General features: G+C 50.4%; 4 protein-coding genes across 11 annotated transcripts; 3 read left to right on the top strand and 1 right to left on the bottom strand.

Moving 5' to 3' along the window:
- The first annotated feature begins 36,248 nt into the window (after positions 1 to 36,248).
- LTBP2 (latent transforming growth factor beta binding protein 2) lies at positions 36,249 to 142,215 on the top strand. Of its 4 annotated transcripts, XM_053889611.1 has the most exons (36): positions 36,267 to 37,437; positions 44,840 to 44,910; positions 59,435 to 59,684; positions 87,567 to 87,757; positions 89,706 to 89,876; positions 90,438 to 90,644; positions 91,452 to 91,729; positions 92,804 to 92,906; positions 104,242 to 104,316; positions 107,712 to 107,834; positions 111,811 to 111,975; positions 112,236 to 112,451; positions 113,547 to 113,566; positions 114,706 to 114,745; positions 115,453 to 115,566; positions 117,715 to 117,843; positions 118,487 to 118,615; positions 122,954 to 123,073; positions 128,339 to 128,458; positions 129,537 to 129,659; positions 129,899 to 130,024; positions 130,468 to 130,593; positions 131,365 to 131,487; positions 131,589 to 131,714; positions 132,118 to 132,240; positions 132,938 to 133,069; positions 133,357 to 133,482; positions 134,052 to 134,195; positions 135,030 to 135,221; positions 135,342 to 135,425; positions 136,119 to 136,247; positions 136,563 to 136,700; positions 136,789 to 136,956; positions 137,253 to 137,534; positions 138,778 to 138,927; positions 139,375 to 142,215. In XM_053889611.1, the coding sequence occupies exons 1-36, from the start codon at positions 36,944 to 36,946 to the stop codon at positions 139,518 to 139,520; spliced, it is 5,454 nt and encodes a 1,817-aa protein (XP_053745586.1). In that variant the 5' UTR covers positions 36,267 to 36,943; the 3' UTR covers positions 139,521 to 142,215. The 4 variants fall into 4 exon arrangements, with proteins under 4 accessions (XP_053745588.1, XP_053745586.1, XP_053745587.1 ...); XM_053889612.1 differs by lacking the exon at positions 128,339 to 128,458; XM_019427152.2 differs by lacking the exons at positions 36,267 to 37,437; positions 44,840 to 44,910 and adding an exon at positions 58,233 to 58,314.
- Positions 142,216 to 145,693: 3,478 nt separating this feature from the next.
- ISCA2 (iron-sulfur cluster assembly 2) lies at positions 145,694 to 147,540 on the bottom strand. The gene is made up of 4 exons (XM_019427150.2): positions 147,422 to 147,540; positions 147,116 to 147,218; positions 146,882 to 146,997; positions 145,694 to 146,233 (listed from the first exon to the last, which is right to left on the bottom strand). The coding sequence occupies exons 1-4, from the start codon at positions 147,490 to 147,492 to the stop codon at positions 146,059 to 146,061; spliced, it is 465 nt and encodes a 154-aa protein (XP_019282695.1). The 5' UTR covers positions 147,493 to 147,540; the 3' UTR covers positions 145,694 to 146,058.
- A 298-nt stretch (positions 147,541 to 147,838) lies between these two features.
- On the top strand, positions 147,839 to 156,121 carry NPC2 (NPC intracellular cholesterol transporter 2). The gene is made up of 4 exons (XM_019427151.2): positions 147,839 to 148,033; positions 151,568 to 151,675; positions 153,365 to 153,537; positions 155,363 to 156,121. Exons 1-4 carry the CDS (start codon positions 147,952 to 147,954, stop codon positions 155,447 to 155,449), a joined length of 450 nt encoding a protein of 149 aa, XP_019282696.1. The 5' UTR covers positions 147,839 to 147,951; the 3' UTR covers positions 155,450 to 156,121.
- Positions 156,122 to 156,611: 490 nt separating this feature from the next.
- Positions 156,612 to 216,460, top strand: SYNDIG1L (synapse differentiation inducing 1 like). 5 transcript variants are annotated; one of them, XM_019427145.2, is made up of 9 exons: positions 156,612 to 157,667; positions 161,233 to 161,303; positions 164,026 to 164,178; positions 183,893 to 183,960; positions 203,203 to 203,300; positions 212,557 to 212,730; positions 212,919 to 213,397; positions 214,377 to 214,517; positions 214,675 to 216,460. In XM_019427145.2, exons 7-9 carry the CDS (start codon positions 212,978 to 212,980, stop codon positions 214,831 to 214,833), a joined length of 720 nt encoding a protein of 239 aa, XP_019282690.1. In that variant the 5' UTR covers positions 156,612 to 157,667; positions 161,233 to 161,303; positions 164,026 to 164,178; positions 183,893 to 183,960; positions 203,203 to 203,300; positions 212,557 to 212,730; positions 212,919 to 212,977; the 3' UTR covers positions 214,834 to 216,460. The 5 variants fall into 5 exon arrangements, with proteins under 5 accessions (XP_019282690.1, XP_019282691.1, XP_019282689.1 ...); XM_019427146.2 differs by lacking the exons at positions 156,612 to 157,667; positions 161,233 to 161,303; positions 164,026 to 164,178 and adding an exon at positions 170,917 to 171,028; XM_019427144.2 differs by lacking the exons at positions 156,612 to 157,667; positions 161,233 to 161,303; positions 164,026 to 164,178; positions 183,893 to 183,960 and adding an exon at positions 197,441 to 198,226.
- The last annotated feature ends 15,043 nt before the right edge of the window (positions 216,461 to 231,503 follow it).

The following is a 231,503-nucleotide window of genomic DNA, read 5'->3' as shown; positions in this document are numbered from 1 at the left end:
ATGTGATCCCTGCCTCTGAGCAGCTCACAGTCTTGTCTGGGGAGACAGACCTATAAATAATCTAATTTCCTTCATTTCCTTCCCCCGAGGCTTGACCACCCAAACCCATCACCATCAATCCCCATAGGTTCTCTCATTCTTGTTTAATTTGGGTGGGGGGGGAAGTTTCTGTTTATGGACTTGGAGACTTTCCATAGAATAGGAGTAACGGCTGCAAGTGAAATTTGTCTGGCTCGTTACACATATACAAAAGTAGGGAATTTATGTTCCCTGTTGATTTTCAGAGAAGCAAGAACATTTGCAAAGATGGATTCCAAGCTAGGAGACCCCCATTGTGCCATGAATTGGCCATCACCTGAGCAGGTCCTAGGAAAGGCTGGGAAAGGGAACTCAGATCTCAGGACCCACTCTCTCCCTTTAACCTTCTCTTCCAGACAAAGCAGACCTGAAGTGTTGACTTTGGCAATGGGGGAACTGGCCAGTAGCCTGCAGCTCGGTGAATGAAATTAAAATCTTGAGTGGATTGGGAGAGGGAGGTATCTCCAACACTAACAGCAATAAGGGTTCGTACAGCGGTGGCAAAGGAAAGAAAGTGATGCCATTTCCAGTGAGTCCAGAGGCGTGAAGAGACAAGTCAACTTCATGAACAGCCATGAAATTGGTTGAGACCATTATGGGTGGAAACACTGAGCTTTACCCCAATTTCCCTTGATGTCCATCACACCCAGGAAATTGGAATCCTTCATCATCTCTTTGTAGTGTGCTACAGCAGATGCCTGTTCCTCTTTGGGGTTTGGGCAAATCCTAATGTTGATTCCCCAAGCTTCTGAACTGGATCATAGCTGGATGGCCCTTGGGTCAGGCTATTGCCTTTAGGAAAACCTTCCGTCTTCTTTTCCCGGAGGGATTTCTCTCATACTCTGTTTATGATGATGCCAGCCTGTGTCTCCTCAAATGGTCAGAGCAATGCAATTAAACTTGGGTATTCCTCCTATAGATCTGGCACTTGTTATCCTAGTCAAGGCAGACATGTTGGATCCTGATGGGCTCATGTGTGTAGCTCTGGAGGCGGGGGTGGGGGGTGTCTGCCTTTCTCACGGTGGTTCAACAATTCTGACTTAGGATCCCCCTTTTCTCCCCCACACCTTGAAAACTGTTTGGTTTTGGCATCCAAGCTATGTCTTCCAGACAGCCTCTCATACCCAGAGGCAGCATTTTAAAACTCTCTTGTCAGGCCGTATCTGGAGCTTTGGCTCCAAAAATGCCATTGTGGATTAGCTATACAGGGATTAAACACACACACACACACACACACACACACACACACACACAACTCTACTCCTGCTTTTGGGGTGCAGGCTGGGCTTGGGGGCTTCGCGTGGTGGGAAAAAGGGGCCAAGATAGTGGTTGGCACAAGGATATGGAGGACTTTGGAAGCAGAGCCAGAGACTCTGAGGATTGAGGCCCGGGAAAGTTTGGCACGAGAAAAGCTGGGTATTTAACCAGGAACAGTCCCTCTATTTTTCTCGGCCTTGGCAGCAGGTCAGAGCAACAAGCAGTTCTAGCAAGGTCCACATCCTTCCTATTGTCTCCACCCCAACCTCACTCATCGTCCCAAACATCTGCTTCAGATTTGGGCCCTTGCCTTCTCCCCGATTCCTGTACCGAACCGTGGTGGTGAGGGCAAGGGACCGGTCTGCAGGTGTGGGATGGGGAAGAGGAGGGGGAGGAAGGCTCGGAAAAGTCATTTAAAGCTTTTGTTTCAGGTGCTGCAGAAGGATTAAGGGGCTGAGCTTTTGTTTTTGTTTTTGTTTTTGTTTTAGTGTGCATACACATCACCAAAATCTAACCTGTAAGTTGTTTCACTTTCTGGGTCAAGGGAGCAAGGAAGGGAGGGAATTGGGACCAGCTGGGGATGTCTTTGGGCCATCACATGGCCTGCTTTTCAAAGGCAGCCCGGAGTCACTCCAGAGGGAGCAAACTGAAGTGATTAGTGCCCACAATGCACAGTCGGGAAGTGCTAACGAGGTAGTAAACATTCTTTCTCCTGCTAGCAGCTGCATAGAAGCTGAAGCAAAGCAGAGTGGTGGACCTAGCCCAGGCCTGGAGGTGGAGGAGAGAAGTAATCCAGTGGTAGCAGTTAGTCAAGGCAGCCTCAAAGTCTCACCAGGAGGCATTTCAACTTCCTCTGGCACCTGCCCTGAAATCCCAATCCATTTTAAGGATTTAAGGGATTTAAGGATCCCAACTCTTGTAATAACAATAGCCAGCATCTAATACCACACCCTGCCCTGTTCAAGGACCTGCCTGTGTTAACTCATTTAATCTTCACATCAATCTACGAGGTAAAGACAATTACTATTTCCATGTTCCAGATGAGGAAACTGAGCCACCGTGAAGTAAGTTGCCCAGGGTTGCACGTCCAGTGATGAGTCTAGGTATCAAGTTGGCCCCAATGCTTTGTCTCACACGAACTCAAAGGAGGTGGAGTTTGGGGGCAGGACAGTCAAATCCAGAGAAGCTAGTAAGAGAGTTGCTAGTGCTCTGCTCATCTTCCAAACCGGAGACAGATTGTGTGGTCCTCTGACTTCTGGGACCACAGGGAGCCCCTCTGGCCAGCATTCTCCATCCGGTCCCATTGTTGTATGCCTCCTGAGGCTTCTGCTGCCCTTCCAGGGCAGAGCTGGCACTATCCACCCCCCTCTGCAGGGCAGGAGGCCGGCCCTCCTCTGATCCAGATCAGCTGGAGGAGGCGCCTTAGAAAGGCCTGGGCTCCAGGCCCCTGGTGGGGAATGGAAGAGGCGCTAAAGGGTGGGAGCTGGCCAAGGCCCTGTGGGCTGCCAGGAGCACCATTAAACTTCAAAGCTGAGGTGTGGGAACCAAGCCCATCACTTGGCTGGAAAGTTAGGAGCCTCAGTGACAACCAGCTCACCCTGGCAGGCATGTGTCTTGCAGAGAAGCAACTGTGTGGGTAGTGACAGGCTGAGGGCCTCTTCCAGACGCTCCTGCCAGTGACTTGCCAGAGCCCACTTCATGTCCTCTCTCCACTAGGACAGAAGAGTATGCTGGCGAGAGGTCACAGGAGCCCCACCTAACTGGGCCAGAGCCCCATGGACAGTGAGTCGCAAGCATGAAATAAACAAGCCCAGGACATTCCTGCCTTTGAGCGTTTGCTTATGGTGTGCCCACAGCAAGTGAGGAGTGCCACCCGTCTCTGCCCCTCTAACTTCCTCGCCCTTCAGACCCAGCTCAGGTCAGCAGGTAAGGGTCAAATAAGAGAATTTATGAAAAGTGTTTGTACAGTCTGACACATATGAAGCCTTAAAAAAAAGTATCCTATTAATGGCAAATCAATATGCACAGCTTTTTTTGGCTTTGTTGTAGATTTGAATTTGGAAGATCTGGGTTCAGATCCTGACCCTGACCCTTCTTCGTCAAATATTCTTGGATAAATTGCTTAATTTCTCTTAACTAGAAAATACTGATTGTAACGTCTACATAGCATACAGAGGGAGTGTGTGGCTCAAAGACAATGGTTGTGAAAGATGTTTTGTAAAATCACAGAAACTCCTATGAATGTTGACATTGCCTTTCCCATTTCTTCTGGCCCAAGTGGGGCTCTGGGATTGGGGAATCTCCTGTCCCCACCATGCCTGCCCTTTTGGGTGATCTGATTCCTGCAACTGGCCTGGCCTGGCTGTAGTTAAATCCCTGGAATTTTTTTTTTTTTCCAGAAGAAACTTTGGTTTAAAAATTAAAGAGGTAAATTGAACCAAGAAAGTGCAAAAGGAGAGCAATTTGGCTTATGAATCCTGATATCTCCTGCTGTGAAGTCCAACCCTGAGTCACAAATTCACTTTGAACGGTGACCACAGGCCTCATCTGCAATCCGTCCTTTGCCTTGCCTGATGGATTCAGGGTTGAGGGGCACCAAAGGAAAGGAGAACCCAGAATAATAGTGAGGCACCCTCTTCTCCTTCTCACACACCTACAAAGGAGTGGCTAAAACCCACAGGTCTTCAAGTATGATGCCTCACATTAAGTCCAGCCACCAGAAGCAGGTGTCCAGAGAAGCTAATGGGCCATACACACCCTTGGAGCTCCTGGCTTGCATGAGCCCCTTCCAAGGCCATATTTTTTTTTCAAGATCATATATTTTATAAGATATCACTGCCTCCATGACTTCCTCTGACACACCCTTATGTCAGGTGGGGGGAGGTGGCTGTGGCATTCGGGGGCATGACTAAGGGAATTTGAACTGGGAATACATTCAGTTGGTTTACTGTCAGATTGTCATTTAGTTATGTTGGGAAAACGTTTACTTGGGTTATGTGTAATACGTTTATGCTGTATAATGCATTTATTGCTAGCTGACGTGGTTAGAAGTGGCTTTCTGGAATGTTCCTACTGCCCACTGTAGGCATTCACTTGATGCAGTGACAAGTGCAGCGCCTAAAGCTTATCACAGTACCAGAAGTATTCAGGTAGGAGAAGAGAAACAAGGGCTAAAATACACAGATTCAGAAGGCAGTCTGTGAAAATTCTTTTACTCATCAGATGGTCAAAGTATATTGAGGTTTCCTGTCACCTGAAGCTAAAAACTTTGGGATCCCTTGTTAAGAAAAATAATACAAATCAGGTATGAAGGAGGATATTTATTTAAAATAAGAAAAAAAAAGTCACAAAAGATTTTTAAGCTAGCGAATAGCACACACATCACAAAGACTAGAAAAGTAATCCAGACCAGCATCAGGATCTGCCTCTGTCAGCCACTGTATGTCTCTGTGTGGGTCTGCCATTTCCCCTCTGATGGGATATGGGAAGAGAAACAATAAAGGATTAATTTCAGGATAACCATTGGGGGTTCCCAGAGGTAGAGAAAGATGATAATGGTTAGATATGAATTTTATGCCATCTTTTGGCACCTTATGCAGGTCCCTGGAGGGAGGACACAGACAGTCCCAAAGCTAGTGTCTCCGTTTCTTGAGTTGAGGGCTGAGAGCTAGAGGCCAGGGACCACCCTGCCAGCTTCCTATGGCACTGACCTTTGTGTGTTCAAATACAGAGAGCACAGATTTCCTCAGTTAGAAGCCTATTGTCACTGATTCTTTAGGAACAGGCGAGAACCCACCTTGACCGGAAGGTAGCACTGCACGAAGACGGCTTCAGGGACACCTCCTAATGTTTATTGGGCATTTCCCAGTGTCTTCAGTTGGATTCCCCAGAAGTAGATCCTGCAACAAGGATTTGGGTGAAAGTGATGATTTCTTTAGAATATTCCTAGGAGTGGGGGAGGGTCCTGGAAGAGGGGGGCGCCAACCAAGGATGCGATGTCAAGCCAGAGGCCACAGCGGGAAGTGGCTCAGTGTGCAGGGAGCTCTGGAGATGGAGCTGTTTATACCCCACCCTGGAGCTGTTGGTTAGGGGCTGCCCTTGGGGGCCAAGGGCAGAACTCCACAGGCACTTCCCTGACCTCCACGCAGGTGGCCAACGCAGGTTCTAACAGCTGGAGACAGGTGCTGGCACGGTGTCCCCAAGTGGTACAGAGACCGGAAGACACAGGGTGGGCAGAGTACTGACGGCACCTGCTGTACCCATGCCCTGTCTGCTGCTAACTGCTTTAGCTACACGGTCCTTATTCTCTCTAGTTATCACGTATTGATTATCTCACCAAATCCTCCCAATTTCACGGGTGAAGCAACCTGAAGCTCAGAGACAGCCGCTGTGACCTGCTCCCTCCGCAACGTGCTCTCCCAGGCCCTCCCTGACCATTACCCCTGGTCTCACCACCCTTTGCTTGCTTTCTGAGCAGAGTGCCCCGATGTGGTTTGCTCACGATGCGCACGCATTGCCTAGCACAGCGTCAGCACGTAACAGGTGCTCAGGGCCTAGGTTCTAGAACCGAGGGTTTAGCCACCACAAGCCTCCAGAGTCCAGGCCTCGTGATGTGGTGCTGTGGTGATGCCCACTCGGCGCCAGCCCCAGGCTGGGGACCACAGGGTGCCCCAGGGTGCAGACCAAATGCCTGCTTGGAGAAAGCAGCCCTGAGCAGAGACTTGGAGAGTGCCAGGGAGACAGGCCCCAGCTGTATTCTGACAGCATCCTCATTCACAGCCGCAGAAGCATTTGTGAAACTGCCCTCTAAACAATTCCAGTTTCCTAGGAATGACAGCAGCCTGTTTTCAGTGTGCCCTCAAGATCCACACCCCGCCCCCCTCCGCCCCCCACCCCCGCAAAGTTGTATAGCACTCACGGCCTGTACACAAATTTAAAGTTAACGTGTGAGATTACACAGAGAGACATTGGGAGACACTAGTGGCCTCGGGAATGTGCCACAAATGGCCCCGAGGCCTTGCCTGAGGGCTCAGAGGGCTGTGGACAGATTCATAAAAGAAAATAACACAACTGGATTGTGGAGCCCATATCAATTGGATAAAGTATTTAGACTGTACACAAGCCAAAGAAAAAGCACATTTGCCTTTGGAGACTGTCTGAGGCCCCGCAGGGGTTGAAAGGGAAGGGCTGCTCCCAGCTCTTGGGAGAGCAGTGGGGGAAACAAAACACACCCCATCCTGTCCTGCCTGCCCTTCACCTGGGCCTGTGTTCTTGGGGGAGGCAGTGACCGTGGTGCTCAGCTGTCCTGCCTCTCCCTGGTGCTGGAGAGGGCAGGGTGCAGACCAGGAGGCAGAGAGAGACGTCACACTGAAGAACCTCAAGCCGGAGAGGGGCTGCCGTGGAGCTGCTCTTGCAGACTCTGGAGCTCCAGGCTGGTTGCCACCTGCCCTCCCCAACTCAGACTAAATATCCAGCCCTACGGGTAAGTGAGAAATTCTTGGCCTCGGCCTGCCCAGGCCTCTCTGGCTTAAAATCTCCTTCTTTCATGGAACTGGGGCGTCTGCCCTTAGCCTGTTCTTCCTGTTCCTCACCCCAGGGGCTCAAGCTGATTGGCAGATTTATCCAAGCATGGAGGGTAGGGGCACTGGCCTTGGTAAGCAGCCAAGAAGAGGGAGGGAGTGAGAGCCAGAGACAGAGGACATAGAGTCAGAGACCGTCTGAGAGCAAGAGACAGAGTAAGGCTGGCAGTGACATGAAGACAGAGACAGAGTGAAAGAAACAGAGAGACACTGGGAGATGGAAAGAGAGACAGAAGCTCAGAGAGACACAGGAGTACAGGCATATCCTATAGGAATGCAAGACAGAGAAATGCACAAGGGAAGAAAGAGAAGAGGGTCCACAGCTGAGCAGACTCGGCCAGGAGCTGGGGCTCCTGTGGTTGGGGTTGGTCCCAGGGCAGCCTTGCCCATCAGCCTCGCACAGGGAAAGGGATGAGTTCTCCAAGGTGGGCCTTAGAAGCTGGAGCAGGGACTTTCCACATCCCACATCTGCTTCCCATCTGCATCCCACTCATGGCGGATTTGCATCCCCAGGCTTTCTCTCCAGAGCCACAATCCATTCAAAACAAACCTTGGCTTTTCGTTCGTAGCTGCAAATCCGTGCAGACATCTGCAGCTCTTCTGGTCATGTGGGGCCCCTCAGCTCAGGCAATGCCAGTGTAGAACCAGGGATGTGGCGTGGGTGACAGAGGGCAGAGAAGGGGAGCCTTTGGGGGAGAGACAGCAGCCCAGCAGCCTTGGCCCTGCCCTGGAGAGGACTTGGAGTCCTCACTGAAGGGCTCTCAGGAGGCACCTCAAGTCCACTGGACCTCCCAGGCCCTTCCCCAGAGGCTGCACCTGGTGTGCTGGTGATCTGACCAGCTGTCCTTCCCACAGCTGGGGGAGTGATACGCCAGAGCAGAGCCTTCAGCCATCAAGACTGACCACGTCAAAGCAAGATGCACAATGTCCTTGACAAATAGCACGTCCATAAAAAAAAAAAAAAAAAGTTTTACAAAGCTAATAAATGAACTCTGCAAAAAGTCCAACCTCCATGTTTTATGTGAACACTAAGAGATCTGGTGGCATATCTCTGTCCTGCCATTTTGCCATAGTATCTGCCCCATCATCCTGCCTGTCTCCTATCTCTGCTCCTCTCCTCCCTGGGCCCAAGCCCCTCCCCTTCTAGGGCTTTTTGATCCTTCTGCCACTCCATCCCAGTCCTGTTACTGTCTCTCCTTATTGGTCTATTCATTTATTCATTTGTTCACTCATTTCACCATCCATTCAGTAATTCTTTATTCAACCACTGATTTCTTCATTCAGTGTTCATAGGCACTGTGCTAGGCTTACATTTGCTATGGTCTGAATGTGTCCCCCTCAAACTCACATGTTGAAGCCCTAATCCCCAGTGTGATGGGGCCTGGAGGTAGAGTTTGCGAGGAAATTAGGTATAGATAAGGTCATGAAAGTAGGGGCCCACGATGAGATTAGTATCCTTATAAGAAGAGGAAGAGTCCAGAGCTCACTCTCTCTCTGCTATGTGAGAACACAGCAAACCAGGAAGAAGGCTCTCACCAGACACTGACTCTGCTGTCTCCTTGATCTTGAACTTCCCAGCCTCTAGACTGTGAGAAGTAAATTTCCGTTGTTTAAGCCACCCAGTCTATGACATTTTGTTGTGGCAGTTTGAACAAGACAACAATCAGTCAAAGAGGCAAATCATATACTGAGTAAAAGCTAACACAACAGGGATTAGAGGACAGTACAAGAAATGTTAGTGCAGTGGTATAGACAGTGAGTTCCCTAGAATCTGGAGAAGAAAAACGGCAATCTTCTCAAAGGAAGTGGAAGTTTGGGTTCCTCTGGTCTGCCCTTAGGAAATGGCTTCTACCAGGGCACAGAGAGTTCAAACATCCTTGAGTCAGCTGCTCAGGCCTAGACTTAAGAAAGACCCTGGGGACAAGTTAGGTAATGAAAAGGGGGTCTTCTAGGGTGTGAGCCTCAGTGTGACTCCTGAGGTTGCAGGACGATCTCTCTCCTGGGCAGCACCCCTCAGTCCTGCTGGACAGGAGGAGGCGGGGCTGCAAAAGTAGAGACTGAGGACTGGGAATTCAGCTAGACTTGCCTCAGAAAGAGGACAGACGAGTTGAGAGGTGTGTGTGTTTGGGGGGCAGGGGGTAGGGTGAGCAGGAGGGAGAGGCTCCAGCTCTGGAGAATGGGGGAGGGAGGGCTGATCGCTGCTCTTGGGAAGCAGGGGAGTGGGCCCGAGGTAGGAAGTGGGATGGAGTGGTGACCGGTGTGAGTGTGCGTACGTGCGTGTGTGTGTGTGATGGTTTGCCCTCGAGGTCAAGGCAGGAAACTCAGTGCTTAGAGGGAGGGCAGGAGCTCAGAACAGGGTCCAGCTTCCTGCTGAGGTGTCAGCTTTCTGAAGGATTGAAGTAAGCTCAGGATTCTTTCAGTAATGAGTAGTAAAAGGGAACTTATTGGGTTGTGTAATTGAAAAGTCCAGAATAGGGCAGATTGCAGGCCCGTTCTTGACTCAGGAGCTTGACTACGGCCACCAGGGCTCGGTTTTCCCCCCTCTCAGCTCTGCCCTGTGTGGTCGTAGCTTATTCTCAGGCCATCCGCCCACTGCCTCAGCTCTGAGTTCAGAGGTTCTGACCAATAGGAGCCCCAACACAAATATCTCCCTGTTTCTGATTGGGTCGTGTGTCTTTGCCTGGACCAATCACTGTAGCTAGGACAGTACGATGTCTTGATTGGTTTAGACTTCAATCCCGTCGTACCACGAGGAGGCTCCCCAGAGGAAAAGGAACACTTTTACCGGGAAGGGGTGAGTGGTTTTGGTGGATGGCCAAAGCAGCTGTTCCCATCCCCCCCACCACTGTCTTAACAAGTATCGCAGCCTCTTGTGGCGTTAGGCTATTTGTGCTCTAAGAGAATGTACACTCCATGAGAACAATGACTCTTGTCTTTTGTTCACGGATGGAACCCGCTCACAACAATGCAGGCCCCAACGCTTAGTAAATAATTGCTGCATGAATTCAGCAGGCTGCGATAATTGCTGCAAATGTGAGACCCCTGGCTAATGGCTGTTGAATGTTTACGTGTACCACAGACTGTCCTAAGCAATTTAAACGTTTAAACTCATTTAGTCATTACACAACATCATGGCAAGTGCTGTTATTATTACTTGCATTTTACCACTGGGGAAACTGAGGCACGGGGAGTTTTCACAGTAAGGAGCAGAACTAGCCAGGCATCTGGCTCCAGCAAGTGTGCTCTTAAGCACCACCTCACACTGCTTAGAGACGTTAAGCCCATGAATTGAACTTGCAGGGCAGACCAATGACCCAGCCTACAATCTCCACAGATACCCTTTCTTCTGCCTTCGGGTTAAAAGTTTCTCCCACTTTCCCTGACCCTCATAGGGTAGTGGAAGTGAGTGATGCCGTGAGTCATGGGAGCATCTATTCCTCCTTCCAGCTGAAAATGGAATTGGATGCATCTCCTAGATGGGGAATCACAGAGGGGCTGAGGTTTCTATACACACACCTTCTTTTTCATTCTACCATTCAGTCATTCAAAAATATTTACTGGACAAAATGAACCTGGAACATCTTGTGGTGACAGAAAATAAGGAAATGCTTGCAAAAGGATTGGGGGGTGGCAAAAGGACAAGGCACCAACTTGTGGGAGCTCCCGGTGGATGGAACAATTTGAAGAACAAAATAAGATAATAATAGTAAGATTGGAGTATAGCCCATAGAATAAAATAGCCAAGAGTCCTTACTGAGTAAAAAAAAAAAAAAAAATTTTTTTAAATTTTTTTAAATGCTTATTTTTTGAGATAGAGACAGAGCATGAGTGGGGGAGGGGCAGAGAGAGAGGGAGACAGAATCAGAAGCAGGCTCCAGGCTCTGACCTGTCAGCACAGAGCCTGATGCAGGGCTCGAACTCACAAACCGTGAGATCATGACCTGGGCCGAAGTCGGTTGCTCAACTGACTGGGCCACCAGGCACCCACCCCACCCCCCTATTTTTTTTTTTTAGAAAAATGGGGAAGAAGGAGCCGGTCTTCTTTGTAGAAGAATTGCAATTAATAAATACAGAATGAGAGGGGCGCCTGGGTGGCTCAGTCAGTTGGGCTTCCGACTTGGGCTCAGGTCATGATCTCAGTTGGTGAGTTCGAGCCCTGCGTCAGACTCTGTGCTGACAGCTCAAATCCTGGAGGCTGCTTCGGTTTCTGTCTCCCTCTTTCCCTCCGCCTCCACTGCTCACACTCTGTCTCTATCCCTCTCAAAAATAAATAAACATAAAAATACATACATACATACAGAATGAGGGAAATACAAAACCACCACCAGACAAGCACAACAGCAGTAATTGTTGTAGGCAAGATCCACCCAGTGATGGATGCTAACATTACTTGGCAAGAAGTTTGAGGACAGTCATAATATTTGCAGAGTCTCAAAAAAATCCCTCTCCTCCCCTGCCCAAGATACTAACTACAAAGGGAGGGACAGCAGTGGTTTTACAGTAGGAAAACCAATGGACAACCCCAGCAAACCCAAGCTTACCCAAGTGATCAAGGTTCACATCACCACTAATCACTTCTGTGATATTCTTGCCCAAAATGCCTAACTTTAATATAATCATGAGAAAATGTCAGGCATACTCAAGGCGACAGACTAAAAAGTAACTGAGGAGTACTCATTAGCAAGAAAGGGACAAACTGCAGAACTGTCACAGATCAAAAGAGATTAAGGAGACCCAACAATGAAATGCCATGAGGGGTCCTGGAATAGAAAAAGGACATTAGGGGAGAGTGATGAACTTTGAAAAGGAACTGTAGTTTAGTTAATTTACCCATGTTGAATTGGTAACCGCACTGTGGTTATATGCGCTGTTAACATCAGAGGAACTGGGTGAAGGGTATATGTGAGCCTGGTATGATTTTTGCAACTTTTCTGTAAGTCTAAAACGATTTCAAAATAAAAAGTTGAAACGTATTTATTGAGTACCTACTTATTGCCAAGCAGCTGGGATACAAAGCTTACTTGTCCAAAGATAACTTTGCCACGGATAACTCTTGCTTCCAAGTAGGAGAGTTTTTCAAACTTTAATGTGCATTCAAATTACTGGGGATTGTGTAGTACCCCTTTATTTGTGGTTTTGCTGTCTGTGGTTTCAGTTACCTAAGGTCAATCATCGTCAGGTCCAGGAGCAGATGAGTCTCCTTCAGACATATCACTGGACGGTTACTGGTAGCCTAACACGGTCACAGCGCCTACGTCATTTACCTCATCTCATCTCATCTCATCGCCGAGGCATTTTGTCATCTCACATCATCACAAGAGGAAGCGTGAGTACAGTGCCCTAAGATATTTTGAGAGAGAGACCACATGCACGTAACTTTTATTGCAATGTATGGTTCTATTTTATTATTATTTATTGGGGTTACTCTATTACTGTGCCTAATTGATCAGTTAAACTTTCTGATAGGTATGTACCTATAGGAAAGACCATTGTGTGTGTGTGTGTGTGTGTGTGTGTGTGTGTGTGTGTGTGTATATATGGCTCAGGACTCTCTGTGGTTTCAGGCATCCACTGGGGGTCTTGGAATGTATCCCTCACAGATAAGTGGGGGGATTACTGTATGCTGATTCCGCTCCAGTATTCTGTGAGGAGATTCAACATTCCTAACAAGCTCCCAAGTGATACTGCTGCTGCTGGTCTATGGGCCACACTTGGAGTGACAGCGACTTGAAGTAGAATCGGAAAGCAAAACGTGCACACACATGGCCACAATAAAAGTCAGCAAGCTCACTGTGCAGTGAGGGCTAGACAAGACAGGTGACAGGAGCCAGGGGCTTCTCATGCACAGGTGCCTGCCCAGAGAAGGATCCTCCAGGCTTTTCACTCCTCTGGCCTAAGCCAGGCTCTCAGAAAGGTTGGCCATTTCTTTCCAGGCTGCCTTTGGCTGCAGCCTTGCCGGGCCAGGCCAGGCTGGAGCTGAGTGAAATTCCATCAGTGCATGTGAGAGCCAGGACTGAGCCTGGGCTTGCACACATGTTCCCATTCAGACCTCCGCTGGCCAGCAGTGGCTCATCCCTGGCCCGTGGGCCCCTCTGTGTCCACACTTGCTGGGGCAACTCTACCATAGTCATAGCAAAGCAAAACATCTGCCTCAAAGCAAGCCTTGTGGTCAATGTGAAGATGACAAGGCCCACCTGACTCTGGCCCATCCTATGCCCAGGGCCTCCCAGGAGAGCTGTTGTCATTCTCTCTCTCCATTCTGATGCTAGAGACCCCATAGGTTCCTGTTCAAGCTCTGGGCCCTTTGTTGGACAGCCACATGACCCTGCTTTAGAGGGGTAGAAATTCTTCATGTTCCAAGGATGGGGGACCTCCTGATGTTCCACTTTTGGGTCCCATGTGACTTCTGGGATCATCTTCCAGCCTGAAAGTTACCTCTCTTTTGCTTTACCCGTCCTGTCCTTCCTTCAAGTAGGGCCCACTCTGTCTAGGATGCTTTCCCTGCCTACCCCAGCACACAACATCTTCCTTCTTTGTCATTGTCCCTCATCACCAGAGGCTGTACAGTCTGGAGGTTAGCAGTGCAGGTTCTGGACTTAGCTATCAAGGTTCAGACTCAAGGCGTGCCATTTGGGAATTGTGGGACCCTGAGCAAATTATTTACTATTTCCAGGTCTCGGTTTCATCATCAAAGGGAAAGACTAAAAACAATTTCTACCTTTCTGAGTTGTTATGAAGATTAAAAGAGAGAATGTAGGTAAGCTGCAGAGTCTAAAACCTGGCAGGTAGTAACCACTCAGGAAATATTACTTGTCAGTAGCTGTTGGTATCAACTTGCAATTCGTCATCAGTTTTATATTGTCTTCTACCAAGGGGATCAGGGATAACTTGCTGATGTGGTCACAGGAAGAGGTCTCTCAATGATGATCATTGCAACAACAATATGCTGAATACGGATTCTATGCCCGGCCCTGGGTTAAGGGCTTCACTCACATTATCTCTGGACTTCAGGAACCATCAGCCCAGTGAATGACCAATGAAATACGGAAACTATATTATGTCATGAGGGTCATTTGAAATGAAGGGCAAGTACAAATACAAGGGTTTTAATTTATTGTTTTGTTTTGTTTTGTTTTGTTTTGGTCTGCATACGTGGGAAAAGACAAAGACCCAGAAGGTACAGATTCACCAATGTGTTTCCAGCTTTGTCCAGGAGGAAAAGTGTTCTGATTCTTTCCTGAGCAATAGATAAAATGTCTCAGATAGAGCAGTGGGGCCAAGCTGAAGCCCTTCAGTTTAGGATCCGGGTGACTCAGGCTGTGGCAGCTGGGAGAGTTGTACCCACCATTGCCCGTCTCTTTTTTCTAGGTGGTTAAAAGCCAAGGTTGATTTGACTCCCTGTTCCATTCCTCACAAACTGTGTGACCTGGATAAGCTGCTCAACCTCTCTGAGCATTTGCTTCCTTATTTGTGAAATGGGAATAGTAATGCTTGTCTCCATGGGTACCCTTGAGGATCAAACAAAATAACATATATCAAGAGCATAGGATAGTATCTGATACTTGGGTACAACCAATAGCTCTTATGACTTTCCTTATCTTAGGACATGAAAACTGCCTTATAAACTCATCTCTCCCCAGATTCTTGGCTTTTTATGTTTTGCTCTATTTTCTTCTCAGTTTTCTAGATAAGTTCCTTTTGAAATATTCCAACCATGACTTAGATACACTTTGGGAAAATAAGTGTGACCAACCCTAGACAGGGAGTGCCATCTGCCCTTTGAGTCCAGCCACCATAGTGGCAGGTGGAAGTCAAGGGAAACTGAGGTAGGCGGTGAAGTGGAACTGTGAAATGAGTTATCTGAGATTGTGGGAAGCAGTTCATATTTTTTCCCTTCTCACACGAAGCCATTAACCTATAGTCTCGTGACCCCAGTGAACGATAAGCCCCTTTGTTGAGGTCCTTAGTTACTCTGACTCAATTTCTCTATCTATACATTAGAAATAATAATGGTATCAATTTCATAGGGTTGTTATGGGGATTAAATGAGATAATATATTTTAGTGCTTAGCACAAAGCCAATAGTGTGTGCTCAACAAACAGTAGCTTTTTATATTTTGTGGTGTCCCTGATGCTTAGCATTGCTGGGTACACAGTGAGGTCTCTGGGTCCTGGATCCCACTCTCAGGAGTCAGTGCTCTCTGTCCTGACTCCCTGCAGTCTGCCCTAAGTTTGGCCCCACCTTGTTGATCCAACCAGGAGGTGAGGTTGAATGTAGCTGATGCTGTCTTTCTGGGGACTCTGAATTTTTCTGGACCTCGTGTGAGCAGTGTAAAGGGGACCATCCTTACAGACATCCTTAATGAGGAAAACAGGAGCTAAGTGGCTGCCAGAGGGCAATGGAGCAGAGAACACCAGCCCTTCCTCTGGAGGAGACACTGTCTGCCCAGGCTCTTGGCTGACGTGTGTTGTGAGATCTGACTTTCCTCTTCCCGTTTTCTTTATAATAGAGAGTACCCGCCCACTATCCAGCCCAGCCTCTAGCTTGGAAATGAGGTGTGAAACTTTTGGAAGCTCCCCCCACTTATCAAGTACCCCATCCTGAAAATTCAAATGTGCCCCGGTACTTCCCCATTTCCCCCCTCCTCTCTCCCTATCACATTAGGAGTATCCATGGTTAACTAAGATCTCTTCTTTCATTTTCTCATCCAATCATTTCTAGAGTCCTACTGTAGGTTTCACGCATCCTGCTTTTACAGAAGGGGAAGTGAAGTCTCAGAGAAGTGGCAGTCGTTGCTGAAGACCACACAGTTACAATGCGAAGCAGCTAGGACTTGAATTCTGGCCTTCTGACACCTGTTCCTTTGTTCCTCTCTACTTGCCTTCCTCTGGGGGAGGAGGGGACGATAGGCAGGTGCCAGATGCTCACCGAGTGCCCAGATAAGGGGCTGAGGGAGAAATGGGAAGGAGGAGGCTGTCATGACACAATTTAGCCTCAGGCCAGCCTCAGTTGATGAAACCACCTTCTGGACCCCAGGAAACTTCTTTCTCCAGAGCTGCTCCTGATCTGACCCAGACGCAACTGCCTCTGCCTCCTGCCTCATCATCAGAGCCTTTCCACTGCCTGACCTTCTTGGCCTTTGTCCCCTTGCATGGCTGCAAAGGGGTCTGTAATGCCTGTCTCCCTGGCCCCTGCTGGGGGGTCTTGGTCCAGCTTCTGTCTTCAGGCTTTCGCCTAGGAGCTGCGGAAGGCCAGTGAGGGTCTCCAGAGAGGCCAGACCCTGGGGTTTAGTTAGATGAGGACCAGCCGAGTTGGGGCAGGAAAATCCCAGCCTCAGCTCAGACTCCTGCCATGCACCCCTCTTTCTTATAGCCAGCTTCTATTTCTGCTTCCCCGGGCTACAGTTGGTGATCTCAGACCCCTCCTCCCCAGCTTTGCTTTGAGAGCGGGCTGGCTGCTCTCCTCTCCAGACTGTCTTCTCAGTAGCCGCCCTTGTAGCTGAGGGCAGTAGCTGTAGATGTCAGGAGGCGCCTCCATTCCCCAGGGCTTGGGAAAATACCCCACACTTGACCTTGACCCCCGGGTGGAGAGGAATGTTGAGGCTGGAGCTTGAGTGGGATCTGCTATCCTGGCAGGCAGCCTTCCTGTGCCTCTTGATGAGTGATGGGGAGGGGCCGTGGGTGTCAGGGACTCTCTCAGCACAGGGGGAAAGACTGGGGCAAAATCCCATCCTTGGGGGCCATCCCCCATGCCAGACCTTGGGCTGGCCCCCAAGACTGCCCCTCCTTCTTGCAACAATTGGTTGTGCAGTGTTCTCAAAGTTTGTCCCCAGATGGTATCTGGCCAACCTCTCTCCAGGGAGGCTGGGTGAGGTGCCCAGAGTTGACAGAGAGGGCACTGGGGGTGGATGGCTGCCAAGTCTCTCTCTTCTCATCTGAAAATGGCAACTAGGGCCAGATTAGGAGTTTCCAAGCTGTGTTCTGATAAACTCTGTGATTCCTCCAAGATGTTTCAGCGGCTACAAGGCAAGTGGATATGGGTGTGTGCGTGTGGCAGGGAGTAGGAGGAAGGCCCCTTCTCAGCTACAGCAGCTCCCCAGTTTGCTGCCTCCATCCTTGAGCTGGCCCACGAGCTGGCATTCTGGTCCCTGCATCCCTTCACCTTCTTTCCCTACCATCTGACTTGCCCGGCGTCACCACAGCGACCTTCTGCAATTTCCTCCGACGTAAGTGCTTTCCAACCTCAGGGATTTTTCTCATAGTATCCCCTGCCTAGACTCTCTTCTCCCAGTCTCTTTGCTTGTTTCCTACGCACCTGCCAGATCTCAGCTCACATGTCACTTCTCTGGAGATACCTTCCCCAACACCAGCCCCCAAGTCCATATGAGGCCACCTAGCCCCATGCAACTTTTTTACAGTTCTACTTCGACTGTAACTCATTATCGATCTACTTACCTCCTTATTGGCTTAATGTCTGCCTCCCCCTGCTAGGCCATAAGCTCGCGAGGGCAGGAATCATGTCCGTATTGCCACTGCTGTATCCTCTGGCACAGTGCCTGGCATACAGCAGGCATCCAATAAATATTGTTGAATGCTGAAATACTGCACAAAGATTTTTTTTTTTTGCTAATTTTTTAAAAAGTTTGAAAACCATGACCTAGAGGCCTCCTTGAGCCCCGGTGAGTTCTGCACTCACATCTTTAAAACTTAGATGCAGTTACTTTCACCACCAAAATATTTCTGGCCCTCCCCATCAAACCCTTACCTGGACTTCTCCTAACTTCCAGGGTGCTCAGAGGGAGGACTGTGGACAGGAATGGGAAGAAAAATAAAGGAATCCTAATAAGGACAGGGTAACAGCCCCTCCTTCACCACTGGAGAACCATGTGGGAGTGGGGAGGGCAGCCATATGATGGAGGAAGAGGGCAGGACCCAGTATTGAATCCCAGGGGTTTTGCTCGTCCCAGGACACACTTGTCCCATGTCCATCAAGCTGCCTGGTGGGGGAAGGGTGTGCAGCCGCTTAGGACACAGTGACCATGGCTCTCAGGCCAGCTGTTTCCTTGCCTGGGAATTGGTGGCTGACCCTGAGCTGTCCCCGGTCTGTTCCAAGCAGCCTGGGAGACTTCCAAGCATGTCTCTTGCAGGCCAGATGTGTGTCCATTGGCTGTGAATTGTTGCATGGAGAACAGGTGGGTGGTAATGACTCTAGCAGAAGCCGAGTGTGACTGGAAGCTGAGGAGACAATTCTATCGAGCTGTCAAGACCAGAAACAGTGTTCGCTTTTACAGGGGAAGAGGGAGATGGAATTCAGGGCTGGAGCAAGAGCCTTGGCCCCTATGGAAGATTCTGGTGTATCCTGGAAATTCTCACACCCCACCCCACTCATCTCCCTCCACTGTAAATTGACATGCCATGTGTAGTGAACATCTGTTGTGTGCCCACCACCCCTTCCCCTTCCTCGGAGAAAGGAGCTCTGTTTTCCTTCGGGGAACTCCACTGCACCAATCCCAGGCACTCCTGGTGGGACTGCCAGCCATGGGGACTCTCCCACCCATCCACCCCCAAAGGGTGGGCACAGGACCCCAGGTACATTCATCAAACTCTCTCTTGGGGAATTCGAATCTGGAGTGGGGCCCCTACTGACCACAGAAAACAGTTGGTTTGGAATCATCCAAGCCAGCCAGCAAATGGGTTCCTATGACCCAGACTCCCAGAGCTTCCCTGGTTCCCTGGCTTCCCAGGCCTAGCTAATTGAACACCTCCTTCAATCTCCTTCACTTCTTTTATGGAACAGATGCAGGGTACTTTCTTTCTCCCCACTTAAGTTTGCCTGAGTCAACTTCTAGAACCTGCAGCCAAGGCCGATGTGTATCTCATGCCCTTGGGCCAGGCCTTCTTTCCCAGAAAATGCTCACCCTCTGGTTCCACCTGCAGACTCCTTTGCACTTTCCACACCCCGTGGAAATGCTCATAGCCCTTTTTCTTCTATCCAGGCCTACTCTCATGATTTATATTTCAGAGTGAATGAAAATACTGTTTTCACTCTTCCAGGGGTAGATGCATTTTCAGCTCTATATCTAAGTGTTGCCTTTTGTCTCAGGAATTAGAAGTATTCTTGAAGAGGCAGAAGAGATATTTTGGGGGGCAGAGTGGGCCTTCCCCCAAACACCTCGAAATGAGCCCTGACCACTTCTCCCCAGCACTCATCACTTGGATGCCTTGGGATTCGCCTTGTCCCAGCCCTGGTCTGTTCAGTAGCTGATTCTATCTGCCCTCCACATATTATCCCCTGATACTTGTTAGGTTTTGTCCCCATTGCAGTTACCTGCTTCAAGCTTAGATCTTCAGTCAACGAAACTGCACACTTAAAGCACGCAAGACCCCAGACCATCTGTATCTGGAATACAAATGTCCTTAGCTGTTGATGCTTGCAGTCTTGTTAAGCAAATAGACCCTACTCACCCTTGTCTCCTCTATGAGCTGAGTGCTATTGGAAAGCTGAGCCAGTTGGAAAGCAGGATCACAAAGGAGGGAGGCCTGCAGAGAGGAGGGGCCTAGCCTCTAATCCACCTAGCCTCTCTCTCTCTTGCTTTGTGTATAAATTAGGGTTCTTTGGCTGCAAGCAACAACAACAAGGACTCTGACTAATTTGTATATAAACAAAGAGTGGGGTTACCAGTGAGATTTTAGGAGCAAGCAAAATGAAATAAGAATTAAACAGGTAGATATCAAGAAGGTCAGGGGGCGCCCGGGGGCTCACTTGGTTAAGCATCCGACTCTTGATTTCGACTCATGTCATGAGATTGAGCCCCATGTTGGGCTCTGCACTGGGCATAGAGCCTGCTTAAGATTCTCCCTCTGCCCCTCCCTGTTCATGTTCACTTGTGCTCTCTCTCTCTCTTTCTCTGTCTCTCAGAGAAAAGAAAAGAAAAAAGAAAAGAAAAGAAGGAGGAGAAGGAGGTCAGGAATCTAGGCAGCAATAAGGGTCTCAGCCCCAAGAACTCCTTGGAGTGTTTTGTTTTGTTTTTTTGGAAGCTGCCATTGGATGGTCCAGTTATAACTGTGTGTCTCTGCTTCAGGGTCAAATCATGGAAGAGAATCTGATTGGCTACTTTGGATCATGTGCCCTGTGGCAGGTATTGCAATTGGCTGCCCCATTAGAATGATCTAGGAAATGGAAGGAAATTCCGTAAAGAAAAAGGAATGCTATTCCCAGAATAGGAGAGAGCAGGGATGCTTGGCAGACACGTTGATAAAGCCCACCTTCCTCACAGGCTAGTGACTGCCTGCCTGTTGGGTCCACCTTTGACTTGGGCTGTTCCCATGGCAACGGCAGGCTGAGGGAAAGGCTATACCAATGAAAATCATTGCATACAGAGCTCGCTCAATCTCCTCATGTTGCAGGTGGATAAACTGAGGTCCCAAGACAAGAGGTGACTTGTCCCTGGTCACAGCCTCAGTTCAGGTCACAGCTTCAGTCAGTGCTGAACAAGGAGCATACAGATCAGACCGGTCAGACGGGCTTCTACTTCTGGTAGATTTCTGCCATCCTGCCCTGGCCCCACCTGACACTGGGAGGCAGAGTTGGCTCCTGCACACCAGCGCCGTGCCTAGGGTCCAAACAGAAATGCCAGGATTGAGTTCCCGGACCCTGGGCCCCTGAAGGAGTGACCAACCCACCTGGGGCTCTGTCAGCTCCTGGTTCTAGTGGGGCTTTGTGAGCTGGCTGCGGAGCTCCCAAAGTGTCCCTTCCTTCAGGACCTCTGGACAGTTCAGTGAAGAGAATGCCAGGCTCTGCCCTCCATCTCAGCCCTACCCCTCCCCTGCCCGGCCTGGCCAGGTCCCTGCAGACCCAGACAAGCCCCGTCCCTCTTGGTGTTTACAGTCTATGAATACTTGTGGCCATTTCTGCCGCCCCGGCAGGGTTGGGACGACTCATCCATTCTGTCTGCCCTTATTAAGCCAGTTGGCCATGCAGACTTTGCCTCTGTTCAGTTTCTCTCCTCAGGATCTGTGGCTACAGCTGATGACCCCCCTGGGGCCTTTACCCTCCACAGGGTTGGCAGGGTGCCTCTGTAACCCCTTGGCTCTCTCTCCCCCTATGCCACCGACCCTTGGCATCTTTCTAATCCCCTTTCCCCCAGGAGGCCTCATTCCGGCCTCAGCTGATTTGCCCTGACCTCCCAAGTCCCTTCTCCTGGAAGTCCCAGCCTCCAGTTTGTGAATTCAGGGTGTGGAGAGGGGACGGGCTTTGTTCCCACCCCGCTTGGTCCTCTCCCGTCCAGCTGGCATGGGGAGGGCCTTCCCTTTGCTGGCTTTCACATGCTGAGCTGTTTCCGCCTGCTTCCAGCTCATTAGTGCAGGTACAACAGGAGCCAGACCGGTCTCCCACCCAACACTGAGCTCACAGCCTGCTAGGGGCCCCTTCCCGCACCCCTGCCCCAGCGCCCTCTGTTTCTCACCCAGTATAGAGCATTTGGCATGCAGCATGCAGCCCTCCTCCCCTCACTGACCCTGCCAGTCCTCTCTCTCTCTCTCTCACTTTCCCTGGCCTGGCTCTCTTTCCAGGGTCTGGAAACGGGGAGGCCATTCTGCTCAGGGATCCCACCGATCTAACCCAACCTTCCTGAGCTAACACCCAGCCAGCATGAAAGTCCCCAGGTGGGTTTTGTTGGGGCGATCTGAGAGGTCATGAGCGCTAAGGGCTGGACAAGAACACCTCAAGCCATGAATCCTTTCCCCATCTTCTGAAAAAAAAAAAAAAAAAAACAACATTAAAACCATTCCAGATTGACAAGAATTTAACCAGCCTTTAAGGACATCTGCCTTTCTTTTGCCTTTAACAGAAGGAATGTCACATGAACCTCTTTCAGCATGTAAAGCTCTTGCTGCCCCTTCTTCACATGTACTCACCTGCAAATCCTGTGTGGAACTGAAATCTGTTCCACTGCAGTATTCTGTCATCTTCCCTCCACACTGTCCTCAGCAAGCATGAAGAATATGTCCTCACCGTTTCTCTACATTAAACAAACATCCTCATACATATGAAGACCTGATAGAATCTTCCTTTGCCTCCTTTTTCTCTGAGCTGAGGGGTTCAAACCTTACTTCTGGGGCATATACGTTGACGATCCCAGTCACTTCTAAATGACTGGCCCCCTTGATTTGCCTAGTTATCCGGCCTCTTCGGGACCACAGTCCTAGGTGAGCATTGTAATATATTCGTGGGTTGTGAAATCAGTGTAGTGAGTCACAAACAGCACTCCAAAAGAAAAAAAAATGAGAGCACATCGCATGTAGCAAGGATAATTTGCTCGTTAAGGATATGAGCCCATGTGTGGTGAACCATGCTGTAAGATGTATTTCTTACCATGAGCTGTGGTTACAGAGTTTGAAAGCCACTGGTCCCGGCTGACCTGTGCTTCAGGTACCATTTGGTGCGGAAGTAGGGAGGCCACGATCATCTGAGAAACTGCCAGGCTCTAGGACTCCCTGGGGTCAGGGCATGTGGAAGGAGAGACCAGAGAAGGCAAAACCTGGAACCCTCTGTCTATTGGAATCTGTGGTTGTTGGGGGAATTGGAGGGGAGGTGGATGGGTGGAGATTAGGTGACTGCTGAGGTCCCTTTTGATTCTGAGATTCTGCTGAGACCCCACCTTTACACTGCACACCTTGATACTTTTCCTTTACTCCTCTCGAGTGCTGGGACAGTAACCCAGGCCCCTTGGTTCTGATTCCTCGTGGCATGAGCTACGGCATTAGGAAAAGTAGTTCTGGTTACTTATCTCATGCCAATGCCCCGGTGGCTGGGAAAGCAGCAATCCAGATATCGGTAATGTCATCTATCCAATGAGACAGCAACCACACACTGTTGCTGTCTCCTCCTTCCTTCTCACTTCTCCAGCTGTGGTTCTTGTCTAGAGAAAAGAAAGACCGCTGGGTTTGATTCCATGAGGCAGGCTCAGAAGCATGCACTTAGCTCGTCTTTCTCCAGCTCTGTTACCCACCTGGGTTGGCATATTCCCTGGAACTTTGGGCAGTCTTCCTTGTACATCAGAGTGAACAGACTTCAAGCTCTGTGAGGGGCCCTGGCACATGGAAGATTTTCTGGATGAATGAATTGCCTTTTGAGTGTCTGCTTTGGTGACCAGGAAGCACCGTAGCTTGTCAGGTCCACTAAGGAGCTAAGAAGGATTCTTTCCCTTTTGCATTGGAATCAGAGTTCATGCTGGAGCAAAGCCAGCAGCTACAGTCATGACCATGGCAGCTCGGGCCATCCAGCAGCTTCACACAGCCTTCCAAGTCCTTGAAAAATAGACTCTTCCAACTTCTAGATGTTGGTTTTTATTTCTATACCATGGAGGCTATTTCTGGCAGGTGACAAAGATTGGGCACCAAACAAACAAACAAGCTCCAATTAATAAAACTGCATTAAATTCTTCTCAAATCCACTCACACGGTGGGTCCCGCTCCCTTTTGCCCCTCAGGAGATGTGCATTTACATTTGTGTTTCATCTCCTCCTCTTCTTCCTATCTCAGGACCCCTCCCCACAGTGACCGTGAACTTCATCTTGCCTTCTCTCCTTCCCATGTCCTAACTCTGGGGGGAAGGTGGACAAGTGTGACTTTAAAATGAGCACTAATCTTCTCGTGCCATCTCTCTGGCTCTTCAGTCTATTTTCCCCTGGTCTCCCAGGACTACTCGATTCTTTGCATTGACTTTGGCATGCTGTTGTACAGACTGCTACCCCCTGAGCTAGCTCACAGCTCTAAGGAGCCCTCAGTGGCTATAGGACGCCTAGGGTTTCAGGAGGCAGAGCCACTCTGCTTTCCCAAAGGGCAGCCCTCAATGTCAGAGACGAGGACCTCAAGGCCAAGAGTGGAGAGGAGGCCTTGGACAAAGAGAGGTAATCAAATCTTCGGAAAACCCTGGCCCTTCACAGACTCAGATATTCCTTGGAGGTCTTCCTCCCACATCGAAATCCTCTCTTTGATGCCCATCCGGCCTCTCTGTGAACACCTTCACTGTCACAGAGCTCATTACTCAGTAATGGGATCTGTCCTGCTGTTGGACAACTCCAAAAGTTGCATCAACTGTCAGTGGCAATCTGTTTTTCCTCATTTCTGATCCTGGATCCGGAGCAACACTGTGAACTCTGCTGTGGCAGAGACAATACTATTAACATACTATGTGTCACCTCAATAACTTCGGTCAGAGTTGTCTTTTTTCAATCTTCTCTTTCCTTGGATTCTGTGTCACTTCCTTCTCCCACTTTGGATATCCTTTTTCAATTTCTTTTATAGGATTATTCTCCTTCCCTCAACCTTGAAGTACTAAACGCTTAACTCTTAAAAAAAAATTATTGAGGCATATTTGTATGTAATATAATTCACCATCGTCTACTGTAGAATTCAATTATTTTTTAGTAAATTTACCAAGTTGTACAACCACCACCTACACTCAGTTTTAGAACATTTGTACCACCCCAGTAAGATCACTTGTGCCCATTTCTTGTTAACTCCCCTCCCCCTTCTCCCATCCCTGTCCCTGGGATCTACTTTGTCTCCACAGCATTGCCCTTTTCTGATATTTCATATAGACGGAAGCATACAATATATGGTTCTGGGACTGGCTTCTTTGACTGAGCATAATGTTGTTGAGGTCCATCCATGTGGTAGCAGGTACTGGTAGCTCACTCCTTTTTACTGATGAATAGTATTTCATTGTATAGATATACCAGATTTTACCAGTTGATGGGCATTTAGCCAATAGCTAAGCTTTGGTTTTTATGTATAATGTTGCTAGGTCCGCATTGTTTGTGTGCAAGTCTTCATGTGGATATATCAAACTCTGAACTCTTCCCACTCCTAAGGCAGTCTTTTCCAAGTCCACACCCACAGCCTTTTTCTCCAGTTAGATTACATTTTCCAGCCTCCTTTGTTGCCAGGTATGATCATGTGACTGTTCTCCTCAATGGAATGTGGACAGAATGGTGCTTGCTTCTTCCAGACATTGCCCTTAAAAACCCTGTGCGTCCTCCACCTTTTTTTCCCCTCTCTCCCTCTATTTATTGGCTGAATTAGGAGGAGGAAGAATCTCTATATTGGAGTTCCATGATGGAAGGATCCTAGGGGGCCCTGCATGGCCCTGTGAATTGGAATCCTACTTGACATGAGCAAAAATTAACTTACTCTTTTGAGGTTTTTTGTTACTGAAGTTAACCTGTTATGACTAATGCAAACACAGAACAACTGTGTTATTCTCTTACCCAATAATCTTGCAAACAGTTGAAAATTGCTAGACTCTTCTCCAGTATCTCAAGTACTCCTCCTAGGTTGTATTTATCTTCATTCAGGTCACCTTCTCCTGGACATGCTTCAGAGTTGTAACAAGCCATCTAAAACATGGCAGCAGCATTAAGCACAAAACTGCCATTCTAATCTTTATAGCTTGGAGTACATTGTTGCCCTTCCTGTTCTAAGCCCTGGATTCTGTCCAAGAGGGCACTAGACTGTTTAGAAGTTTGCATTGTTAGTTTATTTCAAAGCAGTAGTTAACCGAGATCTCCCTTTTGGACAGTCTCTGTACCTCCCCTCAACACCCTTCCCAAATAAAGTGCTTTCACATGAATTTCTATCAAAGTAAGTATCGCTCATCCTTTAATCATTACTTATTTTGGACCAAGATGTAAGACTTTTTCACTTATCTCTCTTAAATCTTGATTTATCTAGATCAGTTTATATCTTGCTTCTATCATCCAGTTTTTATCATTTATTCCTCCAGTTCTATGTCATGTGAAAAGTTCATAAAAATGCTTTTTCTGACTTCATCCAAATTGCGAGAAGTCTTGTGAAGGTGCCAGCCCCGGCTCATATGCTACTATAGACCTTAATGATCTCCACCTATTCTTCAATGTGAGGAATGGTGGTTTCAACATCTACACATAATTCTAACTGCATTACTGTAGGCTCCACATTTCCCCAGCCTATCCACATTGAATATCATTTGAATATCATTTGACTACCATTCAAAAATCTGGCAAAAACTTTTCTGATCAGTAACTCCGTTGAAAAAGGAAATGGGGTAGACTCTGGCGTGGTTTAATTTTTGCAAACTTGACTCTGGTATTCATTGCTGTGCCTACTCCTCACTATCCTTTCCTCCTGCTCCAGGCTGAAACTTGTCCTGCTTTCCAGACCCTGCTCAAATGGCATTGTCAGTAGGATCTTCCCTGACCAAAGTTGCCCCACACTCCCAGCTGGGAGCGCTCTGTCCTTATATTCAGTGATATTATATTGAGCTTATCTCCATCATAGCATTTACCGTGATAGATGTTGCTGCCTTTCCTACCACGACGGATGCTCCTTGGGGATAGGGACTAAGCCTTATTCTTCTTGGCAATCCTGATGCCTGACAAAGGGATGATTAATGAATGATGGCTGAAATGCACCAGGCACTCCCCAGTCCTCTGTTTGACGTCAGTGCGTATGGCTTATCTATGTATGGGGCAAAGCTAAGCTGGAGGGTGCAGAGTGGGACTTGGAGATTCATGTTATGGTATGAGGCATGACATAGCTTCAATAATATGAATTTATGGGATTGGAGAGGAATCTGAGACCAAGCAAGAATGAGACTGGGGGACAGGAGACTGACTGTGGGGCGGGGGGGGGGGGGGGGGGGGGAGCTGAGTCTCCAGGAAAATCTGGGTCCAAAGAGAGTGGAGGAATTCAGGACAGTACTTGGTGAAAGGGTTGGAAAGAGTTGGTGGGTCATGGCAGTAGGAGCCTGGGGACAGGCCAAACCTGCCAAATTGGCAACTCCACAATTTCTATAAAAGTGGACCTGTGTGGGGGAATAGACTGATTGGAAGTAGGGCTTGGGGATTGCTTTTAAGCATGGCAGGCTCACTGGCTTTATGTCAATTGGTGTTTGTTTGGGGTGGCTTTCTGTGGGTTGACAGGTTATGAGTTATGAGCATTTGTATGCTTCCTCCCCATACAAATGACCCCCTGCTATTGACCAAAGGACATCAATTTCAGAATTCCAGATAAATAGTCTGTCCCCTCCAGGGTGATGGCTTGGATGTGGGGAACAGGTTCATCTTTCTGAGAAAAGGAGCAGACTAGAGTTAAGCCTCCCATGAGCTGACCCCCGCCTACCCCTCATCTCTCCTTCCATGACCTCTGTTCCTGTCTAAATTCCAGCCATATGAGCTTATTGAAATTCTCCCAATAACCCAGACTTCATCTAACATCCTGCCTTTGCATAGGCAGTACCTGTGCTTGGCACATTCCCCTCCTCTACATGGTAAACTCTCCTTTAGCCTTCAAGATTCAAGTCAAAGTCAAGACTCTTAGAAATTCCTCCTAACCAACTGCCACTCCGCATGGCAAGCAATTCTTCAGTGAGCCCAAGAGACTGTTAATTCCCTATTGAAGCACCCACCATCGCACTGGCAGTGAGGATGTCCAACCCATCCCCAGTGCCTAGCGCAGTGTCTGGCAAATATTAGACCTTCAAAAATGTTTGTGGAAGGGGAGGGCATCATGACAGGTCAAGCATCAGAAGGTAGACAGATGCTTAGCGACATCTCAAGCAGTGAAAGCAATTCCAGGTCGCACCAAATAGTGCCCTTGAGAATATCAATACACATCTTGAGACCAAGGATGTGGGGTGACAGTTTTCAGCAGCTAGGCAGGGGTGGATAGAGAGAGAGAGAGAGAGAGAGAGAGAGAGAGAGAGAGAGAGAGAGATGCCAGCCCTCCATGGAGCAATGGCTCAATCAGAAGTGGGGGTTGTTTTCCCTCAATCATCATGGACCCTTCTCTGTTTCTTCTTGCCAACTGGAAGAGGAGAGATGCTGACAGCTTATCTCCAATACGCCCTCCCTGGCTCCTAGCCGCATCCCTCCCCACCAACAGCTTTGGCACTTGCACCTATCCTGTCGGAGATGTTCCCAGGCTCTGAGGCTCTGCTGCTGACATGCATAGCCACTCTTGGCTCCCCTGGCTGAGACAGCCAAATAGCTCCCAGCTTCTTGAGGGAGTTGAAAGGGAAAGACTTGAGAGGTCTGGGAGTCAGGAGACCCGGGTTCAAGAGCTGAGGCTGCCAAGAACCACTCATGTGACCTTGGACAAGTATCCCTCCCGCTTTGGGCCTCAGTTTCCTTGGCTGTAAATTGAAGGAATGGGCTGGCTGATCTCTCGAGGAGGTCCCCTCCAGCATTCACATTCTGTAGATCCTACAGTTCTTGGAGCCATACCCACCCCTGTCTGTCTGCTCCTCAAATCAAAATCTTAGTGTTGACATTGAATTTGAGTTCATCCAGTAAAATCCTCTCTTTTTAGAGATGAGGAAACTGGCGTCTGGAAGAGGAAGGGACAGGAACAGGCAGACACCAGGGGCACATGGGGGACTAGAACCAGGGCCTTTGCTCCCTGCTATGATCTGACCTTGTCTGTTAAAGGCTTCCTTCAAGGGTGTAGCTCTTTGTGCAAAAGCTGGGCCGGCACAGGTTGATGCAGGCATGGTGCCTCCTTGGTCTCCTTCAGACAACTAGCTCAGAGTCACATGCCTTTGAGCCTGTAGCAGGGGCCAACCACCCTGGAAGAAACCCAGCTCTAGAGATCTGAGCTCTGGCCCTCTCTGTGTTTCTGACTAGCTGCGTGACCCTGGGCAAGTAGCTACACCTGTCTGGCTTTTTTGTCCTATGGTTATATGAACCACCTTGGACTGCAAGCTCACAAGAACTGGGACTTGCCTGTTCTGTTTTGATCCCATGGCTTGGCTTTCAAAGTAAAGTCTATTAGTTCAAATTTTCAACACAGAATCTGATTTTTCCAGTAACCATTGATGTCTGCATTCAAGTCAGACTGCAGAAGTCTTAGGTCACTGACCAGCTAACGAAAAGGCTACCCTTGGGTCAGGTGCTCCTCTCTGGTCTGATCAGTTATACCTGGAGTGTCGTGTGGTCGGTAAGTGCAGGTGCTCTGTCTAGATGTGATGCTTAGAAAGACACTCATTACGGTTTCTATTTCATTGGTAAGGAAACTGTGGCTCCAACAGGTTATGTCACTTTAGCCAGGGACATATGGCTGGTAAACGAGAGTGCAGAGTGGAACTCCAAAGCCCCACGTATTTCCCACCACTAAGGACTGGCAGCTGTGGACTAGTCATGTAGGGTGGAGTGAGGTACATTGAGAGCTACAGGGGTTGAGTGGAGGGAGCAAGCTTTCCAGACTTGGGGTGGGGTAGGGGTTCTGGGACGTCTTCTTAGAAGATGTGGCCTTTGAGATATGAGTTAAAGAAGAGGCAGACAGTGATGGGAAGAATATTCCAGGTGAAGGAAATGCTGTAAGCCAAGGTATTTGGGTGAGGAGACATGGGGGAGGAAACTAGGGGCAATTCTGAGCAAGTGGGAATACCATGAGGGGACGTGTGTGAGACAAGCTTGTGTGCTAGGCCTAGTAAGAAGTTCATGCTTGATTTGTGAGGCCATGGGGAGCCACTGAAGGTTGTTGAGCAGGTGAGAGGCCTGATCAGAACTCTGTTGCCAGAAAACGTGTGATGAGCTGTTTACAAGTCTGTTTCTCCTCCACTGTTGTCTTCAGGCAGAGGTGGGGAGGAGTGCAGTGGAGACAAGGAGTGCCCATGGCACAACCATCTTTGGGCGATGACCTGAGGAGGAGTGAGAAGAGAGTGGGCAGTGGCCAGGGCTTCACGACTGATGTAGGGGATAGAGAGGAGGGGGAGATGTCGGAGACGCCTTTCCTTCCTCCCTTGGCCATCATCGTCCTCTGGCCTGAGGTCTGGTCTGGTGAGGCAGAGCACAGAGCATGCCTCTGCTGTCTGTGTAAGTTCCTGAGCAGTGAGATCTTTAATTTTTGTCTGCTGAGCCCCGATGGGCGAGGGGCCAGCCTATGTTACAACCTTCTGGAGGCCCCTGGGCCAAGGCACTCAGACCAGAGTGGACAGAAATAAGGAATGAGTCATGCAGGCAGGCTGGGGCCCACTGGGATCTGGCTGCACCTCCTCCCCCACTCCCCAGACTGGTGTCTGTGCCCTGTCTTGAAAAATTTTAGGGTCCAAGCGTATCCTCAAGGGCTTGGGGTCCTAGAGAGAGTATTGAGGGCACCAGGATATCTCCATTCTCAGCCTATGATCCAGGGGACAATAGAGGTCAAGAGATGATAGCAGGTGTTATCCCCCTTTTCTTTGCCTGGATGATAAAGAACGCATGGGAGGCTGCTTACGAGCCTCCCTGGGAACGGCTTTTTCTGGAAAAGACTGGACAGCACCTTTTGTTCTCTATCCCCACAACTCTTATCCTTTGGGGCATGAGAGAATGCCACTGCATCCAGCAGGACGCCATGGTGGGGACAGGCTGGGAGACCCCAAAGACAGCCAAAGGAAGTTGTTCCTACTTGCCTTGTCCTCAAATTCCAGTACAGCCACTCCAGAATCCTGGCTAAGTCTACACAGTCCTTTGGCCCACGGGACTACAGAGTAAGGGATGCCTCCCCATCCAAATAAGCCCCCGCCCCCACCCCCAGTAGAGCACGTGAAGCCCCTGTGGTCTTACTGGAAGGAAATAAAAGGAGGATCCCTTCCAGGCTGCCCACATTGTTTTCTTGCTCAGGTCTTCAGAGACTCTGCTTGGAGAGAAGCTAAGCTTCAGCCCTCCAGGAGTTCTAGAAGATTCTAATCTGGCCAGAGGCTGAAGGAATTTATGCAGGTGAATAGGAAATGTTGCCTGAGCTTGAGCTAAGCGCCCAGAACTTTCAGATCAGCCCACTCTGAAAGAGACTGGAAATGAAGAGAAACGGAGTAAAATCAGTTATTTTGAAGAATTGCATTTCCACATCATTGCAAAACATTCTGGAGCAGGTGTAGCCTGCTATAGTGGAGACAACATGGGCTTTGGAGCTGTTAGACTCTTTAGTGGAATTCTGGCTTGACTCCTAGCTGCATGACCTTGAGCAAGAGTCTTCACCCCTCTGGGTTTGTGAAATGGGAATTATAATGCCTACTACACAGGGGCGCACACGTGCTCTATTGATGTCATTTTTCTTTTCCAAAGAGAAAAGCTGAGGGGGGAGATGAGCCTTACTTAGCAATTGAAACCGATTTGGTGTAGGGTAAGCTTGATTCCCTCCTGCTCCTTGATGAGAGGGAATCAGATTCACTGAAACTCCCCTTGGCTTGATAACATTATCTGCCCCTGACCCAAAATGGATACCTAGCTGTAAACGGATTGAGGAGGGTGGGGTGTGCTTGGTGGTGGCTATCTTATGACAGCAGCCCAAGTAGCCATCGGCACCCCCCCCCCACACACACACACACAACACCACCCCACAAACAGCTGTGAATGTTTCCAGTTCCCAGTCAGAGGTGCGGAAAAATGGTCCTCTGGAAGCTGACATTCGTTTCATGTCTGAAACCAGACAAGCCAGGAATGAATCCTAGTAGAGCCATTTACTAGCTTTGCGATTGTAGCTAAGCCTCTTTACCTCTCTGAGCCTTCATTTCCTCGTCTGCTCCATGATGAAATAGAGCACTGTGAGGATCAGAGGAGAAAATGTCTGTGCAACACTTAGCACAGTGCCGGGTACGTTTTAAGCGCTCAAGAAAGATCGGCTGGCAGATGCAATCATGGTAATTGATTCCCCGTCACGGGTTAGATGGGCTGCTTATCTTATCTGCCCTGGAGATTGGGGTGGCAAGAGGAGCGTCTTTGTTTCCATTTTCAGATGAGGAAATAGAAGCCAAGCACAGCTGAGAGCTGAGCTCAGTTCACAGAAGACAGAGGCATTGATGCCCACCCGGAAAAGACAGTACTGGCAGACCAAGGCAGGGTGGTGGTGAGCTCTGGGCAGATGCCAGGCCGTGGCGTCTAAGGTGGAATGGTCTCCGCAGCCCCTGTGGGCCTTGAAGGCCTCATGCAGGAGGAAGCTGGGGGCTCTTCATCCAGCCCCCACCTTCCAAAAATGGAGGCTGAGGCTCACAGTGTAGAGGTCCCAGCTGCCCAGCGTCTGGACAAGAACATCTGAGCCCATGGGCTGTTCCAGTCTGGAAGGCTGGGGGCCCAATCCAGCTTCCTTCAGCTGTTCTGCCCACTGATTAACCAGGAAATGTGTTATTTGTTCTGAGCAGGGGAACAAGCTCTCCTGGGGAGAGGAATTCAGGGCTGGAGGTCCAGTCACTTCCAAGGAAGAAAAATCCCTGGAATTCTGTTGGAAGTCTGGGTCTCAGCAAAGGGAACAGAAATTCATTCCTTGCTTTTGGTCCCAATTTACCAAATTAGTTTAAGTTCTGGTAGCTATGTGGCTGCCAGCATTATTCCCACAAGACACGGGAAAGCAAAAAGGTTCCCCTGGGTGTCCAGCAGACTGCCGTGGCCTTCTGTGGTGCATGCATCCCGGCAAACCTTTCCGACAGGAATCTTTTATCAGTCCCTTCTGCCTCTCTCTGCAGGCCTTCCAGAGATGGGGTGACTAGGCTCAGCAGCATTCTGTGCCTCATTAGGGAGGAAGCTGGGATCAGGGGTGAGGAAGTGACACACAGTGAGTCAGGGGCCATGCTGGAAACAGTTAGCCCCCCTTCTCTTACCGGACAGATGGGTAGAGAGGGACAGAAGGTTCTAGGAACTCATTACAGGGGGAACTGAGCTGTGAGCTCGCAGGCAGGGAAAGGGGCAGTGGGGAATATACAGTGGACGAGCATAGGTAGTGCCAACAGCAGAGGTGCTGGGAAAGGTACCACTTCAGCTATGAGGAGCCCTGCCCAGGCCCAAGCCCTGGGTTAAAACAGCACGATACAGGCTTCCAAGCTTGGCTCAGGTGGAAATGGCCAAAGTCGGAGTCCTGCGTCCGCTACGTGCCAGCCGAGTGATCTTGCACAAGCAAGTCGGTAGCAATTCCCAGCCTCAGTTTCCTCCTTTGGATACGGGGAAATCATAATGCCTCCTCTATTTCCTGAAATGAGCCAATTTACGTAGCACGCTTAGCACAGTGCTTGGGCCATAGTAGGCTCCATAAATTCTGGCAGCTCAAAAACAGAAAAACAAACAAAAAGCTCAAGTGTTTATGGGACTGGAGAGGCTGAAGAGCTGTAGCAACAAATCCAGTTATAGGGAGAGGAGGGATGGGCAGTGAGCGGGAGCCAGGACAGGAGGATGGCACCGGGGTGGGGCAGAAGGAGAGTCTTCAGGGTAGATTAGCCAGGCTGCAGCCCCTGGAGACCAGGGTGGGAACTTCCAAGGACCACTTGTACTCACCAAGGAGTAGGCGGGGCGCCTAGTGGTGAGGGAAATGTGTCTGCGTGAGGGTTTTGGCTGAGGCCAGCGGTGAGAGACTGAATGGGCGGCAGACTTCCAGCAGTGCAGACGAAGGAGACGGAGCAGTAATAATGACTTGGACACATGGGAGGAAAAAATAGCTCAGGGACGAAGATGACGCCAAGGTTTCTGGCCTTAGGAGGCTCGTGGGGCTGTAAGGTGAGCATCGAAGGATGAAGCGAGCTCCTGAAGGAAAGGGGCAGGTAATGGGGAGCCCAGAGTTAAAGAGTGGGGTGGATCAAGGGGCAAGGTGGGGGGGTGGAATGTGAAGCTGAGGTTTTCCCAAATCTGGGAAGGTGCAGTGTCTCAGGGAGAGAACCGAGCATTCCGGAAATTCAGATGGCATTCATCTCAAAACACAAGGCACAAGAGTCAAGGAGATCCTTAGGACCAGGCTTGGAGGAAGCCAGCACACGAATTTAGACCAGTAACTAATACCAGGAACTGAGTTTTTCTCTCTTAAAATGGATCTAGTGATACCATCCCTTAAAAAAAAAAAAAAAAAAAAGTTTATTTATTGATTTTGAGAGAGAAGGAGAGAGAGTGACCAGGGGAGGGGCAGAGAGGCAGGCAGAGAATCTCAAGCAGGTCTGCACTGTCCGCACAGAGCCCGACATGCGGCTTGATCCCACCAACCGTGAGATCGTGACCTGAGCCGAAATCAAGAGTCGGACGCTTAACCAGCTGAACCACCCAGGCGCCCTGAAACCAGCCCTTTTTACTTGATGGGACCGTTGTGTCATTCGTGTACTTAGCCACCCAGTGAACACATATTTCATGGCTGTCTATTGGAATCGAGCACTGTTCTGGGTTCTGGAGAAAGAGCGGTGAGCCACGTGGACAAGATATCTATTCCTTTATCATTGTGGCTTGGAAAATCAGACATGATTTTATAGGTTGTTGAACAGGATTTTTCTGTGATCTTTGAACTTCTTCTGAGGCTGCACAGCCTAGAACAATAAAGACTAAATATTCTCACATTCCAAAGAGAAGTACTGGACACCTTCCTAAAGGCAGAACAAGTTCAACAACACTTAGCCACATCCCTCGATTCCAGTCTATACATGAAAGGGATTGAAGAAAGTTGTTGAAGTAGGGAACCGCGGTATTAGTAGGCCAGGCTGAGATTTCCCCTGAGGGCACTCCTCAATGCAAACCAAGCCCCAAAAGAACCAGTCATAGAGATTGGGGGCCTCCAAGAAGAGGAGACTAGCATTCTCCTTCCATGGATGCTGGCTGAGTTGCTGGAAGTCGCAAGCATTCCAGTGCCCCCAAGCACATCAAGGACATTCTGGAAGGAGCCCAACACATGTCTTCACGATTTGAGGATGGGCATAAGTGAAGAGACTTGTGTGCATTTCTTTTGTCTGGAGAATTCTGACTGTGGAGCCTGGCTGGAGTGGCCTCTATGGCAGAGCAAGAGCAGCCAAGTCACCAGTGACTTGCTGGCATTGGCAGGCAAGTCCCACAAGAGGCAGGAAATACAGGGGTCTGTAAGAGGCTGGCCAGAGAGCGCTCTGGTACAGCAGTGCAGGATGGAGGTCCTGCAGAGAGCCTCCCAAGAGCCCACAAAGGTGCCCATGAAAGGGCAAGCGCTTGGCACCTGCCAGCCAAGGGCACCTGTCACATAGGATTTTGCCACTTTCCCTCTGACACCTCTCCCCCAACTCTGACACAAGGGAGCCACAGCAGCAAAGGAAGATTAGAAAAACAGACCATGCCCTACTCTCCCCACAACAGGATCTCCAGCCAGGGGACAGGCCCATGGGGGAGGGGAGGGGAGGAGTATTAAATTGGATGGGAAGATTGATTAAATTGGATGAGGTTTTGATTTGGATAGGACCAGACTTTTTAGTGCCTGGAAATTGGTCTTAATTGCAGAAATGAGACTGTTCTTGTGAGTGGTGGGGATGGGCAAGCCAAGGACTCTGCTTGAGATGTCATTAAAGGCGGAGAAGAGGAATTCACCGTAACATGGGTAAAGGAAGTGAGGGGAGGAAACTGGAGCTGTTTCCCGATAGTCCCTCTTCAAGGTCAGCCCATTCAGTAGGTCAGTTGCACAGGCAAGCAAATAAAAAGGATACTTTCAGCTAGGCATTAGAGCAATGACCGCAAAGCAGGGTGATGTGCTGCAAGTGAGAGGGAGGGCTGCTCTAGATTGGAGGCTCAGAGAGACCACTCCAGGAGGTAGGTGATATTTGAGTTGGGAGGGGAAGTGACAAAAAGCTAATTCTGTAAAACATCTTGGAGGTGAGTGTTCCAGGGAGAGGGAAGCGGGCATGAATTCCAACATCAGGTGTTGGCCGACCATACTTTGGTAGTGTGGGAAGTTATCCACGGGTGCCGTCCTGCCTGCTCTGTCACTCTTCCTCTCTAGGAAACAGGAGGCTGTAGAAAGCCACCCGGGACAGCATGGTTGCCAGGCCTTTAGACTTTGGGGCCGAGGGTCATGGTGTGCATGAGCTCACTGCGCACACCCAGGTCAATCACAGACTCATTGAATCCGCCCGCTCCCCCACCTCCAGGAAATTCCCTTGGGAAAGAGGGGCTGGGGGTCCAGAGAATGGGCTTCTGAGCTTGAAGCAGGAGGCCAGGATTTCATTCCCTTTTTGGATACACGCTGTTTCCTGCGTGACCTTATTCTAGATCCTCTATATCTATACCTTTGTTTAAAAGATGGTATCTCTTCCAGGATCCGCCATCGCCGCCTCAGGCCTAGTCTGGACCCTGACGCAACAGGAAAAGGATTAAGACCTAGGAGCGAAGGCGGCCGGCAGCGGCTGCAAGGTGGCGGAGGACTCAGCCAGCTCCACTAGAGGGCGCGCGCCCCAGGCAGGGCGCGCGCCCCAGGCGACCTTCCAGCGCTCACGCGTCCTGCCGCGCGGAGGGGGAGGCGAGCTCCGTGCGCTGCCCCGCGCTGCCCCGCCCCCGCCGCAGGCTAGCCGATCCCGCAGAGGGCGCCCCCACTGGCCGGGGCAGGAAGCGAAGGGGCCGGACGGCGGTCCCGCCGGGCCAGTCTCTTGTCACGCCGTTCTTAATACCTTTCCTGGCCTCCTTCAGACCTTCGAGGCCGCAGCCTCGGTCACCCAACCGGGAGTTTGTCCCCGAGCGCGGGGGCAGGACATAAATGCGGGACAGGTCAGCAGTTCGAGCTTGCCCAGCACGAGAGAAAGGTGACCAGGTGCCCCCGTCCCGGCAGGCGTCGTCTCCCCCGCCAGCCGTCGGGTCAGCTCTGCGCTGCCCCCAGCTCCTCACGGGTTAACCCCCCTCGCCGCCCGCTCGCGTCCCGGTGCCAAAGTGGGTGTTGCTGGAATTCCTCTCTCCCTCTCCCGTAATGAGGGGGCTGAGCTGTCCCTCCGAGGAGGGGGCATGATGTAGATAAAAGAGGCGAAAAAACAGGGGGAAGTTTCCAAAAATAAAAGCGTCCGTCTCCCCTTCAGAAGGCCGCAGAGACCGGGAGAAGGCGCGAAAAGTGCAGCGGCGGTGCGCACCCGGCTGGAGACGAGCGGACGCCAGGCTCGGGGCGCCCAGCCCCGGAGCGCTCACGCCGCCCAGCCCTCGCCCGGGGAAGGCTGGCTCGGAGCCCCTAGACCAGGAGTAGCGGGCCGCCGGCAGGGGAGCGGAGCGCAGACGCCGCAAGCCCCCGGGGCTGTTCCCCGCGCTCACCGCTCTCCAGTCGCCCCCGGAGCCATGAGGCCCCCGACCACCCACCGCTGCACCGGGCGCGCCCTGCGGAACCCCTGCGGGAGCCTCCTGGCCCTCACCCTGGCTCTCTTCGTGGGCATGGGTCACGCTCAGAGGGACCCGGTGGGAAGATACGAGCCGGCTGGCAGGGAGGCGAACCGGCTTCGGCGCCCCGGGGGCAGTCACCCCGCCGCGGCTGCGGCCAAGGTGTACAGTCTGTTCCGAGAGCAGGACGCGCCCGTCCCGGGCTTGCCGCCCACGGAGCGGGCCCAACTCGGCTGGGGGAGCGCCCGGAGGCCCGCCAACGCGCTGGCCAGGAGGCCGCCCCGCGCGCAGCAGCCGCGCCGAGCCCAGCCACCTGCGCAGACCTGGAGAAGCAGTCCCCTGGGCCAGCAGCAGCCCGCAGTCCGCGCCCGGGCCGCCCCGGCTCTCCCGCGCCTCGGAACCCCGCAGCGGCCCGGGGCTGCGCCCCCAACCCCGCCGCGAGGGCGACTTACGGGGTGAGCACTGCAGAGGGGTCGGGGGAAGCGAGGGCGGGTCTCCGTGTGCTCATTAGTGGAGGGATGGGCAGGCGAGAGGAGAGAGGGCCCCGGGCTCGTGCCCTTGGTTCTTCTGGCCTCAGGACTGCAAGCAAACAGCACCGGGGAGTGCAAGCAAACTCCGAAGCTGAGGCTCGGAGATCCGCCCCACTTTCGAAGAGTTGAGGGCAGAGAGAAACACCATCCTCACCCTTTCGTGCCAGCTCGCCGAGACCTGACGTTAAATCCTTTCGCAAGGCGCGGGTGCATTCGCCTGCCCTCCGCTAACTGGTGCCCGCAGACTCCCGCAGCGCTGCCGGGAACCAAAAGGGAGTGGGCGTTACAGGCGCCTGAGACCCGAGAGCGGTCGAGCGGGCTCAGAGCGCAGGTAGGTAGAGGCAGGAGGTCGGGGCTCCAGAATGCCAAGGCAGATGCATCTCCGGGAACGGAGCTGGCAGCGACGCCTCAACTTGGCTATAAGTGTATATACAGTTGGGACGCAGGTCTGCCTGGGCCCTCGCGTGGCTGGACGTGGGAGGGGGCAGGGGCTCAAGGGCACTTTGGGTTCGAAGCCTGTTCCCGCTCGAGCTGGCGTACAGTAGGTACGTGGGAGAATGGGTCTGTGTGCTCGTCTGTGAAGCTACGTGTCAGCGCGACTCGTGCAATCTACAGGACTAAGTCTCTCCCCAACCTTGTGAGTTGCTTTTTTCCCCTCTCCCCGGGCATCCCTGCTGCCCGCTGGGGGCGCCCTCGCAGCGTCGGGAGCCTCCCAGGCAACCCTCATCCCAGCTGGGATCCTCATGGCTGAGGGGCACTGGCCTTGTCTGGGTATGACAGGTGTCTCTAGAATAGAGGACACGGGAGCCCTGGGCAGTGAGCGGCTGGTTGGGGGCAGGATGGGGGAGGCTGGGAAGGGCTCTGGCTTTATGGCCTGGGCCCAATATACCAGTTGGTTTCAGTCCCAGTGCACAGTAAGGACACTTGTACCCTCAGTTTTATCCTGGAGGACCGTGTGCCTCACGGCCTTCCACCCCGGGTTTTCCTTGGCTGCTGCACTCTTCCCACTTCAGCAGGATTGCCTCCCTTCGTTCAGATCTCTGCTCAGACAGGTCTCTGATTACTCCTGCCCCACCCTCTCTCCCTTCACTCTGCTTTACCTGTTTCTGTTTCCGCATTTATGGTTTGGTCTCCCAGCCCACACTAATGTAAATTCTATGAAAACAGAGGCTTTGTTTTGTTCATTGCTATATTACCAGTGCCTAGAACAGTGCCTGCATATAATTGATGCTCATTGAGTATCTGTTGAATGAGGGGATGAAGTCCCTGCTGCCCACGGAAGGCCCAGCTTCAAGCAGGCCGAGAGTACACCCATGCACTGCCAAGTTGCTCACACCCAGGATCAGCCAACAAGGGTTAATGGAGCACCCACGTGTTTCAGTTTTTTCCTTTCGGGATGTGTGCAAGTTGATACATGCTTCCTAAGAGCTAGTGTGCAGAGCAGGGGATAGGAGATGGCAGCCCAGTGACAAAGGCATTGTTCCTGCAGGGAAAGCAACTCAATTACTTAAAAGTTAGAGAGAGGGAGTTAGAGAGATGAACAGATATGTGCCAGTGAATGTGCTTTCTAGTAACGGAAAGTTCATGTTAAAGCATAAAGAAATGGGACAGCTATGGCTGAGGAGCTCGGAGGAGAAGGCAGCCCTGTGAGCTGCAGTCCCTGGGGGTCAATGGACAGTTTGTGGGGAAGCAGAGGGGAGGCGGCAGGAGTGGGGTCCAGAGGTGTAGCAGTGCCAGAGGACAAGGCCCTTTCACTATTGGCACTGGCCTGGGGACAAGCGGGCACCCTGGTGTAGGGAAGCCATAGGAGTGATGCTGGAGCCATAGGTTGGGCCAGATCATGGGGGAACTTATTCATTGGCATTTAGGTGGAAGTTGGGGGGGGGGGGGAAGGTAGGATAGTGCAGGGTGGGAGTGGAAGGGTGCACTATTAGAAGATGTGAAATGAGGGGCGCCTGGGTGGCTCAGTTGGTTGAGCGGCCGACTTCGGCTCAGGTCACGATCTCGCGGTCCGTGAGTTCAAGCCCCGCGTCGGGCTCTGTGCTGACAGCTCAGAGCCTGGAGCCTGTTTTGGATTCTGTGTCTCTCTCTCTCTCTGACCCTCCCCCATTCGTGCTCTGTCTCTCTCTGTCTCAAAAATAAACATTAAAAAAAAAATTAAAAAAAAAAAAAAAAGAAGTTGTGAAATGAGGTGAAGATGTGCAAAGCAGATTGTCACCACAATAGAGCCGGTATATGTGCACAGGCATGTAAGGACATGGACAGGGTGCCACCCGTAGGCACCTATCATACACAGGCGCACACAAGGTATCACAAGTTGTGTATCTGGGGGTTCGGCTTCTCCCCCAGATAGTCTTCTGCAGCTCTGATAAAGGGTGGGTTCATCTGGCAGTCCACACAACCCCTCCAAATCAGCTGGGGAGGGCTGAGTGGCAGTCTTGTCCATCTGCTTCCTCTACGCAGGCCCATTCTGGCTAATGGCTTCTGGCCAGGCTGACCTCTCTGGCAATTGCCTAGTGGGTTGCTCAGGGCCAAGGACCAAGTGCCACCTTCTGGTGGAGCTTGGAACTGCGTTACTACTTCCCGGATTCTTTATTCTTTCAACAAGTATTTGTCCTGGGTGGCGCAGTCGGTTAAGCGTCCGACTTCAGCCAGGTCACGATCTCGCGGTCCGTGAGTTCGAGCCCCGCGTCAGGCTCTGGGCTGATGGCTCGGAGCCTGGAGCCTGTTTCCGATTCTGTGTCTCCCTCTCTCTCTGTCCCTCCCCCGTTCAGGCTCTGTGTCTCTCTGTCCCAAAAATAAATAAAAAACGTTGAAAAAAAAAATTTAAAAAAGAAAAGCCTCCTGTATGCAGGCGCTGTGCCTCCTGTATGCCAGGCGCTGTGCTGGATCATGGAGATAACAGCAGTGGCGGGCACAGCCCGTGTCCTCACGAAACTGTAGTGGGAATTTATTGCACACAAGGATGATTTAGTAAGCATGTGCGAAGCACAACGTTAGGTGTGTGAGATACATTGTAACCATAGCCGAAAGATCCTGCACTAATGAAATTTATGGTCTACATGGGACTTAAAAATTTTTTTTAATGTTTATTTTTGAGAGAGACAGACAGAGCACGAGCAGGGGAAGGGCAGAGAAAGAGGGAGACACAGAATCTGAAGCAGGCTCCAGGCTCTCAGCTGTCAGCACAGAGCCCTCAGACTCACTAATGATGAGATCATGACCTGAGCCCAAGTCTGTCGCTTAACCAACTGAGCCACCCAGGCACCCCTACAGGGGACTTTTAAAGCCATTGTCTCAAAATAGGCAGTATATCTTGAACTAGCCTCACAGCCAAACACTTTCATAATATTTTCCTTGATCTTTTCCCTCTTCTATTATTTTCCTTTGAATTTATATACTGTTAAAATAGCAGGATTTTGTATTTTATCAATTTTAAAGTATTTTATAATATGAAGTTTTGTACAAACATACAAAAAGGTATTGGAAATAATATGCCTAACAATCCAGATTGTTCAAACCTTAAGATTTTGGCACATCTTGCTTCTGATTTTTTTTCAGTTCAAAATTCCTCTATAAATTTCTCTCTCTCGCTCTCTCTCTCTGCCCAGAGTTTTAACCACTACCCTGAGTTCATTCATGATTCCAATGTATGTTTTTACACAATTACTATGAATGCACGGCTCCGTAAAATACACAGTATTGTTTTGCATATCTTTAAACTTAGATAAGTGATACCATACTGTATTATCCTCCTACAATTTGCTTTCTCCCTTCCTCATTAGATTTTTAAGTTTAACCAGGTTAGTATATTCAGCTCACGTTTATTCAGTTTAACTGTGGTTTATTATGCCATTGTCTGAATATACCAGTTTATCCACCCTCCTGTTTTTGACCCTTTAGATGACTTACCTTTTTTTGCGATTGCAAATAGTGCTTGGCTCATTTTTCTACATAAATAAATTCATTTTTCGAGGACACTTTGTATCACTCTTGTTGAACCCGAAAATAGTACCACTTGTCATAAAAGAAGGTAATTGCAGGAGAATTGAAATAATGAAATGTTCTCAAATTCTAGTCAGACACCGTTATCTTAGGAAGCTCGCCCCTGTGGTATGCTTCCTATTGAAAGGGGGGACTGGGAAATGTTAGGGGAAGGACCTGGCGTGGAGACCTAACCTCAGGCAGATTTTTTTTTTTTTCACTCATCTAATCAGGCTAGAAAGATCACTGAAAAGGGAATCTCTTGCATTGTCGAATGCTATGATTGTGGAAACCTAAAACCCCTTTCCTACTCTGGGTGTGGCTCCCGTTATTTGGGAAACAGTGGATTAAGTGGAACAAAGAAGTATTAAATGTATACCAGGTGTCAGGCATTGTGTTAGACACAAAGAGGAATAAGAAAGACTTCTCCAGATAGTCAAGATGGAGACACATATTACCAATAACCCAAGACATCAGTTCTAAATCTTGAAAAAAATTTTTTTAATGTTTGTTTATTTTCGAGAGAGAGAGACAGAGACAGAGCATGAGCAAGGGAGGGGCAAAGAGAGAGGGAGACACAGAATCCAAAGCAGGCTCCAGACTCTGAGCTGTCAGCACAGAGCCCCATGCGGGTCTCGAACCCACAAAACGCAAGATCGTGACCTGAGCAGAAGTTGGACACTCAAACGACTGAGCCACCCAGGCCCTGAGACAATCCGTTCTAAATGAATGCAGTGGATGGGGAATGGGAAAGGCTGAGTGTATATCAGGGGAGGTTCACGCAAAGGAGGTAACATTCGATCTGGAAGTCTTGGAGTATGCAAAGGGTTTCAATCGGCAAAGAGAAGGAAGGCATTCTAGATAGAGAGCAGTTTAAGCAAAGGCATCAAAATGTGACCCTATGTGGTGCAATTCAGGGACAACACATTTTGCAGCCTTGGAGGATCATAGCTTTGGTTGTGGAAGGTCATGGAGACAAGGGAGGGGTGATGGGGGCAATTAGACTGCACAGGCAGGTGGGGGTCTGGCCAGCTTCATGAGAGGCCAATGGAGAGCCTTGTGAGGTTTTTAACAAAGTACCAACGTGACCACGTTGGTCCTAGGTGGAACAGCAGCTGTCCCAGGCTGTTAGCCGGATGTGTCCCCAAGGGCTGGACAATGATGCTGGATACTGAGTTGATGTTTGCTGAGAGATGTCACCTGGAAGGTTGGGCTCAAATGACCTTCCAGGGAGTCAGAATCCCTCGGTCATATATGCCCCAGCTAGTCAAACACTTGCTCCCTCCAGCTAGCCAGAGCCTGCTGAGTGGTCATTTCCCACCTCCCTGGGCCTCTACCCAAGATTCTGATACTGGCCTAGAAGGAACTCTCAGAGTCCTCCATTGAGTACCCAAATCCCTCTCGAGTGCCCTTCCAGCCCCATTCTGGCCCCCTCTGCCTGGCAGTCTTTGATTCTGACCAGGCTTCGCTGTATTCTACCACTAGCAGGCAGGGCAGAGCTGGCTGCTGCCTCCTATACTCAGCTGCAAAGCTGTCCTGAGGGCTTTGGGGGTGACAGCTGGCTCAGGGGGCCTCCTTGGGCTGGGCTCCATGCCATGACCTCCTAGCCAAGTGGGCCCCTCAGTCTGTGCTGTCTGAGCTCTAACAGACCTGAGTTCTTAGGAAACTCCCAGGGGATGCAGACTGTTTCCTTTCAAAGACCCCTAGGCCCCTGTGAGGACTGGTCACTTACGAGTGACTTACAAATGGGTGGGTAAAATATCCACCCCTTCCACCGGCGTGCACACTCAGAAAGCCTGGGTATGAGGACCAGCCCCTTCCTCAGAACCCAGTGACTTGGGCCCTGATGGGGAGGAGGTTCTCATAGAGCCAGGAAGCTGCTGAAGGCAGTGGTCCAGAGAGGCTACAAGGTGGCCAGAATGGCACAGCTTTTGGCTGGGAGGATATTCTGGGAGCTCCCTGGGAGGCAGCTCCCCACAACTTTGGGCCAAAGGGCTAGAAACGGGCTTCAACTTTTCCAAGCTGCAGGAATTTATTTTGAATGTTTTGTAAGACTGCAAAAACCACACAAGCTTAGGGGTCCGTTGAAATGTCAAATAAATTCATAAGCGAGACCAGATGCTTACTCCCCTGGCCACAGAGGTCACAGGAACAGGCCCCTTCCCTGTCCTTCGCCCTGATTCTCCAGCTCGTGCTCTGCTGCCCCACTCATCCTGTTTCAGTGAGTGCTCAGTAGACCATTTCTGATGCCAGTAATGGGGCCCATGAAGCCAGGGCCAAGGCCCTCAGAAGCCTTCTCCAGGAAGAGTCCTTCTAGAGAAGTCACCCAGGTCTGGGCATTTGAGTCTTCAGACGAAGAGTGGGGGCTAGTGAAACCTGCTGGGGCTACAGGGGTCTGATCACACACCTGAAAGCAGAGTGCGAGTGAGCTGGGCAAGTGCCCCAGCGATCAGTATAGACCAGCGTCTCCTGCGGATGCCCTCAGTGCGAGAACCAAGGAGTAGCTGGGGAAGGACTATCCCCCATGGAGTAAGTTCTATCAGCCTGCCCAAAGAAAAAGCGTGCTCGCTATGCAGAGGCAGCTTAACCCAAGTACACAGTTTCATCTTCTTACCAGCTCACCACCTCAAGTCCCTCCTCAAGAGAAATACTATAACCCCAGGTCCCTCTGTCCCCACTGCACACCCACTGGCCTGCCAGGGGCAGGCTTCTCCCCGTGTGCATGTGTGGGCAGGTGACGCATATGTAGGTCCTTAAGACTGTTTTACATGTGTTTTCCAGCTTTCCCTACATGGTCAGCATTTGTTGGGCAAAGGACCATGGTGTTTCGTTTTGGTGAGAGGCAGTGTGGGGTCAGAGCATGACTTAGAGACGGGCCAACTCAAGTTTGCATTTGGCTTTGGCACTTACTCATTGTTTAGCCTCAGCAAGTGACTTAAACTTTCTTGAACTTGCTTTTTTCATCATCTGCATGATCACTCATTATCGTCCCAGGAGAGTGACTTCTTTGTGTTAGGTACTGTATCTCTCTCTCTCTCTCTCTCTCCTTTAATCATGACAACAACCCAGTTAGGCAGGTATTATTATGTCCGTCATCCTGATGGCGGGAGTGGAGTTTCTCAAGATCACTCAGAGAATGGCAGTCAGGAATCAGTGTTAGATCTGCAGGATGTCAAAGTGCTTACCGCTGGGCCATGTGGACTCCCCAGAGAAGGGCGACAGTGTGGCCAGCCTGGCAGTGTTCCCCCAGGCCCTGCCAGTAGAGGGCGGGACCACCAAAGCAGCTCTGTGAATAGTACCACTCTGAGCACCCTGTGCTGACCCCGTTTTGCTGATCCGGCAGGAGGAACGTCTGCGGGGGACAGTGCTGCCCGGGATGGACGACGGCGAACAGCACCAACCACTGTATCAAACGTGAGTGCCTCCGCCGCATTCACCCTTCTCCCCCCTCTCTCCCTTGAGGTTGGCCAGGCCAGGGGCCTATGGTGGAAGGGAGGAGATTTTAAAAAGGCCTCCAGCTGGAACAACTTCTCGGAGAAAATCCCCCGATTATGTTTTTTAAAGCTTCCTGCATTCCCTTCCTGCTGCCCCACTGTGTTGGTGCCCCACTTGCCCCATCCACGGGGTCCCTTAGGTGCCCACATGCCCCTGTAGTCTGCAAAACATGCCTGACCCCAGAGTCTCCGTGTCCCACATCTAGGGGCACCATTCACATTGTGTGCCATGGGAATCCACCCTGCCATGGCCCCTGGCCCTGCTGGTCCTGGCCTCTGTCAGGCATCTGCCAGGAATAGGCTGTCAGATGAGGCTCTGATCCCACATCTGGAGAGCCTTTTGAGACTGCTCTGAAGCTGGCAGGCTGGCCCTGATGAGAGAAAAGAGAGAAGAGTCATCTTAGTTACATGGAAACCAGGGAGCCAGGCAGAAAGAGCCAGGGGTCCATGCCTAAGACTCTCGGAGAGGCTTCATGGTGTAGAGGCGGTGACAACGACAAGAGCCAATCCCTACACAGGACTCGCTTTGTGCAAGCTACACTTTATATGGCCAGGGGGGCAGGGAGTACTACTCTCCATTTGGCAAATAAGGAAACTGAGGCACAAGCAGGTCACAAGCAGGTTCCGGGTCACTTGGCCTGGAAATGGCGGGGTTTGAGCTCAAGTGACCTGACTCCGGGGGGTCCCTCTTCTTAATCACTAGACCCTGCTGCCAGATGTCTTATCTTACCTTATCTTTGTGGGCCTCACTTTCTACACTTGTGAACTGGGATCACTACTGCTATTCCTACTAGCTGAGAGCTGAGCATTCACTGTGGGCCTAACACTGTGCTAAGCCCTTCACGTACATTATCAAGACTCTCAATAATCCTGTAAAGTGGGTATTTACTGACCATTCCCACTTACGGGCAAGGAGGCTGAGTCTTGGGTTGATTAGGAAACATGGCCAAGGTTACACGACTCCAAGCACTAGATCTGGGGCTGGATCCAGGCATTTTGACTTTAGAACCCCATACTCTTCTCTGTGGGGGGGTTGTTCCCTCCCGACACCAGCTGAGGCTGGGCCTTCTGGAATTTGGAATCCTCACAGGTGAAAACATACGGGGGCTCCAGAGAGCCCCTTGGATCTTTCTCCTTCGCACCCCAGGGCTCCTCGTGAGCACTCATCAGCTCCCCAGGCCTGGTTGGCCCAGGGGCCTCACTTGTCTCTTCCTGCCACTACCTTCTCCCAGGCCCTAAGCCTGGATACAGAGATTCATTCTCAGCAGAACCCCTTCCTTCCCAATGACAAGCCCCAGGCCCTTTTCAGCGCGAGGGTTTCACAGCTAATGGTCTGGGTATTTGACCGAACCTGTGGCGTTCCCAGCCCTGATGGATGCCCTCATCTCTCCCGAGATGGGGATGACAGGGGACAAAATGGGCATGCATCTGTTTCTGTGGGGATGGACCTACTGGCTCCCCAAGCTCCTGGTTCTGCCTCAAACTCCATGGCCCTGACCCTCTCCTAGCCTGACAGCAAAGCTCAGGCAGAAGCTTGGGTCTCTCTAAGGGTCTCCAGATAGACCAAAACCCCAAGCTCAAAAACAAACAGCAAAGCAGAACTTTCACCTGAAAATTCTTTCCTTTTCAGGGAGCCTGGATTAGTGGGGCTCTCAGAGGACAGGCCCTCTGTGGCTGGTGGCAGAGTTGGGGGAAAGACACTTTTCCTTCAGAACTATAAGATGAAGTCATTATGCCTCGGGTGGCTTGCGTAAGGTCACAGGCTCACTGGGGGAGGATCTGAGCCTCAACATCAGCCACACCACTGGGCAGAGGAGACAAGGGATGTGGGTAGCCAGGTGCCTTTATGCTCAGCAGAAGATTTGGAGTTAGAAGCTAGGGCCTGGGCATTTGTATATTTTTAAAACAACCCTAGGGCAATTCTCACCAGGGCTGAAGACCACTGAACAGAGTTTAGTCAGTCAGAGGAAGATTTGCCTTGGGGGCCCTAACTCAAATCTGGGATGTTCCCATGACTCCTCTGGGATCTTACTGAAGTACAGATTCTGACTCAGCAGGTGTGGGGAAGGGGCTGGAGAGTCTGAGTTTCTAGCAAGCTCCCAGGTGCTGCTGGTGGTTCAGGGACCACACTTTGAATATCAGGGCCTTGGGGCCCTCTGGAGGACTGGGGAGGGATTCGGGATTGGGGACGGGGAGGAGGGTTGATATGTTCTAGGGAGCTCGGCAGAGAGTGTTGTTGAGAGTTGAGTCGAAGCTGGAGCGGGGTGGCTTTCAGAGGGGGTGGGCTTCTCATCTGCTACCTGAGGGGTCTGGGCATGGGCCTCGCTCAGGGCCTCCAGCCCTGGAGGTTCTCAGTTTCCTAGCTTGTTCATGATTTTCCAGCGTCAGTCTCCGCCCAGCTGGAGTATTGACTCTGGAAACTCAAAAGTTGGGGGAGTCTGCAGATTGTCAGACCCAACACGCATGCGTGCAGTTGTCCCCAGCCGGGGGATGCGCCGGCATGCTGACATATCCCCAGTCCACCCTGGGAGTCCTCAGCCCCCGTATTTCTCTCCGGGTCCCCTCGCCCTGCTGTTCCCCTGGTCATCCCCCCTCGACCCTGGCACGCAGCTGGCAGCTCTCCTGGAGGAATCGCCAGGGGGCCTTTCCCAACTGGAGGTTGGCTTGCCCACCGAAGGTCTGTGTGCTGGTTAGCTGGGCCTTGTACTGTTTGCTTGTTGCTGTTTTGCTGCTAAAGGGCCTAACGAGAACCACGTGGGCGGTGGGGTGTTGGCTCTGTAGAATGTGGGGCTCTTGGCACCACACCCTGTCAGCTGGCTCTCTCCTGCCTCCCCCTGTTGGTTAGTATCTTCCTCTCCCTTCCCCACAGCTGCCCTCCTGGCTGGAGCCAAGGTACCAATGCTGGAGAATGCTCGGGACTCTTCCCTAGCACTTTCACACATGTGGGGTGCCTCCTTGGCCAGCGGGAGAGGGAGGAGGACGAGGAGGACTTCCCTCACTTCCAAGAATGAAGTCTAGTCCCAGGACCCTATGGAGACTCAGTCTGTCCCCCGGTCTCTCCCAGATATCTGTGGGTCCAACCCACTGCCCATGCACAGGGAGGGATGGCCCTTGCCTGCTGGGCCACACCCTGGTCCCCTCTCACCTCCTCTCGCAGAATCCTCGGTGGCTGTGACATACCAGTCCAGCCGCCCGGCCCCTTCCTTCCTCCCTGTCCAGTGTCTGGACCTCAGGGAGCCACTGCGTCTGTAGGCAGCCATTGTTCGAATCCCAGCTCCTCACTCCACCTTGGCAGGGTCGAGAGTTGGGCTCTAATCTCTTCTTCTGCTCTTGGTCTCTGCCTTCCCGTTTGTGGCTTTGCCAGCTCTGCCCCAGGATTTATGTGTTTATGTATTTGTGGAGGCAGCTGACGGGGGCCTGCCTGAAGTCCTTCCTGAGGGGAAGCACCGTAGAGTGTGGGCTGACTGGATCCTGTTTATAGTTGGGGCATTTGGAAGACTGTCCAGCCTTTCCAAAACTGGCTCACCCCCATCACCACCCCAACACACACACAAGCTTTGGGGGCTTCTGAAGGCTCATGCGGGGAGAGAAGCTTTGAAGAATTCTTTGATTTCTCATTATTTTCTCAGCCTAGATGCACAGAGGCTGGGACTCTTCTGGGGAGGGCAGAAGGAGTCCCTGTAGCTGTTGAGGGGGCTAGGTGGGTTACCCCACCGTCACCACCACCAAGCAGTAAGGTTCAAGGTTGAGAGCGTGTGCTTTGGATTCTGGTGCCAAATCCAAGGAGTCGTGGATTTGAATCCCGGCCCTGCGTCTTCAGGCAAGTGACTGGCCCTCTTCTACCATAAAGCCTCATCCGTAAAATGGGTGCAACCATCTCTACAGTGCTGTTTTTGAGGATTAACAATAATAACAGTCTGTAGCTATTACCGTATTTCAGGTACTGTTCGTATGTTGTTCGTTTTTAATCCTCACAATCCTATAAGTTCGACTTGATCTTTCTGTCCCTTTACAAATGAGGCTAACTGTCCCCCTAAGCCATGCACCTAGGAATCGGCAGGGCCTGGCTGTGAATCCAGGTAGCCTGGCTCTGGAGGGACAGGACTCTTGGTCCTGATAAATGACAAGTCTGTGCAGGGAGCCTGGCACTTGGTAAGTTTGGCTGTCATCTTAATCCACATCCAGGAGATTGTGCTGACTACCTGGGTTTAAATGCAAGCTCTGCCACTTAGCTATGTGACCGTGGGTGAGATGCGTAAGCTCTCTGTGCCTCAGTTTCCTCACCTGTAAAATGCGACTAATAGTAGTCCCTGCCTCACAGAGTTGTAAGAGACAAATGAGATAACTCAGGTTGAACGTTTAGCTCAAGGCCTGACATGTTCCCTGTGCTCCGTGCGTGTTTGGCCTTGACGTCGAGAGAAGGGATTGTGTCTCGAGGCCCTCGGCGTGCAGCACAGTGGCAGGTGCTCATTGGACATGGTATAAAAAGGCTCAGTCAGCATGTACTGAAGGATACAGGGCCCATCCCAGGATTGTGCTGACTGCTCTCAGCCTCAAGTTTTTCCACGTGCCAAACAGGGATAAGAACGGCACCCGTAGTAGTTATAAGAATGAAGAGGAGTGGCACGTGTAAAGAAGTTAGCCCAGGGCCTCATAATGGTAAGTGCCGAACAAACATTAGGGAAAAGAGTCACAGCACGGGTGGGATCTTCACTGACTGGTTAGGAGCTTCCAGGAGCCAGCTTTGAGCCTCTGTGTGGCTTGTCTCTGGAAGAACCATCCTCTGAGACTCAGTGGTTGGCGGGGAGTGGAGGAGAGCAAGGTGAGAAGTGGCCAAGGGGAATAATCGCACAACTTCAGTGGATTAACATGAAGGTGCAATCCTAGCAAGAGACCGTCATCTCTCCCCCCGAGCATATACGGGTACCTTAGGATTTCCTGGTGGGCAGGTGTGTGCCCCCAAGGCTCTTTGCTCAAAGAAGTATTTAGGAGATGTTCTTACCCAGGGATCATGAAGCCAGGTGTTGTGTCCTGTTGATATCAGTGAAGTGTCTACCTGGTCCACGTGTGGTAAAGGACTGAGTAGGTGAAGGATCACATAGGTGGCCTGGTAGCTTCCTTCTGCCATCCCCAGCTGCCTCTTCTCACCTCCTTGGCTGGAGTCTCCTTTTCTTTTTCTTTTTTTTATTAAAAAATTTTTTTAATGTTTATTTATTTTAGAGAGAGAGACAGAGGGCGAGTGGGGGCAGGATGGAGAGAGAGGGAGACATAGAACCGGAAGCAGGCTCCAGGCTCTGGGCTGTCAGCACAGAGCCTGACACAGGTCTCGAACCCACAAGCTGTAGGATCATGACCTAGGTGGAAGTTGGACGCCCAACTGACTGAGCCAGCCAGGCGCCCATCTTAATGCTGGGATTCCCCAAGACTTTCCACAGATCTTCAAAATCTCCCCCTCAAAGAGGGAGGCCATGGGAGCCAACCCAAGCATTAGTCGTCCCCCATTATTGAGCCCTAGTAGGCACTCTTAACTGTCAACAAACACACAACAATAATAGCAGCCATGCTCTGTTATAGCCAGGGACCACACTAAACATTTCACCCCCTTGACCCTGTGAGTGGTCATCATGTGTTCTCTGCTGTGCTCCCTCTTCTGTCCCTGGCTGTGGCTTGTCCTCTACCCAGTGACTAAACATTGGGTTCCCCAGGACTGAGTCCTGGGTCCACTTCCTTCTCGCTGTACCGCTCCTAGAATGATCTCACGTATCCCCATGGATGGAAGCATTATCTCTGGGCTGACGACACCCAGATTTATATAGACGGCTTCAGCCAGACCTCTTTTCTGACCTCCAGACTCCTTTGTCGTGATGCCTACTCAACATCTGTTCTTGATATTCTCCAGACATCCCCACCCTCAACTGGTCCAAAAGGAGCTCGTCGTTTCACTCCCTCTGCCAGCTCTCCTGCCCAGGTGTTACCCACCCTGTTTAAAGCCATCCACATCTACCTGAATGCTCGAGTCAGATATCTGGGGGCCATCCGGGACACCCCTCACTGAGCCCTCTTTGTTTCACTTCCTAAATCCCTCGGGGGCCTGTCTGCTTCTCCCTGCTGCCCCTGCTGCCTCTCCAGTCTAAGGAGCCAGTATGGGCTCCCGGGTGACTGCTGCAGCCTGCTGGCTGCTCTCCCCACCCTCTGGGTCTTTCTCCATAAACCATATCATAACACATATCTGTTCACTCCTTCCTGCCGCGGTGTACCCAGCCTCGTCTCCCAGAACTCCCCCGGCTCACCGAATCCAGCCTGGGTTCCTGGAAGACACATCCTCCAGGCTGTTGCACATGCTGCTCTGTTTGCTTTTCCTTCTCTCTCTATGCAGCCAGCTCCTTGTCATCTTTCCCATCTCTGTTTCAAGTGCCTCTCCTCAGAGGAGCTCCCCTAACCCTTCCGTCAGGGCTTGCCCACACCAGCCTTGTTATTCTGGATCCTAGCCCCCTTGACTTTTTCCCCTCCATGACTCATACCTTGGTTTGGGTTTTCCTATTTATGTGTTTATTTGTTTTGCGACTCTCTAAGTTGGAAGCTCCATGAAGGAAAGGACAATGTCTGTCCTGCTTACCATCCCAGGTAAATAGTAAATGTTGGATGCGTGACCATTTTCTAGATGACACTGAGGCTCACAGAGGTGAGCTAAAGTCCCACAGAATCTGAACACAGGTCTCAGACTGCAGGGTTGTTCTCCCCTCTGTGCTTCTGCCGTGACCTTGGCTGAATTGTAAGCAGGAGTGGTGTATTCCCCACCTCCTGATCCTCCTGGGTCCTGGGCAGGGATCTGGTGCTCTTGGAGAACAGCGTGGTGGGCTTCATGTCAACCACAGAACTCTCTTCCATGCCCTGAAGCTACTCCCCTGGAAAAGGCTGGTTCCTGGGCCCATCCCTGTTGGAGGCTGTCCTGGGGCCCCATCCCATCCTTCTCTCCTCTCCAGAGGCCCCTCTGGCACTGACACCTCCAAACCCTGCCTGTTCTCAGACAAGGCCCCGGGGCTGCAGGGATAGTGGGGTAACTCTTCTGCTTTGGCGCAGGAGCTGGAGACAAACCCAGGCCTGAGCCCTGGGCTGTGAGCCCTGCCCAGTGGTCTCCCTCCTCATGCCTGCTGGAGCCGGTGGGAATTGGGCCTGCTCTCTGCCCTTGGCCTCCTGCCCTTGACTGGCCCAGCGTTGTGGCATTTGTTAATGCAATTAGCAGGGCGGTCCATGCCGAGGGGCTGGGGGCCAAGGTCTGACTCACACCTCCCCTTCCTCCCCTCTGGCCGCCAAACGGTAGAGGCCCGCTTGGCCTGCCAGACGGCGTCTGCAGAGAGCACACGAGGGGCCAAGAACGGCATCTTTCTCTCATTAGAGGCTTTTATGTGAACACAACTGCTATTTTGGAGCCGGGTGCTTGGCTGGCCCCTGAGCCCCAGTGCTGTTTCCAGCCGTCCCGAGAACAGCTGCGGCGGGAGCCGGGCAAGTCCTTGAGGACCTGACTTTTCCCACAGCCTGGGGTCTCAGGGCCCAGATTGGGGCCTGGAGACACAGCCGCCGGGCAGAGCTCGGGTGTGGACAGGGCCTAGGTGGACTCTGAAGTCGTCTGGGGACCCGACGGGCATTTCCTTGCCTCAGAGATCTCTAACAATCAAAGTCCCTTTCTGTGGAAAGCAAAGGTCAAGGCTATGCAGAAACTGCTCAAGCCGTAGTGGACACCCCACCCCCTGTAAGAGAATTCCAGGGCCAACCAAAACCTCTGGGTGAGGGCCTAAGTTGGGGCGCCCAGGGCAGGGCTGAGATAAACACTGAGGGTGGGGAGGAGACTGTCCTGTCTGCAAAGGCCTCTGGATGTAGAAGGCGACAGGGCCCTGTCCTGAGGGAGGGATGGGTAATTTAGTGGGTAGGTTCTTTGTGTCCCACTGACACGGATTTTAGGGAAAATGGAGGTTTAATCTGGGGAGCGACTGAGCTTCAGGTGAGGGGGTGCTGGGCCCAGAGTCTGACCTGTAGCCAAGGCTCATCTCCCAGACAAGAGGCACCAGAACTGTGGCTTCTGTGACTGAGGAACCGAATTTTACATTTTATTTGATTTTAATCAATTTCATGTTAAATAACCTCATACAGCTTGTGGCTGCAGCATTAGACTGTTGCGTCGCACAGCTGTAGAGAGTGCAGTGCCCCTCCACACCCACGATCTCTCTTGAGACTCACATGACTCTTTGAGGCAGGAATTATCAGCCCCCCTTTATAGAAGAGATCACTGAGGCACCGGTTGAGGCATCTCGCTGAGATGAGACGAGTCCAAGGTCACACAGCAGGGATGTGGCTGAGCCGGGGTCAAACCAAACCCTTCTGACTCCCAGCCTCATGTTCTTTCTGCTACCAAGTAGCTGATCAGAGGCTCAGAGCAGGAGTAAGGCCACACGGCGAGAGCTATTTCCAGAATCCCCCCGGGCCTGCCCATTCTGAATTTGGTCTCCTCCCAGAGGCAGGGGTTTGTGTGGAAAATCTGAGCAAACCTCAGCTCGACTGTTCTGGAGTGGAGTGAAGGGAGAAGGGGCACAGCCAGAAGATGGGGGTTGGAGGGAACGATGCCTTCTATTTCTTACTTTCAAAGCAATTTCAGGGGTTTTCTTTTTATTCCCCTCTCTTTCGGCATCCTGCTAACTGCACAGAGCTGAACTCCCAAAGTTGAAACTTTCCACATGTCCAATCCTCAGTGAGGAAGAGAGTGCCAGGAGAGTGTGGAAAAGCAAGGGTTCAGGAGAAGCCCAAATTATGAATGGCTAAGGACTGGCATTGGGGAGTGAGCACCGGGGAGGCTGAAACAGCCTTGCTTGCTGGTTGTCTGAGGAAGCTGGCTTCTGGGTGGGGGGCGGGGGGTGCTGGCTGTGCCCTTCGTGGCATCATGATTGACAACCTTTTTACCAATGATCAGTGAATACTCACGAAAGCCATGTACCCCATCCTGGTTAATTTCTCAAGTATAAAGCATGATCTCTGCTCCTGTGGAAAAGTGGGAGAGAGGAGGCTCCAAGAACAAAACATAAAGACTTCCCGGCTGGCCACGGCTGGGAGTTTTCTCTCCTAAAATTCTCGCAAAACTGCATGGAGCTGCCTGCCCCAGGGCCCTTGGCATTTCCTTTTCTGCTTTATGCAGCAGGCCCTGCCATCGGCCGTTCTGACAGGGATGATTTCCTTTCTGATCCTTCAGCTTTGAAACCTGTGTTCATTTGACAGGAACGTTTTGCTTCAGTCTCCTTTCAACAAAAGGACACATGACCACTCTTGCCGAAGGGTCCCAAACTTCTGGATTTCATGCACCAGTAAAATATCCGAAAACCTCATAGGTACCGAAGTACAGTAGCCAACTTTTCATTTTGCCACGTGAGGATGTTAGAAATACAAACTACCAGGGCACCTGGGTGGCTCAGTCGGTTAAGCGTCCGACTTCGGCTCAGGTCATGATCTCGCGGTCCGTGAGTTCGAGCCCCGCATCAGGCTCTGTGCTGACAGCTCAGAGCCTGGAGCCTGTTTCAGATTCTGTGTCTCCCTCTCTCTCTGACCCTCCCCCGTTCATGCTCTGTCTCTCTCTGTCTCAAAAATAAATAAACGTTAAAAAAAAAAATTTAATAAAAAAAAAAAAAGAAATACAAACTACCATTTGCCATCACTTTTAATTTAAAAAGAACATCAAGGGGTACCTCCGGGGTGGCTCAGTTGGTTGAGCGTCCGACTTCAGCTCAGGTCACGATTGCCTGGTTGGTGAGTTCGAGCCCCACATCGGGCTCTCTGCTGTCAGCCTGTCAGTGCAGAACCCGCTTCAAATCTTCTGTGCCCCTCTCTCTGCCCCTTCCTCTGCTTGCGCTCTCTCAAAAATAAACAAACATTTAAAAAATAAATAAATTAAAGGGGCTCCTGGGTGGCTCAGTCGGTTAAGCGTCTGACTTCGGCTCAGGTCATGATTTCACAGTTCACGGGTTCGAGCCCCACGTCGGGTTCTGTGCTGACAGCTCAGAGCCTGGGGCCTGCTTCAGATTCTGTGTCTCCCCTTCTCTCTGCCCCTCCCCCGCTTGCACTCTGAGAAATAAAATGAAAACATTAATAAAAAAATTTTTAAATAAATATATAAATAATAAATAAATAAAGAGAGTACCAAAAAAAAAAAAGTAGGAAAGACATTATCTCAAAATAAAAGACACTTTTTAAATGGGAAAACAGCATTACAAAAAAACTCGGGGCAACTTTTTTATTTTCTTTATTTTATGGCAGACCAGTAAAAACGGTCATAAGAATGTGCCCTTGACAGATGGGCACTAGGAACCACCACTTTGAACCATTTGGGGGTGACTTTGGGGGTAGTGGAGAGAGAAGAGAGGAGTTTCAGCTCCAGTCCCATAAGGCAATGCCCCGCTCAGAACAGAAGCGTGACCCCTTTAATGAGGAGGTCAGGTAGTTCCCTGCATCTTGCTGAAACATGTAAAACAACTCAAGAGAGGGTGCAGATCGTGTCAGTGAGAGCTGGCTCAAAACCTCCAAAACCCTGACACCTGACAAATCTGGGCCTCTGTGCAGTTTCGTAAATGGTTGATCCAGAGAGGTTATCTTCCCCAAAAGGTTTTTTTTCTGCCAACCAACCTGGCTGGCTTGGAAGCCTTTTAGAGCTTTTATTTACCATGGCATTCCATCCATCCATCCATAAGTGCTGTTTTTATGGTTTCCCTCAACCACCCATTTTCAATAAGCTGTTCATTGTACCAGCCGAGGTTGGCCAACCCGGGTCCTCAGTGAGGACCTAACGCCCTGCCTGGCAAGGGGCTTCTGTGGTTGTGAGAACCCACCCTTGGGCAGAGCTTCCTCCACGCGGGAACCAGCTTTGTTGTCTTTGTGCCCCCCCCACCCCCCGGCAGCCAGTCTGGCCAAGGGAGGGTGCCCACCAATTGTTGATGGAATAGAGTAGCAAATAAGGCAGAACCAGAAGTGAGTGAATCAAAATAAAAGTGAGACAGGGGGGCCTGCAGGATTTCAGGTCTGGGGTTTCTAGAGTGTGAAAGATCTTATTATTAAAGTCAAGGATGGGCCATCCTGGGGCCCAAGAGGAGAAGGACAGAAGCCAGACTGGTTTTGAAAAGCTGTCTTAAGGCAAGGACTGCCCACTCAGAGGTGGAAGGGAGACTGGGATTGGGACAGGCTGTGTGACACTCCTCTCACCCAGGCCAGGCTTTGGTCACAGCCGGCAGGGAGATGGTCCGAGAGACTAGGCGCCCTGCGGTGTTCATGGGAAAACACTCAGGCCTTCCCTTTTTACTTCCTCTCAAAACTAAAGCAGGGCCAAGACCTGCCCTGGACAAACCTGCTTCCGCAGTGTTCACTGACCTTGGTTTGGCTGCCTGGCTGATCTCTGGGGTGGTGGTGACGGGGCCTGGTGGGTGGTCAGGTGGGGGCCAAGTCCCCAGAGTGGCAGCCAGGAGATAGGCCCAAATCTTGCCACTGTGGCAGTGTGTGTTTGGGGAAGCGCTCAGGGTCAATCTTCTGACGTGGTCTGTTTATCTGGAGGCCAGGGGCCTTCCAGGAAGTGATGCTGAGGCAGTCAGGAAATGCTCTGGCAACAGGATTCAGCTCATGGTTCGAATCCTGAAGTAAGACCTGTATTTCCCCACTCTCTCCTGAGTAGGCAGATTGCCCTTGACCGACATGATGCCCGATCAACACATCCTTTGTGTCTCTGATCAGCACCACCTCCTCCAGGAAGCCTTCCGTGACTTTCCCTTCTCCTTGCCTCAGCCTGGGTTCGAGGATCTGGCTGACATTTATCACATGACCTGTCTCCTGGCTTCCATATGAGACAATACACTTCATGCACGAGAGATTGGTTCTTTCTGCCATAGGCCTCACACCTAGTGAGTCCTCTATGAATGTTCACTGGATGAATGCATGAACTGGTAAACATGGTCCATCATCATCTAAGATTTACTGTGTGGGCTCTGGAGAGGGACAGGGTCCTGAAGTCTCCACCACCTGCAAAGGTGCATTCGGTGGCTGACTTGAAGCCACCAGATCCCTTCATTTCATCAGCAGCTCCAGGTAGAGGTTCAGAAATGGTAGGGAGGAAGCAGTGGGGAGGAAAGAGCCTGGGTTTTGCAGTCAAACAGACCTGGATTGGAATCCTAGATCTACCACTGACTAGCTGGGTGACCTCGGGCAAGTTTTTACCCTCTCTGAGCTTGAGGCCTTATCTGTGAAATGAGAATCATAATCACCCTTGCTGCAAAGGATTGTTGTTAGGGTTAAATGAGATAGTATATGCAAAGTACTGTGCCTGGCATAGTGTAAACACCCAATAGATAGTAGCTGCCTTAATAAAAAATAATCTGTCATTGGTGTGCGTATACTAGGGCTAAGGATGCAAAGAGGTGTAAGGGACAGCCACAGGAGCTGATCACAGGAATCCATGGGGAATTGGGCCACGTACGTGAACACCCATCATGCTGACGGCAGCATGCCCACTGAGCGGTGTGCACGGTGAGTGCCAGTCCCAGCTGCTCACAGGAGGGTGCACTAGCTCGAGGCGGTCATCAGGGATGGGGAAGATGCCTTAAGGGAACGGTAGGACTTAGGTTAAGTGGAGAGGAATTGGAAAGAGTTCCAGGGAGGGACCACAGTACACACAGAGGCAGAAAGAAGAGAGAGCCACACCCACAGGCCGGTCTGGCCACCGAGGATTAATTTAGAGGGATTGATTGTTAGAGGGGGATCAGACGGGGGAAGGTGTTCAGTGCTGATCTCTGGAGGCGCCCGGGAGGCAGTGAGTGTCTCCGAGAGGGGGGTGGCATGGGCCAAGTGGAATTTTGGAGAGATTTATTCAGACTGGCCCCTCGTGTGGACTCCAGGCCTGTTCTCAGAAAGAAGAGTACAGCTCAGGAAATCCCAGGCTCAGGATCTGTGTCGTGGTGCCTGGTATTTTAATGCACTTAGAATAACTGAGGCCCACGAGGGTCTGCGTGATCTGCCTCTATTTCCCTGACCTTGCATGCTCTCCCCTATCACCAGACCCCAACCTCCCTGGACCTCTGGCACTTTCTCGAAAGTACCCTGCTCCCTCCAGCCCCCAGAGCTTTGGATGTGCCTGGCTGGCTGTCTGCCTGGAAGACCTTGGCCTATCCACCTCCTTTGTATCTGTTGTGGCCGGCTCTTCAGAGAGACCTGTCCTGATCTCCCCATCTAAAGTCACGCATGGGCCACCGCATCGCCCTGTTTAATTGTCTTCACAGCCTGAGATACCGCCCGAAGCAATGTTATGGTACTTTCTTATTTCCTGTTGGTCCCCCCCACTGGAGTGTGGGCTCCACGTAGACAAAGACATTGTCCCTGGTGCCTAGTAGGGGCTCAGCAAATATTTGTTGAGTGAATGAGTGACAGATAGAGGCGACTTTGGGTTTAGAGGATCCAACATGAGCCTAACCATGCTCTCCTGGGTTCTTTTGTGTTCGTGTTCCCCATGCAGGGCCCCGCATCCCGATGTGTACCTCTGCATGGGACTCTCTCTCCCATGACTGCTAGTCACTGGAGGGGACTCCAGATTTGGCAAGGTGATGAAGGGCAGTGAAAAGTCATGGCTCTGGGGGGCCAGTGGCTGCTGCACAGCACCAGCTCAGAGGAAGGGGCCCCGGTCCAGCCCCACTTTGCCCCCAGGCTGGATCCAGGGCCCAGGAGCCAGAATTCTTCCTGCTTTCGGGCAGGAGTTCTACCACTTGCTAAGGAAGGTGAGGAGCTTGAGAGCAGATGCTTCCCAAAGAGGAAGAAGAGAGACTATCAATGCTGAAGATGTCTTTGAGAGACCCTTAGGATGCCCCCAGCCTCCTCAGTCTGCCCTTCATGTGATTCATGAGGAAATTGGGGCTCAATGAGATCAAGATCACGCAGCTCACGGAAGACAGAAAAACCCCAACAACTCAACCTCCCCCTGCCCCTTGACTTTCAGGCCAGTGTTGAGCCCTTTCCCAAGAAAGAAACTCATTCATTCATTCATTGTTTGTTTGTTTGTTTGTTTATTGAGAATCTACTCTGTGACAGTCTCTATTCCAAGTTCTGGGGCAGCCGGAGGGAAGAAAACAAAACATCTGCCCTCTGGGACTTTCAGTCTGGGAGGAGAGACAGACAACCAGAAGTGAGCACAAATGTACCATACAATGTCAAGTGCCTCACACCTTTGGCCATTCGGTGTCTGCTTGGCTGTTCAGAGATGACAGGGGAACCTCACCCTGGGGACCGGAGGGGGGAGGCGGGGACAAATGGGCCCAGGGAGCCTTCTGAGGCCAGAGTCGGGCTCCCTGCTTGAGTGGGGAAGCCCAAGCAGCACCAGCCAGGAAAGTGTCAGGACGTCCGGGCCCCTGCCCTCATCCCTCTCCCTGTCTTCCCAGCTGTGTGCCAGCCGCCCTGCCAGAACCGGGGATCCTGTAGCCGGCCCCAGCTCTGCGTGTGCCGCTCCGGCTTCCGGGGAGCCCGCTGCGAGGAGGTCATTCCTGAGGAGGAATTTGACCCCCAGAACTCGAGGCCAGCGCCCCGGCGCTCAGCCGAGGGGTCACCCAACCCACGCAGGAGCAGTGCAGCCAGAGAAAGCACCACGACACCCAGAACACGCTCACTGGCCTCGCAGCTGCCGCCGGCCAGGTAAGTCCTCAGTGGGACCTCGGGTCCAGGGGCAAGTCTCTCTCTCTCTCTCTCTCTCTCTCTCTCTCTCTCTCTCTCTCTCTCTCTCGGGATATCTTCCTTAGGACCGTTTGGTGAAGACCTCGGTGGGGAAGACCAGAGTTATCCTTCCTTCCCTCCTCCCTGCTCTCTTCCCCTTTCCCTGCCCTGACCAGAGGTGCAGGGAGCAGAAACGTGGGTGTTGGGGTTGGCACAGGCTTTTTTCAGGCTGGGGTGGCCAGGAGAGGTGGGAAGTGGAGTCTCTACCCTCCAGTCCTGGGAGAAAGCTGAGGAGGGCATGTACCCAGGCCCTCTTGTTTCGAATCCTGGCGTGGCCGCTTCCTGGCTGCGTGGCCTTAGGCAAGTTATTTACCTCTCTGATTCCTCATCAGTGAGGCGGGGACAATGATGATAATCACAAGCATGGAATGGTTGTAAGGATTAAGTTAGTTAATGTGAAGAAAGTGCTTAAAACAGTGGCTGCCACATAGTAAACTCTTTATAAGTGTTTTCCTCTGGGGCATCTGGGTGGCTCAGTCGATTGAGCGTCCAACTTTGGCTCAGGTCATGATCTCACAGTTTGTGAGTTGGAGCCCCAAGTTGGGCTCTGTGCTGACAGCTCTGAGCCTGGAGCCTGCTTCTTCAGATTCCGTGTCTCCTTCTCTCTCTGCCCGTCCCCCACTCACGCTCTGTCTCTCTTTCTCAAAAATAAATAAACATTAAAAAAAAAAATGTTTTCCTCCTCCACCTCCTGCCCTGCCTATGGTCCATGCAGGAAGGACCCCTCTGCCCGAAGAAACCCTTCAGTTCATTCACTGCTCAGCAGTAACCTCTCTCCTTGAAGGGGAAGAAAAGGAGCATGTGGGGTGAGGGGAATGTTCATGGGCAGGATTCCCTGGCCTGCTTACCAGCCAACCTGGCTAGACTTTTTCTAGCTCTGGACAGGAAATCTGAACTCTGTAAACTGGTCCATTTCTAGGGGGCTGTGTTTTCCTTTTGGTTTTCAGGCTCGTTTTTCCATTCGCTTCCTACTTAAGATGTTCTTTCTGAAATGTTGCAACCTTGTCTTGCTGAACTAAGGGGAAAAAGGAGTGGTCCTCTGGGAGGCCAGGAGAACCAGGGAGAGGAGGCTGACCTCAAGATCAGGGCCCCAGCAGAAAAGCTCAGGAGAGAAAGGAAAGGAGCTTGAGATCGTCCAGCAACTCGGAAGGGGGAGGCAACCAGGGTCTCAGTAAGGTAGGGGTCCAGAGCCCCAACCACCCAGGCAGGTAGTTTCCCAGGGCAGCCAGAAGCACAAAGAGCACAAGGCTAGACTCAGGCTGAGGTCTAGGGAGATCCAAATCAAAACCAGAAGAGCCAGACCCTTTGGCCAAGGCCTTGGGATGCGGGGGCAGAGAGAAGGGCAGAGCTAGTGGCCAGGTAGACAACATAGGAAGCAGAGTGAATGACCTGGGATTGGCTGTGAGCAGGTGGACAGGGCCTGAGCCTTGTTATGGTTGGTCCCAGCTGTTGATGCAAGGTAGGTGGGCCTGGTGTGAAGACATCTGGAAGAACACCAGAGGTACAAGCTCCAGAGTCAGCCCAGAGCAGGATGGGAGTAGAGTCCTTCCAGCCTGGAATTCACCAGCAAGCTCTCTTCTGGCTTGCAGGGCTCGTTTGTTTTATAATGCACGGAATCCCTGTTGTTACGCACGAGCGGGGATGGGGGATAGTTGCCATGCTGTCCGTTGTACTCTGGCGTCAGAGCTGTTCAACATCCCCTGCCCCATCTTGCCAGCCCATCCCGCCCCTGCTATTCAAGGCCCAGTCCCACTTTCTCCGAAAGGCCCTCTGATCACTTCCGCCCAGCTCTCTGACCCCCTGCAACGCATCCCTTGTGGATCTATGCCCTGTGTCTGCAATCAGACTGTGTGGCCTGGGCCCTGGAAGGCAGTGACTCTGTCTCTCCTTCTTTGGATCTCCCGCAAAGCTCCTCCCACAGTCCTCACTTACAGAAAATGCTCAGTCCACATTTGCTTCACTGGGTCCAAACTGAAGAGTCACCTAGAAAGCGTCCACCCAGCATTGGCTCCTCGCCTTGTACCTGGAACCAACACACCAGCCCCTGTGCTGCTCTGAGTACAGGAAGAGGTGAGGCTCTGTGCTTCCGGGTGGAGCACCTCACACTCTCCCTCGGGACAGTCCGTTCATCTGCTCACCGGACCAGAAGCTCCCTGAGAGTAGGGACTGTGTCCTGCTCTCTTATGGATGTGTCCTTGGTACCCAATACTATGCTTGGCTCGCTGTAGGTGCTCAACTTATGTGAGCGAAATGAATCGACGGATGAGGCCCAGTGCTGGGGAGAGGAGGAGGCTGGGTTACACGAGCCTTCCGTCCCCCAGCAAAGGATCCATGTGTGCGAGAGGCCGTGGAGGGCGAGGGCCCACAGTGAGGTCAATGGCCCACGGCAGGGACGTCCTCTTCGAGCCTCACAGCCTCCCTGGCCAGGGGCTACCGTGTGGTCGTGAATGAGCTACAGCCTCCAGGCCGGCCCAGTCTCTCTGTCTCTGCCCTGGGACCTCAGTGCCATGAAATCTGGGAAAGTCCGAGTGGCCCGCTGTCGGCCCAGCTGTGTTTTGCTTTGAGAGGCCAAATCCCGCTTGCCTGGTGGTGTCAGACATTTCCTGTGAGCTTGGCTAGGTTCCCCAAGCAGCCTTTGGCCTCTTTCCTGATGGCAACTTGCACAGGCCCTTGGTGTCCAGATAGAGGGACTGGCATGAAGCAGGGGGCACTCTAGAAGTGAGAGGGGGGCCCAAAATATCTGGGGAGGGGAGACACTGCAAGGATTGGTGATGTCCGGGAAACCCCCTTCAGGAAAACACCAGACAGAGGCCAAGAGACGTGTGTTCCCGAAGGAAGTCGAAAGGGAGGGGCCAGGAGCGTCTAGGGCAGCAGCAGCAGCAGCTCGCCCTATGCAGAGGCAGACGTGGATGGAGGTCGTCCAGCTGTGGCCTGGGCCGGCTGCAGGGGCCTGGAGACTCCCTCCGAGACCCAGGTCCGAGACCTTCCCCAAGGCTGGTCAGAGGGCCTGCCCCACCTGGGGAACAGGAGCCAGGCAGCTGGGGACAGGCCTGAAGAGGTGGGGCAGGGGTGGTTACAACCACCTGGGACAGACCAGCCAGCCATGGAAGAGCGCTTTACATCCACGCTTCTCAGGCTGCAACGGGCAGGTGCACCACCTGGGAACTTTGTTAACAAGCAGCTGCTGATGCTGCAGGTCTGGGGAAAGCAGCTCTAACGTGGCCTCAGGTGATGCTGATGCCACTGGTCCATGGACCACACCTTGAATAGTGAGGGTCCAGCCTGGGCTTTGAGCTCAGACAATCCTGGGGGGTCCAATTCTGGGTTTACGACTCACCAGCTGTGTGACATTAGGCAAGAATCCTAAGTAATCTGAGTCAATAGTCCCCACCTGAAAGGATTGCAGAAAGGACGAAATGAGACCGTGTATGCAGAGCACTTAGTAGAGTGCCTGAGAGTTAGTTCTCAGTGTAGGTTAGCCATCAGCAGGCTGGTTCTTTCTGCTGTGGGGACGTGGGTGGCAAAGAGCAGACAAAACGTGGGGTGCATGCATGTGTGCATAGACCTGCTCTGGGGAGCAGCCAGAGGCCCAGGCCAGCCTCAGAGGAGCCGGGACCAGCAGATCCCACAGCAGCACCCATAGTGGGTTTGGCTGGCTTGTTTCTTCCACCGGGACCGTCCTTATGGTAAGGAGGGGAGCCCTATGGGAGGGGGGGGCTGAGCGAGATGTCACATTTCTCAGAATGGGAGGCACCTCCATTGGGTTTGCTCCTTAGCCTGACCCAAGGACCTAGAAGCTGGGCTCTGGGGACATTCTAAGCAGTCTTGCTCACTCCTTGGGCAACAACAGGCCTGGAGGACAGTGCTAAGTGGGGGTCGGGTGGGGGGAGAGGTCTGGGAAGCTGTGGGCCCCATGGTAGTGGCTGTCCGTTGGCTGCTCCCCCAGAAGGCAGCTAGAGTTCGCCTTCTTTTTACTAACCCGGTCTCTCTCTGTCTCTCTGTCTCTCTCTCCTGGATCTCCTGTCCACACACCCCACGTCTTAATCCACCGTGTTAGTTTCTTACGGCTGCCATAACAGATTGTCACAAGCCAGCAGCTTAACACAATGCAGATGCGTTATCCTACAGCTCTATAAGTCAAACATCTGACTCCGGTCTCACCAGGCTAAAGTCAAGGTGTCAGCGGGCTCAGTTCCTGGAGGCTCTAGGGGAAAATCCATTTCCTTGCTCATTCGGGTTGTTGGCAGAATTTAGTTCCTTGCAGTTGTGGGACTGAAGTCTCTGTTTCTTGCTATCTGTCACTTGAGGGCCGTTTTTAGCATATAGAAGCCATTTACACTCTTTGGCTTGTGGCCACCTTCCTATCTTACAAACCAGCAATGGCACGTGAACTCTTCACGTTTTGAATCTCCCCTCTACCTCCCTCTTTGGCTGACTCTTTCTCACTGATTTGTCTGCTACCTTCCTCCATGTTTAAACACTGGGCCCCCCTGGGTAATCCAGCTGTTTTGTCAGCTGATTAGCAACCTTAATTCCATCTGCTACCATGATTTCTCTTTGCCATTTAGTTGTTTTTTTTTTTTTAAATTTTAATTCCAGTGTAGTTAACGTACAGTGTTATATGGGTGTCATTCCTTTTGTCATTTAATGTAACGTATTCAAAAGTGTAACACTAGGGGACAAAGATCATGGGGGCCAACCAAACCCACCCACCGCAGCCCATTCCAGCTGGGACCCTCCATCTGAAGTGCAACAACTCCTCTTTTCAAGGGCTTGCCACAGGGCAGCCCTACACGATTTGGCCCCCAAAACCTTTCTGACATCTCTGATGTCAGGTTTGACCATCCATTACTCTCATTCACTCTGCTTCTGTCGCATTGGCCAACTGGTGTTTCCTCAAATATGCCAGAGGTGCACCTACCTCAGGTCCTTTGCACTTGCTATCCCCCCACCCTCTTGGGATACCGTGTTAATATTTCCTAGAGTGGCCATGACAAATTACTACAAACTTTGTGGCTTAAAACAACAGAAATTTATTCTCTTCCAGTTCAACAGGGCAGAAATCCAAAGTCAAGATGTCAGTAGGGTTGTTCCTTCTGAGAGAGAATCTGTTCCATGCCTCTTTTCTAGCATCTGGTGGCTCCCATCAATCCTTGGGGTCCCTTGGCTTATAGCTGCCTCATACTAATTTCTGCCTCTGTTACCACATGGCCTGATCTGTGTGTGTGTGTGTGTGTGTGTGTGTGTGTGTGTGTGTGTGTGTATGTGTGTGTGTGTGTGTGTGTGGTGTCCTTCTTATAAGGACACCAGTCATTGAATTTAGGGTGTGCCCTAATCCAGTATAATCTCGTCTAAACCTAACTGATTACGTCTGCACAGACCCCATATCCAAATAAGGTCACAATTATGGGATGAGGGTTAGGACTTCAGCACATTTGGTGAGGGGTACAATTCAAACCACATCAAACACTCCTTCTAGATCCTCACATGGCTCACTTCCTCCCCCTTCAGCCCTTCTCTTCTCAGTGGGGTCCGCTGTTCACCTGATTTAAACCTGCACACTCCCTAACCCTCCCTCCCTACCCCAACCCCAGAGATTTTGTTCCATTGCACTAATGTCTTCTGTGTTTTACTTATTTGTTTGGCTTATTGTTTTTCTTATCCCGGTAAAAAGGCCAGGTCCAGGAGGGCAGGGGGCTTTATCTGCGTTCTTGCTGCCACACCTCCAGCACCCGAACACAACTGGCCCAGAATGGGGATAGGTGAACACGTGCTGAGGGACAGGCTCAGGTCTCCACCCAGTCATCTCCTGTACCCGTCACAGCTCTGTGCCATTCTGTTGACGAAGCTCAGAGAGGTGAGGTCACTGGTCCACACTCCCCCAGCGTGGCCTGAGATGCGGGCCTGTGCCGGGCCTCTCCGGGCTTCTGCCTGCAGGAGAGGGAGGAAGGGCAGGTACCAGCCAGCCCCTGCTGAAGGCCCAGCCTCAGCGGTGAGAACCAGGCCACTGAGCACATGTGGGTGCTTGTGGTTGGTTATAGGACTCGCCTCCTCAGGGCAGGACCCTCAAATTGTTCAGCCCCCACCTCTCTACCTGGGCCCCCTTTGTCACTTCCTGACCTGTGACCTTTAACCTGCTGGTGCTGAGACTGCGCCCACAGGCTTCCCATGGGAGTGCTTCCCCCTTCACTCCCAGGCCTTGCCTGGGCCTCCTCTGGTGGGTGCAGGGTCTCAGCTCCCAAGGGGTGCTCTCTGCCCAAGTAGATCACTGCACCAGGAGCCACCGCAGGGGAGACCCGGGCTCCCTGCCTGGGGGCAAAGGCAGCACCCGCTGCCTGACAGAACGGCAAAGAGGAGACCGATGACCCAGAACCAGAAACTAGGTAGCTGGGGTGAGGGCAGCTGGGAACGGAAGGAGCTGAGCAGGTGCGAGGAAGCAGCCAACGTGTGTCTCAGGGGAGTGCTGGGTTTTGGAGCCAGGCCGAATTTAAACCCTGGTGCCCTCACAAATTAGTTATGCAAGTTACTTTACTTCACTGCAGCTCAGTTTCTTTGGCTCTGAAATGGGAAAACTGATGCCCATCTCATAGGAGGGTTGAGAAAATCCATTGAAATAATGTATGTGGAGGGATCGGTGGGGTGCCTGGCACACGGGAGGTCCAATAAATAACCTTATCTATGACAAATCAGTGTGACACATCCCACTTGCCAGGATGGGCTTTCCTCCACCCCACTGTCTAGACTTACAGATAGGGAAACGGAGGCACGACAAAGCTTGGCAGCTGGGTTAGGGGTCTGTTCTGGAACCCAGGAGATCCTGACTCTGGGCCACTCTGAAGGCTTGCCAGGGTCCCCTGAGCCTGCCTGCTGCTCCAGTCACCTCCCACCCACTCCCCTCCTCTGCTCTGGGCTCTGACAAGCTGTCACATGCCCTCTGCTGGCTCCTTTGGGCGACATGACCCTCTGCCCTCCCTCCTCCCTCGTTCAAGGCCCCTTGGACCCAAGACCATTCTCCAATTCCCCTGGGACATGATGAGGGACTGACTCATGCTAGAAGGCCTTGGAAAACTCCTTTGCCCTCCGGGGCCTCAGTTTCCACATTTGTAAATCAGACACATAGAGTGGGTCTTCTCTGAGGTCGAGCTAACGGTCTCAGATTCTGGCCTCCAGCTTGGTCATTTCCTGTCCCAGATGGTGAAATGTGCTTAGTCCCCTTTTACCTATTTCCAAGATCATGACAAGGACACATGATGCCTTCCCTGGGGCAGACCTTAGCTGTCCGTGACATTCTGGCCTCAAGTTCTCCTTGGCAAGGCTGCAGTGGGGTTAAGCAGCCTGCATCTTTCATGCTGTGTCACCCCTTCCTCACAGCCATGCGGTGGCAGACCTGTTAGGTTAACTCAACCCTACAATCCTGTCTGAGTCAGGCTTTTGAGATCTCTGGGGACTGAGTGTCATCTTTCCTTTTTTCCTTTCCTTTTTTTTTTTTTTTAGCCTTATTTTTTTCTGATTTGTTTTTCTAACATTGAGCCCCAAGCTTGCCCCCTGGGGTTTTTCTGGACTTCCCCAACCCTGAGGACCTTGGATACACTATTTTGAAAGGACTTAGAAGCAGGAGACCCAATTTTCTTTCTGGCAAGGACACTAAGTAGCTTTGTGGCTTGGGCTAGCCACTTAACTTCACTAAGACTTATTGTCTCTATCTGCAAAATAGGAACAAATAATTCTTTCCTCACTGGGATGTTGTCAGGATTAACAAGAACATTGCGGGCAAAAGATTGCGTTGTGAACCGTAATGTTTTTTTGCAAATGCTGGTTAATGTTGTTAACTACCAGTCTTGACGGTGAGCTGGGGTATTTTCTTATGTCTCCTATTTGTGCATGGGTTACTTTTCAGGAGAAGCTCCTCATTGAGGCCCTTCCTGACCACTAAGGTTTTCACCTTAGGGTTAAGCTTAGCCACTGGATACAAACCAGGGGATGTACTTCACGGCACAGAGCACAGTGTCTCTGACGGGTTCCCCAACAGTTGTGCAGTGCACAGCCCGTGCAGCTGTATGTGGCAATCCTGGACCTGGTTTCTTCTGGGAGGGAGACATCTCCTAGCTCCCTATCACCTAATATTGTAAACCCCCAATCTGAGACTCTTCTCATCTTATTTACTTTTTATTTTCATAGTACTTTTTATTTTCTATTTTCTAAGTTAATCATTTGTTATGTTTAGTATGTATCGTCTGTTTTTTCCCAGCTGCAATGTGAGCTTCTCAAGGGCAAGGATCTTGCTTTGTTAACTGACATATCCCGATATCCTAGAGCAGTGCTTGGTATATAGTAAGCCCTCAATAAATAAATAGCTACTGAATGAACACCCCTATTGCAATGCATCCCCTCTTGCTCTCTGGAGCAAAGAAAGATGGTCTTGCATCCGTTCCCTTCTGAGCTGACACTCAGCCCATCCCCTAGCATGTCATTGATCAGGAAGGGGATCTCCCAGTCCTCCCAGCAGGTGGGAACCTGCCCTGTCTCTGCCCCGTGGCCTGGAGGCTCTGGAGCCAAGGTGGGCCTAGGGCAATGCTTCTCTCCTAATGGTGACTAGGTTGGGGCAGAGCCGGACTTAGCAGACTCTGAGGAGGCTGGTACAGGACTGTGGCAGCTGTGAAGGGGCTGTTCTTCCAGTTTCTTCTGCCTCTTGGGCCTTAAATGAGCCCCATGAACCACCCCCTCTCCCTGGACTTGTGGGTTTGGAAGAGGGAGGGCTCAGAGGGAGATGCTCACTGTGGGCCTCCAGCCAGAACAAACGGAGAGGGTATTATTTTCCCAAGTCTGAAATCCCAGAAGCCCTGCTGCTGCTTTTTGAGGAGAGCAGAAAAAAATCTGTGTCTCAGCTAAGCGCTTCCTTTACTGCCCATGCCCCTCTCCCTGCTGCTTGTAGAGGATTCTGCAAGTGTAGATGGGCCACATTAAGGTTTTTCTGCAGGGTCCCTCGGCACTGCCCAGCAGACTGCTTGGCGGTAATGGCTAGGTCTGAAGCGCTCCATTCCCACCAGGGAGAGGAGTGAGACAGGCTATCCTGTGCTGGACATTTCCATAACTGGATACAACAGGAGATGTCCGTCACCTCACAGTCTTTATGATAGGTACTCCAAGAATTGTGCAGTGCACAACCTGTGCAGCTGTGTGCAGTGACCCCGAACCTGGCTTCTTCTCAGGAGGGAGATGTTTCACAGTTCCCCCACCAAGTATGTTGCTTCAAAGCAGTGCTCTATAACTGGGCATGGCTGCTGAGGTCCCTTCTAGATTTCTCTGAAATGGTAACGTTGGGGTGGACCCCTGGGGCCATTTAGAGTGTTAATATGCACCTCCTTGACCCACACATGTACCTGAGACCCAGAGAGCTCAGGGCCTGGGCGGGGTCTTGGCTAGCCGTGCATGAATAACAAAAAGATACAGACTCTGGGCAGATGCAGCCCGAGACATGCATTCTGGCTATGCTTTGCCTCTAGGCCTAGTGGTCCCAACAGAGATCACGAAGAAGGAATATTCAGCCCAGTGCAGACACCTCTGGATTGGTGGAGATGCCAAGCTCAGGCCTCTGAGTGCTCAGAGGAGAAGGGAGCCCAGCACATTCTAATACCTCTCCTGCTCCCCACGTAGGACAAGTGGGCAGGCTCCAGGAAAATGGTGTCTGCTTCCTGCACCCTTTCTCTTGCCTTCCTTTCTCTCCTAGTTAAGCTTGAAGGCGAACATCTGACCTGAGGAAGCCCCCAAATCTCTGGTGAAGACTGTGTGTCTCCCTTTTCCAGGAATCTCTTCCTTTTCCGGGATTATCAGAACCTCGCTAGGTGTGATTACAGAGAGGAACTCCAGCCCAGCCCAGGCGCTAGCCCTCAAAAATTCTCTGAGCTAGGAGCTCGTCACCTCCGATCTGCCCACAGCCTGCAGCAAAGTGATAGAGAAAGCTAGGGAACTTCCTCCTCCTCCACGCTCCTTCTTCCGCACACCATCGACAGCATTATGGTGCCCTGCTGTGCTAGATTTCCTACCCTCCTCTTTCCTCTCCTTGCCCTCCCCACACCAAAGCCACCAGCTCGGTGACATGTGGGAAGCAAATGTTGCACAAATGTCTTTTGGCCAATCACGTGGAGTCTAATTAGTGGGGTATAAGTGGAGTGAGGTGACAGGACGGCACCTGTCGGTGGGATGGGAACAATCACCCAGGAGCAAGCAGAGGGTCAGGGAGACCTCCCAGTGCTCGCCCCTGCCCTGACCCTAGTCTGACCCTGATGGGGCGTCTAGAATTGTGGTTACAGTGGTGATTGCTTGGGTTAGGATTGGGTGGGACGAGGGATGTGATGAGGGTGATACTGTATTTCACAATAGGGTGGTGGTCGGGGTAAGATGAGAGGGTAACTTTAGTGTGGTGTTACAGTGAGATTTTAACCTTAGGGTTGTGGCTAGGGCTGGGTTAGGGCTATGCCAGAGTTGAATTTAGGATTGTGGTATCTTTTTGCGTGTGGTATGGTTGTTATTTTAACCTACCGTTTGTGGAGCCTTATTGAGTGAGCTGGCCCTACTGTGCAAAGGACTCAACAGGCACCACCTAATAACGGGGACCATATGACGTAGTGGTTAAGAGCGTGGGTCATGAGTCAGACCTCTGTTTCATCTGATTCTTTTGCTCACAGCCATTTGATGCTGTGCATTCCTTCCCCTCCCTGCGTCTCAGTGTAAAAGGATGATGCTAACCCTGGCTGCCCAGGGCCGTGATGAGAATAAAATAGAAGTGGGTAAAGTGCTGAGTCACAAGGCTAAGTGTTCAATACTCAACAGCTGATGCTCTTTATCCGTATCAATCAGAGTTCCAACAGGAAACAGATGGCACACTCGATGAGCTCAGTTTGATAAAGGGTCTATCTGCAAAGGCACGGACAGGGTTAGAGGAAGTAATAAAAGGGATGGGATATCCCGGGGGTGGCTGTGTAGGGAAGTCCAAAGGGGCCAGGGGCCAGGGGCCAGCGGTTACTTGAACCAGAGTAGCTTCAGCCACAGGAGAAGGCCATGACAGGGCTGTGGCCTCTGTTAGAGGAATTCACCGCTGCTGCCCCATGGTGCCCGTCAAGAGGGAGCTGGGAGGATCAATACTTCCACTCCCTCTCCTGCCCGCTTGCTGGGGTTCCCCTTCGGCTGAACAGGACTGGAAGGCAGAGGGTGACGGAGCCTCCTGGGGCCCAGAGTGGAGTGGAGAAAGGTCCGGAGGAGCGAGTGGAAGATCTCCAGCACATTAGTGGGTCCTCACGGTGACACTACGACGAGGACGTTCCTGTTAACCCCACTGCACAGTGAGGACACTGAGGGGGAGGGCCATTCCAGCCCAGCTCTACTCAAGACCTCAGAGCCCTTGCCAGCCGCCATTTTGCTAGACAGCCTCTAGAGCAGGTGAGCTCAGGCAAGTGCAGAGCAGCAAGCCTGGTGTGGGAGCCACGGGGACTGGGGCAGGCAAGGCATCTAGGGTCTTTTCGGAAGACCACGGAAACCGGAAACCAGCAAGAGCCTGGAGTAGGTTCTCCATAGCTGTGGGTGGGGAACAAAGGCGGCTTGTTGGGGTCATTCAAATGTAATGCGTGCAGTTTCCAGCATCCAACTTAAAAAATAGTAACAATAAACATTTCAAGCTTGTGGCTGTACTCGGAGCATTTAACTGACCCACGTCCTCTAGGATTTTTGTTTGGAAGGAAAAGGTTAGGGAGTGATGAAGCGAGAAGGGACTGAAAAGACAGTCAATGCTCTCTTTCAGATGCCCCAAGGGATGTTTGGCCCATTGGTTGCTTTGCACAGAACTGTGGGTACTCCATGAATGTCACCCTCTGGGTAGGGGTGTGTGTGTGTGTGTGTGTGTGCGTGTGTGTGTGCGTGTGTGTGGCATGGGTGGGAAAGCTGTATGAGAGAACATGCCTCAGAAATAATAATGGAGATTTTTTTTGGACCTTGTGAATTCTCCTTTTGAGTTCAAGGTTTTCAAATATATGTATATCAGGTTTCACCCCTTGTCTGGGACGTAGAGGAAGTTTCTGATTTATGGGCCCGGTAGTTTTTCCAGTTACACAATCTTTAAATCTGCCATCAGTTAATTAATTTGCCACTGTCAGAAAAGGCACTGTCAGCTTCCCAGGTGAAAATCGCTTTACCAAACTGGTCCTGTGATAACAATAATAAAAAAGGGGCCCAAACGTGTGCTTTGTGTCCACTTGGGGGACTAACGTGGAACTAACTGCATCAGGGTCTCACATTCCTCTCCTGATCACTGGCACGTGGGTCTGCACGTGGCTGTACACGCACATGCACACACGCACACGCCCCCCACTGGAGAGGGCGCTAACGAGGAAGCGTTAAGGCTTGCGGGATAATTTCCTGGAAAAAGGTTAGTAAGGAATAATGAATTAAGTGCAAAGTCGTCTGATAACCATGGTTGTAAGATTGGCTGCTTAGTACCCAGAGGGGCGTGTGTGTATCCGTCTGTCTGTCTGCGTGCGGATGACATAGTAAAAAGATTGCTAAATGAGTTCCAACAACAAAATGTGAAAACACATAGTTCCTTTGTCAGCCACATAGCTGTGGTTTTGTGTCCGTGATTCATTGTGGAAGTGAGTAGCTGCGACAGGCATTTTGTGGGGGTTTTTTGTTCTTTTTTTCTCCTAAAAAAATATTTGTGAAAGGTCTAAAATTCAAGGAAGTGCAGTGCTGTTTGAAAAGAAAAATTCCCGTTCCTTGCAAAACGGAGATTGCAAATCAAACCCTCTGGAGCTACCACATTCCGGCTTCTAGCCAGCTGTCTACGCTGCATTTCCCTCCCAGAGCCTCAGCCCCTGACTACTACCTGACATCCACTCCACCCACCTGTGCACCCACCAGGAGGCGGGGGTTGCCCCTTAATGGAATCTGGTACTGGAAGGGGACCTCAGGCCACACTCTCGGGGAACATATTTCTTTCTTTTTTTGAGGTTCTTGGGTCAAGGTCAGAGGCTCTGGAGCAGGCAGTGGTGTGTAGGGAATTATGAAAGTAGTTATGTCTTAAAGAAGTCTGGGTCTGGATCTCAGCTCTGCCACTTAACAACTATGCAGCCACGAGCAAATGATGGAAGCCTGACAAGCCTCAGTTTTCTTATCTATAAGATGGGACTGTCCGTCACTACCTTACAGAATAGTCAGGAGGATTTACTAATACATGCAAATGCACCTGGCACCTTTGAAGTGTTCTGTGAGTGGCACCCACTCTTATTTGTCCCTGGACTCTGGAGTTACCTGAGCCTTTTGTCGACATCAGAGAAGGAGCAGAGGTAACTAAAAACTCTGAGAGGTTGCCCGGACCACACGAAGTGTTTCTGGCCCTAGTGAGGTTTCTTGCTATGGGCAAGGGTGAATATCGTCCATCAGAGGCAGACAATGCTCAGGCCTTGAGACCCACCCAGCACTTCCCTGCTGGTGGTGATCCTGGCCAGAGTAACAGCCTCCCTCTGCTTCAGTCTTCCCTTCTGTAAAATGGGGGCCGCTAGTTCCTGTATCATAGGGTTGTTGTGCTAATCACGTGACGTGTCAAACATAGAGAGCCCAGAAAAAATTTTAAAAATGAAACTCCTGTAGTAGATGTGTGGCACGTAATCAGTTGGTAGGTTTGGGCTGCTATAGTGCTGAACGGAGGCTCCTCGGGTTGGGGCCCCAGTTCTCATAGAAATCTCCTTTTGTTGATGTCCTGGGGTAGAGTTTCAGCCCCTGGAAAAGCAGGCTGGCTGTGGGCTACCAGCACTTTGGCCTGCCCCTGAGGAGTATGTCATTGACCCAGGCCCCCCAGAGGGCCTATTTGGGCAGGTCCAAAAGTGGGATAGACTCATCTGATATCATAGACCTGTGTTTGCTGTCCGATAAGGCAGGCCTGCTAAGCTCCATACACAGGGATGTGTTATGGAGGATAGAGGGGTCCCAAAGGCCATGAGCTGGGAACTTGAGGGTTCAGGAGGTGGCCATTTCATGCCAACTTGATGGTGGTGAAATGCCCATATACCAGGCTCTCCGTGGCTTTGGGAAATGGTCCTAGCTCAATGCCCTCATCCTCAAGCTCTCTCCTTTCCCTGCTTCACCTCCAGCCCCTCATCTCCTCTAAGCTCCCAGAGCGCTTGCCATGCCCACCACCACACCACGGCAGCAGCTCCGAGGAGAGCACCATCAAGGGCGTGATGAGCTTTTGCACATGAGATGCACAGGTTAAGGCCCAGACTCTTGGCTTTACAGCTCAGTCCCAAAACATAGTTCTCAAGCTGCCTTGATAGTATAGGGGTTTGGAGTACAGGCTCCGGAACCAGGATATCTGTAGGCTGTGTTTGATTCCCAGCTCTGTTAGTCACTGGCTGTGTGACTTTGGACGAGTTACCTAGCTTCTCTGTGCCTCATCAGTAAAATGGAGATAATAATAATACCTACTTCCTAATTTTAAAGATAAATTAGTTAATATATATCAAGTGCTTAAAATCATGCCTGGAAGTAATAATACCTACTTCCTAATTTTAAAGATCGTTAAATGAGTTAATATATATATAAAGTGCTTAAAATCATGCCTGGCATGTTGTAAGCACTGTGTAGCTACTTGCTATTATTTACTGTCATCCTCGGCCCCTTCTGTTTTCCCTTTAACCAGACAGGCCTCCTTCTTGAACACCACCTGTTAACAGCACATGCCTGAATTTGTCCCCTTGTGCTCACGGTTCTCTCCCCACTCCTTTTCTCCGGCTCATATCACACAACCACTAGAAAGCCTTCCCCACGCATCTAGCTGTGAGATTCCTGGTCCCTGGTGCTTTCCTATCTTGGACTGTTATGAATCACTCACATGCAGGGTCTTGTCCCAGGGCTGCTGTGTATGGGCGTGTGTGCCGTGCCCTGCACGAAGATGCTGCTCAGGGAATAAATGTGGCGAAAATCTAGCCTGTGTTCCGCTCACCCAGCTCTGGCACCGGGAAGGAAATGAGGCAACTTCTGTGAACTGGCCGCCCTGAGGGGCCCCTTGTCTAGTTTACATCAAGGCCCCAAGTGCTGGCCCTCCCCCGCCCTCTGCCTCCCTGTTTGGAGGGAGCAAGGTGCCTTTCCTACTGTGCCCACATGGGACGATGCACCTTATAAGGTGCCCATAAATGCACGTTGGAAGCGGGTGAATGATGAATTCGTGACATCCAGGCTCCCCACAAGCCGACAAGTCTTCCTCGGGGAAGCCGGAGCCAAAGGCTTCAGACTGCCCGCTGGCACCGGCCGGCTGAAGGATGGGGCCCGGCCAGGGCTGGAGAGAGAGCTCCAGTGAGGCGAGAGGGTTGGAAGAGGCCCCTGGGACGGTGGAAGTTCACATGATAACTATTTGGGGACAGTAGCTATGTGCCCAGCACTGTGTGACTCCCTGGAGAATATAAAGAGGGTGAGACTCGATCCCTTGCCTTTCTCTCTGGGGGGATCTGTGTTCCTGGCCAAGCTGCAGCCCTTGGGGTGGTCTGCTGGACCCAGAGGGAGGCAGAGGAACTCTTGGAAAGGCCCTTTCCTCTGGGGAAAGGGCGATGACCCCAGTAGTTTGACACTTGGACAAGGTAGGTAGAAAACAAGGGGCATTTCTGGGGACCAGGGCAGCCTGCTCAGGCTCTCCTGCCCTATTCCCTTGCCCAGCCAGGAGAGAAAAAAAGGCAATGCAGGGTCTCAAGGGGCCAGGGCTTGGCCACCTGACAGCATACGAGGCAGGCTGCTCAGTAGAAAGGGGTATGTCGACATGAGGGGTCTAGAGGGTGGAGGAGAGAGATGAGGCCTAGAGGGGTCTTTGAACCCTTGGGATACGAGGCAGCAACTACTTCAGGGCTGCTTTGGAGGCGGGGGTCAGGCCCAGGCCAGGCTTGTGCTCCACAGACATTCCCCTGGACACGCACACCTCCCGCCAACCTCTGCCTCTTTTTCACCTGCAGTGAAACAGGGGTGCTCTTTCCTCCTGAGCTGCCTGGGAGAACAGAGTGGGCAGAGACTGGGATGACAGACTCCCCCAGGATTCTGCCCCCAGCCTGCCCCCCAGCCTGGTAGAGGCATTCCCTGGGGTCTGTGTCCCACATCTCCAGAACTCTCAGACCTGGGTGTGGCCACAGAGCTAGAGACTCAGACCTCAGAGCTTGGGGATATGACTCACAGGCAGCTGACAGGGGCCGGGCTGGGGACTCCAGCTGACCATGAGGCCCAAGGGATTAGGCACAGCAGGGTAAGCATAGCAGGGTTAGTGGCAGAGGTCTTGAGACAGCCAACTCTCAGACATTTCAGGAAGGCACCAGGGAGTGAGTTATACCACATCAGCGTGCCAGGAAGCAGGCAGGGGCGGGCACCCTGGGCACCACCCCACTGAGCTTGCCATGGGCCTGGAGGCCTATGGATTCCTCTCTGGCGTGCAGGAGCACAGATCCACTATTCCTGGGACAAAAAGCTCCCGCCTCAGGGGCGCCTGGGTGGCTCCGTGGGCTAAGCGTCCAACTTCAGCTCAGGTCATGAGCTCACGGTTCATGGGTTCGAGCCCTGTGTCAGGCTCCATGCCAACAGCTCGGAGCCTGGAACCTGCTTCGGATTCTGTGTCTCCCTCTCTTTCTGCCCCTCTCTTGCTCGTGCTCTGTTTCTGTCTCTGTCTCTCTCTCAAAAGTAAATAAACATTAAAAAAAGAAATCTCCTGCCTTTTCGGGGTCACCGTGTCACTGGAGCCAGGGTCAACCCTGGCTCTTTAAAAGCCCTTCCTCACACTGTGCTGAAAGTGGCTCCCCTGTGGCATGGTCCTGGGTCTGTCCTCTGGAAATCCAGTCTCCTTCCTGCCTCAGGCCTCCTCGCATCTGATGACAGATACTGCAGTTTGGGGGAAGGTAGCAAGGTTTAGGAGGGTCCTAATTCCCCCAGGCACAGTCAGGGGACCCTAGCGCCTGGGGTATGAGCGAAGCCTTCAAGGGACAGAGAAGACAGTCAGAGGAGCCAGGAGAACCTTCTAACTGATAGTTACAGGCCAAGATAGACTTTCGGGGTGCAAATGCTGACTCCTCCGTTTTCGATACCGTACTGTCCAATATGGTAATCACCAGCCACATGGGGCTGTTTAAATTTAATGTGATGTAACACTCAGTCACTCAGCCACACTAGCCACATTTCCAAGTTTCAAATGTGGCTGGTAGCGTATTGAATAGCACGGACTATAGAGCATTTCCATCAGCACAGAAAGCGCTTTTGGACAGAGTGATGCTAGACAAATGACCTTGGACAAGTTTCCTTGACCTCTCTGTGCCTCAGTTTCCTTTTCTGAAAAACGGGGCTAATGACAGTGCCTAGCCCCTAAGGTGGTTATGAAGATTAGATATCATAATGCAAATGTAATAATTAATACACAGCCCAGAATTAGTGCTCAATAAATATTCATTATCATTGTCTAAGACACATGGGACAGGGTTCAAGCCCTCCCCTCCTGACAGTGTCATCAGAGAACCCATCACCCAGGCACGTCTTGTACCCAGATGCTGAAGAGTGACAGCTGACAAGTCTTAGCCAGCCTGGGTCTCACCTGCTCAGCCACCGAGCCGCGCATCGTCTAGAATCAGTGGGCTCCCGGCTCCTATGCCACCACCGCCACAGTGTCCCCTCCTCCTTATCCACCCTGGCTGGGTGGCCCCTTGCCCTCTGCTGAGGCAAGGCAGGTTTGTGGCCGTGCCTGGAGCAGGATGTCTGGCGACACTGTCTTGGGTCCCCCAGGGTTTGGCACAAGGGCTGGCTGACCCTGGCCTGGGCATGAGGCCTGCCTGGCCTGAGGAGAGAAGGGGTGGAGCTTCCCGGGCCTCGCAGCACCCAGATCCTCAGGGGAGACTGAGCCTCTTGGGAGGCGCTAGGGCCTGGTCACCTGCAATTGGCTAAGCCTGCAGTCACAGGAGGGCCAGAAGCAGAAATGGCCTTCTGGGAACGCCCTCCTGTCTCAGTGCTCTCTCCGTGTTCCCCTCCTACCTCTCTGGCTGCTCCTTCCCCCACCCCTTCACAGCCTCTTCCTCTGCCTGCCCTCAGGGGACCCCTCCTCCACCATGCCTCTTCCCTCTTTACCCCTGTATTTCTCAAAGTGTTTAGGTGTCAGGGTGCCTGGAAGTCATAAGGAATGCCATCAATGTAATTCATTCCATGATTAGAGCTGGGAACTGTTTTATTAGCAGAAACTATGACGATTGTCTGTGTGTTCAAGATAAAAACCCAGCTCTAGGCACACGCGTGTATCCGTGAAAAGAACATGCTGTCAGGTGAAGGGGATGGCTGCCACGTTTTCTGTTAATGGTCGCTCACTGCTTGTTCATTTGTTTTATCGCGTGCTAGCAGACAGACGGTAGCAGGTGCCAAAGGCTGGAGACAAATTTATGGGCACAAAACTTAAAACTGAGGCCAGCCTATTCATTAACACATTTTCCCTCCTGAAATGGGGAAGTGTTAGCAGAGTTAACGCCTCAGTCCAACAGGGAGCTCTGAAGCGTGGTTTGTTCGACGCGCTCTCCCTGAGTGGTGTCAGCCCTCCCCCTTAACTCTGTATCCATCACCTCTATCTACCCTTACGAGTCTCCCCTCTCCCGACTGTATCCTGTCTCTCTCCTGACTGCTGCGTCCCGAGGGCTTCCCCGTGGAGATCCATCCTGAGCCACCCGACACTCGTCCTGCCTAAACTGAGCCACTTCTTGGATCTCCCAGTTGAGATCTTGGTCCGTGGAGCTCCCTCCACCCATTGGTCTAAGCCACAACTGGGAAGTCTCTGTGTCTTAAAAAGCCCTTGAATCCAGGCTTTCTTCTCGGTCCCAGCCTTGGTCCCTGCTAGTCTAGAGCACAGCCAAAACCTTCCAGCTGGCCTCCAGCCCTCCCCTCTCTGGTCCATCTACACTGGGTAATCTTTTACCAGAGTAATAATCATTTGAAAAGGCCCATCTCATCATGTTCTAGACCTGCTTGAAGACCACGAACATCTCAAGGCTAATATGCGGCTCCCCTGTGCCCTCACACCTTTGCTGGGGTGCTGGACCCTTTGCCCAGGCTCCATGGGAGCAGAGAGGGTCTGAGGGTCTTTGCCACCCTTGACCTCAGTGCCTGGCATGTGGCAGGCATTCAGTAAGTGCTTCTTGAAGGAGTGAAAGAGGGGCGCCTGGGTGGCTTAGTCGGTTAAGCGTCCGACTTCGGCTCAGGTCACGATCTCACTGTCCGTGAGTTCGAGCCCCGCGTTGGGCTCTGTGCTGACAGCTCAGAGCCCGGAGCCTGTTTCAGATTCTGTGTCTCCCTCTCTCTGACCCTCCCCCGTTCATGCTCTGTCTCTCCCTGTCTCGAAAATAAATAAAACGTTAAAAAAAATTAAAAAAAAAAAAAGAAGGAGTGAAAGAAGGTGGGCTTCTCCAAGGACCTCCTCACCCACTCAGTTGAGCCCAGACACCTCTCTGGTATTTCATGCTGTCCATCGTAAGAACTGGCACCTATCTTTCTTTAACCCTGCAAAATCTCAGTGTCCTCATCTGTAAAATGGTGATACAGAAATAACAAACGGAGGGGTAGCTGTAGGATGAACTTACCTGGTTCGGTAACCTGGCTTCTGCCCTTAGGAGTTCTGTAACCTCCAGGAAGGGAAAGAAACTTGCTACTCTGTTTCCTTGACTGTAAAATGGGATAATGGGTAATTCTCAGAGGTACTGAGGGGCCTACATGAGATAATATGTGCACCGCGCATTATTGGCATGGAGCCTGGCACAGAGCGAGCACTCATTAAGTTGTGGCACAGTTTATGCCCCACCCGCCCCCCTCCTGCTGCCTCCCATCCCACATGCATAGGTAACCACTGTGATTAATTTCCAAGGTAGCCTTCCAAGGTTGCTTTATAAATATGCAAATAAATGCAGCACGTATACTTATTTTCGCTACTTTTACACAAAAATTTACATGCCCCACACCAGGAGCCAGCAAGCTTTTCCATAAAAGGCCAGATAGTAAATATTTCAGGCTTTGTATGACATAAAGTTTCTGCAAGTACTCAGCTCTGCCATTGGAGACCAAACGCAGTCACAGACAACGAGTGTGGCCGGGTGCCAACTAAACTTTATTTATGGAAACCTAAATTTGAATTTCACATCACTTTCTCATGTCATGAAATACATTCTTCTTTTTGACCTTTTCCAACCATTTAAATATATTAAAAAATATTATGTCACTGTCCGTACAAAAACAGTCAGTGGGCCACATTATGGCTGGTTTTTTCGCTTAAAAAATTTTTTTTGAAGTTTATTTATTTTGAGAGAGACAGAGAGAGTGAGCAGGGGAAGGACAGAGAGAGAGGGAGAGACAGAATCCCAAGCAGGCTCCACAATTCAGTGTGGAACCCAATGCAGGGCTTGAACTTATGAACCGTGAGATCATGACCTGAGCTAAAACCAAGGGTGGGACGCTTAACCGACTGAGCCATCCAGGCGTCCCTTTTTCACTTTTCATTATGTCTTAGAGAGCTTTTCCCTATCGATGTAAAGGAGCTGCTGCTTTCTGTTTCGAAGGCATATGACTTCATCTCATGGATGTATCTTAGTTTGTTTAACCAATCTCCTACTGAAGGACACTTAAGTTGTTTCTATTCTTTGCAAATATTTTGCTATTACAAAATAGTGCTGCTATGAATAATCTTGTTCATCCATCACTTTGGACATTAACAAGTGTCTTAGGTCACATTCCTCTGGAGGTGGAGCTGGGACATGGATTCGGGTGTGTGTGATTTATTGGGGGATTGCCAAGGGAGGGAGGGAAGCAGAACGGGAAGGTGGAAAGAGCCAAGCAAGGACTGGTCCCAGAGAAAGGGAGCACAACGCCTGATGGAGGGTGGAGCTTGCAGAGCTGTCCCACCTTGAGGCAAGGGGCAGGGGTTTTGAACTTCCCATTGGTTGTGGGAGGGGCTTGTCAGGTGGTTGCATCCACCCAGGGCAAGGAAGAAGCCAGTAGAAGGTGCACCAGCTGCAAAGGGGACCTGGGAAGGGTGGCAGCAGCACCTTCCATGGCAGGTTTAATCTGCAGCATCGTCTTGGAGGTGGAGAGGCAGGAGCAAAGCACAGGTGCATTGCAGTGTGGATAGACTTGCCAAATCGCTTTCCATGAGGGCAATTTCGCTGGATCGATTTACATTCCCACCAGCAACATTTGAGAGTGCCGGTTTCGGCACAATCCCGCCACATTAGTCTATTATTAAACTTTTGAATTTTTGCTGATCTAATGGATTAAAAATACTACTTCAGAGTCATTTTCATTTGCACATCTCTTAGAATGAGCATACTGTCATGTGTTTAGCAAACATTTGTATTTTTTTTCCTGTGAACTATTCCTATTCCTTTGCTGATTTTTCTTTTAGGGCTATCGGTCTGTCTTTTCCATCTCTAGGAGCTCTCTATATATTATGGAGATGGGTCCTTTGTGATAGGAGTTGTACATATTTTTCCGTTTTGCCATTTGTCTTTTTACTTTAAGGGTTTTGGCCACACAGATGTTTTTATCATAGGGCTGTTTGGACAAGTAAGTGATACATTATGTAAAACACCTGGAATGATGCCTGCTACCCTGTAGGCACTGACTGGATATTATTTCCTTCCCGTCCCTCCCCTCCATTCTATGCTTAATCCAACCATGCTCATTATTTTCCCCTAAATATGGCCCATGCTTCCCCCCTCCATGGATTTTCTTGTTATTTTTCTTATCTGGAATGTCTTCCTCCTCCTATTGGACAGTGAAAATCCTACCCATCTCTTAAGCCCCAGCTCAAATGTCATGGTCTTTCCTTCTTTTTTTTTTTTTTTAAATTTTTTTAAACATTTATTTATTTTTGAGAGACAGAGTATGAGCAGGGGAGGGGCAGAGAGAGAGGGAGACACCAGAATTCGAAGCAGGCTCCAGGCTCCAAGCTGTCAGCACAGAGCCTGACGTGGGGCTCGAACTCACAAACCACGAGATCATGACCTGAGCCGAAGTCGGACGCTTAACCGACTGAGCCACCCAGGCGCCCCATCATGGTCTTTCTTAAATCTGAATTCCTGTACCTCTTTAGCCACTACAGTCCACCTTGGATCCTAGTTTTTTGCACGTATTTCCCTTGCTTTTCCTGAACCTCAGTTTCTTTACCTATAAAATGGAGCTGCTGTGGGAAATATTTATTTTTATTCCCAAATGATGCATGTTTACTGTAAAAAGTTTCAAATTTTTTACTGAAAAAAGTTCCAAAACTATAGAAACAGGGCAGCCTCTGTTTGCAGACCCTTCCAGATCTTTCCTATCCCTGATTCAATATCTATAGGGGGAGAGAGAAGTTTTTCTGAAGACACAAACCTGGAAGCATACTATCCATATTATTCTGCAACCTACTCACATTCAATAAAATAACGTGGATGAGATGATGCATTTAAAGCACCTAGCTCAGTGCTCAATGTGATAGCTCTAACTACTCTGTGCACCTTCTAGTGATGTTTTTAAACTTTCTTTTAGCAGCAGAAGGCTTTTCAATCAAAATGGTATTTGGAACCCCAACTTCTAAATTAGATGGAGTGGAGGTCCTACAATGTTTGGTCCTTTGCGGAGTTGTATATATCCTAGTACTTTGCGTGCTGGCTGGGGTGCACTTGGATGGGGTGGAAGGTATGGAGGCCCTCATCCAGTTGTCTCCCCATTGCTCTTGAAAATCTCAGTGTAAGATATCTTTTAAGGATGGCAGGATATGGGCACACCACAGTTAACTGAGTGGCATCACGGGATGCACTGTCCAGGCAGTTTTCACTTGGGTCTGAAGATCCCAGCCGGCAAGGACAGGAAGTCTTCTCCCCCAAATGGGTCGAAAGAGCCCAAATGTCCTCAGACTAGAGCAGACCTTGGGCGATCATGTTGCCCAGTGGCTTCCCCTTGGCTTGGTGCTAGCCTGTCATGAATTTTTTATTGGTCCATGGAGAAACGAAAATAGTCAATATGGTAAGGTTTCTGTCAAGTTAAGCTTTAGTCAAATGTTTCTTTTGACATTGAAATGTCTTTTATTTCATGGAATTATGGTGGTAATAATTGGTAGGGTGTGTGTGTGTGTGTGTGTGTGTGTGTGTGTGTGTGTGTGTGTGAATTTCTTACTTACCTAAATAAAAAATTGACAACTTTATGTTTTTCCTCTACATTTGTTTCAAAACTTTACTGATCCACAAGATCCTAAAGTCTAGAGACAGCTGTTTTGGTTCATTGTGGCTGCTTTGCCAGGACTTCCCTGGAACAATCCCAGAGAGATAGCAACTTCTATTCTTGTGCCAGGAGAGTTCGAGAACCGCTATCCTTTGATGAAATCGAAGCAGCTCTTCCAAAGCTGAGTGGACACGACCTCTCCCAAAGGGCTGTGGTCCAAGAAAGTCACCTTCTCAGTGAACCTCTAGCTTGCCTCTGTCACCACCACGCTTGCCCTTAAGGGGGCACTGCTTCTTTAGACCACTCTGGGCAGAACATGATGCCACAGCCTTTTCTTGATGCCCCATAACCTGGGGCATACGAACAAGCTTTTGCTAATGGCTTGTGGTTCACTTAAAAGAAATGAGTACAAAGATAACACAAAGCCAGGCTACTGGGCTTACAGACTCCGCGGCTCACAGTCTGCACCCCACCCTAGATGCCTGTGGTCTTCGAAATGCTGATGGCACGAGTGACCAGCCAGAGACCAAGGGACCTGTACCCCTGTTCACATGGTGGACCTCAGTGCCCCCCTCCAAGGACTGAGCTGGGGCTTATGAAGGGAGATGGCAATTTCCTTATAGGGGTACTTTCGGTGGAGGAGATAGAAACTATCAAAGAACCAGGAGCTTCCTCCTTTATTCTGGGAGCCTCTCAGACTGGGCAGAACTTTTCATTTCTGTCATTTACCCTCACATCCCCATCACAGCAGTAGATGACGATGGATTGGGTTCAGGAGACTCTGGTTGTTAAAATTTGTGTGAACACGAGATTGGGCACTTGGCCCTTGACATATAAGGATGTGTGGTAGTAAAACAAAGTATTTGGGGAAGTCTTTTATTCTCCTTAGATAAATAAGAACTTTCAGGGGCTTGTCTAAAGTGTATCTAGCACTGGGGTGCCTGGGTGGCTCAGTTGGTTAAGCAGCTGACTTCAGCTCAGGTCATGATCTTGCAGTTCATGAGTTGGAGCCCCATGTCTGTGCTGACAGCTCAGAGCCTGGAGCCTGCTTCAGATTCTGTGTCTCCCTCTCTCTGCCCCTCCCCTGCTCATGTTCTGTCTCTCAAGAATAAATAAAAATGTTTAAAAATATAAAAATAAATAAATAGATAGATAGATAAATAAATAAAGTGTATCTAGCACTTTTGTTGTTGTTGTTGTTCATGTGATTTTAAATTTGGGGCATATTTTTCAACTTGTGACCATTTGTTTATATTTGCAAAGCAATCCCATGGCCTCACTGTTTCTCTTAGTCCTCACTACAGCCCCTTGAGATGGTATCACTATTCCCATTTTGCTAATGAGGAATTTGAGGCTCAGAGGAGCTAAGTGACTTGCTCAAGACCATTCTTCTAGAAGAGGAAGAACTGACATCTGCCCGGCCTAACCCCGTTCTCTCTCCTCGGTACAGCCAGGTCCTGTCTACAACTAGGGAATGCATGACTTTCTTTGTGGACGGTGGTTTTTTCTTCTCTGCAACAGTAACCTCTAGCCTTAGGATTTGGACTCAGGAATCTTGGGGCCATTAGCACTGAGTTCCATTAGAGAAACAAGTGACAGCAGCGACAACAACGACAACAAACCACCAAGAAAGCATCCTTTGAGTTTCCACCTTGACCAGATTGGGGATCTCTTTGTTGGTCAAGTTCAAAACGGTGAAGAGCTGGGCAGAACATGAGCTACTCCCTTCATCTTTCTAAGGTGCTTTGTGATGATGGCACTGAGCTGAGCCGTGGCACCAGCCTGGTGCCACCAGGAGGAGACTCCCACCAACCCACCTGCTCGTTCTCTCTCTCTCAGGCACGCTCTGGGAAGCTATTGAAAGGATTGTGTTTTCTGCTGCAGCTGGTTGTGTTACTCTTCTCCTAGTAGTGAGGAGCAGGTGCCTGAGGCTTGGGCTCCCCATTCTGGCCCATTACATCTCCCAGAACTTCTCAAGTGGCTAATAGGACCTCTCTCCCACTCCAGACCCCAAATCTGGGAAGCAGGGTGAGGCATGGTTCATGCCCGTCAGAGTAAGGATTTGTTGCTGGTGGCCCTGGAAGGAAGAGCTGCATTAAAGCCTAAGGGAGCCAAGCTTTGAGCAAAGGGGCCTGGGGAAGGGTCAAACATTTCCTGGGAAAGCACTGGGGTGCTGGCCTCTGGCATCTCTCCTGATTTGGCTTCTGCCAGGGAAGGATAAGAGGAAGTTTGCTCATGGCTTAAGCACCCAGGGTCAACAAAACTGGAGTAGGGGCAGCAGAGGGAGAGGGTCCCAGGACCTTGGGCAAGGAATCCCAAGTAGGGTTGGGACCTACTGGGGGAAGGAGCACCCTCCAGGCCTGAGCAGATGCTTCTAGGCTGAGCTTCCATCGTGGTCTGGGCTGGTCTATTGGGTGGCACAGGAGTCAGGATGCTCTAGGTTGGAATCCTGGGGCCCAATCCCAATTTACCTGTTGTATAATCTTGGACAAGGAATTGCTCCCTCAGCTTCAATGGCCCCAGTGTGATCCCACTCGCCACGGTCCAGACACCATCATATACAGGTTCATATATATTGTGAAGTGACGAAATATTTACAATGGAGGCTGCTTTGTAGAATGGCCTGATAATAAACATATGAGTAACACGTTCACATTTGTGAGACAAACAACTCAAACGGTTAAGATGTCAAAGGACAGGAGCAGAAAGTTTTCAAGGCGGTAAATAGATCCATGAAGAACATGTCAACTCAGAAGTAATAAAGGAGAGAAAAGCAACAATGAAGTACCATTTTATCCCTAATTGACCAAGCATGAGAAATTAATAATACATTAGGATGTCGAGGGTGCCCTCTGAGTGGTACATTAATACCTTTGATAGAACCTTCTCTGAAAGCAAGGCACCAGTGTGCACCTAGAGCCAGACATGTTTAGAACTTTTGAGAGGGTCATTCTAGTCCACAGAATTAATCCTAAAATAATAGTCCTTTTTAAATGTCTGTTATACATATTTTTCAAATATACAGAATAAAATAGTATAGTATAGCGAATCCATTGGGGCGCCTGGGTGGCTCGGTCGGTTAAGCGTCCGACTTCGGCTCAGGTCATGATCTCACGGTCCGTGAGTTCGAGCCCCACGTCGGGCTCTGTGCTGACAGCTCAGAGCCTGGAGCCTGCTTCCGATTCTGTGTCTCCCTCTCTCTCTGACCCTCCCCCATTCATGCTCTGTCTCTCTCTGTCTCAAAAATAAATAAACGTTAAAAAAAAAATTAAAAACAGTCAGGGCACCTGGGTGGCTCAGTAGGTTAAGCAACTGACTTCGGCTCAGGTCACGATCCCACAGTTTGTGATTTCGAGCCCCACATCGGGTGAGCATGAACCCCACTTCGGGATCCATGCTGACAGTGTGGAGCCAGCATGGGATTCTCTCTTTCTCTCTCTCTCTCTCTCGCGCTCACTTGAGCCCTCTCTCCAAAAATAACTAACTAAATAAATAAATGTTTCATAAAAAAATTAAAAACAATCTATGTAACAGGCGAATGTCTGAATAAATTGTGATTTGTCTTCTGATAGACTATCATGTAGTAATTGAGACGCTAAAATATGAAAACTGACATTGTATCAAGTATGATCTAATGTTAAGTGAAAAAAATAATAACTCAAGGTGCACCTACAGGCGATGACAATAGGGTAAGAACATAGATTTGAGCAAAGGTTGAAAGGAAACATGCAGGGCGCCTGGGTGGCTCAGTCGGTTGAGCGTCCAACTTCAGCTCAGCTCACGATCTCACAGTTTGTGCATTCAGGCCCTGTGTCGGGCTCTGTGCTGACAGCTTGGAGCCTGGGGCCTGCTTCAGATTTTGTGTCTCCCTCTCTCTCTGCCCCTCTCCAGCTTGCACTCTGTCTGTCTGTCTGTCTGTCTCTCTCTCTCTCTCAAAAATAAATAAAAACATTAGAAAGAAAGGGAATGTGCAAAGTATTTGAGGGGTGGGGGCAGGGGGATGATGAATTCGATTTTTTTTCTCCTTGAATATTGTTGTATTATTTGCACAATGAAAATAAATGAGAGGGATATTCTAGGCTCTGCCTCCCAAATCAATCTATGAATCAGCATTTTCTGGGCACGTAGTCCACAGGTAATTTGTGTTAAGGGTTGAATTATGAAGTGGCAGGGGGTAGGCACAGGACTCAGTTGGGGGGCAGAGCTTGACTGCTAAGAGTCTCAAAGACTCTCAGAATGTCAGAGCCACAGGAGACCAGTCTAACGCCTGCGTTTTGTAGTCGAGGGCCCTGAGGCTCAGAGAGGCTCTGACTCACCCAGAACAGCCCAGCAAAAGCCTAGCTATCCCTCGTAGGGATAGGCACTCCCATGGAACAAACTGGCGGACCTTACCTCACTCCCCCTACCTCAGGGCACCTCCATATCCCTGAGTCACTGCACATGGATGGAGAGAAGGCAGCCAAACAGAGAGCACTCTTCTAGTGCAGAGGCAGCGGGGTGGGTGGCCCGAGCGGGGACAGAGAGCACAGGGATGCTGCTTCTAGGTGGTAAACCCCTGTACCATGATTATCTCCACAGGACCCTGAGTGGGCTCAGCCAGACACAGCCCTCCCAGCAGCATGTGGGGTTGTCCCGGACGGTCCGGCTTTACCCAACCACCGCAGCCAGCGGTCAGCTCACCTCCAATGCCCTGCCCGCAGGGCCAGGCCTTGAGCGGAGGGATGGCACCCAGCAGGCGGCGTATCTGGACCACCCGTCATCCCCCTGGGGTAAGGATGCCCTGTCTCAAGGTCCTGGAAGAGCAGAGCATCTAAATTGCTGACCTTCCCCTCCACTCTCACAGAGGGGCTGAGTTTCAACTTGTCACTCATCCTCTCAGCCAATCAACCAACAGTCGTCAAATGCCTGCTTTGTGCCAGGCTCCAAGGGTCCCAAACCAGCTGATCGGAGACTTTGCCCCTGTCACACGTCCTGCCTTTGCTTCCTTCATATCCAGCCATGAACCTCACCTCCCTGACCCTGTTCCTTCCACCTCATCCTTCCTGCAAAGCACAACCCTCCTGGACCAACCTGACCAGTTGCTTTCTTAGCACCCACAGCCGGGCCTCTGCTTTCTAGAGGAGACACCTGACCATCCCTGCAGGTTCATGCCTCTGCATATTCTGGTCATTGCCCAACAGTCCTTCCCCAGGTGCCTTCTCTCTCTCTTTCTCTCTCTCTCTCTCTCTCTCTCTCTCTCTCATCCCTCAGAGCAGCTACTCCAAGCTGCCCCCACTTCCCCGAGTGCCATCCTGTCAGCACATGGACCCCCTGCCACCCCTGGGAGAGCTCCTCACCTTCCTGCCCACCTGCCTCACCATGTGACCATGCACACCATGCCCTTACCTACACCTGTGCCTGAGCTGACCTCTTTTCTTTTTTTTCCCCATTTTAAAAGTTGAGGTGCAATTCATATAAAATTAACCATTTTAAAGTGGACGCATCAGTGAGTTTTAGTGGATTCATAATTTTGCACAACCACCACCACTATCTAATTCCAGAACTCTGTCATCACTCCAAAAGGAAGCCACATGCCCATTAAGCCTCTTTCCCAAGCTCCGGGCCCCGCTAGTCTACTTTATCTCTACAGATTTGCTTATCTTGGACATGCCGTAAACCGAGCCTGTCCGATATGTAGCCCTTTGTGACTTCGTGTAATGTTTTCGAGGTTTATCCCTGTCCGTATTCGTTCCTCTTTTTAGTCCGTGACCACCTTTCTTGCCATCTTGGAAAGGGGGGCGTCCACCTTCTTGATTCCTCTAGAACATTAGACCATCCCTTGCCTTCCCCCCCGCACCTCTCTCCTCCCTCTTCACGCTGTCTCCTCTCCCAGCCGCTTCCCATCAGCAAATATACTTGGTCAGCTCTCCATGCTCACACCCTTGCACGGGCACACACACACACACACACACACCCCACTTCCCTTGGGCTTCCTCTCTATCTCTCCTCTCACGGGCTAGCTTCTTGAACACACGGTCTATGTAGACTTTTTAAACCTCCCTCCTCTACCCCTCTCCCTCTGGCTTCCCTCCCTGGGCTCCCCATGCTGAATGAACACCTCTCCTCTGTATTTGCACTGCCACCACCTGTGTTACAGAACCAGCTGGGACGGCCAAAGTGACCTCCCAACTGGTCACCCTGCCTCCCCTTCCACCTGCGCGCTCCAGCTGGGAGGACATTAGCTCCCCACACTGACTCTGCTCTGGCAAGTCTGAGCTCGGTCGTTTCTCTCTGCCTGCCGGCTCAAAGCCCAGCTGCAGCACTTGCTAGCTATGTGATTTGGGGCAACCCAACCTTCCCTGGGCCTCAGTTTCCATACCTGTAAAAGAGAAACGTTAGATTAGGAACAGTGCCAATGTTCAGTTATCTTAACCTACAGAAATGGCAATTTCTAGCGGATCAACCTAAAATAATACTCAGCCAAGAGGGATAAGAGCTAATTTGCCTAAAGCATGAGCTGAATGGTTGGCACTTTGGCGTCCCCCAATAGCTGTTGGACTGTGAGCTTCTCAAAGGTATTACCCTGCCCCCACTACGGGACCTTGCTTCCAGTAGGTACTTAGCAAATGCCCTTGGGATGGAGTCACCCTTGACCCCGTGGGCCTCTCTAAGCAGCCTCTGGAGGTCACAGCTGTGCCTCTCAGCCCTGCCCCCTGGACCCAAGCCCTCTCTCTGCAGGGCTGAACCTCACTGAGAAAATCAAGAAGATCAAGATCGTCTTCACTCCCACCATCTGCAAGCAGACTTGTGCCCGTGGGCACTGCTCCAACAGCTGTGAACGCGGCGACACCACCACCCTGTATAGCCAGGGTGGCCACGGGCATGACCCCAAGTCTGGCTTCCGAATCTGTGAGTCCCTTCCCCCTGAGATGGCTCCCAGGCCCTGGGAGGGGACAGGGTGGCCATAGCGACAGGCTTGCCTTGGGCAGGAGCCCAGGCCTCCTGCAGGAAGGAAGCCCACTGCTCTCCTCCTGTGGCTTCTGTGAGTTGTTCCCAGTCACACGGAGTGCCGAGTCCTCACCCAGCTCTGTCACAGCCTGGCTGTGCGACTCTAGGCAAGTCACATAACTTTCCTGGGTCCATGTTTCCTTCACAGAGAAGTTAAGGGAGTTCGTAGTGCCACTGCCCTCCTGTCCCCCAGGTTTCGGTGGAGGGGGGAGGGGTCTCACTGTGCAGTGGGGTCCAGGAAAGGCGTGAAAGGGCTCTTTAGAAAGGCAAGGGCTGGTTATCGTCTACCCTTCTTCATTCCCGGCCTCCTGGAAAGTCCCTGCATTTCAGGGTGTGCCGGACTCCCCAAGCCACCCAGATTTGGGTTCCTGCTCCCCCTGCTTCCCTGTGATCACCCGCCAGCCGTATGGTGGGTGCTGCTGTGTTCTTCTACCAGCAGTCACCTTGAGGTCAATGTTACAGATTTCTGCCAGATCCCCTGCCTGAACGGAGGCCGCTGCATCGGCAGGGATGAGTGCTGGTGCCCCACCAACTCCACTGGGAAGTTCTGCCACCTGCCGGCCCCGAATCTGGACAGGGGGCCTCCCGAGAGGGGCTCCCGCCACAGGGCCCTGCTGGAAGGCCCCTTGAGGCAGTCCACCTTCACATTGCCTCTCTCCAACCAGCTGGGTGAGTGCGAGACTCGGGGTGCACTGGGTAAGGACACGGGGGTGCTGGTCCTGTGGTGGAGGGCAGGGAAACTGACTCTGGTCAAACCTCCCTCCTTCTCGGTTTGACCTCCCTCCCCCGGGGCTCGGTTTCACTTGCTAAACTTCTCTTTGCCCTTCCTCTGAATTCATCAATATATATATTTTTTTTGCCCTTGCCCCCTACTGGGTGCTATGGGTGTAGGAGTATAAGGGCAGGGGCCTGCCTTCAGGGAACAATAGAGGCGGGCTGGATAGGAGAGAGAATATCATCATAAAACATTTCATTTCCCCTGCCTTCCATTATCAGGTACCAGGTAAAGGGTAGCCAAAAATGCAGACTTCTATAGGAGGTCAGCAGATAGAGAGCCCCCTGACTGTGCTCAGGAAAGCCATTAAACAATGGAGAGCCTTTGACTAAGCAGAGAGGGTGGGAGGTGTTCCCCTGCAGAAGGGCCAGCCCGTGACCAAATGTGTGGAGGTGGGGCCCTGCAGGGTCAGTTGGGCTGGAATTCAGGGATTGTATAGGATTGTGGGGGGAGCTAGAATCCAGAGAGGTACTTTGGTGGTTGATAATGAAGGTCCTTCATTGGAAGGTGCAGAGTGAAGGAGTTTGTGCCCCGTCCTGTCCTCGCTGGGGAGTGGTCCTGGGGTTTGAGCAGAGAGTGAAGAAACGGAAGGAGAATTTGGGGGAGACATACAGCCAGTGGCCTGCACGGCCCAGGGGTGGTGGGCCCTCTTCAGAAGGCGGGTCCCTGTTTTCCGGCTCTGACCCAGCCCCTGTGCCCAGCCTCCGTGAACCCCTCCTTGGTGAAGGTGCACATTCACCACCCGCCGGAGGCCTCTGTGCAGGTCCACCAGGTGGCACGGGTGCGGGGCGAGGCCCCGGAGGAGAACAGCGTGGAGACCAGACCCTCGCCCCGGCTCCCCGCCAGCCCCCGCCACAGCCACTGGGACAGCAACAGCATCCCCGTCCGGTCTGGAGAGGCCCCTCAGCCCCCGCCCCCAGCAGCACCCAGGCCTCCGGGACTGCTGGGCCGCTGTTATCTGAGCTCTGTGAACGGACAGGTGAGAATGCATCCCCTGCCTCAGCCCGGAGGGCTTCCAGAACAGCGACTGCCCCTCATTCTGCCCCTTCTCCTTCTCTGTCTCCTCTTTGTCCTGTAGAATGGATATGTGCGGTCTTCTATTCCCCGTACGGGAAAGCTCAGGGCATAAAATTGCCCGAGTGAGGACAGGGCTCCTTACTACCTGGGCTCCACAGGATACTTGTCAGTGCCAGGCCTGCCAAAGAGGACCCAAAAGAGTCCCCCTCTGGAAGGACATCGGCATCCTCTGTTCCCAGTAAATCCTGGCCTCTCCTGGAGCTGAGCCTAGGACTCCCGATGCATGAACAGTAGGGCTGTTAGGTCCAGACAAGAAAGAGTTTGGTATTCAGTTGAGATTGGGGCCACAGAGGTGGGGAATTAGAAAAGGCAGGTTAAACCCTAAAGCCTTGGGGGTAAAAGATGAGAGACACTTCATCCCCCCCTCCCCCCCCCCCCGGAGGCATCCGTAGTCAGTGATGGGAAATCAGGTGAGTTTTTCTGAGTCTAGGCATCTAAAACTATGGGGCAAGCCAGACCCAGGATGGTTTTTGTTGGGGTTGCATTTTGGTGTTTCCAGAACCCCCTCCTGGGGTTAGGGAACTGGAGGCGGTAGGAAGTAGCCAAGGGATAGAGACTCTGAGTCCCTAGATCCTCCTTGACCTCTCAACATGTAGTGTCCCTGAGCCTAGACCCTGTTCATGGGGAAGGCCTGCATGGTGAGTGACCCTATAGTTCCCTGGAGTTTGATGGAGGAAAACCCATCTTTTGGGACCCTCTGTGGGCTGGGGGCACGGAAGGGGGCAGTTTGCAGGCCTGCACAGAGCAGATCTTTTCTTTTCTGGGTGTGCCCTGCCCCCAAGTTTAGGGTTTGGTAGAATAGACTGCAGGTCTCTTTGTTTTCTGCCGGGACATCATCTGACTCTCTTCTCTCCTCCCTCGGGTGGAGGCATCCTGTAGCAGAAAATTGGGGTTGAGCTCCTGTCTGGGGTTTTCCTGGGACATTTCTGTGCACGGCAGGGAAGGGTTTGATGGGTGTCCACGGCCTCTTTTCCAGTGTGCCAACCCCTTGCTGGAGCTGACTGCCCAAGAGGATTGCTGTGGCAGTGTGGGAGCCTTCTGGGGGGTGACCTCGTGTGCCCCGTGCCCACCCAGACCAGGTGAGTGCTAGGTGCCAGGGTCTAGGGTGAAGCTTTCCCAAGGCCTGGCCTTCACTTCATCTCCCATCGGGGTTTCAGAGGCCAGGCAGGTAGAACAGGCTGGTAAACTGGGCAGGCTTTCCAGATCTGCTCTGAGGGTGCTTCTGGCTGGTGGCTGAGGCTCCCGACAGCACATGCGGCCTGGACTGCCTGCTCTATCTGATTGCCTGGGAGGGGTTCCTCCCTCTTGCTGGCTGTTCTTGCTCAGACTTTAAGGATCCTGTCCCATACTGGGCCCCCTTCTACCCCTCGGCCCCCTTCTACATACCTACCTGCCCACGTATCAGGGGCCCAGTGATCTTGACTTAGTGACTCAGCGTTTCCCTCATTCTTTCCTTGATGGGGCCTCCAGGACTCGTCTTCACCTCCTTGCTTCCTGTCTCTCCAACCCAGTCCGGGTTGAGTGTCTGTCCCAGAATGCCCTCTGCCTTGGGATATGGGACACCCAGTTCCCTGCCCTCTTTCGGATGGTGGGCAAACCTAACATGTATTCATTCGTTCGTTGATTCGTTCACTTATTCAGCAAATGCTCACCAGGTGCCTTGCGTGGGCCAAGCACAGAGGGTTTTGGAGTCAGCAAAAGGCCCATTCATGCTGCTCTCATAGACATCTACCTTACAACTGGGAGGTGGGTGATGAGGTGCCTGTGCCTGAGTATGGCTTCTGCCCGCTCAGCCCGTCTTCTCCCTCCAGACCCCACTCCTGGGCCTGGGCCCAGGCCTGGCATGTATTTCTTTTGCCTGTCAACAATTGACTTGGTGGGTTGGCTCCGTAGGGGGTCTGGCCTGGAGCCTAAAGGTGGGAGGGACAGGGCTGTTCCTAACTTCAGACTTGGTTGTGGGGCAGTGACCGTATTTTCCAAATTAAAACTAAGTATGGGTGGTTTTGCAGTGCGATGGAACTTTTGGCAAAGCAGCAGAGGGTAGCATTCAGCTTCTGGGCTTGAGCGTGCAACTCATAGGTACCAGTCTCAGTTCTGCTGGCTGGCCTCTTCTCTGCGCCGTCTCCAATCTGCACAATGAAGACAGTGATAGCGCCAGTAGGGCTGCTCTGGAGCGTAGAGGATGTGTGTCCTTAGCATTAGGTCAATAAACAGTAGCTGTTGTTATAATTGCTAAAAAGTATACCTCTAAAAAGGGAAAAGAGAATGGACACACGACACTGGCTCATGGTTGGGGGGCGGGGGGCGGGAGGTGGGCAGGGGCAAGGCCTTGACCTGCTCAGCATCTCCCCCGGCAGCTCACAGATCATTTCACCCCTTTTCTTCTCCACCCCCTGCCCAACCCATTTCTGTTCCTTCTAGTTAGGCCCACCCTTGAGACTCCCGTATCCCGCATTCCGTTCAGTCAACAGATATTGACATTAACGAAGCACCCATCTGAAGCGTCCCTAGTGTGCAGGCCCTGGAAAGACAGTGGAGAATGAGGCAGAAGCAGTGCCTCCTTTCTCCAAGCTTACAGTCTGAGGTGTGGGGGGTATATACAGGTAGCGCTAACTAGACACATGTCAAGTGCTGTGGGAACACAGACGGCAGAACCGGGACCACTGATAGGTCCTATGGCACCTCTGTACAAATTAGAGGAAGGTTCTACTTCCATTTGTTCCAAACGGTCTTTACAAATACAAATCTAGGATGCCAGCGATTCTCGTAGATGTGGTGCTTTTGTGCAGTGCACAACCTGCACATCTGTTCCCTGTGCAGTAGAAGATCCTACCTCAAACTTATGGATCCGGTAAAGCTTCTTGTAGGAGGTGACATCCAGGATGAGAGCTGAAGAATTATTAGAGTAGACCAATAAGATGGGAAAGAGCTTAACAAACAACCCAAGGGAATTGCAGAGGCAGGTGAGACCAAGAGAGTGAGCGACATTTCCTAGAGCACAGCACACCCAAGTCTGTGCCCTCACCTCCTCCCTGGCCCGGTTAATGCCTCCCACCCCCTTCCCCCACTGTGTTCAGCACATCTCAGCAAGCTGGGCACCAGGGTGCAAACCCTAGAGTGTGAAGCATTCCAGCACACCAAGCAAGAAATAACAAAGACCAGGGAACGCAAACATTTAAAACACATTAAAGTGCAGCTGGGCATCGTATAGAGACAGGCTAAGACTGAGGAGCCTTGTGTGTGTTGACAGGGTGCCAGACTGAGCCTGGGGCTGCGGGTGGGGGATAGATGTTTCTCTAAGTAGGCATGACTAGCAGGCTACAGTGCAAGAGACAGCGGAAGAAAAGTTACGCTGCTGGGGTGGGTTTGGGAATGGTTGGCAAGACAGGCAGGACCTCGGTGTTCGAGAACATTCCCAGGCCCGGGGGCTTTGCCCCTCTGAGCCTCTACTTGTCTTCTGGTGAAATAAGGCTGTGTCCCTCGGGGAAGAGCTTTGTCATCCCGTTCATCTAGCAGGATCAGGGGGTGAGGGGAGTAATAAAGCCAACAGCCAGGGAGCTATGTGAGTTCATGGCTTCCTCTAAGTCCTTTTGGCTTCTGAGGTTCCATGCTGGACGGTCAAAGTCTCCTGCAGAATGATGCTATTTCTGAGGAGGAAAAGAATTGCCTTGAAGTCTCATTTACATGACACAGACAAATCCCTTCTCTTCCGCAAAAATTCCTCTTTCTCCGGGAGATGGCTCGGCTCGGGGAGCCTACGATCCCCTCCCTTCTCCCTCCACTCTGAGTGGCAGATACAGCTGACCTTCCAGGACCCAACCCCAGCCACGTCTTCCTAACCGTTGGGAGTTTTTCGAAGATTCTGCAGTTCCCCTGCTGGGTCCAAAGAGCACACAGCTCTCAAAAGCCACTTTGATTGAGGCCACATTTTTGAGTTTCTGTCTGAGAAAGACAGACATCTGGGTCGACTGGAAAGTTGGCCGCTGTCCCATCTGGCTTGGCATTGGCTGTGTCAACCCCAAGGCCCCTTTGCTGGGGCAGGCGTGGCTGGCACTCTGAGCTCCAGCTGTTTGCCGCGAGATGATCCGTCCATCCGCCTGGCATGGGATGAGTTCACCTCAAAACCCGGGCCCCTCCCTGTACCTCCAGGGACTGCTGATTCTCTTGCTCTGCCCCTCAAGGAGTTCTGCATCTTTCCATCTTAAAAACAATAATAGCCACTGGATGCTGAACTTTTACCCTATGCATGTGTCTTCACTTGCCTGACCTCACCAAATTGTTGCAACCACCTTCGAGCTAAGAGTCTTTATCCCACTTGACAAATGAAGCTCAGAGAGGGCTGAGGAACTTGTCCAAGGTCATGCAGCTAGGACAGGGGAGCAAGGCTTCACACCACAGAGTGATTCTCAGCTGACCAAGGTCTCCCTAATCATTCTGGGGAGGGTTAGGCCTGCCCAAAGACAGCAACACTCAGGACGTTTGACTAGGAGTTCACAGCCAAGAGGGGGCTGCCCAGGATTGTGTTTCATGAGTTATTTGTGCCCAAAGGACATCCCTCAAGAAGACTGGGATAGAATAGACAGGCAGGGCAGCTACCTGAAGCTCAGGCCTAAGGGTTCACGGAGATGCGTTAAAAGAATTGTCCCAGAGGGAAGCTGGTGGGATTGTTACCTGTGGTTCTTGGAGGGCTAAAGCCAATGTGAGGATGTTTCTGGTGAGCAGAGCTCAATTCGAAGCACAAGCAACAGCTTATTAAAAACTGCAGCTCATTGGGCATGCCAGGGTGGCTCCGTCGGTTGATTTTGGTTGAGGCCATGATCCCGGGGTTGTGGGATCAAGCCCCGTGTCAGGCTCCACGCTGAGGGTGGAACCTGCTTGGGAGTTTCTCTCTTTCCCTCTGCCCCTCCCCCCAGCTTGTGTCCTCTCTCTCTCTCTCTCTCAAAAACAAAAACCCCAAAACCAAACCCCAAAACCGCAGTTTATCAAAACCCAACGATATAATGGGTGTGCCCAGAAGAACTGAGCTCTCTGCCACAGAGAGTTTGGCTGCTAAGAACAGGTTCGTGGAAGGAGTTGGGAAAGGAAATTTATTTTTGAGGGAATGGAGGTTTACTATTTATGTCTGCAAATGTATTTGAAACCCTCAGTAGAAAGAAAGCTTTGGTTTGCCTGGGTTTTACCAGGGCCCTTGCCCGCGGGGACTGCTTCAGGTGAGGCCAACCCCCGGAGAGGGTGGGTATGTGAGGGGACACAGGCAATTGGCAGGATTTGGGGCAGAGAGCACCAGAGGGCAAGTCACTGCAGCAACCTCGTTATCATCACCATCATCGTTAGCAACCGTTTCTTTGGAGCACTTAGCAAGTGCCAGGCCCCGATGTTAAGTACTTCCTCATTCCTCTGCATCCTGACCCTGTCTCTGGGCGTTGGGTGTGACTGTCTTCATTTTCCAGAAGGGGAAATTGTGTGCCCGTGACTCGGGACCCCTGCCTCTAACCAGCCCGTAATCTTCCTCTCGTGTGGCCTCGTGTGCACTTGGCTTAGAGAATTTGTTCAACCAGAGGGCCCCGGCTTAGGGAACAGCTGTGCTGGGGTGGGGCTCCTGTTCTCTGGGACTCCGGGTGAGACACCCAGTCTCCTGCCCTAAAGAAATGGGACTTTTCAGAATTCCAGTTGTTGGGCTGACGAAAAAGCAGTGTCTCTCTGGCTCGGGGATGTTCTGAAAGCTTCTTCCAAGGGACTCGAGGCCTCCTGGGAGTTGTGCCTCAGCTCAAGTTAGCGCCCTCCTTACCCCAGAGCGGTGTCACCGACACGTGGCATCTCTGGCCTGGAGAGGTCCAGGGAGGGCTGCGGTGGGGTTGGCTGGAGTGGCGCCTGTCTGAGCCAAGGGTCTGACCAGACCCCTCTCTACCTCATTGCTTGCGGTAACCAAGATACCCGCTTTGGGTCTAGTGCTGCCCCAAGGAAGCGGTCAGAGCCCATCTTTGGGTGCGATTTCCACAATCCTTGAGGGGATCCATTAGGACCTCACCAAGCAGAAAATCTGGAATAACGAACATTATAATAATCACCAGTGTGTGACAAGTATCATGCTCGGGGTTTTGCACAACAGCATTCACAATAGCCCCAAGGAAGGAATTGTCTTCCACATTTTACCGATAACAAACTCAGAGAGGTTGAGTCACTTGCCCAAGTGTCTCCAGCCAATGAGGGGCAGCAGCCAGCTTGTTGTCCTTGAAACTGTGTTATGGAAGGAAGGAAGGGAGGAAGGGAGGGAGGGAGAGAGCATAGAGGGAGGGAGGGAGGGAGGGAGGGAAGGAAAGGAAGAGAGAGGAACTAAGTGTTGGGGAGCATCTGCAGGGACTTTGCTAGGCACAGTGCTAGCTTCAATGACACTGATTGTTTCAGTACAGTTGACCTTCACAAGCCATGACACGGAGTTTCTGTCCCCACCTGTGCAGATGAAAAAATTAAGACCGAAACAGGTTAAGAGATGTGTGCCCGGTCACACAGCTAGTCAGAGTAGAGCCAGGGATTCAGTGTGGGTCTGGCTGCCCCGGGACCCACACTCCTTTCACTGCTCTGGGGGAGCAGAAGTTTCTTTCCAGCTTACCCACCTGAGGTTTGCAAATGGAGTATTCAGCACCGATGCGCTCACATGCCCCAGTGCATCGAGCTTAGCCTCATCCAGGGGGTGTGTGTGTGTGTGTGTATGTGTGTGTGTGTCCGTCTGTTCTCTGGCAGAAGCGTGTGTGGCCGGGCACCCTCCACAACTCCCTGCTGTGGTCATCTGTCATCACGGGCTGAGATCAGCGTGGCTTGTAAACAGCTCCGTGGCCAGACATATGTCTCCACCAACTCCTCCCTGAGCTCTGTCGTAGAGTCAGGGCCAAAACTGTCTCCAGCAATTAGTCGGTCCTGGTTGAGACCTCCTGGGGAGTCCCAGCAGCCAAGGGAGAGAGCCAGCGGGGCAGCGGCAGACTGCCGCCAGGGACCCCTCTGCTTCCTTCCCCGGTGTGTGAGCCAGCTCAGGTGCGGTAGTGAGTAAACAGGGCTGGGGTCAGGGGCCCAGAGATGGCAGGTTCTGGCCCCCAAGGCCCGGGTTTCCTTAGGCAGGAGGGGTACACACCTCCACTCTACAGGCTTCGTGGGCATTTTGTGATGCTCAGACTCCTTGGAGTTCAGGTTGATCCTGGCTGACCCCTCAGCAGCCACTTGGGCTTTCTCAGGCCTAAGAAGCCCAACCGCAAGGTCACCGGCAGCCGCTCTCCACGTATCTCTGCGAAGCACCTGTGGGAAGCGTAGCTGAGCCTCTCGATTTCCAGACCTACCTCTCTCTGCTTTCCGACCCGCTGTCTTCCCCTCGTGTTGGCCAAGGGGCCATGAGGGGTAGTGCGGGTTCTTACCCATTGCCTTTACTGATTCTGCATGGCACTTCGGTTGTAGACCTTGTGGGGCATTTACCCAACATCTGAGTAGTTCTTCTGACCTCCATCTGGGTACCGCTGCCTTCGTTTTCCCAGTCGCTCTCCTGGTCCCTTGTTTCAAGAAAAAGGGAAGAGAGGTTCCCAAGAAGGGTGATATATTTCCTGATGGGCACACATCTCCCTGTAGCCTGCAGACCCTAGGATTCCTGACCTAGATAATTCCTAAGGCTTGTCATGAGTTCATGCATTTATTTATTTGGAGGCAGTAGAGAGGAATGGTTCAGAATTTATCCTCTGGAGGCAGACGGCCTGCGTTCATAATCCCAGCGCCACCCACCAGCTGGGAGACCTGGGGCCTGTTTCCTGACCTCTCTGGACCTCAGTTTGCTCATCCATAAAATGGGGACAATATCAGTAAGTCCCCTCAAGGGCTGTTATGAGGATCAAATAAGTTAATACACGTAAGGACTTTATAACAAAGCCTGGCCCATCGTAAGTGCCATTTTAGCGTTTGCTATTATTAGTCATCCCATTTTGACTGAGTGCCTCTAGTGTTCCGCGTGCTGTGCTTGGCTCTAGAGACATGGCAACAATAAGACAGGGTCCCTGAACTCAAGGAGCTTACACTTCAGCGGGAGAGATGGGCAAGCAAACAGGCATTCGCAACAAAGCATTTTAAGTGTCAAGAAAAAGGAAGGCCTGAGTGTGTTGAGAGCACTTGGGAGGCAACCTAGGGTGGGTGGCAGGGGTGGTGGTGCCTGCCCTCCCCCCTCACCATGAATCACAGCTCACTGGCTGCCAAGATCACTCCTGGAGCTGCAGGTGGGTGCTGGGTTCCACCTGAGCCAAGGTTCTCCCTTCCACATGGCTGTCTAAACTTCAGCCTTCTAGGGGCGCCTGGATGGCTCAGTCGGTTAAGCATCCGACTCTTGGTTTCAGCTCAGGCCGTGATCTCACAGGTCGTGAGATTGAGCCCCACATCGGGCTCTGCACTGACAACCCGGAACCTGCTTGGGATTCTTTCTTTCTTTCTTTCTTTCTTTCTTTCTTTCTTTCTTTCTTTCTTTCTTTCTTTCTTTCTTTCATCATCTATCTCAAAATAAGTAAATAAAAAAAATAAACTTCAGCCTTCTATCCCCCCCCACTAGATTGAAACTGACTTTTCTAGATTGGATGCTGCACTTGCTCTTACAGAAGCTCGTAGGTGGCCTCTGTGAGGTGTGGAGACAGGTCTCGGGGCCCTCTTTGGGATCAGGTCGGGGTTGCTGGCAAAATGGGAGTTTCACCAGGGACAGCGGCTTTGAAATGCATTCCTCCCCAGAAGCCTGCCTTCACAGATGCTTATCCATCCAACAGTTTCTCTTTCCTCCTCCTCCTCCTCCTCCTCCTCCTCCTCCTCCTCCTCTTCCTTCTTCTTCTTCTTCTTTAACATGCATTTATTTTTGAGAGGGAAAGAGATGGAGCGTGAGCAGGGGAGGGGCAGGGAGAGGGGGAGACACAGAATCCGAAGCAGGCTCCAGGCTCTGAGCTGTCAGCACAGAGCCTGATTCAGGGCTTGAACTGACAAACTGCCAGATCCATGACCTAAAGTTGGATGCTTAACCTAACCGACTGAGCCGTCCAGGCGCCCCCAACAGTTTCTCTTAAGGCCAGCAAGAGGGCAGAGCCCTCTGGAAAAGAAATCACTTTATAAGAAAAGCACATGAATCTGGACGAATGAATGAACACAGCTCTTCTCAGTTGCCACCTTCCCCAGGTTCTCGCGGTGCCCTGAAGGTGCCCGGCGTTGTTCCACCCTGGTTCCTGGCTTTAATCCCAGCTCGGACCACTCATCTCCCACTCGCTGAGGAAGTGGGGTCCTTCTGCCTCACGATTCCCCCCTGACATCTTGGTGCCACCCTGGCCCCCTGGCCCCTCTCTCCTGCCCGCTTTCAGCAGAGCGGCACGCGAGGGATGTGGCCTTCGCAGCCAGAGGCTTGGGTTCAACCGCTACTCGGCCCCCTCTGAGCTACGCTTTCCTAATCTGTAAAACGGGGATAATGCTCCCTGCCTTGCAGGTCATTGTGTGGGAAACAGGATTCTATGTACCAGTGGCCTTGCAGCTCCAAAGCCCTGTCCAGATGTTCTGGCATCGGCCTTGCATTATTCTTTCCCACCTTCTGCTCCTCATAATGGTTGCAGGCTGCATCTAATCAGCTTGCTTTCTGAGTTTCTCCAAACAACTTCCCCTCTCCCTTTCCTCCTCCCTGTCCTCAGCCGATGCCACCGGGCCCCCTGCCAGGGGCGCTAACGTTTCCCAACCTCACTCCCATCCCTCTGTCTCAATAGCGGCGTGTTCAGAATCCTCATTTATCTCCACTGGGCCGCAGCCCAGTCCCCACCGTGGAACGACCTGTCAACCCTGAGCAAGACTGTTGTCCACAGCGGGAAAAGATTTTACAAATTCCACTGACGATTTTTTTGAATGTGAAAAAAAAAAATGAAGCTTTACTAATTTATATCCTTGCTTGGTCTGTATGGCAGACTGTGGGACGTCGTGTTTGGCCTGTGGAGTGTCCTCAGGGAAGAGAAGGTTCCAGAAAAACATGGCACCTCCTCTTGTTTGTGTCTGGCCTATCACAACACGTAACCCACAACAGTGCTGGGTTTATGGGGTCTTTCAATTATGTTGTCAGGTTTTAACGAAAACAACCCTCGCCACGGGGAGAAGTGACTCTAAAAAAAATTCCTGCAAAGAAACAGGATTCAAAATAATACTAATAGCGTAATCGCCAAGTAATGATTTTTTTTTTTAATTCAATGCTGCCACTTCTCCTCTGACATGTAATCAACCATGTTCCAAAGTAAAAATGATCAGGACCTCTCAGACATGACCCAAAATGGACCCCAGAGTCCAAATGATCAAGAAGGCTGTATGAAATAATATATCGTTAATAACAGACTTTGCCCTGGGGGCGCCTGAGTGGCTCCATTGGTTAAGAGTCCGACTCTTGATTGTGGCTCAGGTCATGATCTCACAGTCGTGAGATGGAGTCCCTCATGGGGCTCCTTGCTGGGCGTGGAGTCTGCTTGGGATTCTCTCTCTCTCTCTCTCTCTCTCTCTCTCTCTCTCTCTCTCTCCCCCCCCCACCCCCCGCTCGCACTTGAAAGAAAGAAGGAAGGAAAGGAGGGAGGGAGGAAGAAAACAGAATGTGCTGGGAAACAGCAGCTAATGATAGAGTAAAAGCCATCTGGATTAGAAACACATTTAAAAACTCCGAGATGCTCAAACTTTGCTGTATAATTGGATGGAAGTATAGGTACCTCTAACGTGTCTCTCGGTATTTGCGAGAATCTATTTCCACAATAAAACACATGAAGAATTATCTTTGTGCAAGCAACTAAAGAAAGGATCAACCCCCAGGCATATATTCCCAAACGTTAAGTGACTTCTTGAATAAAAGTAAGCTTTTCCACCAACTCCGTAAGGGTCGTTGCTGATGCCCTGACTGGAATAAAAAGGAATCCAGGTGAAGTCATAGAGGTGGAGAGCACTCTATGGAAAATTCCCTCACCGCAGCACTCACAGACAAGCTATTGCCCCGAGGAAGTGAAAGTCAGAAGGAGACAAATTGCTAGAGGAAGTCATCATGCAGTTCACTCTATGAAACAAGACCTTTAAAATCGAATGGCATCTTTATGGAACGTGATGTCAAAACATCACGAAAATCCCTGGACCCCTTGAGAATTGCGGGCTATGTCTTGGCAAAGAAATGGTCAGACTTATAGATGAGCTATTCTTTTGGAAAAGAAAAAATGGGTGTTTCACATCTGCTGCCTTTTTCTATGATGACAGATGGCTTTCAGTAATACGCTACCTGCTAGAGCTTTTCAAGAAAAACCAACCAACCAGACAAACCCCAAAAAAAGCCAAACCCTTCCAAGTATTCCTCTGGAGGCTGACACACCAGTCCATCCCCCCAAAGGAATAGAAATGTCTTCCCTGTTTTTAAATAGGTTTCTCTTTTTCAAAGCACTTTTTTCTCTTTAACGTACAGGAGAACGTTGTGCGATCAGGTAGGGCAGGTGTCAGCACCAGAATTCTGAGACTTATTTCCTTGTTGGTCAGTCTAGAGTCTGACATCTGCCCAGTTTTGTCTGCTTTCCGCTTCAGGCAAGGGCTGCTGGTCAGGAGACTTGTACCACAGAGAGAACCTTTTGCAAATGGATGTTTGGAAACAGTTCCATCGTTACGGGATTTGTTGCTAGAAGCCAACTCCATTTGCACACTTAAAAAACTGGAAAACTGGAATTTTCTAATGTACCTTACATCTGTTAGGAACCACTAGCTGACCTCAGGGGAGATGGAAAGCTACCAGCCAACTTTCAACACCAGCATCACACAGTTGGTGAATGTGAGTGAAAAATGAATAGCGTGGTTTCATGAGTGCAATCAAGGATGGCCTTCTTCCATCTTGAGCTGAGATACCTTGTCGGCTATGGCAGCATTAACACCAAGTATCAAAATAAACAGAACTTAGAATTAGACTGTGAATTGTTGTGTCTAGAGGTTTAAAAACTAATAAAATAACCATCGTTACGTAAGATGTAACCTATTAGGAGAAGCGGGGTGATGGACACGTAGGACTTCTCTGTGACTGTTTTTTGTAACTTCCTGTAAATCTATAATGACTTGAAACCCCCCCCCCAAAAAAAATTAGATACATAAACAAACGAAGCTTGTTTAATCACATTATAGTGTATAACATTGATATATACAAGAATATAGTCACTGAGGGTCATTTCTAGTAAGAGCAAGTTGGGCCAAGGGTAACCTGGTGAGAGCCAGGGAAGGGATTGCAGCCAAGATGTCATCACAGCTACCCACAGTGGTGACTTGGGGGGACAGAGCCTCACAGCTGTGGAGTGGGTTGTACCCCACTTTTCAGCGTGGGTGACAGAGGAACCCAAGGGCCTTCCAGTGAGGCCCATCTATATCTTCACTCCTCAGCCTCGCCGGTGGTTGAAAATGGCCAGCTGGAGTGTCCCCAAGGGTACAAGAGACTGAATCTCACTCACTGCCAAGGTAAGGATGACCGGGGCCAGGGCTGGGCTTGGGGAGGGGAAATGATGAAGGTCTGATGATGCCGGGGCACTACCCCCATCCCCAGACAGAAGGAATGGTGTCGCTGAGTGGTCGTCTCTGGGTACCGCTAAGCCCCAGCTTGGGAATGCTATGGGGGCTGCTGGTTCCAGGAGCCTAAGGAAGTCGGGGAGATAATGATAGAGCAAGCCTAGAAAGGACCTGGGAGCTGAGCCTGTCCCTCCTCCCATCTCCACCTGCCCCCACTGGACCTGGGCCAGGTGGGTCTCTAGAGCTGTGGGTCTGTGTGTGAAGGTACTGCCCTGGTCCCTACATGTTTACTCACCTCCTGGGCCAATCTCCCTGGATTGGGAGGACTTTTGACTCCAGGATCAAGTCAGCCTGAGTTGATGGGGACCTCTCTGGACTTTCCCCAGCACCGCACCTTCAGCTACTCATACCTGCCTCCCACAGCTAGGAGGGGGAAGAAAGAGGGAACAGGGGGCCATAAAGTCTAGCCCATGATCCTTGCTGGTCTGCTGACAGGCTCTCTAAGGCCACCAAGGCCTGGAGCACTCTGTATTACAGAGCCCCCAGAGGGGCAAGGCCCAGAAGCACCTTAGGACAGATGGGTGGGAGGTGGGTCTCAGCTATGGCTTTGTCACTACAGGGAGTTCCAGTGGAGATGGGGAGTGGGACCAGGATGACTGAGGGTCCAGAAGCCTTCACTGTGGGGCAGCTGTTACCACTGCACCGCTAAGGCTCTGAGCAGGGAGCCGCTGTTGGCTATGGGCCTGGCGGTAGGAGAGGTGAGCAGGGCCTTCCAGCTGGGAGGCTCCTGAGGCTGACAGAGGTCAGTGGGGAGCTGAGGCAGCCTCCCCTTTGGGGAACTAGACACACTGATGTCTGTATGACTTGCTTTGAATGAAGCTGGGTTAGAGACAGGGGATTGACCCAGATGGCTTCCTAGGTACCTCCCCCTGGAGGCGTCTTCAGGAGAGAGGGATCTGAGGGAGTCCAGGGCCGGGGTGGGGGGGGTGGGGTGTCTGCTGTGGGGTGCCAGGCCCAAAGGGGATTTCTGGACCATGGATAAAGTGCTTGGACCAGGCAAAAGGGCAGGCCTCTGACCCAGCCCAAGATCAGACTCCCCTGGGGGCAATGGGGACTAGTACACTAGACAGTGGGTGTGGAGAGAAATCTTTAGTTTTGCCCTTGGAGGGTACAGTAGGGCCATTCATATCTCAACTGTCCCCAGTGGCCTCTCCTCCTGGCTGGTTTCCCAGTGCACAGGATTAAAGTTATTCCCAGGATTTCAAATGAGCTCTCAGCCCTCCCTCCACGGAGCCTCAGGAATATAGGAAGCCAGGGGGCCCTCCCCCAGGAGACCCTGCCCCTTAAAACTCCCCCTTCCCATGTCTGTGGGCTTGGTCTCCGTATCTGGGAGGGGACCTGCTCACCTCTACATCCGTGTGCATCACCCTCCTCTCTCTCTCTCCAGCCTTCCCTCCTTCCACGGGATAATTTTGGGGTCTTGTCATGAGCTGCATGCATTGTGCTAGGTGCTTAGTACACAGTGACAGATAAACACGGAAGCTGCCCCAGGTGAATACAGACGCTTAAACCATTACACCCCACGGGAGAAGTGCTCTCACCGGAAAGAAGTTCTGGGTGCTGTGGGATCCCATGGTGGGGACCCCTTCCCAGACTGGGGGGGTAGGAGAGGGGCTTCAGGTGACACCTCACCTCGACTTAAGGAATGAATAGAGGTGACCAACTAAAGGGGATGCGGGCATTCCAGGCCGAGGAAACAGCACAAGCAAAGGAACAGTTTAGGCCGGCTGGAGTACAGCCTGTGGGCCCACAGGAGATGACACAGACATCCCAGAGCCTTGTCAGGGCCAGCTGCCCACCCACAGGCTGTGGGGAAACATGGTGGAGGGCACTGGATGCCCTGTGAGGGTTTAGGAGCTCCCTCTAGGAGGCGAATGGGGACCAGAGGCATGTCAGATTTGCATTTAGGTACTTAGACACATCACTATGGCCACAGTCCAGGGGCAGGTGGGTCTGTTCCCTTTCCTAGATCTCAGTGGCATCTCCCCAGGCACCTCCCTCCCAACAGGGTATCCTGCCAAAGAGTAGTTGGGCCATCTTCTAACCCTTCATTCCTGCGCTTACTGCACAGGCTTCCCTGAAGCCTATGGGTGAGCATGCGACTCTGGTGACACTGGGTCGCCATGTCTAATCTCCCGGCCCTGGAGGCAGGAGATCTGCCCCTCACGGATCTTCTTCACTTACCATCATCAACAAGGGTGCCATCACCAAGACTTCTTGGAGCTGAGTAAGGGTTGGGATTTCCCCTTGGCAGGAAGAAGTTTCCAGCATGAAATGTTTTTGAGATCAGAAGGGAAGCTAATGTCACTCCCTTGTTTGAAGAACAGTATGTGCCCCCACTGGTCTTGGAGGATGTGTGGGGCCTGCCTGAGGCCTTCTGCCTCCTGGAAACATAGCCTCTGGCCTCCTGCCTCCTCGACCTTGCTGGGCCCCTCCGTCCTGCAGATGTGTCCCCCAGACCTGCAGAGATGCTTCAGAGTCTCTCCAGGAAGGCTGAATAGGAGGGACTGGGCAGATGGTTCTCCACTCTCCAGCCCGAACTGTGCCCTTATCTGCTCCCCCCCATATGCATCCCAGCATGCTACTTACTAGCTGGGTGCCTTTAAGCAAGTTACTCCTGGAACCTGCTTCCTCACCTATAAGATGAAGCCCCATGGACCTACTTGATAAAATTGTTGGTAAGAACTGAATGGGGTATCATAGGTAAGCCACCTCACCTGGTACCTGGCACATAATAGGCACTCAATAAACATTCACTTTTAATATTATGACCATTATTACCAGTTAGTGGACTAAGTGATTTGCAATTTTTACCTTGTTTTATTCTCCTAACAAGACCATCTGGTTGTTACTATTTTTTTTTTAATTTTTTAAGCGTTTATTTCTGAGACAGAGAGAGACAGAGCATGAGTGGGGGAGGGGCAGAGAGAGGGGGAGACACAGAATCCGAAGCAGGCTCCAGGCTCTGAGCTGTCAGCACAGAGCCCGACGCGGGGCTCGAACTCACAAACCGTGAGATTATGACCTGAGCTGAAGTCAGTCGCTCAACCGACTGAGCCATACAGGTGCCCCTGGTAGTTACTATTAATGTCCCCATTTTATGAATTAGGAAACGGAGGTACAGAGAGAGGGACCACACTTAATAGATGGCAGCTCCATTGTTGTCTTTTTTTTTTTTTTTTTTTTTTTTTTTTTTGGAGAAAGTGTTTGCAGAGCTCTGCACCGGCCCCTCCCCTCCGTCCAGCCTCGGTGGGGCGGGCGCTCGCTCACCTCCTCCAACCCCACAGATATCAACGAGTGCCTGACCCTGGGCCTGTGCAAGGACTCGGAATGCGTGAACACCAGGGGGAGTTACCTATGCACCTGCAGGCCTGGTCTCATGCTGGACCCGTCCAGGAGCCGCTGTGTGTGTAAGTGCTGGCGGGGGCCAGGGGTGGGGGGACACAGGGAGGCAAGATGGGATCCTCAGGGTCCCCCGGCCAGGCCCAGAGCGGTAATTTCCCCCAGGCTCCATCCCAAGGCCCGGGACCTGTGTCTCAACCGGGAGCTGGGCCCGATGTACAAAAACTGATCTGCCCCCGCCTGCTGGAGCAGAGATGGTTACGACTTCAGTTTGGGTTTTTGGCATTTCTTTGGGGGCTTTGCAGCTGGGGATTTTCTGCTTCTGTTTATTCTCTAATCCTTTCTGTCCTATCTGTTGCCTCATTTACTTTGAGGGGGCGGGTGCGTGTGTCGCCTCTGTTCTGATGTCTGGCTGAGCTGTGGCTGCCTCTTCCAGGGCCCGAGCTTAGCAGCCTGGTCACTTGGCTGCAGCCCTTTCTTAAAGGGCCTGTCTGGAGCGTGAAGGCCTGCTGCCTGACCCCCAGGCCTTTCCCTTAAACGCGCGGTCCCTTATGGTTCGGAACGTGTCTGGGTCCACGAATACATACACGTCACTGGTCATATCAGCGCTGTGTCTGTGTGCGTGTGCACTGTGTGTGTCTGTATGTGTGCATGTGTGTACCCCCAGCCAGCTGTTTCCAGCAGCCTCTGTGGTTTCCTGCTAGGAGAGGCCCAGGCTGGCAGCACCCCCAGATAGCAGGACTGACGCCACGGCCCAGACAGGGCTCTCCTTGGGCAGGGAGGCCCGATCAGAACTGAATAAAACCAGTCCTGACTGGCATCTGGAAAGTGGCAGCCCAGCTCAGCAGAGCTCCCTGGGGCTGGCCAAGCCCTCGGCCTACAAACCGCCAGGTACCGGGTCTGGGGAGGCCACAGGATGAGCAAGACTCCAGTGCCACCCAGAGGGAGCGTCCATGTGAAGGAAAAGAGGAGAATGGACCCAGTAAGCGTCTCCAGAGAGAGGAGTCAGTAAAAAAGGCTTAAGAGGGGACACCCAGAGAGTGAGGAATCCCAGAGTGGGGAGAACACGTCTGGCGGCTCTCAGGAAGACTTGACGGTGACCAGACATGTGATCAAGGCCTCAAGAGACGTATAGCACTTTCTTCTCATCTCACCCCCCACTTAAGATTCCTTTATTAGGCAGGCATATTTCACACCTGAAGTGACTTTGACTTGTTAGTGCCAGAAAGAAAGCCTTAATACAGGGAGGCAGAGATGGCCCTTGGGTGTTCTTTATTGTTTCTCCCTGCCTACTGTTACCCCCTCCAGCTGATGATTTACCTCCCTGTAGGCAGAGAAGGGCAGGCATGAAGTTTCTCTTCTCTTCGTTTCTGAACTTTGCCCTCTTCCCTGCCACCTGACCAGGGCCAGTTAGGGCAGTCTACAAGGGTCCCTCTGTGCTGGGGCAGTCTCCTGATACTTTCAGCCGGGTCACCTCCACCCTGGGGCTCAAAAGGACCGAGTGCCACCACACCGGTGGTGCAGAGCCTGCTTGGGATTCTCTCTCTCCCTCTCCCTTTCTGCCCTTTCCCCACTTGTGCATGTGCTCTCTCTCAAAATAAATACATAAGCTTAAAAAAATAAATAAAAGGACCGAGCCATTCCCTACAGTATTGCAAGGGAAGTAGCTGCTCGAAGCATAGATTATACCTGGAGACCCAGGCTCATGCACTGACCAGTGATTGACCTGTGTGTGTAGCACATAACCTTTGACAAGGAACCTTCACATACATCATTGTGAAGAAAGTATATCAGACAGGGGGCGCCTGGCCCCTGTGACTCTTGATCTCATGTGACTCTTGATCTCACGGTCGTGACATTGAACCCCACGTTGGGTATAGAGATTACTTAAATAAATAAACTTTAAGAAGAAGAAGGAGAAGGAGGAGAAGGGGGAGAAGGAGAAGGAAGAGGAGGAGGAGAGGAGGAGGAGGAGGAGAAGAAGGAGAAGAAGAAGAAGAAGAAGAAGAAGAAGAAGAAGAAGAAGAAGAAGAAGAAGAAAGAGGAGGAGGAGGAGAAGGAGAAGGAGGAGGAGGAGGAGAAGAAGAAGAAGAAGAAGAAGAAGAAGAAGAAGAAGAAGAAGAAGAAGAAGAAAGAGGAGGAGGAGGAGAAGGAGAAGGAGGAGGAGGAGGAGGAGAAGAAGAAGAAGAGAAGAAGAAGAAGGAGGAGGAGGAGGAGGAGGAGGAAGAGGAGGAGGAGGAGGAGGAGGAGAAGAAGAAGGAGGAGGAGAAGGAGAAGGAGAAGAAGAAGAAGAAGAAGAAGAAGAAAAGACGAAGAAGAAGAAGAAGAAGAAGAAGAAGAAGAAGAAGAAGACGACGAAGAAGACGAAGAAGAAGAAAGTATATTTATTAGTCAGGAGTCTTTGGGTTGCAAGTGACAGAAACCCAACTCAAACCACCACAAGCAAAAATAATTAATTGCTCCACACAACTGCAAAGTCCAGGGGTAGGTGTGCCTTAGGCTTGGTTGGATACAGGTATTCACAGTGTCTTTAGGATGCCTTTTGCTGTTTTCTTTGTGTTGATTTCATAATTCCTTCAAAGTTGGCCACCAGACACTCAGACACTCCAGACCTACATCTCCCAGCCTTGCAAACTCCAATTTAAAAATAGAGAAATTGGGGCGCCTGGGTGGCTCAGTCAGTTGAGTGTCTGACATCGGCTCAGCTCATGCTCTCACGGTTCATGAGTTCAAGCCCCATGTCAGGCTCTATGCTGACAGCTCAGAGCCCAGAGCCTGCTTCGGATTCTGTGTCCCCCCCACCCCCGTCTCTCCTCTCCTTGCACTCTGTCTCTCAAAAATAAATCAACATTAAAAATAGAGAAATAAAAAGAATCTCCTTTCTAATAATCCATGGAAAGTCCCAAAGCTGATTATTATCACTGGGCGTACTTGGTCAAGTGCCCGTCCCTGACCCACTCACTGTGACCAGGGCTATGGACTCTTTCAGCTAGGAAGTGGAGTCAGCCTCTACTCCACATGGACAGAGTGAGAGGCAGGGTAGATCCCATAGGAAGCCAGGGTGCTATTACCAGAATATAGGGGTATAGATGCCAAGCAGGCAAAAACACAGGTGTCTACTCCCCATGGAGTTAACATCATCCTTATTTTACACATGAGGATGGTAAAGCCCAGGGAGTCATGTAGCTCCTGGCGGAGCAGGGATTGGAACTTGGCCAGCTGAGTCCTGGGCCCTGACCTGGACTTCCCCAGGGTCATTCTTTCCTTAGTTTTGAGCGTTGTCTTCTCTGCCCTTTTCTCGTCCCTTCGTCTGGCCCTACAAGGAAGTCAGTCCGTTCCAGTGTGGCATGGCCTCTTTGTCCTCCACTGAGATAACGTACAAGAGGATAATCTTTAATACTCATTATCAAAAGACGAGAAAGGAGACAATGGTGATGGTATTATTGTCGTGTAACACCAGCATAGCTCACGCCCATGGTGGTGCACGGGATTTTGATTCGTGGATCTAACCGTCCACCTACATTGGTCCAGTGAGCTTTTACTGAGCATCCGCATGCACCGGACCCTGCACAGGGTGCCTGGGCTACAAAGATGGACAGGGTCCCTGTCCTCAAAGCTCCCCATCAAGCCTTTGGCTCTCACCTTGTCTCATCTCCCCAGGGTGACTCTGGCCCTAGAGCACACTGCTCCCCACCCAACCCCAGGCCTGTGGTAAACACTTGTTAACTTGGCATCTGGAGACAAGCACATACATCCCCATATCCTGCCCTCAGGCCCTCCGTGTGAGAGTGGGAATCAAGGGGCCCCTCAATCAGGTAACGCAAGGAGAGACACCAAAGGCTTCCACTGTGATTATTCCTCCCAACGTTCTTTTGAGCCCTTTCAGTGCCCAAACCTGCAGACTGAGACTCTGAGACTCGGCTGGGCCAGCTGGGTGTTCACTGCCAGCAGCCGCTCCCATCAACTGCCCCCCTCACCCACCCCCACCCTGCACTTCCCCCGTGGCTGGCCACCTGCCCACCCCACCTGCGGTGTCTGTTGCAGCCGACAAGGCCGTCTCCATGCAGCAGGGGCTGTGCTACCGGTCGCTGGGGGCTGGCACCTGCACCCTGCCTTTGGCCCAGAGCATCACCAAGCAGATCTGCTGCTGCAGCCGAGTGGGTAAAGCTTGGGGCAGCAAGTGTGAGAGATGCCCCCTCCCTGGCACAGGTAAGCATCTTGCCTGGTCTCAGCTCTGGCCACCCAGGGGCTTCCTCCAAGCCAGTGGCCACTTTCTCCCACCTGGGCCTCACCTCCAGCCAGAAGACCCTTAGTCTCTTCCATCCTTCCTGCTCAACTCCTTACCCCAACCTGGGTCCCTCCTCCCCTGTTGCCACAATTGCTTGTCCCCCAAAGGGAGGGAAGGGTGGGCCCTGGGCTCCTGCAGGAACGGCACCTCTCAGCTTGGCCTCTGACCCCTGACCTTGCAGAGGGCTTCAGGGAGATCTGCCCTGCTGGCCACGGCTACACCTACTCGAGCTCACATATCCGCCTGGCCATGAGGAAAGCTGAGGAGGAGGAACTGGCCAGGCCCTCCAGGGAGCAAGCACAGAAGAGCTATGGGACCCTGCTCGGGCCAGCGGAGAGGCAGCCACTCCGGGCAGTCACTGACACCTGGCTGGAGGCCGAGACCGTCCCTGACAAGGGTATCTGGGCTGGGGGAGGTCCCTGAGGGATTCCCCTTCTCCCTCAAAGAGCCACTGGGTGTTTATCCTGGATCCATGGCTTCCCAACTCTGGAGCATTAGGGGAGGGAGTTTAGAGCAGCAGCTCTGGGAGCCCTGCTCTCCTGGCCTGGCAAGATGGGAAGGTCTTACCTCCTTCCCTACCCATATGGGGTCAAAGGTGCCCACATCCCAAGGGTTGCCGGTGGAAGCGGGCGAGGTCAGCCGCAGGCCCCACCCCAACCCATCAGGCCTTCCTGGCCCCTGGCCCCTGGTCCCATGGCCCTGGCCACACAGCTTCTGGGGCTGGTGCTTACTTCAAGGCCTGAAGGGCTAGTAGAGAGACCCTGGGGAGTCTGGGCCCTGTCGATCCCCTCCCCTGGCCTTAGAATCAGAGTGCCAACTCCAGCTCAGTCGCCTCGGGCCGGGGAGGCACAGGCTGGAAAGAGATGGCCTGAGGCACCCCTGGCAGGAGCCCCAGGAAGCCAGGCTGCAAGCACACCCGGGTCACTGGTAGCCCTGAGCGCAGGAGGCCAAGGACACACTAGGACAGGACAGCTACATGATGGCCAAAATTGCTCCAGGAATCTGGAATAGACAGGGAAGTCCGAACAGAGCCCCAGTCATGGGAATTGGACGCTGGCCAGGCCAGGAGCAGCTCTTCTCTTTCTAGAACTGTTGCCCTGGGCCGTAGCCCACGGCAGAGGGTGGAGTGACCTGGTGTGGCTGGGAGGCTTGAGAGGGAGGAGGTGGCAGAACAAAGAGGAGAGTTACATCCAGGACAGATGGGTGGATGGGCCCGGGAAGGGGTGGGACTCCCATCACAGGGGCCTTAAAGGAAGGCAGGAGGCTCCCTCTCACCCAGGGAGCCACGTCATAGGCCCTCCAGACCTGGCCTTCTGGGGTCTGTGGTGGCCAGTCCCTGCAGGCCAGGAGGGGCAGAGGCTGTACTGTCTCCACCGCTGACCTCTGGGGACAGGTCAGGAGGTCAGTGACTGAACGAGCCTGGCCGTGGGTGGAGGGAAGGAGGCGGCCCGGCTCTCCTCCCTGAGCTCATGCTCTCACCTTTCCTTCCCAGGAGACTCCCAGGCTGGCCAGGTGAGTGCATCCAGGGATCGGCCAAGCGTGGCAGAGAGCGGGGCAGGGTAGCCACTGAGACTGCAGGGCAGTGTCCCCTGAAGGAGGAAAGGGAGGCAGAGGGGTTATGTGTGGCGTGTTACCTGGAGAGATGCTGGCATTGGGGTGGGGGGACTCACCCAAAGACCTAGTTTTACCCCAAGGGAAGTCAGAACAACAGCTCTCAGTCTCTCATTTGGGGTGCTCTGGGGCCCCCCTCAGAAAGGAAGTAGGAACAGGTCCTGTACTGCAGCTAAGGTCTAGAACTGGTTCCAGACGAATTCTGGACGCGGCACTTTCTGAGCCTGGTTTGCTTACACCGCAGGATCTCCCCTGTGGGTGGCTTGTGGGGAAGTGGAAGCAGAGCTGTGGCTGGCCTCACGCCCCTTCACTCCCTTCCCTGCACCCAGGATTCCCCCGGGAAGAACCGAATCCTCCCGGAAAGACATCCCACAAGAGTGAACCTGCTTTTCCCCTCGCCAGTCTGCCGGTCCCTACCCTGTCCCCTGCCCCTCCAACCTGCATACCTGACTGTCCCCAAACCCTGTTCCTCCAGTGAGCTGCTTCTCTCCCCAGAGAATCACATATTGTCCTCCCAGACCAGAGTCCACTTCTGTGTCCGCACAGCCCCCAGCCTTGCTCCTGGCCCGCTGTCGTCCCCTGCCCCTTCTCTCCTCCTGGTTCACCACTGCTGTCTGTGAGCTGTGGTGAGGGACGCCAGGGATGGCCTGGGGGACTCGGATTCACCGCACTGGTCCTGTGACCCTAGGTAGGCTAGTTGACCCCTGGAGCTTCTGTGACTTTCTCTGGGCTCCTAGCATTGAGATGATCATTGAGCATTGCTGATGCGACACAGATCTGGCACACCACATACATCAGTTCACTTAATCGTTACAACCTGCTATCATAGGATAGTTGAGCAGATTAATTCAGACAGTGGACATAAAGCTCTGGCAGAATGCCCAGCATCTAGGAAAAACTCCTCAATGCCTGGAATGAATGAGAGAGTGAGTAAGTAAAGTGGACAGGAAGCCCGGGGGCAGGGGTGAGCGTGATGGAAGAAAGAACATCAAAGAGGTGACAAAGGATCCAACTGTGACTGTCTCCTCTATTCTGTGCAGGTCACAACCAGTGTTACCCAAGTACCTGCCTGGGTCCCAGGTGAGTCCCTCCTCCTAGCAGCTCCCAGGAAAGAGAGACCGTAGAGTTTGTACCCTGGGCTGAGGCACGGGGCTCATACCAGATGAGGTTGTGGGTGGCGTGACACGTGAAGGCTTTTTTTTCTGGGTGCTCTATACACCTAAGGTGCTGCAAGGTCGGTGAAAGACACCGAGATGTTTTGCGATAATTTCCCTAAACACCTTTCTGCATTTCACAGTGCCACTCAGCATATAAACGAGACCAAAGAGGAAGCACTGATGAAGCAGGGGCCCATCGGGTCCCCGGAGCCCTTCCCTGGGGGCCTGTCTCCCCTTGGGAAAAGGTTGGAGCTCTGCAGAGGCCAGCTCGCAGAGGGTCACTGGGGTTGGGGACAGGGCACTGTTCAGGGGCTCTGTCTCCAACAAGCTAGCTGGCCTTGGCCAGGTGGTCGTTTCCACGAGCCCGTCTCCTGACCTGTGAAACGGAAGCTGAGACTGGATGTACTGGCGGACCCATTCGAGCTCTCAGATTCTCTGACTCTATTTGGAACAGACAGATGGGGAAGTCAGGACAGAATCCACCCTAGGCTCCACCCCTGGTTCTCCAGCTGGAACGGCAGGAAGAGGGAAGGGCCACTGCCAGCACTTCTGGAGGGCACACTGTCTGGGGGTGGGAAGGCAGGTGGCCAAGGGGCCATGGCTCATCCGCTCTCCTCTCCCCCACCACAGGTGATGCCACAGAAAGACCAACACCACCACTGCCTGGACAGGAGATTCCAGACAACCCGGAAGAAGAGCGAGTGACCACCCCCCATGACGGGCTGGAGGCCCCGGGCCCCTCAGGTACCTGGCAGCCTGGCGAAGTGTGGCTGGTCAGAGCCAACTCCGGGCCTCCTCGCCCACCAGATGAACAGTCTCTAGTGAATTCCTGCTCATCTCATCCCAGGGGGCCCCTAATGAACACAGCAGTCCTGTCAGGAGCACAAGTCAAGTGGGGAAGGAGAAAGAGAAGGGAGGCCTCGGAGGCTCCTCTTACTCAGAGACCTTCTAGGAGAACCCAGGGGCCCTCGCAAGGAGCCTCCGGGAGCCTGGCTCCTCCCGGCTGTTGACCCTGAGTCGGCTGAGTGCCCCAGCAGCGAGCAGCCTCCTGCCCATGGGGCCGGCCAACTTTCGGGAAGGAAAGTGGTTCTGTTCTCAAGGTTGTTTAACTGTCGGGGAGCCTGAGCTCCCCCTCTCCGGTCGGCTACAACGGCGGCGAGGGGTGCGGGGTGGGGGAGATCCCTGGCAAATCCACCTTGCTCTGCAATGCGCCCTCCTCAAAGGCTCATTGTCTGCAGAACTGCTGCTCCTGTGCACAGGTGTGCTCACACGCGCGTGCCCTCACGTGTGCCCTCACGTGTGCCTCGTCAGGGGCTGGCTGATCTCTTAAACTCACGGACTGAGCTCACGTCAGGGGAGCGGGTATTTCTGGAGTTCTTCCACCAGAGAGAGAGAGACCAGGCTGCCGGGTGGAAGGAACAGCCCAGAGAGTGTGGGGTGGAGGAGGGGCTGGCCTTCCCAGGCCCGAACCAGGGGTGTTCTGCCACCCTTTCCTCGGCGCTCAGTGCACTGCATCAGGGAGCATCCTTATCCCCCTCTGCCGGGCAGGCAAGATGAGCTGGGTTAAAGGGATCCGTTGGGAATTCTCCGACCAGAAAAATGGGCCTGGAGGCAGGGACAGAGGCTGGGGGGGGGGGGGGGGGGGGCAGGAGGAAGAGCCCTGGTGAGGCTCACCAGTGGCTCTCAGCTCTGTGGGGGGACAGAATCCCCCCGCTCTGTCACCACCCACAGCTTAATCCCCCTTCTCCCCTGCCTTCCCCCAACCTCACCCTGCTGGGAGCATACGTAGAACCTGGCAGGGGGTCCCCATAAGCCCCCCCCCCAGCTGACCCAGACTTGGAGCCAGGCCAGGGACAGGCTAGCCTTGCCAACAGGCCGGTATGCACATTCGGTTCTGTCCTGCTTAGCAAACGCCGTGAAGCCTTGCTGTGCACCAACACAGGCATCGCCCCGACCCATTCCCCTGGGCCTCCAGGGTGACCTCAGTACTGTGGGGCAGGGCAGGGGAGCCCTGGGTATGTGGGCTTCCGGCCATGACCTCAGGACAGACACAGAGGCTGGACGTGTCCCTCACCCATTCATCCAATCAGTGGTTCATTCAGCACGTGCCAGGTACACTGCTAATATTAAGGACACAGTTCAAAAAAGCTAAAGTCTCTGCCCTCTATACGGCCTCAGCGCTGAGTCCGGGTGGGTCAACAAACTGTTTCTGAATTCAGCATCCGCCTCCCCACTTTTTACCCCACCACCCAGGGAGTCCTCGTTTAAATTACTTCAACAGGTTTCTAAGAGCCCCCGCCCCGTGCCTCCCGCCCTGTCCGTCAGCCATTTGCTACCTTTCTGAGCAAGATGGCATAGCCAGATGAGTGGTCTTTTGGAGACAGCTCTGATCATACCCCACCTTGCATGACCCCCTTTCTCATAGGCCTCTCTGAACATGGCATTCAAGGCCTTGTTCAGTTGGCCCCAGCCCACTTCTCCTTTCTTCCTCTGGCAGTTCTCCCTCAACACCCTGCTTACCAGCGCTGTCTGTCTGTCTCTGGGACTGTGGGTGAGAGCCATGCCCTTATTCAGAGAGGACTTCAGGTGTCTGAGAGTCCCCCTGCTGGGACATGGGCTAGTGGAACCCACTGGGTTGTGGTCAGGGGGATGTACTACTGGGAGCTCCCCCCTGGGACTCAGGGTCCTGGGAGGAGTGCCGTGGGGTGTTATACAAGGCCATGCTACATGTGGATATGGGCGGGCCCAGCCAAGAGAGGAGTGAGGCTTCTGTGGGTCCTCTGAGGCCCCTGTGCCCTGCGTCCCACCCTCTCCCCACCCTACCCCACTGCCCCGCTCCCCTGCCTTTGCCTGTCCTCGCTCCATTATGACCTCTGCCTCGCTCTGTCGCAGGCATTGACCGGTGCGCCTCTGGAGCCACCAACATCTGCGGCCCTGGAACCTGCGTGACCCTCCCGGACGGGTACAAATGCATCTGCAGCCCCGGCTACCAGCTGCACCCCAGCCAGGCCTACTGCACAGGTATGCACTAGGGCATCCTGGGCTCGCTCGGTGACTGGGGACAGAGCCAAGAGTCCAGGCAACGGAAGGCCCAAGTAGTGCCGTGTGCTCTGAGGAGTTGAAAAAGAAGGCTGTGGCTGTAGACAAAGCTCACCTTAACCTTGGGGAGACCAGTCTCCGAGAGCACCATCTGATGAGTCTCCAGGACTCCGGAAGAGTGCAAAGCCCCTCAGGGCTTCAACCCATTCCTGGAGCCCTCAGCTCTGAGATCAGCCCACGCCTCCAACTAGCCATCTTGCTGCCTACAGGGCAGACCAAGGCCAATGTCTCCACTGACCACCCCCTCCATATTTTTATTCAAGAGAGAAACGTCCACTGTGCCTTGAAGGAAAGGAAGTGATTAGGAGGCCACTGGGGGAGGGGGACATGGGCAGGGAAGAAGTGCTGGGCCACTGGCCCAGGCCCTTGGTTCCTGAGTGGGCCCTAGGGGCAGACCTCGTGACCCCAGCCTTAGAGATTTTTCGTCTCCCTGGCCTCCTCTCTTCCCTCATCCCCTCCTTGACCCATAGCAGCATCCCCTGTCCAGCACCTAGCATGGGCAGATTGCTGGCAGGTGCCCAAAGAAAGGTCTCCCTGACCTCCCTCCCCACCTTCCTCTGCCCAGATGACAACGAGTGTCTGAGGGACCCCTGCGCTGGAAGAGGGCGATGTGTCAACCGAGTGGGTTCCTATTCCTGCTTCTGCTACCCTGGCTACACGCTGGCCACCTCGGGGACGACGCAGGAATGTCAAGGTAAGCCAAGTCTGCCTCATCCCCGGGATAGGCACAGGACCCCCTAGAGAGTACTGAGGTGGAAGAGGATCCAAGCATTCACAGCACCCAGCCACTGCTCTGCAGTGTGTGGAGCACGCGAGCTGTGAGAACAGAGACTCAGGGCGGTGACCTGGCCCTGGGAGGAAGCCGACCCCTACGCTGAGACCAGAAGGAGAGTTTCAGACCCGCAAGACCGCAACATTCACAAAGGCTCCGAAGAGGTGTGGCTGGAGCCGAGAGTGTGAGGGGTCTGGGGACATGGCTGGAGATGAGGACTAAAAGCCTGGTCCCCAAATTCTGAGTGACTAGGAGCCGCTTTCATTTTGGGTAAGGAAGGAGACGCGTGAGGACACCGACTGGGACTCCTGGCAGACGGGGGAGCAGACTTTGCAAGAGGAGCGTGGGTCCTCAGCAGCTCAGAGACCTGGCAAGTCTTTGCGCTTCCCTGGGAAGGCCTGGCCCCCCGCACGAGGCCCCCGGGCAGAGAAGCTTCCAACACAAACCCTTGACTATCCAGCATTTGTACTGCAATGCAAAAACCCTCTGCATACATTTTTATGAATGAGCTCACAGAGAATATGATGAGGCACTTTCCAAGCAGGGCCTTAAGATGCATAACCCAGCTGGAACACTTCACGGGAGAACTCTTCCTGAGGCTCGCATTGCTGGTTCTGGCTGGGGCAGCCCAGCAGTCACCCACAGTCCCGCCCTGGAGGCCAGGAGGCTGTGTATCCTGACATTACCAGGGACCCCAGGTTCTAATCCCCCAGAGATCTCGTCTGCAGAGACCAAACCATCCGGGTCTCCTCACCTGCTATGGGGGAGAGGGAGTAGGGGAGAAGAACCAGCTAGCTTAATCAGGGTGGGGGATTGCACTTGATCATATGAAGCTCATCTTCCCAGCCCCAGTCGGTAGAAATCCTTACCCATTTTACAGTCAAGCAAACTGAGGCTCAGGGAAGTGAATTGAAATGCCCAGGGACCTCGTACCTAGTTGTGGCAGAGCCAGAAACAGAATCAAAGTCATTCTGGTGTCAAAGCATGGTTTGCTTCCAAAAACATGCACAGCGAAGGAATGGAGAAAGCAGAGAGTGTTCCAGAGAAAGGGAATGAACCATTGCTACAGAGGGCAGAGTAGTGACCAAGCCTGGCAGGCTCTGGGAATAATGATAAATCCAGTGTGACTGGAGCATGCGGTATGTGGAGGAAGTGGCAGGAGCTGAGGCCAGTGTGTGAAGTCTTGAGTGCCAGGCTGAAGGGTTTGGACACCATCCCGCAGGCAGTGGGCAGCCAGTAGAGGTTTATAAGCGGAAGGTGGCGACGCACTCAGCTGGTCCTCAGGGAGGTGACTCAGCAGCACTGGCAGGTGCTGTAGGTCAGAGGCGCTGCTCTCTGTGGGCCCAGCCCAGGGCACCGGCCCCGGGGACAGGCAGTGGCTGCTGCAGGGAATGGCGTCACCGGTCCCGGATGTCTCCGCCAGCCCCGGCAGCTGGGGAGGGAGGTCAAGGTCAGCTTCAGTGCTTCCCCCAGTGCGACCTGGCTGCCCCATGATGGGACCTTATTCAGGATAACATCCCCTTTCTAAAGTCTGCCAGTCTTATGAAGCAGCATCTCATTATTTAATTATGTGTGAATTATTTCATTAATTTATATAACGAATTAATATAAATTATAACAGTTTCTAGGAGTAAAATTAATGCAATTAATTATTATAAATTGTTTGCATGTTAAATATTTTTAATATTTTTAAGTTTACTTATTTATTTTGAGAGCAGGAGAGAGCGGGGGAAGTGCAGAGAGAAGAGAGAGAGAGAGGGTCCCAAACAGGCTCCGCACTGCCAGCGTAGAGCCTGATGCAGGGCTCGAACTCACGAACCGTGAGATCATGAAGTGGGCTCAGATCAAGAGTCAGACCCTCAACCAACTGAGATACCCAGGTGCTCCTAAGTATTTTTTTTTTAAACATTTACTTCGCAGGGTGCCTGGGTGGCTCATTCAGTTAAGCGTCCAACTTCAGTTCAGATCATGATTTCATGGTTCATGAACTGGAGCCCCACATCAGACTCTCTGCTGTCAGAACAGAGCCTGCTTCAGATACTCTGTCTCCTCTCTCTCTCTCTGCGGCTCCCCTGCTGGTTCTCTCTCTCTCTCAAAATAAATAAATAGACTTAAAAAAAAAAAACCCATTTACTTTACTAATAAATATGAGCATCTCTTCGTACATTAGCCTTGGGGTTTCCTTATCTGAAAATTGCTTGTTCCTATTTTTTTGCTCAGTTTTCCAGTGGCTGCTGGTTTTCCCTGTGGCTCTTTGGGAGTTTCTTGTATATTCCAGATACTTGCCTGGGTTTAGATATTGTAACTCTCTCATTTCATCCTCTGCCGTTAACCTTATCCACATGTCCTTCTTTTTAACAGAAATCCTTAATTCTAACATATTGAAATTCACCTTTTTTGCCTTATTTTTTATGCTTTTAGGGCTTTATTTAAAAAGCCCTTCCCCATCCCAAGGCCACAAAGATATCCTTCCACGCTTTCTTTCATAAAAGTTAGTTCACCTTTTACAGCATGTTTTAATCCATCTGGAGTCTGTCTGTACAGACGTTATGATCTGGTTTTGTTTTGGTTTTCTGTTTTGTGGTGGTTTTTTTTTTTCGTTTCTGTGCCTGTTGCTCTGCACAGAGCAAGTCCGCTTTCTCAGCCTCGTCCATCAGTCACCCTGGCCCTGCCGGTCTGTGAGCTCTTCCTCAAGTACCCATGTGTGGTTCTGCCTCTGAGTTCTCTTTCCTCTTCCCCTGGGATCCCAGCTTCTCGAAGTGAGGATGAGTTATTTCAGAAATGCCCGGAGAAGTATTGCAATGCAGGCTCCAGTACTGCGAGGGCAGAACCCCTGGATGTGGGCCCGGGGGGTGTGACTTTTACGCCTTCTGCCAATGACTCCGCTGGGCACTACAGTGGTACAAAGTACCACTTGGATGAAAACACTGTCCATAAACAAATGATTAGTATTCCATTCGTGCAACGAGCACTATTTGGGGTTCTGTGCTGGACATTAGGGACATTCGGATAATAAGAGCCGTTCTCAGCAGTCGGAGAGAAAAAAGCAAGTAAATGAACAGTCACTATAGTGGCTGAGTCCTAGGGGAACCCTGGGGAGGGACATATGGGGTGGAGGGGAGAGGTCAGCCTCACCTGAGAGATGAGTAGGAGGCAGCCAAGCTAGTGGGCAGGAAGCCACTCCGGACAAGCAAGCAGGACATGCCCAAGTTCAGGAGCAGGTCCTGTGTGGCTGAGGCTAGGAGGCAGGAACCAAGGTGGGAGAAGCAGACGGGGCCAGATCGTGAAAGATCTCACATGCCAGGCCTAGGAGATCAGATGTTATAGGGTAGGTTTAATGCTAGAATAATAATAGCTAACATTTCTTTGGTGCTTACCCTTGTGCTAGGCCCTTCGCTTGGATTATCTCTTTTGATCTGCGTAGGGACCCCATGAAATGTTTGAACCAGTGCTGGGGGCCGGGGGGCAAAAGTAAATTCTCCATTGATTTGACTATGGGGACAAGGAATGGGGAGGGGCCAGAGCAACCTTTGAGTGGGTCAGTTGAACCAGTTCTTGAAATGGAGGTAGGACACTGCTGACCGTTGAGGCAAAGAAAGATGCTCCAAGTGGAGACATTTGTATGAACAAAGGTTTGGTGGCTGACCAGTGGGGACCAGCAAACACAGCAAGGCTGGGGCCGAGCGGCAGAGGCCTTGTGAGCCATACTGAAGCATCAGGGAACCCCAGTAGGGATTTAAGCAGGGGAGTCGTGTGACCAGGGTCAGACTTTTGAGCCACTGTGGGGCACCAGCATGCTTTGGGACAGTGGAATAAACCACTTCAGTAGATTCACGGCTGCCTAAGATGCTATCTTTCTGGCTGTTTAATCCCTAACCTTTGAGAAGGCCCTTAAGAACTCTAGGATCAGACCTCTGGAGGATGCATTGGGGTTCATGGGGGGGCTTTATTGGCCTCCTCGGATCACCCCATATGGACGGCCACGTGACCTCAAGACCAGCCTTTGCCTCAGGATGGGAAGACAGCTTTGAGGATTCCCAAGGGCCTTGGGAGAAAGGAACTCAGGAATTTGCAGGGGCCTGAGCTAGATCAGTCTCAGAGCTGGCATAGGAGCCCCCCCCCACCAATCACGGCTGCAGCAAGGATGCCTTTTCCTGCCTGGGCCTCAGCACGGGCATCCTTGTCCTGGGCCTCTGAAGGGATGCCCCGGGACCCCTGCAGGGCTGACGCCAACCCAGGACTTGTTTCGTGTGTTCACAGACATAGACGAGTGTGAGCAGCCAGGGGTGTGCAGCGGGGGACAATGCACCAATACAGAGGGTTCGTACGACTGCCAGTGTGACCAGGGCTACATCATGGTCAGGAAGGGACACTGTCAAGGTAAGAAATGGGATGAGGGAGGGCAGCCGGCCGCCCTACCATCTCTTGGCCCCTCCCCAGGCGCTGGCTACCCCCACCTCCCCTTCCAGCTTCTCTCCGACTGGGCCCCTTGATGCTGAGCCCACTCTAATGGACAGAGATCTGTCTGGGAATTCTTGAGGCCTTCCATCCCCTTCAATGATATTTTGGCATCCTGTCTGCCCCCCAAAGCAGGGGAGCACAGCAACTTTATACACACGAGACCCCGGGAACATCCCTCCGTACACCTCTTCCCCTGGCCTTGAGTCACACTGCTCTCCTATATGACAGAGGAGAAGCTGGTCTCTCTGGGAGGTGCTTGCGGCCTCAGCCATGACCGACTTGCTAAAGCTTGTTAGTCCATGGGCTCCTCAGGGCTGGACCATATCTTTAGATGACCCCTGTGCACACACCTGATAAATGTCCCGCATTGGACAAACGTTAGCAAATGCTAGCTGAATGAGTAAATGAATGAAGAATGATTGATGGAGCCCCAATCCTTGCTCCCTTTCCCAGGCCCTGCCAAGAGGTGGCTGTGACATTGCCAATCAGTCTCCCCACAGACTGGCTTAGAGCTGCCACTATCACACCAGTTCCTGGCAACTCTCCCACTACTGCCTCCTGGCCAGGCTGGGGTGGCAAATGCTCGAAAGAGGCCTGGGTTGTGTGCGAAGAGTGGTGGAGACAGGAATGAATGAGGGTAAATCAAGGCTCTTTCTGGAAAGAAATCCTGTCCTGGATCTGAGGTTAGGACCAGACACCTCTCAGCCTCCAGGTTCTTCCTGGCCAGGACTTGCCTGATAGCACAGGGTCCTGGAGGTGAGGGATGGGCTTTTATACCTTATGATGGGAGGGTGTGCTTTCCCAGTGCCATTAGCAGGGAAGCTAGGTCCGGGGTCCTAGAAGGTCTTAGCAAAGGGGAGACATGGCTGGGGGTGTAGGGAAGACAACCGTCTGCACCCCCAGGGTGTCACCTTCTCCTCTCAATGCCTCCCTCTTGGTGATTTCCCTTTCATACTCTGGACTACACATGATCAAAGCCAGAATGGCCTCTCTTTGTCCTCATAAGCATGATGGAGGCACACAGCCTGGCATTTTCCAGGAGAATGGAGAGTTGATGAGGGCCTACTATGTGCCAGGAGGTGTCCTAGTACTTGACAGATTACCTCATTCAAGCATCACAACAATACATTTCAAATTTTTTTTTAATGTTTTGTTTTTTTTTTTTTTTTTTTTTGAGAGAAAGAGAGAAGGACAGAGTACAAGCAGGGGAGGGGCAGAGTGAGAGGGAGACACAGAATCTGAAGCAGGCTCCAGGCTCCAAGCTGTCAGCACAGAGCCCAACACAGGGCTCGAACCCATGAACCATGAGATCATGACCTGAGCTGAAGTCGGACATTTAACCGACTGAGCCACCCAGGCGCCCCAGACAACATTACAGATGTGACGTTAGACTTTATTAAAAAGAAAAGCAAACCCAAAGGAGGTGAACCAAGAAAATACCAGGACATTAAAAACATCAGATTTATACAAACCAGTCCATGTTAAGGGCATAGGCTCTGTAGAGACAGGCCTGGGTTTGACCCTTGTCTTGACATCTGAAAATGGAAACCATAATGCCCATCTCGGAGGTTCTTACGAGGACCAAATAAGCTAACACATACAACAAGACTCTCAGTGAATACGGGGGAGTGTTTCCATCTGAAAGCCCCATTCTTTTTTCACCTCTAGACACCCCTCACGCTGCAGTCCACGCCTCCAGATTGTCCCCTTCCCTTCCGGAAAAGTTCCAGAGGGAACTTTTTCCGGAGGAAAAGTTCCAGACGCACACCTCAACTGGGAGGTCAGGCTGAGTTCCTGGCCCAGGCCAGACATTCAGTCTGCTGAAAGAAAGGCTGATGTAGCCTGCACACTTCTCCAGGTTTCCATCAGTAACCACAGACCCAGCCATCACCCTGGGAGCCCAGTCAATTTCCTCCCCCTCTTTCTTCTCACTCCAACTGAGAAACCACTCTCTCCACTTAAACTCAAAGTCTCTGGTGGAAGGCCTGAGTGCTCTGGGCAGCGGCCCATCCAAAGTCTCAATGGCATTTCCGTCATACCAGAAACTCTGGGTTCCCACAGAAAGGGGTTGGATCCCCTTGCAGACTGCCTGGGCTTTGCTGTGCCCCAACCACATCCCAGGTCTCCTGGGCTTCTGGCCCCTGACTGAGCATGCTCCCCCTCCCACCCTGTGCTCTCACAAGGAGCGGAGATGGGCAACCTCACATTTCCTCATGCAAAGAATAAAGCCCTGGTTAGGGAAGACCCAGGATCCCAACTTGTACAGACAAGTTGGCAAGCTGGTCCCTGGGGTGCCTGTGTCCCTGGGTCCTCTGGGGTCTCTTCAGAACCTCATACCAATAAGGTGTGACATTTTAGTCACGTGGTCTCATTCTTGCCCCCAACTACCAAGGTATTAGAACCCAGCAAAATATACGATAATTTTAGATTTAAATTCAAACCCTAGACTAGGGAGAAAAATCCAGCTCTAGTCCACATACCAAGGGATCGATGGAACAGCTTCAAGATATCTGGTGACATTAGAGCCTTTGCCCTTAACACGGACTGGTCAGAAGTGGAATCTACTTCATCCGGAATCTTTCTCTGGCTCCTTTTGATGGGCTTGGCAGATGGCTCTGTTACATGCACTCCCATTTGGGAGAGCCTTTCCTTGGCTCATGGGGTGACTAAGGGCTGCTTTGATCTTCTGCCTTCCCTCTCCCACTTGCTGACAGACCTCTCACATACAATAATCGTGGCTGGGGCTCTGATCTGAGGAAAGAAGCCAGCAGTGGTGTGCCGGGCTAGAGTATGTTATGCTACGTTAACAAGCGACCCCAGCCCTCATGACTTAGAACACAGCAAAGTTTACATCTGATCAGTGCTACATGCCCATCGTGGGTCAGCCGGGGATCCTGCCTCATGTTTCTTCACTCTAGAACTAGCCTAAAGGGATAGCCAGCATCTTGAATGTGGCCAGTCTCCATGGGAGAAAGGAAGAGTTGCTCACAGTTATGCCTTGGTCCATAAATTTTATGCGTCATAGCTCATCAGCCAGCACGAGTGCCCTGGTCTGACCCAAAGAACCAGGAGGCACGGGACGCCTGGGTGACCCAGTCAGTTAAGCATCTGACTCTTGATTTTGGCTCAGGTCATGATCTCACAGTCCGTGAGTTCAAGCCCCATGTCAGGCTCTGCACTGATAGCACAGGGCCTGCTTGGGATTCTCTTTCTCTCCCTTTCTCTCTCTCTGCCCGTCTCCCACTTGCGTTGCATGCACACACACACACTCTCTCTCTCTGTCTCAAAATAAACTTAAGAGAGAGAGAGAGAGAGAGAACCAGGAAGCACAAGCCTACCTGGTCCAGCAAGGGGGAAAGCTGGAATATTTAGTGAACAGCGTCAATACCAGGAGTCTCCTAATGCCCAGTAGAGGACACTTTGTGCAACACCTCCACAGATGTGCCCAGAACATTTGGGGCAGGACAGGCATCAGGGCTCTTTGCTCCTGGTAAATCTAATCTCCTTCTTACACTACCTGATCCCTGTAGGAGAGATCCAAAGATTTCATTTTTTCTCAGTGTGGTCTTAGAAAAGGGTCCTCACCTCTGTCTCTTTATCTCCCGAAGCAATGATCACTTATCATTCCCAATGGCTTTGCCCATCCTTCTTCTGGTACCTCAGCTAAGGCCGCAGGCCATGGAGTTGGCTGCTCTCTAATGAGCAGCCAAAGTTGGTGGTCCTAGATGCTTCAATCCCCTTCTTCTGTCTCATTCTCTTCAATTCTGTCTTTACAGAGATCCTTAGAATAGGTTAGCCCAGTGTCACCACAGCCCAACCAAGAGCTGTTGGCTACCCTCTTTCTAGAGACGAACCTTATCTCAGTGTCCCCAAGATTGCCTTGGGGGCCTGGGTATTTCCTTGCAGATACCCAGCTGAACAACCGCCTGCCCTCTGTATATCTTCCTCTTCTGGACCCTCAGGGTGAAGTTTTGGCCTTGAGAGGGCCCAGGTGCCCTGGGATAGAGGGCTTTGATGTGGCCCGGCTTCTGCAGACCAAACAACGTCAGAGGAGACTTATTTTCACTCTCCACTTCAGGGGCCGTATTGTGTTCTGTAACAGCTGCTGGCTTTCGTCCCTTTGCAGAGAGCCTGCGTTCTGACCCTTGGCCCTGCCGCCTGCATTTCCTCCATGGGTGCTGAGCAGATCTTCCTCTTGGGCAGTAGGTCTTCTGCATCTGCATAAGCTGGTGGACTTCCTCCAGGAGAATGACAGTTCCCGATTTAGGAAGAGTAGATCCTCTTGTTTCCTCTGGAGCTCAGTCAGTCTGTCTGTCACTAACAGTGGCTGGCAGCCTCACCCTTGAGCCCGAGGCACATACTGCCTTCCTGCAGTCCCAACCCAGAGTTCAGTCCCTGTGTTATGACCTCCCGAAGTCCTCCCAAGTCCCCTGTGTGCCTTGAATGTGGACTTCTGGGTATGTCAGGTCGTATCAGGAAGAACCCTGCCTGCAGCACCCCCCCCCCCCCCCCGGGAGCAAGATCTCTGTCCTCCTCGCTGCCCCAGGCTCATCCCTTTCGGACTCTCCCGGATCTCACCAGAGTGGGCGTTGGCAGCCCTACATGGTTCTCACCTGGAACAAAAGAAGCCTTGAAGCCTCCAAGCCAAGAAGCCTTGCCAGCCTCCACCCTTGACTCTGCATCAGCCTCAGGGCTGGTCTTGGTCACATCCGAGATTGGGGGTCCTCCTCAGTCCCCATTTCCTGCTGCAGGGGAGCCCATTTTGCCCTCATTGCCCAGCGACCTGTTTTGGGGTCTCCGGGACCTGCCATACCAAGCATGTACAGTCCCAGTAACGTAAAGGAACAGGATTCACCAAGGCAGATACGAAGGCCCTTCCCAACAGGCCAGCTCATGGAGTAGAGCTCTCCCACCCTCCCACAGCTGTGGTGACCATGGCCTCTTGCCCCACCCAGGGAGTCTCCCTTTCTAAAGTTCTTCTGTCTCTTTTGTCCAGGACAGTGGGTGGGAGGTGAAGCTGGGAACACCAGACAGGACTCACTTTTTCCTAGTTTCCATCTGTACAGAAACTGGCATCCCTCCCTCTCCCCCACCAAGGGCAGGGTCAAGGATTTGCTTCCTCTCAGACCTACCCATGTGCTGTGGTTCCCAGCGATGACCAAGGGTGGAGATGTTATTTTGCAGATATCAACGAATGCCGTCACCCTGGCACCTGCCCGGATGGGAGATGCGTCAACTCCCCCGGCTCCTACACTTGCCTAGCCTGCGAGGAGGGCTACAGGGGCCAGAGCGGGAGCTGTGTAGGTGAGGGCTGCTTGCCAAGGCAGTGAGAGGGCTGTTTGGCCTTGGGACCTCTGGTTGAGCCCACACACAGGGAGGGAAGGAGATGGGCAGGGGGAAGTGGCTTGGAGGCCATTGTCCTCCATGACCTGGCTGGGTTCCCACATGATGTTGGCCATGAGATGGGTGTGCTTCAATTACTGGTGTTCTTCCCTCTGAATCAGCTTGTGTGGGGGCCCCTTTGGTTCCTTGACCATATCCATCCAGGAGCTATAGCCCAAGGTCCAGAAGCTTCTAGGGCTGGATCCTGCTCGGTAGAGTGAGTTGCCAAGAACCTTAGGAAGAGGGTGGCTCTGGTGCTGTGAGCTGGCAGCCGAGTCCTCCCGGGGAGGATGGCCTTCTGCTTTTCTGCATCTCAACAGCAATGTCCAAACAGCAACACCTAACTCAACAGTGGGTGTGCTTCTCCCTCCAGAGGAGGCTGCGTGTCAGCTGTAGGAAGAGTGTTCTTTCCCCTCAGTCCCTGCAGGAAGAAAGGCCCAGGGTTCAGAAGGCCAGGAGGGACTGAATTGTGAATAGATGCTTTGAGGCTCTGGAGAGGGCAGGCATTTCCCAGGCCCTTGAGACTCCGGTCAGCCAGCCAGGCATAGATCGGCCTGTCTCTGCATTGCCCACTCACCTATTGAAGCTGGCTGTTGGGCTGGGAACATGGAATCATACCAGTTTGGTTGGCAAGTAGGCAGTCAGAAGGGTTCAGAGCCACTGTAAGGTGAGTCAAGGGTCTTGGACATTTCATTCCAGGTGTCCTCAGATGGGCCAAACCAGCCCCAGGGCTGGAGAACCTGGCCTCCTTTTCTAGGACATGCAAAGTGCTGTGTGTTACCAGATAGAGCTGCAGCGGGCCCAGGCGGGAAGGGCACCCTGCCCTGAACTAGGTGGGTGGGGCCAGGAGCAGGAACAACCTGATGGCCTTCCCAGGGTGGCCTGTGGCCCCTCAGAATGCTGATTCCCTGGCCTCATAACTGAGATGCTCTAAGCCTGACAATGGGGACCACATGAAGGAGAGGAGGCCAACCTGCCATCTTGGACTTCTCTTCCACAGATGTAAATGAGTGTCTGACCCCTGGGGTCTGCGCCCATGGAAAGTGCATCAACCTGGAGGGCTCCTTTAGATGCTCTTGTGAGCTGGGCTATGAGGTCACCTCAGATGAGAAGGGCTGCCAAGGTACATAGATGCTGAAGCACCCTTCCTCCATGCAAATCCACCCGCAGCTCCTTCCCTCTGCACACCCACTGCTGATCCAGCCGTCGTCCCACATCCCTAATCATGCGGACCCAACCACACATCCTGCCAAGTCCCATCCTTCCCCCCCCCCCCCGCCCACCGCCCACCTGTCAGTTCCGTCCGTCCTGGCATGTCTGTCCTGCAGAGGGTCCCACACAGAACCCAATGGCCTGTTTCAGATGTCGACGAGTGTGCCAGCCGGGCCTCGTGCCCCACGGGCCTCTGCCTCAACACTGAGGGCTCCTTCACCTGCTCCGCCTGCGAGAGTGGGTACTGGGTGAATGAAGACGGCACTGCCTGTGAAGGTAAACCCAGGGAGGGGCTGGCAGAGGGGGACCAGGAATATAGGCTTTCTTACCCCCCAAAGAACACTCCGTTTGTCCCCCAGCTTTGGGCTGATGCTCAGGGTCTCCAGGCTAGACTAGAGGACCTTACCAATGGACTTGGCCCCAAGGGGAGCATCTATTGTCATCATCCCCAAGTTTGGAGGCGAGGATAGAAGGAAAAAAAGGGAGTCGCGGAGACAGGAGGGAAGCTGACCGTAGAGCTGCCCCCAGAGTGTTCTGGGGAGAGGGTGCCAGGGTTGCCCTATAGAAGGCCCCCAGCTTGGGTCTGCCTCTCCCCACGGGCCCCAACACAGTCCTATAAGCTCCGAAAAGGAGGCCACGTGTGTGGGAAGCTTCCTGCCCTGACAGGTAGAGGGAGCTCTCCCGAGCCCACAGGGTGACTGGCTGGCTGTCTGCCCCAGACCTAGACGAGTGCGCCTTTCCGGGAGTCTGCCCCTCGGGAGTCTGCACCAACACCGCGGGCTCCTTCTCCTGCAGGGATTGTGAGGAGGGTTACCGGCCCAGCCCCCTGGGCCACACCTGCGAAGGTGAGAGCCCCCTTCCCCCACCACCGAGAGGGAGGGGAGCACAGATGGGGCTCAGGAGACCAACCCACCACCCTTAGAGAAGGGAGTGACCAGACACAGCAGAGATTGCTTCCAGGTGGGGGGCCCTTCTGTCTACCTTGGACTGGCTAGCTGGGGACACCTATTCTCACCCCTCCCTCAACAGGAGTTGGAAAGGTGACTACACATCTGGGTTTAGGGGGCCAATGAGCCACTGGATCACAAGCTTCAGGGGAGTCTGGTCCACGTGCAGCTTCGTGGGTTCTTTGTAAGGGTGGGGGCTGGGACCATATTTTGGGAAACATCGGCCTGTACCAGGCAATCTGTAGGCCTGCTTAAAGAACCTAGTTCCTGTGACCTTCTTAGCTTCTCTGTATATTTCCTTCATTTATCTCTCATTTGTTTTCCCATTGCTTCTCAGAAAAATCTAAGCCATCTCAGCCATGGTCAGGGCAGTGGGTTTGGCCACTGTAGGCCAAGGTCGCGGGGAGGGGCCAAGCATCCCCAGAGGCACTGTGTGGGCAGCTGGAGAGGCCCAGCCAAAGGCTGCTGGGCCAGGGCAACGATGGAGGGAGCTGCAGTGATACTGCTCCCCGAAGCCTCCCTCGCCAGCTGCTTTATAAGGTGATGAGGCCCCTGTGGGTCCAGACTCCTCAGGCAGGGGACTGGTCCTCTGGAGACCTCCCTGTTGGTTCCTGTCCTGGTGGGGGTGGTGCTGCCACGGGCTGCCTTCCCCCCTGTGTGACCCTGCAGATGTGGATGAGTGTAAAGACTTCCAGAGCAGCTGCCTGGGAGGCGAGTGCAAGAACACGGCTGGCTCCTATCAGTGCCTCTGTCCCACAGGCTTCCAGCTGGCCAATGGTACCACATGTGAGGGTGAGTGGCTCCCTATCCCCAGCGGGAACCGTGGACAATGAGTGGGGCGGGGGAGGGGGCAACATGCCTGGGAGACACCGCTGCCTACCTTCTCCTTGCAGATGTGGACGAGTGCGTGGGAGAGGAGTACTGTGCACCCCGTGGCGAGTGCCTCAACAGCCACGGGTCCTTCTTCTGTCTCTGTGCACCGGGCTTCGCCAGCGCGGAGGGGGGCACCAGCTGCCAGGGTGAGAAGCCAGCTGGGCCATGTCTGCTTGCCAGCAGCAGGGGGTGCTGGAGGCTCTGTCTAGACTACTGAAATAAAGTGCTCCTGGCCCCACCCAGGGATGGGAGGCGGGAGGCTGAGTGATGACAGGGAGACAGGTTTCAGGAAGGCACTCAACAGGGCCTCTCCATGGTATCTATGACAGGCATGTGCCCTTTGAACCCTTTGGGTGTCACCCTTCTGTCCTTGGTAGTGTCCCAGTTCTGGGGCTCCTCCCCCCAGCCTGGCCTCTGGCCTCCAGCTCCAGACTCTTCCTCAGATCTTCTAGCCCTTTCCTAACCTGAGGCACTCTCTGGCTCTCCTGTGGACTACTTAGGGCCCCAGGGACCCATGGCTGGGCCTGCTGACAAATGTCTCTATTCTAGATGTGGACGAGTGTGCAGTCACAGACCGGTGTCTGGGAGGACACTGTGTCAACACCGAGGGCTCCTTCAACTGTCTGTGTGAAACCGGCTTCCAGCCCTCCCCAGAGAGCGGGGAGTGTGTGGGTAAGGTCGCCAGGGGGGAGTGGACAGGGCTCTGCCCCATGTCCGCCCACCTCCACCCCTGCCTGGTCCTCAGCTCCCTGGGACCAGGAACTGCAGCTTCCAGAAAGCAGAGCACTTTCCACAGATTAATCATCCAATGGAGAATGCATTTATTGACTGTCCGCTGACTCCGGACGTATCCAAGGATGACAAAATAAAGATAATCAGGATCCTTGTGCCAGCAGAGCACACAATCTAGTTTTTAAAGCCAAACTGATTCAATAGACATTTATTAAACCCCTGCTAGGTTCAATGTCTTTTGCTAGGACAAAGTAGACAGTTATGGACAATCTTCAAATTGAGCAAGGGAGACAGATACGAAGACAATTTTCGGTAAATACGCTTTGGTGCAGACTTATATAAAAAGAAGCATAAAGTACTCTGCCGTAGGGAGAAGGGGGTGAGGGAAAAAATATGTCACAGAAGGCTAAGAGCTCAGTGCGTTCCTAAACAGCATATAGTTTTCTACCTAGACACTCATCCTGCCGGGTCAGGAGAAATGATCCTGAACTTAATGTTTTGGGGGTGAGTTGAGCACAGTCATTTGCAGCGGATCCAGGACCCCAAAGGTTGTGGGGCATGACCTTGTAATGCCAAAACGGTGGGGCCAAAGCGGTGACCTGCCCACTTCTGCCCCCTCTCTTGGCTCTGGGGACAGATATTGACGAGTGTAAGGACCACGGCGACTCGGTATGTGGGGCCTGGAGGTGTGAGAACAGCCCCGGCTCCTACCGCTGTGTCCTAGCCTGCCAGCCTGGCTTCCACATGGCTCCGACTGGAGACTGCATTGGTGAGTAGGAATGGGGAGTCGGAGGCAGGAGGGCTGAGGACACCTATTTTCCCGTATCCAGCTAGAAACTGCTTTCGCCTGAGGACATTGTGTTGGCAGCTGTTGGAAGCTTGCGTGTTTTCCAAACAGCAGGGCTTACACAAAAATTGAAGAGGAACGTCAATGTTAGAGTGTTCTTGTCCTGTGTTTAGAAGTTACTTTTTACAGACATTGGTGTCAATAGTCCAAGTATTCCCAGCAAACAGAGCAAGAGCGCACCCTACACCCTAGTCCCCACTGTCCCACAGACATAGACGAGTGTGCCAACGACACCATGTGTGGGAGCCACGGCTTCTGCGACAACACTGACGGCTCCTTCCGCTGCCTCTGTGACCAGGGCTTCGAGACTTCGTCCTCCGGCTGGGAATGTGTTGGTGAGAAGCCTGCAGGCTAGCCAGGCTCCGGGCCCGGGAAGGGGAGGCCCTGGGGCCCATCTCCACAGATTTTGGCTGTCCTGGAGAGAGGCCCTAGGGCCCTCCTCCTGAAGGGCTCGAGGTCACACGCCTCCACAATAGGTCCTCATAGAGTGGGCAAGGGAGGGGGATATCGGCTCTACCCTACAGCAGGCAGGGGGACCAGGTTGGCAGGAGAAACGTGGCCATGTTCTACCAGCAGGGGGAGCAAGCATATCAGCGAAGGAGCACCACCCTTCCCCAGAGACCTCTGGGTCTCGAGAGGCACATTTGGAGAACGTGCCGGAGGGAGGAACCCTTCCTCTTTGTCCCTTTAGTGACCCTTTCCTGCCACCCTTCACCTCTCTCCCTTCCCACGCCCTCTGTTCATCGGTCCCTCCTTCCTGCTAGCTCCCTTCTGCTCTTCTCCCAAGACCTAGTCTGTTTCTTTTGAGGGGATGGATGAGGATCTGCCCCCTGGGCTGCGGGCAGAGGGGCAGGGGCACAGGCTGCGTCTTCTCCACCCACAAGCCCATCCTCGTGCCTGGCAGACGTGAACGAGTGTGAGCTCATGCTGGCGGTGTGTGGGGCGGCGCTCTGTGAGAATGTGGAGGGCTCCTTCTTGTGCCTCTGTGCCAGTGACCTGGAGGAGTACGACGCTCAGGAGGGGCACTGCCGCCCGCGGGTGGCTGGAGGTGAGCGTGCCCCATACTCTACCCAGTCGTTGCGAATGACCACTCTGCGGCTTACAAAGCACTTGAACTGTGGCAGCTACTGAGAAGGAGCCTGGGCCAGGCCCGGGGCAGTGTGGGCAGGGGCACCACTTAGGAATGCAGTGCGGCAGGGCAAGCAGTCGAGTGCAGCAAATGTCATGACGGGGGGGGGGGGGGTCTGTCCCCAGCCAGGAAATGTCTGGGAGGCTCGGGAAGCTCTGATGCCAACTGAAGGTGCCCAGGGATCTCAGATTGAGCCTCACGGGGGTCCCAGGGCACGTTTGGTGAGGGAGGCCTTGAAGCTAAGCCTCACTCTCTCCTGTCCACTCCACTCTTGAGCTGCCGGGTCCAGCCTGTCACCCCAGGCTGGATTAGGACTCGGCTGGCCTCCTCTGACTTGGGGAAAAGAAAACAGGACCTGGAACAGGGAAGGTGGGAGGGGCTGGGGTATAGTGTGAGCTGAGGAATGGGGGAGGGCTGCCTCTATGGTTATGCCAAGGACTGGAGGCACCCCCTATCGTGGGGGATAGCAGGGGGATAGCAGGGGATAGCAGAAGAACAGGGGTCTGGGCCACTTAACAGCTGGTGGCTGTGGTAAGTCACCTAGTTTTTCTAAATCTTAACTGCCTCATCTGTGAGAGGGAGGTGACAATATAAAGTTGTCGAAAGCATCAAGCACGATAATACAGGTAAAAAAGCATGTTTACACAGGGAAGTGCTATTATATAAACATAAAATTTTGAAAATAAATTCAAAGCCTAGGGTGCCCTAGAGAGCCACGGACAGACAGTAACAAAGGGCATCCCTCACACACAGGTCAGAGTATTCCTGAGGCCCCGCCAGGGGACCACCCCCCGGGCCCCATCCGCATGGAGTGCTACTCTGGGCAGAATGACCAGCTGCCCTGCTCCAGCCTTCTGGGCCGGAACACCACACAGGCCGAGTGCTGCTGCACTCAGGGTGCCAGCTGGGGAGACGCCTGTGACCTCTGCCCAGCTGAGGACTCAGGTAAGGCCCCCAAGGGTCCCAAATCCTCAGTGTCAGCTCTGCAGGGTGACCCTGAAAGAAGGGGAGAGAAGATGGGGGCAGAGCCCTTCTGTCTCTAAGCTTGGATGCCTCCTTGCACAGTGGAATTCAGCGAGATCTGCCCTAGTGGTAAAGGCTACATCCCTGTGGACGGAGCCTGGATGTTTGGACAGACCACGTACACAGGTAACCTCCCTAGAGACCCTCCTCCCCAGAATCCACTCACCTGAGCGGGCCCGGCCTGGTCCTCCGAGAGGGTCCCCAAGGAAGCTCTGCATGAAGCCCCAGCCTCCCAGGTGGCTCCCCTGGTTCCTGTCCTGGGGCTGACTACCTACGGATGTGTAGCTGAAGTTCTGACCTGAGCTCCCTCTGCTCCCCCGAGGCCGAACCCTCCGGAAGAAACTATGACGCCTTGACTAACCCAGTCCTGGGGCATAGGGACAGAGTGGGAAGTACTGCTATACCGAGGCAGCTGCTTATCTCCCTGGCCTCACTTAGAAAGCCAGAAACTTTGGGGGAACCCACACTCAAAGTGGGTAGTTCAGGCATGAGCCCTTCCGCATCCTAATCCTGAAGCTGGAGAAGGAAATCACAGAAACAGAAGCAGCTTTCCTTAAGTCCTTGCTACATGCCAAGTGCTATTGAAGCACCTACATATATTAACCTCTTAATCTTCGTAACAATTGTGAGAGATTGAGTAATAGCATCCACATATTTTTAGGTAGGAAACTGAGGCAAGGAGACCTGAACAAGTTGCCCAAAGTCACCTGACTGGCAAGTGGCAGCGCCAGGACCCAAACCCAGCAGGTCTGGCTTTGGAGCCCTTAGTATCACGTTCTGCTTCGTACTGCTTCTCACCTCGGCTCCGCCCTCCCACAGATGCGGACGAGTGTGTGATGTTCGGGCCTGGGCTCTGCCAGAACGGCCGGTGCCTCAACACGGTGCCTGGCTACATCTGCCTGTGCCATCCCGGCTACCACTACAACGCGGTCCACAGGAAGTGTGAGGGTGAGGACACACACCGCCCCTCCCCGCCCCCGCGCCCACAGCCGAATGCTCTCCCAGCCCCCACCAGCCAGCCCCATTCTTGCTGGGAGCTCCCACTGCACCAGGCAGGTCTGAGGTGAGGGGAGCTGTTGGAAAGGCATCCCTGGGGAGGGCCCCCCCTCCCCAGACTGGACTGGGTTGGGGGGGGGAGGGGGAAGCAGGGTGCCACCTCTTCATTGTCAGTTACAAGAAAACCCCCTTCCACGAAGGCGGTCCGTGGGCAAGCCGCCTTGGTACTACCCCCCACATCCCCCTTCCGTCTTTCTGCCACCACAGATCATGACGAGTGCCAGGACATGGCCTGCGAGAACGGTGAGTGTGTGAACACTGAAGGCTCTTTCCACTGCTTCTGCAGCCCCCCGCTCACCCTGGACCTCGGCCAGCAGCGCTGCGTGAACAACACCGGCGGCACGGGTCAGTAGGCCTGGAGTGGCGGGGCAGCGGCGGGGGGACTGAATCCGGGCCGGGAGGGCTCACGTGCCCCTGTGCGCTGTGCCACCAGAGGACCTGCCTGACCACGACATCCACATGGACATCTGCTGGAAAAGAGTCACCAATTATGTGTGCAGCCAACCCCTGCACGGGCGCCGCACCACCTACACAGAATGCTGCTGTCAGGATGGCGAGGCCTGGAGCCAGCAGTGTGCCCTGTGCCCCCCCAGGAGCTCTGGTGAGAAGGGTGACCCGTGCCTGCCTGAGGGGGAGGGGCCCCAGGGAAGGAAATGCCCTCACCTGGGAAGGAGGGATTTAGGAGTAGAGCAATCAGAGTGTGGCCATCTTCCATCTCTATTGTCTGGGGACAGAGTGGGGGAGGGGCTGGGGTGACGAGGAGAGCACTGTCAGGAACTCCCAGAGGACACCAGTCCCAGCATGCTCCCTCTCCCCGGGGAAATGAGCCTGGGAACCACACTCCAGGCTTTAGCTATCAGGAGCCTGGCAGCATCCTCTCTCCCTCCTCCCTGACAGAGGTCTACGCTCAGCTGTGCAATGTGGCCCGGATCGAAGCCGAGCGGGAGGCTGGAGTCCACTTCCGGCCAGGCTATGAGTATGGCCCCGGGCCCGAGGACCTGCATTACAGCCTCTACGGCCCAGACGGGGCCCCCTTCTACAACTACCTGGGTCCCGAGGACACCGTCCCAGAGCCACCCTTCCCCAACACAGCCAGCCGCCCAGGGGACCACCTACCAGTTCTTGAGCCCCCCCTGCAGCCCTCAGAACTCCAGCCCCACTACGTGGCCAGCCACCCAGGTCTGTGTTGATGCAAAAATGGGGAAGCGGCGGGCACCAAAATGGTTTCACTTCCATCTCCTCTACCTACTAATCGCTGCCAGCGGGGTGAGGCCCAGGGAGGGAAAAGACCCAGCCAGCCCTCTCACAGGTCACTCAAGGGACAACTCCAAATGCCTGGGTCAGACCCAAACAACTCTGATGAACCAAAGAGGTACAGGACAGGACACCATCCCAACCTCAAAAACTTCCCTGTGGGGGTTGAGAGAGCAAGAGAAAGCAGGTACACTCTGGTCCGTCTCTCTCCCTCCATACCACCCACGGTGTGCAGAATAACCTGGTCTACAGGCTCACACTCGTGACCTGAAATGTGCATTCAGGATTTCTAATCACTTTAGAGGCCCACTGTGGTGACTCGGTTTGTAAGTGGCAAGGACCCCAGCATATAGGACTTGAATTCTAATGAAGAAGTCAGGCCTGGCACCTGAGCAACGGATGTGGTAGCTGCCCCAGGCACAGGCCACTGTACCAGACAAAGGCTTCACGGGGACCAGGGATATGGTCTTTCTCAGGGGTCGGGGCCTGCTTAAAGAGGAGAGGGTTAAGCAGATCCCTAAGTTTTGCTTCGTGTTGGGTGAGGGTAATCCCCTTTTGCTGCCAATCTCCTCCCCACAAAAACCATCTAAAGATTTTAACCACCACCAACCACAAAACCAACACTACATAGACACCCACCTGCTCGGGAACCCTGGCACTATGAGAGCAAGGAGTCTCAACCTTCCCGGAGCTAACATTTAAAGTACCGCAGGTCTGGGGAGCCTGGGTGGCGCAGTCGGTTAAGCGTCCGACTTCAGCCAGGTCACGATCTCACGGTCCGTGAGTTCGAGCCCCGCATCGGGCTCTGGGCTGACAGCTCGGAGCCTGGAGCCTGTTTCCGATTCTGTGTCTCCCTCTCTCTCTGCCCCTCCCCCGTTCATGCTCTGTCTCTCTCTGTCCCAAAAATAAATAAAAAATGTTGAAAAAAAAATTTAAAAAAATAAAAAAATAAAAAAAAAATAAAGTACCGCAGGTCTCCGCCACCATAAAGTAATGACACATAATTATCTCTTAAGGGTAGTGCCTTTTGTTTTAGCATCTCTGTGAGAGTTTTAGACCCTCCCAACCCCGACCTTAGGATTTCAAAAGGAGCAACCTTCATAGTGGAGGGTGAGGCTCCCAAGGCTGGGTGCAAGGCCTCAGCTTCCTTCTGACTCCCTCCTACCAGAGCACCAGGCCGGCTTCGAAGGGCTTCAGGCAGAGGAATGCGGCATCCTGAATGGCTGTGAGAACGGCCGCTGTGTGCGAGTGAGGGAGGGCTACACCTGTGACTGCTTTGAGGGCTTCCAGCTGGACATGGCCCACATGGCCTGCGTGGGTAAGTTGTGATGTGAGTGGCCCAGGGAGCAGGATGGCCCTGATGGCTCCAGGTGGAAAGGTCAGGCTGGCCCACCGCTCACGATACAAGGCTGAACTTGAGAGTGGAAAATACACTGCTGCCCCCTAGTGGGGCTGTCTGGAACCAGGCCAAGTGGTGAGACAGCACCCAAGGAAGGTCTCCTGTTGTGTATAGAAAGCCCTTTCCGGGGAGGTTCCTAGAGAGAAGAAAGGCAGGGACAAAAGAGCATGGTCACTGTCCAGGGGCACAGGATGGGTTCACTACCACCTGCTTTGTGTCTCTGACTTGCCTAGTTTGGGGCAATGACCTCAGCTCCTGGCTGCCACATGTAGGATTCCACTGCGGGGCAGGGGCTGGTGCTTAGTGACCACAACAGTAGAGGCACCCGGGTTCCCCACAGCTCTCTCTTCCTTCTCTTCCTCTTAGATATCAATGAGTGTGACGACTTGAACGGGCCTGCTGCACTCTGTGCCCACGGTCACTGCGAGAACACCGAGGGCTCCTACCGCTGCCATTGCTCCCCAGGTTATGTGGCCGAGGCCGGCCCCCCACACTGTACCTCCAAGGAATAGCAGTGAGGGCTCAGTGTGGGCAGCTACCTGGAAATGGGCCCAGGCCACACAGGCAGGGGCCTCGAGGAGGCTTTCCTAGCTGGGAAGACACCATGAAGAAGCAGGCAGAAGGCCCTGCAGCCCAGCTCCCAGCCAGCCCCGCCTGCTTTTCATCTCTCCCAGCTTAGGCTCTGGCTGAGCTTCTGTCACTGCCTTCATGCTGCCGTGCCCTTGCTTGGCTCAAACACCACCAAATGCTTTAATGCTTCAGCCACTGGCCATGAGGACCAGTCTGCCATCTGTCCTGGCCTTGCTATGGATGCTTCCTAAAGGATGGCCCTCATCCACCCCCTCAAGCTGTGCAAACACGCAAGGTCACTCGGACTCACATTGCAGACACCCTTTCCCAGCCATGATCCACAGGACATCCTGATGATTCCACAACTGGGTCAGAGGTCACATCTGCCCAGGGATGGTCCTTCAGTATCTCTTGAGCAAAAAAGGATGGGGGGGGGGGGGGCGGTTTGGGGAGTGACTCCAAGGCCGCCTCCAGAGAACCAACACTTCACTCAACCAATCCAGTCTGGGCCAGATTTTGCCACAGCTCCATCCAATAGCAGTTCTGTGGCCCCAGGGAGGGGCAGATCAGCTCATCTCATCTCGGAAGAGCAAGACTGATACCAGCTTGCTGAGTGTAGAGACACAAGTGAAGGGGAACAAGAAGCCTAAGAAAGCAGCAAGAGGGCAATATGAAAAATACGGGGAGTTGTTAAGAAAGGGGGTGCCAAGGCTTTCAACAAGTCTAAAGAAAACGTTCAGTAACTTCGGGTAAACACTCGCCATCTACCCATGATAATTTGCGTGCACCCAGCAAAGGCTGCCACAGGACAGGGTGCCCATCTCCGAAGACCTGTATTAAATACATACTGCTTCTTACAGGAAACAAATCTCTCCTGGGTTCTCCTTTTGTGGATGCCAGTTTTGAGGTACTAAAAAAAAAGGGGCCTATTTTCTAGCTTGTGAGATACAGTGTAGTCTTATTTAGGGGAAGCCAGATTTCCTATGTTGTTTTTGTATTCTCAGATGCCCCTGCCATCTTTCTTTCAAAAATGGGATGGCTGGTATCCCTCTCAGTTTACAAGTAGAGACCCACTCCAACCTTGGCTAGCCAGGAGTTTAGAACCATTGTGGAATAAAAAGATGTACATCTGGGCTTTTCTGTTTTTGTTTTTATTTCATATTAAACCAAATTTCTTTACCATGTTGGCTAAGTCTAATTATTAGACATGAGGCTGTGCCTACCCTCTTGCCAACTCTGCCAATAGCCTAGGAATGGGATCCAATGGGAAAAGGTTCCTTCTTCTTCTGAGACAAGGAAAGCTCTGCCTTTGCATTTGTCTGATGAAAGGCAATGTAAATGAACGAGACTCCATGCGCCTGAAGACATAGGGACGAATGTCATTTTCTTAATTTAATCTGTCCTGTCCTAGCGGTTGCTCTGATTGTCAGCCATCCCATAATAACTTCCCAATGCCTGTTATGGGCCAGGCACTGTGTTGAGTGCTGGACACAAATTTCATTTAGTCATCCAACAATCCTACTATTTTTATTCCCAACTTACAGCTGAGGAAATTGAGACACACAAGAGTTTAAACAATTTGCCCTAGGTCACTCTACTAAGATGTTTTCAGCCAACAAAACTATATAGTTCTTACACATGTGAAAATATTCTGACCTTCTTTCGGTCAGCATCTTCGGTCGGCAAGCATCTGATGAAAAGAGGCACTCACATACACAGCTAACAGGGACGGAAACCGACAGAACTTCTGAAAAGGATAACATGGCAATGTCTTTCAAACTTATAAAACCTCTTACTCTTTGAATCTTCTAGGAATTTAACCTTCAGATATTTCTCACCAAATGTGAAACGACACACATCAGAGGTTATTTATTATAGCATTACTTGTAACAGTAAAAGATTAGAAACTATTAGTTGAAACGGAGGCCTAAAAGAGGAAGAAAAAAAAAAAGTGGCTCTAAATGCCTTGATAAGAAATCCAAACCAGACTAAGGGGGGAAAGAAGGTCATATAACAAAGTATAATATATGCTGCTATTTATCTAAAGAACGGGGGAAGACAGCTGGGTATCTGCTGACCTCATCCTCGCCACTCTCCTTACACCCACGGTTCAGAGAACTTCTTACCGCTCTTCAGTACACCTGCTGGCGCTGTGCCTCCTCTCAACTCTCGCCTTCCTGCTCACCCTTCCAGAAAAACTTCATGCACATACACGGATTTCTTTGTATCAAAACACAAAGAGCACTCTATGCATGCTGTTCTGCGCTTTGCTTTTTTCACTTAATCCGTATTTTCACATAAAGAGTTGTCTCATTCTATATTGTAATTGTGTGCTATTCCACTGAATGGATAAATCATAACTTGTAATCAGTCCCCTATTGACAGATGTTTCCATTGTTTCCTATCTCTTGCTATTTATAAGTAATGCTGTAATGAATATTCTTGTATGTTATTTCACATTATATCTATGGATCATACCTGTAGGGTAAATTCTTAGAAACAACAGTGGTTTGTGGGGAGGGTGACAGGGTACATGGGTACAGGATTGGGACTTTTCACTGTATCCCCTTTTGTGTCTTTTTGAATTTTGTACCATGTGTATTGCCTTTTCAAAAAAATAAAATATTTTTAAATACAGCTGCTGGCCACAGACCACTTAAATGCTCCCTCCTTTATGTCTTTATCTGACAGTTAAAGCCCCGCAATTATTGCAAAGCTTCTTAAAGCAAACTTCCTTTAAACAGCCCTGCAGCATTTCTGTGGAGAAATGGAAAACAGGGATTCTGAAAGAGCAACCATAAACACCAATGCTAGATACCTAGAAAGTAGAGGAGTTTCCTGCCTTTGAGACACACATGCAAAACCATAATTATGTTCCCCTGGACAGTGTCAGGTCCCGTCCACTACCAGCGGCACGAGACCCACTCCGGGCCAGCACTGACGGGAGGGCTACGCCAGATGATCGGTGCTGCCCACTTCTCAATACAGGATGCTCCTACCAAATGTCAGCCCTCCGTTTGAGGCTTTGTAACAGAAGACCGAAAGAACGGGTTTCAATTCTTAAGAAGAGAAGTTAGAAAGTTCTTGGACACCTACTTCTAACCCCTTACTTCTAAACCTGTTTTCTCCTAATCCCTTGTAATCAGTCAACATTCCCACACAAACGAAGGGTGGGTGGGACACCTACAGTTTACATACCACCAGTCACTATCAGTCACGGAACTGAAGCATATGATTCCACAAGGTAAGATCTGGATGTTGACCCAGAGACCCCCTCTTTCGAGCGAACACCGTAAAGCAGATTCACAACATGAAGCAGGCGCAGGGCTCCCTTGTCTTTGGTTCTTGCTAAAGCAAAGGGAGGACATGCCGCCCCAGACACTCTCTAACTTTGCATAAATAAAACCAATTCTGCAACAAATAGGGCCTTTCCCCTTGAAAGTAATGGGGAAGAAAAAAAAAAAAAAAGTCTTCCAATGGATACTAGAGGAGTGTCGAGTTTTCGTAAATGAATTTGCACAGTGAGCAAAATTTGTGAAAACACCTGCTGGTCTTTACTGCTTGCCAGAAAGAGGGCATCTGGTCAAAAAGGGCCTGCAAAAGACCCTAAACCCATTTTACTATACTTACTATTTGTTCCAAGCCAACTGCCCACTGTCCCCTTGACGCTATCATTTCTCTACACCCCGTGCTTTTAAAATTTCTACGTCATCCTACTCCAATGGAGGCTTCTTGTTATCACTTCAGATTTTCCCCTGAGGCTTTCTCAGTGTAATAAAGTGAGGTGATTTCTCCCAAACCCACCCTTTCTAAAACACAGAAGTCCAAATCTCCCATTAACAGCAAGTACTTCCATAAAGGCATTCAAAGGTTCAGTTCCTGTCTGACTACTGCAATTTAATGATTTATTTAGCAGCTAAAACTACCTTGCATGTGCTCTGCATGAGTTTTAAAATCACCAAATCATGGAGCACCTGGCTGGCTCAGTCAGTGTAACATGCAACTCTTGATCTCAGGGTCATGAGTTCAAGGCCCATGTTGGGTACAGGGCTTCCTTCAAAAAATAAACAAAAATAAAGTGCACTCTTTAAACAGGTTCTAATACATAAAATGTAGCAAAATCTCTTTTTAACGAGGATGGAAAAACTCAGTCTGAGCTGAAGATCTTATCAGGCCCAGGTACTGATGCATCTTTAGGTATCTAAGTAAAGCCACACAGATGCCCCTATGGTATGCTGCTCTCTGCCTCCTTCCATGGAAAACTGCCAAGAAAGCTCAGGTATCTGAGCCTCCCTTTGTTTCCTCTTTGTACTCACAATAGGCTTGCTTTCTCCAAATCCTAGGTTTTCCCACATTGAAAATATAAGTACCTAAGCTTCTGTCCCAGATACTTTCTCTAAACTCTGCATTTCCCTTTTTAATGATAAATTCTTTTAATGAATGACCTTAATTCCAATCCAGTCCAGAAATGCAAGTTTTGCCGTAACAAACTTTAAGGCTCTTGAGGAAAACAAGGGTTTAACCAATAATTCTTCCATAATCAATTTGGTTGTGGTTTTCCCGACATGAGCATTAATAAATCATTTGTCATGGTAGTGGTATTTCTTTTTTTAGTTGTCTGTCCATACAGTTCCAGCTCCCCCAGCCCTGTCACACACATGCCACAACTATTTCTAGATCTGTAGACTAATTAAGTGCCACACCCAAACAAGTACTTTAAAATTCATCGGGGGGCGCCTGGGTGGCTCAGTCGGTTAAGCGTCCGACTTCGGCTCAGGTCATGATCTCACGGTCCGTGGGTTCGAGCCCCGCGTCGGGCTCTGTGCTGACAGCTCGGCTGTTTCAGATTCTGTGCCTCCTTCTCTCTGTGACCCTCCCCCGTTCATGCTCTGTCTCTCTCTGTCTCAAAAATAAATAAACATTAAAAAAAAATTTTTTTTTTTTTAAATAAAAGTCATCGGAATTTGTGGCTTAAAAAGCTTTCCTTGGGGTGCCTGGGTGGCTCATTCGTTGGGTTAAGCACCAGACTCTTCATTTCAGCTCAGGTCATGATCTCATGGTTCATGAGATGCAGCTGTCAGCACAGAGCCTGCTTGGGATTCTCTCTCTCCCCCTCTCTCCCCTCCCCAACTCACACTCTTTCTCTCAAAATAAATAAATAAAACTTAAAAAAAAAAAAAAAAAAGCTTTTCTTTCAGTGACCCTAAAATAAAGCTGCCAGGTTTAACAAACAGAAATACACAATGTCCCTGATGCCTGGGTGGCTCAGTCGATTAAGCATCCAACTCTTGGTTTTGGCTTAGGTCATGATCTCACAGTTTGTGAGTTCGAGCCCCACACTGGGCTCCGCACTGTGTGTGGAGCCTACTTGAAATTCTCTCTTCCTCTCTCTCTGCCCCTCCCCCTCCCCCACTCGCTCTCTCTCTCTCAAAATAAATAAACTTTAAAAAAAAACCCACAGTGCCCAGTTAAATTTGAATTTCAAATAAACAACACATAATTTTTAGTATAAATATGTTTCACGAAATATTTGGGGCACACTTATACTAAAAATTATGTGTTATTTGAAATTCAAATTTAACTGGGCATCTTACATTTTATCTGGTAATCCCTAACTATCCATATCCATACCAACACAAAAACCACGTCTTGCTATGCACGAGACAAAAGACATTTTACACAATAAGGTAAGTGAAGCAACATATCAGTCACTGAATGATCACAGAATCTTGAAATGTCTCTGTGAGTATGGAGTATGGGGCCTACTTTCCAAATGATTCAGGTTATCAGCGGGGGTTCGATCCAAGTTTTCTGGGTGAGCTACTGGTTTTGTAAATTTAGCAGAATGAGGAGTAAGAAAGAAAAAAGGATTTACCCTAACAAATGGAAAGTGGAGAATGAGCTGCATAGAAAATAAGGATGCCAAAAAAAAAAAAAAAAAAAAAAGAAAAGAAAAGAAAAAAGAAAAGAAAAGAAAAAGACGGATGTCTAGTAACACATTCAGGAAGGGTGAGATGAAAAAAGAGAACACTGCCTTTCTCATCCTCTCTAGCCTGGTAACCAGAGTTAAGGTCCCCGATCTGTGACCCTGATCCAGAACACAATAAGGACTTCCTTCAAAATAAAGCTTTTATACATAGCTATACGCATATGTACAAGCAGCTCTGAAGGCCAGAGAGGTAACTCGAAACTCTGGAACTGTGAAGGCTCTACAGATTACACAGGGTGGGTTTCAACAAGTTAGCAGAGCTTAGATCATCGCATCTAGATGCTTGGCCTCAGAACTGTGTGAGTGAAATTAAATCAAGAGTAAAAGCTTCACGTTCTGAAAATAACAGTGGCAAACACAACACTCCTAGACTGAAGGGAAAAAAACAATTGAGAGAAGGATGATTGGAAGGAAACCTCTAGAATTCTACTACTGCCAGGCTCCTCAAATTGGTGCAAGTGGAAGCAATCTCTGGGTCACCTGCCGTCGCATCAAAGTTTGACAGAGAAGGATGAGCCACAGGAGCAGCCTTGCTGCGCTTGAGGATTGTTCAATACTTGAAATGAGCTGCGGATCAGTTCTTGGCTGAAGTCCACCTGGGCCCCTTTCACGAAGGCCAAGCTATCAGAGTCAACCACCACTCTTGCCCCACCCTGTTCAAATACCCTGAAAAGACAGGAGGAAGACATTAACGACTATCATAAACACCAAAAACATGACACCCTCTGAGCCCAGAGGTACACATTCTGTTTTAGAAATACAGATGGGACACCTGGGTGGCTCAGTTGATTAAGCCTCCGACTTCGGCTCAGGTCATGATCTCAGGGTTCGTGAGTTCAAGCCCGGTGGTGGGCTCTGTGCTGATAGCTCGGAGCCTGGAGCCTGCTTCAGATTCTATGTCTCCCTCTCTCTCTCTGCCCCTCCCCTGCTCATGCTCTTTCTCTCAAAAATAAAGAGACATTAAATTTTTTTTTTTTTTAGAAATACAGAGGAAGCATCCCTTGTTATCTCTAACAAGTGCTGCTTTTCTCCGAGGCAAAAAGAGCCCATGGAATGAATACTGGTAAATGGTTAAGGATTTAGGACTGGAATCCAGTCCAGGCTGGCTCTCTTACCAGTTACACTAGGGACGTCGGCAGGCCAATTTTCTTCCTATAGCATAGTTATTTTGAAGCATGACACAAATCCTCACTGTATTCCCACTGTGTGAGAAGGGTGGTGTTAGGCATTCTCGGCAAACCTTTCAAATTTGAACTAAATGTGCACTTTTATCCCTCCCGCACATTCTCTGAGGACCCACCCCTTCCTCCTTGCCTGTCGTCGGGATTGATAACTGTATCCAGTGAAAATTTGTATTGGAATCCGGAGCATCCGCCTCCCTCCACCTCCAGCCTGAGGAATTCTGACCCTTCGGTGATTTCCAGAAGCCTCTGAAATGCAGGAAGGGGAATCAAGAATGCCAGGCAAAGGGAGGAACAAGGGTGAGCCAAGGGCAAGTCCCCGCACTCCTGACACCCTGGCGCCGCCGCCCCGAGTCCGACCTCCTACCTGGACGCAGCTGTCGGTCAGGTGGATCTGTCCTTCTCCGGCCTCGGAGCTGGAGGACGACGCTTCCCGACGAGCCTGAGGTCCGCGAGAGGCCGCGAGGAGCCTACTGTGCAAGGGAGGAGGATGAGCCTGGAGCAGATGGGCACCTGGTGACCTGCACCTGGACAGCCTCACGCCAAACCTGACGACCTCCACCTGGACAGCCTCACGCCAAACCCTCGCCTCCCCCGCAGGCCTTAGCTTCCCCCTTAGTCCTGGAGGCGCAGAAACTAACACCCTTCCCAGGTGCCTTTGTAGCCTTGGTACCTGCCCCTTGCCCAGGGAGTGACCACCCTCAGCGCCACGGCCATTAGCGATAACCCACGGGCGGCCGCCATCTTCCTCCACAAACTCCGCCCCTCGCGTCACCCCAATCGCCTTCTCCATCTGGGCCTCCGGAGACGGGACCCACGGAGACCCCGCCTCCGAGCACACCCATTGGGTGGTGGTGGAGGAGAAGGGATTTGATTGGCTAGAAATGCTCCCATTACGGAAGCTGGGGTGCACCAACAAAACCTGGGCGGAGCGCCGAAGGGAGGAGCGGAACGGGGCGGAGATGGATTCTAGCCTACCCGGTGGCGGAGCGAACAAGGTGGGCGGAGATAGCGGGCATCTAGGCGGGACCGAGGCGAGCTCGGCAATCTGGAGCGGGCGGGGCGGAGCGCGGGCGGGCCCGGCCCTGGTTGCTGGTGAGAGTCGCCTGACCTGGCTCCTCCCCAGGCCCGCCCGGGCAGGTTTATCTTGTGACTGAGGCGGTCGCTTCTTCCTTCTTCGCGTTTGGAACCTGTTCAGCTGCGATGCGTTCCCTGGCCGTCGTGTTCGTGCTCCTGGCGCTCAGCGCCTCCGCCCTCGCCGAGCCAGTGCTTTTCAAGGACTGCGGTGAGCCGGAGCCGGCCCGAGATTCCCGCGCCCTCTGCGGGAGCCCCCACCGGAACCCCGCGCCGAGACCCCCGGCTGGGTTGGGCGGCTCCCGCGGGCGGCCAGGTTCAGCCTCGGACCCCACGTGGAGTGGGCTGGGGTTGGGGAGAAGGTGCGGGGGGCGAAATCCAATGGCTCACAACTTCGCCTCTTCCTGGGACGCGTTTTGGGGGTCCCTGGACATTAACTGGAACTGGGCCTTTTGCAGAAGTTTTCTAAAGTTTGTAGCACAGACAACTAACTGAAGGTTCCAATGATGCGCGGAACGTGAGGGGCACAGAACTTTGTATGTTTGCTTTGTGTCTTTGGATGACCTCTCCCTCCCTACTCCGTTTGCTTTTATTTTTAATTTCCCTTTTGCTGACAACTCAAAAGTCAATTCTCCTTTTCATGATTTGTTCCGTTACCGCTTCCTTTGTGCTATATAATTTGGTGATTCTTAATCACCGTCTCCTCCTATCTATGAAGCTCGTGTTGCTGTGACACAGCTTGTGATACATAACCCCGTCTTGGCGCTGTGGTAGGGATCTTTGTTGGGAAGTACAGCGGGGGCTTGTAGGAAATTGTGAGTTCTTTCGTTCAGTCAAGTCTATAGAATTAACTATTTTAGCAGAACGTTTTCAGACGTGGAGCGGTGTAGTGATAAATGAAAGAAGACATAAAATTTGTGAGCTGGAAGGAAACTTCAAATTGTGCGTGCCCCTCCCCCTCCCCCACTGACGCTTTGTCTTCCTCTAAAAAATAAACATTAAAAAAAAAACTTTTCAAAGCAAAAGTAGATGAGAGAATAAATACTCCTTCCACTATGTCATCAGTTCATTTTGAGGCAAAAGCAGAGTTAGGCTAGGGGACAGGATTGATTAAGGAATAAGACTGCTGGTCTATTAATACTTAGCAAATGCTGTTCCACCAAACTAGTGGCACTTGAAAGATCCTATTATCACCTCAAATTACTGCCTATCCCTCCATTAAACTTAGTGGCCAAATTTGGACAAAGACATTATATTAACTCATCCAGCCCTCAGGATCTGTTTTACAGATAGGAAACAGGCACATGGAGTAACTTACCCAAGTTCTCTCTCTCTCTCTCTCTCTTTCTCTTTTTAATGTTTATTTTTGAGAAAGAGCAAGCTGGGGAGGAGAAGAGAGAGGAAGACAGCACCCTAAGCAGGCTCCAGGCTCTGAGCTGTCAGCACAAAGCCCAACTTGGGGCTCGAACTCTTAAACCATGAGATCATGATCTAAGCCGATGGTGGACACTTAACCACTGAGCCACCCACATGCCCCAAACCCAAGTCTCACAGCTAGTTCGTGGTAGGAAATTAGTGGGTGTCTGTGAACCACCTTGAGTTTCAGTGGTAACATTAACATTAAAAAAGGGGAGGGGGGATGCCTGGGTGGTTCAGGTGGTTAAGCGCATGACTGCAGCTCAGGTCATGACCTCACACTTCTTGATTTTGAGGGAGCGCCTCATCGCCCCTCTCTCTTCTCTCTGCCCCTGCCCCACAAGTGCACATTCTCTCTCTCTCTCAAAAATAGACATCAGAAAAAAAAAAGAAAAAAAAAAAAGACCAAGGAAACCAAATCCAGCTATACACCTATGGCAAGTGCTTCTTAAGGAAGGGAGGGTTTCAGTTACAGATTTTCAATTTACTTTTGAATTGGGAAATAACAATGTAAACTTCAGTGCCCACATCAAAAGATTTTTGAGTTCCACTCTATGACCCCTTTCCCTGGGAGGAGTATTTCCTCAAGTAAGAAATGGGGCCAAGCAAACTGGTTTTGCTATTTTTGCCAGTTAGGAATGAGGAGTTCTGTTGACATTGGAAGTCCAAGAACCTCTTGTCAGTAAAACTCAAGAAGCTACAAGTACTAATCACGTGACCCAGCCTTGAAAGAAGCACGTTGAAGCAGACGTTGAAAGCTTTAGCATAAGCACTGATTTTTTTTTTAATTTTTTTTTTAACGTATATTTAGTTTTTTGAGACAGAGAGAGACAGAGCATGAATGGGGGAGGGTCAGAGAGAGAGGGAGACACAGAATCTGAAGCAGGCTCCAGGCTCTGAGCTGTCAGCACAGAGCCCGACGCAGGGCTCGAACTCCCGGACTGCGAGATCATGACCTGAGCCGAAGTCGGACGCTCAACCGACTGAGCCACCCAGGCGCCCCATAAGCACTGATTTTCAATAGGTTGTTGATTAAAGTTCTGGATATTTTTTCCCTATCTGTAGAAGACCGGAGGACAGAGTAGAAGACAGTGCTTAAAGAAGAGAATTCTCGCGTGTGTATTTCGAAAACCTTGGAAGCTTGCAATGATGGAGAAGCAAGCAGGGGGCTGAGGGACTGCCAGTTATTATTCACAGACTTAGCTGGAGGAGTGCTGGTCAGTAGGATGAAACCGTTCACCCAAGAGCAGGCACAGGCTGAGAAAGCCAACATGAGCTTCTCATTTCATAGCCCATGGGCTGAGCCAATCTGATGACTACAGAGGAGAGGCCCAGCTTTTGTGTGAAAAGGGGACTTACTAACCCACCCACAGCAACTATTCTAGATTAAATTCATGGACTGAATCCCGATGTGATGATAATAAAGTAAACATTTATATAGCATTACCATGTTGCAAAGACTTACCTGAGACCTTGCTGTGTGTTCACTCACCTACCCTATGAGGCAGTTACTATTGTTATCCCCAGAGGGGTGAAGTGCCTTGTTTTGAGGTTTCACCATGCATAAGGGAGCCAGTGAGATTGCAAACCCAGGCGCCCGGTCCCAGAGCCTACCTCAGCAGTGATGGCTGAATGGCAGAGCTTAAGCTTGCTATAAGCGATGTTCCCAGGCAGTTTGCTTGCATTCTCTCGATTCGGCTGTCCAGTTTCAGGGACCCGGATGCGGCAATGGGATTCTTAAAGACTTTACTTAACCTGTTTAGGTCAAGCATTTCTTGGGAACAAAGAGCACTTTTGTCTTTGTTTGGACTGAGATTTTTACAAAAAGACACACACCCTGTCTCAGAGACACTTATCTTGAAGAACACGTTTCTAAAGTGGAGTGTCCAACTGTATACTGTGGATGCATTCTTAAAATCGTTTTCACTGGTAGGGATGTACAAAGCTCGGAGATCACTGATTTGGATCCGTACCGGGACAGGATTGGAAGAAAGGATGGGGGGCGGGGGCGGCTCAGAAGCAGCCAGGCTCAAGAGTCCAAGTGGAAACAGCACTGAAGCTTTGAGCCATCACTTGCGCCATATGTATGCTGCTTTAAATCCTACCTGGGGATGGAAGGAGGGGTGGAGATGACTTGCCCTGGCATAGTCCTGCCAGGATACGGAGCAGGGAAGCTGGCTTTATATACTTAACTCATTTTCTTAATTCCCCTTCACCCATCAAATAGGAAGAGTTTCCTGACGAGCAGAGCACCTTTCCATTAGGTAGGAAATAGCATAGGTGGTTTATCTTGCCTCCTATTCCAATTCATGTTTCTTTTTTTTCACAGGTTCTGGGTTTGGAGTTATAAAGGAGCTGAATGTGAGCCCATGCCCCACCCAGCCCTGCAAATTGCACAAAGGCCAGTCTTACAGTGTCAATGTCACCTTCACCAGTAGTAAGTAAAAGTGGCTCTTGACTTCAAATTCATCACAAAGCAGAACATCAGTCTCAAATGTTGGAATGAGCACAGGGATATGGGGGAAGGAATTGCAGTCAGGAAGTCTATGACCTCCCTTCCAACTTCTGCAAAGCTCAGACTTCCCCTCTGTAAGGTTGAGGGGATTCATTTGGGACCCAAGGAAAAAAAATCTGAGCTTCCTTCCTCAACGTAAAGAAATATTATTGGAACTTGTTGCTTTCTGGTACCACATTTATCACCTTCAGCTTCCCAGGAATCTAGACAAATGCAAAATCTTTATTTCTACAAGGGGTATCAACCTTGAATCCTTTACTCGTTTTCTATCCTATGGAACTAGATGTGGCAGTCTAATAAGAAATGTCAAAGTTCCTGTCATCTCCTTCTTTTAAGCCTGAAGACAGCATTAAATACTAGAGCTGTTTTCTCTCCTGGATGCTCCCTGCCCCTCTATTGTCCCAAACCAAAAATGTACCTTCTTTTTTTTTTTCTTTTTAGATTTTTTTTATATATATATATATTTTTTAACGTTTATTTACTTTTGAGACAGAGAGAGACAGAGCATGAACAGGGGAGAGGCAGAGAGAGAGAGGGAGACACAGAATCTGAAACAGGCTCCAGGCTCTGAGCAGTCAGCACAGAGCCTGACGCAGGGCTCGAACTCACGGACCATGAGATCATGACCTGAGCCGAAGTCGGATGCTTAACCGACCGAGCCACCCAGGCGCCCCTAGATTTTTTTTTTAAGTAATCCCTGTACCCAACATGGGGCTCAAACTCACAACCCCGAGATCAAAAGTCACGTGTTCTACCAGGCACCCCCAAAATGTACCTTCTAAACAAAAGTAATCCCCATCCCAGAAAGAAAGAAAGAAAGAAAGAAAGAAAGAAAGAAAGAAAGAAAGAAAGAAAGAGAGAGAGAGAAAGAGAAAGAGAGAGAAAGAGAGAAAGAGACAGGAAGGAAGGATGGGAGGGAGGGAGGGAACCAAGCCAATACCCTGGATCTCCACAATAGCCTAACAGCTGATGACCCTGGTTGCCCTAATTTTATTGCATTTATTCCTCCTGCCCATCTTGTGATATGGAGGGTAGAAGATGTCAAGAGATGTACCTCATCTTTCAAGCCTTACCCAGTTTCTAAAGGGTTATCTCTTACTGTTACTTAACTGCATTTCTGCGGAGATTCCTTTCTGTTTTCTTATTTTCTAAAGGAATCCTGTGAGCAGGGCATTTGAGAATTCAGAGACCAATCTTCTAAAGCTCTGTAAGATACACAGTACGCTCTGACGGAAGCTGACGTAGTTAGGAAACAAAGTTTACTGCCCAAAAAAACTCAGTTACTTTGTTGGATAAGGTTATTTATCCAGGTAGCTCTGATCCTCCTGAGAAACTGTGACAGGCAAGGAAGAGCAGGGTGGGGTTGGGAGCAAAGAAAACCGCTCTCTCCGTTGCTTTTTTTTTTTTTAAGAGTGAATACTTATTCTGTAGCATTCTTAGAGGTACTAAGCATAACTACAAAGAGAAGTAGACTCTAGGAGTTAAGAAGTACAGACTTCATGATTTGCTGTCATAGCATTGCCACTGCTTGAGAACGTGTCTGACTCTTTTACTTCGAGTTTAGAAATAAGCTGTCCCTGTCACCATCTCATTCTCTTTCTTTCCTCTTAGATGTTTCATCTCAGGGTAGCAAAGCTTTGGTGTATGGCATCCTGATGGGCGTAGCAGTTCCCTTTCCCATTCCTGAGGCTGATGGTTGTAAGAGTGGAATCAACTGCCCCATCCAGCAAGGCAAGACCTATAGCTACCTGAATAAACTACCAGTGAAGAATGAATACCCCTCTGTAAGTGACCTCGTTGTTCAGGACACTGGTAGCCTTGTGACTAGATGAGGAATCTGACGGGGGGTGGCGGGGTGGGGGGGCAGGAAGAAAAGATTGGGTAGGAGTCCTTCGTCTCTCTATGATGAAGAAGCAGAAGCTGCGGGTAAGGAGATGAATTTGAGTGTTAGGAATCATGAGGTAGGGCGGGTATTTTTCCCCGTGCCCCTTTGTTCTTTGTCGCCTAATCGTTAGCCTGGGCCTCATGATGCCATTTTGATACATACACAGTATTTTCCTGGATTCTCATGACCATGCTTTGCGGAGGCAGTATTATCCCTTTTTGCAAATGAAGAAACTTGAGCCTCCAATGTTAAGCAAAATGAGCAGTGTCTACTCTGCTAAGAAATATTACGTCTAGATCCAGGGCTGGGCCTTGTGACCCCAAAACCTGTGCACTGTTAAAAGATTTTAGGCAGTTGTCAAGTAGTTCGAGATGTCAAGTTATAGAAAAATTCTGGTTTCTCCATTAATCTCTTAATAAGAGAGCAGTAGTTTCCTAGCTCCATAGCAAAGAGGTCACTTTTCCACACAATTCTTTCTCCCCCTATCCCCCCCAGCCCCTGTATTAAAGATATGAATCCTGATAAGTAATGGAAGAAGTAAGGGGATTCCTTTTTTCCATGAAGAAAAAAAAACAAAACACTGCATATTTTGAAAGGAAATCAAGTAGAACCCAGGAGCATTCCGGCCATTTCTAGAAACGGCAAGTAATTAAAGAACATTCCAAAGAGGCTGTAATATAGGGAGTCTATGTTTAAGGGATATAAGAGACCCTATGGGTCAGGGACAGGTTTATAGATTAATTTGCGGAGTATCTGTAAAATCATAGGCATTTCTGAGCCTTGGTCATTTACACACTGTCTAATTAGGGCCTGATACATAGTAGGCACTTCCTATATGGTAGCAGTTGTTAAGTGAATTATGTTTCATTTGAAAAACATCTTAAACTATGTTAATTTCAGCACTAAGTGAAACAGTAGTTAATGTGTACTAGTCTTGAAAAACTTGCAAGTTTCGAGATGCAGGTATCACAGTCACTCAGATGTTGAATTGTAAAGAAACATTTGAATCCAAATTAGGGGCAGTAACTAATCATAAGAAAGCTAATATCTACATAAGAAAGGACTGGAAAACTCTCAGTGATTTTTTTTTTTTTTTTTTTTTTGAAGAATTAGAAGGGACAGTTCCTAGTATAACAAGTCAAAGCAGAGATTTCTAATGATGTGTATTATTAAAAAACCAAAACAGTTTAAGGAAACTAACTGAAGCTGTATTGCTTCGAAGCATTGTTGTTCCCGGAACCATTCATATACTTATAAACTTCTTGGGACACCCTTCGTGTTCTGACATTTTCGGCTAACAAGTAACAAGGTATTTTGTTACACCTACGAATAACTTTACTCTCTTCTTCATGGTTACCCTCAGAAAAAGCTGGATCAGATTGCCAAGTACATAGGAAATTGTTTGAATGTAAAATTCTCTTCCCCTCAAGGCTTCATCATGTGCCTTTGATCTGAAAGGGAAAAGAATGCTTCAGAAATTATGTCTGATGAGTTAATGAGGTTAGTATGTGGTGCCGCTGACGCCGAATCCTAGGTGTCACTTGGCTGGTCTTTTAAGACCACAGGCTGCCCCCGTGTCCCAAGCGGCCTCCATGGTGGCATGATTTAAGAAAAAAAGTCTGAGGAGTTAGGCAGTTTGTTAACTCGGATTCATAGTTAGACCGGTTCTGGATTGAGGTGAGGGCCTGCTTTCATTTTTCCCAATTCTTTTTCTCTTTCTCCAGATAAAAGTGATGGTGAAGTGGCAGCTTCTGGGCGACAAGAAGCAGAGTCTCTTCTGCTGGGAGATCCCAGTGCAGATTGAAGGCTAGAGGTCCTAATGCCAGCATGTTGCGTGGGGGTGAGAGAGGAACGGGTGGAGGGAGGGCAGGAGAAATCGAGTCTAACCTAAAGGAAAGGAATTTTGACACAGCTGTTTGTCAGCTGTGGACACTGCCTCTCAGTCTCCAGAAGGTTCCAGACCCTGTTTCCTGAGAGCTCAGAACTATTGCCCTTGTAATTTCTTTGGTGAAGGGTTGGAGGGAAGAAGAGAGGGAGAGATAGGCACGGATTTCATTTGTCTTCAGTATTTTTTGCCGTTGGAAAAAGGAAGGTCCTGTCAGTGAGGACCCAAATGAGGCTGCTTCAGGCTATTGGCTAACCTGCCCTCGGGTTATCGGCCCTCTGGCCCTTGCAGCGGAGGAGGGTTTCCACACCTCCCCCACCTAACAGGGATATTACATCTGCAAGTTCCTCATCTCCAAGTGCCTCACTGAGTTCAGCGCGTTGGGCCAGCCAGCCTGCTGACTCTTAACAGTACCTGCTGGTCCGCTGCTTCATCCATCGTGACATGCTGGCCGGTGGCGCCCAGCAGCTGGGCGGAGGGGGGTCGCTCTACGACGGAAACTCACCCCTGAATGGCCGGTTGTCTGCGGTTACCCGGTGTCTCCTTAGGTTACCCCCTGTCTTAGGCGGTGTTCATTAAATGCAGCACTTGATTAACAGACGTTTGATTTTTTTTTTTTTTTAACAACATTAACCTGTGGCCTCTTTATGCACCTGGAAATAAAAACGTGGCAGTCTTGCCTTCCGCATGTTGGCAGCGGTCACCTGCTTCTTTCAGGCCAGTGTTTTCCCCCAGATCTGTGGAGGGTGGACACCCTGGTCCCATGGTCCCAGAGTGCAGCAAAGACACGACTCTTTCAGAAACTGCCTTTTCTTCCCTTTCTGCCCAACCAGACTTTACCTATTTTATACAAAATGACCTTATTTTTTGCTTTATTTTGCACACTCTTATGCCACCAGAAGCAATGAAAGCAAACACCACCTAGTTGAATAATAACATCTGAAAGGTCAAGGGAACTAAATGGGGGGGGGGGGGAAGGGGCAGGGAGTTAGAGGCTACAAGCTGGCCTGAAGCATAGTAGTCCTTTAGGAATCTTCCACCATGAGGAGAGCCTAGAAGCTTAAACTTCTAGAAGATTCTAGAAATGAGAAGTTGCGGCAAATAATGGCCAAGTTCATTAAATCTTGGACTTTCCTGCTTTAGAAGCGCAAAGTATGTGCACTTCAAAATATATGGGGCATATATTTTGCTGCCTGTTTTAATCAATGTGCTGTCAATCAGCTTTTAGCGGTCACAGGGATTACAGCCCTATTCACAAGTGAGTTGGGTAATGTAGACCTCAAAAAGCCACCTCTTAGATTGGGGTGTTTATACAGCATGTAAGCCATCTGGTCCAGCTCACTTTGTCCCACTAACTTCACTAGAGCCTTGGATTTCCTTGGCTTGTGAGTTTCCCAGGAAAACCACCAGGGGACAACCATAGATCAGGAATAAAGTTATCAGCTGCCAAGACTTACTAGTTCATTCCCAGAGCCATTCAAGCCCTGTCCTCTTTAGCTTGGTGCTGTATGCTGTCACACTGTGTGTAGAAGGTCAGCCCACTCATGGGTCTCCCCATGCTGGACCCAAGGTCTATCAGCGTGGACCATTCCAAAGGTGGTTAACTTCTGTGGTTTCTGCCTTCAGACTACCAGTAGTTGGATCCTGGCTTCACCAATTAATAGGACCTCCAGTGCAATCTTCAAATCCCTTAACTTCTCTGTGCTTCTGTTTCCTTATCTGTTAAATAGGGACAATAACAGCAGGGCTGCGGGGACTAAACGAGATGATGCACGTAAAACACTTAGAATGACCCCTGGCACATCATACACACTTGATAAATATTACCTATTTTTCTAGGAGGTAGGTCTTATTCCTCATCAAGAAGTAGCAGGAAAATCAGAGGGTTCAGTCTGAGGCGTGATGATCTATCACCTCAGAAAAATGAGCCTATCCTCTGCATGGAACTTTTTGAGATGCCTGGAAAAGCTCCGTTCTCACGTATGCCTGCTCTCTCCCTATTCCCAGAAGACTGCCCGTGTCACTGAACGCCTTCAAGGCTCACAGCTACCTGCCCTGCATTTTGTACTCGTGACCTCATGTGTTAAAAGAAGACAGAAGAAAAGCAGCTCAGCTAGTGCATGCCCTTCAGTCAGAGCAGAAAGGTAACGCAACGGCTTATAACTGCTTACCAGCCATTGTGAGGCTACATGGAGCCTGCAGCGGTGAGCCAGGTAGGGCTCCCGTGGGGGGATTAGCTTGAAAGGTCGGCTTCTGTACAGACAGTTCATAGGCACCCCCTGAGTCATTAAAGCATTGGGAAGCACTGAACCTTAGGCTATATAAGAAAGGTCATGCTCTTTCCAATGACAGTCTCATACTTTTCTAGTCCACTGAGCGAGCCATGGAGGCTTAGACAGAGCTTCTCTCCTGCATGAATTCCAGGGCAGAACAGTCCCAGACTCCACAGTCATTTAAAAAGCACAAGGAGCACCCCGGCTTACAGAATAAAAGAAACCCAACCTCCAGTATCTCCAGTTTGGGAAAGGGTTAGGTGGGAGGCCTGACATTTAGTCAGATCATCAGGTTAATGAAAAGCAGTAAGCATGGAGTCATTTCTAATCCTGTTCATTTTTGGTTTTGAAATCTAAGGCGATTTTTTAAAAGAAACAATTAAGATCGGTCTTAATTATGCTTCAGAGGTTGACAAAACAGCCTGTTCTCTGAGGAAACCCACAGATGTAGGAAGAGTGGCTTGACGTAGGTGAGGTCCAGGCTAAGGGAAAATGTCTAGGATTAGCCATTCATGTCAGATAATCCAAAAGGCAAAATATCACTTAAATGACTGGGTTGCTTACCAAGGATAATTATTTCATAAACTACAGTTGGGCGTTGGGGGGGAATGGTCAGTATGAGGATGAGGTCATGGCACATAGGAAAACCACTGACACAGAGGAGAGGGTTATGTGTGAGATATGTCACCCCGGCGAGAGTCCTCTTGAACAAGTGTTTTTCCCAAGGGCCCTCTGGGAAGGACACAGCACTGAAAACAGCTTAGAGGATTTAAAAGCCTGGGGTACTGTGTGTGTGTGTGGGGGGGGAATGGGAGGGGCATTGTTATGCGACCTGAGGTGGAAGGTGGCACTGGCTCTCCACAGATACTGCCTGAAAGAGTCCTGTGTCCTTTGGGGTGATTGTGTCTTTTTCCATGAAGAGAATCCCCTGGCCAATCGCTCAGATTCCCAACTGAAACCTATTCACTTACAGCTGTCAGTTGACTAGCAACTAAATGGTCTGGGTGTTGGTTGCCATGGAAACAGCTAAAAGGCCCATTGCTATGGGAACCTGCCATGCTCTCCAAACCAGGGGTTTGGTTCCGAAAAAGGAGTGGAGGGCAGGGTGGAGGGTGGAGCCCAGATGGGCTGCCCAGGTGCCGAGAGTCCTGCCAGAGGACGAGCGGTGGGGTGAGCGAGCCCGGCGAGCCCCTCACCACCGGGACAGAAAGAGCAGCGACTTCTTCCACTTTCTGCGGGCACTCCCCACCTGTCCTCTGTGCGCTGTCCGGTGGGTAGCCACCGGGCACAGGTGTTTGCTCTCCCAAGTGGAGAGGAAGAACGTGAGGTTTTGGAAAGACCTGACATGCCAGTCATCTGCCTGGGGCTCTGAGAGGGAAAGTCTCGGCTCCTCTGTGCATGGGGGGCCGTGCTCCACTCCTCCTGTGTCCCAGGTAAACAGCCAGCAGGTGGAAGGAGCTCAGCTCTGGCTGCCAGTGGGGCAGGCCAGTAAGGAGCCTGGCAGACAGAACGGACGGCTGCTGGCCTCGAGCGTGGCAGAGATGGTGAGGGCCCCAGGTGAGGAAGCAGAAGCCTGCCCAGGAACAGCAGTCTCTGTTGTGGGCAGTAGAGACACGTGCTGCCCCGCTCTCCGCCCACCCACCACCTGCATGCCTCTACCACAGAAGGGGACTGCAGATGGAACAAAATGTGAAAGACGAGGTTTGACAGGGGGTCTCGGCGGATGCGCCCAATGGTTGTGAGATTCCTTCTTGAGTTTTGCAATCGAGGGAAATAACCGATGTCGGTGTTTGGTGGGAAGATGACCTTTCACTGAAACAAAGAAAAAGCGTCCTAGTGGCTCCGCCAATAACAACTGTTAACGGGTGGTGTATAAATCGAAGGGATTGGGCTAGTTAATCTCTAAAATCTCGGCCCCACCAACAGTTTACCATTCATCGAGACACTGAAGGGCAGTTTCGGCACCACAGGCAAGAGGACGCAGACGAATCATACCTATGAGAGTGCGGAACATCCCTGGGGGCCAGGGGGGCTTTGGACTGAGACTAAGACGAAGGCATTTGATTTAGAGGCCATCTCAGACATGTTTGGCCCAGGGGACTTTCACCTGATTCTCCCAGAATTCTGAGATGCCTGGCCTGGAGTTTTTTTTTTTTTTTTTTCCTCCTAATCTTGCCATCTGCCTGGAGTTATTGGTCTCAGCCCCTCCCAGGGAGTTTTAGAGTCTAGGAGCCTGGCACCAGGGAAAGAGAGCGATGCCACCCAGCATTCGCACGGCTCCACGGGACAACTGAGCATTTCCCCAGGATCTGTGGGGAGATTTTCACTTTTGGAACATAGTTATCTATAGATTTCTGTAACATTTAAAATCTTAAATACAAGCCGTGTTTCTATCCCACCTCCAACTCTTTCCCGTTGATTGACTTTGGGAAGTTATTTAACCTCCGAAGGCCTCGATTTCCTCAGCTGTCAAACAGGATAAGAATACCCACCTCGGGGCGGTTCTAACCATGACCTGAGGTGGTTTATGCAAAGTGCTCAGTGCAGCGCCCAACTCTAATAAGTACCTGGTGATTATTATCCTCCCGGATAAGAAGGTTGCAGCCATGGAAACTGCTCAATGGCCTAGAATCTTAGGCATTTGCCGTGGATTTGTCTTCCAAATTTAATTCCAGGTGCCATTCAAGACTTATGTTCCCTCCGATGGTCTTCCCTGTGGTTTGCCTTCGTTAAGGCAAATCCGAATCCTCCCTTTAGGACGCTTAACCACATTCTTTTTTTATGTATAATTTTTGCGTGTCAGCTTACCTTCCTACTGCCCTTTCGTATTTAAGCAAATGCCCCAAACTCAGCACTCAGCAGTGATTTAATGAATTTTTTTAATACAGAAAAATGTCATGACTCTTTAGGTTTTGAATCTGACCATTTAGTTCTATAGCAGCTTTGGTCTCCAAAGGGATGGGAAGAGTGATGGTTGATTTGGTTTCATTCTCCTGAAGGCGGCACAGTAGTGCCCTGTCCTGGGTGGGTGGCTCCAGAGCAGGACTCGGCTCACATCTTGCAGAAGCCAGCTGTCATCTGCATCCGAGACTCATTGACAACACTAGCTTGTCTCGAGCCTGACTCTGGGCTCAGGAGGAAATGGCTCCCCCTCCCCTCCTGGATGCTGTCTGTCTTCAATGCAGTTCAGCAAACCTCCTGACTTCTCCTGGCTTCTCCTGTCTGGGTCATGATGATGGCTCTGTAGCCGCACATCCTATCAGCTCGCCTCTGGAAAGGCGAGAGAAAGCAGATCTGGTTTATCCAAATCTCTCCCTTCTCTGGTAGGCTAAATCCCTGCAGCCCCTGACACATCCTCCACCCCCACACACCCCCAGCACCCCCCCCACACACACACACCTCAGCTTCCCACCAGAGCTTGCCTGTGCTTGCTCAGCAGAAACAAGGCCCAAAGAGCTACCAGAGCCTCTCCCAGACTGTGGCTGCTGAGAACTGTCTCCTCACAAGGTAGGTAAAGCAAAGTGCTGGGGTAGGGAATAAGGCAGCAGAATGAACGTAGGAGAAAATCCTCCCGGCCTGACTTGCCATGTGACCTTGGATGAATCATTTAGCCTTTTTTAGTTGAATATCTCATAGAGGTGGTGCATGAACAAAAGGAAATGATGGGTGTGCACATGGTAGCTGGGAAATACAAAAGCTACTCACGCTCAGGATAATATCACAGGCTAGTGTGGAGGGCTGGCAATTCATCCTTTGGATTTTCCTGCTTAGTTCCTATTGACTTGATGAGCTGGACACACATAGAAAAACCCACAGGAAAAACCAAGGTCCTGGATTTGATCACTCTAAGAACAAGTTTAAGATTTGGCCACAAAGCAGATGTTTAATGCAGCCGGCTCTCCAGCAATGTTTGCTTCGTCCTGAGGGTATAGAAGGCTAGGCAACCTCTCCCTCTGTCATCCTGATCACTACTCAGTCTAGTTGACTCCATATGGGCAAGACAGCATGTTTTCCTTCAACTCACACTTACTGAGGCCCTATTTTGTGCCTGGCGTGGTAAGAATGAGTAAGACAAGGTCCCTGCCTTCAGGAAGCTCAGAGTCCAGGGGGAGAGGCACGCAGCAAACCATCGCTGTGATACGGTGTGACAATACCAGTCACAGGTGGGACAAATGCCAGTCACAGGCAACCAGAAGGAAGAACGACTTGGTCTGGAAGAGGCAGAGCCAGGTCAGGCTTCTGTTAGGAGCCAGACTGGAAACGGAGTTGTCTAACACTGCACTCTCGATCTTTCTTCATCCCTCACCCACCCTTCTCTCATTCAGCCAGCAAACATGTCCCTGCCCTTTGTCTTCTGAGACTTTTTGAAATATTTATTGTAGCGAATTGACCTCCTCCTGAACTGCTGGTTAACTTGTTTTTACCTAAAGTTCCTCTCACTTAATTGACTCTGAAACTAAATCAGCATATTTGGTTATGCCCTGACCGGGCACCCAGTGTATATACACACCCAGCTAAAATGATCTGTTTGGACTTTAGAATCTTGGCCACCACTTCCCAACCTATCTGACCTACTTCTCCTTTCCGTCTATGCTCCAGCCATTCTGGTCTCCTTTCAGTTCCTCATATTGGCTGAGTTCCCCTCCCTCAGCCACGGGACTCTTACACATGGCTGTTCCCTCTGCGCAGAAAGCTCCTCTCACTTCGTCCACGTTCATTTAGTTAACCCCGACTCATCCTTCACATTTCTGCCGCAGGGAAGCCCTCCCCGACCACCTGCCCCTGATCAGATCAAGGGCTTTGGTCTACATCCTCAGAGCCCCCTGTCCTCTCCCCTCATGGCACAATTCAGAGTTACATACTGTAACGATTCTTTGATTAAATGTCTGTCCCTCTGGGGGAGGGAACATTTTCCATTTTGCTCATCACTGTATTCCCAGTGTCTAAAACAGCTCTCAGTCCAAGGAGCAGCTGGCCAATAAATATTTTTTATATGAATTAGCTAACGGAACGGTAAATGATTTTTTTGGCCACTATTTGTTTGCCTTGGGCCTAAATTTGGTTGTGTGTCCAAAACCAAAAACAAATAGCAAATACAGGGGCCAGAACCAAATGGAGAGCCTCCCCCGAGAAAGACGTAAAAAGAAGGGATGTCCCAGAACTAAGAGGCTCTCCAAGCTTGTAGAAGTGGGGAGCCAAGGGAGGAAAAATGGAAAGATTGGAGCCACCTGGCAAGGCCAGACCTAGCAGGTGGCCTGGGAAGGAGGGAGAATTAAATATCTACTACCTTGATTCTCAGTACTTGTGTACTTTGGGTGCTGGGCTACGAAAGACAGGCTTACTGTCTCATTTTCCTACTTCTTCAGTTATAACTAGACTTTGATAATTGCGGGATTGGGGGAGAGGAGGATCATTTTATATTGAAACCAATACTGATATAGAGTAGAATATAAATTTCATATGATTATAAAAACACATGAGATTTGAAAGACGTTAATGACTTTAGTGATAGTTCCGTGAAAGAGTCTGAGAAGCATTAATACCTCAAGGAACTATATTCCAAAGATTCTGTATGATTGAAGTTTGATAAATCCGATATCACAAATGCATGGAGGGTATACTCTTTAGAAGATTTTTGTCGTGCTTTTGTACCGCTTACCACTCCTGCAAAGCACCAAGCACAGTGCCCTACAGTTGTACATTAAGTGTTGAACTGAGGGGCCCCTGGGTGGCTCAGTCGGTTAAGCTTCAGCTCAGGTCATGATCTCACGGTTTGTGACTCTGAGCCCCACATCCGGGCTCTCTGCTGTCAGCACAGAGCCTGCTTCAGGCCCTCTGCCCCCCTCTCCCTCTGCCCCTCCCCCGCTCGCACTCACTCTCAAACATAAATAGACATTAAGTGTTGAACTGCATCCATAGCAAACAACTTACTCTCAGTGCAGTCTGTAAATTGGTCATTGGATTTTATTATCAAGATTGCTCTGCCTACCCACTCCTCCAGAGAGAGTTGGGGCCACTTCTGTGTCTCTCTGGAGAGGATCTAGATAAAGAGGCTCCGTGGGGTGTTGTGTCCAAGCTCTTCCACGATGGAATAGTGGGGGAGCCGATAGGGAGGTAGCAAGACAGAGATGAAAAGCAGAAAGTACAAAGAGAATTTAACTTCCTGCATTGCTTATAAAGAAATTAGTCTGCGTGTTTCCATTATCATCTGTGTTTGCTTTGACTCCAGGAGAAACCGGGAGCTCCTTGAAGACAGGGCTGTGCCTGTTTTTAACACTTGGCATCTTGAAACCATGCATGGTGAATACTTGCCCAGTGTCCAGCCCAGGGAATCTTCGGGATGAGAGTAGATGGAAAACCCTGAAGAACAAAATTCTCAAAGGTAGGCGGTAGGAAGCAGGAAGTGGGAAGAGCCCGTGTCTGAAGAAGGCTGGTGGGTCCTTTCTCTTCCCTCCTAATCTACCTAACAAAGGAGCGCGCTGAGCCTGGGGAACAACCAGTGGTGATCCTAGGGGGCGATTATTGGGATTGGTTCTCAGCAGGGGCTGAGATGAAGGAGACAGTGTTCTCAGACTTAATCGCTGCTTTTTAACTCCCCCGACATCATTTCTAATGGTCCCTGGCTGGTGCCACTCAGAGCCTCCACCCCCAAACCCCTGACTCTGCCTACCTGAGCAAATTCTTCCCAGCTGCTCAGGAGCTCTGACTCTCTCGGATCCGTGGCTGCCCCCACGCTTTCTAATGCATCTGAGCCTATTCACTTGGTTTTCAGGGAAGGAGAAAGAGCGAGGTTGCATCTCTGCAGTCTGGATACTGTTTCTAGAACGTATCAGATCAACTAGCCCAGAACCAGCAGTCTAATGAAAGGACCAGACCCACTGGCAAAAGGTAGCAAGACAAGAGTCCTGAATGAGGAATGCTTGGAGGTGCCAGCAGGCAGTGATGTGGTTTGGAAGGAGCAGGCCAGGCTGCAACCTTGTCAGGAAAGGGCTGGAAATAAGCCAAATAGGACAGAATGGAAAAACAAGAATCATCTGTGGTTTAAAAAAAAAAAAAAAAGTAGGGTGGGGGGAGAGTCAAGGGCATGAGACTTGTTGCCAGAGAAGTTAGAGATGAGGACAAGAACGGGGCAACACTCTTTTCCACTCCCTCTTGACTGCATTTTCTCCTTTTCTCATAACCTCCATGATAAATCACCTGCAAACTGTAACCGCTCTGGCTGTACCCACTTGAAATTGCAATCCAGAGGCCCTAAGATTGCCATTCAGGGACTGTCTTTGTCACGAAAAACAGAATTCTTGTTTATTTTGGTAAATTAATTGCTGGCAGAGAGGGATTTTAATTTTCCAACCAGAACAATTGCAGGCTTGGAAAGAAATTACAGGGTTGGAAAGCACCTAAAGGTTCCCCTGGGTTAAATTGCCAGATCTAGGGGCGCCTGGGTGGCTCAGTCGGTTAAGTGGCTGACTCTTGATATCAACTCAGGTGGTGATCTCACAGTCATAAGATTGAGCCCCGCGTCAGGTTCCACACTGAGTGTGGAGTGTGCTTGGGATTCTCTCTCTCTCCCTCTTTCTGCCCTTCCCCTGCTCATACTCTCTCTCTCTCTCTCTTTCTCAAAATAAATAAACTTAAAAAAAAAAAAAAAGAAGAAGAAGAACAAGAATAGGAAAAGGATGCCCTGTGGCCACATTTCAGTGAAAAGGCTCTGGGAAGTCTCACTGTCATAAAACTAACCTTGGCCTCTGCACCTGATGCTGTCCTGCCATCTTCCCCAACACCAAACCTGACCTGGTCGTTTTCCTACATAATGAGTCTGCCAGTCAGTCAGTGACCTGTACCCATCCCGCCACGGGGAACCAATGGCTACAGTCCCTCTGGGAAGGATGGCTCTCAGGGGACTTACCGGAACCCACAGACACACACCTCACATGTACACATGCTACAGGGATTCCAATCCTGTTTTAGTCTAGACATAGAAGGGAGGTCAAGATTTCAGCGAAGCTATTTGGGGAAGGTTCCCTGGCAGGGGGATATCCGGCCAAGTATTCAGAGGATATTTTCTTGATTTAGAAGAGAGAAAGGAGAGTACATTTCGGGTGGAGGGGAGGGGTAGCTTGGAGGCCGTGGAGGCCAGAGGAAGTAGAAAGCCGATTGCTTACAGAGGGGCCCTGGCAGGGTTGGCGCCTGGGGTGGCCGGGTCAGTGAGAAGCAGGCGGGCCTGTGCCAGTCCTTGATGAGTAACTTGGGCTTGATGTGGGACGCACACCTCAACACACAGCAGGCCTCCAAGCAGAGAGGGATGAAGATTCCAGCCGAAGTGTGTGGGATGAGCTGGAGCTGGGAGACTGGAACAAGGAATTCAATCAGGAATTTCTCCTTATTGGGAGCTCAGCACCAGAAGCTGGACTGGGGTAAAGGCTGGGAAAGATAGGGTGTGGGAGGAGGTTGCCTTGGGAAGGAAGGAAGCTCGAAAGAGGCTTCACTGGCAAGAGCAGGAGAAAGAAGAACCCAGAAGAAGCAGGGACCTGTTAGCTAGACCCCAGCCCTCTGGCCGTGGAAGAATACCTCTAAAGCGGTTTTCATAATTAAAAAGGAAGACTTTCACATCTGTAATCTGGTTTGATCACAACACCTCTGTGGTGTAGGCGGGGCCAAAGGTTATCTCCATATAATAAGAAAGGGAATGGAGGTCCATAATGGTTAAAGTAACTTGTCCAAGGTCCCAGTCATACCCTCTTCCTCTCATAAGACAGGCCAAGAGGAAGAATGAGAAGTTCGGTGGGCCGGACTTCCCTCTCCACAGAGGGGCCTTCCTGACTTGCCAATGACCTTGTTCCCTGGGCTCCACTGGGTGAGCACCCCACGCTGGCATCCAGGTCCCAGGACGCTAGGCTCCTAGATCTCCCTTAGGACCTCCAACAAAGGCCTGCTGTGCCCTCCTACCTGAGGACAGACAGGACAGAGGGATCCTGACTCCACTTCGTCTCTGAGCTCTCCCTGCCTCAAGGCTCCTTACCAGCTGCACATCACCTTGCTTCTCCGCTAGGCCCACCTGGGGGTTGGAACATCTTCTGGTCAGCCCCTCCCGATCTACCTCCTACAGCCCTGCAAGGGCCTCCCCTCGACCCCTCCCCGTCCTTTGTTGGGCACTTCACTTTCTCCTATTGGAAAAGACAACTGGCTGGATGGGCGCTTGCCCCGTGTTTTATTGCTCAGATAGGGGATTTTTATATCAGTCCTGATAAGAGACTGTTGAGGGGCTATTCTTGCCACCTGCTGCAAGAAGCAATTTCATTCCGGCTCCTCAAGTCTGCATCCGCTTGGGGAACTGAGCTGCCCTTTGTCTGAGAGGCGTCCTTTCAGGAAGTTCAATATCCAGAATTGATAAAAACGACTCAACCCTGATAGAAGGGGTAGGAGAGCTCTGACAATCCGTCACTTCCCTTCTTTCCAAATCAAGCCCGGTGGCAGCACCTTCTTTATGGGGGTGGGATGGAGGGGTGCGAAGCGGTGGTCGACGTAGTAGTGGGGGTCCATGAAGGTGGCTGAAAACTGCTTATCTGGTCCCTTTTTCCAAATGAAGAAACTGAGACTAGGAAGGGAAGTGCCTTTTCCAAGATCATGCAGAGTTCCTGCGGGGCCCATGACTTGATCTATGGACCGAGTGGACCCGCTCGCATCCTCTCCTCTGGGGACCTCTGCTCCATCCGTGCTTGGATGCATTCGTCACCACCCCCCATTCTGCCACTATCGGTGGAGCTCCGTGCCCACCGCCGCGCTGGCCACAGACACAGCATGCCGTGGGCCCTGCTCCTTACCGTCAGTGCCACCTTCTCAGCAAACCTGAGCAAATTTTTCCCACCCCAGCACAAGCCCCCACCCTGCCTGTCACTCAGGCTCCCAGCAGCCAGAGCTAAAGATAGAATTGAGGGCAGCGTTTTAAGTCAGCAGTGAGCAGACCTGGCTGGCCGAGTGGGGAGGGGTAGCCAAGCAGAGTTAGGAGACCTCCTCGAGCAGCCGGAGTGTGTTTTCTCTGACAGTGGCCCATTCCCACGAGACTGGCAATGAGTGTTGCTGGCCTTCCTCCTCCTGCAGACTGAACCCTGGACAGGGCAGGTGGGGCCTGAGCCTCACATCTCGCTCCAGATGCCAGCCTTCCGTGGGCCTCACGTATATTCTCCTGGCTTTCTCTCCTCGGGCCCCCCTGCTTTGCTGACCCTGGGGCTTTGGTTATTGCCACATCCAGTGAAGCCCCCACCTCCACAGCTCTGTTCTGTCCTCCCGCCGTGTTCACAGGTTAGCATTGGGGTCAGGGGAAATGGAGAGATGAGGCCCAAGGTTGGGGAGGTCAGGCCCTCTGCTGAGAGCCCACAGGGCTTCCGTCCCGAGGGATTCTGCTGGCCAGCAGAACCTGGATATGGCCTCCAGAACTTTGTGGAGGGTGAGGTCACCAGCAGACCCCACCCATCTGGATTTCCTCTGCCTGTCTTCAGGCCACCTGCTTCTCTGCTGCTCCCTAGTAATAGGCCAGCTGATGTGCACAAGCATCACGCTTGCAGGGCAGGGAAGGGAGTGGTGTGGGGGAGGAGAGAAACCTGGATTTGTCCCCACTCCCAGCTGAAGCTCTCCACTCTCCAGGCACGGTGCGCTGTAGGCGGTGGAGGACCCATGGGGAGAAAAGCAGGAAGACAGATAGGATGAGCCACCTTGAGTCACTCACCCTTCCCCGGAAGTGCAGAAGGAGAATGAAACTGCCTCCCCTTGCACCTGAGCCTGAATGGGGTGTTAGCTGGGCACCTCACCAACACCACCACAGCATCAAATGAAGTGACAGAGACGCCACCCACAACCCTGCAGATGGCTGGTGTGCCAGTGTCAGCCATACTCTCTAAACCAAAGGGTTTGGCAACGCCCAAGGAGGGTCAGGCTGGAGAGCTGGGGCGGAAGGGGGACAGCCCTGCCTGACATTCACCTCCTTCCGCCCACAGTGGCAAAGCGGGGACTACCACTCCAAGAACCTGCTTTCCAGGGACAGAAATAGTCTGGGAGGGTGGGGTGCGGGGGCTGGGACTGCCACATGCTGCTTTTCCATGGGCATTCTGGGTAAGAATAATAATGAGGCTATTAATAACTTCTTACCTCTGTATAAGTCTTAAAGACCTTTCTCTAGATGTTTTTACCGCCTGCACACCCATGATCTCATTTGATTTTCAAGTCACCTCTGTGAATCTGTGGGGTCATCACCCCCATCTGACAGATAAGGAAACTGAGGCATGGGGAAAGGATAGTCATGTGATAATCAGTCATACATGTGACTGAACACGACAAGAACCCAGATCTCTCTGGGTCATCTCTTCAATTGTCCCATTGGAATAGGGTTCCAAAAAGACAGGGTTTTCTCCTGAGCTATACTGAAGTCACCTTTGGGGGGAACACATTTGGATGTAGTTCAAAGTCCCCCAAGGCCTTTGTCCCCTAGATCAATAAGTCAAGACTGATCTACCCAGCACTTCTCTATCTATTCTCTGTGCCAGGTCCCAGAGACAGACAGCAACAAAACAATTCTTGCCATCAAGGAGCTCACAGTTTGATGAAAAAAGAGAGACAAATGCTTAGGCCATCTCAGTACCACAGCGTTCATTTAAGGACCAAGGCAGCACAGGGCATTGTGGAGCACAGAAGAGGAACCCTAAGGCAGCCTGGGGGTAGCAGAGAGGGCTTCCTGAAGGAGGCGATGCTCCAACCAGCTCCTTAGTCGAGGTTACTCTCCCTGATGGTGCTCCTCTCCTAAATACCAACCCATACCCATCCTTACTCCACTCCTGCCTGCCTAGAACGCCAGCCTCTGGCCTCTTTCAAGGACTGCTACAACCAAGTGGCAGTATCTAGTCTGCAGGCCAGAACGAACCTGTCCTGTAGCCCAGGGGCTGCCGCAATCATACTCCACTGCTGGAAATGGACAGGATATGGGTTCTGCGCTCAGCTCCACTTGGACTTGCCTCTCATTCAGCCACGGAAAGTATAGATCCTGGGGTGTGGCAGGTTACCCAATCCACCACCTGCCCACCCTCAGCTTGGTCTATGCAGGAATCATCCTGGATGTGCAAAATCCTAACCTACTTAAAAAAAATCTGCTGATCAGACTCCACATTGCTCTAGCTAATTCCTGGCATTTAACGTTTCTCTGTCTCCAACCTGGATCTGTCATTTCTGTCATTATGAAAACTGAGCCTGTTCTTATTTGGTCCATGGGGAAGACAGAGCTATTGGTCATATTTCTCAAGACAAGAGGCCTCTGCAGACTTAAAAACAGTAATCAAATCACCCCTCACGCTTCTCCATCTGTGGTTGATGAATTTCACTTGCTCCCCATGTTAATTTATGGCTTTACCCTTTACCCTTCAGGCCTCTCCCCACCTCCTTTGGTTGAGGGATCCAAAACTGGACAAAGAGTAGCCCAGATGTGCTGATCTAAATCAATGGGAGTGGGAAGAGGGCAGGGACCATGGGACTTCCTGTACGGTTGGCAAGGAGAGTGCAGGGGTACAGGGAGTGTGGGAGATGAGGTTGACAGAGGCCAGATGATATTCAAAGCAGGGATCCCCAGCAGAGCCCTGAGGTGAAGCAACCCTAAGGGATGGGTGGATAGGTGAAGAGAAGTATGTGAATACAACCAAGGAGAAGCCAAAAGGTAAAGGGAATCAGGACCTTATGATATGACAGGAGCCAAAAAAGAAAGTGTGAAGGAAGGAGGGCTCAACATGGTGCAATGTTCCAGAGCCTTCCTAAGATAAGGGCTGAGAAGAAGCCATTAGATTTCAGACTAAGGAAGTCACTGGGGACTCAGTAAGAACAGTCTAAGTGAAGAGGTGAGAGCACAGGGTGGACACAACCAATATGCATAACTCTTTGAATTGGTCTGCTGTGAAGTGGGGTGTGGTAGCCAGCCTCCAGGATGGCCTCCAGTGACCCCACCTCCTAGTAGTTTCACCCTTGTCAGTCCCCTCCCACATGATACCAGGGTGGTCTGTGGGACCAATAGAATACAGCAGAAGTGATAGAATGTCACTTCCAAGAGTAGAGTACAAAATACTTTATAGCTTCCTGTTCAGCTGCTTCCTCTCAGAGCACTCGCTTTGGGGACGCTAGCTGCCTTGTCATGAGGAGTGGAAGCCACCTGCCCACAGCCATATGACTGAAGCATGGTGGAAGCAGATCCTCTAGCCCAGGTCAGACCTTCAGATAATTGCTGCCCCATCTTGACTACGGCCTCATGAGAGATGTGAGCCATCTTGCTTAGCTGATCCCATTCCTGACCCTCAGAAACTGTGTATCAGAAATGATAAATGTTTATTACTTTATGTTTGTTATTCTAAGCTTCCAAATGTTGGGAAAAATTTGTTGCATGAGCAATAGATAATGAATACAGGGATTGAAATAAGGATATGGGGTTAAGGGAGAGGATTTGTTTTGTTTTGTTTTGTTTTGTTTTTAAAGAGTGAATCCCAAACATGTTTAAATGCTAATGAGAAGCAAGTAGAGAGGAGGAACTGTAAACTTAGGGAGAAATGCATGGAAAATCAATTAAATGAGATTTTCTAGGAGGTGGTCAGGGAGAGGGTCCAAAGCACTTGAAGGGATTAGTCTAAATTCTTAGGAGAGACATCTGGACCCCTATCTCTCCTCTTGTGACCAGAGAGCGAAAAAGGAAAGGATAAAATCTGTTTGAAGGCAGGATGTTGACAGGATTTCTGCCAAATGACTCTTACTTTCTCCTAAAGTTATCTATGGAGAATGTGTGTGTTTGGGGAGGTGGGGGGGACATGTTGGGAAAGGTGGTATCTTGAGAATGAGAAGGTCTGAAATAGCTGATGTTGGGCTCTAGGGAGAGAGCAGACAAAGGCAGGGAAGAAAATTCTGGGCCACTTTGAAGGCACACTTGTGATGGAGGCTATAATTGTATAGTCCCCTCAGTCTGCAGCTGTGTGATTTTTTTTCCCCCACAACACCCAGTACCCTAGATAGTGCAGAGAAAGTGCAGAGAAGGCAAATAATTGAATTAACTTTGGGCTGGGGCTTTGCCAAAAGAGTGTCATGAAAAGATAAGGGGGCAATGGACGTGAGGCTGTTAGAAGAAATAGAATAGGGATTCCAGGCTGGAGGGATAAATGCAAGGGGTTGCTACAGGGAGAAAATTAAAGGCCAAGGAATCAGAGGACCAATGATATCACAAGACAGTTGCAGGAAAGGCTGTGGAGAGCACAAAGGGAATGGGATCGTGGCCAGCCCGTAGGACATTGATATTTAACATTACAGAGGTAGGGGCAGTTCCAAGATGACTAGGTTCAGGAGGTGGCTCTGGAGTTGGGGGAGGGGGGACTACAATGGAAAAACCAAGGTCTTGAGGAGGTAGTCCATGTAAATGTGATGTCATTCCATGAATGAGGTAGAACCATGATAGCATCGAAGCCGAGGAGAGCAGGTGGCAGGAACCCACCGGAGCTGGTTTTCAGGAGAGAGGGTAGTGTTCAGTGGTTTGTTGAACTCAGGCCACTATCCCATCTCCTGAGCCCAAGCGCTGAGAGAGAACAGTAGTTTCCACCTAAGATGGCCCAAAGGGAAGCTGTGCCCCGTAGGGAAGAGTCATAGTGCATGGAGGTGAGGGGGAGGGAGGCCATGGAGGTGAGGGGGAGGGAGAACCCAGGGGTCCAGGGGAAATTTTGGAGGGAGAGGGGCTATGGGAGGTCAGAAGGGGAAGCTCAGAGTGCAGTGGGGCTAAGAGTAATGAAGAGTCTAGCTGGCAGAAGGAGCTATATATCCTGGGGCCTGGTAGTTTTCCCTGGCTGTAGTTTTCAAAGGAATCTGCCCATGCTGTGAGCTATTGGGGATGGGGGGACTGGAGCCTTTCTGAAGGGGTCAGCAACAACCCTGATCGCTCTTCGTACTTCTGAGGGAGCCCTGGGCCATGTGCACAGGCTGGCACCATGACTCAGTCCATGTAGGAATGAGCAGTGGCCTTTGGTGGCTGGAGGCAAAGAGTTAGCTGAGGCTTGGATAATTACGCTAGCTCCCTGGAAGGGGCTACAGGGTCACACACAGGCTCCCGGACAGAGTCTGGCCCTGTGGCCTGAGGATACCAGGTGTGGTTTGGTTTGGAAGGTGATCTGGCCTGGGGTTAGCAGAGAGTAAGAACAAATCCTTGCTAGGCTCTCAGGCTTACACCCCGTGTTCGAAAGTTCGTTCATGTGACACACCATGCCTTTTCTTAGGTGGCCCCATTTCCTGCTGGCTTATGTCCATTATCAGCCTGCTTGCCAACACTCTGATCCTGAGGACTCTCCCCACCAAGCCCCTTTCCCTGTGGAGACCCCCCAGCCAGCTGGGAAAACTCTTCGGCTCTCAGAGCTCCACTGGGACTGTTTCAGATAACTTCCCCACCTGGCATTCCATTCCGTCTTTCAAGATGCTGCCTATGCCGCACGCACACTCCCACACTGCCCACCCGTCCGACCATCAGGTGAGGTGGAACAGGTGTACTTCCCAGCACTGAGGCAAGTGGAGAAAACAGGCAGAGCTGTCTGGGCTCCGATTTCTGAGTCGGGGACTCCTTATCCATAGACCGGGGCTAATCATATCTGCTTACCTACATCAGAGTAGTCACGTGAACGTCAATGAGATGATGGGTGTATAAAATTTTTGTTAACAGAACTGTTCGAAAGTGCCCATGTAATCACTTTCCGGGTACAAAGGAGAGCCAGCATTATGGCTTTCTGGTTTCCTGATAGTAACTGGCATTCACGTAGCACTTTCTAATGCACGAAGCACTTCCAGAAACATACTGAAATGCAAGCATATTCGCAAGTGCCTAACGTGGAGCCAAACATACAGAATACACGCAGCAAATGATAGCTATTATTTTCTCGCTTGGCCACCACAGCTCCATGTCATAAATGAGAGGACTGAGGCTTAGAGAGGGTAATGAACCTGTCCAAAACTCCCGGTATTAGTTCTGACACTGAGTCTTCTGGTTCCAAATCCTGGACCCTTTAAGCAGCATCACTGCAGGAGGCTGTAGCCCTGTTTCCTCAAAGATCAAAGAGTGCATTGCTTTGGACCTCTCTTCTGCCCCATTCTGCAGGACAACCCTGATAAGGAACCTACAGAAAACCCAAATCCAGGAACGAGGGGAGGAAGAGGGTATAGGAAGACGAGAAAGGAAGAAAATAAACAACCCAGCTGAAGACAGCCAGAGAAGGAACTGTGACCAGTGAGGCAGAGAGCTGATGGATGACAATGTCTCTGGAGGAGGAAAGGCAGGGCCCAAAGGATGGAGAGAACGTGCCAGAGGCCCAGGGAGGGGCTGGAAGAGCAGTTCTTGGTGAATCAGGCGTGCAAAGAGCTCTGTGTTCCTTCTCAGTACAGGGTATTGATGGTTTATTGACCCAAGGCATGGGAGAGGGTGGCTAGGGAGAACTCCACTTGGGGCTGGCTGGGGGCAGGGGGGAGGCAGGGGCTATGGGCAAAGGTGAGAAGGGAGGCCCTGCGGAGAAAAGGTGAAGGAGAGCCAATGTGAAAGGGGGAGGCGGGGAGGAGGGAGGCAGGGATGACACCTTGTGGAGCAGCAGAGGGCACTGACCCAACACGCAGCCTGATGACCTGAGGTCACCTGGGATCTTTCAGGCAACTAGGAATGACCAGCCGTTCCACACTGCCCTCCCTGTGCCACGTATCTCTGAAGGCCTTGGACACCTTGGCCCTACTCACAAGCCCACGCTGGCCCTAGATACTTAGCATGCATCGGGCAACATCCAGACGATTGCAACAAAATTAGCCAATTTCCAAAACCCATTAAATACGCCTCCTGATAGCATCTCTCTCAGGGCCATTTTCAAAAGCGTGAAACGCCTGGGGAGGCTTCACAGTGACTAGTTCTGGGCCATCCTCTCCTCCCCTCAGCCTGATTTCATGGACTAAGTGGTGGCTGTTGGTGGCTCACGCAGGGGCATAGCCTTGGCTCCTGGAATCCTGCAGCCAGGACTCAAAGTGCCTCCCGGGGGAGTCTAATTGCACTCACCCAGCCCTGACTGATGAACACTGCAGTGTACCAGCTGCTGGACTGTGGGTTCCAGCTCCAACCCAGCAAGAAATTGATGGCATGACCCCCAACCCCCACCCCCGAGCTCCAGTGACCCTTCTTATAAGATGGAAGCAAAATGAATACATAACTGATTGGGGAAAAGAAATGGAATCAAGAAAAGCATAGAGTTGAAAAAGATCCTCTAAATTACCTAGTCTACCTCCCTCACTTTATGTGTAAGAAACCCAAGGCCCAGAGAGGAGATGTGACTGTCCAATGTCACACAGCTAGTTAGCAGCAGAGCCAGGACAAGAAGCCAGGCCTCTAACTCTGAGGTTTCTGCTGTCCCCAGGGTTCAGTCTGGTGAAGGGTGCTGGGATCGGGTATGGTATAACCATCAGACTTCTAGAAAACAGTGGAACTGAAGTCTAATGATGTGGGTCCAAACCCTGATCTTGGCCCTTAATAGCTGTGTAAGCTTGGCAAGTTGTTTAACCTTGTTTGCCACAATTGCCTCATTTATATAATGGGTGGGAATGGCATCTTCTACATGGAATTTTGTGATCATGTAGGAAGATCGTATTTTCCTGGCACGTGATAGGTACTAAAATTTTCTTTTCCCACACCACACTTTCACCCTCCTTTCTCCCCTGAGCATAAAAAATTCTACCTTTTACTTGACTATAAATTCCTTGAGGGAAAGGACAGCTTTATTCATCTCTGTAATCTTAATGTCTGGCACATAGTAGGGCCTCAGGAGAAGATTCTGTCCTTTGTGGGGCTATCACTGCAGTTTTCTCATCAGGAATTTTCTCAGACAGGGTAGAGAAGGAAGAGAAAAGGGGACATGGGCTGTATTATAGGGTGAGAGGTGGCCACGCCTCCTCTCTTGACATCTGAAGTCAGTGACACTGGCAGTGACCGACATCTGGGGAGCTGCTCCCTGCTGGCGTGGGGTTGGGGCAGCCAGGTCATCTACTGAAAGGAATCACATCGCCTTCCTGAAGAAAAGCACCAGAGAGCAGCTCAATTCAGCCACTGATGCAGGAGGGAGCACTGCACGCAGGGAAGGGAACCAAGAAAAGAGCTTGGAACTTCTGATAAAGAAAGACTGAGAAAGGAAGGGCGTCGGGGGTTGGAGGTGTAGAGAAGGGATGAGAGGCTAAAGAGGCAGGAAGTCTTAGAAGCCAGGTCAGACTGGGGGAAAGGGAGGGCACCAGCATTTTCTGCTTCAATGGGGCACCAGCTCCACATGGGAAGGCGTCGAGAAGGGTGAGTTGTGCCCGACTCCAGGGCAAGTGCAGGGACAGAGCAGGTGTTCTTGGCCAGGCTAGCCTCCTCCCTGGCTCTTTCATCCTAGGCAGAGCACAAAGAATGACAAGAAAGGACAGCCCTGAGTCAGGATGGGGGCGGGGAGTAAAATGTGACAGGAAAATGTGACGAAGCTGCAGCTGGGCAATCCCTGGGCTGCCTAGCCAGTAGCTCACAGCCCAGCTGCACATTAGAATCACCGAGGGGACCTTTCAGCCAGTACTGACACTCAGGCCCCGTCCCCCAGAGATCCTGATAGAATTGGTCTGGGGTAGGCTTCAGATATTGGAATTTTGAAAAAGCTCCCTGGGGGATTCTAAGGTGCAGCCGGTCCTTTGTGTCTCTCATTCCCTGGTATGGCCATCCCTAGAGACCACAAGAACGGGTGGGACTGTGTCACCGTGGGCAGCTCCAAGATTCCTAATTAGAGAACAGAGGAGATTGAGTCACAGCTAGGCTGGGAGTCATGTGGCTCAGCCCCTTACTTGCTGTGGGCCCTTGGGCAGGTGACTTCGTTGCTCAGGCACTGTCCACTTATTTTTATTGAAGAATAATTGACATACAAAATTGTATTAGCTTCAGATGTACAACATAGTGATGTGATATCTACATACATTACAAAACTGTCACCACAGACAAGTTGAGTTACTATCTGTGTTAGTTGTTGCAATATTATTGACCGTATTCCCTATTCTGTACATTACGTCCCCATGTCTTATTTATTTTATAACTGGAAGATGATTGTGCCTCTTACTCCCCTTCACCTATTTCATCCATCCCCCCACCTCCCTCCCCTCTGGCAGCCACCACTGTGTGAGGTGTCATCTCTTTAAAGAGAGAGTGAACTAGGGGGGATGATCTCTAAATGCCTTGGACCACTCTCGGGCTCTGATTCTAAGAATGATCTACCTCATGGGGACTGATATGCTTCCCTTTCTTGTCTGCATCCCTCCAAGTTAATAGCTGAGGCTCAGATAGATGGAGAGGCTTGCTCCCTCTGCTTCCTGCCTTTCCATCCCTCACACCACAGAGGGAGGATTCTTCATTTGGCCCCACTTGACCCACCACCTCTCATTCCCCTCCTCTCCAAACACTTGTTTCCTTCTTGCCCAACTTGAAGAGCGGAAGAAATGGGTAATAGGTGAGTGTAGAGGCCAGAGTCCTCCAGGGAAAAAGAACAGGGGGATGTGTATATATTAACACTTATTTTTTAAAATTGGCTCATGGTGGGTGCGTCTGGGTGGCTCAGTTGGTGAAGCGTCCAGCTTTGGCTCAGGTCATGATTTCATGGTTTGTGAGTTTGAGCCCCACGTCAGGCTCTGTGCTGACAGCTCAGAGCCTGTCATGTTCTCTTTCTCTCTCTCTCAAAAATAAATAAATAAACATTTTTTAAAAATTGGCTCAGGGGGCAACTGGGTGGTTCAGTCAGTTAAGCGTCCAACTCTTGATGTTAACTTATGTTCATGAGGTCAAGCCCTGCGTTGGGCTCTGTGCTCACTGCTGACAGTGCAAAGCCTTCTTGGGATTCTCTCTCTCTCTGCCCCTCCGCTGCTCTCTCTCTCTCAAAATAAATAAGTAAACTTATAAAATAAAATAGGGGATCCTGGGTGGCTCAGTTGGTTAAGCACCCGACCTCAGCTCAGGTCATGATCTCACAGTTCGTGAGTTTGAGCCCTACATCAGGCTCTGGCCTGACAACTCAGAGCCTGGAGCTTGCTTTGGATTCTGAATCTCTCTCTCTCTCTCTCTCTCTCTCTCTCTCTCTCTCTGCCCCTCCCCTGCTCATGCTCAGTCTGTCTCTCTCTCAAAACTAAACAAACATAAAAAAAATTTTTTTTAAAGAAAATCTTATGGGTTTTCTTTATTAGACTTTTTAATACGATGAATTACATTGATGGATTTTTGAAAGTGAAATCAACTTTGCATTCCTAGGATGAACTCCACTTGGCCATCATGTATCATCCTACTAATGTACTGTTGGATTTGATTTGCTAAAATTTTATTTAGAATTTTTGCTGTATTCATGGGGGATATTGGTCTTTGGTTTTCTCTTCTTGTAATGTCTTTGTCTGATTTTGTTATCAGGATGATGCTGGTCCTATAAAATGAATAGGTAAATGTTTCTTTCTCTTCCATGTTCTGAGAGCCCATGTAGAATAAGTAGTGTTTCTTCATTAAATGTTTGATAAAATTTGCCAGTGAAGCTGTCTGGGCCTGGAGTTTCCTTTATGGAAAGGTTTTTGTTTTTGTTTTTAAATATAATTTATTGTCTGTTGGCTTACATACAACACCCAGTACTCATCCCAACAACAGCCCTCCTCAACGCCCATATCACCCACTTTCCCCTCTCCCCCACCCCTCCATCAACCCTCAGTTTGTTCTCTGTATTTAAGAGTCTCTTATGGTTGGCCTCCCTCCCTCTCTGTTTGTAATTATTTTTTTCCCCTTCCCTTCCCCCATGATCTTCTGTTAAGTTTCTCAAGATCCACATATGAGTGAAAACATATGATATCTGTCTTTCTCTGCCTGACTTATTTCACTTAGCATAATACCCTCCAGTTCCATCCACGTTGTTGCAAATGGCAGAATTTCATTCTTTCTCTTTGCCAAGTAGTATTCCATTGTATATATAAACCACATCTTCTTTATCTATTCATCAGTTGATGGACATTTAGGCTCTTTCCATAATTTGGCTATTGTTGAAAGTGCTGCTATAAACATAGGGGTACCTGTGCCCCTATGCATCAGCACTCCTGTATCCCTTGGGTAAATTCCTAGCAGTGCTATTACTGGGTCATAGGGTAGTTCTATTTTTAATTTTTTGAGGAAACTCCACACTGTGTGGGAATGTTTTTAACTACAAATTCAACTTCTCTAATAGATATAAGGATATTCATGTTATATGCTTTTCTCATGTTAGTTTTGGTACTTGTGTCTTTTAAGGAAATTCCCCATTTCATGTAAGTTGTCAAATATATTGGCATAATTATTCATAATATTTCCTTTTTATCCTTTTGATATCTGTAGAATTTGTAGTGATGTTATCTTTTACATTCCTAATGTTGGTAACTTGTGTCTTTACTCTTTTTTCCCAGTCTGGCCAGAGGTTTATCAATTTTATTGGCGTTCTCAAAGAACCAGCATTTGGTTTCACTGGTTTTCTCTTTTATTGTTTTCTATTTTAGTGGTTTTTGTTCTAATCTTTATTATTTCCTTTCTTCTGCTTATTTTGGATTTAATTTGTCTTCTTTTTCTAGGTGGAATCTGAGGTCATCATTTTGAGACCTTTGTTCATTTCTAATATAGGTGGTTAGTGCTATAAATTTTCTTCAAAGTATTGCTTTAGTGGCCTTCCACAGGTTTTGATATGTTGTGTTGTCATTTTTATTCAGTTCAAAATACTTTCTAATTTTGAATTATTAATACATGTATTATTTTTGACTCGTGGATTATTTATAAGTGTGTTGTTTAGTTTTCAAATATTTGATGATTTTCCAGATATATTTCTGTTGTTGATTTCCAATATTGCAATCCATAATAAATCTATTATGGCCAGAAAGCATACTTTATTTTTTAAATATTTTATCATTTTGAGAGAGGGGAAGGGCAGAGAGAGAGAGAGAGAGAGAGAGAGAGAATCCCAAGCAGGCTTCACACTGTCGGTACAGAGCCCAATGCATGGCTCAATCCCACCAACCATGAGATCATGACCTGAGCCAAGATAGAGTTCGAAGCTTAACCAACTGAGCCACACAGGTGTCCCCCAAAACATACTTTATATGATTTGAATCCTTTTAAATTTATTGAAGTCATTTTATGATCCAGAATTTGGTCTTTCATGGTAAATGGTCTGTGTTCACGTAAAAGGAATGGATATAGAAAAGGGTATTAAAGTTTCCAACTATGATTATGGGTTTTTCTATTTCTCCTTGCAATTCCATCAGTTTTTGCTTCAGGTGTTTTGAAGCTCTATAATTAAGGTATATAAATGTCTAAGACTTTTATGTCCTCCTGATGAATCAACCCCTTTCTTATTATGAAATAACCTTCATCTCTGTTAATATTCTTTGCTCTGAAATCTGCTCAATATGGCCACTCCAGCATTCTCTTGATTAATGGTAGTACAGTATGTCTTTTTCCATCCTTTTGCTCTTACCTTTTGCTCTTGCATATGTGCATTTATCTGTTAAGTGTATTTCTTTAAGCATCATTTAGTTGAGTCGTGTTTTTTTTTAATCCAATATGATGTTCTCTGCCTTTTAATTGGAGTATTTACATCATTTACATTTAATATGGTTATTAATATAATTAGGCTTAAACTATTATTTTAGTGTTTATTTTCTATTTGCTCCATCTCTTCTGTGTTTCCTTTTTCCTCATTCCTGTCTTGTTTTGGATATTGGAATATTTTTCTGCTTCTATTTTGTCTCTGTTGGCAGTAACTCTTTGTTACTTTAGTGCTTGCTTTAAGGTGTATAGTTTACATCTTTAACTTATAACAATCTATTTCCAACTGATATTATACCACTTCACATAGAGTATAAGAATCTTACAATAGTATACTTGTATTTCCCAACTGTTGGCCTTTATATTATTAGCGTCATACATTTTACTTATATATATGTTATAAATCATACAATATATTTTTATTATGGTTGTATTCTGTACTTTTAGGTACAATTGTTTATATTTTACCATTAGACCAAGCTCATTACTTGTGTTTTTAAAATTTCTTATACTCTCCTAATCTTTCATCTGCTTAATTTATCAATTGTTGTGCTAAAACTTCCCACTATGATAGTGGATTTGTCTGGTTTTTCCTTATAACTTTGTAACTTTTTTGAGGGCTATGTCATTAGGAATATTTTCTCTTTGCTGTTATTGTTTGACTAATGGATTAAACTTTCTTTTTAATTTATTTATTTAAATTCAAGTTAGTTAACATACAGTGTAGAACCCAGTGATTCATCGCTTACACATAATACCTAGTGTTTATCCCAACAAATGTCCTCCTTGATGCCCATCACCCATTTATCCCATCCCCCCCCACCTCCCCTCCAGCAACCCTCACTTTGTTTTCTGTATTTGAGTCATTATGCAGTGACTCCCTTTATCTATGATCATACTGTGGGTTTTGGGGGTTTTTTTGCCTTAGATTTCATTTTGACTATTACTATAGCTACAACAGAGTTTTTTATTTAGTGCTTATCTAGCATATTATTTTCCACTTGTTTTTGTATTTTTATGTTTTGGGTGGGTCTGTTTTATTTTTTCTAAGTTTATTTATTTATTTGGGGGGGGGGAGGGACAGAGAGAGTGAGAGAGAGAGAATCCCAAGGAGACTCTGCACTGTTAGCGCAGAGCCCAATGTAGGAATCTGTCCCACAAACTGTGAGATCTTAACCGGGGCCAAAATCAAAGAGTCAGTTGTTCAACTGATTGAGCCACCCAGGTGTAACCCCCTTTTTTAAAAAAAATAAAATCTTTATAAATAAATAAATAAATAAATAAATAAATAAATAAATAAAAAATGGCATATAACTGGGTTGTTTTTTTAATCTAGTTTGATAATCCTAACAGATACCGTATGTATTTACTCATATGTGGATCCTGAGAAACTTAACAGAAGACCAGGGGGGAGGGGAAGGGATGACAAAAAGTTAAGAGAGGGAAGGAGGCAAACCATAAGAGACTCTTCAATACTGAGAACAAACTGAGGGTGGATGGGGGTGGGGGAAAGGGGAAAGTGGGTGATGGGCATCCCTGTTGGGATGAGCACTGGGTGTTGTATGGAAACTAATTTGATAATAAATTATATATATATAATATATATATGGAAACTAATTTGATAATAAATTATATATATATGTAATATATATATGAATCCTTTACTGTAGCACTTAATCCATTTATATTTATTGTAATTGCAATAAACAATATTTGGATTAATTTCTACATTGTAATTTGTACACTACATTTGTCTCATCCTTTCTATCTCTCCCTCCCTCCCTTTCTTGACTTCTTTTGCATTATTTGAAATTTTTTTCATTCCATTTGTTTCTGGTACTGGTTTGGAAGATATGTTCTCTATCATTATGCTTTTAATGATTATCTTCAAAAACTTCCACATGCTTAAATGATTGAAATCTATGATAAATCAATATTTTTACCCTCTTCTCAAATCATACAAGAACCTTGGAACACTTAGGCTTTGTCTCCTGAGCCCTGGAATTCTGTAAAATCTCAAACTTAAGTTTACTAAGATGAGAAGACATCCTCAGGGTGACTGTGAGCTTCAATAGTCTGCTTAATTACTTAGTTCCTTCTTTTACTCTGTAGATTCTTTACTTTCTTGCCAGATCATTGATGGCTTAAAATTATTTTACCCCAAAGTTTTAGTTGTTTTCAGTAAATGGGTTTTTTAGTGTATCTAGACTTTCATGTCTCCAGAAATGAAATCTCTCTGAGCCTTAATTTTCTTGTACAGTCAATGGGGATGATAATAATAATTACTTTATAGGGTTGTTTTAAGGAATAAAAATATATAATCAAGCAGAAAATATAGTATTCATAAAATAGTTTGAGCTGGTGTATATATTTGCATGCACGTGCGCACGCGCGCGCACGCGCGCGCGCACACACACACACACACACACACAGGAAGCCTGCTTGTTCTCTGGACCAGCTCATTTTTGTGCAGGTCTTAGAATAAATGTTCTTTCTTCTTTCCTCTTTGATTAATTAAAGAATATCCCATCATTGCAAGCTAAAACTGTTATTATTTGCAACTACTGAATCAGTTAGTATTTTGGAGTTCTTTTATAGTCAAAACAAAATAAAGAAACAAGTTGGTTTCCGAGGCCAACAGAACTCCTGATTTCCTCCCTCCCTTCTTCTCTTCCTTCCTTCCTTCTTTCCTTCCTTCCTCTTTCTTTCTTTCTTTCTTTCTTTCTTTCTTTCCTTCTTCCTTTCACATTATTAGAACAGCCTCATTTTTCTCATTTACTGATCTTAAAATAAGTAAAAACTGAACTTATAAATTCCTTCTAATAAATTCTATTTTATCTGTTTGTTTTATTGGAACCTCAATCAGCAATTGATAAATTATATAGGGCCCTAAATGGTATAGGAGTTGAGAGAAGTCGGTGAATTGAAATAGTTCATGAAAACTTCATGGATTTTGACCGAGATATGCTGAAGGAGAGATGCCCCAGAGGTTGGGACCTTCACAGGGAAATCATCTCTCCCTACCCCTCTCCCCTAACCACAGTTACTAACTTTGTCTGACCCTGACTCTGGGAGCATGTGACTCCTAAAGAAAGTAGCTTTAATCTCTTCCCTTCCCAGCTCTCCTCCAGGTCTCCCTTTCAAGAGGGTTGAGTCCACTTTGTAGTTCTAGAATGTAAGCTTCACTAATGTCATGTGGAAGCTCTAAAATCAAATACTTCGGTCTTTCAAAGAAGTCATATCTTTTTCTCTTCACTCTTAAGTGCTCAATGCAAACATCCCCTTCCCAAGAAAACCTTACCTGAAATTCATTATCACAAAAGATCCCTGTGTTATAGAGTCTTATAACACCATTTTGCAAATCTTAGCCACACTTGTCACAGTTGCGATTTTATATTTTCTAGCTTAGATTGTGTCATTGTCTGTGTTCCATGCTAGACTATAAGTCCATCTGTTATTTCTCATAATTGTATTCCAGTACCTAGCACAGCGTCTGGCTCACAGTGAACGCTCAACAAATATTTGCAAAATGAAGGATCAAAAAGCGTAAGTATTACTTTTAAGGTAAGTACTATTATTAACCCCATATTTACATAATAAGGAAATTGAGGCTCAGATAAGTTAAGTAATATGCCTAAGTAAGAAGTGGCTGAGTCAAAATTTGAACCTGCCTTTCTGATCCAGAACCTGTAATGCTTAAACAGCACTCTGCTTTCCCAAGCAGACCAAACACCAAAACCAGACTAACCAGCAGCTTTCTAAGGACATAAGTTCCCCGTAGCCACATCTGTTTAATCCTGGAAATCAAAACCAGAATCCTAGATATCAGAAAAGGATCCTGGAATCCTAAAGCTGGATGGGACTTAGAAATTCTCGGGTGAGAAGAATCAATCTGTTCAAAGTCACACAGCAAGATGATGGCAGATTTAGGGTAAGAAGTTCAAACTCCAAACTCAGTGCTTTATATGCTGAATTCCATATAGACACCCTAGGCAGCAGCTTAGTGTCCAAGGTCCAAGGTTCAATCTGCCATAAGCAATGACCTTCAAATTTTTTACTGTGGTCAATTTGTGATAGGAGAAAGGGGAATGGAGAGCAAGAGATCCCTGGACATATCTATTCTCACTTTCCAGGATAAAAGAATTCAGTGCTATCAGTTAAGGGCTATCCTATAAGCACATATAGGGAGATCCCTATACATCTATTCTAGCCTTAGGAATGGGGCTACACCTTGTTGTTGTTGTTGTTTTTTTAAGTAGGCTCTATATCCAATGTGGGGCTTGAACTCATGACCCTGAGATCAAGAGTCTCTGCTGACCAGGCCAGCCAGGAGCCCAGAATGCGGCTGCTTCAGATTTGAACTATGTACATAACTTGTTCTGTCCCAGGGACTGTACTAAACCACTAAACTCATTAACTGCATTTGTCTTCTGGTATATACAAATCCACAAGAGAGGTACCATGATTAAACCCACTCTACAGATTTAAAAAACTGAGGCTTGAGTAATTGAGTTTGAGTAATTTATCGAGTTGCAGAGTTTATGAGGACAGAGTGGGAACTTGAATCCAAAATGCTCTAGGTCTAGGCTCTTAACCACTATACTAAGCTCCCTCAAAAACAAGCAGTCATGCATACTTGTATTAGTCTAGTAATTGGAAATCCATTCCTTTCACTACTATTTGCCTAGTATATTTATCATTTCATTTTTAAAACTAGTTTAATGGAGTGCCTGGGTGGCTCAGTCAGTTAAGCGTCGGACCTCAGCTCAGGTCATGATCTCACAGTTCGTGAGTTCCAGTCCCGCGTCGGGCTCTGGGCTGACAGCTCAGAGCCTGGAGCCTGCTTCAGATTCTGTGTCTCCCTCTATCTGTGACCCTCCCCTGCTCATACTCTGTCTCTCTCTAAAAATAAATAAAAACGTTTTAAAAATTAAAAAAAATAAAACTAGTTTAATAAGGGGCACCTGGCTGGCTCAGTCAGTAGAGCGTGTAACTCTTGATCTTGAGGTTGTGAATTCAAGCCCCATGTTGGGTGTAAAGATTACTTTAAAAAATAAAATATTTTTTTAAAAAAAGAAACAGCGGGGCGCCTGGGTGGCTCAGTCGGTTGGGCGTCCGACTTCGACTCAGGTCACGATCTCGCGGTCCGTGAGTTCGAGCCCCGCATCGGGCTTTGGGCTGACGGCTCAGAGCCTGGAGCCTGCTTCCGATTCTGTGTCTCCCTCTCTCTCTGCCCCTCCCCCGTTCATGCTCTGTCTCTCTCTGTCTCAAAAATAAATAAAACGTTAAAAAAAAATAAATTAAAAAAAATAAAAGAAAAAATAAAAGAAAGAAAGAAAGAAAGCAAGCAAGCAAGAAAGAAACAGCGTGTATGAGGAGGGCACTCTGGAGGACGGGGCACTAGTTTAATAACAATAAACATGAGATATTCTGTATGTTCAGATATAGAAAGATATATTTTTTTAATTTATTTTTTTTTAAGTAACCCAACATAGGGCTCAAACTCACAACCTGGAGATTAAGACTTGCACACTCTACTGACTGAACCAGCAGGCACCCCTGGAAAGATATATTATTAAGGCAGGAAAAAAAAAAAAAGCCATGGTGGCCTATGTATGATCTCCTATGTACTAAAAAGTACATTTATACTTCCGGAAGGATACACAGCAAACCATAATTTCTTGGGAGTGGGCCTGGGGAGAACATAGCTAAAAGCAGCCTTTTATACTTCACTCCCCCACTCCAAGAACAATTATTATTTGTAAAATTTTTTAAAACTTGAAACATACTATTAATGTAAATATAAGTCATTTCACAGGACAGTTAACTAAAATCCTACCACAAACTGGGGTGCCTGGCTGGCTCAGTCTGTTAAGTGTCTGACTCCTGATTTTGGCTCAGATTATGATTTCAAGGTTCATGGGTTTGATCCCCCATCGGGCGCTGTGCTGATGGTGCAGAGCCTGCTTGGGATTCTCTCTCTCTCCCTCTTTCTCTCTCTGTCCCTACCCAGCTCGTGCTCTCCCTCTCTCAAAAATAAATAAACTTAAAAAAAAAAGAAAACACCCTACCACAAGCTGAACTGATTCAATACTAGCAGCAATTTAATCCCCTTGTTCACACTCAAAACAACGCCTATGACAATGAAGACAAAGGAAAAGAGGTAAAGTAATGCAGTCATAGTAGATTTTAGTCAGGGTTAAAATCCTTGATTCCACCATTTACCAGCTTATGATTTCAGGGGGGCGCTATTTAACCTTTATGAGCCCCAGTTTCCTCATCTGTGAAATGGAGAAAATCCTGTCTCCACAGGACAGGGTAAGGAGAGGAGAGATAATGCATATCAAGCAGTTAGTACAGAGCTTAGCAGGTAGTAGACAGTCCACAAGACTAATAATCATCATTATGTACTGACGACAAAATATTCTTCTCCCGTCACAGTCATGCCAACTATGCTCATGCTTACGTGATAGGAGATGTGAGCTTGCCCAGAATCAAGGGGTAGTCAGGCTTGTGGGTAGAAAAAAAAGGCTAATGGCCTCTTCCCCCACCCCTCAATCTGTGTGCCATCTATGGGGTTTCCAGGATATCCAGCTATATACTTTCAGAGTTATCAGCTATTTGTCCTAAAGAGAAAATTATACTTGTGCATCTTTGGGGGTGGGGAGGTCTCAGGACTAGATGAGTCAAGCTGATTTTCTTTGGTTTAGTTTCATTCTTCATCCATCCCCTGCCTGCAACCCCCAGTCAGGAAATTTACAAGCTTAGAAAGTTTGATCAACCATAGGAATTTTGGCAGGTCTATTTGACCCGAGGTTAGAATCCACGGGCTGGTAGTACTGTGGGACTGCAATCCCTTAGCCAAAATTTTGGATCCAAAACACTTTAGGACCAGAAGTTTTCTCGCAAGACTAATGCAAATGAACTCATTTGGAGGAAGACCCTGAATTGCCATGAGGCTACTTAATGTCTTTATTGATCATATTTGGGATGACTAGTCACACATTTTTCTGAGGAAATATCGATGCGTTTGATTATGTGGTGCTGCCCTGGACTTCACTAAGGATTTTACATAATATTCAATAGACACATTATATTACCTTGTTAAAAACATGAAAAATTCAGAATTCTGAAAAACATCTGACCCCAGGGATTTCAGATAATACATTGTAGATCTGCATTTCCAAACAAGCTCTCAAGTCTTCTTTGTCCACAGCCCAGCTTCTTCCTGTCATTCATTAGCTGGGTCATCTGTGGGGGCAGAAGAACCTGGCTAAGACTCAGATGCCTCAGGGCCCCAAGGGGGACTCAGAACCATGGACAGCGGCACATCTTAATGTTGCTGCCAATAAATTTGCTAACCTCTTAGACTCAGTTTTCCTACGTATAGAGATTGGCACAATGCAGCTCGCCTGAGAAATGTGACCATTTTTTTCTAACAGTAAAACAGAAGGTATGGGGTTGGGGGACAGTTGATATGGTCTGGGCAGAGAAAATAAATGTGTTTCTTATCTTTTTCCTCCAGCTGGTTCCAGGCTCTTTTCCTTTGACATTATTAAAAGCCTGGCAGGTACTTTGAATGTTTGTTTCCATCAAGTTTTCCTTGCCTTTCTAGTCTGCAAATATTTCTGGCTGTTTTCCTTTCCTGAGTGTTCTGTGTTGCCTAGCCACCGGATTTTCCCAACCTTACCTGCCCAGCAACTAGGTAACTAGGCAGAGACTTTGCTAGGAGTGGACAGAAAGTTCCCAGTGGACTTTGCCAGGTCCCGTAATTCTAATAAAAAGGAAGTGAATAAGCCACATGTTCCCATTGTTACTCATGCTCAGATTATCGTTAGGTCCTTTAGGAGAAAAGGAGGGGAACAGTGAGGTGGCTTCCATTACTGCTAAATGAGGTCATATCTAGCCTCAGTGAAATTGAGACCACTGTGACTAAAAAACAATGCCTCAAATGGTGACATAAAGTCACACTATGGTAGAGCTGCAAGGGACCTTAGAGCTTATCTGCTGGAGGCAGCAGAAGCAGAATGGTCGCTTTTCTTTATTCAGCACATATTTATTAAGTGTTGGCTTGTGTCAGACACAAACTAGGAACAGGGATGGAAATACACCCCATCCTCTTCCCCAAAGCTTAGAGATGGGAGTGAGAGGCAGGTAAGATTTATTTTTTTTTTAATTTTTTTTAACGTTTATTTATTTTTGAGACAGAGGGAGACAGAGCATGAACGGGGGAGGGTCAAAGAATGGGAGACACAGAATCTGAAAGAGGCTCCAGGCTCTGAGCTGTCAGCACAGAGCCCACGCGGGGCTCGAACTCACGGACCGCGAGATCATGACCTGAGCCGAAGTCGGCTGCTTAACCGATTGAGCCACCCAGGCGCCCCGAGGCAGGTAAGATTTAAAAGTATGGTTGGTATGTTAGGTGCTACAGTAGAGGGACATACAGGATATTATAGGAAGCCAGTAGAGGGGAATCGAATCCAGGCTGAGGAGTAGAGGGAAAGATGCCCAAGGAGGAAAACACCTGAGTTGTGCGGGTGGGTGAGGTAGGGGATTTCAAAGAAGCAAAACAGAACGTGTGAAGACAGGCCACCGTGAGAGACCTCAGACTTGTCATCTTGTTGCATTTGTACGTATCTGGCCTTATTCCAAAGCTAAAATAACCTTGTCTCTGATAACCAGGGCCATGTCTTATATTTCTGTGTATCCCCAGAAGCTACTCTGTTCCCTGTATATAGTTAGTGCTTGACCAGTGGTTGTCAGCGATAATGGGCTTAAGGCCTCACATCAGACCTATAGCCATGCAGATGATTTCATGGTAGAAACTGGAATATCACAGCGGAAACTGGGACACACTCACTCCACCTCTAATACTTCCGAGGCCACCCCAAGGAGGAATTTTGGCCTGAGGACTCCAGAAAACTGCAGAAACTAAAGTTGCTCCTGACTTCCCATGGCTGAAAGTTCCTCAGGAAAGTGTGTGGCCCAGCACTCATGTTCTTGAGATTTAGTCTGAGCCCCAGCACATCATCCATCAGCCCACTGATACTGGGATAATTCCATGGCCTCTCTGAGCTGTACATTTTCTACCCACAAAACAAGAGCTGGCTCCCTACCTACCTCAGGGACATATTATAAAGGTAAATGAAGGGTAGGGTCACAACAAGCCCTTTGAAAACAGACAAAAACTATAACTCATAAAGGACTGGTCTACTGGGTAAGAATCAGAAAGCCCAGTCTCCCCCGCCAGCCAGCTTTTGGCCTTGGTCAGCTCTTTTCTCTCTCTGGGCCTTACTTCTTTCCCTCTGGCAGATTCCTCAGGTGACCATCACAGATCTCACATTGCCCCATGGTTTTTGTTCTGTTCTTTAGTACCTTAATTTACAAACTAGAAGCCTTAGGCAGCCTTTGCAAACTGTGTTCTGGGTGCTAATCCTGTGTTTATGTCATGATTCCTATCCACCGGTACCAAAGCTCCCAACATTGATTGAATGGTTGCAGCAGGGATAGGTCTAATTGTCCCTGGCAAATTGCAATGGCTACAGTGCATATAGGTCCTTCTTGGCGAGGGCCTTGAGGACTGGGGAGTAGCCAGGCAGCTAGAAGAGATTCAAGTTGCAAGCCCGGGAAAAGGCTTCCCCTAAATGGAAGCATCATTTCACTGTAGAAAATGGTTTCTGTAACACTGGGGCAATCCATTGCAGTTCAGCAGAACATTGGTGGGTCAAGAGAATTTATATCTCTTACCAGGTTGCTGTGTTGTGTGTGTATATGTGTGTCTGTGTCTGTCTGTCTGTCTGTCTGTCTGTCAGTCTGCCCCCCTAGGCTTTTTCAGCCCTCAGGGATCCCCAACCCTTCTCTGGGCTCCTGCTTTCTTTTATCTCTTCCCCTTTTGCCCCCAAGCTGTCTCCCCCACGTCCTCCTCCTCCGCTGCCATTGTGTCTCACACTCTGAGCATCCTTCCTGCTGTTCTCTTCTTTGCCTTCCTTTTTTGATGAGGATCACTAGGGCTTCAGTCCACCCAGCTGTAAGGGGAACATAACCCTTTAGAAATGTGACCTCATTTACTATAATTCTCACACTGTGCAGGCCAGGGGTAGAGGTCACCCCCCAACCCCACCATTGTTCCTGCTGCCAGTGCTGAGATTAAAAGAGATGAGTCCTCGAAAGGCACCCAACAGACCAATCATTTATTCAGCAAATACTTGTTTTTATGTAAGTTTTAAAATAATTTTAAGGTAATGCATGTATATTGCAGAGAATTTAGAAAGTACAGGAAAAAAAGAGAAATATTTAAAGGAACCATGGTTGCCTCTCTCCAGAGATAACCCTTAGCAGATCTTACTTTAATCCATGCTAGGATGTTTTTCTGGGCTTTTCTGCATACTTGTGGTTATATTGCATGTATAATTTTGTAGCCTGCTTTTTTCTACTTCGTATTATAACATAAGCATTTCCCTCATGGTATTATAAACTCTTTAAAGACATTAGTTAAATTTGCTTTCTCTTTGCCCAGTTTTTTTGGACATTTACAGGAGTTCCAAATTTCCTATAATGATAATTATACCGTAAGGGGCAGTTTTATGTGCAAAGCTTATACAGTCAGCATGGTGTAGGGTTGATGAGTGGTTGTCTTGACTGAAATCTGGGCTTTACCCTTACAAGGGTTGGGTAAGTTACGTGCCTTGGTTTTCGCTTCTGTACAGTAGGGATGACAATAGTACCTTCCTCCTGGGTTTTTGCTGTTAGAATTAAATAAGATGATTCATCTAAAGCAGTTAGAACAGTTCTTGGCATATAGTAATTACTCAGTAAATATTTACCTGTTAGTATGCCCTAAGACAGATTACCAGTAGTGGATTTACTTTGGTCCTTGATACATAGTGCCAAATTACTTTCCAAAACAAGAACAAACCTGTATTGACAAACCTATCCTGATTTGAACTCCAGCCTGGCCGATGCCAAGGCTCACAGTCTTTCTACTAGCCCCTCTACAATACCTCTTCAGGCGAGTGCTAGGAATCCCTGCAGTAATCGTGCTCTTAATGCCGAAGAAATGGATTAGCATTACGACTGTAGAAAGCAACTTGCACTATGCCTGGCACTTATTAAATTATTCGAGAATAAATCTGAATTATATTATGGAGTGAATGCCTCTTTCACATATTTAATAGATGGTCATTGAGATAATGCACATAAAGCTCTTAGCCCAGTTCCTGGCACATGGTAGGCACTTAGATAATCTATTATCGGTGTATCCATCCATCTGCCCGTCCAGCTCTCTTTCTGTCATCTATTGTACTACCCTCTTGCTAGCTCTCCAGTGCCCAACCTGGCGCAGTGTGCCTTCACCATCATCACTCTTAACATTCTCATTGACACAGCAGAGCCCTGCCAGTTTGATGGAGTCAGTACCCAAGGTCTGTGCTGGAATAACAGGCTTGGGAGCTGAAGGGAGAGGATTGAATATCGAGATGTGCGTGACAGATGGGGCACAGGCTGCAGTGAAACCAAATGTGGGCTCACTGTGAGGCAGGGCCTTATGTGGATGCCCCAAGCGTACTGAGACTGTGGGGGACCAGGGATCAAGAAGCTGGTAACTGCAAATAACTTGGCCTTTGAGGACCTATCTCTTGTCCCTTTCACACACACACACACACACACACACACACACACACACACCTTCCAGGGCAGGAGAAAAGAAGAGATCTTGGGAGGGGTGTTCTGGAAGAGACAAACAGCAAGCTGAGTGTTTCACGTCCCCTCCCCCCAATTTGTCATTTTCCTTTCTGCTGGCACACCCTGCCGGCCCCTAAGGCTACATTGCCACTGCTCCTTCCTCCCCCACCCATTCACTCTTGGGTCCCCTTAACCAGCTGAGTCAGGCCATGACTTTCAAAAGGAACATCAGAAAAATTAAGGGAGAACAAAAGGGAAATAAACAAAGAAAGTACAGGAAAATTCTCAGCCTTAGAGTTTGGCAAGTATAGGCTCCTGACCCAGCAGAGAATTCAGGGCCCTGCGCCATTCCCATTCCACTGGAGGGGAAAGGGACATTCAGAGAGGCTCTTTTTACACTTTGAGGTTATTTCCTCAGGTTTCTTTTTCTGCTCCCTCATGAAATGTCCCAATCCCTTGGACAATGATGGAAGTGAGCAGGGTTGCTGGGGAAGAGAGTAGAGAGTGCTCAGTTTGGCATCAGACAGACCTGGCTTCAAATCTTGCCTGTATCTGCTGGATGTATGCATCTGGCACATTAACTTAACTTCCATGGGCCTTGATTAAAAACAACCTAATTGAATTGTTTTGAGGATTAAAAGGTACGCGTTTGACACAGAGTAGGCATCCAGAATGGGTCTCTCTCTCCTACTTATCCTGAGCTGAAGAATATAAAAAGTACTCCAGCTTCTGTAGGAAAGTGCCTTCCTACACACAGAGGGAGAAAAGTCTTTCCTTTCCTGGCTCAGAAAGTTACCCCTGGGGTCGAGGCTCCTGGCTAGCTCAGTTGGAGGAGAATGCAACTCTCGATCTCGAGGTCATGAGTTCGAACCCCACATTGGGTGGGGCTTATTTAAGTAACACAAATAAGTGAATAAACTTAAAGAGAAAGAAAGTTACCCCTGGAGCAAGTATATACCAACCTACACACACACCGCCACCACCACCCTCTCTCAAAAATGGGAGCTGCCCTAGGTCTTGGACCATAGCTCTTCAGAGGGCTCCAGGGCAGGGCCTCACAAGAATTTGGGACCCACTCCTCGCGGTCCTCAGTTCAAGGTGAAGGCAAAGAAGGCCTCCCCTTGCAGAACTCACCTGGCTGGCTGTAGCTTCAAGGGCAGAAAAAAGGCAGAATCATGCATCAGTTTCCTTTCTTTTTCATTTGGCTGATCTCGGACTTTTTTTCCCCCGAGTTGGAAGTTACTTAACTTCTCTGGGACTCCTTTTCCTCATCTGTTGCCTGGGAAGGAGACACATTTATGAGAGTCAAGTGAGATAAGAGCTGAACAAATGCTTCAAAAAGTGTAGAGGAAGGCAGATATAAAGCATTCTTGGTCTTCCATTCGTTTTCATTTTCATTATTGCATCGGAGGAAAGACCTGGTGGAGTTGCCACCTGCTGATAAATCTCACCCCCCCAGCCCCTCCCCCACCCCTCACACATATGCAGTCACACATCCTGCTCTGGGAAAGTGGGAAAGTGCCAGCAGCGCAGGTTCCTCTGCCAGTGAGCAAGCGCTCACATGCCCCCAAGGCAGCCTGTGGATGCCAGAGTTAACGTGGATGGAGTTCTGAGCTGTGCAGTCTGTGGTTGCCTTATTCCGCCTCCTCATGCTCTGGCTTTGGGTCTCAAAACGGCAGGAACGGCCATGCACGTTCCCAGGCTTGAGTGAACCTGTGCTCCGTCGGAGAGCACGAAGTTGGGCAGGACTGGTGCTGAGAACTCTCCTGGCTTCTTTCCCTGCATGAATCGGTGTGCTGCTAAAGAAATTGCCTCATCTGAAGTTTTGCAATCCCTTATGGAGAGAAGTGGGTAGTTGTGGTACTTCCAAAGCCGCCCAAAGTTTAAGAGACAGACTACTACAGACCTCATTGTTGGAGGGGTGGGGGTCTGCCTCTAACCAAAGAGCCTGACTCAGAAGCAGTGAGGATCTATCTCCAGGGTTCTCTCCAGTACAGAGTCAAGAATTTATTCCCATTACCTACTTATACCCAGAAATGAACCCCTTCTTGGAGCCATGTCATTCTGGAGCCATGTCCACGGGGGTAGGATTTGGCTGATGGACAGCCCAAAGGCCCACTTGACCTTGCATTCTATACCAGTCTGCTTCCCTCCCACCCCATTACCTAGGGCTTTGTAGGTCCCAGCTATGTGGCCTTGACCACGAGTTTGACTCAGAGGTACTGAGCCCACTGGGCTGGGAGTGAGACCCGCCTTCTCTTTTATGGGGAGAGTCTCTTCTACTGTGTGGTCTATTGATGTAGCAAGTAAAGAAGATCTCCCCACACTTGGTGCTGATTTACATTCCCTAGGGAATTCTGCGAGCAAATCGACCTCTTGTATAAAGAGCTAAGAGTTTGTGCATAAAAGAGCTTATGAAGAGAAATCCCCAGGTGGAAAGAAATTAGCAACCAGAGCTAATACCAACATAAACAGAGTCTACTGTGTTGGATTCTGCTTGGAGGATATCAGAGGTGGGTGCAGAACAGGACATGAAGGCATTTCCTCCCAAGCTTTCACCCAATGCCTTACTCCTTCCCTTCTCTATAGACCTTGCTTTAGTTCCAGCGAGGATACCTGCTGCCTCCTCCAGGAAGACTTCCAGGGTTTCTCTGTCCACTGAGCTCTCCCAGCCCAAGCCTGGGCCGTTCCCTTTTCTACTAAGACAATCAAGGTAAAATGGGAGATTTTTTTGGTTTAAGAGAATTTCCTAGAGGGGCGCCTGGGTGGCTCAATTAGTTAAGTGTCCAACTTTAGCTCGGGTCATGATCTCACAGTTCATGAGTTCGAGCCCCACATGGGTCTGTCTGCTGTCAGCACAGAGACCACTTTGGATCTTCAGTCTCCCTCTCTCTCTGCCCCTCCCTCATGGAAATGCACACACTCTCTCTCTCTCTCTCTCTCAAAAATAAACATTTTTTTAAAAAGAAAAATAAAAACTAAAAAAAGAAAACTGTCTAGGAACTAAAGGGAGAATAAAATTGAAAGTGTAAAGGCCTAGAAACTGAGGAGTTTATGGCAGTCAGCAGCATTACCCGGGTAATCAAGGTGTGCCCCCCTCCCAACGCCCAACTTAGATAGCATCAGATACCCAGAAACAGGAGGCCCCAGTTTTACCCTTGATGTCTCTTCCCTTTCCTCACAACCAATCTCTCCTCTCTGTTCTCCCCAGAAGTGTCTCAAACCCATCCTGTGTTCCCCATCCCTCTGACTCTGCCTTATTCAAGTTCTCACTGTCTCTTTCCTGGACTCTGCTGTAGTTTCCTCACCAGTCCTCCAGCCTCATCTCTTCTCCCCAGCCTTTCTTTCCAAAATGTCCTCCTCTCCTGGCCTTCCTGGTGAATGTCTCATTGTTTAATGAAACTCAGCTCAAATGTCACCTCCTCCAGGAAGCCTGCTGGTACTTCTTCAAGCAAGGCTAGTTGTTTCCTTCTCTGTGTCCTTTTCGATTACCCTATGATAACATTTATTTCAATGTTTTGGAATGGCTGGTTAACGTGTTTATCTACCTCATCACCCTTTGTGGCAGCTCCTTCAAGGACCCAGACTATGGCTTATACCTCTATTCTCAGGGTCTAGCAGGGAAGCAGACCTTCATTACATAGCATGACATGCCTGATGGAGAAAAGAGGGGGGAAGAAAAGGGAGAGGAACATGGAATGGAAATTTTGCATAGTTGTAGAGTCTACAGTTCCTGAACCACCCCTTAGATCTTGTGAGGGAAATTCCCTCAAAGAAACACTTACCACTGCATCAGCCCGTGTTCTCTGTCACGATTTCGCATGGTGCTGATTGCCCCTACAGTGTCTTCAAAGCTGCTGAGGAGGCTCAGAATCCTGAGGAAGCAAAAGTCCATGGAGATTAGGCTGTGCCAATTCAGGACGAAAACCAGTCTGAAACCCAGGTCTTTCGGTGCCCAGGCCAGGGTCCTTGACACAACATCAGGGGCCGCTCCACAAGTTTTCCCTCCAGGCAACAGCATATAATTATCAACATTAGTATTTGCAATTTATATGCAGCTTTTGCTTCACTGGCTTTTTTATTATCCTTTTGATTAGTAATTCGGTATGCAGCCCAGGCATGGAGCAAAGCCAGGGTAGGGAGGGAAGGAGCAGAGGGGAGCCAAGGCCAAGTAGAAGGCCATGAGACCCTGTGAGAGGAAGGCCACGGGGGAGCAAAGGTGCAAGAGGGTGCATAGACTCAAGGGACAGGGTCTTGGGTGTGTGGGGGAGGTAAGGAAGGGAGAAATGCCTCTGCAGATGCTCTGTAGGCTCCAGATGAGTGGTCCAAGAACCTTCCTAGCCTCAGGGCCTCCACTCTAATGGGGCAGGGGCAAGAAGAACAAGAATATATTTAGCACCCAATAGGTTAAACACCAATATCATCAGCCCAGCCCAGACACCGCACAAGGCTTGGGGAGTTTTCTGTCCAGTGGAGAGGAGGAGACCCAAACTCCATGACAAGAGCTCCTGGCTCCTACAGTGCATGCTGGGAACTAAAGTGAACTTCCCCAGATGCTTCATGTTATGTGGGAGTAAGGGGTTCCTTGAGCTCACTATTCAGTGTGCTATGACACCCTTGGATGGGAGGAGAGAGGACTCCCACTGCCAGAGCCTGGTCCCCAGGGCCTCCTTCCACCCCCAGCCCCTGCTTCATTCTGCTCTGGGGTTTACTTTGCCCCTATTTGCCTTCAGAAAATGGGAACACTCTCCCCTCCCAAGCCCCTGGTACTGTGGTGAGACTCAAGACCTGGTGTGGAACTTGAAAAATAGCCCCATCTACGTGTAATCCTGAAAATGAGGGTATCTCCCATGATTTAAAAAAAAAAAAAAAAAGGAAAGGAAACCAGGAGGCAGGATGCAGGGGGACAGATAAAGAGCAGCACAGTAGGGGAGACAAAGCAGAACGAAGCCCTGGGCTCAGATCTCAGATCTCCCTCTGAGAGAACTGAGGAGAATGTGCACCCACTGAGGGCCTATTTGAGACCAATATGTCACATCTGTCATCTCACTTTGTCCTCATATGACCCCTATGAAGTGGATACAGCTCCCCCATTTTGCAGATGAGAAACCCAAGTCTTTGAGAGGTTAACTCGCTCAAGGTTATACAGTTAATGAGACACTAAGACCAAACCTTAGGCCCATGGTCTTTAAAGCCTGTGCCCTTGCCAGCATAGCACTGTTGTCTCCCAATCAAGAGATTTAATCTCTGAGCACAGCATCTTCCTGTGTAAAATGGAGGGGGAAGGGCAGGGGGAGGGGAGGATTACATTGCCTCATAGAGTTGTTAAGAAAATTAAATGAGATTATATTGGTTACAAACATAAAAACCTGGCATGGTGTCTGGTATATAGTAGGCGCTCAATAAATGCTTTCTGCTTGCTTGCTTTTCTTCTCTTTAGGTTAATATTAAAACTCAGAGCTTGGGAACCTAGGACCTCCAAAATACTTCAAGAAACCCGAGGGCCGCCCATCGCTCCTGGGGGAATGGGGAAGTAGGGTAAGGAGAAGGACTGAGAAAGGGAGCTCGGCTCCAGGAATCAGAGAGACCTTTCCAGCTGTGCGCCCCTCGCTCGGCCGCCTCCTTTGGGCTCCCCTGACTTCCCGCCCCGCCCCGCCCCGCCCCGCCCCGGAGCTGGGTCCGGAGTGCCTGGTGGGCTGATTCCCGAGCGTGGAAGGGAGACGGAGGGGAGAAAGAGGCGGCGGCGGCGGCGGCAGCGGCGGCGGGAGGCAGGGAGGAGGGGAATCCTCCTCTCTGCTCTCCCAAGTCGGCGCGGAGCCGCCTCGGGCCGGGCTAAGGGCTGCGTGGCGGCGGCGGGGCCGGACCAGGATGCGGGGCTCCCGGGACCGCGCCGGGCGGGGCGGGCGGCGGCGCCGGGCGGCGGGCGGGAGCTGTCCGCGGTGCTGAAGCGGCGGCGGCGGCGGCGGCTGCGGCGGCGGCGGCGGCGGCGGCGGCGGCAGGGACCCGGGGCCGGGAGCAGAGGCGCCCTCCTGGGAGCTCCACCGCGGCCGCAAGGCGGGGGCGCCGTCGTTCACCGGCCCATGCTGGGCCCCCGAGCCCCGCGGAGGAGGCGGGACCGTCCTCGGCGGGACAGGTAAGGGGCCGTCTGGGGGCACAGCGGGAACCCAGAGCGAGACACCGAGGCCCGATCGAGCTGGGGAGTGCAGTGGGACCCCTCTCAGGGATGGGGGATCTTCCTCCCTGCTGACTGCACCTTGCGCTCCGCAAGAGATCACTGCCAAGTCTATCCCTACCCCTCACCCTACAGACTGGGGATGCTGGGAGGAGCCTGTGGGACTGGGGCCCAGGTAGTCACCTGGACACTCTGACCCCACACCACCAGGCCTTAACCCCAACCTGAGACAGCTCTTAGACACCCTGCCCACAAAGAACGGTAAGGAGAGTATCCCGGACCCCTGTACCCCAGTGCCCACCATGGTTTTGCTCATGAGGGAAATCTGAGCCAGCTTCACTAAGCATCCCTCTCCTCCCCAAGCCTGCTCATCAGGGTGACTGGAGTGGCTGTGGTCTTCCCCTCACCCCACGCTTCAAGATTTCTTTGCCCGGTAATGGCCCTTGGGCCGAGGATGGGCCAGGCCCCTTAGGACTGATTAACCCATTTCTCCAGGGAAGGAAGGAGGTACCAGAATATACCTTCATTTTGTCCTGTGGCCCCCTTGACTCTAATGGAAGAAGGCTGGTTTTGCCTCATACTGCTTGGTGCATAAGGGCAGAGAGTGGAGATACCTGAGCCTTGTTTTCTGTTATGTGCCCAAATGCTGGTCACCCTAGACAGAGCCTCCATTTGGAGTCTGCCCTCTTTCTGGCAAGAGTGTGCCAAATGAGCTCATTCAGGCCTGCAAAGTGCTTCCAATTCTTCAGAGCAGAGTTCTCTGAGTGGCAGAATGTAGTGATCAAAATAAAACTGCGTAGAGGAAGATTGGCCTATCACTGTGGCTGACCACTGCTTTGTCCCTATCATTTCAACCCAGCACAAATTCTCCACCACCACCGAGAGAAAGAGCACTAAACTAGGAGTTCTTGGCTGAGCGCTGGCATTTATCAGCTTGAGGCCAGTTACCTGAACTCTCTGAACCTCAGTTTCCTCATCCCTAAAGTGGGGATAAGGTAGCTGTTGTGCCCACCTCAGGGAACTGCCTTGGACTCAGTGAAACAATGTGCCTGATTGAAGGCTTGTCATCTGTGGGTCATCATACCAGGATGAGTTGCTGTCACCGTTTCCATCCACTAGCCAGTCTGGCTGGAAGTAATCTGATCGTTGTTACCCCTACCGCCTTTCTCCCAGCCTGGCCATGGTTTCCTTTGTCTTTGGCCTCCCTGGGGTCCGTGAAACCCAACTTATAAATCTTGAGGAGCCAAAAGGATTCCCTCCCCCCTTCTCTTTCATCATCACCTATAGAAGATAATATAGGGTGAGAGTCTGACTCACAGTTTTCGTTGTTTTTTTCCCCCAAGAATCACAGATCTAAGGAAACAGCTCCTTGAAGGCAAGGATTGTGTTGTTTTCATCTCTTTGCCTCCCTGCACACTTCCCCTCCCCCATAGCACCTGGACGATAGTAAGGACTCGGTAATTGGGTGTAAAATAAGAGAATGGAGTGTTAAAATATCTCAGAATAAAAGCATTTGATTGGACGTCTGGGAGCCCCATGTTTGGTCCCAGATCTGCCACTGACTCAAGCAAGTTCTTTTCCCTCTGTAGGCTTCATTTTTCTTTTCTGTAAAAGAGGGTTGGACTAGATAAGTTCTAACATTCTTGATGTTCTGGGAGGCTCTCTGATGGCCATCTTGAGACCGCAAATCCCTCAGTTCTTGAACACAGCATACCAGCTTCATTAACCTGGTTTTAAGACTAAGTTAATATCCTTTCAGCAAAGAAATGGATTTTATGAATGGAGTGGAAGGGAGCAATAAGAACCTGAAAAAGCCATTTATGTTTCTGATGTTTCCTTAAGCTCCCCCTCTCTTCTTTATTTTCCTGGGAAGGCCATGAGTGTGTACAGAGTTGCAGAGCTGGGAGGGCCCCTGCCTCCAGGACAAGATTCTAGGAAAGCACCCCCCTCACAACATTTCTTGTGAGTAGCCAAGAGCCAGGAACCCAGTTCTTAGCCATGTCCTCCTAGGTACCTTGCCTGGCTGGATCCCCTCTCCTAAGAAGACTGGAAGAGGGGACAGTCGGGAGAGATCCATCCCTGGGGAGAGCTTTTTTTATATAAAAACAAAATGAGCTCCTCTGACAATAATTTCCCTCAACTGTGGCAGGCCCAGCCAATATCCAGAAAAACCTCAGCTAATTGGCACTTCTTTAGAGCTGAGTAAGCCATGCCAGTGACCCCCCTGACTTACCCTTTAAGCGCCCCACCAGGGTGGGGGATCAACCACCACCCCCCACCCCATGTCAGCACTTTCTGGCTCCCAGATGTTGGTGCAGCACTGGCAAAAATCAGCTCTCCAGAATTAACGGACAGTCACTAACCCTCATGACAAAGTAATGGCAACCACGCAGCACAGCAAGCATAGAGAGGGGCTTTATTATCTACAAGACTAGTCTGTGGGGGTGCTGGCCTCCTGCTGGGGCTAGAACAACTCACCACCCCCACCCCCACCTTCTGCAGCCGTTTGGGTGGATACCCCACCCCCAGAGTTGTCAGAGTGCAGGGCATCTCTGGTCACCAAGGTAGACACATCTGGCTCCTCTCTCAACCAGGGAGAACTACCCACTGGCTACTCCTTGTGTTCCCCACCTGCCAACTTCCTGCTGGGGGTCCTACTTGACTCCTTCTGCAACACCTCAAAAGGAAGAAGAGATTAGGTGATCCTGGTTATCTGGGGTCAGGCCAGGGTGGGGAGAATCTAAAGAAGAGGAATAGATAAATGTAACATGGTCATTAAGAAATGAAGTGTGTATGTGTGTGTGTGAGAGAGAAAGAAAGAAAGAAAGAAAGAAAGAAAGAAAGAAAGAAAGAAAGAAAGAAGAAAGAAAGGAAAAAAGAAAGAAAAGAAAGAAAGAAAGAAAGAAAGAAAGAAAGAAAGAAAGAAAGAAAGAAAGAAAAGAGAGAGAGAGAGATTGAAACATTGAAATATACCCATGCAGGTCCCTTCTGCTGGGCGGCACACATATGACAGAAGCAGAGAATAAAATATCTAGAGACATCTGCACATTATTAATTATCGTCAAGTTCAAAGGCCAATTCATCCATGAATCCTAGAGGGACTTCCAGTCCCAAAGTACACCACTCCAGGGAGAAAGTAGAAGAAGCATCCCATTTCTTTAAACCTTTGCCATTTTCTAACCCCCTTTTCTTCTCAGGGGCTTGGTGGGCATCCTGCTGGAACAAGGTTCCCCCTGCTGCAAGGTGGGGGGACAATAAAGACTAATCTCATCCCTCTTTGTATTCAGTTTCTCTCTTCTCTTTGCTCCTCCTTTATTCTCTCTTCTCCCTCCTTCCTGCAGCTGCCACCAGCACCCACCACCCCCTTCCCTCAAGCAAACCAAGCAGGGAGTGAGGACCTGACGCTCTACCTCTCCTCTCTGTTAGGTGTGTTATCTTCTGCCATTAGATGTACTATTTGCTTCTAAGTGGTTGGGAACAAGCTGCTTCAGTGAGGAGACAGGTTGTTTCAGCAAGAATAAAGATTTGATTCCTGCTTGAAAATGGACTAATTTGAGTAGTGGTGCCACTGTCCCAATCCTCCCGGTAATTTTCACCTTTGTCAGCCACAAATCCATCCCCAAGCCAATGAATTATGCTCTGAGGGGGAGCCCAGGTTGGCAGCAGATAGAAAATAAGGTAGACCGGGGGCGCCTGGGTGGCGCAGTCGGTTAAGCGTCCGACTTCAGCCAGGTCACGATCTCACGGTCCGTGAGTTCGAGCCCCGCGTCAGGCTCTGGGCTGATGGCTCAGAGCCTGGAGCCTGTTTCCGATTCTGTGTCTCCCTCTCTCTCTGTCCCTCCCCCGTTCATGCTCTGTCTCTCTCTGTCCCAAAAATAAATAAACGTTGAAAAAAAAAAAATTAAAAAAAAAAAAAAAAAAAAAAAAAAAAGAAAATAAGGTAGACCGATGTCTCTGGAAGTGCCTAGGAAGCCTCCCCTGGGAACTGAGAAGTGTTCCAGCCATCCTATCTCTCTTTCCTGGGTTCCCTCCTTCACCCTCTCCTCTCCTCTGCCCTGCTCTTCTTCATAGCTCCATTGATAATTCTCAAGTCTCTCTCTAGCCCTGACCATGACCCAGGGATTCAACTGCATACATCTAACTGTCAGGTGGATTTTCTGCCCTAGCATCCCAAGACCCAACTCATCCACTTCTCCTTCCTATCCTGCTCTTCCTTGTTGTGTTAGTGTGTGTGTGTGTGTGTGTGTGTGTGTGTGTGTGTGTGTTTCATTTTACTGGATTGGTACTTGGTGGGCCTTTTTAATATAAATATTCTTTTTTGTTTTTTCAGCTCAGGAACCACTTCCTGTTTCTGTTCCTTTCATTGTCATTCCCATTCAGTCTCTGCTGTGTCTTTCTGAAATTTCTACTAGATGGATGTTGAACCTCTGGGACTCTCCTCCATGTCTCTTACCTTTCTTTCATATGTTCTATCTTCTTGTCTTTTTGCTCTATGTCTTGGGATATTTCATTAACTTATTCTTTCACATTAAAAAGTTAATCTTTAACTGTGTCCATTCTGTTATCCAGTCTCTCCATTAAATTTTTTAAAGTTGTATTTATTTAAGTAATCTCTACACCTAACATGGGGGTCGAACTCACAACCCCAATATCAAGAGTCACATGCTTTTCTGACTGAGCCAGCCAAACACCCCACTTTATTAAATTTTTTGAAAATTTAGACAGTTATTTTCATTTTCCAAAACACTTTCATGTTCTTTGCTCTTTTTTCATAGCAGGCTGCTCTCATTTTATGGATACAATGTCCTCTTTTTTTTTCTCCCAGGGGATATGAATTGAAAAAAATTTAGAGATCTCTTCTATAAGTTGAATGATTTCAATCCTACTGGGTCAATTGTTCCATTTGTGTATTTAATCCTTCTCTTTTATTTTCATAGAGTTGTTCTTCATTATCCTTTGGTGTCCACTCAGACTTACGAATAAAGGAAGGTATTGACTAGCATAGGCAACTGGTACGGATTTCCTCTGAAGTTGGGTAAGTTTGTTTCCCTAACAGACGTCCCCCTTGAATGAGACTTATTCTTACTTCTTATTCTGTTTGGGGCTGCAGGTTTCTCAACACTGATCTCCTCACCAAAGAATTTCATTTGCTCTTTATCTTCCAGAAATTCCTCAGTGTTTCTGTTCCACTGATACCATTTTTTGTTGTTTTCCAATTTTGTTATGATTTCATTCTTTTAGAAATATATGCTTTATCACTTTAATAGAATCTGAAGGAGAAGAGGTCATCACTAGTGCTCAGGCTGCCTTCTTTTTTTAAAAAATTTTAATGTCTATTTATTTTTGAGACAGAGACAGAGCTTGAGCAGAGGAGAGGCAGAGAGAGAGAGACAGACAGAATCCAAAGCAGGCTCCAAGCTGTTAGCACAGAGCTGGATGTGGGGCTCAAATTCACCAGCCATGAGATCACAACCTGAGCTGAAGTCAGACGCTTAACCGACTAAGCCACCCAGGCACCCCTCAGGCTGCCTTCTTGAACCAGCGATCTTTCCCCTGGATTTTCTGTCTCAGTTGGTGGCCTCACCTTCTACTTAATTGACAAAACCAGAAGGCTGGGAGTCATTCTAGGCTCCTCCCTCTCCCTCACTTCTAGTTAGCCACAAAGTTCCGTTCATTCAGCCTCCTGACTCCTTCTTGGTTATGACTCTTCATTTCCATCCATTTTGCCACAGATCAGGGTTAGGTCCCCATCCTCTCCTGCCTGCATTTTTGTACTCATCTCTTCATGGGACTCTTAGCCGCCATTCTCATTCACCTCCCGTGCTTTGTATCCACTGCAGCCAGCCAGAGCGCTCTAAAACTGGGTATGACCATGTCACTTTCTTGCTACCACTTTCACTGGCTCCCCACTGCCCACAGAAGAGAGCTTTTCTGCATGGAACTCAAGGCCTTCCCACCTCTCCTGTCTTATTCCACCAACACCAAACCTCCCTGGCTTCCCCTCCTTTCCACTACCTCACGCTTTTGTGCTGTTTCCTCAGCTGGAAATGCCCTTCTCTCATTGTCTCACCTGGATTACTCAGATTCTTCCTTGAAGATTCAACTCAGGGGTACCTGGGGGGCTTAGTCTGTTAAGCGTCTGTCTCTTGATTTTGGTTCAGGTCATGATCTCACGGTTCGTGGGTTTGAGCCCCGCATCGAGCTCTGTGCGGACGGTGCAGAGCCTGCTTGGGATTCTCTATCTCCCTCTCTCTGCCCCTCCCCTGCTCGCTCACTTTCTTTCTCTCTCTCTCAAAAAATAAATAAACTAAACTAAAAAAAAAAAAAAAGATTCAATTCATATGTCACATGCTTTCAAAGCCTCTTCTTAATTTCTGCCATTGCCTCCTCTCCCATCCCAGGGTAGGAGTCCCTTATCAGTGTATCTCTAGCACTTGGTCGTATTTAGCACAACTCACTCCATTGTATTGAAATTTCGTATTTGCTGGTTGTATTCCCCCTCAAAGCCGGTACCATTTCTTGTTTATTCTTGCATCCCAAGAACTGGTCTGAATTAACTGCTCAAGAAATTATGCAAATATGCTCCACCCACCCCAGATCCTAGAAAGTCCTTTCTTATGGGGGAGCCTTAGCACACCTAGCTCACTCATTCACTGATTCACTCATTTATTCGTGAGATCAACTGTTTACTGAGTGCCTAGTATACGCCAGGCAAGGTGCTGCACGGATGAGGAAGATACAGTCCCCACCCTCTTGAAGTTCACAATCTGGTGAGAGAGAAAGACGCTAATCAACAAATCACACATATAGAAAAAGACTGTGCTAAGCTCTTTGAGAGGAGGAATTGGAGCCTGGAGAGCAGATAAACAAGGAGCCTAAATCTAGACTGAGGATGTAGGGACATCTCCCTGAGGAAGGGACTTGTGAGCTGAGAGCTGAAGGATTCTGATGTGAGTAGAGACAATGCTCCTAAGAAACGCGACTGTGAAGTGAAAGAGAGAGAGGCCAGGGGCTGTCGGAGGGAAACGGCACTGAGGAAAGGCATTCCAGTTATCTGTCACTGCCTAAGCACCCCCAAAACTTAGTGGCTACAACTAAAGACATTTTACTCTACCTCATGACCTTGAGGGTCAGAAATCCACGCAGGGTTGAGCTGTGTGATTACTCCACTCCACATGGCAGGGACAGAGGTCACGCAGTGGTATTTGGCTGACAGATGGGCTGGTTTGAAGCGTCCAAGATGGCTTCGCTCACATGTCTAACATCTTGGCAAGATTGGAAGGCTTGGCTCAGCAGGTTCCGTCCACCAGAGCTTCTACACACATGACCTTCCAGCAGGGCAACCTCAGAGTAGTCCAGCTACAGACAGGGTGGCTCAGGGTTGGGGGAGTGAGTCTTTCAGTGAGCAAGGTAAAGGATGCACGGCCTTTTATAACCTGGCCTCTGAAGTCACACAGCATCACCTTTGCTGTGCTCTGTGGTTGAAGCAGTCACAAGCCCACTCAGATTAGAGAGGGGGTCTGTATCCCTCCTCTCGAAGGGAGGAGTATCAAAGTATTTACAGCTGGGTTTTGCAATCATCACAATTGATTTCTTTTTTAAGCGAGAGAGACTACAATATGTTTAAGTGCCATTAGGAAGGATCAGGAGTGAGGAGCAGCTGAAAACAGGGAAAAAAGGATAATCAATTGTGTTAGCTCCCTGAAGAGGCAAACTGAAGCAAAGAAAGCCAAGTTCTCATTTTCCCTCTATTCTGATTCCGCTGGCCTCGCCCTCCTCCCCACCCAGACCCCTGGCTTTCTCTCTCTACTGTCAGATGCAGCAAGCTGCAGCCAAGACTCTAGACCAGAGATCATCAAATCCAGCCTCAAGCCATCTGCAAACAACCACCGTAGCCACAGCACTTCACAGTTTGCAGTATGGTTTACACATTAGCTGACAAGGGGATGATCTAGCACCCAATCGTCAAGATTTCACCTTTTCCCTGGATTTTAATCATTTATATTTAATCCTCTGCCTTGCCAAGAAGATCTTGCTTTTATCTTTCCGTTTAGAAGCAATCACTCTTGCTGTGCTGAGAGATAGCGGCCAACAGCTTAATGTCCTCACAATGAGTCTGTATCTATATGAACCCAGACCTTAAGGTTATCTAGGGAGCCACCCCTGGGCTGCTAAGTCACCCCCCATCTCCTAATCTTTTCATGAAGTTCCCATTTCCCATTCCCTTCACTGAGGCCCTCGGTTTTAACCTATTGGAGACCAAGTCTTCGACACTGTCACACCCACACTATTTATCACGACCCTCGGCACACAAGTAGGCTCTGAAAGGCGCAGTTGAGAGCCCAGGCTTTGGATTCAATGACACTTGGGTTCAATTCCAGTCTCCATCACTGTTTAATCTTGGACAAGTTACTTGACCTGAGCCTCAGTTTGTCTGAAAAATGGGAAATAATCACAACCAGCGCCACTGGTGGTTGTATGGTTTTGAGATGAAGCATAGGAAACACCTAGCTCATGTGGGGCTGCAGTAAATCATAGCTGTTATTTTTTTGTGTATTTATTCATCTTGAGAGAGAGAGAATCCCAAGCGGGCCCCGTGCTATCAGCGCAGAGCCTGATGCGGGGCTCGAACTCACGAACCATGAGATCATGCCCTGAGCCGAAACCAAGAGTCGGGCGCTTATCCCCACCCAGGCGCCCCTACTATTCTTATAGTGACTATTAGAGCAGCGGTTCTTAAAGTGTGATCCCTGGACCAGCAGCATCGACACCACCTGGGAACTTGTTAGAGATGCAAATTCTCCCAGGCCTATTTCGGAATCATAAACGGTGAGGGTGGAGCCCAGCAGCCTGGGCTAAGTCGTGCAGGTGATGTTAGTGCACACCGATGACCGGAACCGCTGCCCTGGGCAACTTCTGCTTCAGAGGCTGCATGTAGATCACCTTAATCCAGTTAGGCGGAAGCAGATTCAAAGCCTGGTTTCTGTGCCTGTAAAGGCTGCTCTGTTTTTGGTTTGCTCCTGCTCCTTGGGGTTACCCCATAAGAAGTCCCAGTTGAAAACCAGGGGTGTTTCCTGGGGCCCCTCCTTAACAGGCCCTGAACTCCCATCCCCTCCCCGCCTCGGCCTCTGATACCGCTGGAGGGGGAAAGTGGCACCAAGGGTCACACTCACCTCCCCGTGTTTCTTTTTCCTCTAGGATCTTGGCAACTTGACCCCTCAAGTTCTTGCTCCCTTGGTGATTCTTTGATGCCTTCGTATCTTTCCCTAGTTTTTCTAACTGTTCTTGGCAATTGGGTGTGACATAGGTTAGTCTGCCACTTCTTTCCTAGAAGAGGAAGCCCCTGTCCAGCTGTGACTCTCCCACTAGAAATGATAGGGTCAGATGAGCTTTTAGAGCAGTTCGGTTCCTGGCACGTGATGAAAAGCTCAATAAATGTTAAGTGATTGTTCTTCCTCTCCCAATAGAATCTCAGGGTCGTATTGAGCTGAGCTATTAAAAATGAACCCCTTGTACCCTTCCACACATTTTATAGATAAGCAAACTGATGTTACATCATGTAATTGGACTCCAGAACAATCAGACTCTAGTGGAGGCTGTAATTGGATCCCAGTGGATTCCCGTATGGTGTCCTGTCCCCAGTCTGGAGGTGGCATTGTGCTCTCCGTCTCTAAATCAGGAAGTGGAAAACATTAGGGCCCAGCTCAGTTCTCAGCTCCAAAGGAAACAAACCAGGGGCTGTGGCCTCCCAGGTCCTCCCCTCCCTCTCCTTTTCTGGGGCCCAGACCTCTTGCCCAACTGTACAATCTACAGCAATCTCCTTAGCTTCAGAATTGCAGACATCTCGGGGCGCCTGGGTGGCTCAGTCAGTTAAGCGTCCAACTTCAGCTCAGGTCATGATCTCACAGTCCATGAGTTCGAGCGTCACGTCGGTCTCTGTGCTGACAGCTCAGAGCCTGGAGCCCGCTTCAGATGCTGTGTCTCCCTCTCTCTCTCTCTGCCCCTTCCTTGCTCATGATCTGTCTCTCTCTCTCACTCTCTCTCTCTCTCTCTCAAAAAAAACATTAAAAATCATTTAAAAAAAAATTGCAGACATCTCATGTCTTCCTTCTGGAAGGGGACATGTGCACATGTCACACACACACGCAGAGGCATGCTCACCAGCAAGTAAGCAGACATACAGTACTGTCTATACAGCAGGCACACACAGCCCACATGAGCCCCAGGCAGAAGTGGAGATGAAAATTATCCTTTGAATACTGGTCCTTAACTCCAAAGAACAGGGAGAGGTAGCCCTCAGCAACAGGCCAAAATGTCAGGCAAGGCTAAGGATAGAGAAGCCTGGGCCTGGAGACCTGCCACCTCCTCCTTCTGGCCAGGGCTCAGTGCTGGGTCCCCAGGATCAGTTTAGCGGACTCCCGTGTGGCCCGAGCAGGTTTCGGGGGTGAACATGACCTGCTAAAGAACTGTGACCCTTGGCTGGACTGTGAGTAGGTGCTATAGCCCGTAACCTGGTTGCTTTATGGAGGCGGAGGGTGTGTGTGTGTGTGTGTGTGTGTGTGTCTGTCTGTCTGTCTGTGTCAGGGCAGGCTTTGACACTGTGCTCAGCCTTTACACCCAGGAGGAACCCCCAAACCTGGCAAGGCTTAAAACCACTTTTAGATAATTCGGCCCGGAAGAAATCTGCGCACTTAATTTTTTTTCTGATTTAAAAGAAGTACATGCTCAATGTAAAAAATAAATATGGGAAACAGAAAAACATGGTGTAAAAAGGCAAATGAAAAGCACCTGTGTTCCCACCCCTGGCGATAATCACTGTTGACGTTTTGGCAGAGTTAAGATTGCAGGCACATACCATTTTCTTTTCTTCCCTCTCACTGAATCTGCAATGAGCATTTTCTCATGTCATTCCTCTTTGTAAACCTGTTCCAAGGCCTTGTACCACTGGACTGTTGTACCACAATTTATTTAACTTGTGCCCGATTGTTGGACATTCAGGTGGCTTTCGGTTTGTCCCTGTTGTGCAAACCCAGGATCATACATCTTTGTACATGAAGCCGAGAAGCCCCTGCCCAGAGGCACAGTGTGGTGGAGGAGAGTGTAATCCAGGAAAGGCTTCGTGGCTTGGGTTTCAGTGGCTCAGCTGGGTGCACTTTGACCAAGAGAGGATGGCTGGCAAGAACAGGGGAATGAGCTGGGACCCAGCTGCCCCTTCCTGTCCTGGACACGTGCCCTGCAAGTGCCCCTACAGTCTCCAGAGCTCTGGGGCCTGATTCCTGGCCACAAGGATCCTTCCTTTTCTTCTGGGGGGAGATCGGACAGGTGATTGCCAAGGCCTCCTATGCCTCCTTCAGGACATAGGGCAGGGTGACTTTGATGCATTAGTCTGCTGTGAGGGCCCTGGGGCCAGTCCTCCCCACCACACCCTGCCAAAAGGCGCCCACATACCTCTGCCTATGCAGATGACAACAGGGACCCTTGAGGCTGTAAGCAGAGGGGGCGTTAATTAAGACCAGCTAGAGGAGAGGCCGGGGACCTTTGGGAGCCATGTCCTAGAATCCCATAGGGTGGGCAAGATGGAGGGCAGGACCAGGGCTGTGGCGGCCCAGGGGGAGCTGGGAAGCCACGGGATGGTGCTACGGCTCCACTGTGCATCTGACAAGGAGATGCCTTGCCTTCCCTTTGCTTCCTTCAATGTGCTCGAGGCGCCATGATAGGGAAGGTGGTACGTCACTGGATTCTGAGCATGCGCATCTATCCCTGAGTCTTGCAGAGGACAGGGAGTGGGGGAGCTGACTTCTGCAGGGCTCCTTAAGGCTATGGGCTCATGGAGAGCTAGTGCCACCATCAGCGATCATTTAATCCAGCCCCTCTTATTGCAGATAGGGAAACCGAGGTGCCAGATCAATAAGCTAATGGGGGCGAATCAGAATGGAATCCCAGTGTACCTGACTCCCAAACCCATGAGCCTTATGCTCCCGTGCCCTTCAATTGTACATCTGCACGTCACATCTGCTGGTGTGGGGGAGGCTCCGACAAGGACTCAAAAACTGCCCTCAGGGGTCAGAAGAGACCAGTCCCGCTGGGAATCTGCCCAGAGGAGCCCAGGCACAAGCCTAGTCCAGCAAGCTTGGAAGGAACCTGTCCACATATTATAGTCCCAGGGGCTCCCTGCATTTTGATCCATAGAGAGGAAAGAAGAGGGAGAAGTACTGAGGCCCTGGCATTTATGAGCTCCGCCCCTCCCAAGAACTGCTGTCCCATCTCTGCATGCGGAGAAACTCCTTCCACAGCTGGGTGACAGCCCAAATGGAACTTGTAACTGCTTAATGTGCCAACAGAGCCCCCAGGTGTAGGGCAGCCCAGCACCATCCGTGCCCTCCCTGGGTGAAGAGTTGGGCACTCGGGCCACACGCCGTTCTTTGGGTCCTTCCAGGATTCTGTTAGACATTCTGGGAGCCCCAGCCCCAGAGGTCACACTTCTCCGGGCTCAGAGCCTCTGAGACATGGCCAGGATAGCCTTCTCTTGCTCCTTTGCCTCCAGGCAGGCAACAGCCCTCACTCCTGCCTCATAGCAGGCCAGCCAAGGGACCCTGGCCCCCCATGGACCCACCCTCAATGCCTCCCCCTGGTCTTGCCTGGGCCTCCCCTGCCCCTCACTCTGTCCCATTCCCCATTATTCCTGGGGCCATGCTCTGTCTTCAGGTTTCCCCAAAACCAACTTTCTAGAATCGAACCACCTCCCTGGGGGAAGAAAGAGAAATGGCCAGGCTCTGGCTGTGAATTCTTTTTTATTTTTATTTTTTTAACGTTTATTCATTTTTTGATAGAGAGAGACAGAGCGTGAGTGGGCGAGGGGCAGAGAGAGAGGGAGACACAGACTCAGAAGCAGGCTCCGGGCTCTGAACTGACAGCACAGAGCCTGACACAGGGCTTGAACTCACGGACCGTGAGATCATGCATGACCTGAGCCAAAGTCGGACACCCAACTGACCGAGCCACCCAGGCGCCCCTCTGGCTGTGAATTCTTGATGGGAGGTGGGAGTGGAGAAGGGGCCTAGACAAACCTATCCCTGGGGGCAAAATTCCCTCTCCACACTTGTCCCTTTACCATCAGGCCAGAAATGACCTTGGGTAGCACAGAAGCCCCTCCCACTTATAATGTACAATAGAGCATCAGCCATCTCTTTGGATCCTCAGAACAACCTTGTGGGTTGGGGAGGAATTATCATCTGCACTTTACAGATAAAGAAACCCAGAAGGGCATGATTATTTGCCCAAAGTATCAAGGCCAAGACTGACTCTCCGATCTTCAGATTATAAATCCAGGGCAAGACATGACCCTCTCACCCTTCAGCATCATGATGGGGCTGGGAAGGAGAGAGTAGGGTCCCTGGGGGGGCCTGCCCCCTTTCTCCATACCCCGGCATGTGTGTAGGCTTTGCTGTAAACACATTTATAGGCTGCCTTTCCCTCCTTCAATCAACCCTGAGCACCTACCGTGTGTCCTTCCCAGGTGGGCATCTACACTCTAGCCCATGAGTGTGTCTACACTTCAAGCTGGGATGTGCAAGTCCAGACTTTAGTGCTCCAGAGGCCCTGCCTTAGATCCCACAGGACTTCCCAAAGCCACAACTAACCTTAGAGGGGAGATTAGTCTAAGGAGCGTCCCCTTAAGACCATAACTGGAGAGAAGCATCCTCCTCTGTGAAGAATCGACAGCAATTAGCACGTGGCCTATGCTGAGCTCTGAGCTAAGCGTGGTCCCATCCAACCCTACAACAAATCTTCCTCAACCCAGTATCCCACCAGCCACCAAGTCCTGCCATTATTTCCCAAGGCCCCTCCCCTTCTCTGCATCTCCTCACCATTGAGTCCCAGCTGTTTTCAGCTTACCTGAAGCCATGGCAAAACCTCCTATCGGTGTCACAATCAGCTCAGCCCTCTCCAAGACACTCTCCCCACACAGCCATGGGAAGCTTCTGGACCCAAACCCTATCCTATCGCTCCTGCCAAGACCCCTGAAGCCCCCTCAGACCTAAACAGGGCTGCGTGGTCTGGCCACACACCCCATCTCACCCCTCCCTCTCTACCCTGAGAGGCACCAGCCTTCTCCCAGGCTCTCAGAGCGAACATCCCTTATCGAGGCCTCTGCCTGAAATGTGTTCCCCTCCCCTTGCCTTGCCAACTGGTCCTCTTCCTTCTATCTCAGCTCCCAAGCCTTCCCTGTACCTTTGTGTCCGTTCCGTGCCTTGCACGTTCTTACGCCCCTTGCTGTCCTTCCCCTTCAGGGCAGGTGTCTTCTCCACCATCGTGAGCTCCGTGAAGACAGTGCATCCTCCTCCCTCTCTCTGCTCCCTGCCTTTCTCACCTTCGTGTCCCCAGTATCTGTACAGTGCCTGGTGGGGAGCTGATGCTCAACCGATAAGTGTGGACAGGATAAATGAATGAACCAACTCTATGAGGTGAGTACTGTGGCTACACCCAATTTGTAGACTACGAAAAGGAAACTCTGAGAAGCTCAGTGGCCATCTCAAGGTCCCACAGCTGGCCAGTGGTAAAGGCAGGGTCCGAGGGCCTGAGTTCTTAAACATTTCCCGTCCTGCATCCAGCGCCCTGGACTCAGCATCTATCTGTCTTGCTTGCCCATCAGGCTCTCTGAGGACAGCTCAGCTGGCCCAGGCTCCCCTCCCTGGAGCTGCCCCCAGAACCATGGAGAGTCTGAGTGAACTGCAGAACCCTTTGCTGCCTCGGAGCCCCGCCCCCCTCCATGGCCCTTACCCCTACCCCGAGGCTTCGCCCAGCTGGTCATGCCAGGAGAAGCTCTACTCCTACCTCCTGGGTGGTGCTGGCTCTGCTCGCACCCATCAGCTCCTGGACCCAGGATCCCTGCAGCTGGCCGTGGAGGCCTGGTACAGGCCCACCTGCCTCCTGGGGAGGGACAAGGTCAAGGAAGCCAGGGCAAACAGCTGTGAGACCAGCTTCACAGAGAACAGGGAGCCCCAGGCGGGGCCTATGCTGCGGTCCACAGAACCTGGCCAAGTAGAAGAGGATGTCACCATCCAGACTGTGTCCTACGGGGTTCAAGAGGAGCAGCATGGCCAGGAGAATGACCAGGAGGAGGAGGAGGAGGTGAGTGCCTGTGTTTCAAATGCAGATTCCCAGGCCAGCCTCTAGGTGTTGACATTCAGTGGGCCTGGCTTGGGGCCCAGGAATCTATGTTACCAAAGGAAAGGTATTTCTGGCACAGATTCTGTCCATACTTTGAGAAACACAAACTTGGGTTGATGACTTAATTTTTTCACGTTTATTTATTTATTTTGAGAGAGAGACAGCGTGAGTGGGGGTGGGGCAGAGGGGGGAGAGAGAGAGAGACACAGAGAGAGGGAAAAAGAGAGAGAGAACGAACCCCAAGCAGGCTCCACACTGTCAGTGCAGAGCCCAGCGTGGGGCCCAAACTCACAAACTGCAAGATGTTGACCTGAGCTAAAGTCAGACACAACCAACTAAGCTACCCAGGTGCTCCAATGGCTTAATTTTGTAATAGCATTTATCATTCTTGTTTTCTTAATTACATAAGTAATTTAAAAATACAGAAAACCGCTGGAAGAGAACATTATTATTTTAGTCGATGATGTTCTAGTCTTTTTTTGTTCAATCTTTTTCTCCCACCCTACTCCCCCCTAAAAAGATCTTGCTGCACATAGTTTTATAACCAGATTTTCCCCTCCAAGCACCATATCTCAGTATAGCTGCACGTAATTTAATATTTGTCTACGAGGTGATTTTTAAGGGTTTCCTGGTATCCCATTGTATGTTCTTCCTTCACTTATTAACCCAATCTCCTGGTCACTGGGCGTTGAGACTTTCTCTTCTTTCCCAATGACTGTCCGATGATACACAAGCCTGCACGCTGATACTCGTATTCTTTCTTTGTATGCTTGTGCTAATTCCAAAGGAGGGAATCAGTGGGCCACAGTTCAGGCTTTGGGTAGAGCGGGCCGAGCCCAACCTACACTCCCACCCACAGCAGATGACACTACCTGTGGCCCCACATCGTTGCCACTGGTGATCCTGGGCCCGGTGGCAAAAGCCCACCCGTGTTTTGCAGAGTGATGTGACGTCGACAGACAGTGAAAGTGAAGACAACTTCGTGGCGCTGCCGCCCAGGGATCACCTGGGCCTTACTATCTTCTCCATGCTCTGCTGTTTCTGGCCCCTGGGCATCGCTGCCTTCTACTTCTCCCAGGGGGTAAGAGCACGAGGGGCCCAGGGCATCTGCTCCTGCTCCCTCCCTCCACTGGAGGGCTTGACCCTCCATGCGCAGGACCGGGTCAGAGCCCCGCAGGCTGGGGCTGGGTTCCCAACCGTGGGGACACGCCCTTTCACCAGCACCTCTCTCTCCCTAGACCAGCAAGGCCATCTCCAAGGGAGACTTCCGCCTGGCCAGCACCACCTCCCGCAGGGCCCTCTTCTTGGCCACACTCTCCATCGCCGTGGGCGCCGGTCTCTATGTGGCCGTGGTGGTGGCTCTGGCAGCTTACATGTCCCAGAATGGCCATGGCTAGTAGCCAGCAGGGCCTGGCATCCTGGCTCCCCTGCTCCGCCTGAGGAGGCAGTAAGGCTTGGGGTTGCAGACTCTCTGGAGAGCCCCGGCCCCTGAAGACAACCCACAATCCTGGCTTGTTGTGGGGAGGCCTCCCAGGCTGCAGCCTGCAGGGCTCCACTGTCACTTCTTCTTGTCCACAGCCCCCAGCCCCAGAGCAGAGTCTGGGACACCACCCTCTAGTCCAGGCTATGTCAGGAAGCAAGAGAGAATAGGGCTGCCCATCAAGCCATCTAGGCAGGACCTACCTCTGGCTTGAGGCCGGCTGGGAGCTCAGCCTATTCTGCCCCCTGCCCCCCACCCCCGCGACAAAGGGTTGCCTGCCCTGCCAGAAGCCCACTCCCCAACTCTGCCAGCCTCTCCACAGAGAAAAAGCAGGAGGTTACTGGGAGATAAAAGGACACCTGGGGGTAGGGGACCTGACCCAGTTCTTTTGGCTAATCGGAGTCTCCACACTGGGGACAACCTGAGCTTCCCCAACTCCACTCTCTGGCCCCATGAGGCCAAGACCCCCCAGCCAACCCAGAGCGAAATACATAGAGACACAGGGACCCCTTGCTCTTTCCGGCTCTCTCCTGCGGGCTTGTAAGACACCATAGAGTCTAGATAGAGAAGAAGAGTCTCAGGCACGTAAGCTCTGCACCCAAGGCAGGGTCTTAGAGCTTCCTTGCGTAGGAACAAAAGACAGATGTAATGACAGAGGTCCTGCAATATTGCCAGACTACTTAGGCCTCCCTGCTCCACCCCAGGTCCTCACCTCCATCACCCTTTTCTGGGCTCCTCCTGGGAGGTCTTGAGCTAATACCATCCCAGAGAGTGTCCTTAGTGCACCAGTCACTGAGCACAGGGCCCTAGATCCAGCCCTGTGGGAAAGCAGCAAGGAGAGACCCTGGGGAGTCATGAGTGTAAACAAGGGGCAGGATAGAGGACTGGCATGGCTGCTGGGCAGCTCAGCAGTGTTCAGAAGGGTTCCTGGAGGAGGTGTTCCTTGAGCAAGGTCTAGAGGGATGAGGAGAATTTATCTAGATTTGTTTCCCCATAACCCTTAGTATTCATGAACAGGGACATGGCAGGAGTCTCCCAAACTATTTGGATTATGCCTAGAGCATCTGGGCTGGAGCCAAACTACAGCCATTTTTGAGGACCCCACCACCTCGGAGAAGAAGGTTAGGCAACATGTCTCTCAAAGACCAGTGATGTTTTCCCACCTCTGAATGCAGGGGGTCAGCCATCTTCACTGACGTCCCTAACCAGGGCTGTTCTCAACACCTCCAGCCACTAGGGAACATCCAGAATTTTAGAGGCAGCCAGGTAGCTGGGGGGGCAGTATATTGGGAGGGCAGGCCTGTCCAGGCTCAAGCAAAGGACCCAACTGTGCAGGATCTGGGGACTTGGTCATTCCCAAGCTGCATCCAGAGCCCAGGGCTGTGGATCGACCACTGACCCACCTTGTCCCATCACCCTCCCCAACCAGGCATTTCCTCACCCTCCACTCCCCGCATCCCCTGAAGTCCCACAGGCCCAGGATCAGTGGTTTTAATATCCCCCTATTGTATATATTTATCCTTGTAATAAACATTTCTGTAACACTGGTGCCCTCTGGGCCTCTTCGTGTCCTTACCTGCCTCCATCTTTGCCTGCAGCCCACCGTCCTCCAAGACTGACCTCCAGCTGCATGTGTGCTGCCCTGGGCCCCCAGCAGTCTTCTCAAGAAGGTCTCAGGAGGAGGGGTGGCCAGAGTACCCACCCACCCCACCACTGCTCTGCTCAGGGTAGCCTGGATGTAGGGTGATGGCGTGCCCTTGACTCCAAGCAGGACAAGACAAGGTCCGTGCCTGAAGAAAAATCCCTTCTAGGCTCAAGAGCTTGCAGGTGATTGAGGCTCCACTGAGCTGCCTATAGCTATCGCCCCCGCCCGAGGCCCCCAGGAGCCTGCCTGGGCCAGCAAAGGGACCAGCCTGGCGTCTAGATCACCTTGCGTGGAGGGCCCTGGGGGAGGTGGGACAGGCGCACCCACACCTATATGTCCTCCCGGCAAGACACAGCTATACTCTCTTGCACACACACATGCTGTGTGGGCTGGATGCCCCGGAGACAGAGATTAGCACCAGATGTATATTAGGGGCTGCTCTTGGGATATCATTTGAGGAAGGGAGGAGGAGGCAGATCTGGGCAGGGGGAGGTGAGACTGTGAGGCAGGCCTGAACGCAGCGGGGTCTGGAGCCAGGATACCCTTCAGAGTTGACCCAAGTTGGGACAAAGGGCCAGGCCTTTATACCCCACCCCCCCCCGCCCCCCCGCAGCAAACAGTCATTGGGTGTGGGCCATCCAGAAAAGGAGAGAGGCCTAGGGTGAGGAGGCTTTCTCCAGCTGGGGCAGCCCCCCACGGCGGCTTGGCCTGAGGCTGTTTGCCACGCACCTGCAATGGCTAGAGGACCAAGCCTGTCCTTCCTGCAGCTCCCCCCACCCCAGCAGCGGCCCCTGCCACACCGGCCACACCCACCACACAGCAACAGACCCAGAGGTGTCACCTAGCGCCACTCAGCATTTACCTCCACACATTGAAGGCTGCTCCCTGAGAACTCTGCGGCTCCAGGCCAAGGACGGGCCAAAGTGCCAGAGTGCCAACAGCCCTGTCAGGAGGCTTCAATCAGTGACGATGGGAGCTGGTGGACAGATAATCCCAACTCTCTGCCCTCTGGCTGGGAGAACCCAAGCCATGTCCTACACTTGCCCAGGGCAGCATTTCGCTGGAGACCACGGCCCTCACTGGCCGCCTTCCTCCCCCCACCTTCTTCCTCACTCCCCTGCTTTGCTATCTGCGGCCATCTACGTGCAATTGAATCCTTGTGTCTGGGTCGGCTTATGGGGGGGACACAAACCAAAGCACATGTATGCATGTGTGTGGTACATACATGTAGCACACGCAGGCACATGCACGTGCACACACATACAGATAGGCACAGGCGTTCAGCCATGCACACACACACACACAGGTACAGCCCACACGTGCACAAATATGCAGGCCCACACTCACAGGTGCACACACACAGGTAAGGGGTAAAGGAGACGTGGTGGCCAAGGAGTCTCATCTGGCCCTGCCCGCTGTGCAGTCTCACCCCGTCGCCAGCCTGGCCAGGCCCCAGAATGGGCAGTGGGCAGCACACACGGGCAGTCCAGGCCCCTGTCTCACAGCCCAGATGATCCCCACCTCCTTCCTAGCCCCCCAGAATGCTGCCTTCAGGCCTTGAGACAGGGGAGAAGAAGCCAGATGATATCTTATGATCACCTGCTCCCCCTCCTTTTTACCCCCTCCCTTACCCCAGAAGCAAATTCAGACTCTGCAGGAGAAAATGGAATCAGAAACGGAGCCCCCAGGGGCTCCCCTCCCACACAGTCCCTTAGAAAGGGCACATCCTGTGGAGCCTGGGCTCCTTCTGATCAGTCCCTGCAGCAGGGGCAGGAACTCCTCCCAGGTCAAGCTGAGGCCTGCCTCTGGGTGCGCCTAGGGCGCTTTCTCGGCCTGAGCCTCAGCGCCTGAGGCTCCTGGGAGAGGGGGGGAGCTTGCTGTTGCCGTTACCCCCTGCAGGCTGGCTCCTCAGGCTGGCAGAGAGAGGCTGGGGGCAGGGAGGGTCCCCTGGGTAAAGGTGCCCGCGATGAGCTGCCGCGCTAGCACATCTGTGCAAATATTACCAATTACTTTCCTCACTATAAACACCCAGCAGGAAGGCAGGGAAGCAGCCAACCCAAACTGTTTAAAATAGAAAGTGAAATTGCCACACGGGGAAGTCGGGGCAGCAGGCAGAGAAGGGGCCCTGCACCAAGACTCAGGGGTCTCCCTCCCCACCAGCTGCCCTTCAGCTGCACCTGCTCCTGCCGCCCCCACCCTGCAACTCCACCTCAACTTTCTCCTCTGCCAGACAGGCAGAACCAAGGGGAAAGGTCCCTGTCTGGGGGATGGGGGGGTATGAGTGAGGATGGGGGCCACAGGGGGAGGGAAGAGGGCTGAGGGAGGCAGCCACAGAGCACCCAGCGCTGCCTGGCTGTGGAGCCACAGTGCTGTGTGGAAAGAGCGGGGAGGGGTGGGGGGTGGCGCGGAGGAGAGGAAGCCTCCCTTCCTTGTGACCACGGGCCTTGGGAGGCTGGGCCAGGTGGAAACAGTGACCTGCCACCCACTCTGAGTGAAAGGAATTTTTCTGACGGCGGAAATGGCCAGAAAGCCGCTCCTGGGCCCCAGCAGCCTTTCCCGTCCCTCCCTCCACACACAGGGCTGACAGAGAGCAGGTCTCTCGTGCAGACATATGGTGGCCAAAATGCTGAACCGTTTCCATGCCGGTTGATACATATGCCCTGCCCCAAGCCCCCCACATGGTTCCCTTTTCTGACTCCCTGAGCCCTCCCCCAGGACCCCGCAGCTGGCTCCCCAGGAATAAAGGGTTAACAGCTGACACAGCAGCCCCCTCTCCCAAATGCATTGGTCCATGCCTGGGCTGCCCTGACTGTTAAATGTCTCTGAATGTGCCCCTGCGCCCCTCTTGCCCCTGCCCACCTCCCAGGGAGGGGGCTCTAGGCAAACCCACCACCCCTCAGCATTAACACTTATGTCCCTGCTGCTTTCCAGAGTCTCCGGGCCACCCAGGTGATAGGAGGGGGTATGCTGAGGCAGGGATGGGCCACCAAGTTGTCAAGGATACAAATGTCACAACAGGAAAGGACCTAGTCACAGTCCCTCAGGCTACCAATGAGACAACTGAGGCCTAGAGAGGGAGGTGAGTTGCCCAGTCACCCAGCAATTTGTAAGCCGAGCCCAGGCCTTGCCTCCCAGGCCCTGAGATCGCTGAGCGAGGCCGGTGATTGTCTGCTTGCCGTGGAAACACAGAAAACCCAGGGATGACCGCTGCTGCCCTGTGAATATTAACACACTTGCTTCCTTCAGCCTTCCCTCCCAGGCTGTTTCTGCTTCAAAGGCTTCCCTCCCTAGGGCTGACACCTCGGTCCTTCTATTTTGGTGGAATGGCAGGGGTAGGGCGGGAAGATGACAGTCTTATCCAGCCCTGCCTGCCCCAGGCTCACAGCAGACACCCCCCCCCCCCACCCCGTGCTTTCACATCCTCTCTGCAACAAGGGGAGGCCACACTCTCAGGGGTGGGGAGCGCCCCACGGAGACACTCAGATGTTCTGAACCAAAATAAAAGGTGCTCCTGCCACCCATCTGCATTTCCAACCTACATCCCTTGAACCTCTCTTCCTCTAAAGAGCCAGGCTTCAAAGCCACTTCTAGCTCCATGAGGAAACAAGAAAGAAATTCCCAGTGCACAGGGTGCCAGAGAGGCGGCCAGGAAGGGGACAGAGGGGACAGCAGACATGTGTGTAACGGTGGGCAGGACCCAGATGAAGCGGCAATGGGCAGGCTATGTTGACAGAGCACCCTCAATGCTCGCTGCCATAGTGTTTCTGTCCCCATTTTACATACAGAGGAACTGAGGCCAGGAAAGCCCTCTTTTGTCCTGGTTCCACAGCTCAGTGAATGGTACCAGGACCTCTGGGAGACTTGTGTCTCCACCCTCACCCTCGTCAACCCCCAGCCCCTCCCCTTCTTCCACATCCCAACTCCTGAGGCCGACTCCTGGACGGGTTTCCTTCCTAATGCCCTCCAGCCCTGGGAAACAGCAGATGACGGTGGTTGATCTGGAGCCAGACTGCCCAGTTCAAATCCTACTTTGCTTTTCTGTGCAACCTTGGGTGTCCTCCCATTTGGAAAATTGGGAGCCCTCAAGGCGAATAGTGCCTAAGGCTGCTGGGACTCTTACACACATGAATACTCGTATGGCTCCCACAACGGCCTTGGACACCTAGTAAGTGTCCAAGTAAGTGTCCTAGTAAGTGTCCAAAAGCGGGAAATGCGTTTAGTTATCACCACTCTAAACAGCTTCCCTGCGGTAAGTTCCTCACCCACCCACCCCGCCCCCACCCCTACCCAGCCAGAGAGATTAATGCCAAAGTCCTGGTATACCTCGACCTTGTGGACCTCTCAGCAGATCCCAGCTGGTAGCAAGCTGAAGACCGGGACCTGTTTCTTGTGTTCCCTCTGCCTGTAATTCCCTTATCGGCCTCGACCCCCTGACCTTTTCCTCCAAACTGATAAAAATCCTCCCAGACGCCGGTCCAGAAAATCCCACCTTCCCTGTAGCCCTTTTTTTTTTTTGACAACTCCCTCCCACAGACACACCCCCACCCACAAACCAAATAGGAGCTAACGGCCCCTTTCATGAGCCACCATTGCATCCATTCAAATCGCCACATCGATGTGCTGTTTGCTCCTCCAAGGGTGGGCTCGCGTCTGATCCCAGCATCCCTAGATGTGCTGCGGGGCCTGCTCCCAGCAGATGCCACACAGCTGGAGGGGGTCCGGGTCAGGACTCTCTCCGCTGCAATTTCTCTCTCAGAGGGGAGAACCCACAACTTCTTGGAGGAGATAGGAGTGGGGGTGGGGGGGGGTGGGGAGATAAAACAGACCCGAGGCAACAGAGGAGACCCCCGGGGTGTCCAGTCTGGTGGTATGTGAATAGGGACAGAGGACAGGACTCTCACACACCTCCCCCTGCCTTTGGTCTGGGATGCCCGGAAGTACGGAAGTGAGGTCCGTACTCTGTAGGAAGACATAACCAAAGGGGCGAAGATGCCAGAGTGGCCGCTCGCCCTTTGTGCCTTCTGGTCTCCCCAAAAGAAGAGGTTCTTTCTCAACTTCCTTTGCTCCTAACTCAGCCCCTGGCTCGCCTCCACCCACATCCTCCAAAGGAGCCCACAAGTCAGAGTGCCACTGACCTGTCCACTGCCCCCTCCGAAGGTCAAGGCTGAAAACAGGAGCACTGCTTCACCCGGTCTCACCCCCTCCCCCAAACCTCCCTGATTTGTCTACTTCTCCCCATCTGTGTTGCCAAGCCCCAGTCCAAGCCCCCATCGGCTCCCACTCAGGCTCCTACAAAAGCCTCCTGGATGTTGTGACACGTGCTACAACAGGAATGAAACCTGAGGACCTTGTGCTAAGTGCGATCAGCCAGTCACAAAAAAGACAAACACTGTAGGATACCACTTTTACGAGGCACCTAGTGAGGTCAAATTCACAGAGACAGAGAGTAGAATTTGTTTGCCAAGGGCTGCAGGGAGAGGGAAATGGGGAGTCGTCCTCGAATGGGTAGGGAGTTTCGGTTGCGCAAGATGAAAAACTTCTGGAGATCAGTTGCACAACGTTGTGAACAGACTTAACGCTAACGAACTGTATGCTTAAAAATGGACAAAATGATAGATTTAAATTACGTGTTTTGTACCATAGTTTTTAAAAGACTGGGGCAAGTAATAATTACTATTGTAAAGGAATACTTGAATACTATTATAAACCTGTTCTGTCTCTTTTCAAAGATTATTATTGCTTTTTTAAATTTTTTAATGTTTATTTATTTTTGAGAGAGAGAGAGCCAGAGCATGAGCAGGGGAAGGGCAGAGAGAGAGAGGGAGACACAGAATCTGAAGCAGACTCCAGGCTCTGAGCTGTCAGCGCAGAGCCTGATGTGGGGCTCGAACTCAGGAATGGCAAGCCGAAGTAGGACCCTTAACCGACTGAGCCACCCAGGCGCCCCGAAGGTTATTATTTAAGTTGAAAAATTCTACAGAGTTTATTATGAAAATTAGCAATTCCCTGAAGCCCCTCCCCGACCCTACCTGCCCCCCTGCCGGCCTGCCCCCCTCCCTTTCTCAGTCCCAGAGATGCTGTTTTCAGTCCTTTTGGTATTTACTATATATTTTTTAAAGAACAAGTTTATTTGCTACTTCTTGAGTTTTCAGGTGTTGGCATTATGTAAAGATTTCTCATCATGGAAAGGGGGCGATTTGGTCTCTCTCCAACCCCCTGCCCTTACACACACATCCACAAAACGTGTACATACTTCTCCCTGCCTCCATCATCATCCTCCCAATACAGTTATTTATAATTCTGATTCGATCAATATTCATTATTTGCCTCATTATGACTATGAATCTATTGTCAAACGAGCTGTATAGGATACTATCTTTTTTATTCTTTTTTTCCTGTATAACATTTTGTTTTCCCTGGAGTTAATAATTAACGTGTTCTTCTCATTGATTTAGTTTGCTAATATTTATCACCAATTTAACCACAAACTCTTTCTTTCAAAATGTCGAACATATCACTACTCCATCGTGTTGTGGTTTCCGCTGAGGCTATTTGAAAAATCCAATGCCATTTTGAGCCATAATCCTTTGCATAAAATCTACTTTTTCTCTGCAAACTTGTAGGAGCTTTCCTTTGTCCCCCCCACCCCCCACCCCCACTAACCCAAGTTCCCAGCTCCAATATAACTGGCATGCCTGGTTCCAGGGCCTTTTAATGGTTTTGTGGTGTAAGTCAGCTTCTTTTTCAAGTTTGCGATTTGGTTTTTCTCGGGCCTGTTAAGTCCATCTACTTTCCAACTTCCAAAGCGCTGTGGCTAATGATTCCTCTATATGGTTCTTCTCCTTATGGTTTTTTTATTTTTTCTTTTCTAATCATTCTACTATAGTTTGGGGAGAAAGCAAAATTGCACCAAGGTTAGGCCTTTAGAGTCCTGCTTCATGTGGAGGGTCCCCACCCCACAGTTCCTCAAAACCAGTTGTGGTTCAGCTGAGTTCAGCTACGAGGCAAATACCCTCAAGAACAGATTAATGACCTAAGCATCCAATCTAAGAAATTTTTTGAAAGTACAGTAAACCCTGGGGTGCCTGGCTGGCTCAATCGGTTGAGCATCTTGATTTTGGCTCAGGTCATGATCTCACAGTTGCGAGATCGAGCCTTGCATGGGCTCTGTGCTGACAGCGTGGAACCTGCTTGGGATTCTTCTCTCCCTCTCTTTCTACCCCTCCCCTATTCACGTGTACGTGCACACACTCTCTCTTTCTCCCCAAAAAAATATTTTTTTAAAAATACAATAAACCCCAAAACAATCCAAGGAAGGAGATGATAAGAAACAAAATGGAATCAACAAAATAAAAAAAAAAAAATGCAATGGAGACCAACAAAGCCAAGAGTTGATTCTCTGAATAGACAAATTAGATGCATCTTAGAAAAGACTGGCCAAGGAAAAGAAACAATATGTAACATCATAAATGAAAAGGATAATGTGACTATAGTTAAAACAGAGGTTTACAAGATAAAGACAGCCAGGGCACCTGGGTGGCTCAGTTGGTTAAATCACCGACTTCAGCTCAGGTCATGATCTCGCCGTTTCTGAGTTCAGGCTCTCTGCTGACAGCTCAGAGCCTGGGTCCGGTTTAGATTCAGTGCCTCCCTCTCTCTCTCTGCCCCTTCCCCACTGTCTTTGTCTCTCAAAAATAAATAAACACTAAAAAAAATTTAAAAGATAAAGAGCCAAATATCTGAAGATTTTGTCTTTTCATGTAGCTATATTCACAAATAAGATTATTACTAAAATTAAAAAAGGGAATACTTTATACCAACAAATTTGAAGTCTTCATAGAAATAGGTAAATTCCTACCAAAACTGGAAAAAAAAATATTCCTTTATTTTTTTAAATTTAGATTCAGGTTAGTTAACGTATAGTGTAATATTGGTTTCAGGAGAAGAATTTAGTGATTCGTCACGTACATACAACATCCAGTGTTCATCCCAACAAGTGCCCTCTTTAATGCCCAAAGATTATTTTAATGACCAAAACAAAAAAAATGTAGGCCCCCAAAATGGCCGTTCTGCCTCCTCCCTGGCCTCCCCTCAATTAAAGTGAACTTTTCTAAGAGCAAATCTAGTCAAATAAACTTCCCCGATTAAAGCCTTCAAAGGATCTATCTCTTAGGTAACAACCAAACTCCTACACCTGCTTACATGCCCTGCCTGCCTCCAGCTACATCTCACAACACACTCCCTCACACTCTATGCACCCCATCATGTGGGCCTGCCCTTCACACTTGTAAGGTCTTTGCATATGCTATTCCCTCTGCCTGAAATACTTTTCCTTCCTTTCTTGGACTAATTAATTCCTTGTCACCCTTCATATCTTTGTCCTAAAGTTACTTCCTCTGGGAAGCCCTCCATCACCAGCCTGGCTGGATCCATTGTCACCATTGAGCATTCTCTGAGCCCCGTGTGCCCCTTTTTCAAAGCCCAGATCCCAGTTGCAACTTTCCATTTAATTCTCTGAGTATGGGATTGATGTCTGTCTCCCCTCATTGTAATTCCAGTGCCCAGATAGATAACAATTTAAGCAAACAAAAACAAATTCCTGGTCAAAGATATGTAAAATTAACTACAAAAATTAAAACATAATAATAAAAAGATATTAAGGGGGTGCCTGAGTGGCTCCGTCCGTTAAGCGTCTGTCTGACTCTTGATCTCCGCTCAGGTCTTGATCTCAGGGTCTTGAGTTCAAGCTCCATGCGGGCTCCACGCTGGGCATGAAGCCTACTTAAAAAAAAAAAAAAAAAGATATTAAGTACTTACTCTGTGCCAAGCCTTATCTTAAGCACTTTTCTGCCCCCCTCCATTCTCCCATTGTTTCTTTCCTTTTTCCTCTCCCTAAATGACGCTAGGCAGGGCTTAGGGTAGCAGAGAGAGAACCACGTGTTTTACCCACAATGCATTTTAAGGAATATTTACTCTCTGTAACTCCAGAAGGCCAATAAGCCTGCCCAGCACCTGTCAAGCCGCCTGGTGGATGGTGAAAACCAAGAACAGCCTCTGGCCCTTTCTGAATGGTCAATGAGAGGCAAGGAAGATCCGGAAGAGATTTCTAGAAAGGGATCAGGAATCTTGGGCAACAAAACCACCAGGACTTGGGGGTGGGGTGGGGGTCATGGACAGGGGTGGTGGTGGCAGATCCTTGTTTCCATTCCATTTCCCAAAATGCTGTCCCATGCCCAGGGGACAGACAGGTCAGCCGCTACCCTGCCCATGCAGCAGTCCTGTGTGCTACCAAGGAAAGCTGGGAGAAATGGTGCTTGACTCAGAGGTCCCCATGAAGAACTGTCTGCTCAGGAAGGAGGAAGTAGGGAATCTTCTCAACCATGGACAAGAAAGGAAAGGCAACCTCGGGTTTTAGATTTGGATTATTGAGTGCCATCATATGCCAACTACTGGGCTTATTCCCTTTTGTATTAATCCATATTTTATAGACAGGAAAAGTAAGTCTCAGAGAGATAAGGCAAATCACCCACCAGCCGGGAAGTTGGGGAGCCTTACAATTAATCGCTGAGTCTCCAGTCTTTAACCCTCTGTGCCTAAAATCCCATCAACCCAGCAAGGGTGAGTAGGAAAGTGAAATAAATATTCAGGAGCAGAAATCGGCTTCCACCCTTGCCTGAAACAATTCTCCATTTTCTTCTTTACCCAAATCGGGGCAGGAGCTGCATCTGGTTATTTGAGCAGAGAAGCATCTCAGATCTCACCGCCTCTGCCCAGCACCCCCTACCAACTCCAGACCTCCTCTTTCCCCACCGCCCTCCCCCCCACCCCCCAGCATACAGGTGGAGAAGTGATGAGCGGCTTTTTCCAGCTGCACCGTCTCCCTGGGGTGGCATATGGAGGATTCCATACTCAGAGAAGCCAATTAAAGACAAGCATCGGGGTGACGCTGCTGGACTCAGTACTGCTTAAAGCACCCCCCACCCTAGCAGTCTGCCCAGGAAGCCTCAGGGAGCTGCTTGCCAGAAGCTCCCCACTCAGGGGCCAGGGAGCAGGCTGGGGAGCTGGGAGCTGCGCCAGGAAGCCCGGGTAGCTCCAACCCCCACCCCAGACGCTGCTCAGCCTCCCAACCTCCTTCCGTCAGTGAGCATCGGTTAAATATTGACTCAGCATATATTAAGCGCGGAGCAGCCTACTATGTTCTCCGGGACAGAATGAGTCCCTTTTCTTCAGAAATGGCCCAAATTGAGACGGCCTTCCTACCGGTCCTTTCACACACCAAGTGTGCTCCTGCCTCGCTTTGCCTTTGCACTTGCTGGTCCCGGTCCTTCCACCAGAAACACCCTTCTCCTGATATCTGCTCTGCATTGCTTGCTCAAATGTCACCTCCTCTTGGAGGCCCTCCGCAGCCACCTCATCCCTAACCATTTACCTGCTTTGTTGTTCTTCACAGCTCTATCCCTGCGTGACATCTGATTCCCTGTGTTTGTCAGCCTTCTTCTACCGGCATGCAAACTCCATGAGAAAGGACCCATGGTTCTTACTCATGGCTGGCTGAATCCTCAGTGCTTAGCACAGGGACTGGTTCTCAGTATTCTCGCTGGGACCGCTCTCTGTCCCCAAGAGAGCCTCTCCCCTCCATTTCCCAAGGCTCCCCTTAATAATGTTAAAGGATTTCCATTTCCAATGGAGTCTTAACTGGAATCCCTAAGGGTCATCAAAGAGAGAATGGGGAAGGAGGGCCCATAGGCCCATAAGCTTTTTCTTTTCTTTTCTTTTCTTTTCTTTTCTTTTCTTTTCTTTTCTTTTCTTTTCTTTTCATTGAGATGAAATTCTCATAACATGAAATTAACTGTTTTAAAGTCAACAATTTGCAGGGCACCTGGGTGGTTCAGTTGGTTAAGCCTCTGATTCTTGATGTTGGCTCATGTCACGATCTCATGGCTTGTGAGTTCGAGCCCTGCATCAGGCTCTGCGCTGAGTGTGGAGCCTGTTTGGGATTCTCTCTGTCTCTCTCTGTCTCTGTCTCTCTCCCCCTGCCCCACTCATTCTCTCTCTCCCTCTCTCCCTCTCTCTCAAAATAAATAAATACACTTAAAAAAAAAAAAACTTTTCCAAATCTGTGGTAAAACCATGCCAACTGACTGAAATATGTTTGGTAGACGAAAGCTTATAAAATATGGACAATATAACAAAAATGCAGTTTCCAGGGCCTGGTTCTGCGATTCTGTAGCCAGCCCCACAGACACAGCCGCCATCTCTGGGCGCTTACAGCAGGCCAGCCCCTAGTCTAGGCAAGGTGTGCATTTTAACTTTTCACTCCCCACCCTCAAGCTTTCTGAAGCAGACTAACATCATGATGCATGCGGGAGAGGCAACGGACACAAAATATGCTGCTCAAGGGCAGGCAGGCAAGAGCGGTGGAATTGGCATCTGAGCCTGGATTCTGGATCCAAAGGATGAACCTTAACCACCTGGCATGCTGGCTGCCTGGGGCACTCAGACTGGCTTCTCAGCCCCACCTCACCAAGAAGTACCTCCAGCCAGGGGCTAGACGAGTGGAGCGGACATGGGCTCTGAGGGGAGGCAGGAGGCTTCAGTGTGTGTGTGGAGAGGTGGAGGGGACGCTGATGTCAGGTAGCAACAACCTACCTCACGGGCTGTTGGGATATTTAGATGAGATCAGGTATGAAAATGCACATCTTGGTGCCGATTAGATTCATAATGACTAATATATATTGACTCAGAGGAAGGAGAGCTCATGCTCACAACAGATGCAAAACACCTCAGATCTTGATTCCCAAAAGCTTATATTCTAAAGGGGAAAAGAAGACATCCATTCCAGTGACCCTGGCAAATTCACTTTGGTATATGGGCTTCAGTTTCACCGTCTATCAAATACTCCCACTGCATTTCACACGCACCCTCATTAAAGCACCTGACTTTAATCACGTGTTTGCATGCATCCGTCTCCTTATTCTACTATGAGCTCCTCAAGGTAGAGACCCCATCTGCTCGTCTGTGGGCTCACCATTGCCCCCAAAGGAACTCAGAAAATGTTGGTAAAATTAACAAATAAATAGCGAACTCTGAGGCCTCTTCCAGCTCAGAACTCCACGTCTGAGATTTCTGTTCAACAAATAATCCACAGTGGACTGGCCTGGGGCCTGCAGGACTCAAAGAGATTAGCCATCCACAGTACTCCAAGAATACCCACTTCTGGCAAATTGATTTTTAACAATTCATGCTACGGGTATCCTTGCCCACATGCCCAAAGATGTAAGTTCACAGATACTCACAGACTCACTATGCTATGGTAGCATTCAAAGATAACAGCCTGAATGCCCATTAATAGAGAGCTGACGACATAAACACTGGTCAGTCATCTAATGGAATGCTATGCAGACATAAAAATGTTGCAGGCTGAGACAAACTAATATATAATCTCTGAGAGAGGTGGTTGAGTGCAAAAAGAAATGTACAGCAGTCTATGTGCTCTGCTATTTGTGTATTGTGTCTTTAAAAAAAATTTTTTTTTAACGTTTATTTATTTTTGAGACAGAGTGAGACAGAGCATGAACGGGGGAGGGGCAGAGAGAGAGGGAGACACAGAATCAGAAGCAGGCTCCAGGCTCTGAGCCATCAGCCCAGAGCCCGACGCGGGGCTCGAACTCACGGACTGTGAGATCGTGACCTGGGCCGAAGTCGGACGTCTAACCGACTGAGCCACCCAGGCGCCCCAGTGTATTGTGTCTTTAAAGAAATGCATACATGTTTACAAGTGCAAAGCCTAGCTCTAGAACATTACAGTCTGATAAATTACGTCAGCCACAAATGTGAGCAATGTAAGTAATTTAAATGTTCTCAACATCCCGTTCAAAGATACAAAGAAACAGGTGAAATTCATTTTAACCTATTTTAGTCAACCCAGTATGTATCCAAAATGGTATCATTTTAACATTCAGTCAATATTTTTAAATTATTTTCCCCAGCTTTATTGAGTTACAATTGTGTATTTTAAAATCATTAATGAGGTATTATATTTTCCTTTCTTTTCATACTAAATCCTGAAATCTGGCCTGTGTCTTACATTTAAAATATATTTCAATTCAAATTAGCCACATTTTAAGTGCTCAATAATCACAAATAGCTAGTGGCTATCATATGGGACGTCAAAGGGTTGTAATAACAGTTGCCCCCAGGAAGAGATTTTGAGGACTTTAAGATCACGGAAGGAAGAAGTAACTTTCACTATATGTTCTTTTGTTCTGTTTGACTTTTTTCCCATATGCATGCATTACCTTTCTTTCTTTTTTTAACGCACAATTTTAAAGGTAAAGAAAATCACAGAAAAGTCGGAAAGAAAAACAGAAAAGCAACGATCTCGGGGGCAGGAAGAGATTCCAAACGTGCAGGTGCAATGTCGAGGAGGTCAAAAGAGGGGAGCTTTTCAGAAGAGGAGGAGGAGGAGGTGGAAGAAGAGGCAGTACCCTGAGGTGACTTCAGATTTGGCAGCTGGGACATGGCTCATCACTCATCCGTGACATTTGAGAGCTGTGTCAGGAGAGGACAGGGCTGGAACCAGACTGTAGCAGGTTTGGGGGGGGAGGCAAGTAGGTGTGGCCCTCTAGGCAGAGAAGACAGACAGACTCGAACAGGGGAGCCAAACGGTGATGACTCAGAGGTGGCTCAGGGGGTAAGGGCTGCTGGGGACTGTTCTGTGAGTGGGGAGGGCGTGACAGGAGGCTGGCAGAGACAGGTGGTTCAGGCAGTAGACCTGGGCCTGGCACCAGCACCGTGCTGGGGAGTGGAGAGGAGCCCAGCCTGGCTGGAACCAAGGGTGCTAGGGAAGAGCAACAATAATCAGCTTGGCTAACAATCAACTTCTTAGCCTCTTTGGGGACAGTCCCCTTTGAGAATGCGATGACGGCTGAGGACCCTGCCCAGAAAAATGCACATGTGCACACACAATTTTATACACAGCTTCAAGACACGCCCCGGGCCCCTGAAAGCTACCCCAGATCACAAACCCTGCTGCAACATAACCCACTGTGGCCTCCAAGGTGTGGCCCAGATTCCTCACCTGCCATGCACAATCTGTCTCCACCAACTGCTCTGGCCTTAACCTCTGCCCACCTCGCCCCCATTTCCCAGAGCCACAGGCAGCAGCCCTTTGCTCCGGAAGTTCCTGACCCCAGGATACCCTCTCCTTCTCAGGAAGTCTTCCTCCTCCTCCTCACCATTCAGAGGCTGCCTCTTTCCCCAGGCACACTTAATTATATCTTTCACTTTGCACAGACATCCCGGGCAAGTGTTGCGTATCATTATAGTTTGTTTGTGTATCAGATCTGTTCCCATCTCCTCACCCATGTGGGTTTTGTGCAACCTGAGGGCCAGGACCCAATCTGATCCATAGCAGGTACCTGATGAATGAATGAACTCAAATATCACTGAATTAAGGAAGAGCCCCTCTGAGCCCCTGAGGATCAAGGGAAGGGTTTTTAGAGGCTGTAGTTAGATCTAGGGCCATATGTTTTCAAGGTTTATCCATGCTGTAGCAAGTATCAGAACTTCATTCCTTTTTATGGGTGAGAAATATTCCACTGTGTGGAATATACATTTTGTTTATCCATTCATCTGTTGTTGGTACACATTTGGGTCTTTTCCGCCTTTTGGCTACTGGGAATAATACTGCTCTGAACACTTGAATACAAGTATCTGTTTGAGTGTGTTTTCCAATTGTTTGGAAATATATACCTAGGAGTGGATTTTCTGAGTCTTATGGTGCTATGGACTGAATTGCGTCTCCCAAAATTCTTATGTTGAAGTCCTTACCCCCACTGTGATGGCGTTTGGACGTGGGACATTTGGGAATAGTAGGTCTTGGGAGCAGAGCCCTCATGATGGGATTAGTGGCCCCATAAGAACACAAGGGTGCCCTCTCC

Source organism: Panthera pardus, unplaced genomic scaffold (genome assembly GCF_024362965.1).
Source record: "Panthera pardus isolate Hobbes unplaced genomic scaffold, ASM2436296v1 HiC_scaffold_24, whole genome shotgun sequence".
NCBI lineage: Eukaryota > Metazoa > Chordata > Mammalia > Carnivora > Felidae > Panthera > Panthera pardus.
Note: the sequence above shows the minus strand (reverse complement) of the source record. Positions and strands in the feature narration are given on the sequence as shown.

Coding starts and splice junctions, on each gene's coding strand:
- SYNDIG1L (XM_019427145.2), top strand. CDS start 212,978: ATGGAGAGTCTGAGTGAACTGCAGAACCCTTTGCTGCCTCGGAGCCCC. Junction 213,398..214,376: donor ACCAGGAGGAGGAGGAGGAG/GTGAGTGCCTGT, acceptor CGTGTTTTGCAG/AGTGATGTGACGTCGACAGA. Junction 214,518..214,674: donor CCTTCTACTTCTCCCAGGGG/GTAAGAGCACGA, acceptor CTCTCTCCCTAG/ACCAGCAAGGCCATCTCCAA.
- NPC2 (XM_019427151.2), top strand. CDS start 147,952: ATGCGTTCCCTGGCCGTCGTGTTCGTGCTCCTGGCGCTCAGCGCCTCC. Junction 148,034..151,567: donor AGTGCTTTTCAAGGACTGCG/GTGAGCCGGAGC, acceptor TTTTTTTCACAG/GTTCTGGGTTTGGAGTTATA. Junction 151,676..153,364: donor CAATGTCACCTTCACCAGTA/GTAAGTAAAAGT, acceptor CTTTCCTCTTAG/ATGTTTCATCTCAGGGTAGC.
- ISCA2 (XM_019427150.2), bottom strand. CDS start 147,492: ATGGCGGCCGCCCGTGGGTTATCGCTAATGGCCGTGGCGCTGAGGGTG. Junction 147,219..147,421: donor ACTCCCTGGGCAAGGGGCAG/GTACCAAGGCTA, acceptor CTTGCACAGTAG/GCTCCTCGCGGCCTCTCGCG. Junction 146,234..146,881: donor GTTATCAATCCCGACGACAG/GCAAGGAGGAAG, acceptor CTGTCTTTTCAG/GGTATTTGAACAGGGTGGGG.
- LTBP2 (XM_053889611.1), top strand. CDS start 36,944: ATGAGGCCCCCGACCACCCACCGCTGCACCGGGCGCGCCCTGCGGAAC. Junction 44,911..59,434: donor CACCAACCACTGTATCAAAC/GTGAGTGCCTCC, acceptor CTGTCTTCCCAG/CTGTGTGCCAGCCGCCCTGC. Junction 92,907..104,241: donor CCCGTGCCCACCCAGACCAG/GTGAGTGCTAGG, acceptor TTCACTCCTCAG/CCTCGCCGGTGGTTGAAAAT.